The following is a 288,358-nucleotide window of genomic DNA, read 5'->3' as shown; positions in this document are numbered from 1 at the left end:
TGCAGGAGGAAGAGGAGGGATGGAGCTTGCAGAGCTTAGTCTACCTGGCTGGTGAAAGGGGAGAGGGACCCCAGAGACTCGTTGACCAGTGTTTTGGCTGTTTGGTGTTCTGATTTTATTTATTTTGTCTTTGTGGAGAGTGAACAAGCCTCAAGGAGAGACCTGATGTATAGAGCTTTATTTCTGTCTTTTGCCTGCTTTATGGTATTCTTCCTTACCTCTGTGGGTAAATGTTGGCTCTTTAGTGGCAATGACTGCATCTATTATGCAAGGCTGAGGAAGTGGTGAAATAACAGCATGAGAAATGTGCTCGAATGAGTATTCAAATGCGAACATAACGAGTGCAGTCAGTGTAGCGCTGAGTCCTGAGGGACGTGGGAGCTTTGGTTCGACTTTTATTTCTTTAAAAAGAAAGCCTTAACCCTCCCACCCCCTGGGTATTATTTTCAAATTAATTACTCTCATTACATTAATTGTGTGAGTGCCTGTTCCATTTTCCCTCCTTTCAGTGGGTTAGGCTAGAACAGGGCTGCTAAAAATATAAAACCTAGGAATCACACAGCAACAATTAATCCAGAAAAAGGAATGCTATTGATGCACACACTGTCCTTGTTTAACAGATAATAAATAACAATTAATAAATGATCCTGTGTTGGAGCACTCCCTCCCCCCAGATGTAATGCTGATAAATTTCTCTCTCGCTTGGGGGTTAGGGAACGCTGGCTGTTTAAAGGCAAACTACAAATCTAAAATGAAAATTGAGTTCTGACTTGTCATATGGCTCCAATGCCCTCCCGTCTAGGCTGGGGTGGGCATTCATCTCAGCCGTGATGTATGTTTTAATTTACCTAGTATGTGTTATTAGATTATAAGCCCCTTAGGGCAGGGATCTCATGTTTTATACCTCTAAAGCACTGCACACACCTATTGAACTATATAAATACCTTTTACAAAATGAATTTGTCCTCCTGCTGTGAAATCCTGCCATGCCTCCTGGTTTGCATAAATATCATAGGACGTATCAGTCTGCGGTGACTTTGACACGGGGGCTCCTGTGGAAATTCTGGTGGTGCCGATGTCCCAAATGCCGTGACAAATCTGACTGTGCCAGAGAGGGGAGAAAGGTCCAACAGATTTTAAGTAATTTGGGGTTTTGGGTTGTTTGGGTTTTTTTTTTTCCAGAACTGTAGTCTTTTCTAGCATGTTTTATGGGGGAGATGCTGGAAGCCTGGTAAACTGGCACATTCAGTGAGTATTTCATGTCTTGGCTCTGTTTCCACTTTAGTGCTGTGTTCTGCGGGGCTGCCCGGGGGCAGGCTGGGTTTTCCTCCTGCTGGTGTTTTCCCCCAGTTTTACCCTCACTCTGAAATGTCAACACCAATGGGTGACCTAACCCACTGGATTTTGACTTCTCCTGTGTTTTCCTTTTATTTAATCTTATCCTGCTGCTTAAATTTCTGGTTTAATACTAGAGCATCCCTCTCACGCCCTTGGTTCTGTAGTGCAGGGTCTTTTCATTGAGGCTCTTCAAAGCACGTAAGGGAGTGATGTGCCAGGGCTCAGTGAAACGCAGTGGGAGATGAGCTCACCTTCAGTTATTTCTGCCTGAATTCTGGGAGCAGTAAATGAGTGTGCAGGCTGCTGCCCATCTGTATAGGTTGTTGTGTGGTCTGGAATCACCTACCCTGACTCAGTCCTTAGCCCCAAGTACGCTATCAGTAAACTCCTCTGCCAAACTCACAGCTTCTGCTGAAGTTAACAAAATATCTTAATGAAAAATACCCAGACTGCAAACACTTGAGGATCTACTGTATCTCATAAGTTGATTTTAATTAAGCTTTTGGGTCTTTACATTAATATGCATCTCTGTTCTGGTCTAAGCTATTGGGCTTTCTTTTTTTATCCATTTATATTGAATCACTAAGAGGAACAGGGAGATAGATTCATGTCTCTAAACTTTCTTCTTTTGTTATTGCCAAATGCAGGCTTTGTGTCCCTAGTGTAGAAGTGCTAACTCAAAGAAGTTCACTAGTTTGTTCTCATTAAGTCAAAATATTTGTTATTAAATCAGAGGAATCTAGAGTTAATCCCTGACTTGAGTGGAGGTGCTTGCTATTTACACCATTTTAAATGTCATAAAACTTACTAAGTGCTCATATCTCCGTGCTCCCAGCAAAACAGCATTACAAGAAATGACTGATTGCCCAAACTATTCAAAGAATACGTAGAATTTCCTACTGTGTGAGAAAGGCAGAACAAAAGGTGAGCTAAGAGCTAAATGGGATTAGGTGGTAAAATATTTTTGCTTGCCATGCTTCAGCAAATATGGCTCATGTGGGTATGATATTCTGGGAGGACTGACCTTCCCAGTGCAAAATTTGAGCCTGCTTTCTGTGAGTGGATGTCAGAGGAAGATAACTTCAGGGTTTCCAGTAGCATGGGGGTTGAACACAACCCTGCTCATCTCCAGGCCTCAGAAGAAAGCTTCTCTGCTGTCTCAGAAATGCTTCTCCAGGTGCATCCTCAAATCTTGAGGAGCCTCTGTGTTAGAGGGGAGACCTCCAGTCAGTGAGCTCCTGCAGTGTAATTGCATAATTAAACAATCCTTGGGATGTTTTGAGAGGATTGTCACAGTGGTGTTTATTATCTAAACTCTAGGCTGTTCTTAATGTCCTGGCTGCTGTCAGGAAGGGAGCAAGGGGGAAAGCAGCACCTTGTTCTTTGCATCAGCCCAGACTTTAATAAGCAGTTGAGTTGTTTGGACCTCACAGCAGAGCGGGTGAGATGAAAATCTGGCAGGTGACACCACCATCCTGTAGGAAATCAGTCCCAGGGCCCATTCTCTACTTTCTCACCACTTCTGCACTGGGAGGACATGGACCAGGTTGTGTGCAAGGCCCGTGTACAATATCATGAGAGTGAACCAGCGTGTCCTGCTTCCCCCAGGGCTTTGTGCAGGTTTATATGGCTGACCCATGATATCACCACACTCACTAAACTGTCTGGTGTGAGATCAACATCCCTGTTGCTAATATTGAAGAAAAAGTGTTTCTTTCAGTACTCGTGAAGGACACAGCTGAGCAGAGCTCTGCATGATATCCCACAGCTGCTTCTTTCCGTTCAGTCCCACATCAGTCACCCTGCTCCAGCTGGCTGTGGTGCCTCTGGACAACACAGGCGTGTGCCATGGGATGTCACTGGAGCTGCTCCCAGTGGCGATGCTGGGTGGGGACAGAAGACCAGGCCAGCTCAACGCGGTGGCCCCAGCCACGTCACTGCTTGGCCCTTTGCATTGCATCAACTGGGTGGAAAATGATTAATTAGTTTTCACTTGGCTCAAGCCTGCTGCTCAATCTGTGTGTGCCTTGGAAAGCTGTGGACAGACCTGGCCTGAAACCAGGGAGCCTGGAGACAAATTGGGAAGATGGAGAAACACAAAACAAAATGTGATCCAGTAAAACAAAGGAACAACATTTCTCAACTTCACATTGTTAGAATGTTTCGTTTGGGATTTGGTTTGTCCGGGAGCGCTGGTGAACCAGCTCCTCTCCAGCTTCAGGCCATGGGTAGATGTCCTCTCCTGGGTCCAGCTGTCCCCACTGGGGCTGTAGCACTGCAGCTGTTGGGCTTCCCATGCGTGTGGGTCTGATGGAGGGAAGGGTCTTTGGAGGGTGCGTTTCTGGCCCGTCAGTTCCCTGAAAGCCATGTGTAGGGTTGCCACCCTCCCCAGCTTGCTCCCATCTCAGGCACATCGTGGCAGGCCCAGCAACGCTGCCAGGTGTGTGACCACTTCCAAATGATTTGCACGTGTTGGCAGTTGCCTGAAAAGAGCTTTTTCTCCTGTTTTCTGTACTTGTGTTTTGCTTCGTTTGCATGTGTCTTGGGTGCTTCCCCCAGGAAGGAAACATCAGGTGGGTTTTATGCCCCAAAGAAGTTGGGGCGTGAGCCACGGCTGGGGCAGAGACCCCTCTGGTCTGTGGGATGGTCCCGTGAGTCATCAGCCACCATGTAGGGCAAATGTTTTACACAGCACCAGTGTCTGGGCTTTAACAAGGGTCTGCTGAGACCTCCATGGTGTCCAAGGCGACAAGGTGCAAGCCTCTGTGTCACTGGGTTGAGGCCAGATGTTGCTGATTAACCCTAGTCCTTGTGTAGCTCCCTGGCCACCTTCAAGCCTGCCCCTGCTCACTGTCCAGGTCCCTGTGGCCCTCCCTGGTCCTCTCCAATGTCACACCATCTCCTGCATCTTTCTGGGGTTTGCTCTGGGAGAAGGGGAGACATCCACCCAAATCCCTCAGGACAACAGCTTCCCATTAGCAGGTTGACCCTTGGCTATCAAATGTCTTTTTGGGGCAGTGCTTGGAGCCAGTCCCACCAGTGCAGGGAGGTGGCAGTGGGAAAGCTCTCTCCAGGCACACGGACATGCTGGCCAGCCATTTACCTGGAGCATCCCTGGCCACCAGCGCGGGCTCCAGGTGTCTCACAAATTAGATCCCATGTGGGGTCTCTTCTGTAAGCAGCATGTACATGGTAGCCGTTGGCTTCCATCTAGACTACATCTAAACTGCTTCCTGCCTGCAAAGCGGAGTCCAGTGCTGCAGCGATGGACAACCTAATCCCAAACACCCCGAGCTACCTTCATTCTCCACAGACTGGACATGAGACTGTGACTTTGCTCTGTCCCCTTGAAGGGGTCCTCTAGTTGTCTTCCACCTCCTCTGCAGGCACACTGGAGGTCAGACCTTCATTTTATGGTGCGGGAAAACACTGGAATTCAGCTATTTCACACAGTGAGGAAGTTCCTGGGGACACGCAGGCTGGCTGCGGTGCTGTGGGACGTGCTGGTGCGCTGCGACTCCTCGGCCCGGGGAGGGACACAGACCGGCTGGTTTCATGGCTGGCCATTGACAGGCCCCGATGATGTCCCTGTGACTTGCTTTCTGTTCTTTGTACCGCTCTGACACCACACTGAGCTGGTCTTAAGGGAGAGGTCTGTTAGCTCGCAGGGTGAGCTGGGATGGAGGCTGCAGGGTTTGTGTGCCACTTCCTTGCTTTGCAAGAGGAGAAGCTGGGGAAGGGCAGGCACCTAACAGCCTCCGTTCAGCTCTCGCACCCTTTGTGCTTGCCTGCAAAGATTCGGGGAGCACCCCCAAAGGCAGGAAGGTCGTTTTTTCTAAGGAGCTGCTGTTTAATTCAGTGGCACGGGTGTTGAGCATGGGATTTTAATATCCCTGAGCATGAGCGTCCACCGTGGCATTGTTCCCGCAGCCCTGACTGTGCGCTCACAAGCTGCTGCAGGCTGTACTAAAAATAGGATGCAAACATCATTCCTCTGCCACCATCCAATCAGTGGCACGGCACGGGGACGCGCGCCCTGCTCGCCGCCAGCTGCCTCTGCCCTCCAGCTCGCAGGCTGTTGACAACTCTGGACAGACTGGAGAGGGGGATGGTTCTCCTCCTAGGAGAAAGCAAGAGCTTCTCGTTAGGAGTCAGAGGAGAGTTGGGCATTTGAGCACACGCAGCAGAGTGACTCACACCAAGCCTCATGCCCTTTGCTGCCCCAAAACTCTGCCCTGGCTGCTTGTGTTGGAAAAGCAATAGGGAAAGGCTGCAAGCAAAGGTGAAGAGTGACATCATTTCCAGTGGTGTAGCCAGAGGTCTTATCTGTAGTGTCAGCGTGCAGATTTGGTTATGAACAAGTAGGGTGAGGTTTGCTGTTCTCATCTGCAGGACATCCAATTTTTCCAACATGCTGCTGTGACCCGGAGTCTCCAAGACCCTGTCCCCTTTCCCAGGAACATAACTGGGAGGCAAAGTTTTGGAAAAACTAGACAGGGGGGTTTAATTTGGTAGTATTCTTCTAATATGTGCTGCTAAGTATCACCAAGTTGCAGATCCTTTGCAGTAGCAAAGGGTAAAATCCATTTTTTCTTCCAAGAAGAGTTGATTCAAAACTGTTATTCCTTTTCCTCTACCATAATTGTTCTGTCGATAGTGCTTTACAGAATATTTACAAGATATAGTAAATGCCATAAAGTACCTATAATCTTAGACAAATACAATATACAAGCCATTGCTTCAGATGCAAGAACCTATGCTAGAAATGTAAATCAAACCTTTGCTGAGCCTCAGAATATGGAAGATAATATTTAGGTTTTATTAGGTTTCATTTCTACATTTTCTGTACTTTCCAAGGTTGGGTTAGGAGTAGACGTGCCAAAATCCTAAGGGGGAACCTGTAATTACAAGATTCACAGCCTGTTTATACAGCCTTCACTTCCAAACTTACGACTGCATGTCCCATCCTTGGCGCACAGGGAGTTTTATCTGTTGTTCATAGCAGGGTGATGTTGTAGTGGTTTATTTTGCAAGACAGACCCTGTAGGTTTTTTCTCCTCTTGGTGAAGTTAGGAAAGGGCCACCTACCTTTGCAGTCCCAGGGGCTGGGCTGGTACCGCTTGCTCTCGTTTGTAGGTGTTGGCTGGGAAGCTGTGCGGGACTGGGAGGGTGTTCTGGCAGGCTCAGTGGATGCTCTGGTCTCTCCCTGGTCAGGTGTGTCATTTCCATAACCCCTGACAGAAGTCTGAGAATCAGCACCCCAGAAACACTCGTCAAAACCAGCCAAAGCCAAGAGAGGTCAAAGAATCCCAGAAGACTGGATGGAGGTACCCAGGAAAGTGTCTTTCCGTGGGCCTCTTGGTTTTGATTCAGGTGTTTCTAAGCCTTAAATCTATGCTAAGATTTTACTGTCTCAGAAGACAAAGTGGGAAGGACAAACCCATGGGAACTCTCTCTGACCCCACTCCAGACAGGAATTACAGTACATTTTAAAAGCGACTAAAAGCAAAGCTGCTCATTTCTGCTAACCCCCATCCTCCGTGTCCTGTATCACGCTGCAGCTGCAAGGGCTTTCTGCCTAGATTTTAACTAGATTTGGTATTTGAAATCTTCCAGATGTCAAGATGCAGCTGAGAGCCAGAGCCCTATCCCTGCAGCCTCTAGCACAAGGACCGTGCTCCTGGCCCCACTGCAGAGCAGCCACAGTATCCCAAACCAGATAGATCTGTTTGGGGATAAAGGGACAGAGTATATCCGGAAAAGCTCCTGGGCTGATGCTGCCAAATTTGGATATTTTGCAGCTCCCACGAGGGGCAGAGCAGAGACATTTAGGTTCATGGTTAGTGCCTTGAACGGCAGTGCTGCTCCTCCACCCTTCTTCCCAGGAAATCGGTTCCTGCAAAGCCACAACTGCATTCAGCAGGACTCTGACTGATCCAGATGCCCCGTTGCTTCCCTCTTGATTCTCCCAGAGGTCTTTCCTGGAGCCAGGAAGATCCTGTCCAACTCCGTATCAGGTTCTTTTAAAAAAAAAATCAATGCAGGAAACCCAGTCACCCCAGCTCCACCCCAAACCCTACTATTCACCAACAAATTCCTTTTACTAAACCTCATCCACCACGAGGAACCTCTCCACTCTCAAACACAGGAACAGATTATCTTTTTTTTCCCAATTCCCAGGGCTTTTTCCTGCCGTGTTCCAATCTCACCCTGCGGGCCTCCTTCCCAGCAGCCTGCATTGCCACCATCAGTGTCTTCCCATCCACAGCCAGCAAACCCAGCTCCATCTCGTCGTTGCCCTGCTGCTGTATCAGTGTCCTGGGATGGCCCACTGCGAGCAACAGGCTCTGCTGACCCCCATCCACATGTTTTATTTCCCTCCAAGTTATAAGTCACAAGTAAAATAACATTATCTCATTGCATCACATCTCACCATGCCAGGGGCTCTGCTGCTTTTTGTAATGTCAGAGCAAGAGCCAGGGAAGGGCTCAGTGCTGAGAGGGGAACAACAGGCATTTAAAAAAATCGCCATTTATTTTGTGTTAGCTGCATACTTTAAAAGGATCGTTCTTACCCTTTTAAAACACTAAGTTTCTTGCTGGGCAATTAAGATTCCGCAAATGACAGTAGCTGCGAGTTGTATCTGTGGAGATAAATGCTGGTGGAAAGACATATTATACTAAAAGGTTGGTTTGGTTGTTGTTTTTTAAAGGGAGGATGTTTTCTATTAATTATCTTTTATATACTCAAACACTGTCTCCCATTACTCTTCCAAGTCAGGGACAGTGAGAGATGTGTCAGGGCTGGGGAACAACACACAAGCAGTAAGATTAATTGACACTTAGAAATCAGATTGTGATGAATAGATCTCAGCCTCCCAAGGAGATCCATCTTCTTTAGGGTGCATTTAGGGCTCAGGCTGCCTTTAATATATGCAATGAAGCATCTTTACCTTGCATATGATACTGCTGCTAACCCCATGGCATGACATCCTCGCCGCGTATGGCTGGCTGGTGATAGGATATTTTACAGTCCACCGGTTAGTGGTTTCTTGCTTTTTTTGGCACTTTTTAAAGCGCTAAAGCACAGTGTACATGAATCCAGTGGCCAACAGCCTAAGGGCTTCTGAACCTCTGGAGGGCCAAAGTTTTTCTCTTTTCTATCCCACTCTTCAACACAGATACATTTCATTTTGAGTGTAAGAGACATTGTCACCCTCAGGCAAACTGCCCCCTCCCCAAACTCCTTTTTAATCAGGCTATTTTCTGATGGTCTACCTCTCAGTTCAGTGTTCAAAGCACCACAGATGCTACTGTGGAAGTGATTACAATTTCATTAGCTGTACAAGCCAGGCAGCAGAAAAAGCGATACAGGAGGGGTTTGATTCAGCCCTGGGAAGAAGGACACAGGGTATGCCTATCAAGAAGAAGACAGAAGAATAGATGTCTTAAATGTGTAAAGCCACATTTAAAAGAGCAATGCAAATAGGTGAGCCTGCAGGAATAACACCAGGGTGGGAACCCCTCAGCTGGTGTGGGGGCACACCCGAGTGACCTGCCCTGGCATCTGCAGCACTTGCCGGGCAGGGGCTGTGGGTCCACCTTGGGCTTATCCCCAGCCCTTCCTGTCTCTGGAGCTGGGGAGGAACTGGTGACATCTGTCTTTCTCCACAGGGGCATTGCAGCCCTCACTGCCACACAGCAGCTTCTCCCATCCTCTACCAGCTCTGCTTCACGTACCAATTACTTATTCCGCTGTGTACTTTCCTGTAACTACCCCTTTGAAAAACAAATAAGCGGTTGAAAACAAACACATTTAGCTAGCCGTTTACATGGCACTTGACAAACACAGATTACAGAGTGTTCCTGCCCCCAAAGACTTTACAGTCTCAGGAAGGCAACACAAACATAAAACAACAGATCCTGTGAGGAAGAGCTGAGGCAGTTGCTGATGATGTGCCTGAAGGAGGGAGGATGGGAAGGGAGAGAAGAGGTTCCTCCTGGCATTTGGGAAATGCTGGGGGGGAGACCATGTGTAGCTCTGCCAGCTCAGCCTTCGCAGGGTGAACCATCCTGGCTCCCTCAGCACCATCAGCTTACCCTGGCTCTAGGGGGGCAGCATGTGCCCAGCAGCTTTAAAGCACTTTGGCTTCGAGGCATTTTTAATTGTTTGTTCGGATATTTTCAAGTGCATGACGATGACTTGCCTTGGTCCGTGCTGTGGCATGGTCCTTGCTCTCCGAGGGGCACGCTCGCATCCTTTCCTGCCTCACAGGGGGAACAAGGGTGGTGGGAACCGCAGAAACCTGATGGCTTTGAGAAACAGAGGGCAAGAAATGTCGAGGAGTAACAACAGAAGAGGATGGAAACAGCAACCGCTTGGCACTTGCTGCGCAAAATCAAGGGGCTCTTCTCCATGCGCAGGGCTTGCTGCTGAAAGGGGGGATGCTGCATTCCCAGCATATATTTTCTTTTTTTAATAATGCCGTGCTTTAAAATCCAGTGGTGACAAGGAGGGAGGAGAAGGGGATAGAGCATTTCAGCATTAACACTGCTCTTCTGTTCATAATAACATGCTGGTACTTTTAGGAGTGTCTCAGAGCTTAAGGGGTGAAAGGTGAAGTTATCTTTCAAGAACAGCACTAACACTACAGAGCTGCTTAATGCGAGCTGGGAATAATACAGGGCCGCGAGTTTAACCGGACAACGTTGTACTGGATTGGTTTCATCCTGTCTGCGTTGGATTGTAGTGTTTTCCCATTGAGTCAGAGGTTTAGTCTTTTTTTCACCCCCCTTCCTTTCTTCCCTCCTCTCCCTCCCCCCCTTCGCTCAGACCCAATTAGCGTAGCTGCTGCCTTGCTGATGCAGCCATGGCTCCTGCTGCTGCTGCCGGGATACGCGTCGCAGGGCCCTTCCATCAGCCCTCGAGTACCAGCATGTGCCAGGCGTGCTCGGCCCCGGGTGTGTGTGCCTGTGCACTCGCATGCCCACACGCAAAATCTTTTCCTTTTGCTTCTGCAAGGCTTTTGTACCAGAGCAAAACTCTGCAAATCTTTCTGTATTTATCACTTTCCCCTTGTTTATTATGGCATGATGCAAAGCAAGCCTTTAGCCCTGGGCTGTGTGGGTCTCATCCCCTCTCCCCCCACCCCAGGCAAGACTGGTGGCTGTGAGCAGACTCTTCCAAAGGTGTCTGGGAGTGCTGTTCTGTGCAGGGAACTGGGATTTTGCTCCTCTCCCTCACTCTGGACAATTCATCTGCATCATCCATTGCTGCCTTGGTAGACTGAGTAGATGCTTTTGTAACCAGCCTCACATTTCTCAGGGCTGGGGCAAGTCAAAATCTTGGGAATATTTCCATCTCCCTGCCTAGGATGTGGGAACAAGTGAAAGAGAAGCCCAGCAATGTTGCCTCCCTCTTGCAGCACTCCTTTTCTCATTTTATTTTGCACCTGGGCAGTGCACGGCAGGTTGTAGGAAGTACCATGTTGTGACACAGCCTGGATGGAGTGATATTTGTTAAGATGGATGAGGCTTTCCATGAAAAACAAGCGCCCTGTTTTCAAACTTAGGGCCGTATTTAAATCTGCGGGCAGTGGAAAACAAGCTGATCCTTGAGTTACAGCTTGCCACAGGCACTGACATTTCCTTGGTTGGTGCCAGAGCCTGGCAAAGCAAACTGGTCACTGCTGGGAGAGGTGAGAGCTGGTGGGGAATGTCAGCAGGTCGTGAGAGCATGAGCAAACGTTCACATCAGACCTTTACACTTGCTTTACCCTAAAAAATACCAGAGATCCTATTTCTATAGCCTTTTCTGTGTTATTTTTAGACTGGCTCCTAAAGAAGCGTGTCTTAGGTGATTGCACTCCTTGTACTCAGCCGAGACTGGTCGTCAAGCCTAACCTATTAACTTAGCTCAGTGCTTTGCTTCACTAGCATGTGACTGAAGGAGTAAAATCTCAGTGATTTTAACTACACATTTCATAAAAGTTGGTGGGTAGGTAAAGGAAAGAGACTTTAACAGTAAAAGCCCCCACTGAGAAGGGCTGCAGCGTGGCTTCTGGTGGTGTGAAACATCAGAGGACACACCTGGGAAAAGAGATCTTAAACGCAGGCAGAAAATACAGTCACGTTATGAAATACTAGGCACCAGAGAACCTATTCCTGACTAAGGTTTCTCTAAGTGCAGTGACTGATGTCTATAACAGGATGGTCTCAGAAGTTTTTCCCGTGGTCAGGACATTCATATCTGTCGCCCTTCTGGATTCTTTACTGTCTGCTAAGCGGTTGAACCCACAATCTGCCTTGGATAAAATGCCAGGCAATGAGACATGACGCATGGGAAATCAGGCTTTGTTAGCCCTCCTGTTGGCAGAATTACTTTCCTGTGCCACTGGGATAATGTCTGTTCAGCAGGTGACCACCACCTTGGTGCCCATCTTGGCCAGTCTTCTTCAAGCATGGCCCTCTGCCCTGTGGTCCAGATGTGACCCGAGACACATGGTGAGACAGTCCTGGGATTTCTGGAGGGGCTGTAAAGCCAACAGTGCTGAGAGCAAAAGAAGCTGGCATGACTTTTAGTGTCCTGGAGCAGCAAGGAAGGTGTTGGCTGATTTACTGCTCAGCAGTTTGACTTTGTAAGCTTTGAAACCACCTCCTTCCGCCTTGTTCTGTTGGTTTCTTCAAAAGAAAACTAGACCAGACACTGGGAAGGTACCAGCTGCCACAATCCCAGTGTCGGCCCCATCAGTGGGTTGAGTTTTACTGGAAAGCTGGATCTTTTTTTCTTCAGACTTTCTATGCTAGAAAGTAGGGTAGCCAGACAAATATTTGTTCACCGACTCCCTTCCTCCTCTTCGCTGTGCAGCAGGGATTGTGTGGTTTCAATTTTGGTGTATTTTGGGAACGTGCCTTTCCCACTGGCACCCTGCAGCAGCATCCCGAAGCCGAAAGGCTGTGAACAGCCAAGCTGCTCTCTTGTATGGAGCTAAGTGCTGGAGGAGGAATGGCTGCAGTCAGCTGGAAAGGTCCCCTGGAACAGCCAGGCTGCAGCGTCAGGATATTGCTCCCAGGTGGAAGAAGTAATGAAGGAAGATATCATGGAGTTTAAAAGATTTGAGACTCCAATTGCCCACTTGCTGAAAGAGGAGCGTTCCTATCGCTCGCAGTCTGGATCTGGTCCTGGGGCACAGGGCAAGTTACAGCACTGCTGCTGTAACCCGGCCTTTCCACCCATGCACATGGCAGGCATGCAGCAGAACTGCCCATCATCATCATCTTCTCTCGCCCAGGTTATATATGTTTCCTTCCTGCTCAGTGCCAGGAGCAAATTTCTGCAGTGATAGGTAAGGCATTGGGTACGTGGCTTCTGCTGGAATCTGGCTGGGATGAAATTGCCCCGAAGGAAGCACAAAACCCACACGACATCAGTGTTCATCAGGCAAGGTTATCCAGCGTGGCCTCCTGTGGCACCAGTGGTTCCCTGCAAAGCCTCCTTGTCCCCTGGCATCAGCATGGAAATACCATCCCTGTTCCTCACCAAAATATCTTTGCCAGCAGCGCAGTGATTAGCCAGAGGCTGCTGGTCAGACTAATTTTCTCCTTGTCTGCCTGTGCCTTGGGATTTTTAAAATCCTTAAGGCTAAACCTTCCTTTGGGCTGTGGTATCTTCTTGGTGCAGTAAATACCATCAAAAGAGGAGCGTGTTTGGGAAAAGGCTCTAGCTGCTCCTGCTCTCGGGCGATGCTGCAAACACAGCAGGCTGCGTTGCGTCCTCGCGGCGCTCCACGGGATGGGTGGTTTTTGCAAGGAGGAGGAAGAGACTTTGGCTCTTGTGCCTGATGATGCTGAGAGTTATCAGATCTCTTCGCACAGCTGTGGTTTGTATAATCCCTCTGATGCTTCCTCCTACCTGCAGTTTCTTCCCACTGGCTTTTAATGAGCGATGGCGACAGTAAACTTACATAATGAAGGGCAAAGTCTAACTGAAGCTTGATCTTTACTTTGCAAGACTCTGTTTTGTGGCTGTGAACCCCATGCCAGGCTACGCCTCGCTCTGCCTCATCTGCTTGTCCTTGCCGATGAGATGAGATGCTGCCTCAGGAGGGCCCATCGCAGCACTGAGCAGCTTAAGGCAGATTAGGATCTTAATTCTTCAGAGAATGATCTTCTGATCTCCTACCCTCCCTGGTAGTCAGCAGCAGCTCCGCAGCCCCGCATCTCAGCCTTTTGCCTCTGAGTGGAGGTGACAGCCAAGATGTGCTGGCAGGGGAGCCAAGAAATCCATGGTTTGAGGTGCTCACAAGAAAAAAGAAGTCATCTTCCCAAAATCCAAAGGTCCTCGGGTGCCACATGGTGTTGCTGACCCACTGCCATGAGTTGGGGGTAGAGGATGGTGCAACTTTGCTGTCCCAGGACACCAGCCTGGCTGAGTTACTCCCTTCCACCGGCCTGGTGATTAACCCATCCTGCTCCTCCTTTTTTTGGAGGTGCCTTACATATTAAGGACAAGCAGAAAGATGAGGCCTTCAGCCAAGAAATGAGTGGCTGGGATTGCGTGTGCGGGCTGGGAGATCCTCCTGTGTGCACTGGCTCTGCCTGGTGGCATTTGAACTCTGCAGAGCTCAAAGGAGCAGAATTGCTGCATATGGAACAGGAAAATGGCAGATACTATGGATACAGGGGAATGCAAATCAGTGAAAAGAATTCTGATGGAAAAAGGAATCTAGAAGAAGTTGTAATGAGTAAGCGCAGCATGAAGTGCTCTGTAGAAAGACCATAGTGCATGGCTGGGACGTTGCTGTCATGTCCCTGGACAGGTGCTGTCTGGCTTTGGCCAGTGGCTCTCCCCAGTACTTTCTGTGTCTCTTCATCTCCTGTCTTGCAAATGTCAAACCCTGACTATAAAGGGCCTTATTTTAACATCTTGTATATGTGCAGGAATGAGGAAAAATGGTACAGGCAGTCATACTAAACAGGCAACACCTTCCAAATGACATTTTCATGCTGAGCTCATCACAAGTGCAGATGAACCTGACATACAAACCCTGCCCTCCCTGGCCTATGAACAGCAACTCAGGTACGGGCAGCGGGAGCCCATCTTAGGACATTTTCCCCTCTTGTTTTTGAGCTGCAGACCAGCACACTGGTATCTACATAATCCCGCTGTGGACCCAGAGAGGTTTGGGGGTTGAGAGGGCAGAGGGCTGCGATGATATTTAAAGCTTCCTCCAGCTGCTTGGAGGATGCGCCATCATTCTTGCATCCTGGCAACTTGCTGGGTCCTCACCGTGAACCCAAAGCAAAATAAATAGGCTGCTTACCCCATCCTTCTCCTGCTTGGATCACAACTTTTGATTTTGTCATAAAGCTGCTTGACTTGATTGAGAGTGCCATAATAATGATACTTACTGAGGAGGTTTCATCCAGCAATCTGAAATTGAGGTCCAACGATCCCCATTAATGAGCCTTTTATTGCGCCCATCTGGCCGCTGCACGAGCGCTCCCGTTGCTGCTGGCTGAGGCTCGAGCCTTACCTTGGTGGCACATCGCTGCACTTCATTTACCCCAGCATGGCCCTGCGGGGCCTTAGACACCGAAAACCCCTGAAGCTTGGGGTCTGCATGACCTGGGCACGAGTCTCTGTCTCCCTTTGTGGAGCTCCTTGCAGGAGGCAGAGTTATGAGGTGGAAATTACTCCCAGGATTTACCCAGGGAAGAATGCTGTGGGTGTTACTGCCATTTGCACTCACTGGATTAATACCTGCATTTAAAAAAGAAAAGAAAAAAAAAGAATCTTGTCGCTCCTGGTAACTTGCAGATGTCCTGACTCTTCTTACAAGCTGGCAGAGCCTTTGGCAGCAGCAAGGCTGAGGTTCAATTTGGAGGTTACTGTGCTGAGTTTTTGAGACCATGATGAATCTCGTCTGTTTTGTAAACTATCCAGGGCTTTTATGTATTCCTGTTGCTAGTCCTCTCAACTCCCCGGGGACTGCATGCAAGGAAAGTATGTCCTGTTCAGCAAATTTATATTTATTCTTTTAATCCTCCTCCACCACGGTAGGGTGGCATCTCAGTGTGTGTCACCTCCCTGGGGACACAGGTGCCACCATGACACAGTCCCATGCACGACCAGGGACTGAGTACCCAAAATACAATGGATGAGGAGCAAAGCGATGGGTGCTGCTGCAGGCTGGCGGGGGGGACGGCTGGTGGCAGTCGAGCTAATAGACTGAGTGCTGCTGAGATAAAAGAGCAAACAAAGACAGAGGGAAAAAAAGCAAAGGGAGGCAGGAATGGCTTTTCTTTCCTGCATGTGTTGTTTGACTGGAGGCTGAGGGAGGTGGTAGAGGCAGTTTATGCTTCCCCAAGCACCTTGGGTGTAGCGAGCTGGGGGCTGTGAGTGCCCCTGTTCAGCCATGGCAGCTCTGGTGAATGCTGGACCAAATTTTGCATTTCTCCCAGCAGCTCCAGGCTGGGCTGTTACGGCGGCGTGGTGTGTCTGTCCATCTGAGCTATTTTCTGAGCTCATCCCCGTGGCACTGGAATGTTCCCATGGTATCTGGGTGAGGGAACAGCTTTTATGCTTTCACTATCCTTTGAATTTTGTTGATTATGAGTCATTTGCAAAAAGACCAAAACATGCTTGTGCTGTGAGTAGTTTTCTGAGAGCAGCCGGCTCCTCAGGCAGTGCCGCCCGCTGCCCTCCCAGCTCTCTTCTCTGTTTCTCCTATGGCTGTTGGGCATAAACCAAAGCTGGGTGAAGTCCATGGAGAAGCTCCTTGTCCTTGGGGTCTGAATCAGCCCCTTTGTGCAGGAAGCTCTGGGCCATACTGAGGTATTGCTGTTGCCTGACTGACAATCGCTGGGGTCTTGCACAGGGTCAGGGATACAGAGCAAATGTTTTGGTAAACGCCTGTTTTCACTCCTCTGGTCGCATCTGTGTTTCTTTTCCTGCCCTGTCCTTGGGGGATTGCAGGGTAAACCCAAACTCACACCCTTTAGGATCCAGGTGCTCCTGTAGCCCAGTATGCAGCCAGCAGGGAGGATACCACAGAGGTAACACAGAGGCTACCCAGGTACTTCAGCTGCTGATACACATGAAAGCTTTCCAATTCCCCACCAAATGCAGGACACACCGACGCTAACGTGCAGCATCTCTCAGATGACCATGCTTCTGCCTGGCATCTTTGCTCAGATGTGCGATATACCTGCCACCGTGACAGCCTGACGGCCATGTGGCATTATAATAGGATTTGCTCCATGTCTATAAACTGTTATCCTAAATATCATCCCAAATCCTTTGATGCCCTGTGACAACCTGTCTCTTTAAATCTTTTTCCCCCCCTGAATAAAGCTGCATGCTCTCAAATCATTGGGAATTCCACGTATCCACCATATAATTGGATTATATTTTATATGTCTCCTAAAATAATGATATAGTTACATCTTATTCTAACAATGAAGCGACTTAGAACAGAGCAGAGACTCACCGTGGCTGTATTATAAATAATGCTGCCAAGCTGGTTGGGATTATCAGCAAAAGAACTTGTTAGCCTCTTGGAGAGCAGATGCTTAATTAGAGCTGGGTGACACAGATGGGTGCCTAATAAGGGGAAAACATCAGTTTTGGTCTTCAAAAAGAGTGGAACCAGTTGGTATGGCTTTTGCCACCTTATACTTAACTATTTGCGCAACTGCTTCTCCCCTACCCTCCAGTTAGGAGTCCTAGGTCCAATGCCATCATCATCTTTGATGATGGATATTAGTTAGATAGTAAGTGAAATGAATGTCAAGCTGAGGTCAGGTTCAGATGCTGCATTTTGTGTTTCCAGAGGCCTGCTAATGTGTCGGGAATCACTTTGCCAAAGGCCAGATGCAGGGGATTATGGTTGGGGCATGAGAGAGTCAAAGAACAGGGATCCCTGTGGAAATGGAAAGTGAACACGTTTGCAGACTGAATGAGAAGAGAAAGGCACTTTCTTTGATCTGGCTTAGCTTTTACTATAGAGAATGGCTACAAGAAGCAAAGTCATAATCTTGCCAAAATTTGAGGTGCTTAGTGGCAGAATTGTGGTGTTTACATGATGGTAGGAGCCAGGACGTGTGACATTTCGGATACATAATTCATATTTCTGCCTTCTCATGTTCAGTCTGGGTCTCCACTCTCAGGTTACCTGCAGAGGGTGGAAGAAGTTTCTGGTATTTAATCCTGGGGCCACTAATGGTTGTATGTCTCTTGGCGAGGCATCCTCACTCCGTTGTGCTCCCTGTGAGAACGGGATTGCTCCCCACTTCTGCTTTCTGGGCAGGATCAGTGCCCAGCATGGGGGTCCTCCAGCTGGGACATCTGTGGCCTGGTCTGCAGAAGCCCATGATACTCCTGTCAGTGGGGTGGTGGTTGCTCTGCAACTCCAAAAACCAAACTCCTTTTCTTTTGGGATGACTCCAAATGGAAGTAGTCAAAATTCAAGGTTTAGCTATGGAAATGGTGGTCCAATAGCACCTTCCAGGCATGTCCTTGGGATTCTGATGTTTCAGCCATTCAGCACGTCAGGTGTTTTCCCCTAGCCCTTCTCATGAGGAAGCTCACGGTGGCTTTGTGCGGCCGTTTGCACTGGGCAAGCCTCCTAAATTAGATGTCTTAAATAAATGGCATGAACGAATAACTACAGAGAGAGCCTCTCTTCCATGACATCTATCCCAGTTTATGTCAGGAAGCAGCAGATGGGTGAAGCAGGCAAATGAAGACTGGTGGGATGAGAGGTGTGAAGTGACAACAGGGTGACAAAGTGTTTTGCAGCAGCAGCTGGCCACTGGCCCAGCCGTACAGGAGGAGAGCAGGGGTAGCTCTCTTCCAGCCCAAATAGCTCAGTTTCACACCGTTTTGGTTGGGACCTTCTTAGACCAACAAATTGCTCCTTTATTCCACTTTGCTTTGTTTAGAAATACAGTAAAACTTTCTTCTTCTACAGATGCACACTGTACTAAAATAAATGCTACCTGAAGTAGATGGGGGTAAAATTGTGCTTAAATCCTTCATAAAAGTCTGCATAATCTAGAGCATATAATGTCAGCATTTTGGAAAATTTTAGCCTGGGTCTTCCTGCCTTTTATGGAATAACTTGACAAGTCTGATTATCTATGCAAGTGTCTAAGTTTTACTCAGACCTTGACTGGGAGGCAAGGAGTGACTTTTTTGGCTCTCTAGTGAGCAATCTGGAAATAAAGAAATAAAAACGTCAAAGCACTTTTATCTGTATGTGTTTCAAAACCAGGGCTTTAGGAATCACAAAAAAAAAAAAATAAAAATCAAAACATGTTTTCAGGAGTTTGTAGTACAAATTAGCCTCTTAAAAAGTACCCTGCTTATAAAAGGAAAAAAAACCATAACCAGTTTGAGGGAAGAAGCGAGCAAATTATTCAGCAGTGAGTGATCTTCACTGAATACGTTTTCTCTGGGCCATTGTAACTGCTGGAACTTATCAAAAGAAATGGTTATTTTGATCATAAATGTAGCGGGTGGCATGATTTTCTTGGCATTTATTTGGCTTTAAGATGAACAAATTTTTCCCCTGGAAAACCAAAACATAACAAACCAGAAAGGTAGATAATTAGTGTGCGGTAGTTAATGGGTGATTTCAAAGTGGATGAGCAAAGCTCATACCTTCTTTCTGAATGGTATTTGTATTAGCTGAATATATTTTCCCTTTTTGAAAATGAATTTTCCTACCTATTTCTCACTTTGGTGATGCATTCCTCCCAGTGAATCCCGCAGATGATACCTGACTGGTCACTTTGTCTTTCTGGGTGCTCCTGTGTAGGGTTATTTTGCAGAACAAAACACTTGTTAACTACTAGTTAACATACTAGTTATACTAAGAGGAAAGGCTCATTTTGCCCAGATATCGATGCTTTACCAGTTTCACTTACCTTTTGCTGCACTAAATCCACTGAATAAGGTGGCTTTCCCTACCAAAATGATAATGTAAAATTGTTGCTTAGTAAATCAGGAGCATTTTGCAAAGCTAGATTGGGCAGATGAGTTTTGTTTCCTGTGGCTAATGCATGATACGGAGGAAATTCAGTTTTTATCTTCCTGACAAGCCCCATTATGTTATAGACTTTAGGTCTGGAAAGGCTGGTTTCTGATGGCCTTCAGATGGGGGTTGCTTTGCATCTGTATTCAGACCCATCTGTTTCTTTGGCAAGGGCCTGAGACAGAGATTCTCTATTCATTGTCCAGCTGAAGACCTGTGCTCTGGAGCTGATAGCTTGGGTCCTTCTCAAATACACCCCCCCCCCCAACCAAGGACTGACTCCACCCATTGTTATGGACTTGCTTGGCATTGGGAACACAATGGCCCAAATGGGCCTCTCTACCCTGCAAGCTACATGCTGAACTGCCCTTTGGGTTTTTGAAAAGCCTCTTTATCTTCAAAGAGCCTGATTTCCTCTGCCCCATGGTCTCTCCCCCCATGGCACCTACAAGGAAAATGGGTCATCAACTCCAGCACAGCCCAAGGTCTGGTAGCCTTTATGCTGTTGACTTTTCAGTGTATAAATAGCAGAACAATTGAGTCGGAGTTATTTTTATCTATCGCCCTTAACATTACAAGAGAGTCTGGGAGAACAATAGGGTCTGGTCTCGTTGGAGAAGTGGAAATTTTAGTAGTTCTCTCCGCGCCGACCCTGCTCAAATGGGCTTTTTGGCTCTTTGCATAAGGGTTGTGATGGGAAAAGGGGGACTGTAGGGCAGCGCTGCATAATGAAAGCTGTAATTGGCATTAAAATGCCTCCCAAGGTGGTACTGCTGGGCATTAGAAAGATTATTGTCTTTTTCGTGGGAATGATTAAATCGTCACTATTTACGTTTTCATTCCTAGGTATCTTGGGTGGAGAAAGAGTAAAACCTCTGTAGCAAATACTGAATGCTCTGGCAAATAAGCCCTACCTATTTCCTATATTTGCTGGCAGTCAGAGTGCTTAAAATCACAGATTTTCTTATCAGCCAAACCCCAAATCGTGCAAATATCACCAAGACACAGGAGACCTGCCTGAGCTGCGTGCACCAGAAATGAATCTGGCCCACCCAGTTCAGGGAGTCGCCCATGTGGCAGGACCTCCCCGGGCACCCTGCTGAAATCTGGTTTCTCTGAGTCACATCTCGCTGCGCTGGAGGACAACACCTGCACCAGCTCCAGACCCTCCAGCCAGAAACCTCTCCTGGGAAGGAGGATAGATAAACTGCCTTTGAAAGGGTACAGCCAGGGCCATCCACCCGCTCTGTAATCATTTTGTGGGCAGCCTTCTTGCTCGGGATGAGAGAGCCTGAGGTTTGGTTTCCAGCTTGCCTGAGAGGCTGATACCCACCTCGTGGACATGCCCTGTGTTTGCTGAGTGGCCATATTAATGGAAAACACAGAGATGACCCTGAGAGCAGACACCAGCAGTGCAGGGTTATTGATCCTTGTGTGTGCCCAGCAGGTCTTCAGGTCCCCTCCTGTTCCATCAGCACAGTGAATCTGGTTGCAATGGTCAGACATGGCTGCAGGAGGGGTTTTGTACCTCACTAGCAGGGTAAAGATGGAATTGAACTGTGTCTCCACTTTGGGGTTGAATGGTCAGTGTTAGACGCATCCTTACTCCTCCTCTCTGCTGCAAAGCTTAATCCTGATGGGCTCTCACTTTTTGAGATCCTACTGGTGGGGCTGATTCGCCTCCTCTCACTTCTGTCCATGGGAGTCCAGTCCCAGCATGGTGTGGGAAGGAGCTGAATTGCAGACATGGGGCTGCATGGAGGAGGAGGACACAACACAAGAGGTTTTTGCCAAGAAAGGTTTGGCCAGATGATCCTTGAGGTCCTTTCCAACCTGGTATTCTATGATTCTGTGATGCCCTGCAGGGCTGACAGAGACCAGACTTTGTCTCCTGATCTTGCTCCCAGAGATGCAACCAGGAGATTGATCTGTCCCTTCAGCTGAGGGCATAGAGGGAGTGTGATCCTGAACATGAAAATTATGTTTGAGGGCAGGAAGCCAGGGGAAAAAAAAAAAAATTAAAAAACCCCAAAACCCAAGGTTGTCAAGGTGGGTCTGGGAAAAATGTTTCTGCAGCTCTAGCAGGACTGCTTCGTGTGAGCAGAGCATGACGTACTTTGGGCAGAGAAGCTGCCATCCCCTCTGCCACAGCCGGCTGCTCTGCGGCCCCGGGCTCTGGCTCAGCTTCCAGGGGAAAAGGTTGTTTCAATTCACCTGAAGTTTTTCATAGAATTGTACTGAGCTCAGCGAAATCTTGTTTCAAAGTGGTTGGCAAAACTTTTCTCTGAAGGGCGGAGGAACAACATCTGTTCTGACATTCTTAGCCCACTGCAAGTTTTATTCTTTACAGCCAAATTTTAAATTTATTATAGTCGTGTTTAAAAAGCTTACGCATAAAAAGGCTTTCATTAGCAATACTAATTGGTCTTTGCTCTCCCCTCCAGTTTTATATTTTGTTTTACATACAAAATTGTAACTTTGATTTTTGATTCGAGCATTTTTGGTGGCACAGAAAAACACCTTCCTGACCAGCTCCACGGGCTGGTTTGGGCTGACAGCAGGCTGGGGCTTCTCCTCTGTACACTGATCCACGCTTGAGGAGCTCAGCTGAGGCTGCTAGGTTACTCCAGCTTTACTTGGAATAAATAAGAGAAAAATCAGGCCTTTGGTATCTAAAGCAAAATGTAAAACCACAAAACCTTCCTGGGCTATTAAAAATGTCAAGTATCTATTGACTCCTAAAGGATTTCCTCGCTGTCAGAGAACGCTGGGGCTACTGAAACCTTTCAGGCGGTGAATCCCACGGGCAGGACGCCTGCAGCAGGGGCTGACAGCACATCCGCACTGTGCACTGGGTCAGCTGCCCGTGTCTTGCCCCCCTCCACTTTGTGCCATGTCCTCTGCAAGCTCAGCCCCCAGCCCCACTGTTTTCAGAGCTTGCAGGGAGCTGCAGAGCAGCACCTGCTTCAACACAAGAGGAAAGGCAGGTACTTTGGTGTTATCTCTATCTCAGCCTCCCAAGAGTTTCCTGCGTGAGCAGCAACCCAAGAGTAACAAGCATGATTCCGTATCAGAAGGCTGTAAGACATGAGCTGGGCTTTCTCATGCCAGGAAACTGCACTTTCCCAGAAGATCACCCTCTTTACAGTTGTCTTGGTGTTGCAATAGCATCTGTGCCAACCAGATTTCTGCTTATGCTTTCAAGGACATTTTAATTTTTATCATCTCTGGGATCCACTGCCAGAACTTCTGCTAATGTTTTTGATTGCCAGATGAGCATTGCCCTGTGCTTTCATTGCTCTCTGAAAATAACATCTTAAACCACATTATGCTGAAACTGCTCTTCAACAGCTTCTCGAATGCCACCGAGCCAGCCAGTCTTCTCTGAAGCAATTTAGTGATGACGTACAGCCTGGGTGCCTCTGGTGTGCATGCTGCTGTGCCCAAAAGGCTGTCCTGGCAGGGTGGATCCCAGCTCCTGGGTTGCTGACAGGGACAAGATCCACCCTGATAGAGGAGTATTCCCTGACATGAAGTGTTTGGTCCCAGCTGTGATCACGGGCATTTCTAAGTATCATCCTACACAGATTGCTTTGATGGAGGAAGAACTTGGTTCTTGGTGGCCCCAGTATTGGTACTCTTACCTAGCTGCTGGTTTAAACATCCCAAATGGGGTAAGGGAGGTGATATGACTTTCCACGCTGACATTATCATGTCAGGTTTTGTAACCATAAAGGTTGGGTCCCCGTGGACTAAAGTAGATGCTGGGGGAGTGTACTGGTTTTGGCTGGGGTAGCGTTAATTTTCTTCATTCTTGCTAGAATGGAGCCACATTTTGGATTTGTGCTGAAAAGAGTGTTGATAACCCAGGGATGTTTTCGTTACTGCTGAGCAGGGCTTACACAGAGCCAAGGCCTTGTCTGCCTCTCACCCCACCCCACCAGCTGGGGGGGCACAAGTTGCTGGGAGGGGACACAGCCGTGACGGCTGACCCCAGGGATATCCCACACCATACGGTGTCATGCTCAGCAGATAAACCTGGGGGAAGAAGAAGGAAGGGGGGGATGTTCGGAGTGACGGTGTTTGTCTTCCCAAGTCGGCGTTACATGTGATGGAGCCCGGCTGTCCTGGCAATGGCTGAGCACCTGCCTGACCATGGGAAGTGGGGAGTGAATCCCTTGTTTTGCTTTGCTTGTGTGCGCGGCTTTTGCTTTACCTGTTAAACTGTCTTTACCTCAACCCATGTGTTTTCTCACCTTTACTCTTCCAATTCTCTCCCCCATCCCACCTGGGGGGAGTGAGCGAACAGCTGTGTGGGGCTGAGCTGCTGGCTGGGGTTAAACCACAAGCAGGAACAGCACTTTTCCACTAGTGCAGGTGGGATGCCCAGAGCGGGAAGATCCCTGGCACTGTGGTTGCCCCAGGACACCTTCCCCAGCCGCAGCACATGGGGTGCCCAGGAGGACCATCCATACATCCCTGCTCCCTCCTGATCCAGTCTGTGACTCCCCTTTTAATAGGCTCTCTCATTCAGAAACATTATTACAAGCATTTGTGCAGACCTCAGGTTAACTTGCAAGGAGCGTCCTGGCAGAGCAGAGGTCTAGAGAAATGCAAAGTTAACGTATAATCAAACCGACAAGATCAAGTGAGCTGCATATGCTTTCCCTTGCATCCTGCTCTGCAGTAGTTCTGAGATTTAATTACCAGCTCTAAAGCACTTCAAGATTTTCAGGTGGAAACTACTACATAGAGGAAGGGGACAGTACAAAAGCAGCCTACGTAATTAAGTGCTGCTTGTTTAATTTAATTTTCTCCTTCATTTGATCCTCCTAGAATCTTGAAACTAACAGTCTCTAATACCAGCTGGGTCCTTTTACGCTCGTGTTGCATTCACATGATGATCACAACAACAGCAGAAAACAATAAGTTCAGGGAGATCTGTGTGATGCTGTCTGTGAGAGATGGGGTCTGTGCTAGGATGCTGGTGGCCATATGCTGTGACGGTGTGATGGTGAAGATGGATGCTCTGGTTTTGAAAGGACATCCACCTTTTGAAGCAAGACTCACAAGGAATGCAGCCTCTTAGCTGCAAAACTGGGCTTTTGGAATAGATCAGGAATTTCACATACCAGTGCACTGAAAGAGTTTGCCAATAAAATACGATAAATAATTTGCATTTGGTAATCCAGATGAGAGCTGTAAAGAGAAAATACAAATGGGTTAAGCTGTAAATCACTGCTGTTCCTCACTTCCCCCTCTCCCTATTCCCTTGGAAATTAGCCAGTTGCTCTCTGGAATCACTAATTCTTACAAGCTGCCCGTGCCAGTCTAGCATCAGAAAAACAAGGAGATTTACTTAGTATTTGTTTCTTTGTTTAACTGTCCTTTCCAAATATTTTTAAATGAAAAATTTTAATGAAAATTTCAAGAGACAGCAGGATTCATTGCATGATACCTCTTTTACAACTCCAAACCAACCTGTATAGAAAAATGAGTGTTATAGATTGGGCTATTGTGATTGTTTGTCAGCAAATACCATCGTACGAGACATGGGACCTGGGGTGATGCTTGGGTTCTTACAAATCTGCTCTTGATAGTGTTTCTGAAACAGTGCATTAGGACACCAAATAGTCTGCCTGGTACCTGGGCCCTCTCTGGTCCTCTCCAGAGAGGCACTGTGGACTCTGGCAGCAGTAGGAAGTTTCATTTTAGTTCAGGGGAGATTTATCCAGCTTGGGTTTTGTGGGTTTAATCATATATCCTGAAGAAGAGGTGTAAATTTGAAATAAATGTGCGTAGTGCTGCACTGAGTAGATATACCTGCAAGTTGTGTTTTGCAATAGCAATCTAAAGTCAGCAAGTTGGCCAGGAACAGGGGTGGTGCCTGAGAGACAGTGGAAGGTTGGAAATGTTCTGAATGTTTGTCAGTCCCATTTTTGCACCTCTCTGGGTGCGATGATTTTTGATGGGAAGAGAACTGGAAGTAACCAAGTACCAGGAAAGCATCTCTTCCCGTTTCCCACTGGAATTAAAAATACCAGAACTCAGATGAGAGAGGAGGTTCTGGAGGGATCTCCCTGGGTGTGAATCCTTCGAGGCTTCCTATCTCATCCCTCTTAGGGGGAGAGAGATTTGAATACATGAAAGTTATCATATATTGGTTTCTCAAGGGTATGAGACCATTAGAGTTGAATGTAGAGAATTAGTATTAATTAAGAGTAATAAGAGAGAAGAATGGGCTGAAGAAAGGCAGGGAACAGGTTGGATTTTCTGCTGACTCCTTATGTAACAACACAATTTCTGCAGCTCTTTCACCTGATCTGCATCTCCAGCTGTGGGTCATCTGACAGACATAAGGGTCATCATATCTGCCCTGGGCCAGACCTGTGGAAGGTGAAGCCAACCCGATTCCCTCTGTCCATTTTGTGCATTCCAGCTAAATACTGCCTCCCAACTGGGATAATGGATGCATCAATGTTAAATAAGATTAAGCAACACTTTCTTTCATACAGCATGGTTATTGGTTCAGATTCAAGGATATTCGAAGTCAGTGAGATGCTTTGGCTTCAGGTTTTGGATTGCTTAGGAGGAAACCACGCACATGGGGATGGGCTTCAGAACGCTCTTCATCCTCACCCATCTCTTCGTCTCCAAGGCAGGTTTCAAGCTGGCGCTCCCCACCCTGACTGGACAGATGGGGAGACACGGGCTTAGGGCTTCCCCAAAACTGCTCTGGGAGCTGGAGAGATGCTCCCTGGTGGAGATAGGAAAGCTTATTCTTTCAGGCTGTACACCCTGAAGCTGAATGTCACATTCTGCTGATCACAAAAAGCCTCAGAGAAGAGACTTGCGTGGCTGCAAACATTCCCCCTCGGATGGCTCAGCATTGCATAGGGCCAAACTTAGCGCAGCACAGAGAGGCACCTTGTGTCCTGTGACCATTTCTGAGAAGATGTAAAGTGATTCTGACAGTGGGTTTTTCCTCCTTTCCTCTTCTCTTTGCTTTTTTTTTTTTTTTTTTTCCCCTTTTGCAGCGAAATGCAGAGATCTGGGACTGCGTCCATATGGAACTGAAATGTGCGGGGGTTGGAGGAAGGGGGAGTGGGTCCTGCTCGAAGCACAGACCTGCGCTGGCAGCTCCAGGCTGGCACAGAGCAGCACCCGCTCACCAGCTGGCAAAGCCCCCTCTGCCATGCCCATCCTCCTAGGAGCTAAGGAGGAGCACGCTTCCCCCCCACCCCTCCCATTTCCCTGTATTGTGCATTTTTTTTTAAAGCTGAGATCCACAGGATTGAGAAAATGGCTCTTCTCTCTTTTTTCCTCCTTCTCCTTTTCTTGACTCACTGAGCCAGCTGGGGCAATGCCACAATTCAAGGCGTCTCGAGACAGAATCCAGCTCGCTGCCTTGTGATCTGCATGTCAAGGTGAAACTGCAATAAGATAATAATGTCAGTATCCCCAGAAGGCAGGCGGTAAAAGATACTAATTGCATTTCACTGAAGGCTTCAGAAACACTCAGCAGCTGGAAAGCTGAGGAGAATTTTGATGCTATTCTTATAAGGGAAGATTTTTTTTTTTCTCCCCCCTTACGCTGTTTGTAAATCTATTACAGAACATGGGGAGTGGAAGCGGGGGAAGGGAATGTATAAAACCAGTTAAAGGCTTAATGTTTCCCATTATATTTTGTGAGCTGTAGGTGGTCTAGAGCTTATAAAAATGTAGCACATTCCCTTGTAATCAACCATAATAATTTATTATTATTATTTATTATGATTTGCTATTATTTTGCACATATAAAGGCCCCCGCCAAGGCACTGAGAGGTCTGCACAAATAGTTAACATTTATTATAGCAGTAGTAATGTTTAAAAATACTAACTAAATAAAATAAAAATACCAGCTCTAAAGAGCTGAGGACAGCTTTGTTATTGGAAAATAAATGCAGGAAGGCAAATATCTTGCAGAATGGCTGATACTGATTTGAATAGAAACATGCCTGGTGAGGGAGGAAACACATTTTCAGTTCTTGGAAAAATGCAGAGGGCTTGGCTTGGAGATGTGTCTCCAGCAGCCAGTTCTGCACCCAGCGCTTCACCCAGCAGGAATGGGGGGGACCTCCTTGCTGGCCAGGATAATGCCTGGCAGTGTGGACACATGTCTGCTGCCCGCGCCTGGGCTCAGAGATGGGTTAGCTCATTGCGTTGAAGGACTGTCCTTGAAGAGTGGATTTATATAGCCCCAGATGGTTGCAACCCTTTCCCGGCTGTTTGCACCACTGTGCTTTATTGCTGTGTGGTGGTCTTCTCCAGGGAAGGTGGAGCCCGAGTCCAGGGTCCCTGGTTAGTACTTCCCAACCTCTTTCCCATTCCTTGCCTTTGTTCTGTCTCAAATCTTTTATCCCAGGGAAGAAGGAAAAGTCTTCAACCTCCACTTCATGGACTGTAAGACGGATAGTCCCTCACTGGGGCACTGCGAGTCAATCAAGAGTATGGAAATATTACTGCCCTTGCTGCAGCCTGGGCTGAAGGGGAGGTTACAGGAACGCTGGGTGAGGTGTGGGCTGCTGCTGTGGGTGAGGAACCATCTGAGAGACAAAAGAAGAAAAAATAATGCTGAAATTTTAACAGCAGGATGGATAGAGATGTGTACAGGACCTGGTACTATGTGGTATATTTGTTCATGAGCTGGAAAGAAAAAGGTGAACATATGAACAGCAGAAGTTGCAGGTGCCTGAGGTATTTTTGGGTTAGTCAGGAAAAGAGGTGGAAGACCTGGCAGGAGTTTTCTCCTGATAAAGCTGGAGGGCTGGGCAGCGTGCTGGTGAGCAGAGAGGCTAAAATGCAAAGTGTGGTGCACATAGGAAGGAGCACTGGGAGCATGGTGAGGTCTAAATTAGCTGTAACCATTTGGGAATAGGAGAGCAGTGTCAACAGAGACATCCGTGTGCAAATCTCCACTCTCTGTGTACAGCCACTGCCAGATAAGCAAAGAAAATTTGAGGAAGAATGGGATTAAAAATATTGCTGAGAGTATTATAATGCCAGCACATAAATCAGTGCTGTGGTCTTGCCTGGAATAGTGTGTTCATTTCTAGTCAATCTGTCTCAAAAAGATACAGCAGGAATAGAAGGGGTCAAAAGATAGGCAACAAAAATTATTGGAGACACTGAAAGACTTCCAGATGAGGAGAGACTGAAGGATGAGGGGGAACATTTATTTTGAAGATGAGATAAATATGAAGGGATATGATCCATGCACATAAAAAAGGAGGTAGTAAATGGCACAGAGAAGGTAAATCAGGCACTGGTAGTCATCCTCTCTTGTGAGACAGAAACCAGGGAGCACCTGATGGGACTGAACAGCAGTGAGTTGAACATTGTCCACAGGACATATATTTTCCATGTTATTAACTTCCAGGACTAGCCTGCAGCACTGGGGTGAGCAGGGGTTTAACAGGACTCAGAAAGGCCTGAGCAGGGCCCAGGTACCCAGAGCATCGCAACTCCACAAGAGGAGATAGGACTGTGGGGGATACAAACACCTTGGCCCATCTCCCCCGGTGGGGTTCTGTGGCATTTCCCTCATTATGCTGGAATCCTAGAGCTGTAACTACATTAAGGGGGGAGCACAAAGGCATCCCCCCTCCCCAGGGCACCTCCTCTGCCTTGCTGGCTGCTGGTGTTACTTTCGGTGCACTGATGCTGCAGAAGAGCTTGGTGGGGCTGGAGGAGGTGCTCGGTGCTAGCGGCAGTGGGGACACTGTGGGCTGGGGGTACATGTATCCCCCGGCGCTGCATCTCCAACCCACGTGAAGCCCCTCGGCACTAGGGTACCTGCCATGCCTGCGGGGAGCGGTGTGGCTGTGAAACCCACTCCCTGGTCTCTGCTTGAGGACGAGGAGGGATGGAGGCTCGGTGCAGGTGCACTGGCAGGTGGCTGCAAGCTCCCAGTGACGGATGCAAAGCAGGAAGGTTAATGGGGCTGGTGGAGCACCTTCCCGTGGTTATCTGATCTCCTCTTTGTCCTGACAGCTCTCCCCTGATCACTCTCAGGGCTGTCCTGGGGACGAGCTGGTGTGACTCAGCCACTCACCCACGCTCCCACCCCACTCCGCTGCTGCTGTTGTGGGAGGTTCAAAGGCCGGGCGTAAACTGGTCTGAATCAAAACACTTGGCTGTGGCCGCCTTTTCTGTGCTGGGGTTTATGATGTTTGGTCTAATTCTGCACTGTCAGATAAGGGCTGGCTCCTGCCCAGGCGTGCAGGCGGAGCCCAAAGCAATCAGCAAGATGCTGAGCGAGCATAATGCTCCCCAGGTACCCCGTCCCTCTGCAGGGTTAGATCCAGCTCGGGAAACTAGAGTGGCTGAACTAGGGCACAATGACGTGCTATAAATAGGCTGCACTATGGCTGTACGTGTAGGCATGTGTGTGTATACAGACGTGCACACGCACCGTACAAAATCCTGATGTGCTGGCTTGATGTGGGAGCTGCGGGATCGTTCATCACGGGGCATCAGAGCCCCCTCCTGCAACACCCTGAGCAACGTGACTAGCAGCTCTCACACGGGGGTTTTTGTCCTTTCATCATCTCCCCAGGGGCAGATGTGTGTGCAGTGGAGTGTCTTGTTTTGGTAAGGGCTAGTTTTTTAAAGAAAAACAACATGTTTTAAATATGCTGGTTGCTATGTGTTTCTGCCAGAGAAAGCCAGGTCAGGGATGTGCGCTGAGCATCTGAAGCAGAAGTGGTGGGTTTTGCAGCAAGTCTCAGTTTCTGGTTTGCTCTAGGTTTGGCCTCACCCAAGTTGTTTCCCACACAGATGAGCTCTGTTTTCAGTGCAAGTTCTGTTCCAGAGGAAAAAAAAATTGTCAAACCCAGTAGCCTGGGTAGTCTTTGCGTTTTCTTCCTAGAAGGCCTCTGTCAGTAAGGGCCACAACTGGGTTAATCTCAGAGCTGAACGCAATGGCAGTGTGGGAAGCAGCAGTGTAGAGAGGACAGGGCTGACGGAGGTAGTTGAGATGCAGGACCATACTCTCCAAAGCTCTAAACCTGTGTGCACATCTCTATCATGGTGCTGTACAGCAAAGTACAGAATGCCCAAACCTGGGGCCAACAGAAGCTGTCAGAGGGCAATGCTCCTTGAAAACAAGTTTCAGCAGAAGCCCTAGAGCAGTCCAGTGCCCTGAATTGGGTGGGACCTTCAGTCCTTGGAAACGTCCTGATGCTCAGAACTGGAAATACTTTCCTCTGTCCTGCTGGAGGTCAGTTCACCTGTTCTTCATCCCCCGCTCATGCAAACACAGAGGCGTTTGGGTGGCAGCAGCGCGATCCCATGGGAAGGCTGCCTGTCCCTGCATTTTGTGCATGACCTGATGTCCTTGATAAGCTCCTCCAGCACTCTGTGTAGCCATGGAAGGGATGAGGCAAAGATCTAGCCAACCAGCAAGGTGTCTGGCCGTGGAGGTTGTGTTCCCACAGCTGCATACTCAGGTGTCTGATAGATGACATTTCATAAAACAACATGTAGAAATAGTGAAAACCTGATAAGCCTCTGGGGCTCAGGTTTTTGAGATAGAATAGCTCAGTAGAGCTCCTTTGGTCCACTCAAAGAACAAAAAATAAAGGGTCCTGAGAGTTTTCCCATACAGGCTCCTTGTCCAGAAGATGTCTGCACTAAAACCACTATTTGTAGACTCATTCCAGGCTGGGGCTAATACCCCTTTTTGACTCCTTAGTCTGCATCCATCTGTCTTGATTTAGCAACTTGCCCATTAAGGGTGAGCTAGTTATTGTAGACTGTCTTTTAGTCATTGGGAGGAAGGGGGCAATTCATCCCAGTCTGAGATAAACCAAAATGATTACTCCGGAGGGATTGTCGTTTCTCTTGACAAGTCCAGGTTGAAATTAAGCATCTAACTTTTACAGCTCATGACATGAATCTCACTCTGAAGGTAAACACCATTTAGGTGTTTATCCAGCGTCCAGTTCACTGCAAAATCCCTGCAGGAAAATGGCCATTAGAGAATCAGCCATTACATTCATTTCAGTAGGGGAAAATTATGGAGATCATACACTGATAGCAAGGCTACAAAGGATCTATCTCGCTGAAACATTCAGAGTCTTATTGGCTGTGTCTTATTTGACCAAGTGTGACCAGGGAGTGCTTGGCAGCTGTGCTGACCTTGAAGGAGGAGCAGCCTCAGGCCAGGTTGTCTGTGTATCCCATCCGCACCTGAGAGCCAGCCCTGGAGATGTGTCCAGGAAAACCCCACACTTGGGATTTCAGTCACAGCTGAGGACATGCATGGTCATATTTTCAAAGGCATATATTTGCCTGAAGTTGCAAAAGGCCATTCATCGTATAAGCTTTGGAGGAGTTTGCAGAAGTACCTCAGCTGTCTGATTTTGGACCCTAACTTACTTAGGGATGTTGTAATCATGTGTAGAAATCCACTTACAGCTTTGGGAACCTTTGGGAATTTTCTGCTGAACATCAAGTCTTGTCCTAGTAAAAACGTTAGAATTTGGTTTAACAGTAGAGGGTCTTCTGTGGTCTGAATTACAGTAAATTTACTTACAGTTTTCATTATTGGAAAGTTCAGGAGAAGGAATTATCCCACCAGGGAGTGCTGTTTAATTTCCAAGGAACCATTTTCTTGTCCTGATATAAATTTGATTGTAATGACAGGTAATTGTGGCAATAGTATAACAATGATAAATCGTTGTGAAAATAGCAGTATTTTCAGTGCAACTTTGTAAAAATCCTTCAGAATGTAAACTAAATTAAGCCAGAAAAAAAGGCTAATATGGGCTTAGTTTTTTATGCCTTGTTTGGTTCATTTTTACTCAGTAAAGACTAAGATAAAAGAGGAGAGGTGCTGGTTCTGGATTGCAGCCGATCTCAGTATTTGGCCTCATCCTCCTGTTTCATTAAGGTCATTATAATCCACTTTGAGGTTGTATAGAGATCTTAAAATGTCAGAAATTGCCTTTTGCTATGTACAGAAGGCCCAGAACTGAGCAAGAAAGCATTGATGAGGGCTGGGTGCATTGAGACTTCACAGACGTGAGCCTTACCTGAGGTCTGTTCTCTATAAAAGTGGTAGTACTGTCATGTTAGACCCCAAAACTCACACATTTTTTAAATCTAGAGCCCTTGGAGCTTTGAATCCCGGGTTTTCATCCTCCGTTTTCTCCAGAAGGATCCAGGTTCTTTCTATCTGATTTGGATCTCATGCATCCCAAGATGTGGGCCACAGATAGCAGCATGTTTTATTAGACTGAGTACTTCACCTATCCCCTTCTCTAACCTAGAGCTTTGCAGTGTTATTTCCACTAGCTGATCCTCTTGCTGTGCTCCGAGAACAGCGCTATCATCTTTATTTAAATTTCACACCGGTCTAAATGTCGAGGGCTAAGTTCTGGCATGCAGAATCAAAGGGATATTCACATTTTTAAATTCATTTTTAAATTAGCAGACAGTGGAAATGAATGAATGGCTCTTCCCTAGGGAAATATTCTGGATCTGCTCAGTACAACAGCCCTGAAAACTGGGCTGCTGCTGGTAATAACACAACCTTAGCCGGGGCCTCTGCAGCTCACGGAGGCTGGAGGTTGCATCAGCAGCTCAGCGGTGTTTACCAGGGCAGGAGGAATAAGCTCAGCGTCTAATTCCGCCGGGAGCACCGCACGCTGATGTTTGCAGTCAGTCCAGATCTCGTCTCTGAAGGAAACAATGCAAGAAGACAAACCTCTCTCCCACTTTCACCCCTTGATTTCTCTTTTGCAGTGGGCTCTTCTCATTTTCTAGGTCGGAAAATAGGGCATTTAAAGAGTGTGTTGAACAGCATGACCTCAGCTCCCCTTCTCAGACCTGCTCCTGTGCTGGTGTGGGCACAGGCACACAGGTACAAAACACAGCACCTGGGTGACTACCCGAGGAGGGATTTTTTTCCCCTGCTCTGCTTAACATGGCTGTTTCGGTGGCAGGTCATCAAGCTGGCAAAGCAGCTCAGCAAAAGGGGGCACATAAGTTTATGTACGGACATCATCAGCCTGTGCAGGTGGTTGGCCAGGTCCCTTCTGCAGACCTCCGTCGTGTTAATGCCATTGTTCTTGTGTCACGGCTCTTGGTGGGATGCTGTGCCTTAGGGACACTTTGTCCTCTGCTGTGCATCCTCCAGGGCAGCCTGGTAAGATCAGAAGGTCAAGGAGAGACAGTGCAGATCACACAAGTGGGAAATCTCTATTAAGAGACTTTTTGGGCTCTGGCTTAGAAATGAAAACTGGGAAAATATGAATTTTTGGAGAGGGGGTGCGATATCCAAGGCATGAGAAATTGTCAGGGAATTACCTGATGAACCCATTTGATGGGATTAAATAAAAAGTGAAAAATAAATGCTTTTCTCTATGTTTCTTTGTCACTATTGCTAAAATATTGAAGTTTAAACAAGGAGGCTTTTAATGGAGGGTTGTCTCACAGGGTGTATTGTATTCACTGGAGTTTGCTCTCTCCTTGGCTAATTATATATATTTATCCATCTTATTGAAAGCTTCTCCAGGGCAAAGAGATGCTGGTTTATTTCTTTATTTAATAAAGGAAATGCATAGCGGAGAAAGATCTGTTAAATATCAGGCAGTTCAGTCTCTGATACTCCAGTTTCTGGTAGGGGGCTGGAGGGGGACTTTGCAGAGGGGTCGGTAGGAGCAAGGAGCTCCCACCTCCACACAGCGTGGCTGCAGGCAGGAGGTGGGGAAATCCGGGGCAGGAGATCTTGTCAAGCGGTTTGGGCTAAGACTTTCTTGAGGCTCTTGAGGGGATCCTCCATCTTCTTAGGATCCACTGAAGAGTCAAGTTCAGCCCCGTTTGCACTCATTGCCCGTGTTAGGTGATTGCGCTGTAGCTGTTACGTCCACTCTCCTTGATCCACCCAACTCCTCTTCGTGTGTTCAGGTTTCACTGAACACCCCATCTCCCCTAAAATCGTGTAATATCTCAGCACCTGCAGGCAAAGAGCTCCCCAGTGCAACAACCTGGTGCACGCAGAACCAGCTCCTGCTGCTGCTTCTCCACGTGCCATTTACAAACTTCATTTGAAGCCCCTTGGTTTCAAGGAAACCTTGAACAGACTCTCTCTAGGCAAAGTCTCTCCCTACTTGCAGGCTCTCTGCCCTCCCCAGCTGGTGCCTGTCCAGGCTTGCAGGGGTTATCCCTGTACTTGAGTGATGTGGCTGTCCATACCCCACCAGGGACAGAAAGGTGGACCCATGGCTTGGTGAGCAGATCCCATCATCCAGCAAACGTTGGTCTGGAGAGGGCACAGCCTCCTCGCGTGCTGGGCTGTGCTCAGTCAGACGGCACGAGGAGCCGACGCACAGGATCTTCTGTACGTGATGTGGCGACGTGCTGCCACAGTGCTGGAGGAGGTGTGTGGGGCTGTGCAAGGCTGCACTCCCAATCTCAGGGCCCTTGGGTTGCCCAAAGCACCCACAGATCTCACCTGAGAGCAGCCTCAGCTCCTTTCTGTTCAATAAAGGCATTTCAGACAATAACCTGCTGTGCTAAATGTGCGGCCTTCTAATTACTGTCGATTTTAATCATGGAAAAGTTGTAACACTGGGAGAAAAATCATGCCACTGTATAGACAGGGACTGACCTGGGCAGGAAAGCATCCGTGTGACATGGTCACAGCAAAGGTGTCATTATGGCCTGTCAGGCAGCAGCGCTCATTTTCCTGCCAGGAAGTGCTGTTTCTCTGCTTGCAACCATCAAACTCCTGAATCCCTAGAAATGGCACAAATACGGGCCGTTATTTTCTTTCTTATCAATTTTGTTTTGGAGCTTGGTGAAAAATGTGAGATCTTCATTTGAAGCTGCTGCTAGACAGCTATGTGCTGGCTCCTTTGACTTATTTATATCCTAATGATGCTGCTTTATTTATTTCTTTTTTTGCCTAGCTACCCAGTCGAGTGCCGTATGTTTTCTTCTGCAGGAAGATGAGCTCTCAGGAGTATCTTCTGCTTTATGGCTTTGTGCAGATTCTGCGGCTTTGGGTTGTCACTTACTGTCACTTATGCATTTGCTTTTTGAATCAAAGGGGCTGTGGTCTTCATACCTGGAGCATTTATTTGGGAATAATTGCCTTAGATCAGCTAAAGGGTTGCATTGCTCTTTGGATTCATGTTCTGGACTTGTAACACATCACAGCTGGTGTTATGAGAACACAGGGATGAAATCATATGCAGCTCCAGTCTTTCACACCATCATCTATTCCCCCTCCCGGCTCTCTCTTTTTCATCTTGGCCAGCCACCCTTAAGGGGTGCTTTGTCTTTAAGCAAGACCTTCATCTCACGTGAGAAGCAGGTGACTGAAGTGTTGCAAGGTGAGAAAGCTGGATTTTAGTGGAAGAGCATAAATGAAGTAAATAAAATGTTGGTGGTTGCTTCTGTGTGGAAGCTGACATGGACTCCTGGGTTACAGCACCTGGAGCTGGGCTCCTCTATCCAAATTTAGACAGCTTCAGCTGCACTATTCATCCAGATTCCTCGTATAGCTGATAGGCAGAGCTAGTGCACAATTCATCTCATCCTAAGGTGCGTGTCAGAAAATAGGTCAAATGGATTGTGCTTTAAAAGTGCTCATTTTCCTAAAGGCGGTTGTGCTGACAAGCACAGATGTAGATACTTCTGTATGTCTGGAGTAGGGGGAGGCAGAATCTGCCCTTGGAAACCAGCAGCATTGTCACATAGAAAAGTACGCTGATATAATTCCTGCTGTTTTCCCATCAGTCACCCACACCTGTACCCCAGTCTTGTTGAGTTAGTGTCAGTAACAAGCCCCATCCTGGGGCCAGTCATCTCTGCACCCTGGGTAAAGAAAATCAGCGACGGGGCATTGTCAGCACACTGAGCTGGTGGGGTGTAGTTCCTGCCGCGCTGACCTGTGTCCCTGGCACTCCCTCAGTTTGGGGCCTGAGAAACTGTTAACAGTGAATTCCTGCAAAGGCGAGTGGTGGGAGCAGCCTGGTCCTGGTGCCCGAGCACTGAGCCTGAGCTCAGGTTATTGCTCCTGCTGCCCCTCTTGCCCCCCGGATGAGCAAAACATTTTTGCAATGTCTTTCAGAGGAATGTAACTAGGAGCTGAAAACATCACCTTGTGCCCTGCTCTCCCCCTGCCAACAAGCAGGCCTGCTGCACGGGTGGTGCTGGGGAACTCCCTGAAGAGAGAAGAGGTGGGGGAATCTCTCTTAGGGGATATTTCAGCATTCAAACGCAGCCCTGCGGGGGCCCTTCCCAGCAGCTGGTGATGTCAGGTGAAAGGGCAGCGTCTGCGGTGCACTCTGCTTAGGGAATGTACTTACTTTTAATGACAATATTTAGAAATTAGATTGCCATCTGATTAGGGCAGGACCTAGCCCTCTCTGTGCAGCAGTTATCATATTGTTGGCCATAAGGGGTAATAAATAATACTGGGAGATGATGATGATGATGCAGGAGATTGAGTGTCAGATGTAAGAGGAGGTACACAGCATTTTCAATAGGAGTCCTTCCTGATGGTGACCACCTTGAGGTGGTGTTTGTGTGCACCGGGCAGATGTCCAGAAGCTGCTGCATGATGTACTGGAGCCAAATGTTGGTCATCGGTGGGTCCAGTAAGAGCCGGTGGCAGCCACCACATCCCTGAGCTACCGGTGCTCTGTAGGGGGAAGTTCACACACAGGAAACACTATAAAAGTTACAAAAAATAATGTTCCACTATGCTGTCCAAAAAACTGGTGTCAAGCTGTCTGTGGTTTGTGACTGTGGGGGTAAATGAGGCTGCTGCCCCGGGTCGGAAGCAGAAGTCCTCGCTCCTGGGTGCAGGAGAGCAGGAGAAGTACTAACCCACCGGCTGAGCAGAGCCTGCAAACCATCTCCGGCTGTTTTCAAACCTGCAGCCACATTTTGGATGTGCTTTCTTTCTTCTGCCAGGTGCCTGCCTCGAAATGGGTGCAAATAAACTTGCAAATAAATGCAGACATCTAAACCAGTGTGCGCATACAGTGACGCCCCGCTGCAGGTGTGCTGCAGCCCCTGCACACACACACACACACACACACACACCCATAACACACCGCTCACAGCCACAAGCTCTGGCTGCTGGAGATTTTTGCAGCCAAAAAGAGCTAAAAAGACAGGAATTTGGGGAGACAGGGAAAAGAGGGAGGGCACTGTAGCCTGATGGAAACCCCGACAGCACCTTAAGCCCATCAGCATGGGCTGGCATCCCCCTAACGATCCACTTCACTGACGGGAAGTGGCAAGCAAAGGTGATGTCTTTAACAGCGTTGGATTATGGAAGGGGCAGGCAGCTGAAGGCGACGGGCTATTGTCTGAAAGATGAAATTTATTACAGGGCACCATACAAAGCCTAAATTAGGCTATCCAAGAAAAGAAAAAAAACCCCTTGGTGTGTGTTATATGTATGCAGAGCTTGTCATATCGAGTAATGTAGTGCAATAAGGCTGAACCAGGCAGTAATGGGCTGCGTGGCTGCTTTTTTGCTTCTCTCTCTGTGTTTTTTTGTTGTTGTTGCTGCAGTGGGACCTTAATGGGGTTCTTTAAACAGATGCTTGAGGAGTCGTACTCCAGCGACCAGCGATTAAAAAAAAAAAAAAAAAGAAAAAAAAAAAGAGAGAAAGAAAAAAATGTTAAAAGCACAAGATTGGCAGAAATCATTTTTCAAAAGAAAAGAGCTTGGGGGTGGGGACGAGCTGGGAGAAGACTGTCAGGCTGTGGAAAAGTTTAATAAATTCCATGTCACTCTAAAGACCGTCGTGTGCAGAGTTGCCCAAGGCCAATAAAACCCGATAAACCTCTGATAGGCTGGCTCCGCTGCACTGGCACACATTATTGCTTTGATACCTTACACAAAAATAGGGTGCTTTTTTGTTGTTTTTGATATGGTAAGAGGCCTTACAGTGTGCTGTTCTTTATAAGATATATATATAAAATCCATGATAAAAACACCAAAGGATTTAAGTGTGTAGCTGTCATCAGTTACTATTTAACTGAGCGAAACATGTTAAAAGCAGCAACAATACAATATAGCAGTGAACGCATGAAAGCTCAGGCAATCTTCCTCCCACATTTAAGAGAAAGTGCTTTTTAAAACCATAATCTTGGTAGCATTTGTGAGGAGGGGGAGAGGGGAAGATGAAGAAAGCAGGGAGAAGCACCTTTTATTTTTGTTTAACTTCAGCAAGTCATTTGCCTGATCTGGCAAACCTTGGAGTATTTGTTTAATTTTTCTCCCAGGAATGGCTCAGCTGAACAAACGTTTTAAGGGCTGTGACCTGCCTGGTTCTCACTGCAGGATGGGGGTCTTGTGCCAATGGAGGGTGTAGCACGAACCAGCCTGGGGAGCAGCAGCAATCTCTTGTGCTCGTACCCTTGGGTGACTGAGTGAGGTCTCCAAGCCTTTATTTCCCTCTGTGGTCCTTGTGGAAGCACGGGTATGGTTTTCAGGGCACATTGCACAGTGCACCCTTCCCAGTACAAGCATGTGGTTAATGTATTTAAAAGGACCTTGGTTGTTGGAGTGATGGGAAATCTCCTTGCTGGAAATCACGCCAGTGTTTTCACTAGCTTTGCTGCAGTTTTAAGTCCTTGCCCATGATGCCTGAGCACCAGCTTTGAAATGACCTGGGAATTGCCACTTAAAATGGGCAAAGCTGCTGCTGCTCCTCGGACACCCAGCTCCTGCCTAAGGCTGGCAGTCGGTCCCAGGCTGGCCTTGGTGTGCCTCTGAACTCTGGCAAAACTCAAGGAAATGGCGTGGGCAGGGAAAATAACACAGATGGGCAGCATGGGGCCGTGGCGGTGAGGAAGACCTGGCCCCAGGGAGGGGTCTCCATGCCAATTTTCCAAGACCTTTCTCTTGCCCTGGAGAAGAGGTGGATGCAGGAGCTGGGGAGCAGCCAGGTCCCCACGGTCGCACAGTGCAGGCAGCCCTGGGCTGTGCGAGCCTCTGTTTCTCTATTTATTACCCAGTTTCTCCATTTGCTGCTGTTTGTTGTGCTGGTACCTAGAAGGCAAACAGGTCACGATTCAAGCATGCTCAGTGCCAAACAGATTTATAGCGTTGTTTTTAATAGGTGTCTCTCTAAAGAGCTGAAAGTTGAAATCATCAGCTGGAAAAAGTGAAAGAGACTGCAGAGAGCTGGGGCTGGCCAGACAGAGGACGGGGCTCCCCTCTAGCCCTGTGTTTGAATTTCCATGTAGCTTTTCCACACATTCATCTCTTGGGCAAGCTGAAGTTTTCCAGGTTTGGGTGTCTGTACAAAGCTGAATAGTTGGAATATTTGAGCAAGATCAGTTTGGCCAGCTGCAACAGCCTGGCCTTACTGAAGGCAGCATGAGAAACCCTTTTTTTTATTGTTATGTGAGAAGTACTTGCAGGGTATTATTTCTGAAAGATTAAATTTGGCCTGGGAAGAGCCGTCATTGAGAAGTGCTTCTCGTTGTTCTGAACGAACCTGAGTTTGATTCGGCTGACTTATTGAACCTTTGATAACCATATGCTTAGCATAGTCAATACATTTTTTGTCTAAACTGCCAGCTGTTTTCTATAGTTTTCTCCCTTGTCCAGACACACATTTCATTGGGAAAAACACAACTCCAGAAAAATCCTTTTCTTCCCTCGGGGTCGGCAGGAAGATGCTTACTTCCAGGGTTTGCAAAATACACACAAATACAGGCTCACTAAATGAGAGGGGGGTTGCCTATTTTTCCCTTTTGAAAGGTATTGATTTTTTTTTCTGAAGTATCTCTGGAGCAAATGTTGCACAGCTTGAAATTTAATTCCAACAAGTTGGAAGTTTCAGGCTGAATCTCCCTTTCTGCTGGGTAACTTTGTGTGAGTTGCCCAACCTCTCAGTTCCTCCCTTGCCAAATAGATCCAGGACTTTTCCTTTTCTTCCACCACTCCCTGCTTTTACCTATTAAAATACAAAACCCTGTGGGTCTGGAAGATACAGTTCTGGATGGTCCCTCTTTCTTATGTGCATTTGCTGTGTCTATCTGTGGAAGGACAAGCCATGAGCATCCTGGCAGCATTTTACAGAGGGGAGAAAAAACCGTGGCTTTATCCAACATGTTGCTTCTGGTCAGATAAATAGTGATTCCCTGGGAAAATTCCTGCTTGTGTAAGGCTTTGCCTCATCTTTCCTCTGGCTTCCTTCATGAGGCCACAGCTCTGCTCAATGCAAGGAGGATGTGCTTAAATGGATACCTGCAGAAGGGGAAGGTAAAGAAAAGCTGCAAATGTTTAATGTTGTCCACATATCAGCAGTGTTCACTCTGTTCATCATAATCCCATTTTCTGCCTCAGACGTGTCATTACTGCTGACCGGATTTGGGGAGATAGCAGCAGGAAATGAGCTGGAAAAACATCAGACAGTTTGGGTCTTTTTTTAAAAGTCATTAACACCTTTAAGATATTTAATGAACTGCAGACAGCTCTCAGAGTGGAGAAGGATAAATTTGCTGCGGGTATGACAGTGAAGTGAGGCTCTGCAGAAAGGCAAGAGGAAAGACTTGGGTTTCATTTGGACTGGACTAGAGGGCAAGGACAGCTGGGGGTGAACCCTGTCCAGATGCCAAAGAGAAGAAGGGAAATAAAAAAGGCAGAAGCGTGGGGTTCCCTCTCCTCAGGGCCCTCCATGGGCAAACAGAGATGTGCAGGGCTGGTCCCACACGTGCTCCGCTACCCCACCAGCACTGCAGTGCTTGCAAAGATGTTGTCTCGATGGAGGCACACCACCACCTGCCCATCATGCAGGCCCAGCTGAGCCCACCAGTGTTTCCTACTTGCAGTGCTCTGAAGCAGACTGGAAAAGGGAGGTGAAGCCAAGGTGTTATCCCAGGTTGAGCCAAATTCTAACTGCCTGCACTGCTCCGAAGTGGCAGCTATAAAACGCAACACATCTTAGCCATTGTTAGGTTGGGGCAATCCATCCCAGAATAGCTCCTGCTGCAGGTTCATGCCAGCCAAAGCTCAGGCACTTCTGTTTGCACATGCACAGCAGCCACCAGCTACGACCTGCACACCAGCCCGTACCCCTGGGAGCTGCACACAGGCTGCTGTCATTGCCCTCTCCTGCGCTGGCTGCAACCTTATCTCATTTTGATAAAGCATTTGAAGTATTGTTCTTTTTATGTACTTGCTGTACTGTCTGCACACCTACGAGTGTATCTAATTTGCAGCACATCTCTCAGGTGGGAAGAGGTATTTATCCTTCTGACAGGCAGAGAGGGACCAAGCAGCTTGTCCAAAGCGTGGAGCGAGTCTGCAAATTAACAGGGACTCAACCCAGACCTGAACTGGTGCCCCAGCTCCTGGCACACACATCCTGCCTGCTGGCAGCTGCTGGAAACACGAGGTGGAAAGGAGAGCAATTTGTTTTGCACGTTGCTTATTTGTAAGGGAAGGCTCTTTTTTTTTTTTTTTTTTTTTTTTTTGCAGTGCTTTATAATTTAAAATTGCCTGGGCTATCATGTCTCACATTCTCAGGGCTCCCATGGATAGCAGAGGTGAGAAGCTGGGATGAAGAGGCGGCACCCGCGGCAGCACAGGCTCATGAGGAGGGGTGCTGGGGGGCTGCCCAGGGTCTTTGCTGCACAGCTTTGCTGGCACCTGAGTGCGGGCTCCCATCAGAAACTCTGGGCTCCCTTCCAGGCTGAGGAGGCCTTACAGGATTTAGTAGGCATAAGCTACGGTGCCACTTCCCTGCTCTCTTGACCCTTTCCATCTCGACCCCATCAGCCTGGTACAAACTTGTCACCTCCACTGCTTGTCCCATTCTCTGCATTTCCTGACCCATCCCATTCACTGCAGCTCCTGTCCTATCCCCGTTGCTGGCCCTTGGGCATCTCAGCCCGTTTCCTCCCTTCCCTGACCCACCTCCCTTTACCCCTTTCCCCCACCCACACTGTCAGTCTCAGCCCACCCCTCCCTGTCTCTTTACCCTAACCCCAACTCTCCATCAAGGCTAGAGCCCAGGGGAGGCAGCCCTACGTCTGGCCTTGGCTTTGTGCAGCTTCTCATCGGGACAGTGAAAAGCACGTGTCTAATGTAAGGCCTTGGCCACCATTCTCTGAATTTCAAGATCCTCTTCCAAAGCATGAAAAGTTGTCCAAAAATTTCATACCAATGTATTTCTCTCCCTTTTCCCCTCAAAAATGGCTGGACTGCAGAGGCTGAAGGTGGTGGTGGGACAGCTGGAGAGGCATACACTTGCTGCAGAAAGTTTCAACCCAAACAATTAAATCCCCAAAGGAATTTCTGAAAGCGCCTAAGCAGGTTACATGCCTAATTCTCAGAGCCCAAAGGGACTTGGACATCTAATCTTCTTAGCTGCTTTTGAAAATCTTTGCCAGGTGCCTGTTTGCATGTTTAGGTGCTCTAAGACCTTTGCAAGTCTGAGCTGTAGAGTGTGGTCAGTTTGGGTCAGAGCAGAATTGCAGCAAATCCCATCTGGAGACAGTTATTTGGGCTTAAATCTGAGCTGGGCAAGCAGTGCGGTCCCCAGCCCTGCTAAGGGACACCACATGTCATCTGTCATTAGATCATTTTGCTTTATTCTACTTTTTACAGACTCATTATGGGGAAGGCAGAAAGGCAGGGCGTTCCTGTATCTGCCCCTGCCTAGAAGAGCATCAGCTCTGGAAGATACCACAAGAAGTGACTCAACTGTCAAAAGCACTCACCATGCTGTGCTTTTTTGGCAAATCTGGCCCATAATGACCATTGTTTTATGGGACCAGAGCTCCAAGTCAGGAAGAGCAAAGGCAAAGCCTCCAAGCAAGAGCATTGCGCTCTTGAAACATGAATAGAGCAGCTCTCCATGTAATAGCAATGCTTCTGTCCTTGCAGTGCCACTGAAAATCAGAAACTGCCCATATAGCCATTGTGCAAAGTGCTGAGCTCCTGGCCAATGCCTCTGATGGAAGGAGAAATACGGACTTTTTGGTGTTTTGGAAAATTGGGCCACAGGTTTTGAGACTGAAATACAGACCCATGTGAAAGTCTTGGCTGTAGGACACCAGGGACAATCCTGAATAGTCACCACACTGAGCAGAGGCAGATGCTCCAGGTGAGAGCATGAAAACCAGCACACTCAGAAGTGTCGTGTCCTGGCTCCTAAGTCCCTCGAAACCTGTCCTTCCTCACGAGAGCAGCAGCAGGGCATTGCAGCCCCAGGGATGCCCATACACCCACATCCACCAACCCCCAAGCCCCGAGGACCTCCCTCCACTGGGACTCTGACCCCTCCTTATCTAACCCTACCCCAGTCCGAGAAAGTGACCCTGTTTTATGAGAAATTATTTCCAGTGCAATAATTGCAGGCTGGAAATTAGACCCCAGTCTTCAAAGAGTGGGCTCTGAAGTGCACATTAGCTATCTGCCGGGATGAGCCATCTTACCAGTCCCTGCTCGTCTCCTGCCTGAAATTATGTTTGACTACAGGGCATGAAATGTTATTCATCCTTCCCCATCTCCCTCCCATCCATTTCTATTCAGATTCAGCACTGAGTGGTAGCAGCAGCAGGTATATGAAAAAGATTTTCAGGTGTTCATGTGTCTTTTCTTTCTTTTTTTCCCAGTTCCCCTTTTATACATGAGAAAGCAGCATGAAAGGCAAAGCAAATGAGAATGGAAAAGGAAGTGTTGGATTTAAAGCAATCTGTTAACACGGGGGAGTTTATTATCTGCTAACACGGGGCTGCGGTGTGTCAGGCGGCACAGGGTGAATGGCAGCGTGGCCCCAAAAGCCACCTCTCCCGATGGCGACGGTCAAGGCTGGCGTGGAAAGGGTGGTGCCGAGGCAGCTGATGGGCATAAGGTTAATTCTCATTTCACTCCCTGGCAGTAGCAATTTCACGGATCTCATCATCTGTGGACAGTTGCAGAAAGGGGAGATCAGAAATGACAAATATCTACATTACCTTCAGAGATTAAAATGCCACCAAATGTTCTTTTAATATGAAACTGCTGGTGGTTCTGGGATTTGGTTTATATAAGAGACTGTTTTTGGTCTGGGGTTTGTTTGGTTTGGTTTTTTAAAAGAACAAAACACGCAAAGAAAAACATAAAAAAATGCAGAGGTAGCTGGAATTTGGAGGCTACCCTGAAAAGCAGACCAGATATCTAGGCTGGACATCTCCCATTTGCATGGATAATTGATAATCATGTATTTTTCCCACCAGTCAAAAATACAATAAGTTTTAAATAGATAGGACTGGCTCTTGCCTTTTTCTTGTCAGTGTTATCTCATTAGGATCAATACTTATCTTTGCTTTTCTATAAGCCTGGGAAAATCAGGGGGATGGATTTCCTCTAACAGGATAAAACCCTTGCAAAGGACTTTGGAGAGGTGAGATAAGAAATTAACATTAAGAAACGCGATCGCTATCGTATGCAGAGGTTTTGCTTCTGAAAACCATCTGAAACTTGTTTTCTAACACATTTACATTTTGAACAAGCTATGGCTCTCGTTGATTTGAAGCCATAGGGTGTAAAAACACCCCGGGTTTTGCTTTGCTGAGAATTGCCCATCCCTGCACATGAGCAATTGGGTGTGACACAGACCTTGCAGCTCCAATGGGACCAGCCAGAACCGTGGGAAGAGGGGCAGGAGGGTGCAGAGGACGTGCAGATGTTGTGCGTTTGTGCTCCTGCTCAAGTCAAATTAAAACTGAACCATATGAGGCTTTTATTTCATTTTCCCTGCTGCGGAGCACAGCAGCGTTTGTGCACATCGGTGGAGTTCCACTGGTGGAAGAGCCATCCCCTCTCCCGTGTGACCCAAGGGCAGTTTGGGTTATTTTTGCTTGTGTCATTTCTTTGCTCCCTGTGTCCTTGCTCCTCATAGTTGCCACCCGTGTTTGGTTTTGTGTTGTGGAAGGAAAGGGGAGCAAGGGAACCAGCATGGGGGCCGGGCCGGGCCCTGAGGTGCAGGGCGTCAGCAGAGGAGGGAGGTGAGGAAGAGGTGCCTGGCACGGCGAGCCTCCCCGCACTGCCCTCCCCGGCGCTGGCTCTCCAGGCTCTCTCTAGTTCCCCGGCGTGCGCCGGTGTTCACTGCTGCAGGCTGGGGCACACCATAAATCAAAAGCTTTGCGTGCCCTTTGATTAATGCCCGGGGAGGCGTAACGTGGCAGTGCTGGTGTCCTCAGCCTGAGAGGGGGTGGCAGAGACAAATCCAGAGCGGCTGGCGCAATTAGATTTGCAGAGCAGCGCAGGTATGGGGCCGGGGCAGCATTCAGCCAGATGCAGGAGAAATGGGGGTGTCGTCCCTTCCCCACCCCAATTCTCTGCAGAAGCAGCATCGCACAGATTGGGAGGGCGCAGGAAGCAACCGGGACCATGTTGGCATATCTTTGGAGGTGTCCTGACCAAGGAAAATTTAAGGCATTTAAAGAGGAGAGATGGGGTGACTCTCTAGGTGTTTCAGGGGAATCCTTCTAGTTTGTCTAGAGAGAAACCAGGAGACTGAAAATTTAATGGGAGGGTGATAGAAGCTGGCTGATGAGGGGTGGGAGCTGACAGCTCAGTAGCAAATGAGACATGACAGAAAGGGGGAAGATAATTTAACAGGCTTGGCCTGATATTGTCCTTCATAGTCATGTCTTGATTTTTTCTTGCTTTAGGTTTGTCAGAGCTGATTTTACACAGAAGATGGGGGCGGGGGGGGAAATGGTCTGTACTGCATGTGCTGCGCAGAGGTGCCCATGCAGCCGCCTGTTGCTCTTCAAAGCCACAAGCGTGCAAGAAGTATTTAATTTTAAATGGCTGGAGGTATTTTAATGTTGTTAAAATGACCTCTCCTTCACCAGTTGCCTTCTTGAGAGCTGTTGAGCTATTTTTGCTCCAAATTTCAAAACACACCACCCCCCCACACCCCCAAGGCAGAAACCAAGAGCAGGAACCGTCAGGAACTGAACTAACTGAAAACCGAGATTTATAGCAAAAGCCTTTGACTTCTGGTGTTCACCTTTAAGCAACAGGCTGCAACTCCCCTGAGGCTTGGCAGCTCCCCTCGGCTGCGGGAGATGTTTGTGGTGGAGCAAGGGGGAGGTTTGGGGGCTTTTACGTTTTTCTCAAGGCTCACACAGGCTCCTGAGCCGGTGCGTCTGCATGGTTTGGTCCTGCACCCCAGCCCAGCCAGTCTCGTGCGTCAGACGTTGGCAGGGTCTTGAAGTCACAGTATAAATCCATGCCCTGAAAGCTGCTGGGTACCAACTTTTCCACCAGCAAGGGATATCACGAGCTCCCCTTCGTGACAGCAAAGCTCCCATCATCCCTCATACCTCCTGGGCTCACACTTGCTGTATTTTCCCCCCGTGAGAGTTTTTGGGGGCAGGACACACAGATGACTTGGGTGACAAGCCTTGCACCCCGCTGTGCTGACAGCACCCTGCCTTCTAGCCGGGGCAGCCACAGCCGCCGCGACAGCCTGGCACTGCAGTTGGGCCCCCAAGGGCTGTGAGCATCGACTCAGCACCAGGCGTCTGCATGGATCCTGCACCCAGCCCTGGCCCATTGCAGGGGGTCCTGAGCCACACTTGTACTTGTCCACGAGGACCTCCCGGACCTTGCTGGGTGAAGGGTGGTCTCTAAAGGCAGGTGCAGCCCTGCAGTCCCCAGGGTCACTGCAGGCTGGGTGCCCCTCTTTCAGATCCACGTTAAAAGGAAAAAAAAAGAAAGCTGAGCTGGAGCTGCTTTTTTTTTTAACCAAAGTGGTTGCATAAAATAATTTAAGCCCTTTGCCTATAGCAAATGGCTTAGAAAGACATAAAAGACAAGCTCTAATTTCCCTCTCTAACTGCCCTGGACCTTTCTATGGCTATTGCCTGGCACAGCTCCTAAGCCACAGGTTCTTGCAGCTTTTGAGGCTGAAATTTCCCCCAAAAGCGGGCAGAGGATGCCTATGGCATCCATAAAGTCAAAAGGCAGGGTGCTGCAGGCAGCCAGGGCCTCTCAGGAAAGGGCTGCTGATGCCGGGAGAGGTTATAATTGCAATTTCCCTGCAGATAGTTGCTTTAGTCTCTCCAGGCCAGGCTCTGCTGAGCCCCAGCTGGAAGCAAAGCTGTTGCCCAGGGCACTGCAGGTTGGGCACAGACCTGCAGGAGCTCTGATGTGGTACACGCAGCTCCGCAGCAATTTCAAAATCATTCCTCAAATCCCAACCTCCTGGACTGAGCCAGATGGGGATTAGAAGGGGTTTGCCACAAAAAAAAAAACCCAAAGCATGTTCTGGTGGTGAATTTAGTGATCACAGAGGTTGCAAATTACAGGGTGGTGGAGAAGCTGGCTCCTGGCTCCTGGGGACACCTCACGGTGCTGAGGGGGGGCAGGAGAGCCCCATTGCAGAGGGCTGCTTCCCAGGCAGTTTGGGAAATGCTTCTGGTTTGCTCAGTGGTGAGCGGTCGTGGTTGCAAACCCTCCATGCTGGGCGGCATGCTGCTCCCCCGCCGGGCTGTGCCGGAGCCTGGCTCACACCACAGCGCTCGAGCAGCCGATCCAGTCTCCTCAGAGAATACCCTCCACCAGGGCTTGGTCCCGGCCGTCAATATAGCAATGTGCTCCTCAGCTGGGAGAGCCCCAGCTTTTCTTCCTCACTCCTCTTCACCTATTTTCACAACTGTCCTAAGAGCTGAACTACCCTCGAGCTGTCCCTGCCTGTCCCCGTTTCCCTGTGGTGTCAAAGTCAGCAGGAGCAGGCAGAGGTGGGTGGCTGGTCAGTGCTGGGGGGCAGGCGGCAGCAGGCTGAGCCCCCCGAGCTGAGCCCCCGCGGAGCCCAGCCCTGCCTTCTGCAGTGCACACTGTCGAGAGCTGCTGGTTTGATTTTCTGTATTTGCTGTTTATAACCACCAATAACTTGAAGGCTGTGCTGGGGCTGCACCAGCTCATCGGCTTGGTCCTTCACCCAGAAGCCACCAGCACTGGGAGAAGCAACAGCTGTTAAAAGCAATAGTTGGGAGAAACAGGAGCTGATGGGCGCTGGCAGTGAGCTGCGTCCTTGGCTAAAGCTGTGATGAAGTTCTGCAGATAAAGCTTCAAGTAAACATGATGCTCAGACATGGCACGTGGTGCTTGGTTAACTAGACCCAGAGCACTCAAGGCATTACCCACAAATTGTTAACCCAGGGAGTGACAAACAAACTTTCCAGAGGAAGGAGGAGCAGTACTGGGTTCACTTAGTGATAGGAAATGTCAGTGAGGTATTGTGGATAGAGGCTGATTTGGTGGAGATTTAGCGGGAGGTCAGATGATAGGATGGGTGCCAGCTCCTTATCCTGAAATCTCTGGGGTTTGGTGCTGGGGTCCCTGGTGTGCAATGTCCCCTCCACGCTCTCCGTCTGTGTGTGGCACCCTGCTCTTCAAATGCAGGGGGTACCAGCTGTGACACTGCACCGCCGCCGAGCCATCCTGGGAGCCAGCACTGGGAGACCGACTCGGTGGCTGTGCCCAGGTCTGTCTCTGCCAGGTCTGGGTGTGTTATTGCTCTGGGGGGAGGCTGGCTTTCTGGCCCTCTCTGACAGCTCCTGCAGAAGGTATGAAAAAACTGTCTGTCCTTCCTGGGGTAAATCCCACCCTGTGTTCCCCAAGCTATGGATGGGGCTGACCCTCCACCCCCAGGTTTGGGACACCCCCAGTCTCTACGGCAGGAGCTGCCCTGCGGGGGGGCACAGCACGGTCTGGGCAGGGTCACGGAAAAGCCTCGTCCCAAACACAGGATATCAGTGCTACGCACAAAATGTTCTGTCAGAGAAAACTTCTGCACCACTTTAACTTGATCTTGACAACTCCTCCATCCTGGCAGATGTTCTGTATATGTTAAACACTGCAGAGACATAATCACTATAGGTTTGGTGAAAACAAATGCACCAATTAATATTTCTGCTCCCGTAGAGCAGGCAGAGCTGGAGGGAGGGCAGGCAGGATGGCCAAAGCCATACCCAGCCAGAGACAAATCCCACGGTGGAAAAAACCCTGCTGGCACTGCACTTAATGCAGGGAGGAGATGCTGAGGCTCAGACTTTCTCCCCCAGGCACTGCTTGCTGAGACAATCCCCTGGGAGAAGGGAGCTCTGCGGGGGCAGCACAGCAGGGATGGACATCACCAGCCAGCCCTGGTGATGCTGCCTCCCCGCTGTGGCAGCGCTGGTGCCACTCCATTTATTAACAGCCTGGTCCAAGTTAAATTTTAATTGTACATTTCTCTCTGATGCCCACTTAAATAGGCTGGGTAGGCTGCCTGAGGATCTAGCACATGAGAAAGGTGAGATTTTTGCTTAAAAGGACATTGCCCAGTGATTTTTCACAACCCTTTGAACAGTTTTGCTGATTCTTTTATTTTTAATTGGTTCCCCTTGGAAAACTCGTGCTGAAATCTGTGTCCTTTCATCATTTTGTGCCGCTGTTGATGCCAGCAGTGTGCTCGGAACTGTATGGGGCATGTGAGGAGCTGGGGTCACCTCAGATATCCTGCCCATAAACTAGGTCAGCATTTGACAAAGAGATTTTAGCTGGCGGTGGGTCTGGTGCTGACATCCTATTGCAATGCCAATAGGGGTGGTTATGGGTAGGTTTGCTTGCTTGAAGAGCACCATGGAAAGGTTTTCCTTAGCCTGAGCAGCATCCTTTGCCTCTAGGGGAGGTGGTGTGGGTTTGTGCAGCAGTTTCCCTGGATCAAAGCCTGACTTGAAATGCCCTTGCAGGTCTGCTGTGTGGTGAGGAAGAGTAAAGCAAAACCTGCCAGCCTTTGGGTGCTGGGATCAGGTGAGGACAGAGCTGCCCTGCTGTGGGTGCTGGAGCTGGGACAGCAGGATTGGGCATGGCACCCACAGCGCCTTCACCCACCACCCCCAGGCAGGGACTCTCTGGCCCAGGGAACGCCTGTGAGCAGTGTTTTGGGGGTTGCATTCTTGGGTCTCTTGTTATACAACTAAATCCCTGCAAGGGGAGAGTCTGGGCTCTGTGCTGGATTCAAATCTTTTTCCAGCAGGGCTGGAAAGTCCCCTGCATGCACCGTCCTTGCAGAGAGGGGGTGAGACCTGGCCACTGCCCATCAGGCTGCCTGCCATCCTGCTTCTGGCTCCCATCACGATGCCCCCAGTCTTGGACCTGCCACCCTCCCCACCAACTTTATTTGTGGCCGCAAGGCCACAGTTTACTGATGGAGAAGGTGTTATTTTGGCAATAGCCCTTTCAAAGGCAAATGACTGCCATCCCCAGTGCCCTCTGCACATAAGCTTCTCTGCAGGCTCTGCATTTCACAGCCCATATATTATGCTGGGTTTGATTACTTTTCAAGTCATAGACTCTTGGCAAGGAAAAACGTTCTCCTAAAAGACTAAATTATGCCCTCCTTCCCACCAGGGCCCACAGCAAGCACAAGCAGCTCCTTTCTAGCATTTGCATGGCCTCAGGAGTTGGTTAGAGAAAAGCGGTGCTAATGGCAGCAACACCTCGGAAGGAAACCTCAGACCCGTTCAGATGGGTTTGGTAAAACAGCTTACCTTGGGCTTCTCATCACTGTGATCCCCCTCTTCTGAGTTCTAGGCAGATGGTTGACTGTTCTTCAGACACTCCAAGGAAAGGGGGGCTCTGCTGCCTGTCCTCTGCCACGCAGGAGGGTCACCCAGGAGAGTCTGGCACGAAAGGAGGGAGGGAGAATAGATACAGGGGGATAGAAATTGGTTTTATTCTTTTTTTTGAAAACTATTTTTAGAAAACAATTATGTGCAAAATGCCCTATTTCTTTCACTTGTGGTTGGGTGAGTGCAATATGGATGTGTGTGGATTAGCAGGGATATTTTCATTAAATGGGTAGGTGCAAGGAGGCAACATCCACCCACTGGCACTGTTGCTATCGCCTTTTTATGGAGCGCACCTGTAAGAGCTGTGAGGCCCATCTCGACATTGCTTTGGTCATCCATCCCCTTCCCCTCATGGCTTCCCCTTTCCTTAGCAGGTGCTACAAAGGCTCCTCCTCTTGTTTAACCCCCAACTCTTTGCACTTGCAGCGCTTCCTATTTCTTGGGCTGGACAAGTTCCCTGGGTTCACCATAGTCTTATCTCGGGTAGTGCAGCTGTGAGGGCTTAGCAGTGAAGGGTGGCCTTAGGGTTTTAGAAGAAACTTAATAAAACCATGTTGGGGGCCAGGAGCAGTCCAGCGGAGGGTAACAGGCAGTGCTGCCCATGCATGGTGCAGGCAGAGGCAGAGCAAAGCTGCCATCCTGCATCCTGCTTGGCTTCAGAGTAAACTGCTGACGCAGCCAGGGCGAGCGTGAGCGGCCGAGGCAAGGCTGTGCACAGGCAGCGGCGGTTTGTCTCCTTCCGGCAGCACGTTGCTGCCTGTGCCTGCGCCATGAGCCTGCAGCGGCTGCCCGTGGCGGCGGCGAGGCTGGGGGGGGCACGGACCTGAGCCTGCCCCCATCTGTGCTTGGGCACTACAGTTGTTGCCACGTTTGGAAACCATTTTATCCTCTTTGTTTCTCAAAATAATTTATTTTGTGGCTTTTTTGGAGGCGAGTCAGCGTTCAGAGAAGTTGCAGATATTCTTCATCACAGGGCATGGTTTGCTGGGTTGCGGTGGTGGCAGCTCCAGCTCCGTCAGTGCGTCCAGGCTGAACCATGCAGCCTGAGAATTCAACTGCGGCCAAGCCCAGCGGCTCAGCACCTGTTGCAGCAACCAGGGCCAGGTCTGGAGGGTGGTGGTGGGGAGCAGAGCACCTCCAGCACCTCTCAGCCGCACCGGGCAGCAGGTCCCTGCTGAGGGAGGGTGCTGGCCCCCGCGGGCATCGCCCGGGCTGTGCAGCGAGCGGGTGCCTGTGCCACATGGGATTGCAGCTGGCAGCATCGAGCCGGTGGGAAGAACAACTGAAGAAAGGCAGCAAACAAACAGAAATCCTTCGCACGGTTAACTGCCTCCACTTCCTCCCTCGCTCTCCTGGTCGTGCTGCTCCGCTTCTCTCCCCAGCCCCCTTTTTAGTTAAATGCAAAGGGGACCATGAGCCCTGTTGCTTTTTCAGCTGCTGTGCGTATAAATGCTCCTCTTTGCTCCGGGCAGGAGGAGGTGATGGGTGTCCCAGCGGTAGCTCTGTAGCTGGCTGGGGATGGAGCCTGGAGCCAGAAAAATCTCCATCCCCCTCCGCCTCCCCCAGGTAGGCTGCCTGCCGGCCTGCCTCCATTTTGCCTGCCATCGTAGACATGCTTTTAACTAGTCTTTAAAGATAATAAAAGGACTTACAAAGCTTAATATGAGTCAAAGTGTTTTCAAGAAATGTCAGCTGCCACATGTCTCTATTTAAATAGGGAAGGGTTTTTTTTTTCCATCTGTAAAGCACAAAACCACACTGCTGTGTTAATTCATGAAAATGCCATGGAAAGTGGCAGTGAGAAGTAAAAAGGGAAAAATGACCAGGTCAGCTCCACTGCCAAGGATGAGTGAAGCACTGAAAGGCTGAACAGAAAATGTGGTGTTTGAAGAGATTTGGTGCCTGATTTAACGCCTTCCTTCGCTCTGTAGTTCCCGTGCTATTGTATTGCACACGATGCACACTTGAACAGACACATGGCCTCTGCCTCTGCGTTCCAGCTGTGCAGTTTTGTACCTTGCATGGGAAAAGAAATATGCAAAAAACTGATTTTTTAACTTTATTTTTTGGGTGAGTGGCATTTTGCTTTAATAGCCTTTATCTCCTGTCCCTGTGCAACAAATCTCCTTGTGTCCAGTTCTGACCTGCCCTCAGGACCCTACAGCCTCAGGGTGTTTCCTGCTGGAGAGCCCAGACTTGCAGAGCTCCCTCCAGCATGAGCTTTTTCTTTGCACGTAAAAAGGGCCTTGCATCTCCAGCCAGGGACGCTGGATGTTCCTCTAACCAAGAAAACCCCCTCTCTGAGGCAGGAGAGGACCCCAGGTCCCCCCTGGCCGAGCGCTCCTGCGTTCCTGCGCACACGCCGTACCGGGAGCCCGCAGCCCCGGCGGCTGTTTGCACAGTGCGAATCTATTAGCTGAGTTACTGCTGTAATTTCCTAATGGGAAGGGGAACGCTCAGGAAATGATAGAACTGTATAATTAAACCAAGTCTATCTGAGGATCTTCCATTACGGCATGGTAATTTCTGGATCTTGACATCCTTTCCCTTTTTTAGAAGTCGGAGAGAAGGGAGATGTGAGGTGGTACTTTTCTCTTGAAGCTTTAGGTATCGCACCTTCATGGTCATAAATCCCTGCATATTTACGATCCAGGGCAGTTAACCTTCCAAATCAGATTACACAGATGATTATATGCTTTGCCTTTACCTGGCTGGCAGGAAGGAGCGCTGCTAGGGAAGAGCACGTATTCCAGCAGTAGAGTACGTTGTGTATAGGAATTTAGCAACATCTTTCTGAATAAATGGAGAGCTCTCCTTTGGGACCCACTGTTTTTTATTGCAAAAGCTATTAAAACTCTGTGAGAGCAGCAGGGTTCAGGGCGGCAGGTTTTGTGTATTTGCAGAGGGTAGTTAACCTGGTTATTTAGAGTCCAGCTGTAGATGTTCCTCCATAGTCTTGAACTGCAGAGAGTCAAAGCCACAGCAGTTTGCAAATTCTTCTTCCATGCTCCACTTCCAGGATTTGCTGTTCTCTGGCCTTTGCTCAGGGACCTGTTCATGAAACCTGCTGTAGGTCTGCCAATACCCAGTGTGATCAAATGCTGTGAGACCCAGCAAAACGTAGATGCAGATATGCAATAATTCCACTTAAGCAGGCAGGAGCCAACATTTTAAAGACAAAGCCAGGCAGCCCAGGTTTTGCTCAAGAAAAGGCTGTGCTGGAAGATGCCAGGAGACTGACAGTAGCTGATGTGCACAAAACAGAGATGTCTCCTTTAGGGTTATTCTGGGCACATGCCCTTTGGTGATTGATGACTGACACCTCCAATGCAAAGTTCCCCTTCACTGGGTCTTGTTTTTTACAATGCAGTCTTTCACTCTCAGCAAGGCACGCTCCGGCTGTGCGCTGACTTCGTCCATCCAGGCAACTTAGAATAAAGCAGTGGTCACAATGCACTGAAGAAAACGCATCTGCATTGAGAAAAAACCCACCTTTGCCTGGTCTTTAGAGTTAGCCTGATCTCCAAACTCCTATGTTTGAGTAGTCTCATCCTCGCTGGGAATATCAGCTTTTCTTAGATCCTTTTCTGACTTACAATGTTATTGTTGGGACAAGCTAAACCATTACTTAATGCAAACAGATATTTTATGACAAGGAGGGATCTCATAAGAAAGCAATACATCGCCAGAGTTGCACTGAATTTGGTTCAAGGCTCCCAGGGTTATAATGGGACAAGAAGAATGGTAGATTTGCATGGCCCTTCTTTTCTTTCAATCAAGTCTTTCGTCATTTTGATGCAAATAAGCGACCCGTGACAGTGCGGCCGCTGGAGCACGGCTTGCTGAGATCTGTGCAAGTGCTCTGTGCATCTCGCTGTCAGTTGGCAGAGTCTTTTATTATCCCGTAACTCTCCACTGGCATCCCAGATCCTTTTCTTCTGTTTCTTTCAAAACTTTGGCTGTCCTTACTAATTAAATGGCACTGCTCTAGCATCAGCATTGCTTGGTGGTACCAGACTCCCAGCACTCATGTGAAAGGTGAAAGCTGCACTCCTTTTTGAGGAGATATTGGGCACACTGGCAATTTGGGGCAAATTTCCCCCTCTCCACCCTCTGTTAAGACATGATTTCAGACAGGTTGAAACACAAGTGGAAATGTAGTACCTGGTTTCTACCTTAAGTGAGAGACTTACAGAGCAGCTACTCAGTGGTTAAGACATGCAGAACTGAATTTGTGGTCTTCACTACAGCCTAATAACATTGGCTAAGGGTGGCAGATAGGAGATTTCCTCATACAGCCTTTACTAGTCAGTTCTGGAAAAGAATAGCTATTGATGCCTGGGATTTCCTGGGCAGAGGCTGCAACCTGCCAGATCTTACAATGGAGACAATCCAACCCCCAGGAACTGGTTTAAGTCCAACAAACAAGTTCCTGTAGTGCCTTAAGAGCCATTGTGATGTGGATCTCCAGAGATAATATAAGGAGAGATCTTGAAATGAAGACTTCTGGTATCCAGCCAGCTCAGGGTTTGTTTCCTTGCAGCTTGTGCAAAGGGCCTGAGCTGGTGTTTTGGTGGTGGTAGGACACTTGCAAAAGGTCACCTTTTCCACTGCTCAGGCTCCTGTGGTTTGGGCTGCACTGATTCATCTGCTGCTGGTTTCCTAGAGATGTGCTGTGGGCTCTGTAAGAAAAAAAATCTGGATTTCTGTGCCTGTCCGTGGTTAATATGAAAAGATACTGCAAGTGCTTACAGTCTTTAAGCAAAATCCTCTCCTCCCCATATATCTTAAAATTTTGTTTGTGCTAAGGAAGTAACGAGCAAAATTCATGTTGCAGCCTGTGCCCTCCATCAGGAGTATCTACTGCGTGGACTTTATTACACTGTCTGATAGAAACAAGGTTAGGGAGAGTGGTCAAGAGGTGATGCACTACTTTGTTTATAAATGCCCACAGAAGAGTGTCCTGGGAAGCATAGATCCCATCTGCAATTGCTCAAAGGACATAAGAGAGGTAGAAATAAACAAATCAGCTATGAAAATTATACCCTTGCTTCTCCGCTTCAGAAAATATTATCTGTTCACCCTGGTGGAGGTCCAGATAATGATAAATGGGTACTAATGGACAAAAGTAGATCTGCCAGTCACTGTTACGTATTACCCATTTCTTACCCAGCCTGCATCATGAGCTTTGGGTTATGGGTTGAATTTTCATACTCTTCATCACTTGTAGAAAAAAAAAGAAGATGAGAGAGGCATATCTGGGCATGCATGAGTCTCCCTGAAGAGCCATTTAAAGAGCAAAATCCACCTCTGCCCCAGGGAGCTCCTGACACCATGGTGTGAGGCTGCATTTTGGATGCAGCTCACCTAACTGCAATTAAACATTTTAATAAATAAAAGCTTATAACCAGCAGAGCAGAAACAGTGTCTTTGGCATTTGTTCTCACTGCGGTGTATGCTTTCGCTTTGCAACACAAATGTGTTTTGAGTTTTGCTTCCCTTTCTTAGCATGACTACAGCGATTAGGTTTACTGGAGTCTGACAGCGCACAAGGCTTTTTTTTTGTTTGTTTTTGAAAATTGTTCTATTTTAATGCTTTAGTTTTTCCTGGATAAATTCTCAACTTCAAAACAAACTTAGTCTGTGGGTAAGGGAGCGATGAAGAGTGAGCTCTCAGCTGATCCTCGCTGTGAGCAGAAGTAGGGCTGGAGTGGAAAATGCCTGAATTCTGGTACAGTTTTGATCAAGATCTGTATTTCATTCTGGATGGGATTAGCCAGACCAGTCCCTCCAATCTTCAGGGCAGGTTGTAACTCATTGAAAAAAAACAGAGCAGTTTCCTTTTTCCTTTCTCCTTCACTAAACATGCAAAACCCATTCTTTTAACAATTATTCTTGAACATATTCATTCTTTTCCTATCTATTATTGCTTACCTTAGTAATCTCATTCTATTGTATGGTGCTTCTTATATCAGGCATTAATATATTTCTCAAAGGTAATCTTTAAATACCCAGGCTGGTTTTGGAAAGGGGAAAATATTGTTGGTCTTTTCTAAATCATTTGTTTTGAGGGAGTCTTGGAGGAAGGGTTATATGTATTTATTATGAAAACGCAATAGTATTTTAATGAGAAAATTCTGCATTAAATATATATCGCATGTATTTATTTCTGAGAAAATTCATATTGTTCAATCTTTGGGTGAAAGCCAAGCACTTGTAATAGTTACCTGACATGATGTGGCCCTGTGACAGAAAGTCTAATGAAGACTTTCTTGATAGGAATGTAATTGTAAAGAAAAAAAATGATTAAAAAATTGGTTCCAGTGCTCTGCGATCCAAGAGTTCATTTGTTTCCTCATTCATGCACTAAACAAGTCCCTAATTAATCTTGAACCTTGGAGAAAGGAGACTAGATTGGCATCTTCTGAATACGAACGTACTTCTCATTTTGGAAAGTTTGAAGAGGCTCTTAAGCATTCTCTTTTAATGGTATTTTTGCAAGGGTTTAAAGTGGCTTCATTAGCCTGCCAAAGCCACTAATTGCATTACCATATTTTTAAACTTCGGAGGTACAGGTTTTTTCCAAAAAAAAAAAAAAAGACATTAGATTAATTTGCTGGCTGAAACCGACTGAAGTGTTCAGTGACTGTCGCAGTCCTCAGCTGGAGCCAGCGCGGCACCGAGCAGCGCGTGTGCTCCTGGGGCTGCACCCAGCCGTGCCACCACCGCGCGGGCCTCGGTCCTGCGTAATTAAAGCAGCACAATCTCCATCTCTCTGCCCTGGCCATGGCTATGCTGATTTAAACCTGCCTGAAGCTTATTCCTGCCAACCTCAGCACCTGAGCCAGACAGAAGTAAATACTTGCGCAGAGGCAAACCTGCCCCTGTGCTAGATTTGCTGCTTTGGCTGTTTGGGTTAAAAAAGCAGGGGATCTTTAGCAAAAGCATCCCAGGCTCTGGGGGGTTGCAGGCTGCGCCCGGGGGTTCGGTTGGGTGCTCACCCTGCAGTCTTGCTTGCAAAAATACTCAAAGTCCGGTGGGCAAAACCCCTTTTGTAATCTCAGGCCTTTTGGAGGAAAAGTCGTGGTGCTGATTAACTCCGGCTCCTCCGTTCCTCTGTGCTGTGAAGTGTGAAAGAGATCAAGTCAAAGCCTCAGATGGAAAGTGCCAGCCAAGTTCAAAGTGTGGCTGTGTTAGTCCAGCTGTTCTTATTACAGTAAATAGGCGTCTGAACTTTAATGAGGTCACTTCCTTGAATCTTGCTTGTGTGCGGCCCCAGGTGGCTTATCTAAGGTAATATGAATAATACGAACAAGATAAGATAAGGCTGTTAGCCCCAAACAGTATTATCAGCCTGTGATTTTAGCTGCCTACCTACTCCATCCTGACAGCGAAGGATAAAAGAAAACCTAAAACTCCAGCCTTGGAGACTTACAAAAGCCGTGTTAAAACCCATATGAGAGCTCCAAGAAGAAATATTATCCTGGCTGGGGGAAGGGGGTGGAGGAGAATCAAGGGCACCAAGAAGAAAATACAGCTCACGGTTGAGGGAGTTGTTTTTTTTTCCTTCCTTTGCAAATGTGTTCTTGCTCATTTCATTGTGAGCACCACGATATATTATCAGCTTTCACGGAAGTGAAGAGTCGTCGGGGTTTCATTAGTTATGTTTATGCCAATAGAAATAAATCTTCGCAGTCATCAGAACAGGTTTGTTCATACTCCCGGTCCCATCTAGGGAATTTCACTGGCCACATCCCTGTTGTGCTGGTGGAGCAGATACAGTTTGAGATATACTTTGGCCTTATTGATTTGAAGGCTTCTTCATTACTTCTCCAGCACTGCAGATCAATAGCCATGCCTAGAGCAGCATAATAGATTTTTTTAAAAAATCAATTAAACAGAATATTTTTAACAGAGCCTAGTGCGAAATTCTGTTGCATTTTGATTTGTGTGGTTTAAGCTTTGCTGCGTTTACCTGCTGACCCATATGCCTTACTGAGGGATGGGAGTCTTTGTTTCAGCATCTGTGTACTGTGGTATTCATGCTTAGCCTCCAAAGCAGGAATGACTCCAGATTTGAAACAAGAACCACCCAGCTTTTCTCCTTTGAAACCCGTGTTCATCACTGCAGCCTCGCTAGGAAGGGAAATAATGTTTGTGGTCTTAGCTCAATCCCCAGTGGACAATAATTCAGTTAAACTATACCAAAATCTGTCATGCTTTTTCCTTGCTCCATGTCTCTGAACACAAGATGAGCTCCTTTTAAATTAGCTCTCATGCTCGAAGGCTTTCCTTGTGCGTGCAGAGCCCGATCCTGTGATCCTGTCCCCACTGAGGCTGGTGACAAATTCCCTATTGATTTTGGTAGCCCGGGACTGGGGTCAGGCAGCAGCATGGCTGGAGGGCAGCCCTGGGGCTCGCTGCCTTCCCAGGGCTGGGAAAAGCCACCCGCAGCCACTCCTGTCCTGCGGTCCCGTAGGACCACGTAGGTGGTGCCTGGCCCTGGAGTTGGCAGCACAGCTTTGGCAGCTGTGAGTCTTCTGTGTTAGATTTTTGCAGCCAGTGCAAGTGGTTAACGTGGTATAACAGAGGTAGGTAAATCCTTATGGCAAGGAAAACACTTATTTTCCAGAAAATTTTCCCCAGTGGAAGGATGTAATGAAGGATCTTGGTGATGTTCTGAATGGTGATATTCAGCAACACCTTTCTCCAGTCACCAGGTCCCCCAGATGGGGCCACTTCAGATCATCTTACAGGAAACTAAAACCAAATTTCCCCATCTTTATTCTTCCTTCTCCCTCCTTCCCACCTGCTCCAGTTCAATACCAGATGCTCTGGGCTGCCTCTCAGCCACTCTCCCACCATTTCTTCTGAAGCCCTGAGTTGAATTATTTCTTTGAAATATATGCATATTTCAAATGACACGGGTATTTTCAGAACCTGCATTTTTAGGTCCCAGCACAGCAGCTGCAGCCACGTTGGGTTTGTTTGGTTGGGGCCTTTTTGCTTTGCACAAGTACAAATATTTGTGGACATGACTACCAAGGCACTTCGACCTGAGTGTGCAGGGTGCCAGGTTGTGAGGGTTCCTCATCAATCTGAACTAGGTCTGCACGTTGTGGACCTGACACACCAAAGTCTTATGGCAGAGGTGCAGATCCACCTCCTGATGTCACGTTGGCTTTAGTGCATCACCAAGCCAGGCTGCTTCGGTCCCATTCCCAGAGAGATGCTCTCTCAGAGGATGATTTGTAGGAGATAGACTTCTCTGCATCGCTGTTACAGGAGCAGCTCGTTGGCCAGGGAGGGAGCTGAGAGAGGCTAATGTGATGTACCCAGCTCCTCAGCTGTCTGCACTTGGGAGGTCAGGAAACCTGGTTTTCTTCTTTGTATCATCTGTGTGTGCTGGGGATGTGAGAACCACTTCCAGAAAGCCATGACTTCCCTCTTCTCCCCCATTTTTATGCTTTAACATCTCAGGCAATCCAAAGAGTTGGCCTTTTATTTTAAAAAGTGGTTTAAACCTGGAATGGGAAGAGGAGCAAGGCAGAACCCAGCATTGTTGAGCACATGGATTGGAGACCACCCAGCCCGTCACACCCCCGGGCAGCTCAAGTTTAAAGCCAAGTGGGGTGTTTTCTGTGTGAAAGCAAACTGAATAAGAGGCAAAAATTATCAGAGAGCCGAGAGGTCTGTCTCCAGCGGCGGAGGTGAGCTCGGTGGCGTGGGGAGGGTTTGGCTTTGGGCTGCCAGCCGCGGGTAGGCTGTGTCAGCGGAGCAGGTTGGGGCGATGGCACTCGCACACACGCTCTATTCATTCATTTTTCATGCCTCATTTTCAGGCCTGCCTGATTTATGAACCTCATTCTTCCTTCCCCTTGGTTTAAATTTATCTTCTGAAAACAAAGCCAGGGTTTAGAGTAGACCCTCCCTTCCCTTGAGACAGAGGAGCCTGAGTTGGTTTAAGGCCACCAGCTTTAGCCAGGGCACAAGCAGTGTCCTGGGGACCCGGCAGCCTTTTGGGTGAGCAGCTGCCACCAAAAGTGACAACCTCCCTGCCCCAGGTCCTGCCTTTGCCCTGACACCCACCCAGGCCATGGCAAGAGCTAAGCCAGCAGAAAGCTGCCCCATTTGCCATCAGCCAGGTTTCCCTGGGAAGCACGAGAGCTGAAATGTGGAGTGGGCTGGGAAACCGAGGGAGGAAAGTCAGTGAGCTGGGGGGAACACAGACAAGGGAAGCAGCTGGCTGTTGTGGGGATGGGAGGTCTCCTGCCCTGGCTCTGATGCCCGTCCCGTTGTCCCACGTGCGACAGCCTCCAGCTGGCCCCACCGCGCTCACTAACCCCGTGGGGACCGTTGGAGGGGCTGCACCAGTTCTTCCCCCCCACAGACACCGGGGCAGTTGCAATTCCTGGTTGATGGCAGCAGCACGCCTTGATGTCCTGCACTGACACAGCTCCTCTGGAATTGCCCCTTCTCCCTTCAGATTGGGAATAGGCCCAAATGAGCCACCTTTAGCTCACGTGTATTCCTCATAGACAACCGGAGCAGAGTCACGAGCTGAAGTGCTCTGATTTAGAGGGAAAAAATATCCTGTGTACCTGGGATGGGGCTTGCAGTCCACTGAGCTGTCCCCTAGCAGTCAGGCATGTAGGCCTGGGCAGGTTTTTTATGCCAAGGCAGTTTTGATGGCTCAAGTCTAGCTGGGTTTTGCCTTTTTTAAGCTGCAGCACTTGGGCCTTCCAAGGGTCATCGTGATCCTGCAGTGACCTTCTCCACTGCAAGCTGCCAAGGTGTAAATGCTGGGGGACAGCATTTCCCATGAGTGGCTCTGCCCCAGCACGGGTCCTGGCGTGTCCATGCATTTTCTGCTGGGCAGCGCTGACCTTCTGATGGTGTTGACAGTGCCAGCGCTATGAATAATTACTGACTGCTAAGAAGAGACTTTGTTATTAGGAAGCTTTTTTTCCCAGTTATTTTTCAGCTAATTTTTTCCCGTTCTTAATTTGCGCCTTGCTCCTCAGAGTCGTTTCAGATCTGTCAAGCGCTCTCTGTGAAATGCTTGTTTTTGTTTGACTAACACGTTCTGGGGGAGGGGGACGCGCGGTGCTTTGGAAGAGCCGGTCTGTTTGCTTTGGTGATAGCAGTGATATTTGGGAGAGACAGATGGAAGGCACTTTTTATTTTCTGCAGACACTTCATGATCCAAGCTGCTCATATTGTATAAGAGAGGCCAGATGCCTTGTTAATTCATAGACATGTTTACAGCATGGAGCTTCTAATAGGTGAATATGAATACTAAATAGTGATTAGTGCTTGTCTGACAGACGTCTCCCTCCTGACTGAAATTGGATCTAAGTTTGACCTTTGGTGAGGGCGGAAGGTATTCTGGTATATAATAAGCTTTTTTTTTTTATATATATATCTTCTCTGCATGTAAAAGACAAATCCTTTTCCCTCCTGTTGAAGGATGCATTTGCTCTAAAGACACACCAGCCTGCCAAGCCGGGCTGTGCCTCCCTGTTCCTGCGCCGTGGAAGGAACAGAGTGGGAAACACCCGGCTGGGTGTTGGGAAACTGCGTGTTAAGTGGCGAGCGGGAGCCTGATGGTGATTTAATGCCTGTAGAAGGGATGGCATTTGGGCTTTTTGGAGAGGTAGTGAGGAGCACCATGGCGGGCTTTTCTGGGATGGTCCTGGTTGGACAAGAGCCAGTGTGACCTGCGGGTGTCTGTGCATCCCAGGCAGGGGGGAGGGCCAATGCCTCTGGGTCATGACACCAAACCAAACACACAGGATGGAAGGATTATAGATGGAAGGAGGGAAGGGCACAGTGAGAGAAAAAAAATTAGCGAAGAGACTTAATTTAAGAATAATCCCCAGCACTGCTGGTGAAAGGGGCCACCAGCTCTTTAAGACGATGGACCACAGTCCCAGGACCCTGTTTGTCCCATCCATGGGACTTTGCATCACCTCCCTGCAGGACCCAGAGCTATCGTGTATGTGAAAAATCCATCTAGGAGCAGCATCCAATTTATGTTTAATTGTTCTTGATGTGATATAACACCTGAAAACAAGAGTGTAGCCAGCATCCCGGGAGGGGGGTGCTGCTCAGGCACATGGCCAGGCTGCTCCGGAGGCGGCAGAGGTGGGAGGGTGGTTTGTGGAAGTGAAAGTGAGGAAAGCAGAAGCAGGTCTCAAAAGCAGATTTTATTTTGGGGGGGGGTGGTAAACTGCTCTTTAAAGATAAGCAAGCGCAGACTTCTCATCTTTATGTAAAGAATCATTCCCAATTGGGGATTTGCGGACTGCCTTGGGGAGGTTTGCAAAGCTGAGGGAGAGTTGCAAGGGACGGCTGGCTGTCAGCAAGGTCCCCGCGCTCTGGGGCTGTGCCACTTCTCCCTGGGGACTGCTTCAGTGGCACCGAACCTGCAGGACCTGGGAAACAGAGCAGAGCACCCCACAGCCCTGGGGAGCGCCTCGGGTCACCTGCTCAGCCACAGTGGGTCCGGGGCACCCTGGGAGCACCATCTTGGTCACACCGTCTCTCTTATGGGTGCTAGGCATTTCCCAGTCTGCTTTGGCTGGGAGAGCTTTGTGATGCTCGGAGACCCAGCAGGGCTTTGGGAAGAAGGGAGGGTGCTGAGGGAAAGGCGGGTGTGCAGTAGTCCTGATTCCAGCCTTTTTGGCCGCGCTAAGCAGCCACGGTGAGGGGCACTGCTGCGTCAGCGGCTGTGCACGGCCAGACAGAGAGATGGCCCTAAGCCAGCAGGCAAGCGGAGAGAGCTGAATAGGGAGCCAAAGCATGGAGAGAGGGAAGAGGGGGTCAGGCCCTGTGTCCCCAGCCAGGCTCTCCACCCCCAGCCTGGCTTCCCACGGATGCAGAGCAGTGGCACTTATAATGTCTCTGCATTACCGGAGCATCCTTTCAGACACGTAAGATTATCTGATGCCCATCCAAGGTGCTTTTAAGGCTATTTTGGGGCCGAGCGACAGTGCATTTATCACCCAGGAATCATCCCATTAAGCTGAGTGGAGCTGCACCCAAGAGAAGGGAGACAGAGCTCAGCCCCGCACCCAGCTCCCACCATCCTCCGACCCTTCCCAGCACCCAGTTCCCAGTTGAGGCTGCTCATCGTTTTCTGAGGGCTTGGCTTCAGAGGTTTCTCGTGGTGGCAGGCACCCAGCTCCCACCAGCTGTGTAGGAGAGCAAAGGGCCTGACTCCTGCTGCAGTCCTGCTGACTCGGAGCCCGACAAACAGAGCTACCAGTTCCTCCAGAGCCACAAACCCAGCCTACTGCTTGTGATCACAGCAGGGTGCAGCACTTGGCTTGACTTGCTTTTATCCCTTTCCTTTTCACTTTGTCCTTAAAACTAGTTGTTAAGTTTATTCCCCAATTAGACCAGGATAGGAGAAAATGTTTGGTTTGGGGGATTGGGGGATTTTTTTTTTTTTTTAAAGGCTTGCTCTTGCTGTGAATTTATTGGGTATTGCTGACTGCAGAGGAAATCTTGTGGTTTCTTCCTTTCCCTGCTTGTCGTTCAGACATGAAGGTGCAGAGGACGTCTCAACTCTTGAGTGAGCTCAGCTCTCGCATAAGGCAAAGAGAGCACAACCAGTTGAGCAAAATCAGCCCACGACTCTCATTTCTGATCTCAGCCTCCCCTCTGCTTGGACTGGAAGCTGAAGCAGGAATGCGGTTTTGGCAAACAACCTCAAAAAGTAAATTGCTTGCTCTGTGGACCGAAAAACACACTCTTTCTCCTCTAACTGCTGCCTCTCTGCAGGGAAACAAGCAGATAAATGAACAAGAAAAGAGACCTGGCCTCGAGAGCTTAGCAAAGCAAAAAGACAGCAGCTCGTTCCTGCAGGTTAGTGGGGCTGATGCTGCAGCCACGTTCTCACCCTGGGACCAGGCTCTGTCGCTGGAGAGGAGGAGAAAAGGGATTTGCTGTGTAAAACACCATTAAGGACGTTGCTTTAGGTACCTGCTGAGTGCACTTCGGTGGCTGTAAATCAGATGATATGTATATATTATGTGTGTATGTTTGCATGTATATATATGACATATATAAGCTTGTTGCAGGTTCTTCAGAGGCAGACTCTGCCTCCTTCCAGCTGGAAGGGTACAAACCCACAACATCTTGCACTGACATTAGTGCTTTCCCCAGGACTGGACTTTGGACTTTCTGGGGCGTTTGCCTGTGCTGGTGCTGGGCTGGTGCAGGCAGCGCAGGCAGATGTCAGGGGTAATGCCTGCCTGCCTGCTCCCACTGCCGGAGGCTGCTTTGGGTCCAGCCCGCATCCCTTTCCAAAACGTGGGTCTGGCAAATTCTGGCACCAGGTCCCTCGTGTGCACTGGGCTGGCTGGGACGAGGGGGCCATGGCTCCCGGGGCAGAGGTGGCAGAGGGGTTGCAGGTCTCCCAGCGATGCCCTGGGAGAGCTGACCGGCAGAGCTGGTGTCGGGGGCAGAGGCTGGCTCTCGCTAATGCTGTTTCTAACCTCCAGTGCAGTTTTTGTGTGTGTTCTTTGCTGATCACATTGCGATGCTGCTGTGGCTTGCAGTCGTGCCCCGCTCTCTGCTTGCATGTATTTAAAACACTCTGGGTCAGCAGGCAGGGGAAACGTCCTCTTTTTTACCAAAGCACAAAATGACTCCCCCATTCTGTGTCTGTAACACTTACACGGGGGCCCTGGCTGCTTTGTGGGCTCCGGCTGTGAACTTTGCCAAAAAATTGCTGGTGTTTGGAGCTGGGCTTTTGGCTCAGACCCATCTTGAGTAATATTGTTTCTCTTGTTTTTGAAACCATAATGCATTGCACTTGGTGGTGATGTCAGGTACTTGGGGATTATAATTACTGTGTAACCCGGCAGCCTGGAGAGAGATGTCTCAGGAGGGGCAGCCTGAGGGGAAGGAAAGTTAGTTCTTTATGAAATGCAGATGTTTTTAAATAGCTGTAATTAACTGGACTGGATGCAGAGCATTGCAGATATAAAACCTAAATAGGCTTTTGTTTTTAAATGTTTGCTGTGTACTTCAAGGGGTCACTCAATTCTGTAGTGCATGATTTCAGTCCCGTCTGCGCTGCTTCCAGCATCATCCTCATGCTTTGGGTTCAGATCTCGTTATGGTGCTTTTTCTTCCCCATCCAAAACCTGAGGACCACCTAAATGCTGTGTGCAGGGCTGTGTCCCTCGGCACGGCACAGGCTGGAAACTGGCTTCAGGAGGATGCAGAGAACAAGGCAAGATGGGCAGCATGGAAAAGAAAAACAAAACCCCCCAGTGCTCATAGCTGAATAGGAGTGAGCTCTCCAACCCCAAGTTATGAATTTTGTCAATGAAATTAGCCAACAATGTTTGGGAAAGAATAAAAATAAAGCAGTGAGGACTCAAAGAAAAACTAGCAGAGCCCCAGAGTGAATGGGGGCTTTGTTCGGGCTCTGGTCCCTTCAATAGGCAGCCTGAAACGCTGTGAGTCACTGCGTGCTGCTGGCCAGGCGCGGGGCCTCCCTTAATGGGCCAGTGGAAAAATCTGCCTTGCTCTTATTTGACAGGCTAACCAGCAAAAGAATAAAGTTAATTTACTGTTAAAGTTAATTTGTTGGGTAAGAGAAGGAAATGAGAAGCATGTTATAATAAATGCAGCAGCAGCGAGGCTGACATGTGGGAAGAGGTGTCTGAGGCAAGGGCCATCCCTCACCCCACTAATAACTGGGTTCATTATACCTGCGGGTCTCACAGCATGTCTGGGCAGCGTCAGGCACGGCCTGGGGACCCCTGTAATACTCTGCAGGGAGAAACCGCCTTTACATCGGAAATTCCTGGTACAGCAGCGGGGTGATGCTGGTGCTGGGGATGCATGTGAGCCCTGCCACGTCCACGGCTGTGCCTTCCCGGGGCCAGCACCAAGCCCAGCGCTGGAGATACCGATATACGTCAATGTGAGCTGGCTCTGCAGCCCGGCTCACGGTTCGGTAGCCAGCAGGCAGGCAGGGAGCCCACCTTCGGTCACATCGGGTGTGTTTTGCACATGGAGGTGGGCTCTGCGGGGCCGTGCGAAGCGGCACATTCCTGGGCTGTGATTTCATCCCCAGCCACACACTCAAACCTGTGGAGAATTGGGAAGCTCTCCCCGCGCCCCGCCAGCTCACACTGCACACACCCGCTGGGTTCCTGCCGGGGGAACAGGTACCATTTTGTGCAAAATTGTTTCTGTACGTAACACGGGCTTTTGCACACGCAGACGCCCTGTGCGTGTTTTTGTGGGAGTAGCTGCTGTTTCCAAACAAAGGGCTCCTTTCTTCCCAGCAAACAGAGGTAGCTGGTGTGAGCTGAATACAACCTGCCTCCAGCCTTTGTTCTGTGGTACCTAACACACCCTGTTACTTGGTGCTTGGCATCGTACAAATATACAGCAGAAAAAAGATGGTCCGTCCCCCCACGGGGCTTGTCGGAGCTGCCTGGCTTTGTCCCACCATCGTCCATGGCCCTTCCCACAGCCGGGGATGCCCCAGCCGAGAGTGATGGTTGTGCAGGGTGAAGGATCCCCTGTCTGGCACTGACCTGGCATGCCGGGAGCCCGGCAAGCATCTGCCCCCCCATCCCGGCCCCTGGGCAGGCCGCCACACTGCTGTGGTTTCAGACAGGCATGGCTTGTCTGCGGAGGTTGCCGCCGAGCAGGAGAAATTAGGGCATTTCTGAGTCTCTCCGGCTTGCTGCACGGTGCTGTGGCGGGGCAGCGGAGCCGCTCAGCCCCTCGAAGGTGGAGCTGAGCCCCCTGAGCCAGTGCAAAGTCCAGCTTCTGCAGGGGCTCTGCTGCAGTCCAGCGAGCCAACGTTGGGTCGTATCACCTTCCCCATCATGTAAGCTGGTATCTAATGAAGCACAGAGGCATCGAGATCATTTCTGGATCACACGTTATTTGGGAGGAAATGTTAATAATTTGTTACAATATTTTAAAATCTGTGTTAAGCCCAGACATGGCACAGCAGAGGTAACCGTTGGGCAGCCAACAAAACTGCAACATCTCCCCTTCCTAACTTCAAGAGGCCATGTTGTGACCAAAGTAATCCTCCTTTCTGCTCACATCACCTTTCCGGATTTATCATTTTAATGTTCTCTGGGCCACCAAGCCCCACAGCTGTAAATTAATTTTTAAAGTAATACAGGTTTTAAAACTTCCATCTGCTTTAATGAGCTTGGGGGAATCCTGTTGTATTAAAAAACATGCATGCAATTATTTTTCCATCTTGGGTTTCTCCAGTTCCCAGCACCACTCTGCGATGACATCTTCTTCCCCTCTCAAAAGTGTTTTCTTGTGATAATGTGGCATTGTATCCTGATGGTGTGTGTTTTGCCGCACATGGGCAAGGCTAGAGAGGACTTCTCTAAGGACAAAGCAGTATCATTAGCAGGTCCCTCGGTGGCTTCCCAGTCACCTTTCCATTAATCCAGAGCTGCATCACAGAATTACGAAGCGGCTAATGAACAGCTTCAGTGCCGGGAGCCTGGAGGTACCGTATTAACCGGACGTCTCTTTGAACTGCGTGATTTCTGGTGGGAAAACTTCATGGCAAAACGAGATTGTGTTTGTTTTCACAGACTTCTGCATCTGTTTTTAAATATTTGCTCACAGTAGTTCTGGGGTTTTTTTTCTTTTTTTTTATTAGCAATTAGCCTAATAAGCCACCTTTTCATTGCTCTGCATGTAGATTAACCACTTCAGAGAGTACAAAATAAACATTTTGCAATGCATGCATGTATCTTCTGGAAAAGATGAGTAACTTGCTTCCACTGAGACAAAGTCCTCCTAACATCAGGGTTTTGCTCTAATCATTAGTGCCCGAGATTTTTTTTCCCTTTTATTTCCCTTAAGAGAACTTCTTACAGCATTCGTTAACCTGAATTTTTAACACAATTAATTCTTATTTAGCCAATGCATTCAAAATGATGTTCTTTATAAATAGCAAATAAATAGCCTGGGAAAGTGCAACTTCCTTCTGGTACCTGAGCATTTAGAAAATTCATCTCTGCTGAGATCGGAGTTAAAAAACTCGGACAGATTTCAGCTGTCGCATTAAAAATGAGTCTGTAAGAGACAATCCTTCTCTGCAGCCCGTGGATGAGCGGGTCTGTTGGAGGGAGAGGAGATGTAGCATCCGAAAGGAGCACACATACCCCAGAATCAGTATGCTGTGTTGCCTGCCCTTACTGCCTGATGGAAATCAAGCCAAGTTTAATAGCAAAATCACAGTGACTAAAATATTCCTGGTCCTGATGATGCCTTGAGCTGTAAAGGCAGAGCAGCAGGCAGTGCTGCCATCTCTTTGGTGCCTCTGTGCTTGTTGCTGCTGTCGGGGACTCGGGCAGCAAAGCTGGAAAGCAGCAGAGAGCAGCCCCCGGGACTGAGGTGCCCTCGCAAGATGTGTCTCTTCCAGTTTGGGGCTGAAACCCACGGCTGGGCTGGAAGGGGCAGACTTGTGGGTGATGCTGCCTGTGCCGGCTCTTTGCTGGGGAATGGGAGGACACCATCCACTTGGGTGACATCAGCTTGAATTTTGTGAGCTTTCAGAGTAAGTTGTTCCAGAACCAGTGGGATAAATTAAGCCTTTCCTCCAAATCTGAGATAAGCCCCTACCTCTTGCCTGCTGGAAGAGCTCCAGCATCCACATGTCCTTCTGCCGTCCTCTGGGCAAGAGGTGGCACGGCCAGGACGGGGCCATGCAGAGCAGCCCGGTGCTGCCTGGCCATCTCTCAGTCAAACCAGGAGCACAGACAACGAGTCACTGCATCTAGGTGGAGACCCTCCTCTAGTCATTTTTCCCCTTACATGCAAAATTTGTAGGATCTTAACATCTTCCTGTCTTCTCTGTCAAGAACAGTAAATGTTTGCCAAAATGAGTGGGGGACAGTGGGAAGAAAGAGGCAGCATGATAGCATGAGCTTGATTTCTTTGGCAAATCAGGTTAAAACCAACCAAGTTGTTTATGCTTATTCCTTGCCATCGCACTATTACCGCTCCTGGTAGAGCACCCCCTGCTCCTAGAGCAGAGGTCCTGGACACAGCACTCTACATTTTCACTTTGATTTTTGCTGTTCAACTTGAGCTACCCAGCACTTAATTCAAAGGCACTGAGCACAAATGAAGCTCTTGAACTGCTGACAAAAATCAGGCTCATGGTGAGTGATGCCAAGTCTCTGAAATGACCTAAGGTGGCTGGGAACATGGACTGCCTCTTCCTCCGCACCCCGTGCCGAGCCCCCAAGGATGTGCAGGGCAGTCCCTCCCCGGCTGGCCCGGGCATGGCCCGAGCTCTAATAAGATCAGTCCAGCAGCGTGTTTCCTGAGCAGCAGGAACAATGAGCCTCTGTCCCACATGCTGCTGCAGTGAGAACAAGAACCAGACCGAAAAAGAGAAAAAAAAAGAGGGGGGTGGAGGAGAAAGATCTTCATCTTTCAGCAAAGCTGCACTCATATTCACCTCCTGCCTTAGCGAAGCTGAAACGCTGAGTGCCTATGCCAGCAGAGAGACAATAAGTTATTAGTGCTGGTGAAGGATAGCATGTTTTTTTTTTCCAGTGCAAAGCCTTAACCACCCCCCTCCAGGGACCCCTGCGCTCCTCTCATGCCCACACGGCCCCTTTCCAGAGCCGGTGACAAATTCCACATCACCGCAAAGGCATTTCCTTTCCCTTCAAGAGATAAGGGATGGCTGGGTGCAGCAGGGTGGGCCCCCCTCTCTCTGCCTGGCATCTCCTGCAAGAGGGATTTGCTGTGCTGCCCCAGGGGCAGGTAACAGCCTCCTTCCGTTAGCAAATGAGGTCAGTGGTCCAAACGTGGAGGATAACTAAGCAGTGAAACAGAGATCAATAAATGCCTGGACACCGGACTGTCTTAAAATCCCATTTTGCTGTTGTTTAAGGCTTTTGCCTAAATGACAGCTGCAGGTTCTTGGGGAATTTGATCTTTCTCCTGCCCTCACAGTCAGGGCAAGCCAAAGGATCCCCACAGAGCTCCCTGGCCCTCTGCCTCCAGGCTGGCTCCCCAAAAACGCTCCCCACCCTCCAGGAGCCTGCCTGCAGCAGAGCCAAGGGGCTTCAGTGAAACAGTGATGACCTTGGACCAGCCGGGTTGTGTTGGCCCCACAGCTTGTGGATTTTCTTTGGAGGGGTTTTTAGGAGAGACGCTCTCAGAAGAAAGTCCTTCAAGTGTGGCAGGAATCATGCTCTTTCCCTGCTGCTTTTTTGCCTTAAGCTTTCCCCTGAGCCAAGCGATTAGTTTGTGTGACTCAGTAGCTTTGATGGAGCAATGCTGATTTACACCAGTTGATGAGCTGCTCTGATTTTCTTATAGAAAATTACTGTTAGGCTGTTACACTTAACCTGTACTAAACCATGCATGAATCATTTATTGTGTACCTCTCATGCAAATGACATTAATAGACTCTGTCATACATAGGAGAAGATGCTAGAAGATTACTAAAATCTGCTGCACTTAAAAATGTTTCAGAAGAAAATAATGTCTTATATTGTATTACCTGAGAAACACACCTGACTTTCCCCTTGAAGACACATATATGAAAGAACAGTGTGAAGGTTGCGTTGCATTGCATTGTGTGTGAAGCACCTTCAGGCTTTTACAGAAAAGCTACAAGAAGTATTTTAAAAGAATATATATTGATAACCAGAGCTGCATTACGAGGAAGGAAAGAATTCTTCTCCTCACATATCTCGTTCAACCCGACTCATGATCCAGGAGTGTTTGATGACTTCAGGATCAGACTGCAGAGAAGAAACAAACCAAAAGCAGTCCTGTCTAATTAACTGAACATATTTACATGTGTAAAACTCTCCTGTAGTCTTCGTAATGACTAATACATAATTATGCACAGACAAATCCCCACAGTAAACACAAATATTTTTGTTTGTGATTATTTATCTCAGGAGAGCTTAGCAATTTGTCAGGGCTTTGCTGAGATTCTCAGCTGAGCCGAGCGAGGTGTGGGCAGCGACTGACTGCCCTTGGTCACCCCAGGAGCCATTCTAGTCATGCAGCAATAGAGGAGGGCAGCTTCTTGCTTACAAAACATTTTTGCATTGAGACATGTAGATTTGGATCAAAAGAAAGTATTTTGCAAGTTTATTCCAATTTCACAGAAATACTGTGGTTTCTCCCAAGTCTAGAAAACATTTATAACCTTTTCATACTACAACCCTCCTCCTTATGTGCTGCCTTCCCCAGACTGCCTGGATGGGAATGGGCTCGTGTGTACTCGTGTCTGGATGTGATGTTACCAGGTGATGTTTGTCCACCAAGAAAAGCCATTTCCTGGAGCCAAGTAGGACAGGCACCCTCAAGGATGCAGCATCCTCTGGTGCATTGCAGAGGGGATGTCTGTAAACAAAAGGGTCATCCTCCAGTGGCCAGATCACTTGGACCCTTCACTATGAGAGGACCAGCATGGACACAGCAGGTTCCTGTAGGGAAATACTGTATTCTCCCAGTGCCTGCAGGACAAATGATGAAAAAACACGTGGAAAAAGATTAATCCTTGTAGCTGATTTGGAATGAAGATTTTAGATGGGATGGAGGGAGTCTATTGGCACATCGATCCATGCACCTTGCGTGCCTGGGAGCCAAGGGAGGGCTGAACAGAGCAGAAAGCAAGAGCACTTGTAGGGTATAAAAATGTAGTTTTAAAGTCTTCCCACTGGCCTCAGTGGATGTCAGATTCTTGTACTTTGACTTCAGCTTTTGTTGTCCGTTGGTTCGCCCCAGGGCGTTTCACAGCTCAGCTGCAGGGATGGACAAATCTCCCTACGCACACACCGACTGATGACTGATGCGCGTTTGACACCAGCTCTGATGTCCTCTGGTTTCAGTGGGGCATCTGTATCAGAAAACCCGTAGTGCTTTCCTCTTACACAGCACATTATGGTGGTCTGGAAAGATGTGGGGGAAGGAAAGCATGAGGTAGCATTCCCAAGCCAACACCGTGGCTCTTTGCAGACAGGTACAGGCAGCTGTGGGCCTGTCTGCCCAGGGCTCCAAGCTTGCTGGACACGTGGGAGCTCTGATTCACCCACCGGTGCCATGTCTCCTCCCTGACTGTGCTGTCACCCTGCCCGGGAGCAGCACGGGCACCTCACCCTGCACCAACGCCTGCACAGTGTAAAGAGCCTTCCCGAACCCCTCTGGAGTCACCAGGCTCTCAGTCTGCTCTCCGAGTCCTTTGTGCCATACCATCTTAATCCATGGAGCCATGCAACCCCTAGTGATAAATTCATCACTTAGTCAATCGCTTTCCTCCTAAAATCCTCTTCAGGGAACAATTTTCCTATGTCTGATACAGAGGCTAATTGATAACTTTCTTTAAGGGGACTGCACGATAACTTTCTTTAAAGCAGTATATTATGATCAGTGGGTTTTCCAAGGAGTGTGCTGCTCTCTTAATTCTCACCTTCATTATTTTAATACCTCTGTAAAATGGATTTCTAATGGATCTATATTGCCATAAAACTTTAGGGATGGTGGGTGGGTGTCAATAAATTCTTTGTGATCTGAGTGACTCTGCCAGGCAGGTAGGGAACTCCTCTGAGGAGAAGCTAGGTCTTGACTCAAGATTGCAGCTTCCAGTGGCGTGACCTTCCCTGATTTGACCCCATCCTGCTGTCTCTGAACACCTTGCAAAACTTCATTAAGCAACATGAGTAGTATCTGTCACAAGCAATTCTTTCTCTCCCACCTCCTCACCCCAGGGATAAATCATATCAGCTCTGTCAGAAATACAGAAGCTGCCCTGTGTGCAATCCAACCCAATGTGTTGATACCTGGTAAGTCTGTGCAGAATAATAGTCATCACATCACAGCATTTTCACCCAAAGATCCCAAGACAGGCAATAAATGTACATTATATTGGTATCAACCCCCTTCAAAACGTTCTCTGCCACCAACGGGATGGGAGGCAGCAGCCGCTGTCCCCAGCTTAATCAAAGAAAGAAAGAAGTGGATGTTATGGCCCTCCAAAAATAGGGGGAGATTTTAGAGCGGTCAAATTATTCCTATGATGATTAGCCAGGACATTGGAAAAAACTCTTTTACCATTGGATCCATCACCTGGTCTCACAAAAACTGCCCAAGAATCTTATTTTTGTCTCATGCAGGTTCTTGAGCTATAATAACTCATTTTTACTTGGACATTGAAGTAGATGGCCCAGTAACCACTTAGAAATGAGCTGCAGACATAAGCATTTGCCATTCTGCCATCCTTTGCCCTGAAAGAGCTCCCAGGAACAGGAGGTGTTGGAGTGAGAGTGACGCCTGCACTTCCTAGTGCATGTGGTATACAGAGGTCCTCTACCAGAAGCGTAGGAGACTGAAGTCAGATGTGTTGGCTCGTTCCATTGCTAGCATTTGGGCTATGCCACAGAGTCCTCCTGCAAAACCCCACTGAAGGCTATTGCTTATCCTAAGGAAACGGTGTTTGGCTGCCACTGGCATTGCGGAGGCAGTATGGGAGCAGTGCCTGGCCTGAGGACTTGGGTTTCTTTTTTTTGTTAGCTATTTGCAAGTCCTTTAACCACCATTTTGATAGCTGGTGGGGTGCTAGAAGATATTCTCCTCCCTGCAACTTGTTTCAGAAGAAGTTTCATCCCTTGGGTTTTTTGTTCTGGTGGAGTTGTTTGAGTTATCCATGTCAAAAAGGGTCAGACTGGTACATACAGCAAATTCACCTTTTTGTGGACTGCTTCCAACTCTGCTTTATTTCCATTGGGATCAGAGACTTGCAAATAGATAGAAAAAACAAAATCGTCTTGAGCACATCAAGAAAACAGCTCCAGTGCTTTCCATACATGCATGAGGACCTGTGTGGGATGAAGATAAAAATCAACAATCTGAAGGAGACTGAACAATGTTTTTCTGAAAGGTCTTTTCAGCAAAGTACTGGCACCTTCCTCCCAGTTCATTGAAAGGTTGGGTAATTGGGGTTTCTTCCCTTTCTGCTGCAGGATTTTTATTACAGACACTTGGCTTGGCGTCCCCCTCGGTCAGTCTGCCAGTGCCAGATGTAACAACTTCAGTATTTCACTGGGGTTTTGCACACTCAGTGGTGGGTTTTCTGTAACATCTGCAGCCATGCCTGGATGATGAGCACTCTCTGTGCCACTAGAACAGTCTGTGTCTTCCCCCTGCTTGTTCCAATCCCCTTGTACCAATAAACAATGACCATGAAGGTAAAAACCAGAGCCAGAGAAATTTATTCTTGGAAATACTTTTATTCTCAGAAGCACAAGAAACTTGCATCTCCAGACATTTCTCCAGCCTATAGACTTAACTGGGGGTGGCACATTCACATGTTACCACCTCTAAAACATTACTTCCTCTCCCCCAGAGTAAGCTATAGGGTAGGCTATAGGGTCAAGTCCCGGGCTCTGCCTCCTCTGTTCAGGGCAGATTATGTATTTAATGTTAAACAGCTATTGATAATAAGCAGAAAGTGTTATCGCAGCTGCTGTGTGCTGTGGCAAGTAGGGTAGAGAGTCATGTGCTTCTTGCTTGCTTTTTGGCCTCAGGACACTTGTGTTCTTGTTTATACAATAGCTCTGCTTGGAGAGCAAGAATAAAAAATACCTTGTTTTTCCCCCTTACCAGATTGCTGTTTAGCATCATGCTACATCGCTCTCGTGGGAAATACAGGTTAGAGACTCTCAGGTTGGGGAAGGAATTGAATCCAGATGCTACATTTTCTGGGCAAGTGTTTGAAGTATTTGGTTATTATATAAAAAAGGGGAACCAGCTCATCCAACCTAGGGGTAATAGATGGGCTTTCAAACTCCTGTGATGATGCTCACTGTGGTGGGTTTGCTGATGTTAAATGTCTGTGCCAGAGACTGGGAGGAACCTGGGGTACCAGGGTTCCAGGAGTCCTTTCTGCTTTGGGCCAGTGCCATGGGGAAGATGTTTCATAGCTGGATACAGCCACAGGTTGCTTCACATCGGGATATGGTCCCACCACGTGGGCAAAGAACGTTATTCTTTTTGCATGAAAATGCGAGGAGAGAAACAGAAGTTACTAAAGCGAGTTTTTCCGTTAAAAGAATGATCCTTAAGTTCATTTAAGCGTTCACCCTAAAGGTGCAGTTTGATGGTGGGGTGGTCAGGAGGGATGTGTTTGCGTCCTTCAGAGGGAATGAATTTGATGCCAGTGTCTTACACATCCATAACTCACTTGGAAACCTGGGGAAGAGCCTGTTGTGTCCTGGATCCTGGTCTCCTAGTGCAGCCATATATATAAAACCCTGCCTCTGAGCATCAGCTCAGACAAGGGAGGGCTTTTGAGGTGTAGCTTCACCTTGTGTGGGCGCTAGGAAATCTTGTTCAGCATCAGACACTGGAGCCTCCTTAACGCATGAGTTTGCATTTGTCATTAAAGCACGGCTATGCTGGTGTCAGGCTTTGAGATTAATTTTCTGTGTGCTCGTTATTGCCTGGTAAGAAGTGCTTGGTGACTATTTTGACCCACTTTTGTACTCGGTTGGATCAGAGAAAATTAAGCAAGAGGTGTAAAGCATACGTTGGAGGAATACTTTGCCTTGGTGTGGTTAAGCCATCCCAACGCAGCCCTGAATGTGTGAAGACCTCTGCTTAGCTTAGCTTTGTCACTTGCAGCAAAGAAAACACCGTATCTGCATGAGCACCCGCTTCTTTGTGTTTGTACCCATCCATTCAACATGTCCAGCCCCCGTGAACATTTTGGTCACAGCCCTTTCCCCAGGACATGGGTGTATTGGGAAATTTGAGGTTTACAAGGCAGCGGTGCAAGCACAGAAATTCCTCCTCCTCCGCGAGCAATGAACCTCTGGCATCATATGTCCCTTTTCCTTCCTTTCCCACTAGCTCACATCTGTTCTTACTCATGTGTGACAAAAAAAGACTACCTGAGCGCTGGGGGGAAGGAGAGAGTTCAAAGGCAGGAGCAGATGCCCGAAGCGATGGCTCCCATGCCGGAGCAGCTCTGGAAAACAAAGCTCCAGGAGAAGCCTGTGTCCCGCCAGGGTCCTGCGGCGGTGGCTCAGCTCAGGCCGAGGGGGCTATTAGGGGCCAGATGTACCCTACATGGTCCCAGGAGTCACCAGCAAAGCCTCAGCCTATGGCACTGCGGGTGTGCCCGGGATCTCTGCGAGCTCCCCAGGAGCACAGCCGAGGGAGCAGGGAGGGCAAAACCCCAGCAAAACCCGAGAGGGAGACCAAAGTAGAGGGGAAAAAAAAAAATCAAATTTGCATTGGATAAAGCCCTGTATTTAATGGTAAAAAAGCTCAGGTAGGAAAGGAATGGCTTACTACAACGCATTTTTACCCACTACAGATAGTATTTTAAAACACGGGTATCAAACACAATGGGCTCTCTGTGTCTGTGTGGCTGAGGTTACATCATGCTTTTTATGGTAATTTTGCCAGGGCCAAGAAAACATATTAGTACACAAATCACTTTCAGTTTTATTCCATTTTGACATTTCAGGGTCTCCAGCAACTTGGCATCATTCTGCGGAGCCAGGCATTCTTGGAAATATTTGTATGTTAAAAGTGTGTTTGGAATTACAAATACTTGCACACTCACAACACATAATTTAGGGCCAAATTTGACCAGGAACATTCCTCTGTGCAATTGCCAAGCAGAGTTTTTGGTCTAGGGCAGCCTCCTGTAGGTACATTATGAGCATGAGGATGCTTGTCCCATATGCAGGCGAAAAAGGCTTTATCTGTTCTGCTTCTTTGGGGTTGTTGGCTTATCAGAAGAGCAAAATCTCTTTCGAAAGAAGCAGTGTGGCAACCTCCTGCTGCTCTGGGGCGGTCTTTGTGGGAAGGAGTTTATAGGTGCTGACCTACATTTAAGTAAGAAGAGCAAGCAGGGAGCTGCGGTGACTTCTCCTGCAGCAGCACGGGCGCTGCTCATGGGATTGCACAAACCAAGGAGCACGAGGGCATTTTCATCCTAATCCAGGTCTGCCACCATCATGGTGTAAATTCACTCCTGGTGAAAGGTGCCAGACTGACATTCAAAACGTGGGAAGAAAAAGCCTTGTTCCTAATAATTTTTCCTTTCTTTGTGCTGATGAAGTACAATGGAACATTTAAATCTGATTTTTATAACATTTTGCATATCTATAGATCACGGTCTGACCTGGAGAAGACACTTTGTTCTGACTACAATGATCTGATATTTCATATTTTATTATTTTTTGTCTTCCACGTATTATTTCTGTTGAATTCTGGCACAATATGGGCTCCCTCCAGTGGTCAAGGGACTCTGGGCTCCTGCTGCCGCTTGCCCAGGCGCTGGAGCTGGCAGAGTGGCTTTGGTGCACGGCATCAGAAATCTGAATAGAAATCATATTGGGCCTGTACTTCTCTATTTTCCCCCGTCTCCTACTGTGTGTGTCATCCCACTTGCAGTAGTAAACGCCCTGCTCTGTAACCCACATCCAATTAATATTTAAGTGGAACGGCCTGCGCAAATAAAGATTCAGGCTTTAGATTTCCTTGCAGTTCCCAAAACGTTCACTGCAGAAGGGGGAGAGGAAGCAAGAGAGGAGAGAGAACCAGAGAGGATCTGCTGAAAGACCTAGACACAACAACTTTTAGCAAAAATGACTCATTTTTGCATTCCACTCTTCTTGTGGTACTTTGAGAATAGATCCTGACATTCTCCTCAAACCTGCAACTAGTTAACGTGGTTATTGTGGGGGGTAAACCAGTTCCTCTGAAATTTCCACCTCCCCTCTCCAAGCTACATAATTCCTAGCGGCTCCCTCGGCTCTGTTAGCCGCAAGTTCATTTAAAACGCTGCAATTTTTTTTGGGGGGGGGGGGGGGAGGGTTGAGGGCATCCCCTCCAATGGGCCAAGCCTGACCCAGGGCGCTTGCTGGGCCGTTGAGGAGCGGCCGTGGAGGGCTGGGCCTCCTATGGACACACATATGGTCCAAACCAAGCGATATAGGGGGGTATATCTATAGGTGCGTTCGCACGCACAGGTGTGTGTGCTCAGAGGTGTGTGCAGCTGTGCACGCCGGTGTCACCACACGTGCCGGGGCACCCTCGGAGCAGCTGGATTGTTCTGGAGCGCGAGGGGACCCCTCAGGCCGGCGGCACCTCGGGGTGTTTCACACACACCGCCCGCCCCACACCGGCCCCTTCTCGTTACTCCGTGCCCGGCGGAGCGGGCCGCCCCCCCCGGCCCGCTGCGTGGTGCTTGTTTGGGAGAGCGGGAGGGGGACAGCGCTCCCGGCTCCCGCCTCCCCCCCCCACCCCGCCGCGGCGCGCGGGCTGAGCGCGGCCCCCGAAACGGCGCGCGCCGCCGCGAGGGGAGGGGGAGGAGGCGGGGCCGTGAGCGCGCGGCCTCGCCGCTGTTTGGCTGCGGCCGCCGCGCTCATTTGCATGTGGCGGGGGCTCCCCTGTCACGTGGCGCGCGCGGGCCGGAGGGGCGGGGGCGGGAGGGGGCGGGGGCAGACTTCCTGTTTGAGGTCAGCGCGGGGAGGGGAGGGGGGAGCGCGCGGCGAAGCCTCCCCGCGGTCTCGCGCTGCCTGGCGGGGCTCTTGTCAGTTAGCAACAAAATGGCCGCGGTGGCAGCAGCTCTGCTCCTGAGGACGGCGGCGGCGGCGTCCGTGGCGGCGGCGGCAGCAGCGGTGGCGGCGGCGGCAGCAGCGGCGGCGGCGCGGAGGAGCGGGGGACCGGCCCGGCAGCACTGAGCCTGCACCGCCTGCCTGCGAGCGGACGAGGCGAGAGCGAGCGGGAGAGACGGAGAGAGGCGCTGCGGCCCCCCCAGCCCAGCCTCCGCCAGCGAGCCCGGCTGACTGACCGACTCTGCCCGAGGCGCTGCTGCAGCCCCCTGGGGAGACGCTGCCGCCTCGGCCCCCGGCCTCCCCCGCTCCCCGCCTCCCCCCCGGGGGCTCGGGCGCCCGGGTCCCTGCCTCCCCCCCCACACCTTCTCCCCGGCGAGGGGCCCCGCTGCCGCAGCCTCCCGCCGCCCACCCCCTCGCCCCCCCCCCCGCCCGGAGACCCTGTCCGGATCCCTCCGAAGGAGACGGAGCGAGCCCGCGGGATCTCTCTCCTCCTGCCCCCGGATCCCCTGTGCGAGCGAGGCAGACAGACTGTTGGGTTTCCCCACTCCCCCCGTCGCGCCCCCCCCTCCCCTTCCCCTTCCCCCCCCTCCCCGTGAAAGACTTTGCAGGATCCTCCTCCCCGGCTCCCCTCCCCGCGCTCGCTCCTTCCTGCGAGAGCGGCTGCTGGATCCTCCTCCCGCCGGAGAGAGGCTGCGGGATCGCTCCGCTGGGTCCCTGCGAGAGCCGCGGATCCTCCTCCCGTGAGAGACTGCTGCGGATCCTCCGCCCTCCTCGGATCTCCCCGGAGCGAGAGACTCGGCGGGATCCTCCTCCTGCCCGGAGCCCCATGTGAGACTCCGGATCCCCCCGTGGCTCCGTGGTGGTGTTTGGGGTTTTTTTGGTTTTTTTTCTTTTATTTTTTTTGAAGAGGAGGATCCATCTTAAAACTATTTTCTGGGTCCCAGTTTCTCTTTTTAATTTGCACTTTTTAAAAACCCCTCAGATGCTTCTCCATGTGGACTGAGAACCCATCAAGACACACACACGAGAACTCATCCCGATCAACTCCAAATCCTGGCTTTCGTGGGTTTTGCTGCAACACATAAAAGCAAACTTGTATTTAAGACACACTCGTGCAAAAATTTAGCTGAGGACTTTAAAGTGTATTTTGTCTTGGTTTTGGTTTTTTTTTTTTTTTTGCTTCACTGGAAATCAAAAGCTTGTTTTGGAATTGGACCTGCTTTTGCTGCACTTCTCCTCTGGGCTGGATAACACTGAAGCTCTTTGCTTTTCTACTTGGATAGTGTTTTCCTGTTGATCTGTTGTTTTTTTCTTCTGTGTGGCAGACTTTTTTTTTTTTTGAGGGGGGTAAACGACAACAACAAAAAAAACTTAATTTTTTTGGCCGTGTGAGATTTTTTCGTATTCAGATTCGTGAAATTACGGGTACACTTACAAAAAAAAAAAAAAAAAAGAAGCATTAAAATAAGAAAGGAACACGTCAGAAAGACCCCTACACGGTAGACAAAATACTCGTTTCCTTACAGCAAGACTGAATCGAAAGCTGCCAAAGAGCCCCATAAAGAAAAGACTAAAAGGTAAGAAGGGGTAATAGCCTCTCTTAATCAGGGCATGGTAGAAGCCAGTGCATACCTCCTCCTTTTCTCACAACCAGATTATTTTTTTTTTACTGCTGGTTAGTCAGTGAAGCAAGTAACACCCCCAAACATTTCAAAACCCATTTATTTTCATCAGATATCTTTTTTTTTTTTTTGCTTTAAACAACTTGAGGATATGTGTTTTTTTTTTACATGCTAGAATTAATTCAGTATTTTTCCATCTTTTCCCAGTTCAAATAGATGTTGTGTGCAAAATAGCGAACAGAAGTACCATTTGTGAGTATGTTGTGCCACTTAAACATTAAGACCGCTTCTGTTGCAGACATGACCGTCTACGCGGTCGTGCTTTATAACTTAACACGTGTGAAAATTATTGCAGAGCGTGTTGGAAAGGATCCTAAGTCTGGAAAATGAGTGGTGTGGGTATGGTCAGCAGTGCTGCTCTGGTGGGGGAGCAGATGAGGCTCCAGCTCTGTCCTTCGTAGCTGCTTTCCGCTAAAAGTTAAGATCTCCAAATCTGGGGTTTTTTCCCTCCCCCCCCCCCCCCCCCCAATGAGATTATGGGGATCTACTGTAATTTTCTCTTGGGTATTCAGAGAGAGAGCTTCGTCTGAACCTGAAATGTCGTCCAGTGGGAGAGAGAGTATTAAACAGAGTTTATGCTTTTAACTGCGACGCTGAGGGGGAAGAAAATGGGGAGGGTTCAGTTAACCTCAGAAATCTTGAAACGCTGGAAGTTTATTAATTGTTTGAATCTTCTTTGTATCACAAGTTTGTGTCAAAGGTTAATCTTCTTAATATGTAATTAGTCGAAGGTCCAATTATGGGATTTATTGAACTCAATTGTTTGGGTTTTTTCCCTCTTTGCCCATTAAATATAATACTGCTAGTCTTACTTTGTGGCTACTTTATTTTCTGCTACATCTCGAGTGTATCTGTGGGAAGATACTTATTCAATTAGCATAACAGCCAGTTTAAATTTAGAAATAATTTTTAGTACATCATACCCGTATCTGTTGCTTATTTTTCCTCTCGTATGCATGTGTATGTATCTGACGAATTTACGCTAATTTATATACTGAAATTTGCTCTGGACATTAGGCCAGTTAAGGTAATTAAAAATCCAATAAATCCCGCTGTTAGTGGGCTGCTCGATGATGCAGAGCTCTAAATCAGGTGGATGTCGGCAGTGCTGTGTGGACCTGGGGACAATGCGAGGGTAGAGGAGCAGGAGAACATCTGCACTGCTGTTGGGAAGAAAGTAAAGTCTTTAAAATCTTGCCCTAATTACATACGGTGGGTGGGTTTTTTGGATCCACTTGCGACTGAGAATTAAAATGCAGTTTTCTGTCGGATGTTATTTTTTATCGTTTCAGGAAGGTAGTGGAGGGGTGCACACCGATTCTCACTGCCTCCCTCTGTTTTCCAAGGAAGTAGTAGGTGACTTGCACTGGGTGCAACCCGTGCTTAGCAAATCCCATAGTTTTCCATAATTGCGTTTCCTCAAATTCAGAAAGCCCTCGGATATCTGTCTGGCTACTTCAGGGTGTTATGTGTGAACTCAAAATGGTGTGCTGAGGACCTGCCCCCGGATGCGCGTTCCTTCAGCTCCGGCTTTTGGAGTTATTTCCAGGACATTAAAGCATCAATGTCAGACTTGTATACAACTAGCGAGGAAAGCTGCTTTAGCCTGTGGGAGGCTTGTTCTTTGATTTGTAGGACTAATGTTGCTTTCTGAGGGTGAGATTCCAGAGGTTGCGTTGTGCCACGGGTATTGTAACCTTGCTGCTTCTGAATCTCTGACTGCGGAGTCGATGAAGAAAGCTATAGTAAATCAGATTCATTTCAACTTTTCTTAGTGGCCACGACTGTGTAAAGGGACTGGCAGTAGTGTAATAATGCCTCGCGTCGCTTTGTCCTTATCTTCAAAGGAGAACATACCTTTTCTGGCTTGAAGTTGGCTGGCTGGCCCGTAGTTTGTGAGAAGGACAAGGTTCAGCCCTCGGGGAGCAGGTGCCGCCACCGGGGGAACGGCGGGGGCCTGGGAGCAGCGCTTGGAAACGTGCGGATTAACAGGGGCTGTATTTTAGGCAGTATTCGGTACTTTTGATGAAATATTTTGTTTGTAGTAATGAAAAAAACAGGGCAGGCTAACCTCTTTTTATTTCAAGCCCTTCTGGATTGCAGTATAAAATACTTAGGATTTATTAATGTTTCTGTTCTGTGTGTGTGGATTCTCCTATTGACAAATTTAACTATCGGTATGCATCAGACTAAAAGCTGACTTGAACTGAGTGGTGTATTATATACGGTTGGTTTATGTATGCTGTTACAGTACATGGATTATTTTGTAATTAGGCTGTCATTGGTGCAGGGCGTTAGTCTCTCTTACTGGGAATGTACTTGTGGGGAGCCTTGGTCTGTGCCATTTCTGTGCTAGTACAAAGCGTAGTGGCGTTTACTCTGGGATGCTGCCCTTGGGTCTTGGTTGTTAAGAAGCATTTTTGGTAACTTAAAGGTTCACCCTCTTGACCTGGCATCTTTGCATCTTTAGAAATCTGCCTCTGATCACCTGTGAATGGGATGAGGTTTACCTCATCTACCATTGCAAAGCCTGCTGAAGCTTGCTGGGATGAATGAAAAATCCACCTCTCTGGCTTAATTTTTTTTTTGTTTTGTTTTCCGAGGTTTGTCTTTCCTGTTAAAATAACAAGAGATGCTTTTGACGACTCTTGTGATCTTTTGCTGATGTTTAGGGGAAGGTAATTCTATCCTTTTTTTGTTTGAAGAAGTTTTTTAAGACTTGGAAAAATAATAGGATGAAATTTCCTTGGTATGACAAATAACGTAATTGGGCATAAGAGTACTTTTAACCTGAAGATTTTTTGTTGAAGTTCTCAAAGCTCCCAAGTTCCATACCGTGCCGAGCTGGAGTAACAATAAAACAGGGGGAAGTTAAAGGTTTTGTCAAGCAGGGGCTGTGATCTCTTTGTGTCTTCAAGGAAACTGTTGCTAAATGGCAACCTTATAGAAAGTATCGCTTTAAATTAGTGCAGAAATAAAACCTCGTATTTTTCTGTTTTTCATTCACTTCATTCAGGAAGGCCAGGAAATTTTATTCATGTAAGGGATTTACTGCCTGCTGTTAACTCAAAATGACCTACTCTTTTACAGTCCCTTCAGATGCTGTATGTGATGTAGACACCTTTTCTCTTTCGTGTTAAGTTTGTTATTAAAAGCCCAATAGCAGCGTTTACTTTCAGTTTTAGCTGTTAAGACTTAACCAAGACTGGTGTATGTGGGAACGGGTAATATGTTAACTTAGCAGCTGGCCTTGCCGAGATAAACATGCGCTTTTCCAAATGCTGTCATCTGGCCCCTTTCCAAAACAAGCTGAAGGAGGAGGTCAGGGGTGGAGCCATCCTTTGCTTTAGTAAAAAGAGTCTTTCATTTGGAAAGAATTGCTAGATAGTATTGACCAGGAGAACTGCAGATTTAAAAATAAAATGGCCAAACCTTTCCAAAGTAAACAAAATACCCTCTGTCGATTCCTTGTATCTCAATGCCTGTTACTGTGGTGCTTCTCTTTGAAGATACAGCAAGTTAAACGTAGACTGCATATTGCTGCTTTTATTTTTTTAAAAAAATCAGTGCTTTATATAAGACTTTGAACATGAGAACTGATGAAAAATTTATCATCTTTGGTTACAGTATAGATGTGCAACACAAAAGTGCTATTGTTTTAATTGTTTAAAATTCAGATTACAAGATAATGGTAATACCATTAGAAGGTTTCCCTTTGGCCTAGAAGCTGCAGGTAGGAGCCTGTCGATCCCTTAGTATTAAAGATGAATGATAAGGAAACCTCTTAAATGCCTGTGATGCTGCAGTCTAGCCAATTTAGGATCAGCTGATGCCTTCTAGTGATAATGGCTTGAGGTTTTCAGCTGTATTATGAAGATATCCGCCAGGGCAAATAGTATTTAGAAGAGAAGTATACTTTATTGAATGCAGAGATGATCTAGAAGTGACAGTAAATTGCATTACTAAATGATCTATGCGCTCTGCACAGTCTCTTCACTGGTAAATGCTAGTGGTAAAATGAAAGATGGTTATTCTTAATGTATGAAAGCAGAGGAATCAAAGTATTATTTGATCTTCCTTTAGGAATCTGAGCTATTTATGAAAATTGTCTACCAAAAGCACGGCTTAGTTTTACATCTTAACTACCAGATGTAGATGTACTTATGCTTATTTTATCATTGCTTAATCGTGATTAACTTCACTGTGGATTCCCATACACAGTTATAACTGTGTTTCCTGAAACTTTATTTGTGCAGCTTTCTATCTTGTCCCTAATATGTTTTAAAATTTTCCGCACAAGATAAAAATGTCTGAATTTGACCATAATTAACAAACTGTACATTCTTGCACAGAATAATTACAGCGCTCCTTAAGATTGTATCACTTGCAGAAAATGCAGCAGGACTTTAAAATAAGCGCCTGATTCTTTTGTCTTTTTTTAAAATGTAACCTATCTCTCTCTTCATCCCAATAAAAAAAGGCTTCTTTCAGTGAAGACATCTGTAAAATAACTAGCTGTTCTTAAGTCTCACGGTTGGGGGTACCACGCATCAAAATCTGAGTTAGTTTTGGTCTTAGCCCTGGATGTGAATCAGCACTAATTTTTCAGTGTTGAGGTCTTGAATGTAGTTGTAATTCAAGCTCATAAAATATTAGAAGCTCTGACGGTAGTGAGGTCTGCTTTCTGGAGCTCTTCCCTGTGGGTTTACAGCCAAGGATGGCTTGAGAGTGAGAACAGTTATCTGTGCTGCAGCAGTGATGTTTTATGGCTGGATGCCCAGATTGTCTAGCTTTGCACACAGCTTTATAGTTTGCCTTTGAGGGCTATGGAGGTGGAAGTCATTTGTAATAAACAGCTATCTGCAGCTTGCTTTTTCTGTGTTTTGAAATGTACATCCATTTAAAAAATTGCAAACTAGATGCACATTTACTTAGATTTCAATCAGGAAACTATGTGTTAGAAGCTCGCTTATGAGAAATGTTAACAATTGCTTATTGCTTTTTATTAAAAATAGCTAATATTTATCCCTTGGCTGTTTGGGCTTTTTTAGCAGTAAGCTATGAATTACTAGAGAATGAGATTTTTTTTTTTTTATTTGAAAGAAAAATTGACTTGTCAAATCGATTGGCATCCTTTGTGGCAATTAAGCCCCAGAGAAAAATATGTTTATAGGTCTCAATAGTTATCATGCAACTACCAGCTATAGGCTCATTTAGGAAAGAATAACACCCACCCCCCTTCCACCACAAGGAAAATAACCACCCTGGGCTATGGAGTATTTGGCGTCTGCCCATGGGCGTTTTCCTGAGGCAGATCCATTTCTTTTTTTTCCCCTAGCTTCTTGTTAATGGGGTCTGTGCGTGTTTTCCTGTGGTGACTCTCCGAAGGGATAGTGGGTAGTGCCTTTGTTATGATCTTGGTCAAGAAGAATCTCCTAGAATGGCATATCTGTTTTTTTAGATGTGCCGTTTTCCTTCCTATTCCTTTTTTCCCTTCCTGTGTTCTGTCTGTTAGCTGTCTGCTTGAAGTTTACAGTTTTCCCTCTCATACTGCATCTGCAAGACATCCCGATGAGAAGTGGAAGAGCTCCTTGTTTTGTTTGAGGGATACAGAGTACTCGCAGTGGCTTGGATACCTTTCTGGGTGGTCAGTATGTACACATATCAATTGTTAGTTCAAACTGACTTCTGCCAAGTCTATTTTAAGCTTAGCCAGATCTCTACATTGTGTCAGTCTGCTTTTCAGTCATACTCTAGTCCCGGACTCTAGGGTCTTTTAGTTCGTCAGAATTCATAATGTTTTCATGGCTGATGCTAACATCATTGGTGCTGACAATGGAGATGCTTGTTTTTAAACAGTAGCTGGTTGCTGGTAAACAAAAGAGCATCAGCCCAGTGCTTTATCGCAAACCATTCTAGGAAAAAGAATCAGTTCAGTGAGAATGTAAAGAAAAAAAAAAAATCAACTGCACAGATGCATAATGTCCTGACTGCCATTTTACCGTGTTTTCTTACAAGGTCATTAATGGACCACCATAGAAGGTGGTCTTGTAAGGTTTTTGTTTGAACTCAATGTACGTTCATAATATCCTTGAAGATGGTATTTCATATGAAATGTGAAGTTGAAAACTTTACTAGCACTGCAGGCGTAGCCTAATGATGTGTGTGTAAATTGAGTAAGACTCTTTACACAGTGTATTACCAAAGCCAGTCTGGTGTAGGATTCCTCGTTACCCCTCTGCTAACATCATTCTTCCTGTCTGTAGGTCTCATCTTTCCTCTTCTCTCAATGTTTTTAATCAATTGCACAAACTTATTTAACATAGGAGAATTGCTTCCAATGTTTGCGTTGTCTCAATTTTTTTCCACATTTTCAGCTTTGAAGTGGATGCTTCACTTGAAAGTTTGTTCCTTACTCCCTGGCTATGTAATGAAAGTTGTTACATGTCTGCAAATCTAATAATTCTTTGCTCTTTATGGTGTCATGGCTGAAATGCTGTAACTGCACAGTATTGTACCTCATTCTTGTTTTGTGATGCTACAAAAAATTGTTAGTTAAAAATAACCTGTTGGCACAAGAGTGCTGATCACATCTGTTTGTAACATACCTCTTCATTTTCCTGCTTGTGAAACTGGTTTCTCTTTGCATTACATTAGTTGATGTCAACTATAAAGAGGTATATGTTTATCTTTTTAAGCCTTTAAATAATAAATTAATATGGAAAATGCAGCATCTTCTGATAAGGAAGAAGAGCCTGGTGGTAGCAATCTAAGTGCTATTTAATATTTCCTACTATGTTCATCATAAAATATAGCTGTCTGATCCAGGTGTGGAACTAAATTTGGTCTGTCACAGTAATAGAATTGCTGCTATTGAGGAGGAGAGTCTTTGTATAAATAGCACTGTTTCAGGTGAAAAATGTTATTATATGGGGCTTAGTGGAGCTTGGTGAATGTGTAATTTTTACGATTTTTATTCTTCTAATCAAACTTTTAGAAGTCCTTCACTTTTGAAAGGAGTGATCCTAGTTAAGTCTCATTGGGCACCAACAGTACGTTATCTAGTGATGTCAGTCTTTATACCGTGCTACCACGCTTACGTGTAATAATTGAATAAAGCAACGGTTGTGTTATTGGATGGATGCTTATATAGTGATTTGCTTAAAGACCTCAACTTTCATTTTTTTTTCTTGCATTTGTGAAGATGAAATGTTCTTCACAAATTTCTAGATGAAATATTGCGGTGACAACAAAACTCCATGCTTTTGAAGCAAATACCCAGACTGATCGATATAATCTATTTTATCTGGATGATATTGCAACACTCTGATAGTCCAGCTGCATTGAAATTGTGATTCCCTCCACCCCCATCCATCCCCTGTCCCTCTATCAGCATCCAGACAAGCAAGAGCTGATCTTTCTGGAATTCTGTCTGCATCTACTGATCAGATAACATACTTGGAGACATTTTGGATATGTTTCTGAGAATATTTACTCCCCTGGGCATTTCATAGACTAACTGAAGGCATAAAATAGTTATTACTAAGATCATAATTGACCATAAATTGATTTCCAAAGTGCTGTTTACTGCAGCTGGTTTTCCTGTCCCGGAAGATCGTTTATGGCTATTTCCTTTCCCCATCTCTCCCCCCACCCTGACTCTCCTCCCCCCATGGAGACGCTATTCATTTGCTAAGTTGAAAAATGGATGATGGCCCATTCTGATGGTGGCTCTGATATTCTAATTTAGTATTGGCAGCAGTTGGCGTCCAGATGCTTTTACTATGGAAAGTGGAGGAACAGAGAACTTTGAAACTTGGTGAACTTAATGGAAATAAGGATTACCTTTTTAGCAATGCAGAGTTAATCTTTTAAACTCTGGTCGATTTTTGGAGGGAGAGGTGCTAGCTTGGACCTTTCTGTTTCTTTAATTTGGATGATAGAGTAAGTCTTTTTCTGAATTTTGGGGATTCAGTTTCCAGCCTAAAGATAGGTACAGACTCATGTATGGGTTTCTTACCTCTCTTGAGCTATGTTGCTATATAAATTTTCAAAACAGCATTGTAGCTGAAGATGCGGTGGAACAAAGCCTAAATTGCTTCAAATGTGTTATCTTTAAATTGAATGCAGTGATCATGGTGGGCAGTGTTTTGATTTTTATAGTTAAAACACAAAGAATGTATAAAAAATGCACAAAACAATTCAGTAGATTTTCTTTGTGTTTAAACTTTAACATATTTGCAATGCACAACTTTTAGTACAGTTTATTAGTCTATAGTATGTTTTTGTCTTCCTTGACTCGGATCAAATTTGGTGTTAACCTCCTGCAGAGAATTCCAGGACCCCTGACATTTTATTGTGACTCTTGATTAGCTCACCAGGGTTCCTGCTAAGAATTCTTCTTTCATTCATTTGATAATTTGAATTCCCTATTCACAGTGCCTTTAAATAGAATGGTATTTGGAAAACTTGAAGACAACAACTTGAATGTTCAATGAGCTCACCCAGCAAATCTAAAAGAAGGAAATGATGGGTTTGTATATTCTGAAATCTTTTAAAAGAATAAACATTTTACAAAAATGTAAGTCTTAGTCTTTATGTTCCCTTTAAATTTATTTCCTTTTCGGTTTCTACAACAAGGAGTTCTGTTGACATCTGTTTTCCATTTTTCATCTTACCTTGTCTTGTTAAGTCAGGAGCTGTGTGTTCACCTAACCTGTGTCTATCTGGGAGCAAGTATAGTACACACCCATGTAGTGGAACTTCAGCTTTCCAAGGCAGTCTGTGTGCAGTGTAGAGAGCATCTCTTTCTTTACACCCAGGACACACTAGCCTAGCTTACTTGCACCTCGTAGATACTTATGCTGTTCACCCGCTTTTACTGTGTGCCCCTTGCTGGTGGTGCTGGCAGGGCATGTACTGGGCAGTACCGCTCTGAGCACTACAGCATGAGAAATAGTGTCATTATTTTTTTTCTGATTCTAGATCCTGAGACACATCCTTCCTGTGAGGCCACTGTCCTTTTCCTCCCCCATCCAGGTCTTGCTCCATGAGCCTCCTGGGGCTGCAGCAGTGCCCTGCACCTCCCCACTGCTTGTGCCTTCTGTGGTGACACCTGGAGATCTCGGTGGTGAGATGGCAGAGGCCTGTTCCCTGTATAGGATGCCATCATTCTAGAGGCTGGTTTCTGCGGGCTTCTGCCACACATCTGTGAAGCAATTTTAACATCATAGGAAAGCTCAGGCTGGAAGGGAACCTCAGGAGGTCATCTCAGATAGGCAGGTCTGTATTTTAAGTCAAGTGACACGTGCATGTCTGGTAACACATCTGCTGCTACTCACTGCATTCGTTGCTGGTATGTGTTGGTGTTATTCTTAGACTTGTCTGGTACAGTTTCCCTGCTTGTGGATAGGAGTGAGGAAAGTGCATGTGCGTTTTTTCTACTGTGCCCGTGGCAGGAACTCTACATCAGGAGGAGGTATTTCTTCCAGACCTCACCTTCTTGGGCCTTTTTAATTGCACTGAAGTCACTCCTGGATGTGATAGTGGACATGTGTGGCTATGGCTGCTGTAAGCTGGGTGTCTTGTTGAAGGTGTGTTGGCCACCACCTTTTCCCCAGAATAAGCACAAGAGCAGCATCATAAACATAAGATCTGCTGCCTGCTTTTTGATCTTGTAGGTTGTGTTGTCTACCTTGACCCTGTGTGAGAGTACCAGCCCAGTCTTCATCTCCTGCAATAAGCGAGTTGAATGTGTTTTCACCTGCTGATAACAAAGTGATTGAGCTCAGAAATAGCTGAGTGCTGGCATGTGACTGCGATGGAAGGGGTGAAAGGATGACTAGGGGTGTTGGAAATCCCTACAGATGAAATGGCACATCATTTTAGTTATGCAAACTTAATTTTCACGTCTTTTAACAAAGAAGCATAAAGCCTTATCTGCGTTTGCTTGAAGGGTGTGAGGGTACCTACACAGAAGCAGCGTTCTCAGCTGTCTGTCCTGCAGCTCGCGTTGTCCCTCCTGACCCTGTTACTGTGGGTCAGGTAACGTGCTGACCAGCTCCTCCAGCCTCCGTCCCTGGGAGTGGTCAGCTCTCAGCCAGCCCTGGGGGCTGTGGTCTGTGGCAAAACATCCTGTGGAGCTCCTCTTCCTATTTCCTGGCCTCCTACTTCCCGATATCCCCAGGAAGCAGCGCTCCTCTGACACATTCTTCAAGTCCAGCTAAGTAATTTGAGCCAGAAACTTGTCCATAGGTTGTTTCTGCTTCTGGGTCAGTTAATTGGTGATATTTAGTAGAACTATTTGTTAGTCTGGGGCTTTGCCTCTGTTGGCACTGGGCTCTTCTTGGCTGAAGTATTTGCAGAACCCAAAATAGCAAACATAGTATCTGGAGAGAGACAAACATGCAGTGCTCTTGCTGAGCTACTGGATTCCAAAGCTGTTTTCCTTTGTGTATTATGCCCCAGGAAGACTGGGGAAGAGCTCTGGACCAGATGCTACATCAACTGCTGGTAAATACCATCGTGCCTGGGAGGGAGGCAGCGCTGTGAAAGTAAATCTAGTTATCTGTGCTGTTCACAGTCTGTAGCTTAATTTTCCAAGAGAGGAGTCAGTCCATGTTTGTTGGGGGAGGAGAGATGTTCATAGCATGTTTCTTGCTGTTTGTAGCCTGTTTTGAGTGGTGAGTGTAATGCAAGCTGGTTTTGGGTATGGGGTTTTTTTTGGCCTTGGTTCTTGCATAGTGGTGCCTGTGATAGGATACTTGAGGTCTGCTGGGGTGTTATCAGCAGGCTGAGGGATCAAATTCTGATATGGTTCATGCCTGAAATGTATACAAGGGTGAGGTTTTGTGTACAGTGTTCTAGCCTATGCCCAGATTTCTGTAACTACTTAAGTTGCCCCAGAGTGGAGCTTGTATAATGTTAATAGGCCTGCAGAAGAGGTGGTGTACCTGTGTGACAGCAGCTTTATGCCCTAGTGTGTTCATTTGGATTGGGAGTTTCATGTTTAAGCAAACCTTCTGATTTTCCTCGCCTGCTGTGCTTTGATTGACATCATGGAGTGGTCTTGGAGTGCAACAATTGGATTCCTTTTAAATAAAACTTCACTGGGTGATGTGCTCCAGGGGTGCAGTTAATGCTTTCCTGCTGCAAGTGAGTGTTTGGCGCATGGGAGCAGACTGGAGCTAGTCTCAAGCAAAAAGGTCACCTGAAATGGCAATAGTGTGGCTATCAAGTCCCCTGCACTGACAGTTTTGCTCTGCAAATCCACTCCTGTTGGTCTGCACTACTTAGTAATGAAGGTGTAACCTACATCTCCTGAAACATTCCCATTTGTGCTCCAGTACTCCATCAGTATGCTGTCTCCCTCTGCTAACAGTCCAGGAGAAACTGAACAAAAGGAAAAAAACCCCAAACCCTACAAACATTCACGAGGACTTGGGCAGTGCTCAAATATGGACTTGTCAAACTTCTGATGTCTGAATTGCCACTTATAGTTCATCTGTATCCTTGGTTTATAAAGGCTTTTTCTTCTCTGGGATTTTTCCCCATTTCTAGTGACTGGTAATCAACTAGTAGAAGCTAAAACAAGGCCAGGTCAGTGTGTTTTTTAAGAGGATACCTTGAATTGAATGATATTAACTATCTAGTCTGCTCTATTTTTGTTCTAATCTAATTTACTTCAGTGGTTGTTTACCTTATGTGTACATAAAGTAGGATCACAACAAGTTAACATGGGGTGAATTGAAAACTTCCAGTGAGAGCCTGGGTCCTGCAGTAAGTAGCAGCTGGCACTCTCCTTGAGGTCCTGCCAGTATTTATTGCTCTTTAACCAACAATCCAAACCAGCATATTTCTAACACCATGTCCTACTGCTGGTGATGCAGCCTTGAGACAAGGTGTGTAACACAGGTGCTCTTTTTTCTTCTTTCTAGAATTTCTATTTTACAGATTGTAAGAGTGGGATTATTAATTTAGTCTCTTGGGCAACCCAAAATCTCCCTGTAGTCTCAGTAAGATACTTTAATTGAATCTGTTGCTTTTCACACCCCGTTCTCAACTAATGCTGTAGTGTTCTTGGGTGTCTTTAAATGGCACCTACATTCTGCTCCTGTACAAATTTCAGTTGTGAATGAAGTTGTGCCTGTCTCACACCTTAGTCAACTGGCTTAAAGAAAGCCTGGAAGGGAGCACAGAGGGATCAAGTCTAATCCCCCACGATTACAGGCAACAGTGGAGAAGGGTCCACAGAGCATCATAGACCTGAAGATACCTACCAGTACTGTGTAACAAACCAAATAAATAAAAACACACAAAGAAGACTTAGAGCCAAAACTATATTGTACAGTAAAACATCAAGTGTAGTATTAGTGCTCTGTTTCTGTGCAGGAACTTCGGTGGAATTTTTAAGTGACTTCAGAAATCAGACTGTTGTCCCAGTTTTGTGTTACTTGCTTCAAGATAAGTTGATCAGATAGTGGGAGCATCATAGTACCAGTCCTACAGTTGTCAGCAGTGGGTGATATTTAGATGTTTCAGAGGAAGGGAGGAATCACCTGTCAAGGTAAATAATGTATTAAGGAGTGACAAGTGCAGGATAGGGGCATAATTTGACAGCAAGAAACCCTAAAGCATGGGATTAATAAATCACAAATTGAGGTCAAATGAAAGCACACATCAAGCTTCACTTATGACTCCCTGTAGAAACAAATTTTGCACTCAAACTTTCAAATTACAGGGTTTAGTTTCAAGCTGCATGATCACACCTATACATGTAACTCATCCACAAACTTACCTTGCCCACAGTGGTGTGGCTGAGGACGTTTCCCCCATTAATTCCCTTGAAAGAATATTGTAGAATTCTACTTTGTGAAGGGGTAGAGGCCTCCTGTTTCTGGTCTAATTGTCTTTGTGTCCAGGAGTTGATGTGGCCTTGTATCAGTGCTACTACTTAATAAAAACAAGTCTGTCTAGGTTTTTTTTCCTGTTCTTTTCCCCAAAATGGATATTTATAAAGATTTGGTATGTCTTTAATGTCAGTGTGGTTTGGGTTTTTTTTTTAAATGCTACAGTGTGGAAGATTTTTCTTTATGCCTTATCCAAATCTCCTTTGTTGTAATTTAAATTCAGTGCTGCTTACCACAGCTAAAATGGAAAGATTTTGCTCCATTCTTCTCTACCTCTGTCTTTAACACCTATTTGAATAAGGGAGTTGCTGTCTGTTTAGATTAAGTGAATTCAAGTCTGAAGTGTTTTCCAAGGGCCTGTGCTTTTTTGCTCCCCGATCCTTCTTGTTGCTGTTTTCTGGACTTTCTTTGGTTGACCTGTATCTCTGTTGCTGTAGATAGTCCCAAACTGGACACAGTACAGCAGCTGATGAGTTTCTGACCATTTATGACATTGTTTCTGTGCCTTTGGATTGAGATCTGCTGTAACACCTGTTTTTTTCTCCCCAAAACTGGTGTTAAGCCAGTTGTTCCCTATGCTGTATTGGTATATATTATTCCTGCCAAACATGGTACCCTGCACTCCTCCTCACTGAATTGCACTCCACTTTTTTTTTGTGCATCTCAAGTTTATCAAGTTGTTCTGAATATACTGTCTGTCCTCAATTGTTTTCCAGCCCCATGACTTGACATAGTCTGGAAACTTAGTAAGTGCACACATTTTTCCAGCAGCAAACCGGTTAATAAAAATTTTGCTGCTGGACATCTGGCATACTGCAACAAAAATCCATTGGTTCTCTGCCTTGTTGGAAGGAGAAGTGCTGAGGTTACTTGTTTTGTGGGTATTTTACTGTAATTTCATTTAGCTTATATTCCCTACCTTGTTCTTAGGAAAAAAAAAAAATAAAGCAACCATGTTCTTATTAACAAAACTTTGCATGTTGCTCGAAAAAAACCAATAAATTACTTCTGTTGTCTCCCTTTCATCCTTTTCAAAAATATCTGCAACTGTGCTGTAGGAAAAAAATCAGGCTTTTTTTGCCCCCACATTCTTGTTAGCTGTTACTGATGTTTTTATCCCTTCCTCTTTTAAGTTATATGCACAGTCTTTGCCATTTGCTAGTCTTCTGGAGTGCCATCCATCTTCTGATGATTCTTTAAGGTAATCTGTAATGACTTAGACACAGTTGTTCTTATGGTAAATTACATCAGGCCCAGACAGTGGAAAAACATCTGATATCTCTAGGGACTTTTAAAGCAGTTCTTATTCTGCTGGCCTGATTTCCTATTTGGACTGGTAGCAAAATGTGTAGTTCCATCTCCTTTTTTTCCCTGCCAGTTCATGGAAGTTTTCCTGAGAAGTTGGGTCATTCCGTCCTCCCAGATTTGAGGAAAAGGGATGTAACAAATACATCTTGAGATTCCTGCTGTGTTCACCAGCCCTTTTCAGTGAGGAAGCCAGACATTGCAGCGGTGGTGGCAGAGGCTCTGGGGTAGGAGCAGCTTGGTTGGTGGCTCTTTGCTGCCCCCGAAGCAAAGCCTCCCTGCGCAGAGACCGGTGCCACAAAATCCCTCTGTGAAGCTGTTGTCATCTGCGGGCTCAGCACCAGTTCAGAGGGTGGTTGGCCATCTGTTCCCAGCTGACCTCTCCAATGAAGGCCAAAGCAGAAAGAGAAGTACTGTCACTTCAGCCCTCGTAGGGTCATCTGTCAATAGTCCCCCTTTCCCACTGAGTATCAAAACTAATGTTTCCTCTTGCTTACTAATGAAGGACTTAAAGGTTCATTTATCACTACTTTTTATATGCACAGTGCTAATACGTAGTTGGCCTTCCCAATATTTGTCCCCATGTGTTTCTGCTGTTTGGTTTTTTTCATATTCCATCTTATTTATTTGACCTAGTTTTGTGTGCTTCTTGCTTATTTGAGGTGGTTGGAGAGCTTGTAATTAGGGACCAGCTTGACTCTTGATTAATGACTGAGCCTAGATATCAAGGGAAAAAAGCTGGCACTTTTTAAAGTCACACCAGCAACTTGCCTTCACTGGTATTTACTCTAAAAAGGTCACAGAGAGCTGGACTGGGTAGAGATGAAGCAGGAAACAAAATTAGCTATAGGCAGATGTGGATTTTTAGTTTATTTATTTCAGTAGTCATGAAAACAAGGGCTGATGATGATATGGTGACCTCCTGCTTTATGCAGTATTCCTCCATTATACATTAGGGTATCCACACTGTTGTTCAGATTCTTGGTGATTTCCAAGAAATACCACCTGCCTCTTCCTATGTGACAGTATTTTCCATTTGTCCTGAATTAACTGAAGCCTGCCTTTCCAGTATTCACTGCTCTTTATTTTGTTAATTTTTTCATTCCATTTCATTGCCACCCTTCAAGCTGCTTTTTGCCTTCATGATCTCAGCCACTTCTTTCTTACCATTTAAAATCACATCTTGAAGAACTTTTTAAATAGTAATTTTCTCCATTTCCATTTGAAACTGTATGATCCTAGATTTTGGCAAACTTGGTTACTTTGTGTTTCCTGTCTGTGCTGTCCATACCCCCTGTTATCACCTGTGATGATGCGTGGCTCTGTTAATTCCTACCAAAAAGCATGCTCAGCATACTTTGGTAGCCAGCCTTTGGGCGATTATTTGTCAGTTCCTTACAATTCTAGTTTAAAGATTTTTTTTTTTTTTTCCTCTCACCATTATTGTTAGGAAAAGTGTGTGTGCAGAAAAACATAATGCCCTGCTGTATGGTGGGCAAAGTCAAAACCGGAGCAATACTTAATCAATTGTATGCAGTTTGTAGGATTTCTGTCAGTAACAGCAACTTTCACAGCTCTAAAGGGAGATTTTCCAGCATAAAGTAGGGTGTGAGTTTAAGGTACAAGAGGTGTTCCAGAATTGAGGTATGGGAGCTATTTTCTCATTGGGCTAAACCAGGCAAAGACATCTGTAGACCAAAATTAAGATTGCTATTCTGAAGCGGTATTCCAGGCAGTTTTCCTATGTAAATAAATAAGCCTTCAGCATCTTAAAATATGCAAACAAAATTCATTAGGCTTCTAGGTTTGGAGCTGTATCATATGGAGGGACAAGAGAAACAGGTCTCTGTTTAGTCCTCAGCTATTGCAGGAACCTCTAAACTATAAAACACTGTATGGGCAATAATCTTACATGTAATAACACAAATAGACTCTACTTGAAGTTGTAAGAACACAATATGCCTGAAAGGCTTATTGCAAAATCCAGTTAGAATGTCACATCAGTGCTAATTCAGAATACCAGCTGTGGCTTCAGATGTGCAAGCAATTCAATGTCTGATACCAAGTAGAAAAACGAAGTTCTCAGCTTAGAAAATAAAGTCAGCCTACAGAACATAGCCATAGTTCTTAAATTGTTCTGCCCATGACCTGCATTTTGTCTTGCTTTCCTATTCAGAGAGAGCTCTTAAGTGTGTGTACTTTAAAGGTAACTTTGGTTTAGGTTTGGATTTAGTAAACTGGTTGCAATCTGTAAAAACAACATTTGATGCTATAGTAAAATGCTTTGCTCTCTGCTCATAAAAACCCCCCATGATTCTGATATATCAGATCCATATACATGAAAAAGGCAAACTCGTACAAGTATATTCTAAGACACTTCTGGTTTAAATCATGTGGGCTTTGTATTCATAAATTTTTTAGCGTATTTCCTGTAATAAAGATTAAATTGTTGCTCAGGAAGTAAAACTGCAACACATGCCTTTGACAACGTAATCAAACTTTATATAGCAATGGTTTTATTGTTTTCCTTTTGTTTTGCTCTTAGCTGACTAATTTCTGCCTAGAAGTGACAGCAAGAGTTGCCATCTGAGAGACCAATTGGAGCTTTATTTCTATTTTAAGCATATTTAAAGCATATGTATTCAGAAGTGTCATTATGTAAAACAGTTTTGAAAATTGAACTCCATTAAAAATTATAGTATCATTTTCTGAGTTAATCTGAGGCTATTTTAATCTTAGAAATGAAAAAAAAAATTTAAAAAACCCAAACAGGTTTCCACTAGGAGTGGCACTTCTACCTCTTATGTTGTAATTGATAATATGGTGATAAAATACATAGTATTTTTAATGGAGCAAAATGTTTGCTCTTTGATTTGGAAAATCCTCTGATATGGTGTATTACCTGCATACAGGAGGGAAGAACACATAATGGTGCTTGGGAAATGTCAAAACAGAACTACCTTTAGAGGACAGAAAGGCTGGAAATAAAGTTCATAGTCGAGTCTAGTCTAAGTAATGAGACTTTGGCAGTGATGGAAGTTGATCTCAACATAGGACACTCTTAAGATTTGGCTGGACAGGGTGTTGGGCCACCTTGTCTAGAGCGCACTTTTGCCAGAAAGGTTGGACCAGATGATCCCTGCGGTCCCTTCCAACCCCGTGTTCTATGATTTTATGAAAGAAACTTGATATTTAAAAAAAAAAAAAGGCCCAACAAGAAAGTTGGGAAATACATACTTAAGAAAACTCTGAAAATTAAGCAAAGTGGTGGTGGTTTGTTTTTTTTGGTGTGTTTGTTTTTTTTTTTTAAATACTGCACTGACTATTGAAAGGGATTTAGATGTAATTGTGGTGTTCTGGAATTGCTGTAATGTCGTGGGTTTTCTTAAGTACTAGCAAGAGGAAACCAAAAAGCTTCTCATTTTGCACTGACTCGTTTCATTCACCTGCTTTAAAAAACAAGAAAGGCCAGAACTTCCCTTGGCAATAGTCTGAGAGTTTGGGAGAGTTCACTTGAAGATACGGACTTCGTAGAGACTGATGTGACTCGGGTAGGGAGCACTAAAAATGAAGGGATTGGATGTTTTTACTTTGTAGTTACTGAAATCCTGGGGACTTCTGTTCTTCTCCAGAGCTAAGGGCAGTAAAGTCAAATCTGTTACAGTTCCAACTCAGTTTCTTTTGGCAACGTAAGTCATTGCTTTTTGCAATGTCCTAGAACAATCCATTTAAAACTACAATTTTAAGTCCCTTTTTCTAAGTACAGTGTTAAGTATGTGGTGCAAATACCCACCTGCAACTCCTAAGAGGAAATGCTTCTCAAATGTTGATTTACAGTACAATATTTGAAAGGTGGCCCTTTGAAATTCACATAAAGTTGAGCAGTCATGCAGGTGATGAATTTCTGGTTATGACAGAAAGTGGTTCAGTATTTAAAATACAGCTATCTAATGCTGCTTTAGATGTCCTGACCTCCAGTTGTGCACCGAGCACTTCCAGATGTGCCTGACCTCCAGCTGCTATTCCAGACTCTGGGCCTTGCCATATCTGTCACTTCTGTAAATAGCTTGAGTGCTGTAAAGTGTCTGAAAGGGCACTAACACCTATGTTTAGATCTCTGAATTGCTTACTGTAATGTTTATTGTTTTGGGTAACACAAGGAAAGGGAAGCTGCTTTTGGTTTAGTCTGGAGCACTGTGCAGGATCTCTGTAAACATTAAAGTATCTACAGTGGCCAAAATAAGTACTTTGAGGCAAGTGAAAAAGCCAAAAACCAGAACACCCTTCAACAGCCAAAATCTCAAACAATTGACTACGATACTGCTTTTCTATAAAAAGGGAGACTACGTAAGAATGTGCAAACTTGTTAAAAGGAAAATAAACCGTTAAAAGGCAAAATGTTTCATGGGGAATGTTTGAAGACACAATGTGCAAAATCTGAAGAATATCTGTTTCTCCTCTGGGTAAAGAGCAGCCCCCTGCCCCCCCCAGTCACCTGCAGACCTGTTGTGATAAGACATTGGAGCAAAGAGTATTGTAACTAGAAAGGCCTTTTTTAACAGCAACAACAAAAAATTAAAAAAAGGGGGGAGAGGAATGGGACTGCAGGCTTTGGCAAGTTAAATGTAAAGCAATAATAAGTTAGGCTGGAAGTGATCTCTGAATAATTGGAGGACATCATAAGAATAGTAATGGTTTCAGCCCATCAGAAACAAGAGTATTCTCTGTTTCTGTAAGGAAGAGAAAATAGTTATAGAGAAGTAAATGAATTATTGATATTTATTTGGAAGGATGTTGGAGAGGTTCATTGGTATAAACATTTATTACAGTGATGGACAAAGAAAGCATAGATGGAGAGATTTTAAATAGATTTGCTTCTTGATTTGGGACAATTGAGGTTGAATTTTAACCATGATGCTACTAAAACAGGCTTGGCTTGTATTCATGCAAATTCTAAAGCTAGAATTTATAGGATGAACACAAAATAGGATTATTAGAATTCATCTGGGCCTTAGTTTACAACTCTGAGAACAAAATTGATGCATATGAGAAATTAATACAGTATGTGTTTGATCAAAAAAAGAATAGTTGGAAAATAATCATCTTTAAGGTATATTGTGAATTGTAGCTGTTCAAAGACAACAGAATTTGCATTAATTACCTGAGTTTTGTTGGTTTTGGGGGTTTTTTTTGTGGTTTTTTTTTTTTAGTTTTAAACTTTCCATAGAATGTGCTAATATTAAAGTAGTACTTTGGAGTGATTGCAGAAAGAGGTTCCAAATAAAATTTATTCTTTCTGAATTTTCATTGCCTACTATTTTATTTGCCATTGGTTTCAAGTTTGGAACAGCTTTTTAAAATGCTTTTATTACAGCATTAGAAGCAGCCTTTTTTAGACTCGAGGTGTAGAAAGTTAGCAACGTAAGTATCGATTATTTACCTTCCTAGATAAATTTCATCTTACTGAAAAGCTTTCCCCAACCTTTATTCTTATCAGGGAGAAAGAACAAGAAACACAAGAAGAGGAACATTTGATGGAAGAAAAGAAAAAGAAAAAGCAGGAAGAAAAGAAAAAGAAGGAAGGTGCTCAGAAAAAGGTTTGTTCCTGTTGTTGTTTTAAATGACATACTCACTTTTATGTGTAATGTACAGATACTGATTCTGCAGCCTTTATTTCTGTGAATAATTCTGACACAGGTGAGCAGTCCTGTCGACTTCGAGTGAGGCTGCAGTCAGAAAATCTCTGCAAAAGCAGTTGTGGCAGTTCATTAGCACTTCCCAAGCTGCTTACCATCCCCTAATATTGTTACTGCTCCCACAGCTGTGTCGCGTGAATGTTCCTCATCAGTGCCAATGCAAAATTCACAGGATTATTCGCAGCTGATACTGAAGTGACTGGATTCTGAGGCTGTTGTGGGTTTTCTGTGGTGTGCATACTCCTGCCTTGTTTTCTGGATTTATGTAGTTAGTTTTAATCTTAAATGGCCTGTAGGACGTGAATTGGAATTGATCACTGTCTTTTCCAGTGTAAATTTAGGCATCATAAAAAAGAAAGTGGGTAGATTCCAAACAGATTAAAAAAAAAAAAAGACTGGTCTTCACAAAATGTGCAGTTAATCTGTGTAAGCTAGCAGTATGGATGGATTCAAAGGGATACTGGGCAAATTCATGCAAGTTAATTCTGTTGAGTGTTAGGCAGTTCATAAATGTACTGCTTAGTTCAGGTAGCCTCTGAACCTCGAGTGACAGAGGCTGGGTGGGTAGATGGGGGGTACTGTCATACTGCTTGCAAGGTTTTATACTTTCTCTTCAGCATCTGCTTTTGGCTTAAGTCAGACAAGGGTTGCCATTCTTACATTCATAATACATGGAGTTAAACTAACATTCTCCAGACCTTAGCTGGAACTAATGCCTGATTTATGTAAGCAGTTTCTGCAAAAGGTTAGGCCTGCTGCAGCCCTATAATTATTAGGTATCATTTTGAATATGGACAAGTATTTGATTTGTTTTGTTTTTTTCTTCTTTCAGGCTGCTGAACAAAAAACCAAAGGTAAATTCATATTTATTCTATGTGAATCATTTGATATTTTTGTAAGTTTGATTAAAAAAGGTGTGCTTGTACTTTTAATTCTTTGTGCCTTTTTAACAGGGGGAATATATCTTACTTGAATAGTTCTGTTCATAAAGCTTTGAGGATTCTCAGCATAAGCTTTTTTTTTTGTGCTTATCTTGCTGGGTATCGTATGACACCTTTTTGACAAGAATATATGGATTAAATTTCTGTGAAACATAACACAACACATGACATCTTTTTTGCCTAATGTCAAGACAGATGTAGTTTTCCGTTTAGTTGTTAGTAGTTATTTATCTGTTTCAAAGACAACTAATTGCTACCAAAAAGGGTAACTCTCTCCCCCTGCATGCACAATTCAACTCAATTTAGTGAGTAAACTATTTAGTGAGAAAGCTATTTCCCCCCCACCTCTTTCTCTTTCTGTGTGGGTTTTCTGCTTGCTAAGTGAATTGAACTGGTTTGCAGCATGGTCCAGGAAGCAGCAGAGATAAGCAAGGCATTCTCCTTTTTGGGGCAGTGAACTCTCCTAGATGCCCTAGGAGAAATGTTAATGAAGCTATGGCGTTAAAAAAGGTGAGGAAGAGAGTCGAGCTAATGCCTCTCTCCTGCAACTGTTGGCTTACGGTTCTTTTATCTAGTCTGTCCTTTTGATTTGCATGGCACCACACAGAACTCAGGGCTGTGGAACGATTCTGAACTAATTAATATGCAGTTATTTATTACTGGGTAATTAGGTGACAGACAGGCAAGTAGAGCTTCCCAGATTCCCAAAGACTGGGAATTAGAGAAGAGCCAAGACTAACATATGGGGTTGACAAAACAACTTATGTTTGAAACACTTTTTATGTATTTATACAGCAGAAATTAAGAATTGCTTCAGTAATACTGAATTCAGAAAAATAAAGTCTACTTGATGAAGAAACTGTAACAAGTAATTTATTGAAACTCTGTCCTTTTCTCTCCAAATTTTTATTACGTAGGAAGTATGAAATCAGAGAATTTTAGTCTGAATTCTGTTGATCCCTGTAAGCCCTGTAAGATCTCAGGTAGTTTGTAATAGTGGATTTTGCTTTCAGGATAAGGCAGCAGAGGTAGCTAGGCCCCTCAAAATCTGAAATACATGGAAAAAATGCAGAATTAAGATACATCAGAGCGATTTCTATCTAATGGAATATTTCTGTTTCCGCAGTATTACGTGGTTTGTTCTCTGTATCAGCTCGTTACTGTGCGGAAAGGTTTCACTGTTCTATAATGTACTATAATGACTTTTTAATGTCATAATTCAATGGCAGATGTTTTTGCTGTCAAAGTAACTAAGTTCATTTTCACAAAGTAATACAGTGGCTCTTCATTTCTGTTAATATTGAAACACAGTGCCTTCCACTTTGCTCTGTGGGATATTATTATTTCTGTCTTTGTTGTGACAACTTTGTTTTTAATTGCTTGAAAATGTCAAGTTTAAGTTTTTAGAAGTAGCATAATAATAATTCCAGTTTTCAGGTATGCTTGTGAGTTTGTTTCTTTCAAATTTAGGGACTGTGTTTCTCTGATTTCCACGCCCCCCCTCCCCCCCATCTTTGTATTTAAGTGTTCTATGCTACTGCTATAAAACACAAATTGGGAAGAAGACAACAGTAAATAAAGGTAGTTATATAAAAGATTAAGCAGTTCTAGCTTTTATTGTTTCATCTATCAGAAGCAGTAATGCACCTTTTTGTAGTTAGGCTTCCCTGGAAAGAGTTCACCTGGCCTTCAGAGCAACCAAACCTCTGCTGTTGATGTTCAGTGCAGGGGATAGGGGTTATTTAGTCATATGAGTGACCCTTCTTTTAATTTCCTTTGGTGGGCAACTACTAGTTGCTTTCAAGGTTGGTCTGTGGGAATGTTTTATTTCTACTTTATGATACTGTTCTCTTAATTTATCTTTAGGAGAGATGTACACAAGCTTATGATAGGTAGCAGGAATTTGTTAAAATATAGAAAATATTAATTCTAAGTTAATGAGGGGAAGAATTGACCTTTTTTTCATGGAATTTTCAAAGTTGACTGTAAACTTTAATGCTGTACTGCACCCAAGTATTTATTCTGATACATTTTCAAGGTTGAGTGACAAATGCTACTAGAACTAAAAGCAACACAGGGATTATCATGGAATTTAGTAGTTAATTTATTTCATATGTGGGGCACAGCAGTTTAATTCATTGTAAAGACAGGACAATACAGTAAAACAGGGTGAATTGACTGTAGCAGGTACTGCATGCCAAGGTATGGGATATATTAAATCAAAGATTAAAACCAGGCTGGAGCTGAACCTTTTGCAGAATGTTACTATATCCAGGTTTTGGTAGGTAAGGTCTTTATAAATGTGACTTAATGTAGTTTGTTGTGGTAACTTAGAAGAAAAAATTACTTCATTTTATTTATGTTTCATTCAGTTCTGCAACTGGGTTGCTATAGCAATGAGAGATGTTTACACTGGGTCATATTGGGGAAAAAGAAATTGTACAACTGGAGATGGGCTATGGAAGGATTTTTCAGCTTCTGCTTTTTAGCTGATTGGAGATTGTTTCTTACTTGCTCTGTTGTATTTTTGAAGGAGAAGGCACTTTCTTGAAGTAACTAGGATGGGACAAACGGTGGAACTTGCTAAGCAGTAGGAAAGGTTAGCCCTCTTGGTTGGCTTGTTCAGTACTAGAAACCTATTCTATGATCAAGGTGCTTTTAAATTTTTTTAATATTAAGATCGTCATTTATTTCTGTAGCACAATGGAAAACGTGGAGATACTGCCCTATCTAATAATTAACTCGTATACTTTGTGTAGTTCTAATTCGCTGTAAGGTGATACTGGCTCTTGCATGTTCAGTTGCTGGTGAGGCCTCAGGAAAGAGAAACTAGTAAGGAGGAAAGAGGTTTCCTGTGGGTGTGTGTATATGGTGTGTTGTCAGTTAAATATTGCTCTGAGGCCTCAGACAGAGCTGAATGTTTCCATTTGTGATGTGGAGCACAAAACCCTTCCAAAATAAACACACATTTCCACCAAGAGAGGAAAGGTATGTGGCTGCTTCTGGAGTTGCTGGTCCAGGGATAGGAAGTGCTCCCTTACACAGCTCTTGTGTCTATTTAAACAACTTAAATTATTTTTTCTGTTTAAACAAGGATCCAACTCTTTAGTTCTTCTCTACATAACAGCTTCTTCAGTTTCTAATTTTTTTCTGCAACATTGTTTGCCAGAGTATTCTTGTTAGGCTGAATCTTTTATAAATACCCTGTTGGCAACAATTCTAAGGAATGTGTGAAAGGAAAAAGGATTGAAGAGCTGATAAGTAGCTGAAATGTTTCTCAATTACTTGAAAACAAATGAAAGTAGTCTTCCAGTTCAGCTGGAGAGGAGCACTGCAGAATTAGATGAGGTGGGAAATGAACATGCTTTTATTGCCTGCTGTGCATTGTACTTCTATGTTACTGTTCTTTTATGGTAATTTTTTTGAGAACAGGACTATTGAGCACAGCCTATTAGTGTTTATTTTAAATGTGTAAACTCTTGCCAGTTTATATGCACTTGATAAAGAAACTTTGTGTATAAAGGCTTTTGTAATGAAAACATTCAGCAGTAACTACCAGTAAGAGTTTTGTACTGTATGGTAAATAGTCACTAGTATGGTAAATGGCTGTTACTTAATAGCTACAGGGGACTTCAGAGAGAGCTATGCTTGTGCTGAATACTGGGAGGTCAGTGCATTTTGCTGCCTACTTTTCTTCTGGCCGTCTTGCTGCAGGTTTAGTCAGCACAGGTGATCAATTCCTTGACTGCTTTACTTCCATCGAGCTGAATTCTATGCACTTTGTCTAAAACAAAGTTAAAGTGCTGGTATAAAATAGTGTAAGTGGTTTGTTATTCAAACATCTGCCATGGTAGTTGAAAGGCAAAGTATCTGTCCGTTCTGTAGCATTATCTACAATGAAGGTGTTAAATCTGCAAACATGGAAGTAATAAGTGTTAAGTATATACCATTTTTAGTCTAACATAGAAAATATTTCGGTAAATATTTGATTAGAAATGTTAGTCTAGAAAATATTCTTTCCCTTGAGTTTAAAGGGGAAAAAGTCTTTCCCTGTGAGGACAGGCTGAGAGAGTTGGGGGGGGGTTCAGCTGGAGAAGAGAAGGCTCCAGGGAGACCTTAGAGCAGCCTACCAGGACTTAAAGGGGCTACAGGAAAGATGGGGAGGGACTCTGTATCAGGGGGTGTAGGGACAGGAAGAGGGGTAATGGTTTTAAACTGAAAGAGAGGAGATTTAGATTAGATCTAAGGAAGAAATTCTTCCCTGTGAGGGTGGTGAGGCCCTGGCACAGGTTGCCCAGAGAAGCTGTGGCTGCCCCCTCCCTGGAAGGGTTCAAGGCCAGGTTGGACGGGGCTTTGGGCAACCTGGGCTAGTGGAAGGTGTCCCTGCCCATGGTAGGGGGGTTGGAACTAGATGATCTTCAAAGTCCCTCCCAAACCAAACCACTGATGATGGCCAGTCTCTGCCTCTTTGAACTTCATGATCCTTGTAGGTCTGTCTTTAATATGTTTCATGACACGGGACCGTGAAGAGAGATTTTGCCTTTCAAAGGGGAAAATGGGAACTTCAGCTCACTGCTTATGGGATGAAGCAGGATTGCAGAAGCTGGAATAGCTGCAATATTCCCGTGGTTCAGCAGCCCATCCAGCTCTGCCCATCCTCCGTTAAAGTGGTACGATGGATCCTGAGCTAAGCATCATTCTCTTCCCCTTGTGGTCTGTTTCGGGAGCTTTCCCTTCCCCCAGACTGTCTGTGCTGTGTGTCTTGGGACTCTCCACTGTATGATGATTTTAATATGCGACTTGCAGAGTCAGGAAGGTTGTCTGCAGACCGAAAGATTATTCTACCAAGGTAGACACTTTAATACATTTTATTTTGGGGGACTTAAAAGAACTTAAAGTATTTAACAGTATGTGGTTGCTTGATAAATCATTTGTGTGTGGTGTTGCAAATGTTGGCATACTTTCTTCAGATTCTTTTTAAAATTTGCAAAGCATTTTTTATACTCTAAGCAGTACTGTATATTTTATCTAGAGGAATATAATCAACTGTATTATGGGAGTTAAAAGATAAAAAGAGTGGATGAAAAGATCTGAGATCCTCTCCCCTGCTCTGGCATTTCTGTTTGGATGTCAGATACCTATTTGGATGTGGCATACCTTTCTTCAAAGCCAGGTATTTTAATTTCCAAATCAACCACATAGATGGTTGCATAGTTTTGAATTGATTCTTTACTTACCCTGCCCAAATGGGCTGTTCTAATGTTCTCTGCTTGTACTCATTTGGATGTGAATTACCTCCTGTAACCTACTCTCAATTCTGCTCATACAGAAGTGCAGTTTTATGTACATTGATAATGTGCTTGTTCTGGCTGTGGTAGATGTTACAGAGGTTTAATGGTAGTTCCATAAGAAATAAGGAAAACTAAACTTTTTAGAGAATCTCATCAGTATTTTAAGTAGAATTATGACAGTGTGTAACACAATCAGTCTTCTAAAAAAAGAAAAAGTTCTGAGTTTTTCTAGTTTGTCATATTATTGTAGGAACCAGCAGAGGTTTTTACATAACACTAGGAAATGTGTTTCAGCCTACAAATCAGGTATGATTTACAACAGACTTACAACCTTTGACTCATGTGAGTGTATATAGCTTTTGCTTGAATATCTGCATCTGCCATCTTGTTAGTTAAATGCTGTGTTTGTACTGAACTACTGAACATTGCAGTGACAAAACGTGCCATAAATCATCACTGCAGAAGGAGGGGGGAGCACTGTAATAAGTTCTTCAATTAGATCTTAATATGCAGTCATTTGATATCCTAATGATAGCCTATTGCCATACGTTAAGGCTTTATAACACAAAAATGTTTTCTTTTTGATAAACGTTATCGTGGTGGCGTTCTGCTATTATAAGTGTCTTTAAACATGAATTTGTTCTTATAACTGAGATATCACTTCTCAGAGAAGTAATTATGATTTTACAATCTGCAAGGAACAGAGTATGAAGATAATTTGTAGAGTCTCTGCCATAATACTGGGTGGAAAGGAGGAGAAAATACGGAAATATTAGAGCAGGAGGGAGGGGAAATTTGCATATTCAGGGAGACAAAGCAAGAAGAATGAGCTGGAAGGCTTGGAGTTAACTAGCACAGAAAAAAACTTTGGTTTCCTGCTTATTGTTTCAGGTGGGATGGCTGTGACAAGCCATCTTAAGTTTCTGGTGGCGGTAGTTCAGTGCTATTTAATACATTTTTCTCTCACAAGTGTAAGCAACATTAGGAGTATGTGATGTCAAATCAACGTTGCCATTATGAAGTGAAGGAGAAAAATTTAAGGTAACAAGTATGTGTATGGATAACCTTTGCTATACAAGCTATATTTGGCTTTGTGAGCACTTTCTGTATTGATCTTGCTGGTTTGCTAGTCCAAGGCGTTCAACTAGAGATTAGTTGTGGCATTGAGAATTGGTGTCTTTTTTTTCAGGAGAGAGGGTTTGTCAGAGCTGGACACACTGAGCTCTGTGACCAAGGATTGACAGTTCTGAAGGTTTAAGTCTTCTGTAGCTCTTTAGTTTGTCTTCTGTGAAGCTGTAGACTCTTTAGCTTTCAAATAAACACTCTTTTCAGACAATGAGGCACCAAAGTAGTTAGTACAGGTTTTTGGCAAAAACATGTATCTCTTAAACACACACAAAACTCCAGGGTTATTTGAAAATAAAACTGAAACCATGAGATATATTCTTCCTAATGTGCTTCTGTCCTGAGCTGGATCTACAGGACAGCTGCCCCCTGAAGAGATGCAGAGTGCTTCGATGTCTTTGCCTGGAGTTGCTGCTGCTTCTTACTGCTCAAATAAGCATCTCCAATCCCATTCAGTGGCTGCCTTGTAAGGTTTGCAGATTCCTCATCTGGGAATAGAAAAGTAGGTAAGAGCTCAAATCAGAGATCCTTGATATTCTTAGTACTCCTTAGAGATAGTTTTTAATCTCCTTAGAGATAGTGTGTTGTAGTTTGCCATCGTGCAAATTTAGGCATGTGCTTATATTATAAATACAGGCACAATATTGCTCTAGTCTTCCATGTGTTTGTCATTCCTCAGTTTCCTCAGTTAGGAAATGATCAGGATTTATCAGATTGAGGGTGGCGACACTCTGACCTGTATATATTTAGTTTTAAAACTGGGGGAAAACGGGAGCTTTCAAACACTAGACACAGTTGATTGAAGGTATTTTTCAAATGCTTTAGTGTTGTAAGGGTTGAAGGCAGCAGGACTAGATGCTTTCATCAGATGTCTCTCTACATTGTCCATTGTCGAATAAATTTCAAGCCTGGGACATTATATCTACAAGAGTACTCTGTGAAGAGAGAATGAGAACGAATTAGATAACACCAGTCTGACTTTTCTTATCTAGAGAACTTAATTGTCAGGGTGCCCCTTGGTGGTCGTGCCTCTCAGATAAATCCCTGGCTTGCTTTCTGAAAAACAAAACAACTGCCAGTACAGTTGTTGACAACTGTATATTCTAGAATATAAATTTTAACACAGCTACACAATGATAATAGTGGTAGTTATGATCAAACTGCATGCTGTTTTATGGTTATTTATCTGCCCACAGTGTGTGCTTTCATACCCGGCAATAGACTGCTTTTTCAGTAACGGGCATTGCCTAATGCAGTGTATTTAAGCATGTAGACTGTGAAACAGTCAAACTGCTACACTTTCTGGCATCACAACAGTTCAGACAACAGTGTATGTTCTGTTCTTCTCTTGGTCTGCTCATCAAATGACTATTTTCCAATTATAAATAATTGTTGTGCATTTTTCTGTTTTCACATGTCATCGCTATGTTCTGTATCTTCTGGTGATAACAGACAGGGAATGCCCACCCTGCATCTCTTAGTTTTCTTACCCACCTAGCAGAGTCTGAGATTTGTTTTCTTGGAAGTGGCTTTATATCATAGCTCACCTGTTTTATCAGTGTAGTCCTCCTTTACTTTCTGAACTAAAGTCTGTCATTTGCTTTTACCCTTCTTTTAAAGAAATGTGTATATGAAGGCAGTTTCTTGTCTGCCTTGAGGATTGTCTCAGTCTAGGTCATTCCTCTTTGGAAACTGCTGTCTGCTGTGATGCCTTCTCCATGGAAACCTATCAGCTTTGATTTACCTGCATTGTGATGACCACTTTCCATTATGAAATTGTCATCTTACTACCTGGAGGAGACTCGTATCGCATATGAATACAATATCAGTAAGATCTGCATACCATAAGCTTGAAAAGTGGTTCCTCAGGAAATGTACTGGCTCGGTTTGGTACTGATTGTTTTGAGATATATGCCAGTTTTCTAATGTTTCTTGATCCCTTCCTTGAGAAGAATGAAACCAGCTTTGTACTGTAACACTAGTACACGCTCTTGGGGTAGCTACTCTACAAATGCTGAAGAGGGTTATCTTGGGAAAACAAAGGAAATGAAAACGTGTTTTGATTCTTTTACAATGTATGTGAAGCCTTTGGCCTGAGGGACCTTGTGTTCTTCTGCTGATTATCTGGTGTTGACATTCCTCTACTCTGAGAACCTAGGCTGCCTCTTGGCTTCCCTGTGTTTTGCTAGATTATTTTAATGCTTTTCCTGAGTTGTTAAAGGTGGTAGCCCATACTTTACAAATCCTACAGGACTACTTAAAATGTCTGTTCAACCAGCTCATGCACTGGTAAATGCTCTGAAGCATTCTGGTTGGGTTTGCATCGTGCACCTGATCATTCAGGATATTCCTGAACTGGTTTAGGCAGCGTAGTGTGCATTAGCATCCTAAGAGGTGGTTACTCATAAGGTTGATTGCAGGTCCAAGATCACCATGAGAGGAGGTGATTTTCTTTTGAAGCATCTGCCCTAGCTTTGTGGCATGGCAGCAGTGGCCCATACTAAGCAGTCTTGTGGGATCTGCGTTTAATAGCCTCACTAAATGCTTTGGACGCTCCTCAGCTGCCCTGAGCATGTCAGCAACTATTATTACTGTTTGCCCAAGGGCAACAGCTGAACATGAAGCATGATTCAAGCTCTTGATTGCCTCTTACCATGCTAACAGTAGTTCTCCTCTGTCTTATCACAGAGTTTTCCGAAGATCCGTCCTGTTTTCAGGATGCTTCTAACGTTTCCGACATAATTTCTGATTTGGCTGCTTCTGCTGTCTCTTTTTTCAGCAGTCTTTATGGAGCCGGGCTTTTCACCTTTCCAAGGCCAGACAGGCTGTCATGAACTTCCGTTTTGAAGCACCTGGGTGCTTTTTTTGAAGGCTGCAGAACTGATGAGTCTTCAACTCCATTAAAGATTCAAATGCCACACTAAAGTCCTAGAATTGTAGGATTAGATATATCCTTTTAGATGAGCAAGAAAAGATTGTCTTATCCATCTCCCCACTGTCAGACAGGCCCAACATGTTCTTGAAAGGTGTTTTGATTATTGTTGGAAAGTCGTCTTCATACACAGCCTGAACAGTCTTTCCTGTAATTTAAGCCCATTCTTTCTTGGCTGATTTGCCCAGTATGTGGAGAGCAGATCTTTCCCCTCCTCTGCAGGGGCCTTTTTGTGTATCCTCTTTTTTTACTTAACAGCCCATTCAGTTTTTCCTCATGCTAGTGTTTTCAAGCTGGTTTTCAAACCATAATAATTTAAGTTTCTCTTCTTTGGGAGTCCTTCCAGTTAGTCCAGAATTATTTTTTTAAATGTACTATCTGTAATTGGAGGATTATTAAGTAACCTTTGAGTTAACCTGTGTTACTATAACCTTACTACTGCTGTTTACAAGTAAAATCTAAGGCTTATTTTTTATGCTTTTCAGGTTCACTCCATTGTACAGCTCTTTAATCCCAGCCGTTTCATAGCAGTGCTGCTGCTGATTCTTCTCGTTCAGTTATCTCTCTCTGAACTCAGCTTGATTTAAGAAGCTTCCAGATTTCAGATGCCCTCTTCTCTAATTCTCTAAGGATCTTGAATTGATAATGTGGAGTTTCTTCTTCCAACTCTCCCCCTTTCTCCTTTATGATCGTTAATCATTTCCTCTCTGCAGGTAGTCCTCTGAAGTATACATTTAAATATATTATTTGCTTTAATTTCCCAACAGTTTCCACTGCAGTTGTTTAGGCCTGATTGACAAACGATGAGAAAATTTCCTGACTGTGCTGGAGGTGGGAGGCTGTCCTGCTGCATTTTTGATTCTTTTCTGATGTATGTATGAGGGAGGCCCTTCCCTTCTGTTCGCTCTGGCATATGGGTAGTGACTCTCTCCTCAACAAGAGAAAGTCTTCAGAGTGAAATAGGCAGAAGATAATGTATTTAATGCTGTGTTTCTGACATAGGCTCCATCATAATTCATATCTTGCTATCTGTCATCTTCCAAGAGTAATGATTTAATTTTTATTCTTTGTCATATAGTTGTTTCTAATCTTGTCCACCAGTCACTGTGGGAAATCAAGTGGGACATCGTCTTCAACCGCCTCAGTTGTTTATCTCTCTCTTCCCAGGAGGGATTACCCAGACTGTGGGTCCATGTTCTTCACCTTTTTTGTCCCATGCCGACTAGCCAATTCCAGAACCCATGTGTCTGCCTCACTTTTTCCTTCATGGTACTTCTCAGTAATCTGGTTTGCCTTGTTGTTATGTTGTACTTTTTAGTGTACAGAGCCTGTCTGTAGCTCTGTCCAATATTTCTCTTTGTCTGATTTCCCCTATATTGTATAATAAAGATACAAACCCCACTGAATTTGCTAAGGTGAGACCCTTCAGTGTCTGGCTGCTGCTTGCTGCTGTAGCCTCCAGTTTTCCAGCACAAAAGAGAGCTGATCTTTCAGCCAGGTCAGGTTTCTCTTCTCTTACGGTAGGTGAATGAGGCTTGCAGTGGAAAACATAATTTCTCACTGTGGTCACCTGGGATCACTTTCTGGCTTACAGAATAGATTTTTCAAAAAACGTGCTTTTTGACTTCTAATACTATAACTCAGGCTGCCTTTTCTTGGCATCTGGGAAAAGATCCTTCCTAAACTCCATTGTGGAGTTTGTGATCATTGTCCTTTCTCAGTTTGAGTAGTTTCAAGGACTGTGGTGATGCTTAGATCTCACTGGGAAGCTCTGTAAGTCATTCCCCCCTTCAAGAAAGAAACTTCTGCCATGAAAGTCACTTCACCTTGAAGAGGAGCTTCTGTTGTGGTTGGTTATGGTGTGGGCATGAGCATCAACCAAAAAAGTGAAATCACACCAGAATTTCACCTGTAGATGTATGGTTTGCTTATATTATTCTAAACAGAAAACGAATAAAGAGATGAATAGAGAATAAAGATGGTTTTGTTTAGTGACACAGAACTAAAACTCTTGAGAGTTTTGAAGATATATAGCAATACTTTTACCAAGTTGAAAGTTCAATTTGAAAATGTTTTAAAGATTCTAAAATACTAAATTACTTTCTTAGGTACAGTGTTCTTACTATCTCTTAATGGTTTATAACATCCTGTCTGTTCAGATATATTTTTGTGCAATGTTAGGATAACTAAGTCAATTCCATGACCATGCACAGTATTGCTGTGGTTTGGTCCTTGAATACTAAACACATTTTTGAGTATGAAGACTTTGTCATTGGGTGCCTTATTATAGTTATTAAGACTTTAAAAAAATCTAGTTCTAACTTAAAATTTCTGGATAATAACTTAGATACGTAGTAACAATAAACACTTCAATCCACAATCACATTTTACTAACACTGGAACGTAGGTGGGATGTTGTAAAGCTTACCTTGTTCTGCTCCATTGGATTGTCGCTTGCTTTTCACATTTGCTTTTACGCCTGTTTTTAATTGATATTGAGGAAAATTTTAAAAATACTTACCATATTCTTTCAATGGAAGTATTGACTTTTCTATGGGTGTTTAACAGAACTTGAACTGAACCTTGTGCTTGGGCTGATGTCATTGTCATCGGAGGGGCCAGTGGCAGATATGAAAATACCGTGTGCTCCCCCTGCTGTTAATTGCTGCCTTCTCACGTATACACGGAGTTTCTGTTTGAAAAGTAATCATATGGTTTGTAGTTCTGAAAGATGATGAATGTTAGATAGGGCCCGTTTTTGCCTGAAGTATTTTGGTGAGTCTTTAATATGACTTAAAGATAAAGTCAGGGTCATTGGGACAGCATTAATACCATCAGTTTGCAATTATAACTTGCCCTTTATTTACACTGGGAACTGGGGGCATCTTAGACTTGCCTCCCAGCTGACTATCCTACTCTAACATGCAAGAAACTACTTTAAAAAGCGAGGTTAATAATATATTGTTAGGTAGATCTATAAAGCCATTAAAGAGCTGTTACTGTTGTGGCCTGCCTAGACAGGCATGGTATTTTCCTCTTTCTTTGCTCTCGGACTTACTGCAAAAAGCTTTCTTTTCTTCCCCCCCCCCAGCAGATATGAAACTTTTTGGAAACTAGACACAATTCTTCAAGGCATGAGATTTTACCAAAAGCTTAACTGTGTGTGAGGAAGAAAAATCTTGGGATGTCACATATTAAACCAAGCTGTATTTCACAGGTGAACAGTCCTTAAAATGCCGGTGTTACTTCTTTTGGATGAGTCTAAGCACTTCTATGTGAAATGTGTGTAATGTATGTGGAGTAATTAGGTATTCCTTCCTAGCAGGGAGAAGACATGTGTCTAAAATAAACTGAGCAGAATTTTTGAATTAAAATGAAGTAATAATATTAAGTTATTATTAGTAATCTTTATTAAAACATCTTTAATTTCTTTTAACATTCATGTAATAGAATCTGATTTACTGGGAGTGGCATTTAATTAATTTAATTCAATTTAGAGAGTTAACTCTATTACATATTAGTACAGAAAATTACCTCTGAACAGTCATTTCTCACTGGTGACATGCAATAAGTTAATTTAGCTCGGAGTTCGTTTGGGTGCATTGTGAGTTCTTAGTGAAAGTTGCTATGGTGACAGCCTGATCAACCAGAGCTGTCATCTAAAACAACAAATACACCAGCCCTGCTTTGCACGGTGACACCACTGCTGCTAGGCTATAAACACTGACAGATGGATCCTCTCTGCTCCCTGCTTTTTTCTGGTCCTGGTCTTTTTAGTGAACTTGGTCGCTTAAATCTTCAGCGATGCCAAGGTTGTATTGCAAGGAGTAGTGAAAAGCTTCCGAAGGAATGCTCAGTCATTAATAGACCTGCTGTGGCTCTACCCTCGCACAAAGGGGGTTTTCTATCAGACTGTGTTCAACAAATTGAACTGAGCTGGGGTTTTTTTGGCTTCATCTTGGCTGCAGTGAAATGATAGAAGAATCCCAGTCGGGTTTTACTTTGCTTTTATTTAGGAAAATTTCCTGAAGAATCTGAAAAGAAGGAGGTCTGAAAACTGCTGGAACTACTTTCTTCATGTTTCTGAATAGTTTAAATCCTGTCTTTCATATATATCATTAATGCATAATGGCACTGGAGACATAAAAAAAAAATCTGTTCAGCTTAAACTGAATTAATGAAGTTTGCTTCAGATTCTGTGTTGAATTTGAAGGGAAGAGTTTGCTTCAGATCCTACAAGTTTTGCTATCAGGTAGATGAACTCTTAGTTCAAAAAAAAGCCAAAACCCACCTTCCAGTGAAGAGACCGTCTTTGGCAAACTCATTCAGAAAAACACTATCTGCATATTAAATGTCATGTTTAGCTTTAAGAGGAAGTATCAAAAGAACAGAAATACACATTTTAAGTTAGGTGTGTTTTCTTTTCTCCCCTGCTAGATCAGTCTGCAGACTTAAGCAGTAGTTTGTTTTTTCTCTAGAGCATGACTTTAACTGGGTTTGTCTGAGTAAGGGATCATTCTTATTTTTGGGCTTCAAATTTTTCTCTACTGCTCATTTCTGAAGGCAAGAGTATGACATTTCCGTAGGACTGCTTGCCTTTCCAATACTAGGAACTGCATCTAAAATAGGGTGTAGAACCCCAAGCGTTTTTCTAGATATAAAATCTGTGGAATTTTGTAGGTACAGTCTCCTAAAGTGGTAACAATGTCCCTATGGTTTTTGTATGTTTTTAAGAACCTACTTGCTCAAAGCATTGATTCTCCAAATAATTTTGTTAAATATAAATGAACACATCTTCAGTTAGCCCAGTAAGGATTCATACTTTGAAGATCCAAGGCCAAAATATTTCAGGTTTAGCTTTCATTGAGTTGGCCACATACATAGTTTCTCTGGGTGATGCTACCTGAGACTTAAAATATATTCACAGTGCTGGGAGGAGGGGGAGCTGGTCCATACTGAACTCTCTGTTGGCAGTACTGCACTTTTTCATGCTGACTGTTTCAAAATGATAGCTCAGATATCACTACACTACCTTCAGGACTGCAGTATAAACATACTCTTAAGACTTCTTTTGAGCTGGAATGTGAACTGGAAGGGTTATGCCAAAATTTCAGAGGCCTTTTACTGGTTGCCTGCAAAATACTATTTTAGTATTGCACATAAAAAATTAATTCAGTACCATAAATGTACATGACAGTGAAGTCAAGGCTTTGTGTTTACACAGGGCTCTAGCTGACATGTATGTGTAGTCCCATGATTTCAGCAGCACAGCCAGCGTTAGTGAAAATTACACTTAATATCTCACCAGCAGACTCGTAATCTGCAAGCAGATGACACCATGCTTTCGTAGAAACATCTAAAAGGAGTTAAATAACAATGCAACCTGTTCCCCCTGCATCCACCCCCAAAACATAAATAAAATAATTGGAGAGGCTGTATTTCTGGTTTCTAGAGTGGAAATTTGTGTGTATGTATAGTGAATCTGATGTGTCCAGGCCATGTCAGACCCAGTGTGGGTCTGATACAAATGGCTGTGTGTGTGTGTGCTTCATAGGCATCCCATGGGTGTTGACCTCAGGCACACGTGCAGGCTGCCTGCATGCCCGGTAGGTCTGATGTGTCCTGGACACGTTGATCTCAGTATCCACATGTTCAGATACTGATCCATAAATACACACTGGTAATTTCCAGACATTCCAGAAAAATAGCCAGACTCCTTACAGCTTGAATTTCAGAGTGGAAGAAGAGGTTGTACCAGACAGCATGAATGGTTAGTATTTCCAGTTGTCCTGGGTGGGATGCTAGCACTGACTGTGCTCTGGGGCACCTGAAACTCCAGGGACCTTGCATGCACACACCACAGCGTGTGTGTTCTAGGTGTGATACAATCTGTGTGCTACATGCGGCAGCTGAACAGATTTCTGTAGAAGCAATCCAAGGCAGGAATGGTGGATATGTAAGGTATCTCTTTACAGTACCCAACCACTTACGTATTTGAAACTGGATGCCTTTACGCTATGATTCACTCTCTTTTCTTCAAGATGCCTTCAGCATCCCTTCAAACCTCGGCAGCCCTGTGGGGTGAGCTGGGTCTGCCGGGCTCTGAACAGATTCTGCTGCAAAAGGGCTGATTCTAACAGCAGTTGTTTGACACAGTATAGGCATTAATCACTTCCTAAGGCACAGGTTTGTTTATAATAGGATTTTTGCCTCTGCTTACTTAAATACAAAAAACACGTGTTAATCTGCAAGATGGTGATCCGCCAGATTGCCCCGCTTTATGTATTGTTTTAAACAAGTCTCAAGTCTTGTTCATGTGAACTGTAACCTGTAGATGCATCACTGTTCAAGGTCCAAATGAAATTTTAGGCTCTTGTATGCAGTAAACTGATCGACATTGAGATTATCCTAAATGTTGATTATTTATGAACATATTCATTGCTGTGAATTTTTGTATTTATCTGTTTGTGTGAATGGTTTAACAATAAGTGGATTTCTGCTACAAAGAATATTTACTGTGCAGTCTACACCTGGAAGTGGCCTGTTGAATTAAGAAAAAAGAAGGTTGCTGGTGTGCTGATTTAGCACCATTTGTAAATTTGTTTTTAAAAATATTCCTTTGAATATGAAAACTGTGTGTAAAACATTGTCTAATGAGATTAAATGCACACAGCTTACAATTAAAGGATTCAATTCCTGGTTCTGCCCAGACTTCTTATGTGACTCTGTATTAAAGTTATTTAATCTGTTATTATATACTTGGATTTTCTCACTAGTACTTGCAGTGATGATAGTGTTAGCATTGTGTAATTTAAGCTGTTTCCTGTCTTCTCTGACTCTTTTATTGTCTAGTTACTGATGGGGTTGCATTGCCTGGAGCAAAACTTAGGAAGGGCTTGGAGGGTGAGAGCAGAGGTGAAGGAGGAGGGAGCCTTAACAAGTCCTGCCTGTGTCTTGTTCCTGATGTGTAAAATGCTATAATCCTTTACAGTGTTACCAAATTGTTGAGATTGTGAGACTCTTGTATCCTGTTGGTGGGCTAGAATTTAATGTGTGCTTGCCTAGTGGGTCTTTTTAAAATTAGTTGGTGGAGTTTAGATGTTTCTAAATACTCTGGAAAGGAATAAAAGATGTGCATTCTTTAACTGTGAAGAGGGCCAAACTTGCTTTATAGGAAAGTCTTATATCAGAAATGTGGAAAAGACTCTGCAAATGTTTCTAAACACTAGCTGAGCAATGCCTCTCTTCATTCAGAGCTGCCCTCCCACTTCATTGTAGAGTAGCAGTTTCTTGCACAGGCTAATTCGTCTCAGCAGTGACTCTTTTCTCCCTTCTGTCCTTTTTAGACAGTTCTTAATGCTGTTGTGTCTTAATGTTATTAACACAAGTGATTAAAAACTTCAGTAGCTTCATTATTTTCCTTTTGTAATAGTCAAGTTGGGTTTCTAATGTCAGTGTACTGTCCTGCTCTGGAGGTGGGAATTGAGTTTACAGGAGTCTGATTTCAAAGTTAAATGTATGATGACATGTTACATGAAATATGCCTGTGCTGAAACGTCAGAGGCTTCAGGACAAATATAGTTTGGAGACCAGCTTCTAGCAAGATGTATTTATTTGTCGTTGCTTTGCAATGGGTGCATATTTGGACAAGTCTGTGTGTAGAGAGATGTACATGATTAATACTGGTATTTCAGTTACATGAACTCATAAATGCAGCTTCACATCGCCTGTAAATTGGAGAACTATCGCTTGAAAGAAAACAGATGAATTGTTAAGTCTTGAAAGTTACCATCTGTTACCAGTTCACGTCCTGAAGGAATGTAACTATGACAATTTAACTGTTCTTTTACCCAGAATCTTGATTTGTAGCTTGAACTTTTAAGTTTGAGGCCTGATGTGTATGGTCCAATTTCTATTCATCAATTCCACCGTGGTAAACCCATGTGTGTGCACTCAGAGCATTCAATAAACGTGAGTGAGTTTGACTTGCAGTGAAAGAACATCACATTTACTTTGCATTATCAATCTATTGTTGATGACAACCTATCAACCTAATTAGCTGTACCATTTTAATGGCACCACTAATTAATTGTGAATTTAAAATTAAAATGATAATCAGTGCTAACACAGAGGAAAGCAGTGAGGAAAATACTAAAGCTGCTAAAACTGTAAGTATTCTTCACAAGACTGCCGCACATGAAACCAACCTGAATAATATAGAATGGGATTGAAGTAAACTCTTGAAAATACATGTTGAATCACACAAAACAGGTTTTATATCTTTCAAGAGTATTTGGCACCCTCTCTGCTGACAAATCTGAAAGAACAAAAATGTAGATGCTGTTCCAGAAAGGGGAGCAAAATCTAGTATCTGAGCTCTGAAGTATGCAAGGATCTATGTTTTTATTAGGAGCTTCTCCAGTTCTGAAGAGAAAAGTTAAATTTGTGGATACAGGGTTTTATCCGTAGAATTGGGCTAGGCCTGTTTCTGCAGCAGGGTGGGCTGTGATGGGCTTACAGACAGAATGCAAACCCATTTGTAGTGGAGGGATATGTCATTCGGTATTGATACAATTTCAAGTTAATGTTAATCAAGATCAAAGTGGAGAGGGTCCAGACAAGTGGGGCTGATGAAGAAAGACCACATCTTAAACTTATATAAAAAAGAGCAGAAGCTGCAGAGAGTATTATGGCTGTCAACCTGAGAGAAAAATGATTTCTTTGTTGTGGCTGAGGGAAGTGGGAGAACTGAGTAAGATGGACCTGGAGCTCCATTTTACATGTGGGTTTGTAGAAAATAATGCTAGGAATGTTCTTGAGAGGTTGTCTGTTCTATCCTCTTGCCCTGAGACAAGATCACCAAACCTGTATCATGGCTGCAGATAATCCTTAATCATCATTATTGCTGGAAATGTAAATCTTTACCTCCCTGGCTGTTATTTAAAAACCCAGCAAGCCTTGTCTTATTCACTGTGGGATGGAGCAAATTATTTCCTACTCTTCCTGTGTATTTTCTTCTTTTTTTGCTTTGTGTACCAAGTGTCTTCTAGACTGAACTGCTTCTTTGCCTTGTGTCTGCTGTGGTAGTTCATGTTTCCAGATTGCCATTTACTTGGTACTTTTTTCAGGTGGTCCAGCTCTTTCTTCAAGAGAGATGGTCAACCGTGGGTCCGGGCAGTGCTTTAGTGAAGGCTTTTAAGATGCCAGACTGAAGTAGAAGGGTTACTTTGAGCCTCATAGGTGGTTATTTATTCCATTACACACTTGTTTTCAGTAGCCTGATCTTTTTACTTCTCTTTGGTTTGCGATTGCTAGAACTGCATCTTTTTCTGCAGAACTGCTGTGGGGAGTGAGTTGATGGCAGTTCCACATTTAATTTTTCTTGCCTAATAACGTGACTTTCCTTATTGAATTGCAGTCGCTTTTTTCACGCTACTTCTCCAGTTTATCATTGTGAAGTTCTGATCCTATCATGCAGCAATCTGATCACCCCCATCTTCTTTCTCCCTAGCTTGGTGTCATTTGCATATTTAATAAGGATATTCTCTAGTCCATCATCCAGTTGTTAACAAAAATATTGAGCAGTGTAGGCTCAGATCAAGTCCCTGTGGAATCTATTCCGAAACATACTTCTGTTTTGACAGCAAACCATTGATTCTCCCAGTAAATATTTCAACCAATTTTACATTTAGCTCACACTTCCCCAATTTGCTTATGACAGTATCAAGTAAGAATTTCATGTCAGAAACCATTATGAAGTTAAGACGTATAGGAGGAGCTTTGGATGGTGGGACACGGATGGGAAATCTGAGAAGACAGGTAGAATTTGTTTGAACTGAAGCAGATGACTGAGTTTGAGTGGAGGGAGGAACAAATGACTGTGAGCGTAGGAGTTAGGGGTCAGCTGGATTTGTGAGGTGCTCTGGAGTCAAAATGAAGTAGGTGGTGGATGAAGTCCTGAATGTTTCTCTACTTCAGACCTTTGCATAAAGCCAACAGGTAAGAAAGTAACACCTGTAATTAAATGAATGAGGAAGAAAAAAAAGATGAGAAGATTGTAAGACCTAACAAGGGACAGATTCAAGGAAGGCATGACTATGTCAAATGTTTCTGATAAAGCAGGTGTATCAAGACACCAAGTTTTAACCAGGGAAATACCATTAGAAACCTCAGAAGCTTTTACAGCCCAGCTTACAGAGACAGAAGTTAGGCTGAGAGGTGCTGTGGAGAAAGACAAGTGGGGGCAACAGTGGGTTTAGTAAGGCAAGCTTGAAACATGCATATGCTGTCAGGAGGACCCTAGAATGCAGAGGTAAAAGAGAAGGGTAAGAGTAAACAGTGTCAGTGTAGGCTGGTATGTGGAAAGCATTTGGAATTACCTGGGAAGGCACAAGGGCTAATAGAAAGCAGGTCATAAACTTTTGTGCTAGTGATTTGGAGAGGTCTTGTTTGCATGACCTCCTAATGCATGCAGAGAGATACGGAGCCCTGACACTGTGGGGATATTGTATGTTTTCCCATCAGTAACTGAGGCGGTATCTGTTTAAAATGTATTAATTCAAATATTTCAATTTCTCCATTATTCCATGATTTATGAAACTATGATTTGTTTAATTCTTCCAAATAATTCCTATTAATTTTCCCCAGATTTCTACTCTTTTCTTCGTTGATACAGAATTTGTCAATATTCTGCAAAAATAGTGTGGACTCTTAGTTTTAGAGACACTTGACAGAAAACTATGGAAAAATGCTCTAGTAAGTACATTTTCTGGGTATGTTTTGGGCCTAGTTTCCTAAGGAAATGAGGCTTACGAGATTGGGTTGTATTCCTGTCTCAGTCTCGCCATTTAGCTTTAGCAATTCCTGGCTGATCCTGAGCAAATTTGGTAGAAGGTCCACAGAAGTTCCTTGAGACGTGCAGCTGCTTGCAGAGCAGTGCCTTAGTGCCATTACTTCCCTTTCCCGCCTATCTGCTGAGGTCCTAAGGAAAGTCTTTAATGTGAATTGAATGGTTATCTATTCTGGTTAGTTTGCCAGCTGGCCAGTCAACAGCGGGGAGCTTTGAACAAGCCACGGTACTGTTAACACCAATGTCTGCTTAACAAAAGGATGTTTAGTACTTCAAAAATTGTGAAATGCAACCAAATGGAATGCACTTCCCAGCTTACTTTAATATTTATATGCTTCTAGCAGATCCAGGAATGAAGATTAAAATAAAACCTTTAATTTCTGAGAGGTAATGCGGAAGTCTCACTCTTGGGAAGATAATTAGCAACTGGCTTGTCACTGTGGGCCCTGTAAGTTGTTATGATTTCCTCATGAAATATTGGTTTCCCACAGATGGTTGTAAAATCTTTCTGGATGACATCTTTTCAAAGGAGGTTTCTCAGCATCAAAATTAGGAATTAATTTTTGACTGAACTGCAATCTACTGTATAGATAACAAATAAATTTCAGCGTTTAATATATATCAATTTATGGTGGGTAGTTATCTGCTAATTTCATGCAATGATCATATGTCTGAATATAGTTTTAGAATAAATTATGCTTATATTTTGATGAAGCCTGTGAAATGTGTTCAGATGAGCAGATCAGACTGGGAGCTGCAGAGTGGGGTTGAATTCGCCGCAGCATAGATACCTTCTCATGCGAAACCAGAATCATTTATTTATGGTTGGAGAGCTCCATCAGCCAATTAACATATTGATAAACATGACTTTAAAACTGCTCCAGAACAAGCAGGAAAGCCCTCACCTGTAGGTATTTATTGAATAAAATGTCTGTCTTTCACAGAATCAATTTTAAAGAAATGTTCTTTCTCCTATTGTTGTAAAATTACTTTTAAAATGTGATTTGGGTACAAGCTGGTGCAGTTCCAGATGGGTGGATGTGTATTCAGAGCTTTGATTTCTTTCTCTTTTCTGGAGTTGTAAGCTCTGGTTGTTCTAATCAGTTATGCAGTGTATAACAACGCATTAAAACAGTTTTAACCAGTTGTAGTTTAGGTAATATATAAGCAATAGCCATTATTAAGAGCTAAAGCTGGTTTCTGGAGGTGTGAAGCTGAGACTGGCTATATGACCACACCATATACCATCACTCCTCCTAAAACAGGGAGGAGACTGGAGCCAAGGATGAGGGAACTTCCTTGGTTATCTCCTACCACCAAATTACACAAAACTGAGTTTTTGAAGATGGTTAAGAAATCCTAGTAACTGATTTAGAGGTTTTCCATGATCTTTGGACGCTTCCTGTTAATTCCTAGCCTGACTTCAAATTTCCTGGCAAAAAATCAAAAGTTCTGTATAGAAGGTCTAAATTGGTAAAAGTGAGAGAAGTCTGTAGAGAATGTCAGGAAAGGTAGGTTATGGTGAGAGGATTTAGAAGTCAGGTGTTGAAAGACTGACGAAAGAGGCAGGAAATCTTACAAAAGTGAAGAGAAGGAAGCGGAGAGGAAACCTCTGGAATAGGAAGTGGGAAAAGATGCACTGTGGTCAGTTAGGAGGTCAAGTGGAGCGGGGAAATAAAGTTAAACCAGGAAAAGACTTTATTTGTTCTGAGTATTAGATAAATGATATGTCCAGGAATTACTACAAAATTGAAGCATTTGTTTAAATAAATGGTGTTAAAGTTCTAAGGTCATAATGTATTTTTACTTTTAACCCTGAATGTGGGTTTCAACATCAAACTGCAGCTTCTGGTTACGTTTTTAAAGCCATTATAAGTACTACTGAAAACTAATTTCAGGATTCTCTTGGCTTTAGACTGTAACTTTTTGGTAGTTGTTTTCAGGAGAAGTTTGAAAATTGCACAGAAGAAACACAGAAAATTACCCACTTTTGTATAGAAACATTAGGAAGTAGGTTTTTATGCAGTAGTTTACTGAAATACCTTTACTTTTGCCAGTAGATGTCACTGTGGATAAAAAATACCAGCGCTTAGTAGACAAAGGAGGTAATTTGCTAAATGAGAATTCATCCTTTGAAAGTAGATTGGGGGGGGTCAACAATTTTTTCCTAAAGAAAGACCTTTTTTTCAGCATATACAAATGGATTTCTTACTAATCAGGGCATCTATTTTTGCCCACTACAATCCTGTCTGTTTGGCTATCTTCGCCCGACTTGGGTAAGTTCATGGCTTTCTGTCTGACTTCATAGGGGTGTCTGTGTATGAGCGTGCTCCTGTTCAGCTTTATTTTGAAAGCATTTTGTGTTTGGAGGCTGCTTTAATACGCACCAGTTGTCGCTACAGTGTGTATGTGCGGGGAATTGGACATGGAGGAAGTGGCTTCATTAAGGTTGATTTGGAGGGGGGAGCAAGATGAGAAAAAAAATTGCCCATATGATTGGCTGGGAGAATAGCTCTGAATTATGGGATCCATCTGTTTCCTGTAATGAATTCATAAACCCATCAAACAATGACCTGAACGAATTGCTGAAGGAAAAAAATAATACACTGGCATGATATGTTTAACGCAGTGAGGCATTGGCATTGTATAATCAAAAATTCTTCTCACATCCAGCACTTTGTAATGGAGCTGCTGTGTTTAATAGAAGCTGTAAATAAATCCTGTCACAGTAGCAGCCAAGAATGCATTTCTGGGTTTAACTGTTTCTCTTCTGGAATGTCTGGTCCTTTAAGCCTTTAGAAATGCAAGTTTTATACAGCTGGAGTGGGGGATGCTGAAATATAGAGAAATGTTAATGAGGTGAATGAAAGGAAAAAGCTGCCATAAATCAGTATTATGTGGCTTAACCAGTTTCTTTCATTTATGCATGTTCTTTCCTTATGTCATAGAAATGTACTTAAAAGCTATTGTTGTAATTGAAATCTGTTAGACTGATCCTATTCATTATATTAATAAAATCCACCTACAATTGCTTGTAACACTTTTTTATGCAGTTGGGATTCCCGAGATTGTAATCATCAAAAAGCATATGGGGTAATTATTGGATTTGTTTGTGTAAAATTGGATTAAGAAGTTTAGATACTATTAAGTACTGATAATTATTACAAGCAAGCTCATTGTTTAGTATATGTACAGCTCTCAGAATGTAGAATAAGTAGATACCCATCACAAACATCTTAAGAGCAAGCAATCTCAAGGCTTTTATTTTACGCCTTTAATTGTATTTTTGCAAGAGGCTTTCTACTTAAATGTTTTTGCTTTAGCTCTTTAATCATGTGCTAGTTATGAAAACCGCTTTGTATTGAATCCTTTTCCCCATTCATTTTAAAGCAAGTTTAGCCATAAGGGCTACATTTTAATTCCTGGATTTCAAGCAGCTGCCCACATAACATTAGCCGTGACAGTGTATTACTTTCAGGTGAAAGGGTAGACAGGCTGCTCCTTCAGGGACTGGCAAGGTCTCTCTATAGATTGGCAGGTTGGCCCCTGGGGCTGATTAAATGTATAGTGCACAGAGCACCAGTGTTCTAGGCAGCCCCTGCTGACCACAGGCACTGCCATGCGCTGTGCAAAAGGTTGCTGTCTGGTTTGCTCTTAGCCTGCAGTTTGCTAAAATATTATGTCTTTGTACGTTGTATGTTCTGCGAGGGATAGTCATCATCTCAAAATACATCCGTTGTAGGAAGGAGAATGTCTAAATGGTTTATAAAGACACTCTTAGAGCGAATATTGTATGACAATTAATAATTAGGAAATCTCATGTAGACACTTTGAACGGTAGGTGTTTCTCACCGTGCATATCAAATGAAAATTGCTGCTTAAACATTGCTGAAGATGACTTTAATAAATAGGTGTTGAGGTTTTTCAAAGAATGTAGTCGTATTGTCTTTGTAACATATATTATCCAAATATTATTGCTGTATTTGAAGTCTAAATTTGAAGGCTAAATTCTAGCCTGATAAGAAGCTGGAATTTGGGAATCAAGCCCATTGCTATGATGTTGTTCACGTCTTGCTTTATTTCCTGTCACTAGTGTAATTAAATGGTTATTTTTCCAGTTACCATGATTGTATACACAGTATTCTTGCAAGAGCTTCCATTTAACTCATCTTAAAAGAGATTTTTTATACAAAACCCCCCACATTTCTATGTTGATTAGTGAAAAAACAGTATTGTTAACATGCAGAAATATTTTTATTGTAAAGTACAATGTGTTTGATATTTTCTGTGTTCATTTCTTCTCATCTATGATTCAGATATTTAGAGGGATTGTTTCTAACACTGAAATTGGGTTTCTCTGGCCACACCTTTGTGATGAAGCTGCTTTGTTAATTTACATTAAAGCAAAAATTTCTGTGTACTCTTTGACTGAGGTTAGTGAGATACATATACACATGCATGCCTAGTTGAAAGTATTAGATGCAATTTATATTTATATATATAAAAATTACTGAGAATATAATGCTTTTTAAAAAGCAGCTTGCCTTGCTCTCTCAAATATGTTTCCAATGAATTAGTATTCCTTAAGAAAATTGCAGGGCCAGACACGTATTGACTCCATTGGCATTATGCCAGTTAATGGTTTTAATTCTCTTGTATGCTTATTTAATTCCATGGAAAAGTCATTTCTTAGTTTAAAAAAATAAATCAAAGAAGGCTCTAAGTTTCTCGCTTTGCTGTGCAGTTGTCTCTTCCAACCTTTTTTCCTCGCTGATCATCAGGACCTCGGAGTAGTGCAGTGTTGATGGCCAGAGCTGAGCTGGCTGGGGAAGCGACGTCAGGTGGCAATGTGGGGGAGCAGGCCTCATCCCCACCCCGCTGCTGCCGCCTGCCTGCCCCCTCTCCTCGTCCTCCCTGTGTTCCCTCTGATCTGCTGGCACAAGGGTTGTGTGGCTGTCTGGTATCTGAGTTGGAGAAACTTGCTGGCTGAAATGGTTTATCACTTCTGGCAGATCAAACTATGTCTGGAGTGCTCTTTCTGAATCCTGTGGCCATGGGCAAGTCACAGCTTCGTTCTTTGCAGAAGTACAGAGTACTTCAAATTTCAATGTTTGTAAATGCTTACATCTTTGTAATAACATTAGTAGCAGTGGTAAGTAAATGCTTACATCTCTGTAATAATAGTAGTAGCAGCAGTAGTAGTAGTAATAATACCCCAAGATATCTTAATTTTCCCATTTCTGCTCTCAGTCTCCCAAGTGAAATGGAAACATACACTTTGCTCAAAGTCATAAAAAGTGATACTATTTTAATTATCCTTTCAATTCGTCAAAACAAGCAAAACTAAGCAGGAATTGTCTTAGTTTTGGGCAGCAGGCACTTAGAGACGTGCGTACACGTGTCAAAGGTGGCACAGCCTTCCCAAACCCGGGCTGACGGGCGGTGGGAGCCTGAGCCTGCGTTTTCCGTGCAGCAGGTTTGGTACCTGCAGGACGGGTGGTGGTGGGACCACAGCAGCTGTGTGTGCCCTCCCGGGCTGTCCTGAGACAGCTGGAGAGATTCGTCTCCGGAGTGACTACTACTCAGTGAGAGGATCAGCTTAATTCATAGGTTATACTGCATTTTTTTAAAGGCCAGGTGGAATGGTAAAGTCAACAGGACTTAAAAAAAGACCCATTAAAACTAAGTAATATTTTCTGTCATGTGGGTGACAGATTTATGTATATTGTGGAAACAAAATAGTTTTCACATACATGTTGGATATGCAAATTTGATATTTGAAATTAATGATTCTGCATTTTGTGACATTTTTCACCTACTTTTTTAATTGTCAGAGTTAGGATAAACTGTTCGTTTCCAAAGCTGTTGGTATATTTTGAAAAGGCAAAGAAGGTTTTATTTTCTGCTCTTCAGATGTTACTGCTTTTAAATTTTTTTTATATTCAAAGTTCCTTTTTTTTTTTTTACAGAAATAAGCATTGGTGAAATTGTTTAGGCTTCCAAAATAAAAGTCTTGGAGAAGCAAAGTGCTGATGGCCGCTGTCAAACTTAGTATTTTTTTTGCTTGTCCATGTCCCTGCTTGCTTTGAAACTGCCCTCGACACCACCTTGGTGCCTCTTCACTGCTGCTGCTGTGGAAGTTGATCAGTTTTTCAGGTGTGTCAAAGCCTGGAGAGAGGCCGGGTACTGGTTTTATAGCATATATGTAATGAGATGAGGTGCCATTTTGCACCTGTTGGCCATGCTTGCAATGAGCTGGAGGAATACTTGTTTAGGAAGCCCCAAAGGCTTTTTCTGGGTGGCCGAGCAGCTCTGGCAGACACTGCCAAGTGAGCAGAATAACCCAGTGTGGTTCCCGCCAGGCGCTGCTCCGCTCCCGGTACCCCTGCCCCGGGAGACCCAGCACTGCCGAGCTCGCCGTGCCACGCTGTGCCACGCTGCGCGGGCTGCAGACCGGGGTGGGTCTGGCCTGCTTGTTTCTGGCAAGGCTAGTATGGGGCATTTCAAATGTGTGCCTGCAGTGCAAATGTAGAAGACTGGGGTGTCCTGAAATGCTTGATACAAAGGTTTAGGTAAAGACCATGAGAAAACAAAAGCTTTGTGTGAGTGCCGAATAAGCTGCTGGTTGTGGTCTCTTTAACTTGTTTTTTGGGGAGATGATTAGAAGCCTGAAAATTCATTTTTTCATGGCTATAGGCAGTGTGATTTGATGTTAATAGTAGCAACCTCATATCCAAAACTGAAAAACTGCTGAACTGAAAAGGCAGCGGGTGCTCTAGATGGGTGCAGTAGCTTACTGTGCAGTTTAAATGAACATTCACAGAATCATCTAGGTTGGAAAGGACCTTGAAGATCATCTAGTCCAACCGTTAGATCATCACATCGCCTCTCTCTCCTCCTCCCTCCTGTTTTAAACCATACAGAAGACTTGTTACAGTAAGGAGTAAAAGGTTCAAATACTGTAGGCAAAAGGCATTGCCTGTTAAGCAGAGAATAATCAGAATTTATCCTTAATTTTAAAACTTAATGCTGTTTTGATTCCACTAGCGTTTATAGGACATTGTACTTTGTCCTGGTAGTAAAGAGGAGCCTAAACCTATGGAAAAGGAACAGTTGAGACATTGTTTAAAGGTTTTAGACTTGAAAGATTCAAGAAAAGCTTGTGTTACTCTTGTGTGGAAATGGTGATGTGCAAATAACTGTAAAAATTTATTTTTATGCAATGTAAATTTAGTCACAAATGTATGTCTTCGGCCTATCCTACAGACTGGTCAATACATTTATTAAATCAGAGAGAAGATAAGATATATTAAGGGGTTCTTTCTGGCCTAGTGTGGACTGGTTGGCCTGTTTGGTGCCTGTAGCAGCTGTGCTCTGCATATACTGGGCATTAGTACCTCTCTGTGAAAGACAAAACCTTTTTTATCATTAAAAGTAGTGCTCATTTTGATTAAAAAAATGTTCATGCTTTGCACTTTGGAATCCATTTTGCAGCTGAAGTTGAGTGCTTCTTACTACAGATGAGAAAGTTTTCCTTTAGTCACTTGTAAGCTCATTTGTCCTTGCACCCATTCACTTGTGTTCTTCCAAATGTGTAAAACTGAAATGGGGTTTACTTTTTTCAGTTACCACATTTCAGTGTCAGTTTAGAAATGAGAAGTGCTCTGGAGAGAAACATTGTTATGTGACACTGCAAAGTGCAGTGATGCTTCCTGTGCTCTTCAGTGGCATACGAAAACTTAGTGGTTTTGTAAAACACTGGATTAAAAAAATATTCCCCCCCCCAATACACTTGTTACGACAAGAGTTGTGTAAGTCATCCACTCTTTCCAATGAAAGGAACTAATTACGATCAGTTTTAATCATCACTTGGAAAACATAAGCCGCATATTTTTGAAGTACTTAAAAATTATTTATTGAATAAATAGCCTGCAAGCATAATTTTTTAAAAAATCCCAATACATGGAACATTGTGCATCGTTTTACGTACAAAGTATTTGCACATGTGTCTACAGATTGGGTAAAGCAGGAGTAACATAAAATAATCTTTACTTGAAAACTTTTGTTACAGCTTTTCACTGTCTGGACACACACCTTACCCCCGCTCCTTTTCAATTGAATTAAATCTTCTGAAGTTCAAATTTCATAGCTGTGTCCTAATAACTCTTCCAGTTTAAAACAAAAAAAGTTACTCTGTGCCACCATTTCTTATTTAATAATTAATTTTTCTGAACATTATTTGAGCATAACAATTATTTCTAGCTATCTTTTTATTTCTTGGGCTTTTATTTACCATTTTAGCGAAGTGTTCTTAGACATCTTGTTTTGACAACAGTCCAAGATGTCTTAGAAATGCTGGAAGTGAAAACATCTGAGAAGTGTTTTCGCTTGCTCTGTTGTAGAGTTGATAGGAAATCAATGTTTTCTTAAGTGTTGTGCTTTCCTAAATCATATTTAGTATGAGCACCAGACTCGTTCATAGGCATATACATGGGGGGGGGGGGGGGGCATTTGAGTATTGATGCAAACTTGGTTGTGTGTATACAAATCATTCAGTCTTCACCCTATATGCTCTCTCCTCTTCTCATGTGGTGGGTACCAGATATTCATAGTAACCAACTTCTCTGTGACTTCTGGTGCAGCCTGGGAAGCGGGAAGTGTGTGAGATAAGGCCGGGGGGGGTTGTACAGTTACAAACAGACGTGTAGGCTCTCGCAGAGTTGGCTGTGAAGCCTTTTATCAGCTGTATTCTGGTACATAAATTTTACAGCTGTATAAAATCAGGTTTTTTAGATGTAGATTTCAAAATTCTTATATAGCAATTTAGGAGGCTAGATACACAGTAAACTAGCCCTGAGTTCTGGTTGTAACACTTTTTTATTTAGAATATATTTTACGTATTCTATAGTCCATGTTTTGCCTGCTGTTGTTTGGGAGACTGAGAAACATTATCCCCTTGCTCAGTAACAGAAGAAAACCCCCACAACTTTTCTGATATTAAAAGCAATTTTTGGTTTTTGTTTGTATTTTTTATGTAGTGCCAGAACCTATTAAGACCAGTTTAAGCCAGCCCCAACCTGCCGGTACCGGTACCAGTACTTCCACCAGCACTATTACCAACAGCAGCAATGGCAAGCGTGCGTCTGCTAATGGGCAGCAGCCAGCTGCGTCCCGTTACCTGCCTCGTGAGGTGCCTCCACGCTTCCGCCAGCAAGAACAGAAGCAGCTCCTAAAGCGGGGTCAGCCACTGCCTACTGGGACTCTGACCGGCACCAGCCCAGCTCAAGGTACTGGGCAAGCAGGGGCGAGTCCTCCTCCGCAGCAAGGAGCAGGTGGACAGCATCATCCCAGTAAGACCCAAACAGGTAAGAATCGAAACCCAGTTGGGGTATCAACTCATTCTCTATGTAGTTACGCCTTCCACTGTTAGCACAGGTGTTGCAAAAATTTAAGGAATGTTAAGAATTGTCTTAAAATAACAGGATTTAAAGCATATACTGTTGCTCCTTATTTTACAGAATATATGATGTCATTTCTAGGATCCAGTTCTAAAAGCTTTTCTTATTTATTTTAGATGTTCAGACCTGTGGGGTCTTTTTCCAGGTTTTTTCCTGTCTCTTTGACAGTCATAATAGATATGATTTTCAGGAAATGTAAATATTTCTTAGTGATCATTCTTACAGAAGCATTGCTAATTTGGGTATTTCCAGGTTTTTGACTATAATTTTGGCAATTTTTATGTTCTTTGAAGAGATTTTTGAGTATAATTATACGTAAATAAAAAATAGGAACTTTTGCTTATCTTCTGTTGTGACACTTCTATGTCTTTACTTGCTTGCTCTCTCAATTGTTATTTTCATATTAGGAGAATAATACTTTGGGAAAAGTAGTTGAGTATCTTAGGCCTTTCTACCACTTCATTCCATCCTTTGCAGATAGACGCATGACCTCCTTTGGCTATTGGAAATAGCATATTGAGGGGTAGGTCTCTTAGCTACCTTTTTTTCCCTGAAGCTGCTAATGAGAAAATAAGAAGCAGCTCTCTTCTTATTTGCCCTTTTGTGCTAGAGAGTGTGTAACTTTTCCAGTGGAGATGAGCTCAGTCAGTAATTGGTATATATCACCTTTTTCATCACTGCTGTATATCTGTCATGTTAGGCAAAGCAGGGAGTGTTCCGAGATACTTATCTATGGCTTACAAAAAGTTATCTGAACTAAGTCACAAGGGGGGTTTTGATATCTTGAATTTCTGTATGATCTCAAGTGTTGCTCATTATCACTCATTAATGCTGTCAAACATCACAAAATTTGGATCTGAACTGTCTGCAGTTTCTCCCCTTTGGGCATTAGTGAATCTTTCCCTGTTTTTGCTGTACTTGCTGCTGAACTGAACTCCAGCAGAGAAAATTACTTGGTGTTGTCCTTAGAAGTTTTAAGTTAGATAAGAAAAATCATCTCTCTCGGAAATTGTAGCTTTTATGGTTATCAAGATGTATTTGAAAATATTATTCAACTACTCCCCAGAAACACAGATCTGAAAAGTCAAACAGTTGTTTGTTTACTTAAAATGTTGGATTTTTTTAGGGAGGGAACAGGTTTTTACCTCTGTATTCTTGAGTATTTGGCATTAGTGACATGGAAAATAAGCAGTTCCCACCAGTTAGATCAGCATTCTCACCTTCTCTGCAAATCACAGTTCTGCAGGGTCGGTGGCTGACCTTTATGACTTCTTTCTGATTTGGAGATGTTTAACTGTCAGACTAATGTTATGTGTTAGGTATGTATATATATACACACATATAGGTTTATTATTTTCAGAAATCTAGTACTTATTATATGGTAGAGACAGATTGGCCAACTTAAGTGACTCAGGCTGTCTGAGGGTCAGTACTGGACTTCTTCCAAGCATCATTATAGGCGTACCTGAAACATCTTTGTTTGATGTTTAAGAAACATACTGTAAACCCTGAAACAACGTCCACCATAAATCATAACATAATCCATAAAAGAACCTAGCTTGTAAGAGTACAGTACTAGCTGTCTGACTTTGATCTTGCCAGATGCATTTGTACCTTGAGGTTTTTAGACCTCGTTTCCCAATTGCTATTTTAACTTGCTGTATAAAATAAGCACTTGTTTCTGTAGTTTGTCAGCCTGGCAACTATCAGCAGATGTTCTACACTGTTTTAGTTTGGGTTTTTTTTAATTATTTTGCTACTTTTCTGTTACTGTTGGACAAATTCAGAATACAGTAAAAGCTAGTACGAATGAGGAGGAGTGCAGCAGCTTTTCAGCTTCATATTATATTACTTATTGCACAAAGCAAGGTAACCTATACCAAACCCTTAGCAAAAGTATTTCTTGAAAGCGATTAGTGCATAGAGTCAAAATTGTCAGGTGGTTCTTTTAGTATGTAAAGACAAAAGCTTTCAAAGGCACCAGCAAAACCTGTGTACAGTTCTTGGAGCAGGGAAGAGACTCTTAGACAAGCTAAATCCTTGGCTACATTTTTATCTTTCGACAGCAAGAGGTTGTGTTTTGAGACTCAAATGGCTGCATCTTCCTCGTATAAAGAACTTGCTGAATACTAGAGCTCATTTAGTTCTCTTTCCAGCAGGTGGAGCATCAGTTCATTTACTAACTAGCTACAGAAGAAAAAACAAATCTAACTCAGTTTGTAAGGCATGACAGCTGTGTCCCTGGCTGCTTTGTGAGTCAGAGAGGAGTATAGCATATCTCACTCCTGAGGGACCTTTGTAGCCATGAAGTAGATATATTGACAATCTTACTTGGTCTGCATACTGGCTTTGTCTTCACCTTGATGAGCATAAAGATCAAAGAAGTGTTCAGGGAAGGCCACAACCTTTTCATCTCAGCTGCTAGGATTTGAGTAATTATTAGCCTATGGAAAAATTTTGGGATTCTATATCCTGAAAACCTCCAGCACTGAAGTTGTGAATTTTCCATGAAATTTAATTCAAACTGGGTCATATTTCATGAAAATAAAGAATTTTAAACATGATGATTCTCACTGAGCAATACTTTGTCAGAAGGAAACTTTTTGCCTCTCCTCCTCTCATCATCGGTAGGAACTGTATTTCTTTAAATGTCTGTCTCTGGTTCCCTGGGTATTTCATTTACCAAAGAGTCTTTGCAAGCAGAAGTTCTCTGCAGAAGTGAAGGGAAGGAAAAAAAAATTGAAGTTGTCCAGAAGAATCAGTGTGGGTACCTGATCCACATATAAACAGGAATTTTGTCTGTCTGAAGAGCACCTGCATTGCAGAAGAGTGATCACTTCCTGAACATCATTAGACATCTTCAAAGTCTAGAGGCAGTCAATAATAGACCAGTGCTTAGGGCTTTCTCCCTCTCTGGTAACCCGATTGCCTAGCCGGAGCTTGTTAGACCTGTGCTGGATTCTGCCCAAGCAAGGCTCCATATGTGGCTTCTTTATACTCATGGTGAATAATAGTAACTTTCTTTTTATGGATGACCTGGTATTAATCAGAGACAGGATCGTCGTATGCTAGCATCTTGTATCCAGAGGATGCTTAATGTAAATTCATGTCTGTAGCTTTTCTTTTTATAGGGTCATATTCCTTTGTAGTTACCTTGAAATTATGCAACGACGTTCCTTCCAGGCCCTATTTATAACTACCTGGGTACAAGGAAGGCTGTTGGAGAGACGTTGCCAGCCTCTTCACTGTAAAAATCACACTATTTTATCTCTTTAATTCTCTTATCAGCAGCCTCTCTTATCTACTGCCTTGGCCTATCCAAAACACTTATCAGAACTCTAACTGCAATGTCATGAATTAAAAAGGATGTTCTGCCAGTGTAAGGCAAGTGGGAATTAATGACCACTAATATATTCTTTGTCAGGTTTATCATTTGGAAGTATCAGTGAAGTGGATGAGAGTAGTGACTTTTTGTTTCTCTTTTATGATAATCGATAAACCATTATCTAGACAAACTGTTAAGGGAAGAAATTAAAACATTTCAAATTGCATAAAACACCTTAGAAAGCTTATCCCTTGAAAACAGTCTTCAATTCATTGTTAACTATTATGAAACTATTTACTTAAAGATGGAGCTTTTAATCTCTTCCCTCTCCACTTTGTCAGCTGACTCCAATAAATGTGGTGAATAGTTAACTTCTCTCATTAAGGTGTGAGGTATTAATGGAATGGCTTTTTTGCCATGTGATCTGAAAGAATTGAGGTAATTTCTGGAAGCTACCATGGGAGTTTAAAAATAACAGGTAATATATCCTTCTTTGTTTCTTTACAAATCACGAAGTTTGTACAGGAGTCTCCAGGCAACCACTGCGTGTTTGATGATTATAAGAACAAAGATCAAAAGAAGTAATCGTTTTTTCTTGAAGATGCCTCTCACTTTTCTGCAATTCAGCAATGTAAAACCAACATCCATCAACTCGATATGTACCATGTCCTGCAGGAGTCATGATGAAACTTCTGCACTTCTTTTGTATTGGCGAGTAAAGTATTTTGTGGAACAGATCCATAACACATGTTTCCAAAGTCTAAAAAGAAATGAAAGCAAGTAATTCATCCAGTAGTTGAAGTGAGAGAACACACAAGCATTGTGGAAACTGAAGAGTTACAGTTTTAATTTGTTCTATCTGTTGTTTTCTGGGAAGTGAGAATTTGACAGCAGTTAGAGATTTATTTTCCTACTGCGGGCTGATGCCAGATTCTGTGTTGAACTTTATTCTTCTTTTCTATGAAGCTGAAAGTTTTATTTCATGCTTCTTTAGCTGCAGTTTGCATATTCATGCTTGTGACATGGTGTGTGCATGTTGAAGTGAGTGTTGTGGGCAGTCAGAAGTTGTTGAATGCCATTGTGTGGCAGGTAAACTCTTACAAATTTGTATTAACTTTTATTTTTGATAATTTTTTTTAGGAAGCAAGATAAAAGTAAAAAACCACCTTACTGTAAAAGTTGTGTCTGACAATACTTCCTTCAAACATCCAATCCTTTAACTGTGGGTTAGAGTTCCTTCTAATAGAGCAATTTTCTACAGTTGTAAAGTCAAATTTGGAGAAAAGTTTTAGGGAGAGATATCTCTTCTAAAACCAGTCAATATAGCTGGAAAACACAGATGAGCTTTGATATATAGTTGTTTCATCAGATCTAGCCAAGTAGTAGTGACTTTGAAGCTAAATGCATGTTCGAACAATTGCCCAGTTTAGCTTATTGTACTTTGTGATGACTGTAGTAAGGCATGTATATGCAGAAGTAGTTCTGTAGCATATGAATAAAGTCTCATGTCAAAAGTTTGAAATAAGATTTAGGTTGACTTCCTGGAGGCATGGCAAACAGGCTGATTTTTAATGAATAAAGCACATGTGAAAACTGCCTTTATGGAAGTGATTTGCTGAACTTTATCTCTGTGGGCCCATATTCTGTAATTCCACTAGCAGAATATCTTTGTTGGCCGAAAATTACTGTGTTTTTGCTTTTGGTTGAAAAGTTACAGAGTTAAAAGCAAAAACTTTAGAAATTGATTTATTCTGGATCTTCTGTGAACAGTGGGTTTTGTATATAATAGTTAACACACTAAATTCTATAAAGTAGAAATCAAGGATGAGGTATTATATTTATTCACCTTGCACGCTTTCTATGTATATCATTTCATACTTTCTGTAGCAAATACACTTTTTTTAAAAGTGTCTATGTAATACCTGGAAGGTATTCATTGTTGTATCATAGAATCACAGAATGGTTTGGGTTGGAAGGGACCTTAAAGATCATCTAGTTCCAAGTCCCCTGCCATGGGCAGGGACACCTTCCACTAACCCAGGTTGCACAAAGCCCCGTCCAACTTGGCCTTGAACCCTTCCAGGGAGGGGGCAGCCACAGCTTCTCTGGGCAACCTGTGCCAGTGTCTCATCACCCTCACAGGGAAGAATTTCTTCCTTATACCAGTTTAAAACCATTACCACTCATCCTATCCCTACACCCCCTGACAATGAGTCCCTCCCCCCTTTCCTGTAGCCCCTTTTAAGTCCTGGGAGGCCGCTCTAAGGTCTCTCCAGAGCCTTCCCTTCTCCAGCTGAACACCCCCAACTCTCTCAGCCTGTCCTCACAGGGGAGGTGCTCCAGCCCCTGAGCATCTTTGTGGCCTCCTGTGGCCCGGCTGGAGCAGGTCCGTGTCCTTCTGCTGTTGCTGCCTCCAGAGCTGGACCCAGCACTGCAGGGGGGTCTCACAAGAATGGAGCAGAGAGGGAGAATCCCCTCCCTCGCCCTGCTGGCCATGCTTCTCTTGATGCAGCCCAGCACACAGTTGGCTTTCTGAGCCGTGAGTGTATGCTGCTGGCTCACAGTCCATTTTCCATCCACTAATACCCCCAAGTCCTTCTCAGGGCTGCTCTCAATCCACTCCTCACCCAGACTGTATTTGTGCTTGAGATTGCCCTGACCCATGGGCAGGACCTTGCAATTGTTCCTGTTGAACTTCATGAGGTTTGCACAGGCCCGCCTCTCCAGCCTGTCCAGGTCCCTCTGGATGTTAACACTATTTGTTTTTAAAAAAATATGGAAATTATCAGTATTTTGTTTTGATTAAATATTTTGCCAATGGTCTTATCAAATTAGTGTTGTAAAGGGATGTTGAGGTACCACCAGAGGTTGTATGAGTGGTGATTATGTTTCTTTTTTTTTCATCAGGGCTTTGTTTAGCATTTGGTAGTGCTTGCTGTCTGGTACATGTCCCTGGAAATCAGGCAGTGCTACCAAAGGTCACTAGTGACAAGTATATATTTAGACTAAAGGACCTCTTAAAAAAAATTGTACAAGGACGATAATACAGCAGTTAACGTGGAGATGGGATCTGGCCAGTAGGTACTGTCTGGATGTACTCCTGAGTCATGAACACTTTCTGAAATGCAGTAATGGGAAAGTTTGTGAGAAGTGAGTCTCACCTAGCAAAGGGTTTTGTCTCCTATGTAGATTTTCAAAAACTCCATATAATGCTTTGAATATAGAGAAGTAGCAACTGCTGTGTAGCACAAATATGGGCATTATGAATGAAAAATGATGGTAAAAACTCATCAGTAAACTAATCTTTGGAATGAATTTTTCTGTATTGTGTACGTTGTCTGACATCAGGCAGCAGAGTGTGAAAAATAAATCTGCTGCTTCCAATCTATTTGACAGTGATTAGAATTTTTCACTGGGAGAAGGAAAAATAGAAATCTGTAAAGGATAAATAACTGAGATGCCTTTATAGTTTCCCTGTCCTCACTTTCAAAGAGTGGGGCTGTGTGAAAGCATGATGACTCAAATGCCACTGCTTTTGTTGAGCATCGGTAGACCTGCATCCTACCTCAGCTTCACTGTAGACGCTGTGCTCTAGTGATAGCCAGACACATGGACTGCCCAGGCCTCAGTGGGGAAAAAGGGTCAGGAGACAAAGAGTCTGGCACGTTGTTACAATGTGCAGATGGCAGTTTTCTGACAGAGCAGGTGAAGAGACAGAGTAGCAGGACCTGTCTCTGATGGTGTTCTCGTAAAAGGTGGAAAGTAACTTACTAAGGTCAAAGTGACCAGGAAATAAGAATTTAGTCCTTGGGAAGAGCAGAAAGGGAGTAACATCACGTGAAGGTTATTGAAAAGCTGAATTTGTACAGCTCGGGATACAAGTATGATATTACAAGAAACAAAAACCAAAGAAGTTTGTAGCTGTTAGGAAAAAACCAAAAGAACAAAAAGATAACACTTTTATAAGCCCATTAGTAGTAAAAGGAAGGCCAGTGGAACTGGACTGATGTTCAGCAGGGAGGACCATCAGTAGATGGCATCAGCAATACTTTACATGCCTTTTCCCTTCGTCTGTAAACTAACAATTGATGTAGAACTAAGGCTACAGTGAGTTAGAGTACTTGAGGAAATAAAATGTCTCCACTTGTCAAAAAACGATGGAATTCATAGTAGACTACATTGAAGATGGGTTGGAGCAATCTGGCCCGCTGGCTTGCTTTCAGAGTGTGAGAACTAGAAAACAGAAAACAAAACAACTGATGTTAAAAGGTGAGAAAGGAGAAACTGAGGAGTTACAGATCAGTCAGAGTAGTGTGCTAGAATGATACTAGAAAAAAATACCAGAGCAGCTATTTCTGTGCATTTAGAACTTTGCAAGAGAGAAATACGGGCAGAACCAACGTGGGTTTGTGGAGAGCAGGTCGTGCCGAAGGAGAGCAGTTCCCTGTCAGCAGTGCGAGAGGCCCTGCAAAATGGGAGGGAAAATCATGTCCTAGAAGACAACTTTGTACAGCCTTTGAGAGTGCCTCAGAAGACTTTCTCGTGATGGATGTATGGTGGTGAAAAGAAGTGGGAAGAAACTACGGTAAGAAGTGTCATAGCTGCTCAGGAAGCTGTAGATAGAGAAGTGATCAGTCCTTTCTGGCAGAATGAGAATATTTTGAGTGAAAGTGCCAATTTGTACTCTTTGATATTTGCATCAGTGTTTCATCTATAAACAACAGCCTTCGTTAAATTTTTGAATGATCCTAAACTGGAGAAGAGTGCAAGGCAACTGGAAGACAAAATTGCAATATGGAATAGTGGTGACAAAATAGTGTAATTGAATATGAGATAAAGAAAAGGTATAGGTTCTTTATTCTGGCCAGAGCAGCTCTGTACACAAATATGGTTATATGAGTATCATGCTGCAAAAATGGATCTGGAGTTGGTCACAGGGTAAACCAGATTAATGGTGTCATATTGTTGAAAAGATGACATACATACTGAGGGATATAAACAATACTGCTTCCCATGAGGCACTTCTGATAAGGCCTCTGAATATTGAGTCCAGACTGTAGTACTGTGCCTTCACAAGGAGGTTAACCTGCTGGAAGAAGAGCAGAATGCAACAGGAGTGAGTAGAGATCTTGAAAACAAGCCTTGCAAAGAGAGAGGGAATTGGAGCCTGTAGAGTTGGAAGGAAGACTGGAGTTAGAAATGCAAAAATACCTAAATGACTGCTGCAAGGAAGAAAATTATGTGTTCTATATGTCTGTGATGGATCAGATAAGAAATAATGGGCTTAAATTTCAAGAAGGAAGGTTAAAGTTAGACATTAGGGCAAACGTGCCAGTATGAAAGCTATCTTAAGTGAGAGCACTTAAGAATGTGCAGTCTCTGTTGCTTGGAGGGCTTCCTTGGTGGGGTGGGCAAATGGCACTTAGTGCATATCAGGAATAGTTGCTTAGGTCAGGTGAGTGGTCTGCAAAACCTCTCAAATCCCCTTTTTTTAGTCTTCAGGTATCTATAAAGATTTAAAATTTATCAGATACATGCCTGCTGAGGTTGCTACAAGACAGGGCACATGGAAGGTAACAGTAAGTAGCTCTCTGCCAGCATGGGCTGCAGTGGAAACTGTGCTTTATTTTGCCCCCAAACTTTGGTGTGGGCTCTTCTTGGGGTTCTGCATTGCCTTCCTATGTACCCCTGTCTGGTAAACATAGTCCCCTTCATTTGGTGTCCTTTATAAGCTCCTGCCTCCTGTAGCCAAAATTGATTACACAAAGTTTATGTTATTAAGAAGAACACAAGGAACATGGGATGTCTCATATGTTCTTTTCCAGTTTTGACATATCATTTTAACTAATGAAAATTCCAATCATGTATAGCTGATACTAAAGTAATGTAATAATCCACAACAATATTTTGACTTTAAAGTTATTGTAAAATTGACTCTCAAGCTTAGTTTCTAATTGCATTTGAAATAGTTTTCTGAATGGAAGCAAAACGAAACATTTGATTTTCATCTGTTGTTTTTAAAATGAGGTTAAACCCGTCCAGTATTCAGACGCTATTGCGAAGAGACAGAGAACAAATGTCTTCAGAAGGAAACCAACTATTTTCAGGAGTACTTTAGTGGAACAGTTTTGAGCCAAGAATAGCAGCAGCGATTGTGCTTTGGTAGTGAAGTGGCAGCAATTCTGAGAATGCAGCCAAACCTTTAAAGAGACATCAGTTGTGTGCAATCCAGTGCAGAAGGGTGAAACTGCTCAGATGAACACCTGACAAGAATTGAAACAGCAAATTTAAAACGTGCTCCATTTACTGCATAATTAATATGTATTTGGGGCAGATGGGAGGAGGAGGAAGAGCAAAGGGATGAGAAAGGCAAATAATTGTAAAGGAACATATTAGACATACTGGAATGTTGCGTGTAAATTATCCTTTGAGGTTTGTGTATATGCATCGACAGAAGTTCTCTAGGTGTGTTCTCAGAATTTGTGATGATATTTAGGTCCTGAAAACGTTAAGCTGCCCCCCCTTCTGTTCACACTCTGTGTGTTCGTGTCTTAAAGAGAACCAGCGCTCTCCAGCCTGCGGTGGTTAAAGATGGTCGTTCCCCCTTGCTGCGGCGGCAGAACGCGCCCCGATCCGCGCTGCTTTGTCTGGGGCAGTTGTTCCCTGCGTTTATAAACAGCAGCGCCTTTGATTAATACGCTTTCATGTTTGTCACTTAGATCTTTCTAGATAGAGGCAGGGAAGTCATTAAGGGCTTGGCAGCGCACCAATATACATCTGGGACTTGGCCTGACTCTCCCCTGCCAAGTGGTGGGAGCTGGCATTGGGGCAGGCAGGAGGACGCTGGGCAGGAGGCAGGAGCTGGCGTTGGGGCAGGCAGGAGGACCTGGGCAGGAGCTGGTGTTGGGGCAGGCAGGAGGACCTGGGCAGGAGGCAGGAGCTGGTGTTGGGGCAGGCAGGAGAACCTGGGCAGGAGCTGGCATTGGGGCAGGCAGGAGGATGCTGGGCAGGAGCTGGCATTGGGGCAGGCAGGAGGATGCTGGGCAGGAGCTGGCGTTGGGGCAGGCAGGAGGATGCTGGGCAGGAGCTGGCGTTGGGGCAGGCAGGAGGACCCGGGCAGGAGCTGGCGTTGGGGCAGGCAGGAGGACCTGGGCAGGAGGCAGGAGCTGGCGTTGGGGCAGGCAGGAGGACGCTGGGCAGGAGCTGGCATTGGGGCAGGCAGGAGGACGCTGGGCAGGAGCTGGCGTTGGGGCAGGCAGGAGGACACTGGGCAGGAGCTGGCGTTGGGGCAGGCAGGAGGACACTGGGCAGGAGCTGGCGTTGGGGCAGGCATGAAGACACTGGGCAGGAGCTGGCGCTGGGGCAGGCAGGAGGACACTGGGCAGGAGCTGGCGCTGGGGCAGGCAGGAGGACACTGGGCAGGAGCTGGCGCTGGGGCAGGCAGGAGCTGGCGCTGGGGCAGGCAGGAGGACGCTGGGCAGGAGCTGGCGCTGGGGCAGGCAGGAGGACACTGGGCAGGAGCTGGCGCTGGGGCAGGCAGGAGCTGGCGCTGGGGCAGGCAGGAGGACGCTGGGCAGGAGCTGGCGTTGGGGCAGGCATGAAGACACTGGGCAGGAGCTGGCGCTGGGGCAGGCAGGAGGACACTGGGCAGGAGCTGGCGTTGGGGCAGGCAGGAGGACACTGGGCAGGAGCTGGCGTTGGGGCAGGCATGAAGACACTGGGCAGGAGCTGGCGCTGGGGCAGGCAGGAGGACACTGGGCAGGAGCTGGCGCTGGGGCAGGCAGGAGGACACTGGGCAGGAGCTGGCGCTGGGGCAGGCAGGAGGACACTGGGCAGGAGCTGGCGCTGGGGCAGGCAGGAGGACACTGGGCAGGAGCTGGCGCTGGGGCAGGCAGGAGGACGCTGGGCAGGAGCTGGCGTTGGGGCAGGCAGGAGGACACTGGGCAGGAGCTGGCGTTGGGGCAGGCAGGAGGACACTGGGCAGGAGCTGGCGCTGGGGCAGGCAGGAGGACACTGGGCAGGAGCTGGCGTTGGGGCAGGCATGAAGACACTGGGCAGGAGCTGGCGCTGGGGCAGGCAGGAGGACACTGGGCAGGAGCTGGCGCTGGGGCAGGCAGGAGGACGCTGGGCAGGAGCTGGCGTTGGGGCAGGCAGGAGGACGCTGGGCAGGAGCTGGCGCTGGGGCAGGCATGAAGACACTGGGCAGGAGCTGGCGTTGGGGCAGGCATGAAGACACTGGGCAGGAGCTGGCGCTGGGGCAGGCAGGAGGACGCTGGGCAGGAGCTGGCGCTGGGGCAGGCAGGAGGACGCTGGGCAGGAGGCAGGAGCTGCTGCCTGTGCGGGCGGGCGGCAGCGCCCGCGTCTTCTCTTGGCTGACTTTCAAAATCGGGAGAAAAGCAGCTAGGGTGCTAATTGTAGCTGGGTCCTGAAGTGAAAATGTTTTGTGACAGTTGTAAGAATTTAAAGAGGAAGGAAGATCGGTTTAGTGTCAGCTGCAATTAGATAATCAAAGCTTAAAAATCCTACTCTGTTGATACCTTCACCTAGAGTTAAGGAGCGGAGCGAGGGGAAGGGGGAGGAGGGCTGTGCGTGGAAAGGGCATTTCCATAGCCAGTGCAACCGAGGCCCGACCGAGCTTGCAGGTTGTCTGGGCGCACGCTTGCACAGAGAGATTTTCTTGGCAGCTCTACAGGATGAGGCTCACACTGTACACAGCCGACATATTGAAGCCGAGAGCCCTGGAGAACGTAGATGCAGGAGTAGAAACAGCTCTGCACACAATGTAGCGTCTCCTAGGATGGTTGGGCGGCTCCTTTCTTCAGGTATTTTATTACCCATCAGCCCTTTTTAGAGCCAAAAAAAGAGAAAGTAACCCTAACCCTGAGAAAATAGCATCTGCTTCTGCTAAATCAATTTATTACATAACATTTCAGAGAGAGAGCAGCAGCACAGCGTCCTAAGCTTTTGGCTGCATTTCAGGTTTGATAAAATGGCGTCTTCGCAGTGAGCTGCTTGCTAAAGATATGTTGCACTGAGCAGAAAAATGCAGTTATTTGGTGTTTTCTACTGCTGCTTTTGTTTTGGAGAGGTAGCATTTAGTGGAATCTCTACTAATAATGAAGAATGTTTATTTTTGCTTGTTTTCTTAATGCATTTAAAAGCTTTCAGCATCAGAGGAAAGGAACTACATTTTAATGTCGTAGTGCAGAAAATTAAAACGGGATGACAGGCTTTTCCACTTGTGTACTTAACTATGGTTTAGTTTTAAAATAAATAAAGCTGCTTTATTCAATGCTTCCATCTCTCTTCTGTCTTGCCACATTATGTACGCTATTCAAGATTTTAGCTTCCTCATATCTATGAGACTTGTAAGTTAGCTTTGTAAGTGGCTTCAGATATAGATGACAGTTCTCAAATTTGTCCTCTGTTTCAGCATATGCATAGAGCTGGATGTAGCAGGTAACCTGAAATATTAGCACTACAGTTCCCAGATTTTCTACTTAATTATATTTTGTTCTTCAGAATAGATGCTTGTGTCATCTTGTCTTTTTCTTTTATAAAATTAGGTTACATTTGATCTAGCACTTAAAATTTTTCTGGCAACTTCTATTGAATTTAGATTTAGAAAAATCCATGTATAGTCTTCTAAAGATCTGCTCATGTTGAATTGAAAACTATTTCTTTTGGGGGGAGAAAGTAATTTGCCCTTTTTCTCAACTTCCTCTCAGAATCACTAACCTTTGTGTGACAAGTAAAATCCCCAGTAGGACTGTCACTGGCCTTTGGGATTTTTCTCTTTCTGCATGTCAAAGCGAAGAACAATGTTGTCTGTAATCTGTCCTTTGGGCAGGACAGGACGAGCCAATGAATCTGGTGGTTGTTATGCTGACTAACATGAACTGAAAAATAAAACTAGTAATAAGAGAAGGACTCACAATTAGATCTGATTTAAAATTGGATGAGGAAAATAATGTGGTTCTCATTAAAAGTTTATCCCAGGCTTTGCCTCTTCGTGCCTTCTCCATACTTTGGTTCCTAAATCAGCTGAGTGTTATATTATAGTTCAGGGTGCATAATTTTACTGCGCAGCATTCGAACTAATTACTGCAATGGAAGTTATGAAGGTTACAGTTACTTTTAACTCAGCTGAATAAAAATGAAAAGAAATATTATTGTAAATTGCATTTTCAGAGGAGACGGATTGAAGTTTTGGGTAAACTGCTTGTGCAGGCAAAGTATTTTGCTTTTGTAAGAAATGCATGCAACAGCTTCGCCCCTTTCACTCCACTCATACTTTACATTTGTAATCTGTGTAAACGTTAAACTGATTTTGCAACTAATTATTCATATTCATTATCAAACAGAGCCAAAAATGTTTTCTATTTTTAATAAGTGCTAAATTGAAGCTGGTAAAGTATGTTGGGCACAGTATGTAATAACACCAGCAATCTCCTCCCATCCCATTAAGGATATCATTTATAAACACAACCAAACCCTCATGCTTATTGGTAACACTGATCTCAGCTGTGCATTTTTCAGGTAGCATGTATGATTACAATTTGACAGAAGTTATGTTTGTTTAAAACAAATTTGAGCTGTTATTCTTGGTATTAGATTAATTTTTACTTCCTGATTGCTGAAGAAATGTTGTTAATCAAGGGAATCATATTTTATAAAAGATGCATATTTAAGATTTTCAAACACAAAGTATTATTTTAAAAATTATTTCACTTTGCAGTGTACCAGCACTAGGATTTGCTAACATAAAATAATTGTGGTTCCTGTTCCTGATGCTTTGTTTAAAATCTTTGCTCAGTTCACAGAGGAAGGATAGAAATGCTTCTGGTGGACTGCAGTGCTTTTATTTCTGATCTTTGCATAAATAAAGAGGAACTGATTCTTAAGAATTTTTTTAATAGGTTTCCCATTTCAGTCTTAACAGCTTTGAAAATAAAATATTCACAATTCCTGTGAAGAGTTGATTTCCTAGACAGTTGGAGGAAATCTGTGTTCAAAAAAAACTCCAAACAAAAAATTATCTAGTCATATAAAATATTTTGCCTTCGTTCTTTTTCTTAAATGTTTAAAGTTCTTATGGATTAAGTAGGAGTCTGCTACTGGTTATTTAATTTATAGGAATGAACTCATTTTAGTCTAGAGAAAATGGAAAAAAGTCTTTTGGTTATTTGCTTTTAGACAAGAATATTAAAATTACTCTTTTCAGGATCAGTTCTGTACTCAGACTGTTATGTTTGTCCAGCAGCAAAGTCACAGTTTTTGCAGCTTTCTGTTTACTTTGTGACTTTTTTTTTTTTTCCATTCTCTTTATTTTATCTGTCCTGTTTCTTACAGGCTTTATAGCAGCAGCCTTTAGTGTTAGAACCAATTGTTCCAGTAAATATTTGGACACTGTGAAGTTATTGCACATCTGGTTTAGCTCTTTTTTCTGAATCTATGACTTTTGAAAGGTACCAGCGTGGTCCCACTGACTCCAGAGCAGGGAAGGCGCAGCACAGGTACACTGCTGCTCGAGAGAGGGCTTGCTTATTTTATGTCACCTACATGGAATTATTGTAATCCCTGTCAAAGTAACCACTTTCAGATTAGTCAGTGGTTATTGCTGAGGGCATAATCTGAACCTCAGTAAGAGGAACTATGCTGATGGTACATGAAAGGGAGTAACTGTGGAGTTGCAAAAAAAGGCATCAAAGGGTTTGAGCTGCATGTGTGCTGCTTCCAAGCCGAAGATACTTGGTACTCTCTGGAGTAGATGTGCTTATCCAAGTTAAGGCACTTGGCCATTTTCTACTTTTAGTGTGGACATCTCTTGATTTTTGTAGTTCTTCCCCCTCATAATTATTTTTTTCTTCTTGTTTCTCTGACTGCTCTTCAAAATCCTAGTATCTTATTTAATGAACCATTTTGCTGCCTACTCTCGGGAATCTTTCTAAGCTGTCTTGTCATCTTCCCCTTCCATTCCCACCCCTTCCCTTTACTTTCTGTTGTCTAAGTGCTCTCAAACTTGAGCATTGCTTTAACCACCATCTTTGGGGGAGAGGAGAAAGCAAAAGAAATGATTAAACAAGCAGCTCCCTTTCATCTCATCTTGTAGGTCTTGGTGCCATTTTTGTGAGCATTGAGGTGTCTTGCACTGTGCTCTTGATCCGTCTTCACAAACCTGCCCTGCGCAGAGACTCTGACTTGCCTTGGGCAGAGCCATCGTTCTCCCAGGCACTTGCACATGTAGCTTAGGTTTTGGCTTTGACAAGACCTTTTTATTGGAACGGTGTATTTCAAGCCACTTTTAAATCTTTCTGTCATGTCTGAAATGCAGTGCCGAATCTCACCACCCACAGTGTTGAAAAAAATCTCTCCTGTTATCCGATGCCTTCGTTGCCTCAACTTCTTATCTTCTGGCCTGGCCTGCCGCTGCCTTTTTTTTCTTTGTTCATTCCTGCTCTGCTAAGAATGCTGCTTGGCTCATTTTTCTGACCCTGTTGACCCTTCTTAAGTCATTTCACAGTCTTCCTTTCCCTTCCATGTCTTATCTGGGACTCTGGTCTCTATTTAACACCTGTGTAGTAAACCTAGATTATCAGGTAAATTTTCAACCTGCTTCCTTAGCTCTGTAATGTAACCAGTTGTCTTTAGACTATTTCTTCCTTTCTAGCAACTGCATGTAGGGGAGAGAATCCAGGTAAATCCAAGTGGCTCCTTTCACATTCTCTTTTGGATTTGTCATATGCACATCAATTATTTAGCTCTTTCTGTGAAATGCTAAGCTTTTTCTGGCATCATGAGAAGACAGGTGATGAGCTAAGACTGTTTTTCCCTTTCTTTCTGCAACATCTGTACTTTTGCTTCAATTGATTTAAATTTAAAAAAAAAAAAAAAGATATGCAATCTGTCCTGCGTTAGTGTGTTCGTTCTTCATCTTGATAAATCTTCATGAGGCAACCCAGAAATTATTCCCCCTCTTTCTTGAAAAGCTACAGGTGAAATGTGTGAATAAGTCTACTTTGTCAAAGAGAGAGCAAGCTTTTTCTCATTCTTGGAACAATTCTTTTTCAGTATTAGGAACACCTCTAATTGGCAGATTAGAGGAGCTAATCACACCAAACTATTTGTGATTTAAATTAATGGATATTAGGCATCCACGGTTAACAGCTTACTTGGGAGATTTGTTGCATCCATTTTCCCCACAAAATACTCTTATTCAAATGATAAAAAATAGAAGTCATGATTCTGCAGATTTACAGCAAATAAAAATAATTGCTATCCAAAATTTATAACTTAAGTATATGCAGTTTTCTCCCTTATTTAGACAACCAGCTAAGAGGAACTGTTCTGCAGATCGTCTCTATATGTATCCCTAGGATCAGACTGAATTACTTCCTATAAAATTCCCATCAACAGAAACTAAAAGGAGTAATCTGTACTAGAAATCTGGATGGAAAGTAAATGCAAAAACTTGAACTAAACTTGAGTTCTTAGCATGAGAAGTGTGTCTTTCAGTGTAACTTTTTACCCTAGCAAGCAATTAGATATGCTGAATAGTTTTTGTTTAATTTTTTGAATTAGTGTCTATGTTTGAGGATGTGGGCAGTGCTCTGAAAAGGTTGTCTTCTGAGGATCTGTACAACATCACGTTGATTTTCATTGGTTTGGGGGGGGAAATTGAACTGTATGTGGAAGTGCAAAAGAATGTTTAAACCACATGTAAATCCTTTAAGAGATAAGTTTCTTGACAAAACTGTCTGTTACTTACAAATGCCCAAGTTCTCTGCTAAAACGTAAGCTACAGTAGTGGTGGTTAAATAATTGACACTGGATAGCAAAGGTGGCTGCCCGTATTTGTTCCTTTATTTACAGAAAGGGTTGAAAACTGAAATGCAGTATAAATTTAATGCATTTAATTGTGACTTGGGTGTGTATGTAATATCTAATGGCAGGCAGATATTTTAGATTTTTTATTGGATGCTCTTTCTTTGTGTTTCTCTGAAGAATGAGAATTGACTCAAAACAAATGGTAAGAGTCTGCTACATACTCTTCTGCTTTTTTTCCAAATTTGCTTTTTAGATTTTTCACATAGATTAGTGCATTTGCTATCCTTATTTATTGCCTGCTTATTACTTTTACTAGTATACTAAGGGATACAAAACACTTTTGTTACTCTGTTCTAAACCTGAATTGTTCCATTATTTTAATTGAGAGTTTCGCCAGATTAAAAAAAAAACAAAACTAAATACGAGCATCGTGCTTTATTGTAGTGAGGAAAATTGCTGTATTATGTTAGAGAATGTACTCTAAATTTTAGCAGAATGCAGTGTTGTAACTAGCGATGTAAAATAGTACTTAATAGAGGGCTTTTGCAGTGCTTGAACAGTGGACTCATTTTTAACCTTGTTGGATCCTTTCAGATCTCAGCCACAGTGGATTGGGAGACCATTATGAGAATTCCCACTGGGGACAGCAGCCCGCTTTCAGGAGTGAAGGCAACTGCAGCTGGGATAAAGTGATAATAGACAGGACTGACAAGGAAGCGTGGCCTTCCATTACCGGAGCTGAGACTGAGTCTGCCTCAGAATGTACTACAGACACTGACTCTGCCTCCAACTGTGGCTCAGAGAACAGTAGCATGGCTACAGGGAGTGCCCAAGGCAACTTCACTGGACATACAAAGAAAACTAATGGCAATAATGGCGCCAACGGAGCACTCGTCCAAAGCACTTCTAACCAGAGTGCCCTTGGAGCTGGTGGAGCAAACGGTAACGGCAACTCGGCCAGAGTGTGGGGTGTGGCTGCGGGCTCCAGCTCTGGCCTAGCTCACTGCTCTGCCAGTGGTGGGGATGGAAAGATGGACAACATGATGGGAGATGGTAGAAGTCAGAACTGCTGGGGTGCTTCCAACTCGAATGCTGGCATTAATCTTAACCTTAACCCTAATGCCAATCCAGCTGCCTGGCCTGTACTTGGACATGAAGGAACTGTGGGAGCAGGCAACCCTTCCAGTATTTGCAGTCCAGTCAGTGCCATAGGTCAGAACATGGGCAACCAGAATGGGAACCCAACAGGCACCTTAGGTGCTTGGGGAAACTTGCTGCCGCAAGAGAGCACAGAACCACAAACGTCCACTTCTCAGAATGTGTCTTTCAGCGTACAACCTCAGAACCTTAACACTGATGGACCAAATAACACTAACCCCATGAACTCTTCACCAAACCCTATCAATGCAATGCAGACAAATGGACTGCCGAACTGGGGGATGGCTGTTGGTATGGGGGCCATCATCCCGCCCCACCTGCAAGGCCTTCCTGGTGCTAATGGAACATCAGTTTCTCAAGTCAGCGGGGGCAGTGGTGAAGGAATGGGCAGTTCAGTGTGGGGGATGTCCCCAGGTAGTCCTGCCACAGGAAACAGCAATTCTGGGTTCAGTCAGGGGAATGGAGACACTGTGAACTCAGCATTAAGTGCTAAACAAAATGGATCCAGCAGTGCTGCGCAAAAGGAAGGAAACGGAGCGAGCGCGTGGGATTCGGGGCCTCCTTCGGGTCCTGGGGTACTAGCGTGGGGCAGGGGCGGTGGCAACAGCGGTGTTGGTAGTATGCATTCTGGAGCTTGGGGCCACCCCAACCGTAACACCAGTAACGGTGTGAACGGTGAATGGGGCAAGGCCCCAAACCAGCATTCCAATAGCGACATCAACGGGAAAGGATCAACAGGGTGGGATAGCTCTAGTGTTACCAGTCCAAATCCTGCCATGCAGCAGGGCAACGAACAAATAAACTCTTGGGCCAAAGCTGCAGCATCTGGCACCACAGCTAGCGAAGGAAGTAACGACAGCGGTGGGAGTCAAAATGAAGGCAGTACTGGGAGGGAGGGGGCTGGAGAGGGCAGGAGGAGAGACAAAGGGATGATAGACCAAGGGCAAGTTCAGTTGCCAAGAAATGACCTTGACCCCAGGGTCCTGTCCAATACGGGGTGGGGACAGACCCCTGTAAAGCAAAACACTGCCTGGGAATTTGAAGAGTCCCCAAGGTCTGAACGAAAGAATGACAATGGAACAGAGGCCTGGGGTTGTGCAGCTACTCAATCTTCAAACTCAGGGGGGAAGAACGATGGGTCCATCATGAACAGTACAAATACCTCTTCAGTATCTGGGTGGGTCAACTCTCCACCGGCAGCTGTTCCAACAAATACAGGTTGGGGAGACAATAACAACAAAGCACCAAATGGCCCAGGGGGATGGGGAGAGTCAGCAAGCTCTACTACTGTTAATAATGCTGCTGCTGCCAAAAGCGGCCACGCTTGGAGTGGGACCGCAAATCAGGAGGACAAATCACCTACCTGGGGTGAGCCTCAGAAACCCAAATCTCAAAACTGGGCAGATGGACAGAAATCAAATCCAAGCTGGACTTCAGGAGGTGGAGATTGGACAGATTCATCATCTGTTCCTGGACACTTGGGTGATGGGAAGAAGAATGGATCTGGATGGGATTCTGACAATAGATCAGGGTCTGGTTGGAATGATTCCACAAGGTCTGGGACCAGTGGGTGGGGAAATGGCACAAACAGCAAGGCTAATACAGGTACAAGTTGGGGGGAATCTTTAAAGCCAGGCCCCCAACAAAATTGGGCTAATAAACCCCAGGACAACAATGTGAGTAACTGGGGAGGAGCTGCTTCTGTAAAACAGACGGGGTCAGGGTGGGTTGGTGGGCCAGTGCCAGCCAAACAAAAAGAGAACTGTGAGGCAACTGGCTGGGAAGAGCCATCTCCACCGTCCATTCGCCGCAAGATGGAAATCGATGATGGTACCTCAGCTTGGGGCGACCCAAATTACAACAACAACAAGACTGTAAACATGTGGGATAGAAATAATCCTATAATTCAGAGCAGTACCACAACCAATACCACCACCACTAGCACCATTATCAACACAAATATGGTTGAACCTCAGCCATCGCACCAGTCAAGTGCCCAGCCGAACCGGTCCCCGCTGCTTGGTCCAGGTACGAAAATAGTTTTATAAGATACTTTATACCAGTATTCATTACTGAACCCTGTCTGGTCTGATCAGTGTGTAGTTACACATTAAAGGTAGAAAACCTGTATTTATGTTGCAGAATAAGTTTATTCATTTACTGTGAAGCAGTGTTAAAGTCTTGTCTTGAGGACAGAACCCGTGGAACCTGACACAAACTTCCGTAGTCCAAGTGAATGTCGGAAAGGCTCGAAACAGTTACCTGGTCAATAATGTGCTAGGTCCTTAGGTTGTTGATCCCTATTTATTTTGTCAGCTCTTCCACAGTTCTTTAGCACCTTCTTTTAATTCAGCCATTTGAGAGTTGGGGTCTTTTTGCTAACCTTTTTTTCTCTTATTTGTCTTCTGTTACCATTGCTCAGTCTTTGTTCTTGTTTAGACAGCATGCATCTGTTTCTTTTCTGCAGCCATATCTCTTGGCAACATGTTTTTTAACGGTTGCATGAATCTAGGCTGTTGCTGTTTCTCTGTCTTCTTTGTTGCCTTTGATGAAGAAATGGTTCTCTTTCATACTTCAGGTCTCAAGCAACGGGTAGTATCCTGCACTTCTATGTGATTCTCATAAAGCTGGACTGATTAAAGATGTTAATATTCAGGGTGGCTGGGAGAAGTTGTTCTAGCTTCAGCTGTGTTCCAAAGACAAGTTTTTAGGCATCTAGGAATTTTTCTAATCAAAGACAAGGTACTGTTGTAGACAAGCAGCAAGGAATAAAAATGGGGGAAAAAAATGAGAAAAATACTTAGGGGGGAGGTATTTAAATAGAAGTCACTAGCAGCCCTGCTCTATATCGTGACCACAGACTTCTCAAAATAAATCTAATCTTGCAGTGCTCTTTGAAATTCTTCATCTGATTTTTGTCTCCAAGTTTTTGTTTCGTCTTGGTCATGGCTAAATATTGACTTTTTGACCATGTTTTTCTCCAAGTGGGATTTGTTCTACTTCTCCTATTTCCATCATTTTTCTCTTTGATGTTTTGAAATAATTCAAACTTACTGTAATGTCTGTGTATAAATAGGCTCATGTTCCCTACTCTGGTCAAATATTTTAACAGTTGAGAGTATCATATTTTGATAAAATAACATGTGCTGCAGAGGGAGAAATCTTTAAATAGGTTTGTACTTGGTCAGTCCAACATACAGGATCTATAACTTGTTTACCTTAAACTTATTTCATCCATATTTAAAACTTTACTCATGAAACTGACGATTCAAATTTCCGAATTGTAGTGGAGATACCGTGAAAGTGGGGTTTTGGTTCGTTTTTGGTTGGGGTTTTCAGTGTTTTTTTTCATTAGGCTGATTTTTGGATGACTACATTGGTGCTTGTAAAACTATTCATACACAGCAGTGTATTGTTAATGCTATTCAAATAATCTACCACCTTGCAGAGGAAAACTTACTGGTTTGAGTCCTTCAGATTTTGGAAATGGAATTTAAAAACTGGTGTTAATCTACAGTGATTCCTCTGGAGAATAGATGGTAGCAAAGGAAGAGTTTCTTTGAAGTAATGTTTATGCAGTCAGAGAACTGCTTATTAATTTGTAACCATCCACTGAAGCTGCCTAGATTAAAATGACACTATTGTGCATCCTGCAAAAATGTTAATTAGAAAGATTCTAAAGATACTAGAAGCAAAACCAACTCTTGGAATGTACTTAAGACAGCGTGCAAGGAAGAAGGGAAACTGAGTGATAGTGAAGACAATTTAAAATGCAGTTCTGATATTAAAATTTAGATCAAGTTATAGAGGGCATAAGTTAGGTCTTTTGTGTATTTTTGCTTACATATGCTTGCAGTTGTGTACATATGTACAGATATAAAGGCCATACATGGAAATATTTTGAAGGATTATTGTCTGATGTGCAAATGGAAGCTAGGGACAGTCCCCTGTGTCTTTATGTGTTAGGCCCATCTTTAATTTTGACTGTGCTTGAGAGGGACTAGTCTTGTGCTTATCTTATAGAGAGCAGAAAATGTCATTTAAAATGACGTGTACTAGCTTCCCCATTCAGAGTGTAGGAGACCTGTTTTTGACATTGCATATAGCACAGCAGCTGTAGAGCAAGATCCTGTTGGTCTTTGTGGAAATCTATGCAGATTTGAAACAAATCGTGTCCCATTTGGGACAGCTAAAAGATGAGAAGCAAGTAATGAACAGTTGTCTGTTTAACCTTCTTGTTTCCTACTCCAGTTCCCTGTCCTGTTGGCTATGCATTTCCATCCTCTACAGTAAGGGAGACAAGAATCCTATAGCCAGGAGACTTCTGTAATCTACAACCAAATTTCATCCAACAACAGTTGTTTTTCCATCTACAATATTTCCATGAGTAATTAAAGGCTGTGCCATAGGGCACAGGTTAAGGGTTCATCTAAAATATTACAGCACTTGAACTAAGCACTTACCACTGGCGTTTTGTCTTCTGCATGGGTCATGATGTGCTTTGCCAATCATTTTTATGATTCCCAGTTATTCAGGGAATATCAATAAGGAATCATGGAATCTGTTCCTGTGTAAGTAGGGAGGTGTGGTGTAGCTGTAAGACAGCAGAGTCATGTATCCTGAAAGCAAACAAGTGGATTTTAATTTTGCTGTACAGCACTAGTTGGCTGTTCCCAAAGGAGTAGCAGTCCCTTTAGTTTATACTACATTAGTTTAGAAATGGAGGCCAAGTTACAGTCTTGTTATTCAAGTTGTCACCCATCCCCAGAAGTTCTCAAAATTCTTTGAATACAGAACTTAAAACCTATGGATGGGAAGCAGATGTTGGTACACACTTGATAAAAATGCATAATGTTCTAAGGAGTTTCTTCTTCAGTTGGAAAAAAAAAAAAAGGAGGGGGATAGGTAATGTGATAAATGTAGTCCTTTCTGGTTACAGGAGCTTGCTTCCAAACCACTGGTGAGTTATTTAGGAAGATGAGCAGAAAGCTATTTGTTTTGATTTAGATTAAATTTTTATCTAAATTACTTGTGCATAATTCTTACTAGCACTTTTAACTCTTGCAACTTCGATGCAGGGGAATAAGAGGTGAGAAAAGATTTTGCAAAGAGGGATGATTAAAAGAGAGATTTTTGGATCCCAAACGGCATCAGATCCTTCCACCAAATGCTGAGGAGTGGGCTTGGTGCTGTCCCCTGTTCTCATTTGGTAGAGCCTGGCAGGGTTCCAACCGCCCGTCCTCCAGCTGAGAAAAGAAACAAGGAAAGACAATGTAGGCTTCCCTATGGAGATTTTAGGTGGAAAATTAAGGTCTTTGTGGTTCCTGGAGAGCAAGGAGCTTAAGCTGTAAAAAACTGAACCAGGTCTGAACTCTGAAAGCTCTGAACATCTCGCTGTTCCTTTTATAATCCTGTGCCATTGTCTCAGTGGCAACTTAAGTGTCATTCATAGTGTGTAATTTATGTGAAACGGAGAATGCAAGTGATGTGTTTTCCTTACTTTTAACTTTCATCAGAGTGGATTTGAAATCAGATCAGCTTTGAGCTCCTTTAGGATGCTCATGTAAAAATCTAAAATCCTGTTGTGAGTGCTCAGCCTTCTAAACAGCCATTCTGGGGGACAGCCAGGTGGTACTGAGAAACCTGCCCTCTGTTTTCACACGAGGTTGATCTCATTGCTGAAAGCCAAATGAGAGCTTCCCTAATGCTGAGCGATATAAGAAGGCATTGAGCTCCACTGCATGAGCTGAAATACCTTTCAGAAAATTAAGTCTTGAAAGGTTAAGTGTTACAGGTGACTCTTAAAATAAATAACCCTCCCTTTCACATCCCCCCCCCCCATTTATTTTCTATTAGCTAGTGACTATTTAGTAAACAATATGTTTTCTTTCTAATTTCTTTTTCATCTACATAAGGTTCTAATATTTTCGTTTGCCTGTATCGTAGTCATATGCTCTGCTATTTGTCGCGGACCAAACAACTTCAAGGAAAACAATTTCTGCCATCCAAATGGCTATAGGGTTATTTTGAGGGAAAACAACTGCATCCTGCCACAGCTTAGTTAACATTTCACTTTCCCTTGAGGATTTCCTGTTGGCTGTGGCCCAATGTTAATTATGTTTTTATTTCTATAAAACAAAGCTCTGCCAATGTGTCCATGTTTATTACTCACTGTGATCTTTTTGTTTCTTGCAATTCTAACAGTGTTTAAAAACTTCACTATTAAAACCTCACTTTCTTGCCAAAGAACCCTTTAACGAAGCTCATTCTGTTGCAAAACAACATTCATGCAAATCTGGGTGTTTTTTAAGGCATGGAGCTTTTTCTCGGGAAAGCCTAAATGCATATTACTTTCTTAAAGAAAATAGTAAGTTCTCTCTGAGCAGAATTTTTGAAAATGTTAGGGAGGTTCAGATTTTGAGACCACTGTGAAGGTGTTTTCCCCCCAAGCACCTGTGTGAAGGAACTTAAAAGTAGCTTCTTGTGTTCATTGAACCCATTGCAACACCACTTGTGAGCTGCCTTTATTGCGAGGTGTATGATAGTGCTCGAAGGCATCACTCTGGCAGAGGCAAGTGACTGGGACTACTCTTTGAACTAATATTTCACCTCTGTCCAGCAGCATACTGGCTATTTCAAAACCTGAGGAAAAACCTTGTTTTAAACAGAGTCCTTTGGAGAATACAAAGTAAATTTCTTCTTTCACCTGTAGAATTCAGCATCATTCATTCAAAAATGTAACTTTATTCACCTTTTTAAGTTTCTAAAATAGAGTTATATGGAATCATAAAAAGGTAGCACAACTGGTAACGTTGGGACAGCAGGTACTTAACACAGAGGGGACAACAGGTTTGTAATTGAGAATTACTCTGGAATGCACGTACCATTTAATTATTGCAGTGCACAAGTTATTTCTCCAACAGCCTGCAGGTTTGATTTACTAATTTCCTGCACATAATTTGACCTGTGAAGATAGTTTTGAAAACTCTTAGTTGATGCATTTCGTTTGCTTTTATGCTCTTGAGAGTATTCTCTTTTAGTAAAGGCTGGCTCCCTCATTATTTGTAATCCCGTATTATTTACTGCTCAGCGCATTTAAAGCACTTAACTCAAAATAACTTGGACATTACACATCTGTGGTCTTTAATCAGCGTTGTTGAATTTATAGTAAAGAGCAACAGAAGGACCAGTTCTTTTGAGTTTCTATTCTACAGCCTAGCACACTGTGCCTTTTCAAGATATGAATTGTGTTTTAAGGTTGGTTTCATAAATTGAATTACTTAGTTTCCAGTATATGAACTCAGGGAAAAATATTAGTATTCGTCACTCTCTGTATTTGTATTCTAGTTGGTGCTTTAGAGATGTTTTGTTTTCTGTTTCATTTGCCTGCAGTTAATCTTTTTCAGATGCCAATATGATTAAATACACACAGTTGTCTGACAAGTTTGCCTCCTGAGTAGCGAGGCAGAAATTCAAATAAAGCGTTCCTTAAATAAAGTTGGCTTAAAGATACAAGCAGAAATCTTGATCATAGGTGCAACGCCAAGGAAGTTGTCATGTGAAGAGGTTCATTTATATACATACATGTGTGTGTCTGCGAGTTTGTCTCTGTACACACTTTAAAATAGAAATTTAAGATAGGTTGATAGAGCTTAGAACACAGTATTTTTGTTTCAGATGAAAATCAATTTAATGAAACAGTGAAATCTTAGGTTGTTTCAGGAGTATGTTTTAAAACACAGTGAATCTTGCTGGTAGTGAAGGAGCTTCATTAAGCTACATGTTCCTGGACACGTAGGCTTGGTTTGGATATGTTTTATGTCATATGTACTTTTATCAGTGTCTGAGAGAACTGCAGTTGCTTTAAGAAACAGACCCTAAAATAAATATGTAATATGGTAACACTAGAGCGGTGGACAGATAGAAGCCCATCTATTTGAAGGGAATTTTCTTCTCTGCTAGCCAGTGTTTGACTTATTATTATTGGTGGTGTATGTTGCCTGCAGTTTCTAGTAACAGAAATTCTGTTGAAGACAGTACATTCTGCAAAGAATTGTTGCTCAGTGAAACACTATTGCTTAGTTAGTTTGATGTATTTCAAGGTGCTCTTAATAAAGTTCTTCTGTGGTGACTGCCTTGCCATCATCTGTCTACTCTAGGTGTCAGTTTGTATAGAAAATGTTACTTTTCTGCTCTTTGAAACCTTTCCTGAGTATTTTTACAGGTAGCATCGGGAAGCAGAAAAGGAATAGTGCTGCAGCAAAGTAGGCATCTAGTCCTTAAATTATAAAAATTGGCTGAAAACAGAGATTACAGTCTTTTTTGGGCAGTAGCAAAACCAAGTTTCTTTCTTACTGCATCTGGTTCCATGTTGTGAGCTGCCAGAAGTTGCAGATTTGGAAGGGCAATAGTTGATCGAAATAAAGAACCCGGACTTAATAATATTCATCTCCAGTAAAAAGAGAACAAGTTCCTGAATTAGCAGCCTAATTAACAGTGGCAATTTTAAGCAGACTGAATTCTGCAGTACTTGTTGAGATCTCGGTTGTCATGTAATGGACTGCTTTTTGTGGTAGCTGTAGAAAAATAGGTTAATATCAGGTAGATGTAAAAATGTTGTTTTCTTGCCTGTTAGGTATCTGTCTCTCTTGTATATTTTTAAAAAGTACCTTGAACTCAATCTGTGATCCAAATCTGTCTCTTCAGAAAAAACTTTTTTAAAGAGGTAATGGTGGTTTTGAATTCAGTTTGCAATTTTGCTGTGTTGGTCCGTGTTGTTCTTTAGAAGCTATATGGCTGTACCTGGCACATTCAACTTCAGTGCTAAATTCGGTGTCATATGGATTTAAGCGCATTATGTTCAAGCCAAGCCAGACTAAGACCGTTTCTTTATAGTAGCTTACGTGTTTCAGTGAGTCAAAATAATATTCTGTAGGAAAACAATGTCTTCTACCTGCTGTTCCTTATGATTTGACTATAGATTCTAATTGCAGTTTTGTCTAGTTCTCCTTAAAAATCATATTTATTATAAAGTAGAGGCTCAGTGATGAAGGGGTATGTAGGGAACACAGCCACAAGCTGTAATAAAAGCTTTAAGGAATGCATACAACATATATAACCTGTGTTGAAAGTGGTAGCAAGCAAATATCTTGCTCGTAGGGAGTGAGAAGAGAGATTTCATAGTTTGGAAGCAGTTAAAATAGCTTCAGATCTTTGAGTGAAGCAAGGCCCAGCTCAGATTTGGGTCCTGGTCTCCTGAAAGCTCACAGTGCTGCCAGCGCTCCCTGAGCCCTGTTTGTCTGCTCTGAGAAGTCACAGTGTAAGGAACTGCTCCCTCGGGACCAGCTCTGGTGCTCCTGTGGCAGCCTGACTGCTCCTGGCTACGCTGAAAACACTCGTTCTGTCTTGACAACTTGGCGTTAGTATTCAATTAAGAAAAAGACTTTTGAGACCAAATCAAGGGGATTTTTTAAAATATGCTTAATTAGAATCACTTGTGTCCGCTTACTAGTTCATGCTCTTTCCAGACAAACACTTTAATAAAATGTCTGTCTTTGAAATTATTGACAAAAACCCTCTTTCCTCTCATCACTGTTCTTCTCTCCTTCTCCTTGCTTCAGCAGGCTGGGGAGAAATGCCTACTGTCCATACGAAGACCGAAGCTTCTTGGGGAGAGCCGTCATCCCCTTCTGCTGCAGTTGATAATGGCACTTCAGCATGGGGGAAACCCCCCAGCAGTGGTACAGGGTGGGGAGATAATCCTGCCGAGTCGGCAGGGACATATGGAAGAACAAATGCTCCAGCTGCTGCCCCAGCACTGTGCAAACCAGGTACATGCGTGGATGTCGCTGCCGTAAGAGGTTGGGGAAAAAAGGCAAAGTGTGTGTGTTTCTGCCAGTATTTCTAAACAGCACTTCTGATTTGCTGTGCATTGGAATCAGAGACTGTCTTAATTTAATTCTCAAAACTACATTAGCTGTCTCAAAAATGTTGATAGTCCAGTTATCAAATTCATACAAAAATATGAATATAATACATCGATCAGTAAATTTAAAGGTACTTCTTGGAGTATTTTTGTGTATTTTGAAAGCCGTATAGTAGAGATGCAGGAAACACTGAAACCGCAGAAGAGCGTGAATAGTACTTATCCCTAGGTGCCTAAAATAACCTGTATTGGGATGAGAAACAACTGAGCTCAGTCGAGACAGGATTGATTCTGATAGGAAAAACAACACACAACAATGACATAACCTCACTATTCGGTTAAACTGAGGGAGTAGATATCTTCTTCAGCTACTAAAACTGTTCACAGGTTCAGGAACATCCTGAACTACTTGGCTGCTTCATGATTCCTAACTAATGTTATTTGATAAAAATCCTCCATCTCTAAATGCCCTGAAAGCTACAGTGCTTATTTTAGACTTCTGGTTTGGCTGTGGAAATCTTTTAAGTTTCACTTCCGCAAAATGCTACACTGACAGATAGTTAGAAGGCCCAGAAAACCTAAAAAAGGGAGTGAGAGGTCTTAAGATGAGTAACCCCAGCTTTAACAGAGTAAACAGGGTAAAACAGAATGAGGTGACACAACCTTGTGACTGAATATAAAGTGTGCCCTGCAGCCCACTTGCTCCTTTCAGATTCCATTCTTCTGAGATGGGAATGAGTTTCTGACTGTTAATGACCTCAAAATTTGGTTTTGTTCATCGGAAGAATGTGGCAGCTAAAACGATGAGATTCATTGAAAGCGAAATAGCACTTAAGTGTGTGGTCATACTTTTGGTTCCTTGTTCCTAGGAGACTGGAATGACCATGACCACAGATCTGACTTGTTCAGGGGAAAGCAAGACTTGCTGTTGCTGGACTTTTGCTTCTATAAAATATTCAGAGAACTTTTCTTTTTTGCTGGCTTCAAAGAAGGTGTACTTCCCCTTTAATGCCAATTAAGCTACTTGATGAACCTCTATGTCTCTTGAAAATACTCAAATGTTAGCATACTAGATATGGCATAAAAAGATATATCTGTAAAATATGAAGGAAATCGAGTAAGATTTTTCTTCTTCCTCTTTCCTTTCCCTCCAGCTTCAAAATCTATGCAAGAAGGCTGGGGCAGTGGTGGGGATGAAGTGAATCTCAGTACTAGTCAGTGGGAAGATGAGGAAGGAGATATGTGGAATAATACTGCTTCACAAGAGAGCAGCTCCTCCTGTAATTCCTGGGGGAACGCCCCGAAGAAAGGACTTCAAAAGGTAAGACAAAAAATAAAGAGTACTGTGTAGAAAAGAGTGGAATTAGTGTAACATTTCTAGAATAAGTTGTCACAGATTTCCTGTTGCATTACACCTGAACTCTTAAATTAAACCTCTGACACCTGAACGCAAACACAACTTGCCACTACAGTGGTTCAAGTACAGCCTACCTTGTTTCCAGGGGAAAATGGGAGATCTTTGACTTTAAGCATGTCAGATGCTTCGGGAATTTTGTTGTTGTTGCTTTTTGTCTAAGTTTTATAAGCTTTCATGTATTCTAAAGAAATGATAATGTATTAAAAGAAAAGGTATTAAGGGGGCTTTCAGAGACTTTCCGTGGTGGTAGAAAAGCAAACAATAGTTTGTGATGAAGTGGTTCAACAATAAATAGCTATTTTCTATTTGTGAGGAACACACAGATAATTGTAAGGTGTGTACTGGTATGAGATAAAAGCAAACTTGTATTAATGCCGCACTCAATCGGAAACATAGACAATTATGTTAAGTTTTCCATTGCACAGCCTTTATTTCAGGACAAGGCCAGGCTGTATCTTAAAGGAATTGGGAATGCATTTAGCCACTTTGTTTGTTATTCCATTAGCCAACAGTTAGGCCAGTGATTTGATCAAGTATGGTTGTTTCTTGTACTGTCCGCAGCCCAAAACAAATCCACGCTTGTCCCTTGGTACTTTCTGGAGAACTGAAAGGAAGAGACTTCTTAAGGATTTTGTGATAGAAAAGCTGCACAGAGATCTTTTAAAGGTGTTTATCTAGACGCTCTTGTTTGTTTTTAAGAAAATACACTGAGTAACATTCTTAACTTCAAGGTTGCAAACTTGTTTTTGGGAATGTTTTTCAGGAAGTGTTGTACTATTTCAGAAACTTTTATTTCGTTATGTTTTTCTGCCAAGGATTAAAATGAAATATGTAAATTCAAAGGTGGCTTTAATTCAGTGGTCAGCAAATCAAATACTAAATAGTACACTGAACACCTATTCAGCTGAGATAAAATTTGTTCACTTTGTGGGGGAAGAGAATCGTAGTTACGTTGTTCGGAGGGTTCTTCAATACTTTCTAAATTAATGTACTAATACATCTTTCAGTAGCATGTATTATTAATACAAAAACTTACCATGTATTTTATGTACATCTCACTAGTATGACTGTGGGAACCAGACCGTTAATGGAATCTCCCATTTATTTACTAAGGGCATGAAGACATCTAGCAAGCAGGATGAGGCCTGGATCATGAACCGTCTGATAAAACAGCTCACAGACATGGGCTTCCCTGTGAGTAGTGCTCATAGCTGGCACACCTGGGACTTAGCTTTTGTAGCTTGTAGTTCTGACTTTCGATGTTTCAGACTGTAGCTACAAAAAGCTCTTCAGTTTCCTCGTCAGGCTGGGAAGTAGTTCTGTTACCTGCATTTAGACGTTTACTGTAATTTCAGAAATCTACTGTAAGCTAGTAGAGTCCTCTGAGAGTACTTGATGATAGACTTTGTGTGATGACATTTATAGATCTTTTGAACTTCAGAGTTTTATAACAGCAGGTGTTACTTTGACCTTCAGTAATAATTCCACTTCTGTTCCCCTTTTCTTATTAAACAGGTGAAATTAGAGTATAGCCCTTTTTTTTTTTTTTTTTTTTTTTTAGAGAAGGACATACCATAGTGATACTTACATTGTCCAGGGAAAACAGGAAGTAATTTAAACAGAACAGTATGATTTGACCTTGTAGAACTGATACTTCCTTGACAAACTGAAACTAACTGAATTGTAGGGATTGCTAAAAGCAGAAAAAAAATGTGCACAGACGTTATTTGTGCTGCTGAGTAAATACTAAATCCAGTATTTAAGACACATACCTGTTTTCTCAGTTTGCTTTGAAATCATGCAAGCATTACTACTTTTTCTCTTAACATAATCCATATTTTTGACAGAGAGAGCCAGCGGAAGAGGCCTTGAAGAGCAACAATATGAATCTCGATCAGGCCATGAGTAAGTATGTGTGTAACTAGATTGTTTTTTTTCTTTAAAGCAACACAGGAACCATTCATGATTCTGAGAGTTTGATCTTATCCAGATCAGTTGGATAATACTTCTTTTCTTGCTTTTGCTCTTGTAAGCAAGACTACTTCTTTGAACTACTGTTGGCAAATTCACTGTCTTCGCGTCACCTTTTTCAATATATTTCCCCTTTCTGTGAAGGTGCTCTGCTGGAAAAGAAGGTGGAAATGGACAAGCGTGGAATGGGAGTGACCGACTATAATGGAATGGTCACCAAACCCCTTGGCTGCCGCCCACCACCAATCTCCAAAGAGTCTTCCATGGACCGCCCCACCTTCCTTGACAAGGTAAGTTCAGAAATACGAATGTGATATACAAGTCAGAATTGTACACAGTGTAGAAATATTGATCATTTCCACTGTCTGTTTAGAAAGCTGTAGAGAGAAATGTGATGGATAATTACATATTGCTTTATTCTTTTTCTTCTTTTTTAATCTTACGGGAAATTTAGTCTTTGTGGAAAGAACCAATGATTTGATTCCCACATAGAAATAAACAATGGTCAGCCCCAGTGTTACACTTGGAAAAGAAAACTTACTAAGGAATCAGTAATGCAAGGGAACTAGAAATGAGAAGAACAAAGAAATGGAGCACAGAAAGCCTTTCACTCTGTAAGAGTCCAGAGAGTCAGTGACCTTTGCCTAAATTAATAACCAGGCAGGACTAAGGCCAAAATCTTCAAGATTTAGTCTCCTAATTCCTGTTTCAGTTTTGAGCTCCTTATAGATTTCAGCAGAAGTTCAGTACTTAAATAGGAATGAGGAGCTGAGGTATTTTTGTTAAGTCAAAGAGTAGACACGCACAGTCATAGATAGCTTCTCCAATGAACTTCCTTTTCTGTGGTCATGTATGACAAATTTTCCAGCACCGTTGAATGACTGAGGAGAAGGCCTTGGAAGTTCATGGTGGCCAAGAATCAAAGTGACCAAAGAAAAGGATGTAGGGAAAAATGCAGCCAGATTTCAGTAGGAAATGAGATTTACAACCTGACAGAAAGTCCTACAAAGAGACCTACCAAATCACCTCAGAATTCCTCCCAGAACTAATAAGGAAAGAACAGTCTTCCGGTGCCATTCTTTGTTTCACAGATTATTTGAAATGTTCATAAAGATGGGGGGTGGTGGTTTCTGAGTGCAGAAATCAGTGCTTTTCACAAACTGTGCTGAAACCAATTCATTTTCCATAAGCTGTTTACACGACGTGAGACAGTAATGATATCTGGTCTTGTTAACACACTGTATTAAAAACTTTGCCGACCCTGAATAATGATTATCTTTCCAGTCCTCCACCCTGTGTTTTCTTAGTCTTAACTATAGTGTTATCCTTAAAGTTATGGTTTGTGTTGTGACAGGTTCCCAGGTGTTCCGCTAAGAAAATTAGCGTGGTGCTATGCTAGGACATCTGATAAATACTGACCTTTTAATAACAGCTATTACTATTTCTGCTGTCATCACAGCCTAAACAGTTTGCTCAGTTTTAGTGCTGGTACGATGCAAATCATAAACAAGTTAATTTGATTAAACATAAATGCATCTTCCATAATTATGTGTTATTTATATTAATAAGGAGAAATTAGCATCTCTACAAAATTTGCTTTAGAGGGTCCTTATGTATCAGAAGTTTTTGTGATGGTTCAAATGCTGCCACAGTGCTGCGTAGTCTAGTCTTATGGCAGTTTCCCGCAAAGATTATATATTAAAAAACTGCTTTTCTGCTTTTGGGGAATAATAACATTTGTTCTTTCTGGGCTCCCTACTTCTATTGGAATGATGTGGTGTCCGTTATGTTGTTGTTCCCTAAACCAGACTAAACCGATCTGTATTTCCTGCAGTGTAAGGCTCAACCCAGCTCTTCTTCCTTCTTTTTCTCTTCCTGCCATGTAAAGTTCACTCTTAACTATGGCAAATCTGTTTGCTTATGGCAAACTTTATAGAATATGTTAATTGAAAGATCTCTCTCCTGATGAAGGTCACAAAATTCATGCATGCATGCCAGTTAACCTTTTCTTTTCTAAGGTAACAATATCTTGAGCAGTAAAATTATTGCCAGAGAAGGAGGTGCATTATGTTCAACATGATGCATAATTATGGAAACATATGTTAAACACAGCTATTGAGAAGGGAGTACTAAAATAATTAATATTCATAAAGCAAGTAAAATCTGTCAGTGTAGGCATAATCTGTCACAGTGACTTTACTATAACAAAGGAAATAACCCCAAACTATATTTGTTAGCTAACAGTGTTGAGCAACTTGCTAAGTGAATTAAAGAAATATAGTTCCTACTCTACGAAAAACTTTCTCCAGGTTTGCAGCTCAGACTACTAGAGTAACTCCTCTTCTCCAAAACCTTTTTGCCCTTTGAGGTGCTTTTTCAGAGCATGGGCCTGGAGCTGTCTTGCTTCCTGCTTAGGTCATCCTCGGTCAGTGAACAAGCTCTCCGCACAGCTGCACAAAGCACTCCACCCAGCGTTCCACATTTTACTTACTGTCTTATCGAGCCATTATCCTTTTTGCTTGGCTTTGAGTCTTCAGTAAGTTGTAAGTTGGGTTAGTGTGCTCATTGCTACCACTCTTTTCTCAGCTGATTCTCTCAGCTCACCTGAGTTGAGACTCTTGCATTTTCTCTGACAGATAAAGCCAGAAGTTACTTTTTTTTTTTTTTTAACCTTGTGCATTTGAGGAGAGAGAGTTTCCAGCCCTGACATTTGCTTCTGGATCCATTGAACATCCTGTTCTCTCTGGACTAGTAAGCGATCTGTGCAACTGAACATCACTTTTGAATATTTGCTTTCACTTGTTCCTCCACGCTTGCGGCAGATACTCTTTATTCTGTGTTGCACTGAGTCAATCTTTGTCACTCAGTGCTTTGTTAATTGTATTATTTTTCAGGATGTTAATTTTGCCTTGTAGCACCATAACAAGAGAAAGGAGAAAAATCCAATGGCTTCGAGGAAATAAAAGATCCAGCCTAGCAGTACCCTGATATGTGATCTCAACCACGTTATCTTACACTGGGTGGCGAGCACGCTGTATTTGGGTATCAGGTTTACTTGAAGATGTTACCTGACATCTTCTGGAACCATCACATTTGTAAGAAAAGCACGTAAGCTTTTCCTGGAAGCATCCTTAAAAATATTGGAAATAAGCCCAGGGGGCTTCAAAGGCTCTTTCCTTAAAGTGTAGGGATTTGTCTTGGGTACCACTCCTGAGTACTGGGACTCAAATTTGGTGTGTATTCTCACTGCATCTGTCAAGTGTTCTGCTAAGCTCAGAAGAAAGATGTGGTTTGCTGACTTGCACTGACCACTGTCTAATTGAAAATCTTGAACCGTACAGAGACGTCACTTAATTTTTTATCATAATTGGATGCAAGTGTTGAACTCTGGATCGTTGTATTAGATGTATGTGATCAGCAGTCAGGTCGGCTCTCTGAAGAGAGTAACATCAGCCTGCTTTGGCATTAGCTCAAGCTTGCCTTCTGTGAGGCTTCTGTTAGTTCCATGGCAGACTCGTTTTATCCCTCCTGCTCTCCATCTTTGTTTTACTGCCAGCAGAGAGTCCTGTCTTCCTTTGCCTTGATGCTGCTTCCAAACTTTCTCCCCAAATTCTTGAGCATATAAGAGACGGTGAAATTCTCACCTTACAAATTAGGTCTCCTTTTCACTAGTCTCTCTAGTTGTCTCTGGTGAGTGTGACTGTTTTTTGTCTTTGGGATAACGAATGGTATATTTTATCATTATGCAGAAACACTTTTGTAGGTCTTGCAATTAGATGATGATCACTAGAATTTTAAGGTTGACTTTGAAATTCTTCTTTACTCCATCTCTGCTTCCTATGATCCAGTGACTGTTTCTTTTTTGAACCTCCAAATTTTGAAACCTCTTTCATATGCCCATGTTTTCAAAATTTAAAATACCAATGATGAGTACTTCTTTGAGTATTGCATTTCCTGCAAGATTCTTTTGCCTGAACCTAACTCCGGTCAGATTTGAAGAGAACTTATTTTGAGGTGAGATTTTATTATTTTATCTTCCTCTTTTGGAAAAGTGGTTTTTTTCTGTTCTAAGAAGTTATTAATGTGTATTTTCTACTAACTACTTCTGTAACTGACTTTGTATAAAGACCTCTAGCAAATTCATCAGTCTTGCATTGTCTGTTGGGACATTTTGATTCATGAAGTGACAGTTGTTGGCAGGCGACCGCCGAAGTGTCCAGGAGTCCTCTGCTAAATTGTCCATATCTCACAGGGCTAAAAAGTCTTTGAGTAATGATGCTTGCATTCTGTCATATTTGGTACATGAGACTGTTGTGAGAGACTTTCCAAAGTCCTAAAAGTAATATGTTGTTGAGCCCAGTGTGGTGCTTTGTGTTGGAGGGAATGTAGAAGGGAATACTGCTGCCAGTAGGGTTTTACAGTTCCGTCAAATCCCTTCAAAAAGTTGAAAGCAGTGCTGGATTTGGCATGATTTTGACAATTCAGATGTAGGAGATTCGTCTAATTGATTAGCCTGAGGGAGAAATATAACATAAATTTGTAAGGAAGTCACTGAAGAGGAAGGGTTAGGTAGAAAAGATTACTCTCCAGGAAACAATTATTACATAAAGGAGCCTGAAAAATAATGGGTCACAAACCATTGTCAGCAGTAAAGGTATCACTTAGTCTAGGCTGAGAATGACTGATGAGTACTTTATGTTGACCGACTCAGATACTTTGTTAAATGAATTGATTTCAGTTCCACTTTAGAGCACAGATTTGTGCAGCACAGTTGGCACCTTACCACAAGTTCAAATGAAAAAAAATAGGACAAAGTGAATGTGAACAATGTGTTATAAACTTGCTACAAAAGACATTTGCTGCAGTTCAGCCAAGGAACACACTTGTGAAGGTGGCCTTGCAGCAAGTCAGCCTGTTCTGGAAATTAGATGCCTGAGTCTTCAGTGTGACTTGTCCTCCACCGTCCCTGGCACTGCTTATTTCCAAAATGAGAAAAAACAATGTCAATGAGGCAAGACTTGAATAAATTTTGAGGGCAGGGAGGGGGGCTTGCCTTGGTCTCTCATGGTCAATAGGGGTCTGTTCACATAGGAAACAATGGCATCTGAAGGAGAGAGCACACATGAAGCTTGAAATTATTTTCACTTTAGAGGGGAAAGGGTAGAATTGTAAACATATGTCTGTGATCTAAGGAGAAATCCTTGAACCTGTTACTGTCATGCAAGCTGCAGTTGTTTGTGGAGTGTGACTGATGTCCAGTAGAATGTAAAATATCTTGAGCTGAAAGGCCTTGGGGATATCATTAGAAAATGTCAGTGTCCCCCTCAGGATAGTCAGATAGCATGTCAAGTGTCACTTTGCCTGATAGTAAAGAAACTTTTTCTTTGCATCAAAGGAGAGCTGTTGAAAATGTATTTTCCAGGATTAACTTAAAACACAAAATTTACCGAGTGTGCTTGCTGCGTTAGGTCATTTGTTTGGGTATCTGGTTAGTGGACTGGGCTGCTTTTTTAACAAAGGAGGTTTATAGGTGTCTCACAATCTTCTGGGGCACTGAATTTATTGGTTGAAATAAGCTAGCTCCTCACCTATTTAAAAGCCTTTCTTTGCAGTGAATATATTGCCCAAAACACCAGTCCAGCACGTTGCAAATTAAAGATTTTTCACTCTGCCTGTTTTTGGAGCTCTACTTTGTACACAGTGTTATTTGATCATGCTTGCCACAGGCTTCCCAGACATCAAAGCACAGTTTGAGATAGAGCTCAGTACCCCACTGTAATACTAGCTAGATATCTACCTGTTAGACTGGGGATTATATGATTTATTTTATTTTCTGACTTGCTGTTTGCCCCCTGCGGGTGCTGCCTTCTCTAAATTGTATCCATGTTCAAGTGTGGTTCCTTACACCCCAGTTATCAGAGGGGGCCCCTTATATCTTGCTGAAATCTGCCGCCTCCTGGGGGACGTTCAGGCAGCGTCTTAATCGCTTTCCTAGGAAGGCTACACAGACAACATTATCATTATTGGTTTCAAGTATTTTTGTGTTCATTGGGTGCGTTAGGGTGTAGTGTTTCATAGTGGATAATAATAACTCAGTGCTATGTGAATATTAAAAGAGGCTCATGTGTCTCAGTTAGGAAGGGGGATTAATGCAAAAATGCTTTTTTAAGAGCAGAGCTATGATGTGGAACCCAATACAGACTGGTGTCAAATAAGCTGATCTGGCCGTCCCGAGTTCTGGGTTAGCAAAAGTGGTATGTCATACGTCTGTGCTCTGCTGCTGAGAGTTTAGCAAACTAACAGAAGACTTCCCTGAAATGTGCTGGGTCTCTTCCCTTTTCACTTTTCAATCTGGTGGAGAAAAGAGGAGAAAATCTAAGGAGGTGATGGCCGCATGATAGCTCTGCGATTGGTTGCTAGAATCCCTCCTTCTGGAGAGGTGGGTGAGGGTGATTGTGCATTTGTGGATTAAGTGTGACAAAATAAAGAAAAACAGTACCTTAATCCTATTTCTCTCTTTCTTCTCCCTTCACTCCATACTTTTCATTCCCTGTTATTCATACCTTTTTTTTAAAAAATATTTTTATTCATCCATACCCTTTTATATTTCCATGGGACACTGTTTTGTGTGCTGTCTGCTCCTGGGCACCGCACACAGCTCACCCTTTCTTTCTCCAATCAGGATGGCGGCCTAGTGGAAGAGCCCACTACTTCACCATTTTTGCCTTCACCAAGCCTGAAGCTCCCCCTTTCAAACAGTGCACTCCCTAATCAGACCCTGGGCGGGCTTGCCTCAGGGCTGGGCATGCAAAACTTGAATTCTTCTAGACAGGTAAGGCTGTTGGGGGAGATCCCAAGTTGAATTTCAGCTCTCTTGGACTCTGCTGCTAGTGCCCATCACTCCCCAGGGGAAAACGGTGGTTTAAACTGAAAGTGCGTGCAACATCTTTGTTCACGTGAAATATCAGTGGAGAAGCTACCTGCTGTGTGAACATTTCACATTGTAAGACATAAAACAACTGCTTAGTTGTAATTAGCCTGCTAATTACATGCATCCATTGAGAAGAGACTCTAGTGTTACGGGTTTATACCACTGAACCCTGGTATAGCCCTGCCTTGATTGATGTGAGGTTTCTTTTTTTGAGGCGTTGCTAATTGTCACAGACTCTTAAGGCAGAGACATTGCTCTAATTCATCTTTCCTGGCTGGCATAATTACTCGATGATGAGATGGGTGAGAAGTGATGGGGGCTTTTTTATTCCTGCTGTAAGTGTCAAGGCAACTCATAGCTTTGACAGGTGGTAAGAAAGAAACAGTGCTTCTAGCACCTCTGGTCAAAGAGAGCATTGCAGCAAGAGGGATGTTTTGGCCCCTGGGTAGAGCATGCTGAAAGGGAAAGGAAAGGCAAGGAGATGGAGGGGAAGATTGATAAACAGGAGACTGAGAGGCCATAAACTGCTGTTGATTATGAAAAGGTTATTTTTGCCATAGAAATTGAAGTTCCATCAAAGATAAGAAACAACAACACAGGAAAACTCTATATGGTGGCTTTTATTACGTATGTTCCTTTAAAGTTAGTTTTCTAAAGGCAATACTTGTCCAGCACTTGCAGCCCATTAAGCATATTTTTCAGAAGCGGAGACTGCCCTAATAGCATGTCCATTACCAGTAGCTTTGTAAAATGACTAAGTATAAAAACTGCCTAGTTAATTTAAGGATCGGGATGCTGTGAGTTTAATGACTGCATTCTCCTGTCCCTTCCTACACAAACACAAACCTTTTTGGCGAGTACTTTGCGTTGTTCATCTTGTGACCCTCTAGGGTTATGCATCCTTATAAAAAGCAATCTTCCAACTTAACAGTCACCCTTTGTTCAGGCATCTGTACAAAGTTTTGGAGGTTTGGGATGTTGGGTGCATGACGACCTTTGCCATGCCCGATTCTAAACCTGATTGTCAATACAGTCTGTATGTACTGGTTTCTTTATCCATGGCTGTCATAATCACTGAGGATAAAGACTGCACAGGTAAGTAACTTCCAGGCTATATGTCAAGTGATGTCTTTAAATGCCAATGTATTTCTTGCCCTGCTGTAGATACCGAGTGGCAATCTGGGTATGTTTGGCAATAGCGGAGCAGCACAAGCCAGGACCATGCAACAGCCGCAGCAACCGCCAGTGCAACCTCTTAATTCATCCCAGCCTAGTCTTCGTGCTCAAGTGCCTCAGTTTCTATCCCCTCAGGTTAGACGACACTTCCACTCATGAGTCTTCCCTTTCCCTGGAACTCTTCCATGTGCACTCTCCTCTCCATATGCATTCTGTCATGCTCCTGTTGCCTGGCTGGGTCTGTGTTGATGTATTTACTAGCCAGTAAGCGTGTTACACGGGTAAGCTGTTCTCGCGTGTATATTCTGTACGTTACCTGTGTGGGCACGTTCTTGTGTTCCTTTTTGCCAAAAGTAGTGTTTCTAGAGAGCTGAAAGTTTGTTCTCAGCTCTTCTTCCATAAATGGCTGTTTGAGTGTGGTTATTAAGATTTGTAGAGCCTCTTGTTAATTTTTTGGTAGTTCATGGCACTACTTCTGGTAATAGTAATATTTTCCAGCTAATGTCTTGAGTCTTATTAATGACTTACACAGTTGCCAGTGTTAAAAGGAAATGTACAATGTTTAATACACTGCTCTTTCTTAGGTTCAAGCACAGCTTTTGCAGTTTGCAGCAAAAAACATTGGTCTCAGCCCTGCACAGTTAACCTCGCCAATTAATAATCCTCAGCATATGACGATGTTGAACCAGCTCTATCAGCTGCAGCTGGTAAGTTAAAAGACATGACAAATAAACTCTAAATCAGAATTGAAGGCATGAAGATAAAATAAGAGAATGGCTAACTAAATTTTTAAATGGACATGACAGATCTTTAAAACAATCAGATGCTGATTTCTTTGGTAGAATTTCTTTTTAAAGAGACAAAGTCATGTTTTTTGCCTCAAGCTTTATAAATAGTCATTTGTGGAATAATTATCCTTTACAGCTGATCAGTGGAACTGAAAACTCAATTGTCCTTGTACTGGTATGAGTAACAGTATATTCTCAAACAGCACTAATCTGTGTATTACCTGCCAACGTACAAACAGCTGGGAGATTTTTGTCACAACATAACAAGAGAGAAATTTCGGTAGTGCTGGTCACCTGAGTTACCTGGAGAACTTCCTTCAGTTGCCTCACTAAATAATAAAGTGTAGGGTAAATTTCCTGTACTTAAGGGAATGTATATTAAACACATATGTAACAAGAACTACTTGTTTTTGAAAAGTGTGGTACTTCTGCTATACTTGCAAATTTTAGATACATATATATGTGAGTGTGTGTATGAAAATATTGAATTGGATTTTAAGAATATTTTTAAAAGAGATACTGCTAACAGTATTTGCTAGGGTTAAACATAAAATTGAGGATGACAGACTACCTTAGTTGCTGACCTTAATGTGGTAGTCAAACTCTTATTAGTAACAGCATTTGATACTATTATTCATTTCTGGTTATGTCTCCTAGTTTAGTGGAGCATAGCATTGATCTCATGCCATTGTAATAATTGAACAGTACCCAACTACTTGAAAAATACCTGTGCAGAACTGCTTTGGATTTTAAATTCACGTGTTTCAGAGAAACACCTTGAAAACTGGACTTAAATGTATTATAAAATACATTTGTAACACAATTGTTGCTTCTGCTTCATTGGCTGTTTTCAGAAAACTCTGTTTTCTGTCTTTTCTGTCTTTTTTATAACGTACCAGACCAGTTCAAGCAAGCTTGTTTGGCTTACTGTGTATGTTTGGACCTCTGACCTCTCATTTCTGTCTTGTAGGCGTACCAACGTTTACAAATCCAGCAGCAGATGTTACAGGCTCAGCGTAATGTTTCTGGACCCATGAGACAACAGGAGCAGCAAGTAGGTTTGCCTGCCAGTTCACTCTCCCCATTAGAGTTTGGTTTCAATAGCTTAAAGAGATTGTACTACATTATAGCAAAGCAGCTAAAGCATCCTTAGAAACAATAATGTAGTGCATGGCTTGAGTACTGAAAAGGAAAGAGTGCTGGAGTAGTAAAGCTGTTTCACAGCATTCATTTATTGGAGGAAAGCTCTTCAACCCTTAATACACTCAATTTTTATTTGTAAAGAGATCTACTGTGTTATTTCACTGTAGAGAAAGGCAGAAGAAATCTAGTGTCTTTTTGTTCAATTGAGCATTTATTGATTCTTTTTCTTGCCAGGTTGCACGTACAATCAATAACATGCAGCAGCAGATCCAGCAGCACCAGCGCCAGCTGGCCCAGGCCCTGCTTATGAAGCAGCAGCCTCCCCCTCCACATCTATCTTTGCACCCCTCTGCAGGCAAATCAGCCATGGATAGCTTTTCACCCCATCCCCAGGCTCCCGGCCTACCTGACCTGCAGACCAAAGAGCAACAGTCTTCACCGAACACCTTTGCTCCTTACCCTCTTGGTAAGTGTCCTGCATTAAAACAGTTCCATACGAAAAAGACAAGGGAGTATACTATGTGAATTCAGCATCTAAATAATTTGCTCCATAGTATAACGAATGCAGAAATACAAAAGATATGTGTATTAAATAATGTGGAAATGCTGAAACAAAATCACAGTACTGCATGCCTGTCTGGTAGCTGTTCAGGTGAACTGTGTTTGCTCACCTGCCTACAAATACCAGAACAGAAAATTTGCTTAATTATCTATCTAGGTATGTTGCTATTTATGAACTAAATATGAATGAACAGCATGATGTTGTAAAATACACAGGTGTCATATTGATAAATAGAACTATCATCTGGAAGTCATGCAAAGTCATCTTTTCATTCTAATCAGCACTGGTAAGGTGTCAGTCTATTTCAAGAAAGGTATGGATCAGTTTAAAGGAATGCAGAAAGAGTGTTGTGCAGACAATTAGGTGTTTCAAAAACATGGCTGCTAAGGAAAAAATGAAATCCTCTGCTCACTTTAGGCTAAAGAGAAGACTTGAGACATGCAGGAATCTTCAAAAATGTAAAAGATAGCTTCGAAGAAGTTCTCTTGCATGTGGCTAATGAACGTTTGTTGCATAAAAGGAGATCTAGTTAAACATTAAGGATCGTTTATTTGCTTTAAGCAAAGTAGAGTACTGGAATAAATTATCTGGAAAGTTTCAGAAATCTTCACCAGTTGTTTTGTGGTAGGTTAGACATAGATCTGTCAAATATGATTGATGTCAAAATAATTGATTCAGCCTTGAGACCGGGTGAGCAGAACAACCTTTCAGACCTGTTTTCTGTGAGTGTTTGATGTATGCTGCAGACTTCATTTACGACATAAAGGAATTAATTTAATCTCTTTGTGACTCTCTATGCTGTATGCAATAAAATTGCCAGGCTTTATCTAGCATGCAGCAGTTAGGGTGATTTTGACTGCTATGGTGAGCTGTTATAGCAGGGAGCATCAGAAGGCAAAAGAATTGATGAATTAAAGGCCTAAGTCTAAGGTTCTTATCATATCTCAGCTTCCTGTGATCTGCTAACATTCAGGATTATGTATCAAAAAGGACCCAGATTCATGTCACAGAGCATGTCAAAATTATTCCTTAGATATAGCCTGAGTGATCTTGCTCTGTGTATACACACTATATGCCCAAATAGTACGATACCAGCTCTGATGAATAGCAGCTGTTTGTGTGACCTTTTAATCAGTTGCTTTGTTTGGGATTTTTAAAATGTTGTTAGCAAAGTAAAATGGCAAACATCGTGGGGGTGTGCTGGTGAGACATTAGGAATATTTTGGCTTAGCAATTGAATGCTGCAAATTCTTCACTGGTTTAAACGTAGCATTCCAGTGCATTCTTCCAGAATGCCTTTTCTGCAACAAGTGGGGAAACTGCAGTAGAAGTACTGACAGCGTTGAAATGTTAGCCCTACATCTTTTTTCATTTCAGCACAGTTTTATCATTTTCTGAATACATGGGAGTTATACTGGTGTTCCCATAAAAGCAAAAATTCTTGACAGCAGGTTGAAAATGTGCATGGTAAATTAGTACACATACATACAGATGTCTGAAAATCCATGTCTAGTAATTTCTTTAGCTGGATTTTGAAACGCATCTTTTAAGCCTCCAATATACTATGAATATCTAATGACCTATTTCCCCTTAGCTGGACTGAACCCGAACATGAATGTAAATAACATGGACATTACTGGTGGTTTGTCAGTGAAGGACACTTCTCAGTCCCAGTCTCGCCTTCCTCAGTGGACACACCCCAACTCAATGGATAATCTGTCTAGTGCTGCTTCTTCGCTTGACCAGAACTCCAGCAAGCACGGTATGTCGCGTTTAATCTCTGTCAGTCTGGCTTTTTGAGACTTGAGTCATATTGCAATTGTAATTTTTCTCTCGTGTTACTATTTTCAGTAAGTGCTCATAAATGGTTGGTACAGAGTGCCCTTTGAGACTGATATTTTTAAGATGGTTTCTGCAGTCACATTCAGCAATGCATTAAAGCTTTTGCTATCACTTCCTACATGCAATGTAGGAATGTTTTTTCTCATTTGCTAAATTTTGTTGCTCAGAACATGGAGTTCAAGTAAAACAAGCCATTAGTGTTGGCAAAACAAGTCCCACAGGCTTCCCCTTACTCCAGATCTGCATACCTTCAATCCAAAGAAACTTTATATTGGCTTTCTCCCACAGTTTTTCCAGTATCATCAACCTTTCACAGCCAGTCCTGTACAAAGGCATGATGGATTACATAATTACCCACCCTGGGAGTTAGGAGCACAAACTTCATATTTTTCCAGAAGTGATTGCTAATCTGTTTGAACACCTTTATCCCTAACGCCTCCAGTATCCCGAGTCATTTATTCCTGTATTTCCTGTACCAAGTTTATTCTGTTAGAACATGGTGCTCTGTTAACTTCATTGTATCCTGGATTTTATTATGAGCAGTGTGAATTATTTCTTTTACAATAGTTTTTTATTCCGCAAGTAGCTGTACTGCCTGTGCCAAATTGTTGTTTGATAGTTTGTAGGAACATGAGAATGGCCATTTCAAATCATCCATCCCGTCAGCAATGAATACCTAGAGAAGGGTGAGAAGAGAGCTTGCCTACAGTGATATTCCTTAGTATGCTGTCTGAGCAAATTCCTATTTACCATCAGTGTAATGATTTGAATTACTTAGTCTCTTTTTGGCAGTAATGTAATGCAAATTTCTTGAACTTGAGTGTCTAGATTGTACCAGCAATGTATCTCTCAGCTGTAATTCCTCGTAAGGCTTCAGCAGCTGTTAAGCTTTGTTTACCGTGTTTATATTTTAATTTTCTTTTTTATCTTTGTAATACAGAAAGAAAAAAAATAATAACAAAATGTAGGGACTGATGAAATTCCATACCCAATATTAGTCCCACTCCTAAACAGAGCCTTTCCATTTCATTCATTGCAGGTGCTATACCTGGAGGTTTAAGTATTGGTCCTCCAGGAAAGTCCTCCATTGATGACTCTTATGGCCGGTATGATCTGATTCAAAACAGTGAATCGCCTGCCAGTCCACCTGTAGCTGTTCCTCACAGCTGGTCACGTGCCAAAACCGATAGTGATAAAATTTCCAATGGCTCCAGCATAAACTGGCCACCAGGTAACAAAATACAAAGCATTTGTGTTAAATTGTTGTCCTTAAAACATATTGTTGGTTTTACTTGTTGAATCCTCATGCCCTCTAATACAGAGGAACTTTGGAGAATTATGACTTTATATATTCTTCTTTTTGTTATATTTGTAACAGAGTTCCATCCAGGAGTGCCATGGAAAGGACTGCAGAATATTGATCCTGAAAATGACCCCGATGTTACTCCTGGAAGTGTTCCAACTGGGCCTACTATAAACACCACGATACAGGATGTTAATCGCTATCTTCTCAAGAGTGGAGGTAAACACACAAATGACTTTCACATCTGTGTATACTTTCATTTTCTTTCCAAAGAAGTTGACTTCATATATTAACAGATGTAGTATATTTTTGCATGTAATCCTAATATAATAATTCTTCTGCTCTGAACTTTCACTGAAAATCCAGAAATACTTGATTTAAATACGGGACTGTATTGGAGATGTAATATAAACTTCTGTGGTCACTGGAAGTTTTTGTAACCTGTAACACTTTGTTTTGAACAAGATTTCTCTCTCCATACCGACTAACCTCTTACAGACACTTTGCGAAATACTCAGAAGACACAATACAAAAGTTCCACAGTTGTTGCTGAGGCAGCAGGCTTCTGTCACACTAATTTATTGTAGCTTTGTTAGAAGATCAATCAGCAAAATGAATCAGAGCTGTTTTATCCCCAAAACCATTAAAGAAAAGAATAGGGAATTGACTAGCAAACTAGTATTTCCCAGTGCCATTTCCATGCCTTTTGTCTTGGCAGTGCTTACTCCAGAATTAAAAAGGTCCTTTCTAAAACAGTAAACCATTGGGACTATGCTACTTGTTAACTAGATGTACTGAAAGTGGATCAAGGGAAAGGTGGCTTGGTTTAATTGTGATCAGTGTGCCGAGATGGGCAAGTTATCTGCACTCTGCTAGAGCACTCTAATATGCACAGGAATAGTGTAATCAGGTGGTAAAGAAGGACCTGTCAGGATTAAAAATGTGGATTTTGTTCTAGTAGTTAAATCTGTGATACCTGTGTAGATTCTAAGTCTAAATTGTTTGCAGCTCTGGGCTTGTTAACTCAGGCGAAGGGATGTGAAGCATGAGGGAAAGGAAGCAGGGGTTTTCATTGTCTTGAATGATTTTAGTTGTCTCTTACCAGAAAGCAATCTTTATTTAAGCTGAAACATGAAGTGTTTGTGTGCATGAGTAATGTTGAACTAACTTCTAATGATCCAAATGTACTTCAAGGGGCAGGCAATCTGGATGGTTTGAAGTTATAAAAAGAAAAGTATAAAGGCATAATTCAGTCACAGTTCAGGTATGGCGCACCCAAGAAATACTCCCTTTAGGTCAAAAGCCTAGCCTTTACTGTGAGAAGTAAACAGGCCCTCAAGAGCCAAAACCTTCTGAAAAGTAGTGACTGTTGGGGTCCTGATGAGCTTTTTAGCTTGTTAATAATATAATTTTAATAAGAAGTGTGGTTGCTGAACCTGTTTCTTTATGCTTGCATAACCTAGGTGTTTGTTTCTAGGTAAAATATCTGTTATTGTCAGTACTGCTCCATATGAGATTGGTGCTTTAATGACGTGCTGCCAGGAAGAGACTGTTCTGAATACTGCAGCTTGAAGTACCCAGATTGTATTAACAGAGCTGATCTCCATTTAGAGGGCGAGACTGTGGTGTATAGCATCCTCGCACTGTACACTTAGACAAAACCTAAGCTTTTGGGTTGATTTTTGGTTTATGCTGTTTGCTAATGAAGCTTTGCAGGGTCAGCCACTATGAGCTGAAGGTCTTAGCCGTGTGGAACCAGGAACCGTTTCAGCTCTGTGAGCATATGGGCCTTTGAATCTGATATAATTCCCTCACTCCTGCCTGGGAAAGATTATTTCCTGAGAAGGCCTTGATACCGAGTTATTTTGCTTGAGACTGTCTGTATTGGTGTCCTGTGGAGCGCAGTGAGTCTGGATAAGGTAAAGTTTGGTTGGTTTCTGTTCCAGTTGAAAATACAGCCTGTGTTATTTATTGGGCTGTGAGGGATGAGATTGTCCTTTTACTTCCTCCCTTCTACCTCAGTACAGCGCTCTTTTCCGAAGAACTCACGTATTTTTATTAGTCAGTTAAATATGTTTCAGTATCGCAGTCCATCTCTGTATGTCAGGAATGATAAGTCACCTAGGGTACACACTTAATTTTGTTGGTATCTAGAGAGAATACTTCCAGCTCTTCTGGTCTTTATAATGAAGATATTTTATTTTATGTTCAGTTTCTTTCATTTCTGCCAGTAAGGAAATTGTACGTATGCTTAGATAGCTCCTCAGATTGTAAATGATTTACCACGACAGTTTCAGGCTATTTCGTTTAATGTTATCAGTTTGAGAAGAGATTGCTAAAATATATCCGTGCTTTACTGAAAGTCTGCAAAAATCTAAAAATGTTTGTGGGCATTAGGTTGTAGGAGAAGTGCTTACCTCCAGTAATTTAGGACAAATCACCCATGGTAAGAGGTTAGTTTATCATATACATCTATGCTCATCTACAGTTGCCATTGCTTAAATCAGCCGGCAGAGCACCTTTATAAATGAAGCCTGTTCCTTGAGACTAAACAGTTTAACGCTGATTTTTTGAGAGTCACGTATCTTAAAGGAAATGCAGAATTTATCTTCTGCACAGGCACTAGTACATTTGCTACTGTGCCAGCTTTCTTTTCTTTCCTACTAAAGACTTCTGCTTCCTTTATCATGCTTTCTATAACATTTCATTCCTAGACTTCAGAGACCAGGCTGATTAAGGAAAATGCCTTGCATGGTTTGTATTTGCACATAATAGATTTGCTTATGTCACATCAAACATCATATGCCCATCTTTCTTAGTTGCTTCTCTGCTGGTTCTGCAGGGTCATCCCCAACATCATCTCAGAATGCCACGCTGCCTTCATCGAGTGCCTGGCCGCTTAGTGCCTCCGGCTACAGTAGCTCTTTCAGCAGCATTGCATCCGCACCTAGCATTGCAGGTACGAAACACGGCCTTTCTACTTTCACGTCCTTCTGCATTCTGAGAAAAGGCCCTAGAAAGTGCTTTCCCAGTTATTGCAGTAGTGCTACTATAGACAGAAGCATATTTTTTAGTCCTGTGTTAGGTAGGCAGCTCTCCTGGCAGCTCTTCGGTGGTGAGCGTTGGATGGTATGCCTGGAACTGTGCTAAGGAAAAATGTATTTATTCCACGTGGTGCCACATGCTGTCGCTCTGTGTTGGCATCAAGATCTCTGAATGACTTATTTCCATTGGAACTTTGAGGAGGAATATTCTATTGTCTAGGACATCAGTAGAAACACCCCTACTAGACCCTTCCAGTGAGAGCTGGTAGAAAATTTCTGTTAATAAACTCACTGTTAAAAGTGAACCGTCTTCAGCTCAGGAAAAGCATTAGTAGTACCTCAAGGAGGCACTCTGCATGGCTGTGGAGGGGTTGGGTTTGGGGGCTCTTCCATGTCTTTTAATAGTCAATCCAAAGCCTGATGATCCCCTATATGGCTGAGCTTGTAGATGGTCTAAATAATTACCCCATTCTTTTTAATGAGCATTCTGGAGCATTTCTGTCTGCAAATCATGGAAACTGCTTGTGAACTGGCTACCTAAATATCCAGTTTGTCCCATTATAAAAATGTGTTGGAGCCGTTGTGTGGATTGCATTAGCATTTTCATATCTAATCAATGAAAACCTTGCACTTTGAATAAATGAAGCTGCAGCCTCCAGGTCGTGCTGCAGAATGCAAAACAAAAAGGGTTTGTTTGAAATGTTTTCCTCCAATGAAAGGAAAAGAAAGGAATGGCTTGCTTTTCTTTTATCTGCCGGGCATTTCTGCTTTACTTGCTTTTTTATTTTTTTGCAGTGTCATCTAATCTTTGTGTTAACCCCATAAGAAGTAGTGACATAGCAACATCTAATCTGTGGTAATGTGTGTGTATCATGTGCTACATCGCAGGCTGAGCTGCTCTGAGTTGCAAAACTCAGACTTTCCCTTTCCTCCCCATAATTTTACCCTTGTTAATGTCTTTGTCATCATCGTCAAATTATTTTTGTTGCTACAGTTTGCAAAAAGATGGGAGAGTGGTTGCCCTTTCACTTGAATTGTTACGATTCAGTATAAAATCATTGAGTTAAATGATACAAATAAATGGAGGCAATTTGAGGAGTGCGTGTGTGTATATAACTGAGGCTGTGATTTGGTGACTGGTAAATTTGGCTTTAAGGACTAATAAAAAATCCTCAATGTCTGCCTCATGCAAAGCACTGATTCAGTACAAGCTTTATCTGCCAGTTCAAATCTGGTTTTAAAAAGAATCACAAGACTTTTGTATCTTGGACTTTGTCAGACCAAATATTTTCTTACTGTCTTCTGCAATCAACATTAAAGCACTAAGGCAGCATAATACAATATTATTTGCTCTGGCAGAAAATGCAGTGATGTGACCACCCATTTCAGTCAAACATGTGCTGCTGCTGTTAGTAGCCGTGGGACTGTGCTATGACAAGAAAATTGGACTCTTAAATTTCACAACTTAGGTTGGTACAAGGAGGAAAGGCAGGGATGTGTAAGTCTAAAGGTGAATAAAGGATTTTGTTGTGGTATACATAGTTGGAATCAATTTTGTCTGCCATTCTGAATGCTAAACTGTTGTTCTTAGTTTTTGTATTATTTTATAAAATTCGGATTTGGCAGGAACTGTAGTAAAACAGTTTAAAAACTGTTTAGGGAAATAACAAACTGAACAGTAAAAAGTTACGAAGAGTGACAGGTTGTGCTATGGCCTAATCTTCTGAAGACTTCTTTTTTCTCAAAGACACTTGGAAAAAAGAGTATCTGTTACTTTGAATATTCAGAAATACAGTTTTTGTTGGTCTTTGATCCTTGGAATTTTAATAATATATCAGAAGAACATATTGATATACTGGTTAATTTATATTAGATAAAATGACTTGTGTAAGAAAAAGTGGTTAAGTTCTATTAAACCTTTGAGAGAGAGAATCTCAAAGTGTTTCATTATAATTTTGATGAAATTTGATTTCAAATACTTAAGTCCATTTCCTGGTCTTTTTTCATGTATTGTCTTTTACATGAAAGCAAAATAGCAGGAGATTTTAAAAAGGGAAGTGTATATGTATCAGGTGTGAGATTCATTAAATACAAAGTTCTTTGAAAATGTAAATACTAGGGTAAGTAGGTTCAAGGGATATAGGCTTTATCTCACTGGATGGTACAGAATGCTATTCTTTTCTCTCCCGAAAAGTTGGAAGAATATAGTCAATGCAGAAGCTTGATGATTACCCATCCAGCTTGGTTTAACAGTTGTTGCTAACTAAAAATACAAAAATGTATGTTCTTCTATTGCAGGTAAATTGTCAGACATCAAGTCTACGTGGTCCTCTGGCCCAATCTCTCACACACAAGCCTCTCTGTCCCATGAACTATGGAAGGTACCGAGAAACACTACTGCTCCTACGAGACCACCTCCAGGCTTAACAAACACCAAGCCATCATCTACATGGGGTGCCAGTCCCCTGGGTTGGACCAGCTCTTACTCCTCTGGTACTCTTGACTTCTGTGTTTTGTAACACCTCAGTGCTACCTTTTTAATAATTGTTTGCTTTTATTTTGTGTTACAATAGTGAGGCACCCCATAGCTGTGCATTAGGTTCCAGAAACTTGAGGTTTAGTGCAAGTATTACAGAGTCACAGAATCATCTAGGTTGGAAAAGACCTTCAGGATCATCAGATTGTGTCTGTTTTGGGGATATGAAGTTCATGTCTGTTCATTTTAGTTAGCATAAGTTGTAAATGAAGCTGTCATCTTTCAGGTGGTCATATTAGCAATTTTACATAGGAATTGCCAAATTATTTCCAACTAGGATGTTTTTCCATTTCTTGAATTTCTAAAAATATATTTTAAACATGTTTCTTGTTTTGTGGTATGATCTGTGACTGCCTACAAGATGAGCGAATCAGCCCATGAAATTTAATATGGAACACATTTTTGGAGCATGGATGTGAAGCATTTAGGACCTGATGGCATTGCGGGGCCATCAGGGAATGTCTTAATTTTTTCATGCAGGCTCTTTTCTGAGGTGGTGGTGTGTTGCTTAAATACAAATATGAGAAACCATGGATCTGGCAATATAAATATATCTATATCTATATATCTCATGTTTGTTGGTGAAGTACTGTCAGCTTCTCAAGTATGACACCTGCTTTATAAAGCTGACTATTAATCTGCTTCCACTTACTTGGGAATTAAACATTCTTCCCTCTTCTTGCCATTTATTTTGTCTCTGTTTTCTTCACCAAAACCCCACCTGGTGGGCAGATATTGCTGATGCCAGGATTCCCCCTGGAGCCTGAGTGTGGTCACGCCTGTGACTACAGAAGTACTGCGGTTTCTCAAATGCCACTCATAAATACCAAGCTTGTACAGTTTCTCATTGTAAAACACCAAGCTGAAGTTGGAAAAGCAGGTTTTGTTGGTTATGTCCTTGTATCTTTAATCAGAACACTGTCAGTGCAGAAATATGTTTTGAATAAGTCATACACATTAATCTATCATTGGCAAGATAGCAGAATACTGCAGTGCTGTAAAAATCTTTAATAGCAAGCAGCAATCTGAGCTTGGACATCTGAATTGCTTTTAAAATGTGTCTTCCAGATTAATTCTAATGTAACTTGAAGATACAGTTTGTTGCAGTGTCATACCTGCATCCGTTAGTTTTCTAATGGTTATTGTGGGAACGTGAAAAATGCCACAGATCTTTTAAATGTAACAAAAGCAGGTTTTCACTCAGCAGCCTTTCATTCCAAAGACGACAATAAATCAAGACATGAGGAAACTGCTGTAGGATTTGTTTTCAGTAGCAGTAACGCTTGCTAGTATGTTGTGATTCCAGCTAAGTTTTCTTCTTGTTATATGCTCTCCACACCATGATAAAATGTTTTGTTGTGGAATTTGTATTGTAGGTTCTGCATGGAGTACTGACAGCTCAGGGAGAACAAGCAGCTGGCTGGTTCTTCGAAACCTCACACCCCAGGTAAATAGAATTGTACATAACTAGTTATGAAAAGAGACTTGTCACATTTAAGAGATAAGAACGTTTATCAGCCTTGGTCATTTGGTTCGTTTGAAGGGAAAATAATTATTCTGTATTGATTACAAGTGTCTGTCTTCTACAGGGAGTTTTTTAAGTTTTCAAAGTGCTGTCAAATCAAGTATGAACTTTTTAAGACTGTAATGAGTCATTCAGTGTGCATCATTTATGTATGTGTAAGTATGGAGGTGAATGATGTTTTAAAGCAGATACAGAAATGTTAAATCTGCTTTTCCTATGGGTTTTTTTTTTTTTGTTCTTCTAAGTCTGTCAAATCCTCTAGTCCTCCACTAATGTCATTCACAAGGAAAAACATAAGTCACAAAGCCTTGAATGTAGACATCCAATTTAATCTTGGGGAAAATTTAGTTATATTTATGAACAATGTGTTTTTCCTTTGACTTATTTCTGGACTTCTGTGGACTAATGATAAAGATAATTTCTGTCACCTAAATTGGGAAATTTTGTGCACTGGACTGTAGAGAAGCCTTAAAAAGACAGGATGTCTCACTCAGTGAAGACAGTGATAAGCGGATAATTAAATTCTTACAGAAGAAAAACTTTTTTTTCTTTCACCTGCACTTACTCTCTAGCTTTTAAAACTTATTCAGTTAACAAGCGTTTAAAGTAAAATCACAAAAATACAGATAACCATTTCCCTACCTTCCCTCTTACCAGATCGATGGTTCCACACTGCGGACACTGTGTTTGCAACATGGCCCTCTGATAACATTCCACTTGAACCTGACACAAGGGAATGCTGTGGTCCGATACAGTTCCAAGGAAGAAGCAGCCAAGGCCCAAAAGTCTCTGCATATGTACGTTTCTTCTCTCTTTCCTTTGTTGTGAACCCAGGTTTATCTCAGAAACTATTTTCTTAGGCATTTATTTACTAGGTCTTGGAACTGATCACTAGTTAGTTTAATCTGATTTTCAAAATTATGTAATGAGAGAGCGAAAAAAATAATTGAGGACTAGATACTCATATACTACTGAATAAGAGGTCATTACAAAACTTGATACTAGATATTTGTCATTACTAATGTGCTCAGTAAGGATTTGTCATATAAGGTTGCAAAGAATTTGTAAGGTGTGATAAAAATTCCAAAGGAAGCTCGGAGAGCATGAGACAGATTTTAGCTTTAGAGAGCAACAGAAAGGACAAAACGATGATAAATAATGAACATGTTCATGGTGCTCACCTTTTTTAAAGGAGTTATGAAAGAAATTGAAGAAATGTGTGACAACAAAATGTGCTTTTGAGGTGTTTTAAAATCCTTGGGACTAATTGACATACTACGCAAGAGCTGGCGTGATAAAATCAGTGACAACAGAGGAAGGATTAAGAATACAGAGACTGATGTTTCAAAAGAATACTTGGGTGCTCAAGAGTTGGAAAGCAATTTTCTTTATCAACAGGTTATAGCATGAGTATAATGAAAAATACTGATCATAGCAGAAACATTGTCTGGAACTAGCTGTACTACTGGCCTGATTACCTTCCCTATACTTAGAAACTTAGGAGCAATGGTTACTCCATGTGTAAAGTTGCAACTACTTTCCCATTGTGAACCTGATTAACAGAAAGTGTAGTAATAATAATTATATTAATGACTGTGTTGCTTTTTTAACTGTTGACCTTTCCTTAATTAAATATTCCAAAGCAGCATTTGGAACAATGACCCATCTTAGTTATACCAGTTCAGATGTGGGCATCAGGTAAAAGAAATAATGCCAAAGGCAAAATTAATATGTGACTTTAAAGATAAGTGCTTATTTCAAATATGTAAATGGAAATTTCCTTCCATATCAGTGATCTGGAAGGCCTCTGTTTAAATTGTTTTTTTAATAGGTTGTGGCATAACTATAGTTACGCTGCTGGCAAGGACAGGACACCTCTCCCTGAATGAAGAGGGTCGAGCTCTCTCTGTGTTTGGTTTTCTGGCAGGGTGACAGTGGTAAATCACAATGGGATCTGTGGAAGCCAACAGGACAGTATTAGAGTTCCAAGAGATATCAGCCACTATCAGTTTCACAGATAAATGTTTACATGGAGTTGATCACTGCACAATAATACATCGCAGAGCCAACAGTTTCAGATTCCATCTGAGTTGACAGGAGAATAGCTTGCTCACATTCCCCATCTGGTTATGAGGGGGTTTTTGATATGTAAATTAGGAGCAGCAATGATTAATACTTTTTGAAAATTAATGTAAAATTTTATGAAGAACGCATAGTTTTCAAAGACTGCATTTGGATCTCTTCGCTTACATGTTTAGTAAAGGCAGGAATTCTTGAGGAGTGATTTTCAGCAAGGAGCAGTTGCACAAACCCAGCTTGTTGACTGAGTGCTTCCAAGCCAGAGGCTGTGGTCAGGCGGTGAGGGGCAACAGCCATTACAAACACGTTTGTATTCCAACAAAAGCGCCGTTTGTTAATGTCTGTGTTCAGATTTACATGCCATGCAGTGGTGAGACTGAACTAACACAGAGAACCTGGGGGTTTAGGCAGACAGTGCCAGGTAGATTTGTCTTCCATTCTCCTTTAAAAGATCTTAGGTTGCAAAATAAATTCTAGAAGAAAATAAAATTAGGTTCTTGGAAGAAATCTGCATCCATGGCATTAGTCATGCAGTTATTCTTGTCAAACATATACAAAGGAAATTAATTTTAAACATACTATTAAAACAAGTGAGGTTTCAGGAAGCAGGGTGGGGGAGGAGGAGAGACAAAATCTTCAACTTTGCAGGATGAGTGGAGAGTTGCCTTGAAGTACAAATCAGTTTTTGGAGTACAGATGTTGGAACGGTGTTCCCAACACAGCCAGTGCATTTCAAGTGTATTTTTAAAACAAAATTGGAATAAGCATTAGACACAGAAGAGTTGAACTGTACAGTGAAGAGTTAATGTTAAGCATTGTGATGGAGTAAGACCTTTAAAGGTATGAAAGCATACTTGTTAGTTACATGTGAAAAAAGAAGGATTCTCTAATCTTTCTGAGTCTCCTAAGCCTTCTGAGAATATTTAAAAAAGGACCTCATGGTCTGGAGCTCCCCTTTGCTGCGTTATATGATGCATTGTTAGATCTACATTTTGTATCTTATCTTCTCAGTAAAGCAAAGTGCCTTAGTTACTACAGGTCCCAGTGCTCAGAAATAATAAGAGCTACAATATTTATGCAGAAGTGGAGAAAGGAAGCAGTGTTACCAGGTGCTTGAGCACAGACTGAGAAACAGCATTTCAGCCTTTGCTGTAACTAGAAAGTTACCATCAAGTGTGATGGCTGTAGACATCCTGAGGTGCAAGATGTCTGAATTTTATTCTGCTCATATATTTAGCAGATTTAAAAAAACCCCAACCAAACAAAAAAAACCAACCAACCCAGAGAGAGACTTCTTTTCCTGGTTAGTTGATTGTAAAATACACAGCAAATGATTGAATCTGTTGCAGGATTTAAATACTAGACTATATTCTTTGATGACAAATTAATGTGAGGAGAATAGGTTTTGAAAATGTATTATAATAAATTTGTCATTATTGGCATTATTTGTTACTGATACTGCTGGTATGCTTGTATCTTTATGCCTAAATAGACTACAGTCTCCCATGATGCATGTTAGTTAAATGAGGTGGTCTCCACACATACGGCTTTGTGTGTTTACCTATGGATGTAGAAAGGTAAATAGAAAATAGGGTAGAGAATCATAGAATCACAGAACGGTTTGGGTTAGAAGGGACCTTAAAGGTCATCTAGTCCAACCCCCCTGCCATGGGCAGGGGCACCTTCCACTAGCCCAGGTTGCCCAAAGCCCTGTCCAACCTGGCCTTGAACCCTTCCAGGGAGGGGGCAGCCACAGCTTCTCTGGGCAACCTGTGCCAGGGCCTCACCACCCTCACAGGGAAGAATTTCTTCCTTAGATCTAATCTAAATCTGCCGGTTTTCAGTTCAAAACCGTTATCCCTTGTACTATCCCTACACCCCTGATCAAGAGTTCCCTCCCCATCTTTCCTGTAGCTCCTTTAAGTCCTGGGAGGCCGCTCTAAGGTGTCCCTGGAGCCTTCTCTTCTCCAGGATGAACAACCCCAACTCTCTCAGCCTGTCCTCACAGGGGAGGTGCTCCAGCCCCTGAGCATCTTTGTGGCCTCCTGTGGCCCGGCTGGAGCAGGTCCGTGTCCTTCTGCTGTTGCTGCCCCCAGAGCTGGACCCAGCACTGCGGGGGGGGTCTCACAAGAGCAGAGGAGGAGAATCCCCTCCCTTGACCTGCTGGCCACACTGCTCTGGGTGCAGCCCAGGACACGGTTGGCTCTCTCTGGCTGACTCACAGTCAGTTTTCCATCCACTAATCCCCCCAAGTCCTTCTCAGGGCTGCTCTCAATCCACTCATTACCCAGCCTGTATTTATGCTTGGGATTGGCCTGACCCATGGGCAGGACCTTGCACTTGGCCTTGTTGTACTTCATGAAAAGTACTCTTTGTTTAAGAGACAGGGATTGCTAAAAGTGAGCAGGTGTGGCATAACTCTTCACCTGCAATTCAACTTGGGGGAACATGGATTTACATCTGTCTGGGATATGTCCAACAGTGCCTTTTGCACCCCTTGTTTCATGTTGCTGCACCTTTTGTTTTTGTCCTCAGGTGTGTCCTGGGAAACACTACCATCCTGGCCGAGTTTGCTGGTGAAGAAGAAGTCAACCGTTTCTTAGCACAAGGCCAGCCACTGCCGCCCACCTCCAGCTGGCAGTCCAACACTGGAACCAACCAGACGCGCCTGGGCTCCTCGAGCAGCTCTCACGGCTTGGTGCGCAACGACGCCGGCCACTGGAACACTCCCTGCCTGGGGGGCAAGGGGAGCAGCGACCTGCTGTGGGGTGGGGTGCCTCAGTACTCCAGCAGCCTTTGGGGACCCCCGAGCACCGACGACGGCAGAGTTATCGGAAGCCCGACACCTTTGAATACTCTTCTTCCGGGTGATCTTCTCAGTGGGGAGTCCATCTAGGAAACAAGAGAAACAAAATGGAAATAACAATCATCAGCACTAAAGGAAAAATAAAAATTGTAACCCTTTCCAGTCCCGGGCTTGATGAAGAATCCAGCTTTAACAGATCAGACTGGCAGCCCTTTTTAGTACCTCTGTCCAATATCGAATATGAAACTGCAGAAGTCCTTGTGAACTGTTCATGAAACAGTATGGGCTACTTTTGGTCAGTGTCACATGCTAATGACAGGTTTTATTTTTTTCATGGCTTTTTGTTTTATGTTGTCTTTTTATGTTTGTATGGTGTTTTTCAAAACAAAGTATAAAAAGCTGCTTAGAATAGGTCTATCATGAAGGGCACTTTTCAGAATTTGGGCTGGAAAGGGTTATTTTATCAACTGGGGGGGGAAGGGGAAATGAAAGCCTATTTAAAATGAGCCTGTGACTATTATGCACATTACCAGAGGCGGACCCAGTAATCAGAAAGGGTGAAGTGTGATATTTACCATTGGTACAGAAAAGTAATGAATCTGAATGGTAACTATTGACTGTACAGGTTGAGCGGGGTGGGGGGAGGGAGGGCAGGGTTGGGGTATCTCTGTGTCCACTACTCCCATGGATCTGCCTATGCACATTACCCTTGTTTCATTACTTTTTCATGTCATTTTTTTAATCCCAAAAATATAAAAAGTAAACAAAAAACCACAAAAAAAACAACAAAAAAAGAAAAAAAAAAACAACAAAAAAAAAACATATCAACATGCAAATACTTGAATCCAGCAGGCCAATAACAAAATGTGAACACTTTTTAAGTCTAATTATTACACTTCCAGGTCGGCATCAGTACACAAAAAACAGGCTCTAAGAATTTTTTTTAACGTTCAGACTATATGTTTTCGTTGGAACAGATGTATGTATGTGAGTGTGCTTGTGTGTGTGTGTGTGCGTGTATGTGTGTGCCCACGTGTGGTTTAACTAAAAGTGTGAATTTTTTCCTTTTATTCAGTATATGCTTTTTATTTGCTCATTGGTCAAATGTTTAATTGTTATTAGCTTCTAACTTTGCACTGAGTGTCCGCAGCCCTTCTTGTAGCTAATCCTATAATGTTAAAAAGAAAAAAAAAAAGAAAAAAAAAAAAAGAAACTGATAGAAGGGGCCGGCGACAATTCACGTGTAAATGTTTACTCAAGGACTCTTATCGCATTTTAAAAATTACAGTGTGTATCTCTGGAGAATAATATGTATATCTACCTTTAGCGGCTTTTTATTGTGGACTAATGCAAGAAAATTATTACCGGAGTATTGCACCATTTTTCCATTCGGAATATAAAGTTTAAAAAAAATACTCTTGTTGAACTGTGGCCATAGATAATTGTAAAGAGTTGATAGTTCCCTTGCAAGCAGGAACAGAAACAAGCACTTGGACATAGGTTTTGACTGCTTTTGGAGGAGCCAGGAGTTTTGGCTCCCACCTGTTTACAGACCTTTTTTTCTCATTCAAACTTTAAAATAAAAAAGGAATTTAAAAAAAAAAAAAAAAAGAAAAAAAAAGACTTCCATCGTAAAGAAAACTATTTTCAGAATGAAGATATGCTACTTCAGAGCTCTGGGATTGAACAGTGTTGTTGTATTATTCTTTTCTTTGGCCATTGCTGTGTACTATTTTTGTTGTTGTTTTCCTCCTCTTCGTCAAAGTGGCGAAAACTTTGTGATCACTATCTTGCACATGGTGGAAGATGTCTCAGGAAAGCCGGGTTTCCCGAGGAGCAACTCCACACCATTTCATGTATTTTTAAAACCCAACTCCTAGCACTGAAGATATTATTAAAAAACAAAATAAAATAAAAAAAAGACAGTAAGAAAGAAGAAAATACCTAATCTAATGTGTAGCAGTTACATATTTACCAAATAATGGACTCAAAAGAAATAGATGTTTGAAGAGTGCTTTATATATTAAAAAATCGCTTTATGTTTAAAAAAAGATCAATGTTTTTGATTGTTTTGAAAGGAAGAAAGACAATGGAATAACATACACTTCAAGTATGTTTTAAAAATTATATGAACATTGTGCTCCCTGCCTGCTTGGATCAGGAAACTTGTGCATTACTTTTTTTTTTTTTTTTTTTTTTTTGGAAGATTAGCTTTTTAATGGTTTTATCAGATTTAAAGGGTCCTGCAAGATTGCAAATTAACAAAAGCTGGTTTTATAGAGGATCATGAACTATGCACAAACTGGGTTCAAGACTTGTTTTTTTTTCTCAAGTTTTAGTAGTGTATTTAGCTGAATAACCTTTCCTCAGAGTAATTGCATCTCATTGCCATTACACGCCTCCTACATATATATTTTATATATATATACACACACACACTTATATAAAATATGTATGTGTGTATGTGCGTGTTTACATACAATTTTCCATGCTGAAGTTTAGCATTGAGTTGTAGAAAAACTCCTGATATTTTAAAATTGGGAATGAAAATTTTTGTTTGGGGGGGTGGGGGTGGGGGGTGGGTTTTTGTTTTGGGGTTTTGGTTTTTTTTGGCCTTTCCTTTTGAATTAAAGATGTCTGTAACTCTGAGATTAAAAAAAAAAAAACAATTGTGGCTTTTAATGTTTATTCTCCTCATAGAATGTGATTGTTAAAGAACATGCACCGAAAGTTGCTTTCAAGAGTACGAAGATTCTTTGAAACTTAATAAATTGCAGTTTTTTCTTGGCTGTTCAAATAATGTGTATTTTTCTTTTGTGCAGGGGATACTAAAAAAATATATATTGTTAAATCTGTTACTGGAAGAAGTTTAACTCTTTCAATATTAATGAGAATTAAGTGTACAGCCAGGCAAATCACTCCTGTAAGTGTAGTCACACACTTTGAATCTGTGCTTGTTGGTGATGGCATTCTCATAAGCTTGTACCATGAACGCTTTGCATATCGCATCCAAAAGAGTGATGCCTAAGAAGCAGTAATCATCTTTTGGTTAGAATTATGTTTTTCTCATTTATTCATGTCTTTAGTGATACAGTAGCTGAGTTGTTAACACTTTGACTGTTGCAAGGCTGAAGGCTCCTCTCTAGCTCTAGCATTCAGTCACCCCGTAGCCTCCCATTTTCTGGACGTGGATGTCTCCAGCTCTACATGGCCAGTTCCACTAAATTTTATGAGATGGGCAAATAGCCTGTAAATAGGGTAGAAACACCAAAGTATTTTTATGTTTGGCCTTTCAGATTTTGAAATTAAGGGAGATATTTACAGTGGCTGACATTAGGCATAGGAGGCGAATCACAGAAGGCTCGTGGAGGGACCCAAACTTGCTCCATCTCCCTTGTCTAAAGACGAGCTCACATTCTGCTCCCGCCTCCATCAAACCAGTTCTTTACGTCCTGGTGGCACTGGGGTGAGCTGTGCTCAGAGCGTGGTTCACAGCGGCTCAGCCCCAGGTCTCCGGTAGGTACGAGTTTGTACAGCAAAACTCATCCCACTAACTCATTTGAGAAGGAATAAAACTAACGTGAAGAACTGGATTCAGAAAGCAGTTCCGAGCCCTGAACAACTCCCTGCGCTGCGGCTGCAGCCCTGGGCTGTCGCTACTCTGCCGTACCTGGGCTTTTTGTAAGGAAGATGCGTGGGGCGGGGGGACCCCAACAGCTCCTGAGAGTTTGCAGTTTGCTGGCAGATAGGATACAGTTAAAAAGTAGGGTAAGTTCTGATACCAAACAGCTGAAATATCCAGTCTGAAGCCTGTTCTGCTGATTTTTTTATTGATACTGCCCCAAAGTTGCACAGCTGTTGCCACAGTTGTTTTTTTACTGTGAACTGCTTCCCCTCTCATCTCTTTTTTTTTTTTTTTTCCCCTCCCAGGTGTTTGTAATGAAACTCGTAGAAGAGAGTTGCCTTCCTTCTTTTCATTGCTTTTTTTTTTCTTGTTGGCTTTGTATTTTGTTTGGGTTTTTTCCTTAGGAAGGAGGGCGTTCAGTTTCGGTGTCCCTGGGTTTTGTTTGCCTAGACATCAAAGGCCATTATGGAGTCAGATGTTTTAGCTAACAAGAGCTTTTGTCTTCCATAAGGTTGGCAGAGATGGCTTTTTGTAAGTCAGATGCGCTCTTAAAACTTAGTATCCACCCTGGTGTGTTAAAGGAAATGTAGCTTTTGGCCAATATCAATCTTTTAGTGTTTGTGTTGCTCTTTTTATTTTCAGCGTCATACTCTTCTCTGCTTTAATGCTATCTGGTATTTATGAAATTGTAAAGATAGCCCCTGATGATAAGGATTCTCCGTATGGCTCCAGAATCTTTACAAGATAACATTTTTAACAATTTGTGTTTTTCTGTATATGGCATTTACTGTATCCTCCATAGCACTTGCACTGCATGGCTCCCCTGTCTTTAGGCCAAGAGAATTTCTCTTTCCTAAGTGGTCTGAAACTGTCAAACTTCTTCTTAGTTACTTGTCTAGTTTGTGGGTGGCACTGGCAGAGCAGATCATTTTGCTATTCTGCTCCAGAAATATATTATTGTTCTTGATAATTCAATATATGATTGTGTATGTGAAGGAGCATTTTAATTAAAAAATGTATATGGATATCTGTATATGTTAAGAATTACTGGAGTTGGAAGAGTCTGGAAATGGAATGGAAAAACCCTTTAGGATTTGGGTTATGGGCAGCTATAGTGTGGAGCATTACCTGTGGTACCAGATCAGAGATTGCCATGGTGACCTGTAGGATCATCTCCTGACATTGTATACGAACTGCTGCTAAATGTCTGTTAGAGTTCACGCATTGTACAAATGACAGGTGTACTAATTGTATCACTGTATTGATGCTGAATGTACAATCTCTGCTCAAGTCCTGCATAGCCAGTTTCAGGGAAGGGGAGTTCTGAAAAATCGGATTATCGAGCTCAAACGAACTCTGTATGTAAACTGTACGGATGCCTGGTGTTCCCCGCAAAACCCCAAGGTAATCTGCAGCTCCGTAAATGTCTGGAAATGTCTGTGATTCACGGTGTTCTCTCTAGCGGGAATTCGAAGGAGACCATGGGCCCGTCCACGGACCGCACAGGACGATGTTAGCTCCCTGCAGGTCTCTTGGACTGTTTCACCCAGGTCCTTGCGTTGCTTCGAAGGCGGTAACGTACCCGTGAAACCTTAACGTCTATGGGAGCAGCCTAACTTTTGTCCTCTCACATTCCCCCTCGTTCCCAAGGGGTCTCTTCCAGTAATACATGCGTGCTCTTGGAATTTGGGAGAGCCACCTCCAAACTCATCCACATTGTAGCTTTCCTGAGGGAGGACGGACTACTAACGTGCCCATGTTCTAGTGGGGTCTAGGTGTCTTCCTCCAGCGGATACACCCAATCTCTCAGGTTAACTATTGCTTGCTGCAAGTTGCCAGACTCCATCCTCTAACGGCCAATCCAGCCTGTGCAAAGACAGTCAAGTTGACCATTTTAAATCCCTCGCGCTCCCACCGTTTTCTTCTCTCTAATGAAAATGTTTCATTAGAAATGAATATGACACTTTGTCCTGTGTGTGCCCCTGGTGTTTGTTTTTTACTGTCAGATGCATTGGAAACGAGTTGCTTGTAAATTTTCTCTGATGAAAACGTGGTCCCAGTGCAGTCATGATTTCAGGGTTATTAAAATGTTATAAAACACACTAAGTTGGGAGATTGCTTTGCTTTCAATAAATATTATTATTAGTAAAGGTGGCTTGCCTTGAACTAGCTGTGAGGCTGCTGACTCTTGATGAGAAATTCCCCCCCCCCAATCTGCTAGCTGCCTGTATCTGTCCAGAGTTAATGAAATAGTTTATTGTTTTAAATGTTCATTTTGTTCAGGGGAGTGGACTTGATAATATTCAAAACTGTGGCAGATTCCTCTATAATTTCTCTGTAGTTTTATCTCCTGGATCCTTTGCTCACTTCTTAATTTATCTTAATTTATTCTTAATTTATACTGAAAAAAATGTATTCAGGCAGACTAAAGACCTGTGTTACTGATGGTGTTGGAAAGGAGCAGATTCTCTTTGCGTTTTTGCAGTAGGTCTCCTTGTTTCTGCTACACTATTCATGATTTACAATTATATTTTACTGTCTGTACCCCACCAGAGCAGGAAAAAAAAAAAAATCAGATTTTTCATTATTTTATCTGATTTCAAGGACCTACTTTTTTTGCCTTTTCTTTGACACTTGTCTGTCTCCTTCCCATCTCTTCTCTCCCTACAGATGCCAGGAACCTTGATAAAGCAGAGAAGATGTTTGTTCTGCAGGTAAAGAACTGCAGCTTCTACCAGTGTGAAGTATGTAGGTTGCCAACTTAGAAATACAATCCCTGTGCTCAGTGGGAGATTCAGAACAAGCGTAAAGTATCTGAAACAGGGAAGAGGGGACAGACATTAGCCCCCATAGCTAAGCAGCCCTTGCCACTCTCTTTTCTGGGGTGATCATGCAGTCAGAAGGAACAGCTTGTAAGGAGAGTGGTAATTGGCAAATAGCTTTGATTACCTTGCGATGCTTTTACTGCTCAATAGTTTCCTAAAACCTACCAGGAGGGGGGGAGTTGCACTTTCCCAACGTGTCCAAGTGTGCAGCATCAAAGGTAGGAGGCAGCTGGCGAAAAGGCAAGCTGGTGAGGAGGGCAGAGAGCCCAGGGGCAGGGCTAGAAGGAAGCGTACATGGATGTAGTTGATTTGAAGGTGAGTTTCATTTCTGAAATAGCTAGAAATTGCTCAAATTTAAAAAAGAAACCAACAAAAAAACCCAACAAAAAACAGCAAATTGGTTTTCCCTGATAGCTCTGGCTTAGTGATGGTTTTCTTTATAGCATCAATATGTGAACATAAGCACGTAGCAAGGTGGTTCTAAAGCTATGTCCAACTTAACTGCATTAGTCTCATACCCTTATTTCATATCCTTTACGCGTTAGGCTCATATTCTTTATTTAGTGTGGTTACTACGTGTTTTGGTGCTGTCTCTCTGAACTGCTTTTTAAGCTTTTGCTGCCTCGCACAATAACCTGGATGGGAGTGTAGTTGGAAGCAGTTTCAAAATCATTTCCCCAGGGTGCTTTAGCATCTTTGAAAAATATCTTTTCCTGGGGCTTTCCTGAAACACAGCTGCAAGTCGTGGAGTGCTTGGGACCAGCAAAGTGAACCAGTGACTCCAGCCCAGCATGGGGCCTCAGACACCCCTTGGTGTTGCCTTCAAGCACAGACCATGAAGGACTAAAACTGGGGTTGATGCAGAATAAAACTTAATACTTTGTCTGCAGCAAAACACTATTCGTTCATCATTTAGTGGAGATTAAGCATGAAGAACTAAACCCTCATAATATGAAATTTAAGACACAGTGTAAGTAAATAAGTTTGCTTTTGTCCCTAGATGGGGGGGCAGGAGGAAGAGGGAAGGGAAGAGGAAGTATCCGAGAATAATGGGATCCAGTACATAGGTGAGAAGTTGTGTCATCTTCTAGGACAGACACCTCCAAGTAAAGATAGTGATCTTTATCGCCTTATAGTTCAAACACTGATTTTCTATCTGTTTTATAGAATCCAGGTATTCTAAGACATTGGGGGTTTACCACTGTGGCCACCATCTCTAGCTGAGAAGAAAGGGAGACTTTTCTGAAGCGAATCTAGAGGGAAATGGCTCAAGTCGCCTTTTCCACCTGAACCTTCAACAAGGCTAGGCAGCCAAATGTCACGTTTTCCAAATGGGGCTATTCTTAGTGTTCTTGTCAATACAGGGCATTTAAATGGCAGTATTCCACCTGGCATAACCAGTGGTTGATGCGTTCTTAAAAATGCTGTGCTGCTTTCATAGTCAGTGGTAGGACCAGAGATGCATCAGTTGTGTGTCCAACTTGTGCCCTACATGGGACCTGAGAGGGAGGAAATACCAAGTTAGAGGATTTATCCAGTCTTTTACTCTGCATCATGGCAGAGGCCAGAAGTTCATGGTCTGTAAAACAAGGAAATCTCTTATCAGCACCTCAGCTTCTCCCCACTGGTAACAAGATTGTAACACAAGGGACATCGGGAGCACGGGCAATGCCGGAATTTACTGCCCTGTGATTAAGAGCCGGAGCCTTAACGGGGATGAGCAGAGAAAATCTGGGAAGGCACTGTGTACAGTGGAGATCCCTGCTTTTTTGGAGATGCTGCTGGCCCTCCCTTAGCCAGAGCAGCCAGCCTCTGCCCAGCTCCTTCCGCACTGGGAGCCAGTCCAGCTTCCCAAGGCTCGGCGGGGAGAGGCGCTGCCATTTCCCTGCTGGTGACACAACTTCATGCCAGGACAACAAACCCCACGGTTCCTCTCTTTGCCCGTCTGGGCAATCAGCCCTGTTTTATTAACGTATGAGCATTCAGGAGTTACGTTGTCTTTCCTGAAGGCTGTCTGGATACTCAGCACTGGAAAGAAGCAGGGCACAAACTCAGGTCTCTACCGAGTTTGGGCTCCTAAAAGGAGGGGTTTGATTTTGTAAAGCCTTTGTATCAAGCAAAGTTCTGCATGCTTGTCCCGTTGGTTGAGCTGTCAATTAAAAGGCAAAGTACAGTAAATCCTCTTTGCAAATGCTCCACGTCCTGCAGTGAGCAGATCCCTGAGCTCTTGCAATCTGTTCTATCCAGGACAGAAATCTGCAGCGGAGCTGCACGTCCTGCAGGGTGGGTCGGTCATTATCCGGGTGCAAGCGAGCCCTGGGCGCCCCAAAAATGCAGGAAGAGTAATACTGATGCTGACCAGCTCTGTGCTTTCCAGGTGTGGCAGACTAACATTTTTCTCTCATATACACTGCTCCATATACTGAAATTTCTTCTCAGAAAAAGCTGGACACTCTGCCTAAAACCCAGGCAAGTCCTCTTGTCTGAACCATTTAACCCAGGCAAGTCCTCTTGTCTGAACCATTTGCCCAAGCAGTTCTGGGTCACTTGGACAGCAATCAAAACAAGTATTAGCTGGTCTTGCCCGCATTCCCGTGTGTTTGTTATGCATCAGGTCAAAATAAAGTGCATTACTTGGGCAGCCCTGGGGAGCAGAAGCAATGCTCGTCCCGTCTGTCCCCTCCCATCTCGTCAAAAACGCGGGGGCCGCCTTAAACCGCTTTTCCAACGTTACAGCCTTCTTGCGGTGGGAAATGGGAGAAAGCCCTTTCCTTTTACAAAATGTCCTCGGCTGTAATTCCCAGTTTCCCCCACGAGATGGTGGCAGGGAATTGCTCTGAGCCCCGGCAGCGCCGGGCGGGGGGACCCTTGGCCGGGGGGACCCTTGGCCGGGGGCTGGGACACGCAGCAGGACTCGGTGTGTGCCACGGGAACGGCGCCGGGGGTCACACGCGTGTGCAAGGGGCTCAGCTCCTAAAAGCGGCTTGAATTGAGCCATATATTTTAAAAAGTTCCTTGCTTGAAAGAGATTTTACCGTATCATAGAATCCTAGAATGGTTTGGGTTGGAAGGGATCATCTAGTCCAACCCCCTGCCATGGGCAGGGACACCTTCCACTAGCCCAGGTTGCCCAAAGCCCCGTCCGACCTGGCCTTGAACCCTTCCAGGGAGGGGGCAGCCACAGCTTCTCTGGACAACCTGTGCCAGGGCCTCACCACCCTCACAGGGAAGAATTTCTTCCTTAGATCTAATCTAAATCTCCTCTCTTTCAGTTTAAAACCGTTACCCCTCATCCTATCCCTACACCCCCTGACAATGAGTCCCTCCCCATCTTTCCTGTAGCCCCTTTAAGTCCTGGGAGGCCGCTCTAAGGTCTCTCCAGAGCCTTCCCTTCTCCAGCTGAACCCCCCCAACTCTCTCAGCCTGTCCTCACAGGGGAGGTGCTCCAGTCCCTGAGCATCTTTGTGGCCTCCTGTGGCCCCGCTGGAGCAGGTCCGTGTCCTTCCGATGTTGCTGCCCCCAGAGCTGGACCCAGCACTGCAGGTCAGTAAAGCTTCAGATTAAGTTTGTGTCATGTGCTGGTGAAAGAGGCTCTCTGCGTTGCTGGAAGGCACAATGGATAGAGCAAGGAGTGTTTCCCAGGGCCCTCACTGCACGGAACTGGCATAGAGCAAGCCATAGGTGAGTGAGGAACGCAGGCACCGTGTCCTATATATGTATTTATTAGACTGAAAACCACAGGAGGGTGCAATACCGAGGATGCTCCTGCAGCCCTCCACAGCCAGCACGGGGCCAGCTGAATCCCAGCCATGCTGCTGGGACGGACTGGGAGAGCCCTAATGGGGCTCATGTGATGTGAGGGCAGCAGGTTTGCTCTTTCCAGAGCACTTAGCAGGTCGGCTTGTTTTCCCCGGTGCTGAGCCTCACTTAGCGAAAGGCCCTAAAGACAAATACAGCTAATTATATCCTCAACGAGTAAGTGCCACTTTTCGTTTTAAAATGGTTTGCTTTCTCGTTCGGTGTCCTTGCTTTAAGTGTTTGTGCCACAGCTTTACATCAATCAAGACCTGAGCAAACTGCAGCAGCCAGCACCAATTAGGCACATCAGGGGCTCGCAGCTGATGCCCCCGCCGCGGGCCAGCGCGGCTGTCACTGGTGTGCAGCTCTCGCAGGCGGCATCTTCATTCTCCCTGATTGTTTGTGTACACAAATTAAGCGGGAGCATCTCGCGGCGGTTTGATGGGATGTGCTACATGATGTGGAACAGAACAGGAGGGATCACACGGAGCTCTTCTCTGGGGGGTGACATGGGCAAGTGGAGTGGAGGTGAGTCTGGAGTAAAACGGTCCAACTGGGGGAAGGGGGAGACAGAGGGAAAGGAAAAGAGTTGCAGTGGAAAGACATTCAGAATCTTTTTGGTGTTTTGGGGATGGAAAGAGCAGCCCCTGGTTCTGCATGTTCAATGCAATGTTTTTTGTAGAAAAGCAGCACCAGAGACCTCAGCAGCAGCCAGGGCATCGCTAAGAGGTGTGTGTCCTGGCACAGACCTCACTGCTTCTGAGGGGTTGTGATTTTACAGAGCTGCCCTGGGAAGGGAGAGTGGCCTCTCCATGGTCACCCCCATGTCCTGGTCCCACTGTCATGCCCAGCAGAACATCTCTCTTCCCTGGACATGACAGCCCACCTCTGAAAAACCAACTCAAACCACAGCTAATGGACTAACAGGACCAGTGTGATGAAACCTCTTCAGTCCCAGAGATGGGATGGGGACAGCGAGCGCTGCTGCTGCCTGGAATGCCACCCTGGGGACAGCCGTGTCGTGCTGTCCTGCCTGTGCGTGGCTCACTGAGGACAGAGGCTTTTCCCCAGACCCTGTGCCCCGGGGTGTTGCAGCAGCCTCCAGCACACAGCTAATGAGGTGACAGCCCTTCAGCCCCCTGGGCAGGCCCTGGTTGCCCCCAGGCCATGGTCACAGGCATCCTCCCCTCTACCTGCTGCATCTCCTGCATGCTGGAGGGCTTCAAGCAGCTGCTCTGGGGGTGAGAGCCCCTTCATCGGCTGTTCCCCCAACACGAAGAGAAGAGTCCCAGGCTGTAAGTGCCCAGCGTTACCGTTAACTCCTCTGTCCCCACAGCTCTGCTGGGGACAACCGAGCGCTTCAGGGCAGAGCTGAGCCGGGGGGGACCCGGATGGATGTTTGGATGGATCCTGCTCTCCCCAGGCTTTCCCCTCAAGCTCCAGCTGCCCTCTCCTCCTGCAAAGGGAAGCAGAGGGAAGGGCAAATTTTGCTCCGCTCGTTAGTGTGTGCCTGCAGGATGTTTGCAGGGCCAGCTCTAGCCAACCTTTGTGTGCACGGTTCTGTTTATCACACGCTCCGTCTGCGCTCGCCTGCGGTTCCCCAGACTCGGCTTCCCACGCTGCAGCTATGCGGTGTTCAGTGGCTGCGATTGGTGTCTGGGAAAGAAAAGCCTTTCACCTGTTGCCACTTGTTGAAAGAAAATGAGCTGCAGGTGTTTAGTTCTTCACCACATCACACTGTACAGAGACACACGGAGGTACCAAGCCAGCTCTCGCACCCCTGTGTGACCCAGCTGCCCTGGGAGTGCCCTTAGCTGCATTTTTCTGATGAATCAGAGGCTGAACACAGGCTGCACACACACATCTCAGGCCATGAGACACAGGACCTGCCTGTTTTTAACCTCACTCAGCACATTTGCAGTGGGGTCACGTCTTGCCCTGCTCTGTTGCAAGAGGAGCACTGTGCGAGCCCCAGCATGGGCAGAAAATGGGATCTGGCTCACGCTGCCTCGCAGGACAGCCCTGTGTGACAGGCACCAGGGGCTCTTACCACACTGCTTTATTTGCATTTTGTTATTACAGCTATGCTACAACCTTTCTGCAGCAAAACATGGTGCCTTGCAGGGTGGCAGGCTCCTGACTGCTCTCCCTTGCCCTTCATCCTGCACAGAGCCATGGGGAGAAGGTATCTGAAGAGGCTCTTGTCCTGCCAGAATCCCTGCACGGCCAAAGCTTGCTAACCCCAGGTTCCACATCACATCCCTGCATGGCCAAAGCTTGCTAACCTCAATGTCCAAGTGAGGCAGATGTTTGTAATGCCGGCTCAGCAGCCCCGTGCAACGGGATTTCATGAGAGTGGCCAAAAAAAAACCCCCAAAACCAAACCCACAATGCCCCAGAGAGGGGTTTTGCAGGTGAGGGGCAGAAGGGCTGGGGAGCGCTGCCCTACATCCCTGCAGCATCCCTGCCCACCGCCCCCGGGCCCCTTCCCGGCGTGGCCAGAGGGAGTGGGGCTGCGGACAGCCCCGCGGGGGGGGGGGGGGGGGGGGGGGGGGAGGCGACCCCGCCTGTGGGTAGAGCCGGGAGCCGTCAGAAAGGGGCTGTATAAGGCAGCCAGGCGTTGGGTGTGTGCCATGTGCTGCTGGGGCAGCTCCGCCAATGGCTCCACTCATTGCTGGAGCCCAGGACTGCAGGGGCACCCGGAGGTGGGTGCACCAGGAAGGTCCCTGCGGCTCCAGCATCTCAATTTCTGCAGCTTCAGCATCTCAATCTCTGCCTCTGTTGCAGCTCCAGCATCTCAGTCAGCATCTCTGCCCCAGCGGCTGCTGCACCCTGCAGGTCTTGGGCCGGGGCTGGCTGGGAGTGGGGTCCTGGAGCACCCGGGGGTTATTGCTCTGCCCGGGGAGGCCAGTGGTGGGGCAGGGGAGGCCTCTCCCCACGGCAGCTCGGGACACCCCAGGCATAAGGAGCTGCTTCCAGTCTGTATTGTGGATCAAAAGACTCAGGGCACGCTGCACAGGAGGGGGCTGGCAGGCAGCCTTGCTCATCCCAGCTCCCACTTTACACTGCAAAGAGGTTTTCTTCTGCTTTTAGCATAACGCTGTAAACCAAAAAGTCTTGTGGTCCTGATTCTAGCCTAACCCTGCTCCAAAGCATAATTAATAAAACCTCTCTGCAGGTTATGAAACTCCTGCAGGGCTGACTAGTTAGCATGAGGTTGGGTCATTGAGGCAGGACCCACTGTCCCGGCCGGGAGGTGCCTCACCACGGCCGGGTCACAGAATCCCAGAATCATCTCAGTTGGAAAAGACCTTGAAGCTCCTCCAGTCCAACCATTAACCTCACACTGACCGTTCTCAACTCCACCAGATCCCTCAGCGCTGGGTCAACCCGACTCTTCAACCCCTCCAGGGATGGGGACTCCCCCCCTGCCCTGGGCAGCCCATTCCAATGCCCAGCAACCCCTCCTGGAAAGAAATACTTCCTAATATCTAGTCTAAACCTGCCCTGGGGCATCTTGAGGCCATTACCTCAGGGCCCAGCATGGGGAGCACTGGCAGGGACATCCCTGTCCCCACCCAACCATGGCGGGGTGGCCCAGGTGATGGGCACAGCCACGGTCAGCATCACCCGAGGCTGCACCCACCATGCTCACCACGGGCAGGGTGCCACCATGCTGGCTCAGCTACCAAAAGTGAACTTTCTGTATATTTTGTTCCCTCCAGGCAGGAGCCCCATTTTCCCCAGGAAGGGGCTGTGCCCTGAGCTGCCCTGCGTGTCCCCGAGGTGCTGGGCAAGGAGCGGCCACACGCCATCGCAGAGCGTGGTGGTGGCAGGACAAGGTACGTGGCTGCGAGCCGGCGAGCGGTGAGAGCCACCCGACCCACCCGGCCGGCAGCTGCGGACCCAGCAGAGCCTGCCCACCCCCCCGCTGCCTGCCCCCCCGGCCTCAGCCTGAGCCCAGCTCCAGGAGGAGGATTTTTCCTGCTCGTGGCAGCAGGGTGCCCCAGCCAGGGATGCCAACGGGGAGGCTGGACTCTCCCTGCCGGCACCTTCTCCTCCTCTGCCCGCCTCGGGAAGGGGCTGGGATCTGGGTGCGATCCTGCGTCAGCCTGCCCGTAGGGACTGGGCAGGGGCACACCATCCTGTAGGGCTTCTGGAAGCTGGGGACCTCTAATTGCCCAGGTCCCTTGGGTCTGGACCAGAGTGGATGACTCTTTAATCCACCACACTTTCGTATCTTTATTTATCGTGTTTGTGTGGCTGCTGAGCAGGTTAAATGCTCATTACAGCAAGGATGGGCAGTGCGAGGGGACAGTAAATCAGTGCAGTGCATGCTAAAGCACAGTAAATACTGCCCTTCCGTGCTCCTCTCCCACTCCTTTTATTATCTCCTTTTAATGTGCTTATGGTTTTTATTTCAGTGGATCAGCTGTCTTTTTAAATGCTGTTGTTCTTTTCTGTACTTGGACGTGAGAAGAGCTGTTTTAATTTTAGTTACTCATGCTTGGTAAAAACTTTAGTGGTTAAATTGTCAGGAAAATCATAACACCAAATGTCCTGACTCTGCCAGGGGAAGCTGGAGAGCTGGGGAGGCTCTTCCAGTGCCAGGATGCTTCAGATAAGGCTGGAGAATGGAGGAGGGAGAGCAAACACAGTGATAAGGGCATAAAACACTGATATCAGGCACTGCAGCATTTGAAGTACAGGAGAAAGAAACCCAGACGTTTTCCAGCTCCGCTTTGCAACAACGTGTTTATTGAGTATGCTTTAAAAAAAAATCGAAATAAAAAGAGAAAGAGGAGACCAAAGAGATGCATAGACTGCCCTATTGCATGCTCTACGCCAAGGTACAAAACCAAAACTACTTTGGACACTGGATCTGTCGCTGTAACTGTAGCCGCACCAGGATGTTGTATGTGCAAGTGCTTGGGGCGAGGTGACACAGGGCTCGATCGAGAGCTGGGAGAGCGGCACCAGTGGGTGCGATGCAGCTGCACGGATGCCCACATCTGCCTTCTCATGCGTGCAGCCAAAGACCCGTTGCTTGTCCGCCCTTCCTAGTACGCAAGGAGCTGCCTGCCTGCCTGCCTGCAAGCTGACCACAGCACAGATGCAGTGTGCTGGCTGACCGACAGCAGTTTCCCAGCTACGCCTCCTGCCTTTTTGGGAACTCGCCCTCTTCCCCGCACCCTTCCAGCAACCAGCATCCCTTCCAAGTCCCTCCTCCTTGTCATCTCCAACTCTCACCGGTCCCAGCGGGCTGGGTGGGGGAGAGAAGGGAAGGGGTGGGAGGCAGCAGGGTTGGTTTTGGCCGAGGCAGTGCCTCTCCCCACCCAGCCCACCTGAGTTTCCAGCTGGTGCCGCTGCTGCCGACACCTTCCTCCCGGCCGCAGGTGGCCGGCTCAGCACACCGAGCAGCTGTTGGTCTTGTTCATGGGAGGCCTCAGCGCCTGCTCCTTGGGCAACGTCTCCCTCCTCTTGCAGAGTGCCGGGCTGAGCCGGCTGGGCAGGTTGGCTTGCTGCAGCAGCTCCCTGAAGACCTCCAGGACGTTCTCATTGTCCTTGGCTGACGTCTCCACAAAGCGGCTGTTCCAGTCCAGCTCCACCAGTGACAGAGCATCCTCCACCGGCACCTGCCGCTCGCTGCCGCTCTCTGCCTTGTTGCCGACCACCACGATGGGAGGGAACTTGTCTTCCTTCACCTCCAGGATCTCCTCCCGCAAGCTCTTGATGCTCTCAAAGGACTCGGCATCATCTACAGCATAGACCAGGGCAAAGGCATCACTGTTCTGGATCGAGAGTTTCCTCATGGCCGGGAAGGAGTAGCTGCCACTGGTGTCCAGGATTTCCACCTTGACCCTGGCCCCGCTCACCTCGTACTCCTTGCTGTGCAGCTCCTCCACCGTGCGCCGGTGCTTGGGTTCGAAGGTGTCCATCAGGAAGCGGTGGATGAGGGCCGTCTTGCCCACGCCAGCAGCACCCAAGAAGACCAACCGCACGTGGTTCTTCTCCTTCACCACCAGGGACATGGCTGGGCACAGAGAGGACGGGATGCTCTGCAGCTGGCGCTCACCCCACGGATGTCCCTGGGTGGCCGCAGCCCCAGCGTCTGTCCGTCTGTCCGTCCTCCCCTGCACTGACTCAGTGCAGCCAGGGAAGTTTGGTGCCACCTCCCTGAAAACTTCTCCCGGCTGTTCTGCCACGGACACTACAGTCCCCGGGTCCAGCTCATCTTTTATTCTGGTTGCTCACTGCCATGTGGCACCAGGCTGACCAATCTCCGTGGGTTGAGGGTGCTGAAGGAGGGAGGGGGGCGAGTGGGGTGCTCCGGGCCAATCCGCAGAGCTCAGTCCTGGAAAGCCACTCCAGCCCTGGAGAGCAGCGCGCTGCGTTGCACATTGCACTTGCATTGCCCGCCACTGCCGGTAGCACCGCAGAGCCGGCAGCATCGCAGCCGTCACGCTGCGCCAGCTGTCCTGCCCTTTTCTCCTCCCTGGAGATTAACGTGTGTCTCTTGGCGTGGGTGTGCTGGCGGCAGGGCAGCTCAGTTGGGTGGCTCATGGCCGGACACGGCAGGGGCTGGCCGCTGTCACCTGCAGCGTTTCTTGCGCTTATCTGGGGCTGGGGACTTGTTTGCAGACAGGGTTGCTGCAAACGTGCCCAACTCTTCCGTGAGCCTATGAAATATTTGACCTGACGGGAAAAATAAGACCTCCTTGAAACTCATGCGTCATAACCTCCACGTTCAGCTGTCAGTTATTCCGTGATTTTATGAAATATTTAACCTGAGGGGAAAATAAAATCTCCCTGAAAACAATGCAGCGCCATCTCCGTGAGCAGATGCTGAGCAGTCGTGGGTAGGAACGCTGGCTGTGACCCAGCTTCAGTAAAACTGCAACCCAGAACAGTTGGGTGATTTACTGGGCGGAGAGGTGGCGTGTGTGCCAGAGTCCGTCTCCGCATGGATGGGCATCACCTCTGGAAGGGGGTTTGCTCGTAGAGGTGCAGGTTGCCCCGTCTGGGTGTGTTTCCTCAGCACTCACTTCCCTACTTCATGCCAGAGTTGCTTCAGAAGCTGATTTATGCACAAGGGGAACTTACTCAAAAGTTAAAATAAGTTTTTATCCTAAATTTGTGCATGTGTGTTTTTTTCTAACTTTGGACAAGTTTTTGTAGTTTTAATGCAGTTGGTTTTCTTTCCATAGCAAAGTACCAGTTTCGATGTTTAGTTCTGGCTGAATTTGTTCTGTTGATTTCAAAAACCCTTTTCACAAGAATTATTCCTGCCTCTTAATTCCCCACTGGGGTGAGCAGAGTCCTGTCCTCGGCTCAGCCTGCCCTGGAGAAGGGGGAGGTTGGGTCCCTAACAGGACTGGCAGTGGGCCTGGGGTCCAAAAGTACCCAGTACACCATGGCACCCTGTGGGGTTTTGCATCAGCCAGTGATGCACCTTCACTCGCACACGTGAGGCTCTCTCTGGAGAGACGGGCTGTGCTGTGAGGAGAGCCCAAAGGCGATGCCAGGGACTGAGCCGCAGGAGTTAAAAGGAGCTGAGGATGCAGAAGATGCGATGGCCTGGCTGTAGGACCTCAGCGGGCCAAAAGCCAGGAGAAGGGGTGGGTGAGCAGAGGGTGCCGGGTTTAGGCACATGAACGAAGTGGCCGATCATGTTTTGGTGGCTGACGTCACCATCAGTGGAAATGAAGAACCAAAGACGATGAGGAAGCAGGGCGTGACAAGTAATCTCACCCCAGTTTTGGAAGCTGTTTAAAGCCAAAAACAATTTTTTTTTTAAATTAGAAAAGAATTTGGTTAATGCTTCTTTGTGCTTAGATAGACATAGCGACAGGTTTTCAAGAGAGGAGATGAAAGGGGTTGCCCACAGTTCCTCCCAGCTGGCTACGGTGAAGCTCTGCAGAGCTCAGCCAGCTCTCGGGAGGTGCCGGGGCCTGGGCGATGCCCTTGCCACTGTTTTCTTTCCCAGTATTTCATCCAAAGGGCTGCAAAACATGGATCTGTTCAACCTCACAACACCCAGCATCTCTCTTACAGGTGCAGAAATGGTGCCCAAGGTGAAGGAGGAACCCATGGCAGGAGGGAACGGGGACCCTGGGCTCCAAACACCCCGTCCTGGCTCTAAACCACCCCCGTTATTGCCAGCACCCTGCAGGGAAGGAGCCACAAGCTGATGGACACACTGAGAAACGCCGAGCAGCAACACCAGCCATGGAGGGTTTCCCAAATGGTGGCTGGGGAGGTGCCCTTGGTGCCATGGGAACCAGCACTGGGTCACATCGCTACCGCTGTCTGCAATTTGAGTCATTTCTGCAAAGAGTAGATGTGTCCTGCGTGGTCTGGCCAGGACGAAGAGCCAGCCCGGGCTGTGTTAGACAAAGAAATGTGTTGCAGATAAGAAGCTCCCCTGCCTTGGCGCTGCAGTTGCACACAGCCTGGCTGTACATCCCCAGTGATTTTTCACATCAGTTGTCTCCCCTTAGTTTTCACATCTGTGCTGCTATGGTTACCAAGAGCCTGGAAGGTTTTAAATCTCCCTCAGAGCAATGGAGGATTTCAGGGGTAATCTTGTTAAGAGATGAGCAATGAATATTTCCAAAGGCCTTTTGCATGAATATCTCGTTCTGTATTAGCTTATGGCCACTGACAATAGGGAAAGCAAAATGTGGGGGGACTGTGTGCAAGGAAAGGAAGAAACCAGAGAAGGATGAATGCAGTGACTTGTTTTCCACTGCAGCCTTTTGTGCCCAGAATGATCCGCCTAAATACTGTATTTTTCAAGGAGGGCTTGGCCAGCCAGCTTGAGTGAGGTATTACTAAAAAAAAATATTTCAGCCTGTGTTTCCCCCAGGGAAAGACTGACAGGATCTTTATGGGCACTTGGGGATGGGGCCACTCATGGCTGAGTCCTACAGAAAAGCTCCGCATGCCACGAGCCATGTGTTGGTCTGCAGGGACCCACCGCAGTGGCGGGCAGAGCCAAGGTGGCTCTTGGCTTCTGCAGGGCTGTGGGAGCGGCCGGGATCCAGCCTCTGGGGATTTAGTAACTCGGGTGGAGCGTTGGATCCTGCACTGAGGGCATGTGCTGTGCCCATGGGCACCGGAGCATGGCAGGGGCAAAGCCTCTGCCAGCACTGAGCCAGGAGAGGGGAGCGTGACGCCCCAGGGAGGGAGCAGGGAGGGAGAACAGCCCCGTGCTGCTGGCAGGGAGGAGTGCAGGCAGCGGGAGGAAGGATGAAGGCATGACAGCAGTGATGGGCAGGAGCTGGGGTGGGGCACAAACCAGCTGGGGGGTGGGTTTGGGGCAGGTGGAGCCCCACACCCAGCAGTCACTGGCAGGTCTGGAGTGCTTGGAGACATGTGACAAGAGGGTTCTTGGTCACCCTCACCCCAAAGCCAACCCTGCAGAGTTGGCAACCCTTCCACGGGCCAGCAGCGGTGGAGCAGTGGGGTACCCCAGGGAGAGCTGATGGACTGTCCCCAAGGTCCCAACTGGGGCACAGGCAGAGCAGCAAGCTGAGCGTGAGACACCAGCCAGCCCCTGCCTTCAGCAGTCAGGAGAGGGCAATTTGGGGGTAAACGCTGGAAAATGGCTTGTATGCTCTTGCTTCCTACCATGTGCTGGCCGGGGAGAGCTGGGGAGCAGCAGACGCAGGGACCAGGGGAGGCGCAGGGATGGGACAGAGGAGGGAGCTGGACCCCTGCCCATGGAAAAAGCCAGCAGCACTTAGTACGGGAGAAACTCAGGGCTCTGTACAAGTAACACGGTCCCCTCCCATTGCTGTTCACAGTCCAGGCCGTGGGACACTGCGGTGCCTCTTCTGTTCCTGAACCAGCCCACGCACAGGAGGGACAGAGCTCCCCTGCTGCAGGACTGTGAGCTGAGCTCTCCCAAATAAAGGTCTGAAAGTTCCGCCGAGTTTTGCAGCATCTTTTACAAACATTCGTTTTTATTTCACCAGCAAGCCTTATGTTTGGTGCCTTAAAGTAACTGTGTGAGGGGAAACCCAGAAGAGCACACGAACCTCTCCCACTGTCCGAGTGCTCCCTAGCTCCGCTGCCGGACATGGCTCGGCTGCAGCGCTGAGATGCGCATCAGTAAGACAATCTGCAAACTTCAGGAGCAGCCCGCGCTGCGTCTGGATGTGTTTTCGGGGAGCTCATATCTCGATGATCAGCTGTCACGGTTCAGAGGGGACGGTGGCTGCCGAGGAAGCCAGGAGCAATGTTCTGTGGCCCGGCACTGGAGCAGCTGGTGCTGGGCATTGCTCCAGTCCTGGACACGGTGCCCCAGTAACCTGCGTTGCCCAGCGAGCGCATCAGCACGGGGCGGTCACGGCCAGGGTGCAGTGCTTTCCTAACCACTGAGAGAGATGGGCCTTGCCCACTGCTCGCAGGCAGTGAAGCATCGTTAGAAATGGGGTGGCAAATAGTCAGCAGCACTGTGACACATTTCCATGAGTCTGGGACAGCTTCTGGAAGCTGATGGAGCTGATACATGGCTGACTCCCATGATGGGGTGCCCGGTGCCTTTGTGCCCCATAACAGGACACAGAGGCAGCGAATGCAGCCCGTGCCCGCAGGATGCTTCTGCCCCACACCACCCGCTTGTGCCTCTGCCGCCTGTTTCTGCCCGTGGCTAAATTCATGGTGTATGTGAGAGCAGCTGCATTTTCAGGAGGGCTTTCTGGCATTCCAGCTGAGAAGGTGAGAAGGAAGTGGTCAGAAATGAAAAACCCCAGTGAGACTATCACTACTGTGTCCTCAGCGGCTGCCTATCACTGCAGGTAGTGGCCAGGCAACAGCCTCGGGGGGTGAAGCATCCCTTCTCCCACCCAGAATGAGCCCTGGATGGGAGACCAGGCAAAAACGGAGAGGGGAGGAGATGGCTGGCAGTGAGCTACCTGTCTGCCCGTGCTGCCTGTATCAGAGGTCGGCGAGGCAGGTCCTCACCCCGGCGTGGGGACACCGAGCAACACAGGAGTGGGTTAAACCTGCCTCTCCCGGAGATTAAATCCAAATGGCCTTTGATTTAGCGGCAGGTGAGAGGAGAAATCTGAACCGCTATAGCTTCCGCCCCCACTTTAAAGGGGAGCCGCAGCCCTCCCTGATGCATAGATGGATCAGCCATACGTGGAGCTCCGTGCCGCCTGTCTGGAACAGCGTGTCGCCGGATGGATCCTGTTCCCAGCTCCGGCGGGGCTGCCGCGGAGTACGTGCCACCCCCAGCACAGAGACCTTTCAGCTCAGCCCTGTTTCAGGGGGGCACATGGAGGTGACCAGCCCCGGAGAGGGTCACACCAACCCCAGCTCCTGCCCCACTGCCTCCCTGCTGCCTGGTGACCCCATGGCAGGTGGGGTTAATGGCTTAATTAAAGGCTGTAGTTGCAAGAGGTGAGGGCTGAGGTTCGCCCATAGCCTCAGACCAGGCATCAGCAGGGCAGGGGGAGAAGAAGAGAGTGGGGCTGGATTTGGGGTCCTCTGGCAGAGGAGGGACTGGAGATCCCTGCTGGCATCACCACCTGCTTTGGAGGGGACCGAGGGCATCCTCTTGGTGTGTCCTGCCTGAGGGGACAGATCCTCCCCCGGGGATGGGGCTGATTCAACCTGCAGCTGGGCTTGTGGAAACCAATGTGGCTTGTGCAGCTCTCGGCAAGGCTGCTCAGCCCCGTGTCACGGCTGCGGCAGCCGGTCTCGGGCACAAGGGCAAAGGGAAGCTGGCCCTGGCACGGGCACTCGCCAGCTCAGCCCTCCTGCAGCTGATCCATCTCTTCCAAGAAAAAGAGGTTATCTCGGGTTTGAAAACCCACCTTGACCCGAATGCTTGTTTGCTGCCACAGGCCCTGCACCCCCCCGCCGAGGGGGCCGAGGGACCCGCGCCAGCGCCGGCGCTGCGGGGGGGCGGGCAGGGAGCCCGCGAACAGCCTGTACTAGACAACCCCGGGTAATAAAATCTAGTCTCCCTGTAAACAAATGTCTTGCTGAGGACTAAAGGGATTTAGCGCAGCTGTTCTCAGGCTCGGAGGAGTTTCTATAGCATCTCTTATCTTGCCCTGGCTGGGATTATTAGCTGGAGCAAAAAGCTCGCCTCTCTTTGGGCCACCGACATGGTTTTCCCTCGGGTGACATGGGGTGACACGCTCTGCAGCAACGCTCTCGGGTCATCAGGAGATGAAATATGTGATGTTGGGGTCTCAGACATGTGTCTCTTCAGCCCTGAGGTGCCATGCGGGGGCAGGGCTCCAGCCCACCCCCTCCCACAGCAAGCTGCAGTGGTCCCAGTGGTCCCAGTGCCCAGCTCTGCCTAGCTTTCCCCGCTACGCTGGCACCGAGGAGGGAAGCCCAGGCCTGGCACGTGCCTTAACCTCTCTAAACACAAGCATATGGCTTTGTATTAGCACTGATCCACTTTGAGGGCCAATCAAGCCACCAGCCGGTCAATGATGGGGTGTTACAAGGTACGTCGAGCAGCCCGTTTCCCCGACACTGCTCCCAGCAGGGCTGAGCTCCTCCACGCAGGGCTGCAGCTGCAGAGGTGACGGGTGTGTGGGCTGGGGACGGGGACGGGGAGGATGCCATGACCGCCCCCTCCATTCACCCTTGGCCACTGCAAATAAATCAGCCTGGGCATTGGTGGGAGGCCTTTGGCTGTATGGCTGATGCTACCATAGGGGTGAAGCCCCAGATCAAGACCAGTCTTGCTGTCCTGGGTTTGGGGTACAAGTGGGGAAAGGCTGGGAGAGGGGCCAGGAGCAGATGGGGGGAACAGGGATGCTGACAGATCAGTGGGGCTGAATGTGAAAGAGGGATGAAAGGAAATGGTACAAAGTGTAATAACATTCACCAGGGCAGGACTTGCAGGGGCATATAGAATCACAGAATCCCAGTATCATTCAGGTTGGAAAAGACCCTTGGGATCATCGAGTCCAACCATCAGCCCTACTCTACAAGTTCTCCCCTACACTGTATCCCCCAACATCCCATCCAAACGACCCTTAAACACATCCAGGGATGGTGACTCCACCCCCTCCCTGGGCAGCCCATTCCACTCTCTGACCACTCTTTCGGTGAAAAATTTTTTTCCTCATGTCCAGTCTGAACCTCCCCTGTTGCAGTTTAAAGCCGTTCCCTCTTGCTCTATCGCTAATGGCTAATTACCTGTGAGAAGAACCAGCACCAACCTCTCTACAATGTCCTTTCAGGTAGTTGTAGAGAGTGATGAGGTCTCCCCTCAGCCTTCTCCTCCTCACACTGAACAGTCCCAGCCCCCTTCAATAGCTCCTCACAGGATTTATTCTCCAGGCCCTTCACCAGCTTCGTTGCCCTCCTCTGCACTCGCTCCAGCCCCTTGAGATCTCTCTTGTATTGAGGTGCTCAAAACAACCTGGCAGCACATCTCGGGATGAATGATGCATGTCCTTAGCATGCACAGGTGAGTTATTTCCAAGAGAAAAATGGCAGAATTAGGTAAGAACAGCCCTGAAATACAGCGTAGGATCCTGCCATTGTCCAAGAAACTTAAATGTGAAGAGAGGAGCTACTCTGAAGCTCAGAGAAAGCCTGGCACCTCCAAGCGATGCCTGAAGGTGTTTGGGGAGCCAGGAGTGGATATATGTCTTCTGGTGGCAGTGTCAGAAGGGAGATGGGCTCTTCAGCTGATGCACAGTGTTAGCCCAAGGTCAGGTACAGCAGGGTCTGATCTGGCAGGAGATACCCGAGACCCCAGATTCAGGTGACAGGAGGAGGGTTTCACAGGCACCCCACCAGCTTGCCATGGAGCTGGCCTCAACCCCCCTGCCTGTCTTCACCCCTCCAAGGTTCTCCCGCAGCTCGGGCTGGGGCCACGGCCCCTCTCTCCCAGGCTGTCACCGAGGCTGGCAGGGACGCTGAGCCATCGTCACGACTCGCCTCGGATCCCAAGCAGCCAGGCTGCGGCTCCTGTCCCTGAGCAGCGTTTGCAGCTGTGCCTCCCCCGAGCCGTGTCTGAATGCGAGCAGCACTCTGCATCGTGCCCCGGTGCAAAGGCAGGCAGACGTGATGCTCTCACCCTGAAAACTAAACACTTTTTTTTTTTTTCCCCCCCAGGGTGCACGAAAATGTCATGTTGTAAACATCCCCCAGTGATGCTGCCTGTCGCTGCCCAGGAAGGCCCATTGCCCACTGACTGTGTGGCCTTGACTCCTTGGGCTTTCATACCACAGTCCTCTACCCCTTCCCCAGCGACCCTTTGTCCCTAAATAACAAAAACCTTTATATCATGGGGCAAAAGTGACCTCAGTGTTGTCCAAGATCTGAGCTCGTTTTTGCTGTAGCCATGTGGTCAAACTGCTCCTTCCTTTTCAGGGTGTGTGCAAAGGATGGATCTACCAGAAAACAAGTTTGAAAACAAATGAGGTTTTAATTAATTTTACAAGGGGGCTGGATATTCCCTCTGAATGTGCCAGGTCCCACAGTGTGGGCTGCGTGTCCCCTGCCCCAGTGTCCTGCGAGCTGGGGGAGCAGTGACCCGGGGCAGCAGCTCCTTGGCTGCAACCTTCAGCTGTTGAGTTTCAACATTTTGGTCTGGCTTCCCCCAAAATCTCTCCTCCTGTCCCTTTTGGTTTCAGAGGAGGAAATGCTCGCCACGCACTGTCCCCACTCCCTGGCCGCCCTCTCACCGAAGCCGGTGTCACTGTAAGAGCTCCTGACAGTGCTGCTTGAGCAGCCACTGTCTCGGCTCTGCAGACTGTGCCAGCGGCTCCAGCGCAACCACGGCCTGTCAGGACATTTCATGTTTAAAACATATTTTCTGTCAGTGAGTATCAGCAGCCATTCCTGTTCAGGCCAGGGACACCACCCCGCTGAGCTCCTCCGTGCCCGGCTCGGTGTTGCTCTCCGAACTTCTGGCATCCACCCAGCCCTTGAGCTCTTTTGGTCTCCCCAAGTTGTTCTTGTTTTGAAGGAAGCAAATTGGTGTCGGTGAGCCGTGTGGCACCTTCCCCTCGCTGCCTGGGGTTGGACCCTGCTGTCGTGGGACTCTGCCCTGTCCCAAAGGACGAGCCTTGCTTTGTCTCCGGTTTGCAGAGCACCCTGGCCACCTCTCAAACAGCTGCGAACAAGAAAAGGCCCCTCTCGTGGTGGTTAATGGGTGGCTGCGTCCCCCTGTGAGCAGAGGCGCTGGGGACTGTCCCCAGCGGGACAGACACTGCCAGCTAAGCCAGGAGGAGTGATGCTCTGGGAGTAAAAGCTGAAGAAGCCTAAAGCACATTTGCAAGAGGAGAATGGGGGGCAGGGGACATTGCATGAGTTGACCTGGGGGTCCAGTGGGGAAAAGGGGGAGCTCAGGCCTCCCCTTCCCTGCAGGGGTGGAGGACATAGCTGCGAGCCGTGGTGTCTCCTGGCATCAGAGCTGCTCCCGAGTGCCTGAGCAGAGCTCTGTGGCTCTTCAGTGGCTTTGAAGATGGGGGATGACACGGACTTCACTTCCATCAGCCTCCTCTGGCATCAGCATGAAGCAGAGATGAGCTGGCAGTGGTAAGATACCCCACGCAGCTGCTTTATGCTCAAAATCAGGTCTCATTTTTATCAAGGCCAGTGTAACTCCAGTGGCACTGGGAGGGGAGGGGACGCTGATAAAACACCAGGATTTGAAGACCTCTTCACATCTCCCAAACAGGGCCATGCTCGCCTCATGGGTCAGGCACGACCTCCTGCAGCAACTGACTGCTTTTGTTTTCCCTGTGCAATGACCTGTGTATGTACTCATGTGTTTCTCTCCTCTCCCTTCCAATAACATTTGAAACAATTGCCCATATTTAACCAGAGCTGATGGATGTGGCTTGTGCTGATGCTGGCCAAGTTCCTTCTTGTTTCACAGCAAGGGTGTGGGAAGGCAAAAAGTCTCAGCCTTCAATCCACAGCTCGGTCCCTCTGGCTGAGTGCTGCAGGCCAAGGGGTGTTGCCAAAATCCTCTGCAGGAGCAGCTGCAAGAGGAAGAGAAGTGAAATTTTTACAAGGTAAACTGAGTCAAGAAAGGCAAAGCACTGCTGTTTTCCCTGGGCAGCTTCTTTAAAGGTGAAAATAAAAGTGCAAAGCTGCAAATTGCAACTATCCACCTGGGCTGCAGCAGAGACACATCCCTGGGGGCTGCCAGCTGGGGCTGGACCCCAGGCAGGGCTCCAGCCTGCTCACCTGCATGGTGCTACTCACCCTGTATGGGGTCTTCTCCAGCCCGGGGTCCAGCGGGGCTGTGGATGCTGAGAGGAGAGCACCCAGACGTCTCTGAGGTGCTCCCGGGCGCCACGTGCTGCTGTGCCTGAGCGTGCAGACCTGTTCTGCAAAGGCACTTTGTCCTCCTGGGGAGGCTCAGACCCATCTTACTTGCACTGTGGCTGCTGACAGGTACAAGTTAATCTGTGCAATTAATTATCCACCCAGTCGCATCCCTTCCCTGGCCTCTAGCAAGCCCCAGAGGAGGCTCGGGGAGTCCCAAGCTGAACTGCTTCAGCAGAACAAGAACGAGGGCACTTTGCGGGCAGTAGCACCAGTGGGCTCTGCAGCATCCCTCCCTTGTGCTAAGTGAAAGCACAAGCCTTTGCCATTATCAGAGGACCGAATATCTGGAAAGGAGCAATCCTCTTGACCTACACTTTAAAACTTTTAAGCTGTGAGACTGGGACCAGGCCTGCCTGAGCCCGGGGAGAGGGGATTCTTGGCTGCTGAGACCAGTGTGTTGATTTAACCAGCCCTTGCTCTACATCCCAGCCCAGGGCACGGCCGGAGGGAGCACATGTGGGACCACTCCTGACACTGGGAGCAGAAGGATGTTTTGCTGGTGGTACCGTCTGTCCCACTGGTGCAGCACCAGGCTGGTCCCCTGGGCCTGATCCACTCCTGGTGCCAGCATTGGCGGGGAAACCTGCCCCGGCTTTGAGAGCTGGATGCCAGGAAACAGGGGCTGTGGCACAGGCTGCCGGTCTCTGCAGGTAGGGTCACCCTGGTGAAGCCTTTTCCTGGGAGGGATGGGGAGAAGGAGCCCTGCGAACACGCAAACCTGCAGTCGCCGCAGGCAGAAACATCCCACGATTTCATTTCCAAAAGCCTGGTGACTCTGCCACTCCTGCCTGCCCATTGCAAGGAGAGCAGCAGCCCAGTGAATTCTCACAACCTCCCATTTCCCAGGGCCATGTGTCCTGACTCAGTAGAAACCAGGAGGTGGGCAGGCAGCATCCCAGCACGCTCACCGGGTCCCAGCAGAGCTGTGATAGCCTGAGCGTTGCCTTTGGACTGGGGAGCACCTCCCAGTGACTGAGGCTGTTTCAGGACAGCTCACAGTATGTCCCCACCACCACGGCCACCTCCACAGACATCCCTTCAGAGTCACCCCAAGTGACCGGCTCAGCCCAGCCAGGCTTGCACTTGTTTGTTAGAGAAGAACCATCCGGATTGAGCCCTTCCTTCAAGGATGCTGTTTCTTGTCACTGTCACAGCCACAAAACGCTAAGGCAGTGCCATGAAGCATAAATGACACTTTCTGGCAGCTGACATCTCCAGGAAGAGTTTAGCATGAAGACAAAATAACCCTAAGGTGAGTCAATGTTCTCAAGCTGCCATCCTACAAAGCCCAGGACGCTCATGATGCCCAAACAGGAGAAAACAAAGACGAGGGTTTGTCCTAGATCTGTATGACGACTGCCAGCGGTGCGGGGCGACCTGACACGGCCAGATGTGTTTGGCATTTCTCTGGCCCTGCTGCCTCATAAATTGGATTTGCTGCCACCATGTCACGCTCCAGATGACAAGGTACGTGTGTCCCGGTGTCGGGGGGCCATGGTTGCACGGTGAGCCTCGGACAAGTGCTGGCATCTGCTGCTACCCTCAGATGGACTCAGATAAAAGGGTCTTTCAGGGCTGAGTTCACCTGTGAACGAGGGGAATAGTGTTTGCACACACATGGTTGTGTTTGTTCATAGTGTTTGCAAAAAAAAAAAAATGTTTGCAAAGCCACGGGGCCAGTGCTGAGCAAAGGCAGGGTAAAGCACGCTGCTGAGAAGGGGCTGCAGGGACGTCCTCCTGCAAGCTTCTAGCTGCTGCCTACTCCATCCTGGCTTGTTTTTTTTCCCCATATATTTATTTTTATATATGAGGCATGATACAGGCACTTTGTAAAGCTGATGTTTGAAGATATGGTTTCTGTCCTCTCCCATCCAGCCCAGCTAAGGTAGCTTGGGATGGAGGACTGGAGAGGACTGCTCTGCCCACGGAGGGATGCTGCCCTGAGGCTGCCGGCACTTTGCTGCGTGAGCCCCTGGGAGCCTGCAGTTTAGAAGGCATTAAGGAATCTTGCAAAGCTCCTTGCAAAGAAGGGCTGCAGGAGGTTAGGAAAAGCACTCGCATTGTCAGGGGACTTAAATTTGCCACCAAGCACCCCTGCTGCAGCCTGGCACTTGTTCAGCTTCGGTGTCCTTCTGCCCTTAGCCAGGCACTTGCTCCAGGGCTGAAAACACTTTTTTTTTTGGCAGCCCTTCACATGGAGCTGCAAACCACAGATGAAATTTATGACTTTGCCCCCCCTGAACCAGGAGACTGAAACTTGTGGGATGAAGACAACAGCTCTGCTCTTTGCTTTGCCTTTACCTGCCAGGTTTGAGCTCCTCAGGTCGCTGCTTGAAAGCATCTTTCCCCCAACCTCTTCCAGGAACACTGACACCAGCAGCATCTCCCATCTGCCCCGGGGGCTCTCGGGGGCCGCCAGCATTGCAGGAGCTGGCAGCTTGTGACATCGGTGGCCTGACTCAGAGCCCCGAAGCCTTGCCTGCTCCATCCCCATCCGTCCCTGCCTGCCTACAATCTCCACGCTCCGCTGGCTCTCCTGAGGGAGGTTGGTATGTGTGTGCCAGACATTGCTCCAGGTCCCCACGGTCTTTCTTTTCATCCCTGATGGGTTCCTTGAACTGGTTTCTTAACCTGACCGTCCCTCCCCCGGGGTGGGTTGGGGCTGCTCTTTGGGCTGGGCTGGAGGAGTGGACAACTGCACCTCCACGGAGAGCCCCAGAGTGGCTGCAGGCACCGCCAGGTCCCTGACATGACACGAAGCTGCAGCAGCTTTCCAAGAACCCAGTGCTGTGTTATCCACTGACCTACTTCTCACCCACTCGCCTGGCCCCTCGCTAATTAACTCGCATCCTCCCCCCTCCTCCTCCTGTGGCTCCACATCGGATCCTGAGCCAGTCACAGCATCCAGTCCCCAGTCCCCAGCCCCCGGCCCCCGCAGCAGAGCCCTGCTCCCCCACCGCCCCGGGAGGGGTCCAGCACCGTCCCCAAGGATGTTATTTCGGATCCACATGCCAGCAGTGCCCCACAGGTCTAACTCACACCCACAGGCGCTTCTCTGCCCCCAGCCCCCAGCGAGGGTGATCTGGCAAAGCAAACACGGAATAGTGTTGCAGCTTTTGAGCCTGAGAATATTTTTTTCTTCTATTTTAGGAGGCAAAGACCAGTGGCATGTTCTCTGGGTTCCCCCCTCATGGCTCCCCCAGCAGCAGCATGTCCCATGGAGGTTTGGCCCATGTTCCAATGGGGTTTTGGATATCTGCTTGCACAGATTGGTGTCACTCCTCCAGGTCCCCCAGAGGAAGGGCCTGGAGACGTGACTGCCAAGTTTCCTGCTGTGGGAGGTCCTGCAGGACGATCTCGGCAGTGCCACGAGGGGTGACTGGGCCAGTCTGGTGCGTCTGCCTTCACACCAGTGCTCCCTGTGGCCACGCTGGTTCCAGTGTGGGGTGGGTCTACTCTCACTGGTTGCCAGCCACGGGGCCACCACTTGGGCTGTGCCTGGGGCTTGGGACCCTCCAGCTCCAACTCCCCCCTGCTCTGCACGAGTCCTGGGCAGCAGCACCAGCCACCACTTGGCAAGATCCTGCCTCATCCCAGGTGGGGAAGAAGGCCGCTGCTCAGCTCTGGAGAGGTCCCTTTGGCCCAGGGAATGGGATTTACCATTCCTCCTTCTCCTCAGTTCTTTGCACTTCCCCTCAGCAGCATCTAGGGCTCAGGAGAGAGCGGGTGAAGAGTGGGCTTACTCCTCTCTGCCACACAGCAGAGCATTAAATACCTTCAAAGAGAATCGTTCATTAAGGCTGGTGCTGGCTGGCCGGCAGCGGGGAGCTCTGCACACCCAAACCCTGAGCTCTGGGGAGGAGGAGGATGGTGCAAAGCAGAGCTGGAGCTCCTGGCCTGCCCATGGAGCAGTGCTGGCTCCTGCGCTCTTCAGATGCTGGGGGGCCCTGGGTGGCTGCAGCAGGGCGCTGGGATGGGGCCAGCAGCTCTGGGGGATACTGGGTTGCTGTAGGGTTATGATGGGATTGTTACTGGGTGAGCTGGAGGGGCCTGGTGACCTGGCCCGTGGATGCTGGCAGTGGGGTGATGTTCCTGCCAGTGCCTGGCAGCTGTCCCTGCTCCAACCCTCCCTGGGGACAGCTCACAAAAATCCTTTCCTGCTTCTTCTCTTGCTAAATTCTTGTGAAGGACAAAAAAACCCACCCATCTCTGTGGCTGCCCAGAGCTTCAGAAACAAAGGAAGAGGCATGCAGGCAGCAGCTTGGCAAGATTGCTGCAGAGGGGCTGATGGAGAGACGGGCCCTTCCCTTGCTCAGGAAAACAGGGTTTTGTTAAGGAAAACCATGTGGAGGAGGCTTCCCCGCAGGGATCCCATCTACAGCTGGCCTCTCTCTAGGGCCAGAGCTGCCCCAGGAGCTTTCACCCCCAAAGTGGACCATGTCCAGCAAGATAAACATCTTCTGGCTGCTTTGCTTGGGTCTGGTTGGGGGTGATGATGGGTGCTGTGGTCCTGCGGGGCCACCCACCTCCACTGCGTCAGCTCCGTGTAGGTTGGGCTGACGCTGGTGGCCAAGCAGCATCACCAGAGCCCAGTCTAGAAACCATTTCCTCATGGGTCCCTGGGCCAGGGAGCTGCTGGCTTCAGGGTGAAAAGTGTGGCACGGCTGGGGCTGCACCACGCGGCTGGAGTGTGAGTGAGCCCAGCGAGGCTCTGCTGGCACAAGCCACGAAGGGAGAAGGTTTCTGGGAGCTGTTATGAAACGGATCCATCACCGACTGATGAGGGATTTCGGGGAAATCTGCTGGAGCAAGAGCATTTTTTTCATTTCTACAGGATTTTTCCCACCAGCTCCTCAAGGGTTTTCACCAATGTTGACGAACTTAGTACTCTGGTGAAATGATGACTGGTTTGGAAGATCCTTGTTATCAGGAGAGCAAAACAAAAAGACAGGCTGATGCTTGAAGGGCAGGCGAGCATCCTTTCATCCCGGCCCGGGGGGTTTGGGGCGGCTGCTCCCCACAAAACGCTCTCCCTTTGCTGGACGGGGTTGCACGGGGGGACGCCTGCCCCGTTTTGCGCTCCCAGTATGGACCAGTGCCTTGGGGTGCTGGTGGGGGGGCAGCAGAGCCCGGCGGGGAGCGGGACAGCCGGGCCCCCCCGCCGAGCTCCTGCAGACAGGAGTCGTGGGGCGAGCGGCGCTGGGTGGCCGTGGGCCGTGCGTGGGCTACTGGCACCATCTAGTGGGCTTTCTGCCAGGGACTCGCCGCGCTGCAGCCACCCCAATTTCTGTGCCCCGTTCCCCGGGACAGCACAACAGCCCCGGCCCCTCCCGGCCTGCCCTGCCTGCTGCCCCACCCGTGGCTTTTCACCCCCAGCTCTTTGCCCCCGGTATGTGGGTTTTCTACACTGGGCTTGGGCTGGTTGGGTTTGTGCCCCCCCCAGGTAGTGCCAGACGGCATATTTTGGGGGTACAGAGGCTTCCTGCAAAGCTGGGCTCCCCCAGGCACTGGCTCAGCATCGCCTGGGCAGAGCAGAGCCCAGCTCAGCCGCCCTCACCCTGCTCATCCCGGGGCCGGCAGCCATGGGGACCAGTAACCCCAACGGGGGAGTCCAAGGGGTCAGCGTGGGACACCCTTTCCCTTTCCTTTTTCTTTTCCCGTTTTTAAACAATTTAAAACACAGCTCTCAGGTGTGGGGCAGTGCTGGGTCACAGCAGCATCCCAAGCCTGACCTGCCAGGGGGATTGGGAGCCTGGACACCCCTTGGATCCTCCATCCCAGGGGGGAGCTGCCCCTTCAGGTCACCCCATGGCAGCAAGGGAAGGCACCGAGAAAAGCCTGAGATTGATTTATTTGTTTGTTTATTAGGCCAGGAGGAGAGTTGGGGGAGACTTAGCTCTGCCCCGTGCCAGGGCTGTGCGCTCAGGGGCTTTTCTGGTCTGTGAAGGGGCCAGCGTTAGCCCTGGTTTCCACAGCCCCCGTGTGCACGGGGGAAGGGCTGAATCAGAGCTGGCACCAGCCACAAAACCAGGGCCCCTTCCCTGCTCCCCTCAGGCCTGCAGCTGCCAAGTGCCACCCAAGGGACCAAGGCTTACAGCATGACTTGGGATGAAACCAGCAGTGGTCGTAGGGGAGGGAATAAAAGAAAAACAACAAACTAAAAAATCCTGACCTTTTATTTCCCAGTGTCCGAACTCCTTACAACAGCATAAGTCAGTGAAATAAAGTTCTCTCTTCCCTTTCTCAAAAAATGAGACATGGCAAATAAAATAAGTTCTCTCCTCCATTTCCCAAAAAGAGAGACATGGCAATTTTTTTCTTTTTAGAGCTGAATTGTGCTGGATGGTAATGACTGTTGAAAGACAGCCAAAGCCTAACACTTCAGGCTTAGGATTTTTCTCTCCTGGAGGTATTAAGCAGCTCTCGCCCCAGGAAGCAGCTTTCCTGGCTGCTGCAGACTGCGCTGGCCTTGCACCTTCCTCCAAAGCTGCCGGCGCCGCGCAGTCCCTGAGGAGCTGGGAGCAAAGCAGCCGGGGTGCAGGAGGGTGCCAGGCTGGCCCCGGCACACACCGGGTACCCCCAGCACAGCATCGGCACGGCAGCGAGGGCTCTCCGTGCATCCTGCACTGTCTGTCCGCTAGCAGGGATTACAGAAGTCTTTTTTCCATTGTGATTTTAACTTGTCTGCCTACACCAAGCACCAGAATTATCCTGTCCCACAAAGTGATGGGAAGAGCAAATGGTCTTGGCTGCTCCCGCAGGGAAGGGATGTGCTGCTACGTGGGCAGCGACACGGGCAGTGAGCCAGCATCAGCCCTGCTGCAGGAGAGACTTCGAAATGCCAGTTCAGGACCCTCCACCTTGGGTGACTGAGAATTTATGGGCTGGTTGGCACGCTAGATTTGCAAAGGACACCAGGGTCTCACACCTGGAGAACAGGGAGCCCTCAGCTTTGCAGGGAGCAGCAGGGCCTGGCAGGGGAAGGCAGGTGGAAAAAGGGCAGGTGAAATATCTTCCAGGAGTTTTGCTTTGTCTCAAAAAAATCCACGTAAAAACCCTAAAACTAAAATACACGGCTCAACCAGATTAATGCTTTTCCAAGGGGAGATGCATGGCAGAGCAGCCCCGGCTGGCACCCTTATCACCTGCTCAGCTCAGAGGAGGTCTGAGACTCACAGTTTTAGTTGCCATCTCAAGAGAGGAGCATCGGCCAGGAAAGGCAGCTTTCCCCCTGCCTCCCCGGGCACAGCACAGCTGAACAGCCAAAGCCCCCTTCTTGTGCGGTGTCTTTTCAAGGGCTTTTTTATTTAGTAACGTCCAGAGCAGCAGTAAGCCAGTCCATTATAATTATGTGCTGGCATAAAAATATTGGCCACATGTTAAAACTTGAAGTAGGTCAGGCAGCCATCTGGTCTTGCTGACAGACCTCCATGACCATAGTTAAAGATTCTCATTTTAGAAACTTTACAGCTTGGATAAAATCTGAAAGACCAACCATAAATGGATGTTTCAGCCACTGCTCCAACTCCAGGGGTTAGAAAAACCACAGCCTGGCGTTTATTGGATTCTGTTTTAAAAATAGCTAAAGCTTTGTCTACTTCTACTGATAAAAAAAAATCTTAATTCCCCACATGTGATTGTCTCAGCCTCCCATCCAAGAAGGCACCAGTGGTGGGGGCAGCCAAGGAGCCCCCCGCCTCCACCCCATATGGCAGCAAGCACTATCAAACCCCTCAGTGGGCAGCTCTGCATGCTTATTCTTGGATGAGAGAGAATTATTGTACCTTTATATTGTTACATTCCAGTCAAAAAACCCCAACCCTCACAACCCTAACACTGCACAGAGCAGTGCAGCTGAATGTTCACCTGTGAAGAGGCACCCCCCTCCCCAAGCCCCCACGGCTCCCAGGGGAACAGAGCAGCTCTCGCCAAGCCCCACAGCAAGGCAAGGCCTGCAGAGCTCAGAGCGATGGGGAAGACCAGAGTTTAGTGGCAGTTCTTGGGCTCAGAGGGCTGTGCCTGCACCAACACCACTCGGGTTTGCGCAGGAGAGTATGTGCTCAGCCTAGGGCTACAGGCAGCCCCTTATTCTGCCACAAAGCCTATGACAGGGCCACTGGGTAAAAAATAAGCAGCTAGAAAAAGAAAACAGTTATTGCACTGGCTAGTTCAGGTGGGCAGACACATTTGAGCCTGCAGAGGGGCAAATGAGAGACCTTTATCTGTACCCTTGCTGTGCCCCTTTTAGATAATACATGTAACACTGCACAAGGGACGCTGCTGCCATCAGCTCAACTGCTGAGGCTGAAGCTCCCTTTCAACCTGTGATAAAAGAGCATAAAGTCATCATACAACCCATAAACACAACCCTTTCCTTTTTAGGGCTACCTGAAGACTTTTTCAGCCCAGTATTCTACATGTACTGTGGGGAAGAGGGGATTTTGTTCTGCGACAGAAGCTGTTTTCCTTCTAAAACTACATTTCCTCAGACCTTGTTTCTACTCCCCAAGACAGACTGAAACTTCTCCACAGCAGCAGAGAGCTGAGGTGCCTCCTGTGCCCCCTGACAGCAGCACTGCCCCAGAGCAGCTCTGGCAGACTTGAATTCAGCAGATCAAATAACCTGGAAGCTTTCCATCAGATGAATGAAATAGAGGCTGACCCTTTTTTCCAAACAGTTCACATTTATTGATAACAATAAAAAAATCTTTTAAAGACTATCTGTATTTTATTACCAAGAATGAGGTATTATGTATACAAAACATTTACAGAATTTGATATGCAGTTCATGAGTACAGACAGGAAAGTGCAGAAGGACACTGATAACAAGAAAAAAGCCAACAGAAGAGTTATTGGCTGAGAGAAGGAAGAAAAGCAATAAAATCACACAAAGACAGACCAGGGTATGGGAAATTAATTAGACTGCAGTAATCAAGTCATATTGCCACAGCACTTCGCTTAGAGGAGGATTAACTATTGTTTTTCTGGAATTTTATCTCCCCAGCTGTTTGTGCTGTCATGTGCTTTGAGCTTAAAAGATGTGTTAAGATTAACAGCAGGAAAAACCCAAAGTGCCACTTTTGAGCCAGCTCAAGTGAAAAACAAAATATAGATCTTCAGACTTGAAAAGTGACTGCAACTCAAAAAGGTCTACAAAGCCAGACACCTCTGGACAGATGTGGAGTGTTGAATGAAGCAGTTTCTTTACAGTTGTCAGCAAAATCGCCATCTGAGAGAGAGAGAGAGAGAGAGAAAGAAAGGGGACCATCTTCAACCCTTACAGCCTGGTAAATGGACAGAGGCATTTGCAAAGAGCCATGAGTGTCATTCAGTTCACCTCAGGGCCTCCTGCTGCACTAGCTCCCCTGCTCCTGGCAGTACTAGCTGCTGCATGTCGAGAATCAAAGCCCCTCTTCAGCAAGCGGGGTTCCTCCTAGGCTGACAGCTCCTATGAGCAGCCCGAGGGCCGCGGCATGTGGCTGCTGTGCAGACGCTGGGCAAGGAGCTGCTCGACACCAAAGCAGTGGCCTGTCTCACACAACAGCACACTTCGGCAGCCTAAGTGACAGTCTAACCTCCATCTTTGATCTCTAAGTACAAAAACGACAAAACTGACCAGTTTGGTTCAGTTTAAGGAGACTGGCCTCTCAGCACCTCTAAACCTGTTACTAAAACACTTCTTTGTCAGCTGTCTGCCACGCTCCACAGCCACAACTGGTCTGCAGGAGGTGCTCCTAGGCAGAGGTTAGTGTAACCTGCTTCTCAGAAGCTTTGCAGTCATAAAAAAAAAGATTCATACTGAGTTCAGAACCAGCTTTCCTCAGGCAGGGCATCCAGTATCTTAAATGAGTTCCTCTTTGACAGTGCAAGACCTCCACAAGCTCTTCTACCACTTACCCACAACAGTGCTGCCTCCCCAGGACTTATTAGAGCCTGTCCAGCTTCCTCGTAGGGACTGCAGCCCAGCACAGTAGCTCCGTTCTGCCTGGATAGATAGTCTAGCTCTAAGAGGGTAAGGAAGACCAGACAGGGTCTAACTACACAAATCCTGCTATATTTCAGACTGAAATCTTCTCTGCTCCACTGCCAGCTATCATCTGTAGTTGCCTGTTGAGAGCCCTTTGCTCAGCACTTCAGTCTTTTGTGCCTTTTGCTGTGTGTGGGACAGAGGGCTTGAAGTGGAAAAATACCTGAACAGACTTTACCAAAAAGTTCAAGTAGGATTGCTTGGGCCTGGGTAGAAGAGGGACAAAATCCAAAATGGCAGTTTACCACTGGCAGTAGCAATAGTGAAAATGGTTGAGCAGGCACCGCTTAGAGCATCTTCTACTGTATCACTGAGAGTGAAGATCCCTGTGCTCCCTGCCTACATTAAAGCTTCTGCTGCTCAGAACTAAAGCTCTCTATTTCTGACATGCTCAGGGAAGGATAGGAGGCAAGAGGGATTGAAAAGTGCACCGGAAGGATGTAAGCCATACCTCCTCTAGACTGATTTAAGAAGCAAGCTTAAGCTCTGCATAAATTCCTGATAAGAACAGAGTCTCAGTAAAATCAATTCACGTGGAGTGTACTAAGGAAGCGGAGTGAAGCTCCAGCACAGAGCTGGGAACAAATCCTCAGACCGACTCTGGATCAGCCCAACATGACACAGTGAGGGAGAGCCTGCTCTCTGCCTCTCTCTCCGGAGTGCTCCAACCACAAATCCAAGGAAAGAATTAATTGCTTTAACCCACCAAGACCCAGAGCTCAAATTCCCCAAAAATGTGCTCATACAAAAGGTATTAGTGTTTACAGCCTGGCCACAGCTCTGTGGGCGTGCCTTGAAAAAAATGGACTCACAAAGTCAAGTATCCAGCAACTGCTTTTCTTTGTCTCGGACATCACTGAGTGGCAATGGGAGAACAGTTTGCAGCACTGGAAGATCGCAGGGGATTTCTTAAGATGGCAAGGAATGTCCTGACAGGAAACTTGCAGTTGATCTCTAATGCACTATGGAGCATTTTTGGTAGGGTTTTTCTCTTTTTTGCTCTTTTAACATTTACACAGTTAAAAAAAGTTATTCTTAACTGATGCACTGGTTATTTTTCCTTTCAGTGAGAGCCCTTGTGTTCAGTTAGGATTTGTGCAAGCACACTTGCAAAAATATTTATGGCTGAGTTAGGAAAAAGGGTTAAAGTTAAGAGACAAGCTCTTGGATCTAACAAGGACCAAAACCACTAAGTTTAAAATTCAAACAGCTACTTTACTATCTATAAAAGGCTTTTGTGGGGTGGGGGTTTTTTGCACAATTGCCAGTTGAATATGCTGTATTGCAGTCAGCTGCCACAGGCGAGGGTCCAGCCATCTCATCCATTTGCTTTTCATCTGTTGTGGCACTACCTGGAAATCATGGAGCTGGAATGGGACTGGCTAGAAGAGGTGGTGGCAGCACTGAGCTGGGAGAATCCACTGTGGCTTGATTCAAGGCTGGTCATAGATCCCCTGCAATAAAAGACAGTTGTTTTAAGCTTCAGAACATACAAAGATTTTGAATTTTGCTTTGTATCTATTTTATTTGTTTGCACACTGAATAAAAAGCAAGTAATGGTTTTGGTGCAGATACTCAAAAGCTTTTCTGCCTCACCACATAAGATAATGGGGACACCAAGAACCTTCTTGCAAAAAACAGAGGCTGTTCAAAGAGACTGTGAACTAGTTTCAGCCAAGGATATCAACTGGCAGGCAGCTGAACTGACTCAGTTCCATTTTGAGTTCCACCCATCTCTACATGACAACCTGCCAAGCCCAACAACTCACACAATGCTTTCAAAGCAAAGCAAAGTGACCAGTGATGATTACAATGAGATAATCAACCCCTTTTATACATTAGCTGCCCACAGTGCCAGTACTGGTCGAATTTCTTTATTTGGCTTTTTGATTTTTGAGGCCTTAAGAAAACACAAGTCCTCACAATTTACTTGTATTTAAGTGAACTTGACACTGACTTGATCATTTAAGTATCAGAAAGGTTTGACATCAGCTGCCCTTCATGAACCTTGGCCAGACATACCTGAAATCTTCAGATCCTATTACTTCTGTATAGTACATCACTTTACACTTGTGAGAGGAAACCTGTAGAGATGCTAATACATCATCCACACGAGGCAGGTTGGTTGTAGCACAGGCAGGCATGCTGTGAAATTTCCACTGGAGAATATAGAAGCCAGGCCACCTGGTCACGTGTGATCCCTGGAAGCAGCCACAGCAAAAGTTAAAAATTAACCTTGTTAATACAGAGGTTTGTAGGCTTGAAATTTCTTTTCTAAGCTTAGAAAAACTGCCTACATGCCCATAAGACTTTTTCCCAATGCCAATATTTCAGTTCCTCAGCCAACTGGCAGTGCTGGTCAACCCTCCCCACACAGTATGCTTATAAAAGTTACAATAGAACACCAGTGGATCCTCCTGCTTTTTGACAGTGTCAAGGGGTTAGGATTTAAATATACTGAAAGGACAAAGTTCTTGTTTAAAACAATATCAATTTTTTCCATTTATTTTCATTAGCAGTTGTTCTTTGAGACTGAAAAGAGCAGTGAAGGCTCCTGCCTCACAGAAAGAGAAAATGCAGTTCAAGAGGTCACTGCCCATATTTCCAATTAGATGACTTCAGGAGCTCCTTTTTCAAAGGCTGTTCAACTCTTATTTCAAGTCAAAAGGAATAGTAGCAGCAGAGGGTGACTGTAAACATGCTGCGTGTAGTATCAAACTTGGTAAATTAAAGGATAGGTTGCAAATGCCATTAAAAAAACTTGAGGAACCTTGGCCATAAGGACCTCCTTAAGGTGCCTGTTAGAGGGACACACAGCAGCTCAGTCTTAATTTCCAGACTTTTCTCATTACTGAGGTAAGACACTATGATACTCTTCAAACACAGACTGTTTGCTTCAGAAAATAATGGTCAAAGTTAGAGCACAAGGCATGTTTTTCTATTTCTGGATGCACACTTCATTCTAGGTGGCTCCCCTGTATTCCTTGCTGATCAATCTCAGTCACCGTTGGACTGATGCAACCTGCCCTCCCAGCAGATCCCACGTGCACACTCCCCCCGTTCCCTGCAGCTAGGAACAGAAGCTGAAATGTCGGCCCAAAACAAGCAGACAGTCTGGAGCTGAATCACCAGTCAGTCCTCAATGGGTGTGAATGAGGAGATGCAGATTTGGAGCTAGCCTCCATCTGCTCCCACACGAGGACTCAGCAGCCTTACCTGCACACTCTCCCCTTCCTTGCAGATAAGGGGAGACTCCACCATACTGTAATCACGTCCCAACTGCCAGACTTTGTCTATCAACTGGACGTTGTTGCCACCAGGAGATGTAATACTGTGAGCTCCCAGAGAGTCCTTTTTAGGAGGCTGTGGGGCTCTTTTAGAATGAAAGATGTTAAAAACAATGTCGCCCTTGCACACGTCAAAATCCCACGTGATCACAGATGAGGCATCCACAATCTGAATGAGAACCTGAGACAGAAAAGTCATATTAGACATTAGCAATTTGCTCAGTAAAGAAGCTCCTACCAGAAGAGACACAAAGAACAGAGCTTTTCTGTTGCTGGGCTTTGTTTGACTATTGAAAAAGCATTGTAGATAAAGACACTCCATCGGGAGAGAATTTGTATTTTAAACACATGACTTTCAGAAGCTCTCAAGTAGCTTCTGAGAATATTGTTTGTCTCTGCTTAGAAAGTGGTTTTGAATAGAAAGAAAACCAGCAATATTCTCTAAATACCAACAAGGTGATACCGGGAATGGTCACAAACTTCAGCTACTAAAGCATCATTATGCAGCAGAACTACAGAACAAGGTGAAAGCACGGCAACTAAATAATTCAAGTTCTAAACCATTTTCAGACCGAGACACAGAGTCCAGAGCAGAGGGCTAAGATGAAAGAAAAGAAGGGTAGGCTGCAACTGTACCTCATGGGGAGCTCCTTTGAAGACACTTGCAGACTGGTAGATTGTTTCAGTCCAAAGCTTTATGTCTTCATTTTCCAACTCTTCTGCTGTCCGGTAAAGGGACTTGGGAACCAGCCCACCCTCTGGTACTTCACACTAGAAGCATAAACAGCCATTAAAAAGGATCCCATCTACATCCACACCCTGTCATGCTTTCTGCCTGCTAGCTTCAGAAACAAAAACTCACATTCAGCAACTACCCAAAAGAATGAGATATGAACACTGTTTGAAAGCAATTTTATAGCTTGTATATCATACACACATACATTTATTTTACAATGATCTGGTTTAGGTGAGTTTGCAGAATTAGATGCCAGAGGAATAGATCTTGTACCTACACAGCAGCCACCACCACAGAAAATGACTGTGCAAATGCTATGGTTATCACTCATACTGCCCTATACTGAAGAAAGATGTGAGCCATGTAAGAATCCTGAGGAAAGTGGCAATAGTGACTCAGTCTAAAAAAATATATAGCCCCCAGAGACCTGAAAGAACTGGGGTAGCTAAATTTAAGGACAAAGAATGGTGGGGAGATAGAGTAAGTTTCCAAACAGGTAAAAGGATATTGCAGTCAGGAAGGTAACAGTTTTGAAGTTACAACTACCTTGACAGCTCAGTACTGGTGACACAACTTCTCTAAGCAATCTCTTTTTTTAAAAAAGCCTGTAGTAATGAAGTTAGACAACTATCTGATCAGGAATAGGCTCCATGGAAGTGTTTGGGGCAGTAGAAGTGTTTGATAACTGAATTAAAACAGAGACTTGAAAGAATCTTTGAGAAGTCATTTTTGTTCAAATATCCAGAAGTAAAGAAGAGAAAGAGACGCTATCATTGTCTTGTGACCAGCAGGAAGTATTGTAGCAATTTGTTTTCTGCTAACATTCACTTTTGCTTACTTAAGCAGCAGATTTTTCCAGCTTCTCAAGCTCCAAATTAGATAGCACAGACTCTCTCTACTGAAAGCTGCAGCAAAAAGCAGCCCACTGAAGATAAACACATGCTCTACTCTGACACGTCTAACAGTACTTCATTATAATTTCAGGCTGTGTTTGAACAGACCTAGATGAATTTAAGAATGGTACAGAAATTAATCTAGAAAGTGTACAGGGGTTTAAAAAGCAAGCCTGAAATTATATTTTAACACAGCTGAGTTCAGAAAACCACAAAATCATCTAAGTGTTACTGTGACGGAGGCTCCAGAAAATGCCTGAATCGCACTCCCACACCTTAGTCACACCATTGAGCCTGTGTTGTCAAAAACATTACAGAGAAAACAAACCTTACAGTATCACTGAGATGTTAAAATGACAGATTCAATTGACACCCATAGCCTAGGCAGGAAACAGCTATTAAGGCACATAAGGGACTGAGAAATTACAGTATCTTGCAGTAAAACATTTTTTTTGGTTTGTTGTGGGCCGATGCGCATATTGTGCTAGGAGACCTGCCTGTTTGTTAAGCCCTGCTAGCAGACGTGCCACACATTTCCTTGGGCTCCTGTGGTATCGGTTGGTTCTTTTAGGTGTCAGGCTTCTGATTACCTGATGGTGACAGCTCCTGCTCAGTGCTGTGCTACCACATCTGCTTGAACTTGACAGGTAACAGACACTACAGCTTTTAACCATGCTTGGCTATTTTGAGAAGTTATTTGATATTCATGGTAGAGAAGCATTGTACTTCTCTTTTTAAAGTGTATCTAGAAGAAAACACTAAGCCTGGAATCCTACATCATAGTCCCTGCCTCCAAACTACATTAGGAATCATTCTGTGCTTCTAGGCTTCTTCGTTTAGAGGAGTGAAGGGGAAAAATAAAAACCCACAAGTAAGCTGCTATATACACTAGTTCATATTCATACCATGCACTCTCCACCAAGAAAATCAGGGATAATTTCTCTATCGATGTAATCCAGCAGTCCCCCAGGGCCCTGGTAGTCATTTCCAGCATAAATAAGGAATTTCTTTCTAGTGTTGTCATCAATAAATGGACTAACCTACAAACAAAGAAAAAACAGAATAGATCAGGATCCCACATTTTTCTCAAGTCAATTTTGAAGGCATCAGTTTGATCGCATTAAGTGTTACCATCCTTCTTATGCAAAGTTCACACTACAAAGAACTAAATTAACCAACTATGTAAGCAAGTTCTTCGGCAGTGTTTTTTAATCCATTCCACAAATCCTATAAAAGAGATGTTACCAAATGGTAACATTTCCTGCTTATAAAGCCTGATCTCTAAAGTGTTTTTACAAACTACAAGTGTGTAGCAGTGTACTGAGAGCGCTGAGGAATACTTTGAATTACAAACATACCAGTGTCCAAAGAACTGGGAATACTCGAGGTGCTCTTAGGATAAGAAGACGACCTAAAGTCTCAGGGTAATTAGCTTCGACCACCTCAATTATTCTTAGCAATGCTTTGACACCAGGTCTCCATAAATGCCGCATGTTCAAGCCTTCCAGATCTACTAGACAGGTCCACGAGCTGAATTTGAGAAAGATAAAAATGAAAAGTCTCAATAGCATCAAAATTCTCCTTTCTTATGCAAGAGTCCAATGTACTGAAGTGTGCGGACCCCACTGCACGTTTCAGTTTCTTCTGTTTTACACTACCTGTAGACACTGGAGTTTAAGGTCCTTAGAACAGAAATGTCTTAAGAGTGTGCCAAGCACAGTTACAGAGGTCGTGCAACAATCACTTTGCACATCACACATATTCCCCGCTCCCTGCAGCATGCCAACTCCAGGTGAAGCTTAACACGAAGCCAAAAAAGATCCTGTCAACAGCCAGCCCAAACGTTAAACCATTGCTTTTACTGGGAAATCAAGTCGCCACGCTGCTGCTATGAAGCAATTTAACATTCACGGTGCAGATTTCCTACTAACACTGTACAGCAACAGTGCCATTACATGTCAAAGCTAATTCTGTTGTCAAGTCTCAGGGAGGGAAGCTTTTCCTATAGGAAGAGGTATGTTCTTAATACTAAATACTGAGCTTCAGCATATGCTTTGGTTACTTTCCAAGTTCAGGACTCGCCCTGGGCACTAATTCAAGATTTACAGCTGTGCTGCACCAGCTAGCATCCATTAAATTATGCATAAGGCTTCTATGAAACAGCAAACACTTCTTTGTTTCACTTTGAATGTTTAATATGTAGTGCTTTAGGACTACTTCTAGAAATGAAGATCCAGTAGGCAGCACAACTTCAGTTACACACATGGATTTGACCTCCCACTGACAGCTAGGACAGCAAGTTCTTTAACAGGGAAAAGATAAGCAGACATACCATGCAACCCCCAACCTTTACAGATTAAGGGAAGGAGTCAGAAACTGAAAAAAGTTCAAGAAACACTGTTTCTTTTCAGGGCCAGTACTGCATTCATTCCACACTCTTAAATCTATTTTGCAGTTAACACTTTCATAAGTGACCCCTACAATGACTTAAAGATGGGATGGCAAACCATTTCTGACTGAACTTCACACGAAGTCATGCCAGTACTTGGAAAACTAGACCCCAGGTTTCATAGGAGCCTCATGACCTCACCTTGGATCAAGAGTTAAGTAACTGCTTATAATGAATGGAGAATGCACACGAGAACTGAGTGTAATGAGCCTTGGTATGGACTATGGATGAACAACTGACATGAAAACAATACCTGAAGCTACTGGAAAGGTTATCCATGATATTATCATGGCCTGATTTTTTTGGCAGCCTGTACCAATGTCTGCCTATAAAATCCCTCAGAAACAAAAAGGGGAGTTAGGCTGCATTGCTTTGCAGACATCCAACAGTAGAAGCATAACACGCCCCATGCAGGACCATTATGAGCACGACACCAACACTGCTGGAGCAGGTGGTGTGTTTCCCCTCAGGCTTGACCATGCAGATGCACTCCAGTGGTAACTGGGGAGGCTCTCTGTTAACTGCCACTGTGCCTGTATCTGCACGCGAGACGCTGCCTGCCCTTTGCTTGTTCCATTTAATAAACTTTGCTCAGCCACACCACACTGCCTGATGTTCCCCCCCACACACCGTGAAACCAGATAATTCCCAAAGAGCAAGTCCGCTGGTTGTGTTTTACCTTATTGGCCTGCCAAATACTTTCGTATTCTCCTCACATCGCCTCAGCCCTTCTTCATTTATTGAAAGAACCTGTACAAGAAAACATGTTGTTTAGAGAAGACAGTCTTAAACTGAGTAGATGGGATAAAGAAAAAAAATGTTTATATCCAAAGACTAATTAAAGCTACAAGCTCAAACCAGCATAATTTTTTTTTTCCAAAGAATGAACTAGAAATCACTGCAAGATCAACCAGTGGGGTAAATGTTGAAAAATAAACATGCCTTTTATAAAAGCAGTAAAATGTAAACAAGATCCTCAGGAAGACTGATGCCCAGGAGTGATACAGACAAGAAGTCTCCCTACACTTCTGCCCCTTCAGTATTGATTTCTTATTTACTCAAAAATTAAAGCCCTTAAGTCAAAGAAAGTAATCTTGAAACAGAACTAGGGCAAACACACACAATTTAGTATGTGGCTGGAAATGCCACTGGAATAGAAAAAGTAAAATCCAGCCCCTGCTTCTAGTGGTTGCTATGGCCATGACTGTCATTACTAGGAGTCAAAAAAATGATTGCATTTCTGCCAGTTTTCTGCTTGGAAACTGAGCAAATCCACAACACACAGTCTAAGTCATGCCTTTAGAGAAGGCAAAATTACAGGCAAGTATTTTTTCTTTAAAAATAAATTATTCTTATTCTTTGAATACGGGCTTGACAAAATCTGAACATGGCATTTTGTCTTCTGTACAAATGCAGAGACTTGAAGCACTGTACAAACTGCAGAAGAATCTGTGAAAATGCTAACCAATAACCACAGGGGCTGCCAAGAACTACGCCTTTCCGCCATCAGTTTGCAGTTGGAAAGAATGCAGAAGATCAGCTACCAGGAGCTTTCAGATGTATTCAAACCAAAAACAGACGGCCAGAGAGTACATCAAAATATCCAGAGTGATGAATGTTCTGGCAGAGGAGGAAATATCTAAATGAAAATATCACATTGTTAGCAACTTGTTGGCTCCAAAAATACTTACGTATCGAAGCAAGGCCTCTTCCCCAAGAGCTCGCACTAAGCCTTTGGTATCCATCTGTCCCAATCTCAGCACATACAGCGGGCGACCATCTGAATAACGAGAACAAATATATCAACATAACCCTTAGTTTTACAGCAATAAATAATTTGAGTGAGCTAGTTTTATGCTAAAAATTCAAATGGAAACAAGCCATAGTCACTTCAAACTTTGTTGTACAGCTGGAAGAGGGAGAACCTGGAGCAGATGTCAATATAAACTTTACCCTGTCCAGTTACACCAAAGGATCGCCTGTAAATGAACTGCAAAACTTTAATGGACATCTTGATGCAAAAATACCTCCCTTATCTGCAAGGAAAGCTCAAAGGATTTCAAGCACATCAGTACACACGAGATCTCAGTACACAAGACGCAGGACTGATTAGCTTCCAGGACAGCCAAGATACAGGAAAAGCTTCAGTCCATTAGCGTACCCAAGAGCTGCAATGAAGGCAGTCAGCCTTGTATCACACGTGATGCAATACTGCTCTGGATAGCTTACAGCAACCTTTTTGGAAAAGTAGTTACACCGAGTTCTGAGAATTAATGAAACAAAGTGTTAATCCAGAGACTTGCTTTCTGCAGTATTTGCTGAAGTCACACCTTTCAGCTATGTCATTACATATTATGCGGAACTGGCACAGAGCCTCACTTATGCAGGTTAAGCCTGGTGAGAACAGACTCTGTTCCAGAGATCAGCTTCAAATGGACCCTCTGCATTCAAAGCCCTGCCTTCTCATGGTCATCTTGCTGCAGACTTGGGCATCCTGATACTGTCCAGGATACAAAGGCATTAAGCTTAACTGCATTGGCTGAATTTGACAACCAAAGCTTGCATTTCTGGCTCTTCATAATAGGAGCTAGTTGTCTGAAACAACTTCCATCCTCCTCCTCAAGCTGTGATGCATTTTTTAAGCTTTGCTCCATCTATTCTAGTACACAAGCCAAATAATCACCAACTTATAAAACTGAATATGCTAGGACACAAAAAAAATAAAAAAAAAAGCTTTCTACATGAAAATCTCCCTGAAGCCCTATTGTCTGTTTAGCGTCACTTCCCTCCAACAACTGCAAAGAGAGGTATCAAATTATCACTAAGTCCTTTGGGACACAAGGAAGGAAACTGTCAAAATATGCTATTAAAAAAACCCAAAACTGCAGAGTCAAGGCAATTTTTTTATTTGGCAAAGACACTACCATGAAAAAACACAGTATTTTGTATTTTATCATGTGGTCTAAAATAAAATGTTATTTTAACATCAGCACACGCTTATCATGGAATGTACTGTTTAGCTTTTGAAACACTAAACAAAAAGTGCCAGTGCTATTAAGTTTCATAGCAGGTCTCCCTCCCTCACAGATGCACATGTAACCAAAACCCAACTAACAGCTTACTAACCCTGGTCCACCCGAAGGACACGTGAAGGAGTCTCAACTGACAGTGCTGTATTATCACAGTATATTTTATATTCCATTAGAGCTTTGTGGTTTAAAAAAACATTTGATTGAAGCATTCCTGTCAAAATAAAAGCCACTCAGATGTATAGAAAACTGTGCTAATTACAAGCCAAAACAAAAACTTTTATTCTTTTGTACTAATAGCTCATTCTAGACAACAGGCTTCACCACTGCTGCCTTTGCTTTAGTGCTAAAAGCTATACAGAATTCAGCTAGCTTAAGTTTGGCACATATAGCATATGTAGGAGGAAAAGAGCAATAGTAGAAAAGAGGGTTTAAAAAAAGAACTTACCACTGTAAAATTTTAAATTATAGAGAATTGCTCAGTTTTGAAATTCTCTTTCCATTACTGACAAGCCCATGCTTTACTTGTGGGCATGCTGCAAAAGAGATCAAAGGAACTGGAGGGGAAGGGAGGGGGGCATGAAGTTCACCACAAGAAGAACTTCTCAGAAAAACATTAAACCACCCTTTGATGCATTCTGTACCTTTCTACTCACTGTCAGGACTCAGTTATGTGCTATTGACAGAGGAAGTCTTTGCAAAGTAAGGACAAGGAACTGACAGAAAGGGAGAACTTATTCACAGGTCTTTTCCCCTACAATCTTTACAAGCATACTCTCATTTTTCATTTTCTCAGTTTGAGGTCTGTCAAACCCAAAGCAGCAGGGGAGACCCATTCAAGCTCTTCAGCTTTACAGTGATTAAACTTCTGCTGTGCCCTCCCTATCTCCCGGCCACTACTGCTGACAGCATCCTGTCCTGTTTCATATGCTTCTTGTAACAGGAAAAGCTAGCAGAAACAATGGTGCCTAGTGGGGAAAAGACTAAATCAGAACACAGCTCCCAGTAAGAGATCATTTCCTTATCTGAAGAGCCCAGCTTGCCTCAAGCAACAAATTCCAAAACGGTTCATTTCTACATGTGTATTAGCAACAAGATCAGTGCACGATAAAGCAAGCGGAGGGATAGGGGCCTGTGTGAGGCACAGTCGTCCATGTTTTAAAGATCTGGCCGTGCCTTACCATATAAAGGGAATTCAGCCAAAGCTTCTTCCTGTCTTAAATAAACCTGCTCTCTTTGATGTTTTTGCAACATCCCACTTCTCATCATTAAGCTGATTGTAATGCCAAATAAGTATTAATTTATGCCATCAGCAGACTTATACAACATTAGAAATAACTTGATTAGAAAGGTATACTTATTTACAAACATCTGTAATCACTGAGAGTACTCAGCATTTGCATAACACCGTTCTTAGCATCTCAGAGTACTACAAAAGTGCAATTAACTTTTTTTAAGCTACCAGCAAAGCAGAGCTCTCTAAAGAGTTAAATATATCGGTATTAGAAAGATTAGGACCTAAGAGTCTGCCTCCACCAACTAAGGAGTTGGCAACATCAATTGAAATGCATTTAGTATGTAACAACTGAGAAGTTCCAACTATCCTTCCAGTCAACTCTGGTTAAGAGAGGGACAGCTATCACCCTTAATTCAGAACGTAAACAGGCTGCTCAGTATGCACCCTACAGAACATACCTTTGTCATGGTGATGCCAGCCTCCTGCATAGTAATCTTGGAGCACTTGAGGAGGGTTCCAGGTGTCTAGAATATAGTCTACCTGGTGCTGCTTACGCCATGTCAGCGACTGGCAAAGGATCTCTCTTGCTTTATCGATGTTGAAGTCCCGCGCACGCAGGAATCTTAAGATGTGCTCATCCTTTGGGATCTATTAAAAATACAACGCCAATTTTGTATTCAAGGTTTGAAACCAGAACAAAAAAACAAACAACAGAAGCTGAAAAATGTGCAGACCTGCACCAGTGCAGGAGGATGGTATCTAACGGTGGAAGTTACTCAAGCGAATCAGTCTTTGTTTGCAAAACATAAGCCCTGTCAGGTACTGCAGCTACCTTCATAACATAGTGTCATCAACTTGAATGTAATCATTTACACCTGTATGACCATACTAAGTCAGTCCAATTTAAATGAATCTAGGGATGAAACACAGACTGTATGTTATTGTTAAGTAAAAGGAAGTTGAGACATCCATGCAAATCACAAGCCACTGGAAACCCCCCTGCTATCAGTGATTTAACTGACCACACTGCTTCCCTTTCAGTACTGCACTTAGGGACATAGATTTGAGAATATGATGTCTGGCCAAACCAAACAAATGTAAAAATAAGGTTACTGTAGAACCAGGCAGACTTACAAAACTGATGTTACTCCCCTGTGCTGGTTTACTGACATTGAGAGGCAGTGCTAATGATTTAAGCACCTCAGCAGGCAAAGTCAGCTGGACAGCCACAATGAACTACTCCTATTGCCACTGTATAGACTTAGTTTAGGTTTTGATCGTGGAAGGCCACTTAACAGGTACAGCTACAGGAGGTGTGGCATGATGTTTCATCAGGCCCACCTTGTATCTCACACGTTCTGAGACAGCGCCACAAGAGATCAGCAGTAACTTACTTTGCCTTTGTGCGTCTCCTGGAGCCACTGTCTCAGCCGAATGAGGCAGCTTTCCTGCATTGGTGTCAAGTCACCCAGATACCGCTTGATGTAGTCTGCATCTAGCTTGTCTGAAAGGAGATGGACATGTGATTAGAGTGGTCCTGAACTGACCTAGTCAAAGTAGCAAGTGATCTTATATGCTGATATCTGAAGCAGAGAAGCAGGTGCTGTGAGTTCTGTGCCATCAGAATTGAATAAAGTTTCTTTGAATCAATGAAGAGATGAGCAAGGCAACATACACAGTCATCTTAATGGTAAACCAAGAAGATTAATTCTCCTTCTGCAACTAAAAAAAGGAGTAAAACCAAATATTTCTAGAAGCATTTTGCCAGTATATTCAGATTTGTCAATTCACGGCACCAGAAGGTTTGCTTCTTCTGGAAATACTAAAGAGAAGCTTTGATCTAAATCTCCCAGTGCAAGAATTTTCCCAAATTCCCTTATTAACAGGGGAAGGAAGATACAACAGAAGACCAGGGAAGCTTCAGCCCTTTCCTCCCCTTATTCCTATAGTGATACCCATCCCTGAATTTCAGAGCAAGTAGGTGGCCATTCATTTGCAACCTAATGAATAGCAAAGTAAAGAGTTTTTCCACTCATATCTGATCTTTGTTTACTAGAAAGATCAGCCCGTAACAGCTATCCAAGCTATCCCACACATTACTGCTTTGCAAGCCTGCACTTTAACATTGTATGTTACCAAAAAAAGAGCCAATGTGAAGGTTTTCAGCTGCCTGTGAGAAGCAGCACAGTGCTGCGAGCCTCTACAGTACAAAGAATCCCACTAAAACAAGTCAGACCAGCATACCATCAGGCGTTCCTGCTGTGGGCTCCGAGGGGCTGCTTGAGGTGTTGAGGATCTCCTTATTGTTCAAGCCCTCCTTTGTGGCAGAGTCTGGTATATTAATAGCAGGTGAAACTGGTCGCCTTGTGTGGGACGTACTGCTCTCCGATTTACACGCAACAGGAGGAGTCCAACGAGGAACAAAAGTTATTCCTTCTTCCTCCAGCTGCTTCAGGTAGTATTCTATTATTTCTTTTCCCTTCAAAAAGGAAAATTTACTTCAGCTACTAAAAACACTCATTTAGACAAAGAAAGGATTGGGTTGAAAACCCATTAAGTGGCCAGACCTCTCTAAAGATTCCACTTTAAAATACAAACCTACACACACGTTGCCTCAGGCTAAAGAGTAAACCGCCCAGCTTTTTGAGCAGAGCAGCCTGTTACTTAGCAGCAGCTACATTCCCTTTTGGTAACTTAGAGTCAGGCACCTCCTTTGACTGCAACCTCACCTTTTTAATATTGCTGGTGTACTGCTTCATGGCAATTTTTTCCACTGTGCTTTCAAAACCAAAAAAAGATTTTATATCCAGACTTGCTGACTGTTCAAAACAGGTCCAGTCTTCATTGTCAGGATGAACCTATTAGTGAAAAGGAGGTCATACAGCTTAGTTGCCCATTTAGTGGTTTGTTTTTTGTGGGTTTTTTTGTTTGTTTGGGTTTTTTTGTTTTTCCTCAGAATATTTGAAATGACTGTTTCTTGTTTTACAGGTTCACATAGTCAAAAACATTCAAGTGGAATTTGCAGTCTTTTGTTCATTTGCAAAACACAGCTCAGAAAAGATAACAAAAAAAAGCTGAGAAGCCTTCCTATAGTCCCATGGCTAGCACAGCACACTTCTTTTTCTTAACAAGAAAGGGGAGGGTGGAGAAATACTAGTGCAGCAGCCAAGAGCCAAAGGACTAGTACATCTATACAACACTATCTCATTCTAGATATGGGCTGTGACTGTAGTGTAAACTATTCCACTGCCACAGGTTAGACTGATCAACCAAGGCCAGCTAACCTGGGGATTACAGCAAGTAGAGCCTAAGCATTTCCAAGCACTCTAGTCTAGACATGTCTGCAACAGACATACTGCAACAGATTGTTCCCTCCTTGACCTATGATGTACCCTAGTATTTTGTAGACTGAAAACTATTTTACTCTATTCTCCTGTGATAATGCTACAGAAAAAGTGTAAACTTCTCCTTCAGTTGACAGCTGAATAAGGTCTCTTACAGCACTCCCAACTTCCTTCTTAGCTTATACCTTAGTTTGCGGAGAAACGATTCTGAAACAGAGATGCTACTACTTATGGTTGGACTCAATCTTAAAGGTCTTTTCCAACCTAAATGATCCTATGATTGATGATGATGCTCTGAAGGAAAGCCGTTTTCTAAACTCTCTTCAGCTAAGAGACTTGTCTAAGGAATTTCCAGGCTGGGCTCTGAATTTGTATTTATGCATCCCGGAAGGCTGGATTTCTGAGCATGCAACCACTTTAAGGTTCCCCTCCCCCTCAAAACATGCTAAAATTGACTGGGAACAGTATCAACACTTTAGACAGCTACAGAAAAAGAACCATTTCCCTTCATTTGCTTCTTCTGCATTAGGGAATGGAGGGTACAAGAATAGCTTGTACAGCCTAAATAAGTATAAATAATAACAACATTTAAGAAACTTCCTCTCCTGTCATAAATTCAATCATAAAATAACTTTATGAATGAACTTTTAAAAACAATTTATTCTTGAATTAAAATTCTGGTTTTGCATTTACCTACTAATTTCTTGACCAAATAGGGCCAGGAGAAATGCTGTGTTCTGTACATATTTACCACATGCACTTTTCTGTATAGCATTTCCCCTGCTTAAACAGAGCTTTCACAAAGAAATTGCAGGTAGAAAAGTATTTTTAAATGTTCCTTGGAAATAATAATTAAAAAATAATCAGATAATAGCGTCAAGTGGGTTTGACATCCAGTGACCTTTTAACCATGGGTCTGTACGCAACAGGAAAGTGTTATCACCTGCATGTAAAAGGAATGATACAAATAAATCGGTTACATTTGCTAGCTTTGATTTGACCTTTAACATCGATCTGAAGTTTTACTGCTGTACATGTGTGCTGTATGAGCCTATGAGTATTGGCTAAGCCATTCAGAAAAATGCATGACCAGAGCATAGCAGTAAGCACACCCCCAGACTCCTCTGTATCAGAAAACGGCTGCACTGAAGACCAAGAACGATGGAAAGAATTAGGTTAAAGCACAGCGGACTCAATGAACATTTGTCTGAGCTGAGCAGAAGGCAAATAAGCTATGTTGAACTTTCCTTTAACAGTTCTGTCAGGGTATCATCAGCCTCACCAAGTTCCACACTGCTATTACAGACCGCAGATTTGCCTAAACAGAGCTGTCAAATACAGCAAATTATGTTGTGTTCTGCTCTCTGAGAAGATGCTCAAGCAAGAGGGTGCCAAACTTGTTTCAGTTCTTCGAGCAAGTGTGTTACATTTAACACTAACAACAATTATCACTCATGGCGGTGTGTTGGTTACTTTTTCTTGCAAGGCAAAAGCCAAGGAACAACCTAACTTCTGTTTATGAGTCCTGAAATCTAAACACTGACTTAGCTCCATCTGTGGCACCACCAAGAGCCTGTTACTCACTGTGTAACAGCAGTGTTCGTTAATAATGACTCTATTAGAGAAGGTTTCATTGTAGGCTTCTATATGCAAAGTCCTTTCTCGTCTGTTCAAAGAATTCTTCTGGACAAAGTAGACATAATCCACTCCTGCAATCTGAGGAAGATGACACAGATTCCATTAAGGTACATTATTTGTGTGAAAGGATATCCAAAAGTATAAACCAGGCACTTTAAACCTAATCACCTTTTTCAATAGCCGTGGTGCATCTATATCCAGCTTACAGCGCCGTTCAATCACGTGGATAGCTCCATCCTCACTCTTGTATTCGTTTACAGTGTCACTGGCTACAAACATTGGGATCAGAGGACATGTAGGAAACCTTCTTTCGTATGCCTGTAAAGACGGAAGAGGAGAAAAGAGTCATCACCATTAACTTCTGAGGGTGTGTGTAGCGTTCCTTTGTTGACATCACCAGCATTTGGAGGCACAATGCCCTTCATACTTTTCACAGAAGGGATTGAGCCTTTCTGGAGCCCACATCATAGCTGAAAGTCACAGTGCATTCCAAACAAGCCATTTATTAATAGGTTCCTAACATAGCCCTTTCCAGGTAAAACAATTTTTAAAACACGCAAAATACTTCATTTCTCCCCTCCCTCAAAAAAGGGAATTGTTCATGATGTACACTAACAATCCTCTTGTCAGAATAACAGGAAAATAAGACCCTCTAGTTCTAAAATACCAGAAGACAAAACAATTATGTGTTGGATTAAAAAAACCCCACATGCTAATTATCAGTGTTTCACCAAGCTGTCTAGAGGTTTTTCCATACAGCTCCCAAAGGTCTAATAAAAATATTTCAAACCTATTTCTTAAGCTAATAGGGGTCTCAAGCTCCCTGTGCACAGAGCATTCATAATGATTTTACTGCACAGTTTATCAGCTTACAGTTTTGGCCAACAACATACAGTTAGTCTTTCCAATACAATGAGGCCATTTCATACTCCTGAAATTTTAAACTTTTTGCAATTATGCAGAGCAAGCAATAGCTTTGAATCTGGTTAAAGAATACAGTCATGTAAATAAGGTCATCTCTTAAATACTTAACACACACAGAGAAGATGGTATCAAACCAAACACACTCAGAAAAGATAGTTGAGAATCTGGGATCAGTAAAACAGGTAAGAGAAAAATGGCAGTTATTCCCCATTAGTAAACTTCTTGAATTTTTGTTTTAGAACCACTGTGGCTGGAGAATACAGCACAACTGTTACGTTTTTTCCCTTTTCTTTCATAGTCACCAGTGTACCTCCACTTCTCTTTGGCTTTTTCCCCCCTCATGGGGTAGCAGTAACTAATTCTTTAGCCTTCTACCCATGTTCTGAATTCTTTAATTTTTGCTATTGTCAGAACCTAGTTGGCTTTGGTGAAAAGGTAGGATTTGCAAGGTGTCCCAGTGCAGAAGAAAACTTCAGTAACACAAAAAGTAAATCTGAGAGCAGAACATGAAACCATTTTTTAAGAGCTAAAATATCCACTCTGTCCTTTTATATGATTTTAACTGTTCTGAATATAGCAGGGTTGGAGTACCAACAGGAGACTGTGTGGAAGAAAATAAGCAGCAGCTGCAGAAAGTATGCAATGGTGGCACTGGAAGAGAAAAGATCTCTTAATTCTCCCTTTATAAGAATTAAAATACTTAGTTTGTTACCCACATTCAAACGTAGTTTGAATGCAGTGTTACTCTGGTGTCAGTAGTGCAATGCACTAAAATAGCGTCAGCTTTTTTCCCCTCGGGCATATTTTTAATCTGCTTTTGCAGCATGATTGTCCTGAGTTCATAAAGCTCCTCTGTAACATACCAGAAGTACAACCAGTGGGTGAGTACACATACTCCATTTTTCAGACTTTTCATCTATGCACAGCTGGTTTTGTTTAAATTAAGAATAGAAATAATTCCTGGGTTCAGAGATGTGTGCACAAGAGAAGTGACAGCGCATTAGTGTGGTAACACAATAGCAAGCAGTGGGAAAAAGCCTTACAGCTCCAAGAGAAAGGGAGGATGAGTCTTATTAATATGGTATAAGAAGTTTCTTATTTCTTTTATGAGGATCTTGTTCTGGACAGAAGGCTGTACATTCTACAGTCATTCAAGAATATGTCAGCCCTCTCCCTGAATAAGTCTCAGCATTCTTTCTAAATTAATCCCCTGTTTTAACTAGATTGACTATAAAATATTTCCAGAAGAAGCAGAATTGAGAAATACTTCTGTTTTTCCGATTGCTTCATTTAATACTTTTATTTTATTTGAGGACCTTATGTTACAACAATTATTTTACAGACAAGAGAGAAGGGGAAGTAGATACCCAATATTTTTCTTACTATTTTCAAAGTCTCTTTACTTTTAAGTCACAATGAGTTTTCCTCATCTGAGTTGCCTCCTTTATGCCAAGCCTTTGCAAGCCTCCTTCATTGCACATATTGATGCATTTCTCAGTGCTCAAAATGCTTCCCATTTGCCCTGTGAACACTTGCAAATTACAACATTACGTGCTTGTAAATGTTTATTGAACTGTGGGAAAAAAAATGCCCAAGAAGACTTTGTTGTTCTGAATGGTAAGACTGAATTGAATGTGTTCAATCTGGAAGAGAACAAAATAATTATCTGCCAAAAGTTGGCAAGCTCAATGCTTAGAGCAACAAAATACTTGAAGGTTTCAAAGAGATTAACAGTGACACAGGATTCTTTCTCCCTAAGGAACACACTCACAAAGTATTGAAAACTGTTCACAGTCAATTTTATTGGGCTCTTACATTAGGCTGGTTTTATTTCTTTATGTACCATTGCCAATATGTTCTTGTAATGCATCATTTCTCAGCACAGCCTTGTTTGAAGAAAAAGTGATTATAGTAAACCATAGCCACATCGAATATTCAATCTGATTTAAGTATAGCTGTCTCTTCTACATGTGGCAAACAGTTCTCTTCCACACTGCAGAGTAGGCTGGAAAAAGCTGCTAAAGACTATAGGACACTAAAAGATCTCACTTCACCATGGACGAAGACAGCAGATGAAGAAAACCTGTAATTTGTGGTACAACATAATAAGAGACACATGAGTCAAAGCAGCACATGCATCGCCAAGACCGAGGCTATTAAAAGAGCATGAGAAGATTAAAGATCAAACACTGCTTCTTCTTTTCTAATAATAGAACCAAATGGATTTTTCTCCGTTATTGCGGTGTTTTGAACCAGAAATTTTGTCTCAAGTCCAGCTTTGCAGACAGGAAATAACTGAACTGCATTATCCAACATTCCTTTAGTAGTCTGATAAAGCAGAGTATATAATAAGATATCACACATTTTTACTAATTATCGGGGTCTATTTACAAATAATATCATCAGATATTACACACCTTTCTCTCAGGATTTCAATTGTACTATATCGATACAAAAGACAATTAGTTCCTCAAAAGCAAAGCAGCTGCAGTAATCCTAATGGACTCAATGAAGAATTAAATGCTGTTGCTGTAGGACTACATGCATCTAAGAAGGATGTTGCAAGAATGTTACTTAATTTTACCATTTTTTTCTGTCACATTTAAAAAAATACAGTGTGTGGAGATTCTGATATGTACCACAAGTAAAAAGCGCAGGCGTGCTCATCCTCAAAGCCTCTACAATTGGTGCTGGGCTTGACATGAAAAGTCCAACGCCTCTTAGTCAAAGAGGGACATCTATGCATAGACCTTTCAAAAAAATCATTTTAAGCCTGCAATTCTGTTGTTCCCTAATAATGTACTTTTACAATTTCCCACCAGCCTCTGGAACATTTGTGTACTCTGATACATTAGAAGCTGGCATTGTGCATCAAGAAAAACACAGTATGGTGAAGCAGCTTGAACTTCAACGGGCTCATTATATAAACCCTTAACTTTCTTAATGCATGTTAACAGTACTGACAAGCATAATTTCAACCAAAATAGCACTGTATTAAAGCTTCTTTTCCAACTGCTTCCCTTAGCAACTCATGTTCAGAGTAGAGACAAAATAACGGGATTTATTTTACTTTTACCTTTGGTAGTATTTCAGCTGTGTTTAAAGGCATGAAAGCAATTCAAAAGTGAGACTATTTTAAACCCATTGCAGTCGTTTTTGGTACCCAAGGGAATTATTCTTGCTGCCGCTGCTGCCCTTAGATTTTGGAATTCTAGTATCAGCAATAATGGGATCCTTTCAAAATACCACCTTTAGAACAGCATTTAGGCATGACCCCAACCCAATTTTCAGGAGGACCAAAGACTCTTCTGGCTTTTAGCTTCTCAAACCATGCCGAGGTCTAATGAGATACCTTGGTAATAGGCATGTGCTCAGTCCTCAGTGGGTAAAGTCAGTCATTTATGCAAATATGTTACTCAGCTTCTTGGGTCAGATTAATATATTCCCAGTCTCCTGCCTTAAGGGATAGGGATTGTTCAGTATTTCCATTAGATGACTCAAAACTAACTTCTATACTTAAAAGAAGAAAAGAGGTCTGAAAAAACTTGCAAACAATGTTACACTGTGCTGTTATAATAATGAATCCTCTAAATAGAGCTTCTAACCTAGTGAAATAAGTAGGAATTTTAGTCACCATTCAGAAAATGAAGCATATTGAGTGCTTTCTTAACAGCTTCATTGCATGAAACAAGCTGTTAAGATGTTTTATTTATTTTTGATGTTTTCTGTTCAAAATTTCTAGAACAGTAACCTTCTAAGAGTAGCACAACATTCTCCAAGGGCACCTCAAGAGAACCCATGAAGAGATTTATCCTGACAATCAAATCTAGTCAGCTGCACTTTGTGTGTGCCACATACAAACTCGAATTTCTGCCTGCAATACTTGACCACATTTGGGTACTCATCTGCAAGTGCACACCAACATTCACCACGCTTTCCTAGCCACTTCGAGTATGTGGAATTTCTGAATTATTCATAAACACACAAGAAACAAGCAGGGTCACTCAAGCAGGATGTTGCCCTAGCTTGACAGGCTGCATTCCAGCAGCTGGGTCATTCCTGCATATCACTATATCCCCCTCCTCCCTCTGCATTAGAGCACTGTAGATCAATAGGAAAAACACTGACTCATGGGAGGCCAACCAAGAGGTTTCAAATTCTTGGCTGCTGCATTTGGAAAGAAACAATTCTGGATTAAGTCTCCAAATCAGCAAATACCTTCTCATCCCCCATATACTGCTGTTCATAGCTCTTTACCATTCTTTTTATAATACATACATATGTTTAAAAATCATTATACTTCTACAAAGAAGTGTGTATCTCAGTGCCACTGTATCTCATGGATGTTAGTTCACGTTAGTAATCAGCCTGGGGGCGTGTGTGCGGAAGAAAGCAGATGGTTAGAGCGGATGTACCTCAAAAAAGCTCTAGAAATCGTTTTTTGGTAAGGTAGCATTCCCAAGCACCAGAAAGGGAGAACATGAACTGGACTGCAGCCTGGGAAAGAAAAAAACATCTTTAATATACAGGTAAGTCAGCTCTTTGGAAAGGAACATCTCTGTGAATCCAGTTCTGAAGGACAAACAGTCCTCTAAAAGACCTCCACTGCTACAACCCAGACCCCTGCTGCCATGCAAGCAGCACAGTTAAACTGTGCTTTTTTGCAGTTAACTTCCCCCATCAGTACAGCTCTCCACAGCAGCCCTTGTTCAAAGTAGGCTTAAGTGGTTTTTCTCCACTGTGTTTTCACTTCATTAAGTGTTCTCATTTACAAAGAGAGAAGTTATTTTCTTATTGCGGGAAACAAAGGCTGCTTGGCAGTGACTCAGTCCTAAGAACTCGCTCTCTCTAGAAAAGACCAAGAAGGCTTTAGTTACACAAGACTACAAACGAGGCTTATGGGGACTACAGACAACCCAGCCAGCATGAAAGAGGCGGATTCAGACCCATGAATGAATGGCTGGATATCATCTGAAACACAAAAATTTTCTATATGCACAAATACAAGGTAGTTTTATCAACTTATTTTTGACTTGTCTGTAAATCTTGGCCTAGTCTACACCATCAAGATATGACTAGTCAGATTTTCAAAGTACTGGGATGATAACCACTGCACAACTGGTATCCGTAAAAGTGGATATTAGATGCAAGAGACCTTCCTTACTACTTTTCTTAATGGTATAAAGAACACTATGACTTACTTTAAAAGGGGAAAAAAGAGTTTAAGCCTTCCATTGCATTTTCTACTTTTTAAAAAAGTGTTTAGAAGGTTCAAATTAGAATGAGAACACAATATACTCCTCCAAAGCTTTTCCAGCAAGATTCACCAATGGTTAACCTGCTGGCTATCACAGCAAGATCAACAAACAAAATGTTTGCATAACAACTTATCACTGAACAGGATTTAAGCTATGAGAAGGTACATCAGGAAATACCTCGTGTGGAAGTCCTTTGTCTGAATTAAAAATTATAATCCTTCACCTGAATGAGCTACTTCAAAGATTTTTAAGAATCAAGATAAATTAAGCAGGCAGTGAGCATCCATTAAAAAGGAAGGTGCTGTGTTCTATCTTGCTTTGTTGAAAAAGAAACTAAGTCCCGATGGCCCCCATTTGAATATACCTTCATTTTAATACATTAATTTTGGAACAGGAAAAACTCTTCCACTCTACAAAGAGCAGAATTTCGCTGGAGAGAGGAAAATCCAGCCTTCACAAACTGAGCTGTACTTGAGAAGGGTGCGAATAGCAGAGCAGAAGTGGCAGCACACTCAATCTGAGCGCCGTGCAGATGGCTCCGAGGGGACGGCTGCACCCTGCGGCGGGGTGTATTCCGGTGAATCTCTTCAAATGGGAACTGACATTCACCTGGCAAAGGTGAGTAGCCCCTTATCCTAAACTACAGGCAAAAAATTGCAGAACTCCTTGCCTTTTTTCCCCATCACATTCTCTACACTGGCAACCGCATTCTGATCTTATTTTACTTTGTCCCTCCTCTATCCTCCCTCCACCACAGTCCAGAAGAACTTTACCCTCTTGTGGCACGAGTCACTCAGGAACAGGATATACTGTCTTCACCCTCTGTTCTCTGATACAAGATGCAATTTGACCTCTTAAGTATTAATGTATGTCAAAGATAAAATAAATAACCCTTCTATAAGTTACCCAGAAAAATCAATAGGACAAGTCAGTATCAGTAAGACAAGCATTCTGCTTCATTTTAGAGGCTAAAAAGTTCTTCTTTACTACACAAGTGTAAAAAGTGCTATTGACCTCGGACCTTCTGCTTAAATGATCATTAGTGTATTAGAGTGTAAGCTCACAGCACTGGGAACAAGCAGTGCCTGCACTGCTCACATACAGTCTACCAAAGCAAAGCATTCCCCCAGTAATTGTCCAAAATGGCCCAACTGCTTCTACTTTGCAGAAATAGATCCCAGCTTTAAAGTTTCGTAATGATGGAGTTAGTCTAAACTTTTCATAAAGGAGGCTGTTAAAGTTTTATATAATTATGCACCAAATCCTTGAACTACAATGGCTTTTTAGTTTTTGAAGTTTTGATTTTTGTGGGTTTTTTAACTATAGACCACACAAATACACATTATTATACAAATTATGAGGCAAGTACTAACAAGAATCTACTCTGCACTGATTCTGTTCCTGAATTCTAATTGAAGACTAATTAATTTCTCAGTGAGAAAAGCAAACTTAATCTTAGATGTTCTCCAGTGTCATAAACAGAGCTTTCAGGTAGAGTATCTGGGAAGAAAAATTGTCAGTGGTTCAAGAACTTACTGCAGCATGATATTCAGATTCTTATAATGATATTGCACTGAAGTGGTGCTCAAATTTATAGCCCAGGTCTACATCTCATATTCAGAAGATCAAAGGCCCAACTGATTCAAGAGAGGCTAATGCACTGAATCAGACATGACCATACAGACATTCTTGGAACCTGCACAGGTCTCAAAGTATTCCCTGTGCTTCAAGCACCCACACATGTTAAACAACTTATGCTCTAAGCAGCCCATATGACCAAACAAACCATTTCATTAACATCACCAGGGCTTCACTTGATCTTGTTAGAGTATGACGTGCTAAGATGACTTGCTGTTACAGTATCCTTGTCTCTACAAAAGCATTTGAAAGACAGTCAAGCCAGTAAATTGAGCTCTCTCACTTTGCTTCTCCTTTTGTGCAATGGAGATGAAATTCCTGAGAAATTCTCCAGGAAACCAGGAGTTGAGGGAAACGAAACCAAGCAGAGGTGGACAAGAAAACATTTCTTTCCCTGGCACTCACCAAAGCCATTAAATTCTTACCACTGACAGCTCCTCTGCAACTCAAGAGTTCTGCACAGAAGACAAGTTTTTATTGGGTGTCCAGAAGAGCATAATCCCTACTCCTCCTTGTCTTCTTTTGATGCTCATACTTGTTTAAAGGGGTCCCCTTGATTTAATCAGGTTTCATTGAAAAGGATTTCAGATCCTACATTGCTATGAATGACTCACTTATACCTTGCAAACATCCACATAGAAAGAGGGAGGCTGAGATTTATTCCAATACAAATTCACTCCTTAACTATAATAAAGCCTTAGGCTTCAATACTTCATATGAAGAAGAGAGCAAGACTGTTCTGTCCCTTTTTATATTTAGCTGTATTAGACACCTATAGTACTTTGAAGTTAAGTAGGTATCCAGTTACAGTTTTTGCACATTTCAAATATACCCTACTCCTAGGTGGTACGAACAGAGCTAAAAGCTGTTGAAGTAATCTTGTGGATGCCACCACAGAACAAACAATACCTATTTGTTCTACCAAATAGGATAACAAGCCTGCCACATGCAAAGCAGGCACGGCAATTTGCTGCTCAAATCCTAGAAACACAGAGAGAAAGCTTCTGACCTTCGCATCTATTCTGCAAATTCCTGAAACAAAGTGTCTGAAAGAAACCAGTACATTACCCACAACCATTACAAATTAACCCAGTATTCAGACTAAACTCAAATTCAATAGCTGCTTTGTAATCTTGTATGAAGAGCTTTGATTCAATAAATTAAAAATCTCTATGCAGAGAGTCAGGAAACGGCACAAACTATTCTGTGCTTTAGCTCAAATGAGGTAACTCTAGCTGAGACCATAAGAATTTAGAGGCAATTTTTGTTTGCTTCTGGATCACCATCACTCCAAACAGCACTTGCCATCACTCACCCAGAACGTGTACAGGATGTGCACAGGGGAAGCAAAACAACTTTTCAGAATAGAGACCCTGTGGCTTTTGACAAGGAACAAAGCTCTATTACCCCTAACAGGAAATACCAACGTTCATCTCCACGCAGCTCTGCAGACACAGTCCAGGCTACTTTACACCTAGTTGATCTCTCTGAAGTCTTCTGCAGCATAAAAGGAACAGATTCATGTTAAATCTCAGGCATAACAATAGTTTATATACACCGCCAATCACAAAAATCATGAAATACAACTGAACTGGTATTATAAATGAAACTGTATTCTCAATAGCTTGCAGTTAGAGTGCTGCTTATACAACACATCACACACCACCCTGGGTTTCTGACAACAGGACCTTTCATGTGTTAACACTGCTAGAAAGCACTTGCAAGTGAATGTAATAGCACTAACACAAATACTGGCATTTCTGTTCATCTCTTTAGTTCAGGCAGCATTTCCATGGTTACTGTGTTGATCACTATTGGCTTTAAGTATATTCCAAATATAGACCAAATGCATACCTTAGCATTTTAAACCACCCTAATAGCTAGGCTGCAGGCTAGTTCTTGTAAAATAGCTTGGAGTCCCTGTGAGGTGTAATGCACTCACAGATATGTTATAGTGCCACGTGAAACTTAGCAAGCATAGTGTTCATTGTATCATCCAGGTCGTTTGGAAGAGCAGGCACTGAAACTGGACAGGTCTTCAAGCAATCTCATCACAGCATCTGCACTGTATTCTAAAGCTTTGGTGTCCATCTTAAAAGGTTTGGCTTGCTTGTGCTTAAACTTCTTTCTTTTGAGGCCCCCATGCAGGGATAGCATCAGAAGTCCTACTGAAATCAAAATATCCTTACTGCACAAAACATCACCCCGAACCACATACACTTTGGGATATTATCTTTGCTGTCAATCACAGGATACTGTTTGCAACAAGTACACTTCCAGGTAGCTGTTGCAGAGAATGTTTTGGAGAAATTCATGCTAAGTGTGCATTGACTAGTTAGGTTTACGCATATTAGTATCATTTTCATTAACAGGATTTAGAACTAATCATCTTCTACTGCTAGTAAAAGTTACAGAAGACATCAAACCCAACCTAAAGAAAATAGTAACAATTTTAGAAAAAATCCCTTTTCCTCATAGTAATTTAGAAGTTTACACACATTTCAGAGTTTTAGTTTACATTCTGTGAAGTGTATGCAAATCAAGGAAGTGCTCATTTTTCTACTAGCATACAAACCAGAAATCCAAAGGATTTCACAGGTAGCTTATTGAAAGGATGCTCCATTTAGATAGCACCTACAACTAAGTATCAGTAAAACTCTAAGCTTTATCAAGTATTTCCTTGGAGATATATATTCATAAAGCATTCTTGACAAATTTGAGTCATACTAAAAAAAAGCATCATACAGTATTTGCTTAAGACTGCCCCAAACCAGAAGCAAGGTAGGGGATAGAAGAAAAAGCAAAAAGCAGGAACAAGGAGTTACTGGGGGACAGGAAGCTCTGACACAAACTTCCTCTCTATTGGAACATAAATGTCTAGGCTACCAAGCTAGGGCATCTCAGCTTCAGCATCCAGTGTTTTCAAGCATGAATAAAGTTACTTTAATATTTTAATATTTCATTAAAATAACTTAGACCTTTGTAAATAAAGCAGGAGATTCAAAACAGGCTATGAAGCAATCTTCCAGATAAGTGGAATTTTACTGGTAATTCACTTTGAGTTATGCAACTATGGTAACCAACTTACCAGACCAAGCAAAGAGCCTCTGCGTTCCTGCACCGGAAGGAATAGCCAGACACAGAAATCTTTATTCTCATGAGGGATGTGACCAGTCAAGCCACTCACATAGGCTCTTTCTATACAGATCACTACTTTATCCCCCTTGGTGTACCCTTCCTGCATGGGTACTATTCAATAGCTGGACATTTTCATTTCAGAAAAGTGGTCACAGGGAAGCTTTACTAGCAAAATTATAGTGGCCTGATTGTTGCATACAGCTGCATGTAATGAAACTGGAAGGGGACTGGCTCTTAACCACCCAAGAACCATTTTGCTACATGCAGAGATGTAATCTTCTTCCAGATAAAAAGTAAACTCTTCAATGATTTAATGCAACTTTATTCAGACTTTTGATGGTAAAAGGTATACTGATTCAGCAGGCAAAACAGTTTGGGGATAGAGAATCTGACCTGAAGACAAGGGCTAACATTCCATCTTTTATCTGTAAAACATGATCTTTAATAACCACAGGCATGTCTCAACGGTACTTTAATTGGAACAGTGGTTTCTTTAAAACAGATACAAGTCATTTGTGGTTTGCTTAAATAAATTTGCACAGCTAGAACTATCTAATAGTTGATTCTTGTACAGGAGCCTGAATGTCCATCTTCAGAGAACAACTGAATGACCAGGGTGGGATTTGAGGAGAAAGTGCATAGCCAGTGTAAGAGTTTAAGAGTTACACCTGCCTGCCTCCCAGACACTCACAAGAGGATCGTTAATTCTTTTCCTCCATTCGAGAAGTCCAGAGAGCCCAGAAGAGCACAAGGCATAGTGCCACTCCACTGACGAGTGAGCAAGGCTAACTTCAATTGCAGCCTCTGCACAACCTTGAGGCATGAATCTCTAAAATGAGAAGCTAGAATAGAGAAGTTGGGCAAGTACCACTCCTTCCTCAAGAAAAAAAAAAAAAATTAAGGACAGAAAACCCAAACATGCTGAATGTAAATAAAATAATTTTAGTCTTCCTTTCCTTTGGAGTAAGCTGGGAAAGCCTGATCACTCAGGTTAGGCTGGCTTGTGACTGGGAGACCAGTATCAAATTGCTGGTTAGAAAAAAAAAAAAACAACTGACATTGCTGTGATCTAAGTTGAAGGTGGAACATCAAGGACAGACTTTATAACCGTGCTGCTGTGAGTTGCTCTTCAGTATACACAGACCTGAGCTGACTTAGAGGGGGCAACAGCAGTGTCAGATTGACTTGCAATTTCACTTTAACTTGTTCATATTACATGCATGTGCAAAACTATTCTACAGAGAAAATGAGTGTTTGCTCTGCCCGTGTTCCAAGCAAGACAGATGGAAATCCATTCCGGCCCAGAAGCCACCTAGCTCTGAGCACAACACTTTGTTTGACAGATTGTGCCCTGCAATTAGAATCAACTTCAATAGTTTCTAGGATAGGAAACTTGGCTTCTGACCCCAATTGCACAGGACATGACTGTTTTGCCTCAAGGTTAAAGTACTATGGAGAAGAGGCTGACCTCCAAAAGAGCATCACAGTAAAGGCTGGCAGCAGGCCAGTGAAAGCTTAAATGCTTGGAGACCGACATGTGATTACTGGGGAATGTGAGCTATTCTCCAGCACTTCCTATTTCTCTGCAGCAGTGGCAATACATAAACCTTTACACAACACAGGAACATATCTTTCTTTGAAATTTTTAAGATACACAGATCAAAATGACTGTAAACCATTACGTTTGCTTTACCATTGCTTGTACATAGCCATTACTTGTCTTACAGCAGCTGAACAATGACAGCTATGTTCTGCATTGCTAACAGGCATCTCACAACGCACAGGATACTGTCACACTGAAAGCAGAATTTGGTACTTAGTTTCCCCATTCTTTTTCAGTTAACAAAATTGCATGTCTAGTTCCTCTGCAGTCAGTTTTACTTTAAAATTCAGCTGCAATCCTACTCTGTCCACTGAGGATCTATTTTTGGAACAGTCAAATATTCCTTACTGCTCTATTGTTCCATGCTTAAGTCTCACTTTTACGAGTCCTACAATTGGTATTTGTCACTTTTTTGGTTTTAGAATCACACACATTTTCAATAAGCAGGTCTTAAAAATGTCTAACATCTGGAATATGTTAAGATATTTTAAATAAAATGATTACTGCGTAGACAAAATCTAATTTATGAGGGGGAGGAAAGGATGACTACAGCACTGCTACAGTATAGGCTCAGAATTCCTCATTAAACCATTGTCTGAAAGGTTAAATACTTGTATTACCACAAAGAACAAAGTCTCCTGATCTCCATCCAGATCAACCCCCCCCATGAAGGTTCAGTGAAACAGGTTTGACTTCATTGTCTCAGACTGCACCCACCAGAGGCAATTGGCCTCTAAGCACTGCAAGAGCAATTTCACTCTAGTGAGAGTATAATCAGTACAGTAAAGCAAGCTTTGCCAAAAGGGCATAATTCAAGATAAGTAGCATGGCTCAACTGTAAAGGTCTTGGTTTGGCTTTTGGGCCAACAAAATATCAGCTTCCAGTAGAGAGCAGCTGTACTCTATTAAGCAAACCAATTAAAATTTATTAAGTACATCAATTAAATCTTGACCATTCACTTATGTCAATGGAACATCATCAAAATGCAGCATGATAGTGTCTGGGGCCTGCAGACAATTTCCTTCTTAAGCTAGGGAGTTAACTAACATTTAAAAAAATCTTAACCTTACGTACATGTCTGATGTATAAGGAGATCCTCACAAAGCTTAGAAATTGATGATAGATGATCAACAGTACAGAACAACAGTGGTTCCTCATATGGAATCATAAACTATTAAACAGCCTAAGACTCATCACCATGAAAAGAATAATTTAAAAACTGAGGGAGGTACCTTACAGATCTAACAGGGCAAGCAGCAGGAAGAATGCAAGTAGGGTTTTACTGCCTCTTCCAACACAGGGAGCAGATGGCGTGAAGCTGAGCAAGCAGGAGACAGGCTCTAGATAAAGGATACATCTCTTGAGAGAGCGTGTCATGAAGCACAAACTCCTGCTGGAGGGTGTCATGATAGAGAGTTCATTTTGCTCCAGAAAGGAATTGGGCAGGCACAAGAAAGCAAGTACATGCAGTGTTATCATAGACAAGGGCACATTCTGGACCAGAAGGGCTGTCAAGACACAGCTCTGTAGGAAGAAAGAGTATCCCAAGAGAGTGTTACCATATGTTTATCTCATTCTTATCCTCTTCCCTAGAGGCAGATACTGGTGCAATTCAGTACTGTGGTTCTCATTAAGAGACAGAATACAATCCTTTTCCCCACGTCCAAATACATCATTAAGATACCAATAACCAGGTAATACCACTGCTAGATGCATCATTGGCATGTTAAGGTGGTACAACTTCTGCACCCCTGAATCTGCTCCCCAGTAAAATACAAACAGAAAGATACCACCTAGCTTCAAAAGACAAGCCAGTTAAAGAACTGACAAGACTCAATTTGATTCTTTTCTAAAAAGCAACTGAAATCCTAGATTGTAGACAAGCAGTTCTTTGTTCTTCACCCTCCTTTACAGCAAAGGCAGACAAACAAAAGCAAGAATCAGTTTAGTCAACACAGAACAAACAAGTTCAAGTGAAATTGCTTTAAATCCTGTTCATTACAACATCAGTGGCTGCACCATGCAGACCATGAAACACTTCAATAGAAATAAGTAATTTCATAGAGCCATGAATTCAGTAATGAAGAATTTATCCACAGGCCAATGAATTGCACAGCAAAGAGTTTTGCAAATTAAGTAGTATAATTTACACACTGAATGAAATAGCCAGAAAAATGTCCTCTGGAAAGGATTCCACTGACTGATGTTCCTGAACTGGACTTAATGTCTGTGGCATTCACATTTTACACTAAATGAAGAGACACAATGCACTCGAGAAAGGAAGTGCTCTCGTCAGGAAACCAACTGTTCCCCTTCTGTTGTGGCATAAACAAATACAAATGACACATCACCATCCTGACCATCACCAGAGAAATATTAATTTTCACAAAATGAGATCTATTATTATCAAAGCAATATGATAGAATATTACCACAGCAGTAGGCAAGGCAGAAAGTTAGTATTTCAGCCTCTGTGACTGATAAGAGGTTTGCAATGTAGTTTTCAACTGTTACAGATTGACCTGAATATATTCCAAAAAGCATCTATACTCAAGTTTTGAGAATATAAATAACGTCAGAATGAAAACAGTTGTAATTATCCAAAAAGTAATCCAAAACGTACACAACCCTACAGATTTAGGTATTTAGCTTCATAAATCCGACCATGACAAAGCATGAAATGCTAATTTAAGAGAACCCAAATGTATATAATTAAGAATTAAAACAGTTTAAATAAAAATTCATTTTTAATACAAAAGGGTAGCTTCTCTTTGCTCCCTCCCACAATCCCTCTGCTGTCACCAGAGTTAAAGCTGTGAGGTTCCAACAGCCTGTGATATTTTTATTTTCAAATTTACTGATATATAGTCCCCAAACCTAATTATCATAAAGTAAAACCCAAGAGGAATCCAAGATAGAAAATGTTCAAATCTGAAGTTTCATACATGAATACAAAGCAAGAAAGCCAACGAGTCAGCTCACATGCTACCCCATTAGATCATGCAAAAGGCCTTTTTTTTTTTTAATTTTCATTTTTCTAAGGTAAGGACAGATTCCCCTTTATGCTGAAGCAACTCACAGAATCCACAACTCCAAACTATTAAACACAACTTGCAAATACTTTGCACTGCTAAATAAAACCCGGCCTGAAGACTGCTGAATCAAGTTTCTAATGGCACTTTCATTTACTGTTACAGCAACGGGCTTCGGCATTTTTCAAACTGCAAAGCCCTAATTATTTCCCTGTGGAATCAAGGGCTCCCGCGGTGCAACATGTACTGACAAATGCCCTGCTGACTTGCACTTTCTTTCTTGTGGCCAGCTACCATCAGCTCACTAACCGTGCAGGAGGGGACGAGCACCTGCTGCCACAGGGGAGCTCATCAGCCCTAAGCAAGCCTGGTGAGGAATTCAGGCTGACCAGGTACTTATTTTCCTTTTTTTCCAGGACAGCTTTTGACCAGCCTATCTCCCTGAACTGGCTTGCTGATGAACACATCTTTGCAAGAAAGCAACAAGAGCAAGCTGGTACACCAACTTAGCTGTAATAAGTCACCACACGGTTGGTTACATTTCTCTGACCCTTACAAGAGGGAGCCCATGAACCACAAGCTGAAAACCTCTGTGGACTGGGCTAAAATCAGCATTACTCGAGCAAAAGCAATGCAGAGAACAGCCAAGACCTTGAGACCTGATCTCAAATTTTGATGGCTCATTGCTTGCTTGTAGTCTCTTGGCACTGCTGCCCACGCTGCAGTGGAGTGCAGACGATGCCAGCCGGTCCTTCCAACACAGGCTTCCCAGCCACGCTGCCACCGTGCCGCGAGTTCCTGGCGTGACTCTCACCTCAAACATCACTCACTGATTACAACTGAAACCAGCTGCATGCGAACTGACTGTGAGAAAGCCGAATTATTAAATTACCTGTAATAGGCCTTACTTAATATTTTACCTGAGCTGCTAGCCTGACCTGTCTTAACTGTATCACAAAAATGAGAGAAGAAGAGTTAATAATTCAGCTTAACAGCCTAGTGCTTCATTTAGTATATATACACAGTAATTTTAAACTACGTGAAAAAACGGAAGACAAATTCACTTGGGAGAAAAGAAAATAGACCTTTTAAGACTAACCTGTAATTAATTTTAACTTGAGCTAATTAACAGTTTTCTTTGCAAATTCTCAGAATTCATTCCATAATGCAACAGTTTTAAGATCACATCGCCACCCTCCCAGAAACATACTGAATTCAAACTAAGTGCAAAGCAAAAACCAATCTTTGTTAGGAAAATCACAGTGAATACCCCTCAATTCTGTGTTCCAAAATCTGGACTCTGACTGAATGTGCTTTATGGAAACTCCTCAGGGGCTGCCTCCAATCCCTCCGGCTCTCTTTCTACTCCTCCTTTCATGGTGTGCTTGTTTCCTAAAAGCATCGCAGCTCAAATGCCCTGCTGTAGGCCAGCAGCAAGAGCTCCACAGGAACAGGAAGCACATATTGCTTAAGCTGGAGGTGCACGTTACCGGCCATACCATACGGAAACACCTCATTCTACGTCTGCAGCCGACGTCTCTGATCTCTAAGCAACCCCTGGCTTCTCATTAGACATGTTTTTAAAATTAACAAAAACCCCCAAACACCGTATCTCTTTCCCACAGGGGTTTTGAAGGCTTTTACACATGCTTCTTAATGGCTAACCACATGTTAAATTATGAGCATGAAGTTACACCTTTTCCAGATCATAACTGTAGTATGTGTGTCTAGGACTCTGCAGAATGTGTTAACCACTTCCTTTCTGACAGGTTCCCACATGTTTAAGATTTTTAACTCAAAAGGCCATGTCCTTGGTTGATCAACAGATCCTAGAGCAGCACGTGGATGTCTCAGACCAGCTAAAACACATGCAAAGGGGTGAAAAGCTTGGAGTACTTTCAGAACAAAGCAACAAGAACTGTTTTGATACATATTTTTCTTCTACTGACACCTTTCAGAGTTTGACAGTAGTGGTGGTTTAACTTTTAAAGTGTAAAAGACTTGTTAAAAAAACCTGACTGAAAGCATTTGGTGAACAAGAGAACTGCAGCTGTCAGCTACAGTCAGGTCGTGTTTGCCCACAAAAAAACAGGAAACAGCTAGCCATGAAAACATCTAAGCAGACCATGAAACAACAGGTGAACTGCACAGTAAGCAGGCTGCTAAGTCAATATTTTTCCCTAGTGCTCAACTTAACTCTTACATTTGTTAACCACGGCTCATTCCAAACAAGTGGCCAAAAATTCATTTGTTCTTACCATGTGTGCTAACACAAGAGACCATCAACAATGCAGCTTAACCACTGTTTTATGTCAGCCACTTAATATAAAATAAGAAAATCCATACAGGACACTGTTCCACTGCAGTTTTACCAATGGATTTCCAACAATAAATAAGCCTGAATTTTCAACAAAGACAGAAAGCAAAGTAGATTAGAGTCTGGGAGTCATACACCAGAAGGGAAAACCGCTGAGCAGTTTCAGGAGCGGACACTCAATTTGCTCCCTTCCCTGGGCTTTAAGCATCCAAGACAAATCCTCAAGAAGGTGTGCCGCATCAGGGGAATAAATTACTTCTCTATAAATTTAAAGCCTACTTTGTGCTTTCAAAAGCACTTGGAGAACAGCTTCCTTTTTCTCATCAGCCTCTCAGTCCCTTTCCACATGATGTGTGGAATGTATTTTTTCCAAGAAAAAGAAAATGAGACTGGAAGGAATAAAAATTGTAGGAATTTATGAGCAGGTGTGGCACTTAACTTGATACAGTTTTTTTTTTTAAATGACATTTTAAAGTAATAACCTTTAAAATGAAAAGATGATGTACTGCCTGATCAGGAAACTCATTACAATCTAGATCAAGGGATTATACTTTGATTTGTCACTCTGAAAAAAATAGATAAATTTTTTCTAATCTACTCTATCATTGAAGCGTATTTATGCCATCTACAATCTTATTACTTTCCTGTAATTTAGGGATACTTTAATTCATGGAGATTTACCTTAAACACTATCTTTTTCAGATCTATAAAACCAAAGAAAGCCAGTCAGCCTGTTGTCCAAAACCAGCAAATCTGAACCATTAAAATTACAATATAATCAAAAGGGCACTACACATTATACTTAAAGATTCATGCTTTAGATACTTTAGATATTCTAGCAGAACAAAGGAAAAACATAAGACCAATTTTTTTTTTGAGGATTTTTATGAGAATACGTAGTTTGGAAGAAAGTAGTTTTCAGCCTGAAGGCAGTGCATGATTAATTGCAACTTTGATTTTAAAATAAAAGTTAAATGCATTATTTCCACAACTGCAAGCTCCTGACATTGATGACTAGTTTACCTACAGACTTCTCCTCATTGTTTGGCATCAGCAGAAGCTGACAAATGCCAGGAACTTTAACAAACTGGAAACATTATTTTAGGTATTCAAAAGACTGCAAAATACCTTTGAAAGTCTGTCTCCTGTCACAGGCAGATTTGAAAATCTTAGTTTTCAAAGCACAAGTTCTTAAAATCTACGTTAATGTGACTAAATGTAACAGGACAGGTTTAGAGCCCACCTGCTCTGTTCAGTCATGTTACTATTCATATTTATTTCTGAAACTAAGTAATTTGTGGCTGTAAATAGGACATTTTCTAAATGGACTGAAAAGCAATACATTTTCCACAGAGCTTCCAGAAACTAAAAAAAAACCCCTCTGGTCAATGGCTCAATTCAATGTTTGGTTTTTTTTTTTTTTTTTTTCCAAAATCCTACTTATTTTCCATTTGCATAAATTCCACCCTCGGAATGCTGAGTATTCATATGTAACTGATTATTCATTATTTAAATTTACTTTGGAAATTAAACTCAAGGGGAATCATCTAAGGCATGTCAGACTGAAAATGAGCTGTGAATCTCCAAAGTTAATTTTAGCCTCCTGTGTGTTAAGAAAGATTCAAGTTCTTAACTGCCTTTTAGCATTAAGAACTACTTACTCAGCAAAGGCCCTATATTACTTTAAATGTAAACCTCTAACATAAAAAATTGAACCTATAATTTTTAAAAGTTTTGTAAAAGCAGCTTCTCAGTTTTTCTGCAATATATTTAACCTTGGTAACTTGACAAGTGAGTCTAAGTAAACAGTCATTTTTTCACATTTCAGCTGCTTCCAGCATTACGTAAGCTTCAACATTAACAGGAGGAAAAACAAGGCGAGATTCTGTTCAGTCTGATGAACAGCTGTGCAAGTTGTTGGCTGCTTTTTTAAAAAATATACATATATACATACACACAGAGAGTTTTCAAGAAGTTGATTATGACAGATATGCGACAGAGCAGCCAAAAGTAATCATGTCAGCATTGGTAACCATTTGGTGAAATTGTATTGCCTGTGTCAAGCGTGTCAGACTAAAACGTGGTAATTTCTGACCTACGATTCTAGAATCTTTTCAAGTTCAGGAGATAGTTTCATTAAAAGATTTGCATCCAGTTCTTACTGTTTTTAAAGCAACTTAGGTATTATCTAGAACCACAAAATTTGCCAGTAAAAGGAAACCAAGGAAAGTAGCTTGTATGTGATTTTCCGTAGCTTGCCTTTAACGACAGAGAAAGGCGCGAAGCACAGCAGCGGCTCTCCCAGCTCTCTACCGCCAGCGGTACTTCACCCGTTCTCTCGCAGTGTATTGTCGTAGAGTTACATTACGGTTCGACAGATGATTTTTGGATTTCAGTGGAGGAGCATAAGAGAAACTTATTTTCAACACCAATTCAACTTAGAAAAAGAATTTTCACTGTGTCTATTTTAAAAGTCTTTATATCATAATTCATATATCAAAACACTTTCCTTGTCAATCTTGGTTTAGATCAAAGTGGAATTAAATCCATTTTTTTTGTCCTAATATAGCTGCACTCACCCTTCACAGTGAGAACCAACTTCTCTCAAAACACACTAGAGCAGCATGAATGGAATGCTGATTGTACTTTATTCTCCCTCAAGTACCTCTTTGAAACCCAGGAAAGGAAAAGTGGGCAAATAGGAAGTTTGTAGTGTAAATGACCCATTCTGCAAGTGGCATTCACTTGGTTGCTTGTAGAAAAAAAGGATTTTATGCTGATTTCTCTATCTGAAAGCTAAATACTAGCTTGACTTAACGAGTTCCAATTTCTAATTGGAACATGTATCATCCAGGAAATCTCTACAGTCCACATGGGCTTTGCTGACACCAGTGATCTTCATTACTACTCTACAGACTGAATTACCTCTTCAATTCCATGAAACAATCAGGGAAGGGAGGATCATTTTCCAGATAAATTTTTTAAAAGTACTCAGCACCCTAAGACAAAGATGAGATTCCATGCAACGAGACCCAGGCTAGAAACAGTGATTTTTGTTAGACATCTCAGCATACAGAACACTGCTGCCACAGGTTTCTTTGAGAGGCTTTTTACTGACAGCTGAACATCTCAGTGGGTTTAAAACCTCTACTTGAGGACACATTTTCTCAAAGGTTGGGTGCAAATAAGAGAGGGACAGAGAAAAAAATCAAACAAAACACATACTGTTAAAGTAATTTGTTGGGTGCTTTAAATTCAAACTTGGTATATACCAGGATGTGTTCCTCACTTCACAAGAGCTGCTGGCACTGTTACAATAACATTATAGCACTTCTTCCTTGAGAAAATGCAACATAGTACTTCCACTACAGGGAGTACAAAATTTGACATGAATTTCCTTCCAGAAATACTTCATCAACTTATGTAATCACTATTCAACCACGGGAAAACAGTAACAAAAAGCATCAAACTCTCATATACTGTTTATATTCTTTAAAGAATTTGGCTCATGGAGGCACTCCTCTACATGCTTCAGAAAATGCATGAATAGTTTTGATAGATCACCACAATGAATTTTACAAGTTTTAAAAACCAGTAACAGAAACGACATGGCAGGAGAAGGATGTTAATCCCGTGATCACATTCTGAACAAGTTCATGTGATAACTCACTGCCCTGACAGACAAAATAAATCATACATATTATCACTAATCTAAACTCCTAGTCTCAGAAAGCATCCTGTTCAGCTGTTTCTTTTTATAAACATTCTTCTCCTCTTAGTTCACTGTTTTAATTTTTCAACTATTGTTTTATCCCAGTTGCATATGTAGTATAAGCCTCTTTTTTTCCACAGGAGAAAAGCTTTCATGTAAGAAAAGACTTAATATTTGTTAAAGATTATTCTTCAAATGTTATCCCCAAGATACAGAACAGTTTGAGAACTCAAAGTTAATATTAATAGTCAGAAGTGTTTCTAATTACACTCAATAAAGCATTGTGAAAAATCCTGATGTCAGCATTTTGACTCAAAATATCCTTGAAGCAGTAACTGAAAAGAATTTCTGCCCTCAATTCAATAGCAAGGTAAAGACTCACTAGTTCAGCAAACAGCCAGAGAATTTTGTCCAAGAAACTCATTTTGGTTGACTGATCTAAGAACAAGAACCAGTATATTTCACTGAAGGCTACAGTTACACACAATCAAATTTAAATAGAAGCCATCTGAAGCCTAGCTGTCAGAGCTGTAGTAAGGTCCTAGAAGACCTTAAACAGATCACAGTCAGATTCTTCACCACTCATGAAAATAACCACTCACTGCCTTGAAGTGTTTGCAAGAGCAAGACCTGCATGTGTAACACTGGAGGCCGCTTTAGGAATAAGATAAAAAGAAAATGAAGTACTCCCCGCAGAGCAATCTAATCCTTTTTTGCCCCATGACTGCAAAGGATCACTTCTGTAAGGAACTCTGCACTCCAAACCATGTGATCTATCTAAATATTTACACTATGAACATCATTAAAGCTCTCCTCTGAAGCCATTAAACATAGTATTTTCAGCAAGTGAAACAAAACAATTACTATTTAGATTATTATTTAGTTTTAACTGATTTTATCAGGTAAGAAGCTGACCTGACTGCTCTCCTCTGCTGCTCTTTGTAACTCATGAGAGCCACACAGCTATGGTTTTGGCTGAATATACTTTAAAATGTCAAATACCTAGTTCCTTTCTGTTTTCTAAAAGAAAAAAGGGAGGCAGAGGGGGAGAGAGAAAGAAGAGGGAACCCATTTTGGTTAGTATTTGTAACGTTAGCACACAAATTGGCAACCATGCATCCAAGAGGCTTTTGTTCATCTCTCTGGCCTCCCTAGAAATCTTTTTTTCTCCCTTCCCCCAAAGTATTACCAATGCTCAGAATGCTTTCTCCTCACTTATCCTTCCTTTCATGGCTTTTTCTGTGCTCTCTAGTCCTTTAAGCTCTACACTGATGAAGACACAACCACAATCTTTTAATCAACATACTTGACACTTTCTCCCATGCTAGAATAGATTGCCCCCCAGTAATCAACTGGGAAGTATGCTTCAAGCCTCCTTTTGCTCTAACTTTAAAATAAAAATATGAACTATATCTAAGCTTTGGGAGAAAAAGAGAAAAAATACTCTGGGTAGAGAAGAAACCATCAAACCACATACCTCATATTTTGTATATAATTTAAAATTTGTACGTTCTATAGTTCCTATCAAACAGAGCCCAGTAAGTACTTAGCAATACAAGGAACCGTCAAGGAAGAAAATTACAGCAAAAAAATAATACTTACAGCCATAATTAACTCAAAAGGGTGTTTATACACCCGTACGGGGGACTGATACTTCTGCACCATAGCTGCAGTTAGTAACACCAACTCAAACCTGAAAAAGAAATTTTTAAAACCATCTGTCAAATGTAAGAAGCCATTTTCAATCTTCTCTTACAGTTATTCTGTGCGTGATACCATGCTAGCAATTCTACAGGAAATCCTTCACAATTCCTTGATGACTTTTTTTTCCCCCCCGGAAGATGCAATGAGGCCCTGAAAAGCTACGTATATTTTTGTCAGAAATGACTTATCATTTCTTCCAAAGACGACACAGAATTAGCACATTTTCAGTCCACTTTTAGTAACAAATCTTCAACACTCTCCGTGACTCTTTCATCAGGATGGTGAGACTTCCTGTGCTGCTGCTGAGAACCAAACATTGACACATACCAGCTAAAGGCAGAAAAGCATTGCCCAGTTCCCCCGCATGGTAGGTGGGCTGCCTTGCTTATAGGTCATTCTGAATTGGGACTGGCTTAAAAAAACCCAAACACACACACAAAAGAATTCACAAAAAAAGAGGTTAAAAAATACACCGAGTGTTAAAACCCCTTGTTTTCAGAAAGAAAGAAAAACTGGATCAGTACAGCACACCGATACAAGGCATTCCTTCATCATTTCCAAATCAAATTAAAAGTTTCTCTCTCAAAAGACTTAAGAGATAGCTGGGGAGAAAAACTTAAAAGAAACTAAAAATAGAGCCAGAAAAAATTCACTAGCAAAACAGATATTATTCCAACGGCTTTGTATCTGCTTTCCACAGCAAAGAGTTTGACCCAAACTCTCTTGAATGCAATTAGATTTATTGAAAAATACTGGCACTAGCACCTACAGATGAAACCATGGGCTGCTGGCCAGACTCATTTTAGCAAGAGATGGTTTGATTACAAGTTAGAGTTTTATTTTTTAATGTGTTCTCACGTTATCTACAGTACTTCTGGAAAGCGTTATCAACTCCAGCTGCGGAGTAGGGCAGCCGGGCACGGCGGCTCCTCAGACACGAGCAGCAGCCAACAATAAAGTCAAGAGTCACAAGAAAGTTCAGCCGACATCCTAGTCAAGAGAGGAATTTACCCATGACTACCCTGCATTTTAAAAAAAACCACCTGAATCAGCAAAAAAAGCCGCAAACCCTCTCTAATCCTTAGAAAAAAAGACTTACACAACAAAGAAACTCAACGTTTCTTTTCACCGCTGGCCAGGGCAGCGCTGCCCGCGCCCCGCCGGGCCCCCTCCGGGCCGGGCCAGCGCAGGGACCCTCCGGACACCTGTGACAGCCCCGCCGCGGGCTGTCCCGCTCCGTCAGCCCCGCGCCGCCCCTGAGGGCACCCGGGCAGGGCCGCCCCGGGGGAACGAGAGCCCAGCGGCCGCGGCGCCGCCGTGACCCGCCCGAGGGCCGTCACCCCCCGCCCCACCCCGCTCCCCGGGGCTCACCGCCGCTGAGGCTGAGAGCAGCCGGCGGGGACCGGGCAGGGAGCGGCCAGCGGGAAACTTGCCGCGGGGGACAGCAACGGCGGCGGCGGGGCTGAGGGGAGGGCGCGCCGGGGGCGGCGTGGGGGGCACACGAGCGGCGGGGCACGGCGAGAGGAGGGGAGGGGGGAAGGCAGAGGACAGGCACCCGCGCGGCGACCCTTACCGCCTCCCGTCACGACGGCCGGCCGCGCTCTGGCCTCATGCCGGCGCGGGGCAGCGCCGCCGCCGGTTCCGGCGGGGGAGGGACAGCGGGCGGCCGCCGCCTGTTGTTACTAGTGACAGGGCGGGGCGGGGCTTGGCCCCCGGCCAGCGGCTGCGCATGCGCGGTGCCCGGCGGGGAGGCGGGGGAGGGCTGCGGGCGCCTTCGCCCCGCGCTGCCTTTGCGCCTGCGCGCGATGGCCGGGCCGGGCCGGGGGGCGCGTGCGCAGTGGGGGGCGCGGGGCCTCGCGTGGCTCTCACGCCCCGGCAGCCCCGAGGGCGGGGGGTGCGAGGCCCTTGTGCGGGCACCTCCGCCTCGCTCAGCCTCCCTGAGCAGCGCTGCGGGCCTCGGCCCTTCAGTCGCTCCCTCAGGGCGGGGGTTTGGCTGACACCGCCCTCCGGCAGGCGAGGCCGCGGCCCAGCCTGGGCCTTGGCTCCGCAGGGCGCTGCGCAGGTGCTGATGAGGAGCAGGGGCATTAGGGAGCGGTGCTGGGTCTGCGGCACCCAGGCTGGACACTGAGCCCGGTGGAGGGCCCGGAGTAGCGGCCACAGCACCGGGCAGCTGGTGGTGTCCTTGGGTGCTGCGGGGGGGTGGTGCCTGGCTGAGGGGAGCAAGAACTGGAGAGAAACTGCCCCAGAGACCTGGCTGGGACAAAGGGTATCTCTGCTGAAAGGGGAACAACTGCAGCCTTGGATCACAGATGGTCCCTCCTGAGACAAGTGCTATATCATTTCATTAGTATTAAGCAGTTGCTCCGTTCAGGCTCATCACCTGAGGAGGTGCTGAACCCGTCCCAGGTCACCGCTTGAGCATCTTTCTGCCTCTCGCCTGTCTCTGCTCTCAGCCAGCAGTCACCCTGCCTGGGGTGCTTTGCCGTTTGGGATGTCTGGAAGCGATCTGTCTTAGGCCACGTCTAGCATGGTTTAACTATGATGTACTAAAAGCAAGAAATGCAGTTATGTTTTGTACGGTACCAGCGTATCCCAAACTGTTAAGGACTTCAAAATGAGGGGCCCGTGCCTCCGTTCCCTTCAATGACCCAATCAAGGCAATTTGTTTACCCAGAACATGTTTTGTTACTGGCTTACTCCCTCAGAAAATAAATCTTCCTACTAAAATTGAGAGTCATTATCCTATCCTTTTGGTACAATTCTTTCTCTAGGAAGGCTGGATTTGTGGTTACTATTAATGAGTGATTCAGCTGCAGTTCTTTCTTACACAAACCACGTGTTTTTTAAAGCTGGTCAAGAATAGTCTGTTGTCTGATCTGAAACAAGCAGCTGTTTAATCTGTTGAAAAACTGTTTCTCTGAATCTGGTTTCTGTTGTGGCACTTGGCCGGTTGCCATCATGTAGCTGAAGTTAACAGGTTAATCTAGTAACTCTGTAATTAGATTTAGTTATCTGATTGATATTCCTTGCCATTATGCTTGTAACATCCTTTTCCTGCTCTGAAAGCCTGAGATACAATCCTACCAACATAGCAGGGCGAGGAATTTACGCCCACTCAGATTCCTCTTTGTTCATAACATTTCTCTCTTTAGATTCTGGGAATTGTTTTAATTCTTGCTGACTGCCACTATTCTACTTAACCAAATGGCCATATAACCCAAAAAACTTTGGACCTTTAAACATATTGAGAGTTTACTGATAGAGTGAAAGCATTAAAGTGAACGTCCATAATTTAATGTCTAAATCAGTCATGGTAGGTGTCTTGCCTGTTTTCTGCAGAAAGAATAATCTTAATAAGATAGACACAAAAGAGGAAAGTAATAGGTTTTTTAAGTTTTCTATTATTGTTTATATTCCTGTTACACCTTCTCTTCTGGAAGCTCCAGCAGTGCATCATTAGAAGGAATATAAATGAATAAATGGGTGGGTGAAATGTTTAAGGGAAGCCGTGAGGCATGCTGAAGACTGAAGCCCAGAGGACATAGGCTGAAAATGCAAACCACACAATATTTTCAGAAAATTAGGAATGCAGCTTGCTAGATACGCAGGGAGGTTGGGCCTTAGGGAGGTTAAGCAAGGTCGGTCACTCCCCACTGTCTGAACACCTTTCCTGGATTGCATTCCTCCGCGTTACGAACTTTGGTTATACAACTCAAAGCCCTGTCCTGTATCTTGTTTCAGGCAATATTGCCATGGAAATTAATGGCACTATTGGTAGTAAATCCTTTATTATTAATAATAAGTAACTTAAAGTACAATTGCCTGGGAGCAGTGCAGAGCTGATGTATACAAGAAAAGATGCAAAACGCCTCCGGGTCTTGCTGTGATTCAGTGCAAGCCCCTGGAATTTCAGCAGGCAGGGACTTGCTCTGGTTTCTTTTGTTTACACCCCAGAGAGTAAATAAAAGTGAAGTGGTCCCGGCTTCTTACTGTCCAGCAGGTCTCATCTTTGCAGCTTTTGTACTAAAGAGACAAGATTGTTAGGAGTTCTCAACAAGAGAGCGTGCGTTCCTTCAAGGTCTTGCTGCTAAACCGTACGTTTATTAAAGGTATGTGAAAGAGGGATGAGATTATGAGTTCTGATACACTGACGTTCTTCAAGAGCCATTCCGTAATAAATCAGTCCCGAGTCGGTGGATTTTTTTATGTACTACTGGCTACATTGAAATAAATACCTGCTTCCTAAACCTTTAAAACCATGAAAAAGGTCCCAAATGATAACATTTCCAGCTAAAATAAGCATGATGACTGACAAACAGGTAATGGGACAGAGTTGTGCCCTGGGGACATGTGATTCCGGTTTACACAGAGTTCTTATTAAATGCATTATAGGTACTTAACTAGGTGTCACAATTTTTACTTTCCCTCGTCAGTCTAGGGAGCCAGTATCTGATGGTGCTGGATATGAGGTGGTGTGAATTCCTTCACTCCTTTATTCTTAAAACCAAAGTAACTGTGACACCCGAGTTCAGTCCTCCAGGCACATACCCGAGTGTGCTCATCTGTAACAGCTGTACATATTTTTTGTAAGCTCCTTATATAACCCATACTGGGGAAATGGTACAGAGGAGGAGAAATGTCTCCATGTATCTCTGGAGATCATAAAGCCCTTTGTAATGGCAGGGAAGATACTAATAATCCCAATATGCAGATATAAATATTGGGGCTCACAAAATGCTATAGGAAAAGTCACGCAGTAGGTCCGTATGAGAAAACAGACCAGAGCTCTGCACTTCCAGGGTGATCCCCTTATTCCCAATCACTGCTGCCTTTTAGCTCTGTGGTAGTTTTCCACCATTGACAAGACTGGGAATAGGGTAAAATATCTCCAGACTAACTTGTGTTCAGAGAGGTGATGTTGATGTATGAAACCTAGAAGGCTCCTGTTGCTGAGATTTTTATTCAGGGTTAAATTGACCTTAGTTTACTGTAGTTCAGTGCAGTATAAGTGAAGGTGTATTAACTTTATACCGTTATTTGATTTATCTCAATTTTCTCATGTGTCACAGTGTAGAAAAGCCTTAAATGACCTTGTAGACGCGCTTTATGTTTTCATGGCACAAACAGTCAGAAACACATTTTTTCCTTTCTTCTCGAGTGATAGGAAAATTGAATTGCAGGCTGGGAGCTGGCCAGAGACACCAGCTGCCAGCTCTTGGACTCCAGCAGCTACATCAGAGCACAGACACCATTGACATAGCAAAGGTTACACAGATGAACTTTAGCACATAGGATTAAGTCCTGATTCATGAAATCCATGGGATGAGCACATGGAAAGCATCCCAGCCCTTATTCACATCCTTTCATTGCAAAGCCCGTAACCATATGAGGCTTCCTGCAGTGAATTCAGTGTCACCGCTCATAAGCAGCGTGGTGCTAAAGCAAAAGTGAGCAGGTGGTGCAGGGGGGGCTGCTAGTACAGAAATAATTAAAGCGTGAGGAGCTAGCAGAGTGTATATCCTGGATGAAGCATCAAATCCAACACTCATTCCAATACCCGCGTTGGATATTTGTAACACCCAAATGGTCAATAGCACAGACTTCTTGGGGGAGCATGAGGAGGGGGAGACACCCTTTGGGGCATTATTTTATCCGGCAGACAACAGGAGGTGGCACAGGGGGGGCAAAATGTCAAAGGGAACTCACCCCCACGACCTTTTTTCCAGTATAAAGGGAAAAACACTTGGATGATAACTTGCTGGGGTATTTTATTGTTGCTGAAGATGTCATGCTCATAACACAGGGAGCTGGAGTTGCAAGCAAGGAAGGTTTTACTGGGCTGTTGGGAATGCCCAGCTTTTCTAATAGCCTTTGGAAACACTCCTTGTGCCCGTGTGCCACTGCCTGGGAGCTGCTTGGTACCTGCCTCACTGTGAACAGCCTGGTACCAGTCGTCTCTTTAAGTGAGTTAAAGGACAGCCTGGATTAAGAGGTAATGGCCTCAAGTTGCACCAGGGAAGGTTTAGACTGGAAATTAGGAAGTATTTCTTTCCAGAACGGGTAGTCAGGCGTTGGAATGGGCTGCCCAGGGCAGGGGGGGAGTCCCCATCCCTGGAGGGGTTGAAGAGTCGGGTTGACCCAGCGCTGAGGGATCTGGTGGAGTTGAGAACAGTCAATGTTATGTTGATGGTTGGACTGGGGGATCTTCAAGGTCTTTTCCAACCTAGACGATTCTGTGATTCTGTGATGAGTTCATTAATAACACTACTCAATCCTTAGAAAAATATCAGTCTCAGCCAAGAGGCACAGCAAATGCAAGGATGAATAAATTTCCTATAAAAATAAAAACAAAGGCTGTTTACTATCCCTCTTTTTAATGAGTCTGACAGTACAAATGCTCTCATCTACTTCAACAAGCATTGAATCAAGCTGTTGGATTGCTCACCAGGTAACCGACTTTGTCCCTATTTGCCTGTAAAATGTTGACTTTTTTTTTTTTTTAATACCAGAGGAGTAATAAGAAACAATTACTTATTATTAAAAGTATTCCATAAATCCAGCTCCTTTTAAAGTACGCACTGACTCCACCAGTCCTGGGTCTGCACCCTGTGGGCAAACACTGGACCCTTTCACTGGAGCTCCGTCAGGACAAGCCTTCTTTGTGACTGCTGCTCCGCCAGCATAACAGCGCGTGTGTCTGTATAGCTTGTTCCCGTGCCTGAAGGAAAATGAGGCATATCATTACGAGGCACTTGCACACCAAAATAACTACCAGTATAGCTATTTCAGGGTTTATTTTTTAAATCACGCTGTCTGTGGATCAGGCCTGTGCTGGCAGCCTTCATCCAAGGATCTCTTAGAAAACACTTGAGAAACATAAGTCTCATGACACTATTTGCAGGCCCTAGAAACGCTGCTTATCTTCTCTGATCAGCAGAATTCTTTGCATGAATTCCAGTCCTGTATCCAAGGCAATCTCATTATTTGCTATATATGCTTGATCTGCTTGCTAATTTCTTTTTCCTTGTCACGGGGGAGGAACCTTCCCGTGCTCCACAGGCATGCCTGTGTTTGGGAGATTAAAGAAAGCAAGCAAGATGCATAAAAAATGTCACCCACTTGGAGCGGCGGCAGCTGAATGGGGAACACAGTTTAGAGACAGATGTTCCTTCCAATTGAATGGTCTGTGTCGCTGATTCCAGCGCATTCAATGCCCCTGAAAAGTGTGAGAAGGAGGGCATTACTGAGCAGAAGGCTGGCTGCATCCAGGGAGCTGGCACGCTGCAAGCAGCAGCTCTGCTGATTTTGACATGGCTGCAGCATTAATCTGTCTCATCCTTGACCACCACTGTCAGACTCTCTGTCCTGGAATTAATTTGGCTAATGTACCGCATGATGGAAAGCCACATTTGCAATCTCTTTGCTAGGCAAGACTGAACGGAGATTGATAGCATCCTCCACCCCTGGGTAAGTGAACTGGTAGCAGAGCTCCACTGAAGGGACACCCACTGAGAGTTTGGGTCCATCTCTCTAGGGATGAGAGATGGTACATTTAACACCTCCCAGCTCTTGTAGCTGTCAGCATGGGGCAGGGGGAGCCTGAGCAGAGAAGGAAGAGGTGGAGTTGCCTTTGAGTCAAGCACTGGCTCTGTAACCCTTGTGCAAGTGGGATGTGTAGGAGTTTTTTCTGAGGACAGCTTCCAAACAGCAGTCTCAAAATAACTTGGTTTAATGAGGGGATGATCTCCAGTACAGGAAGCCTATTTGCAATCATGGTTTCAAGCTGGTAGCTACAGACTGATGTGTGACCACTAAGTATTTCAAATTAGCTAATGAACAGCTGTTGTTTGATTTGCTTTTGGTCATAACCAGCCTGAGTCTGAATTAAACAAGAGCCCAATGATAAAAGAAACAATATGCCCCAGTACAGCTCCCTGGACAGGACTGGAAACAAGCCCAGTGCTTCCTCAGTGCCCCATCCCTGTGTGCACTTTGGCCCTCCTGGGCCTTTGCTGCACCACGTCCATGGGGAGCAAGAAAGGAGAGGGCTCTTGAGTACCCAGGAGGTAGCAAGAGGTCAGATGAACATGACAGTGGTGGGAGTCGAGGCAGCAGCAGCCAAGCAGAGCCAAGACCCCCAGGCTCCAGACAAGCAGAGGACAAATCTGGTCCACCCAAAGCTGACATCCAGCTTGGGAAGCAGAATAAGGTGCAAGGTAGACAGGATGACACGGGAGGGAGATCACTGTATACCCACCAGAGCTCCAGCTAAATTAATTTTGTATCTTAATCGGTAGAAAAGGACTTTTTGAGGGGGGCTGGGCACCCCTTTACCACCACTCTGTGAGATGCAAGCTCCGCACTGGGTGGACAACTGTGTGCCTTCCCTCTTCATCACTGCCGTGGCCACATCCAGCACGGGCACGTTCAGCGACACACGGAGAACTACAGGTGATTGCAAAAAACCCATGAGTACATGGATGTAAGACACATCAACACTGCACTGCTCAAACTAACCCAGAAGAAGGTTTTAAATGTAGGCAAGCTAACTGCCAAAAATAAACCCCCAACCCACCCTGGCTGCTGCGCTGTGCCATGGGAACAATATTGTGCATATGATCAGATTCAGCAGGACACAAGCAGCCTAAGGGTCTTTTTACATTTGGCTTGAAAAGGCTAAAAATAGCACCCCAAACCGCACTCCTTTTTTGCATTGCCATCTCCTCTGCCTGTTCCTATTCACTGGTACTTTTACATGCAAAGCAGGATTTGGGATCCAAGGCTCGGTAATTAGACTCCAGCCCAGCAGCTGCAAGTGGAACAGCTGGAGGTGTTATTTTTATGGGTTATTAATTGACTCCATGAAAAAAACGAAGCCCAGCAAACTGCGAGAGCCAGCGAGCCGCAGTCCACAGCCACATGACAAGGTCTTAGTGACAGAAAAAGATAAAATAAAAGAGAACCCAGTCTCCTAAAGCCGATTAGTTATAGCAATTTCTCCGAAGCTAAATATAGAAAAAAAAAAATCCTCCCCCATCTTCAGCTCCTTTGACAGAGATGAGAAAGCACAAGGAAGGAGATAGAAAGAAATTTCATTTTTCACTTAACCCCCTCGTGGGTTGCAGAGAGAAACTGCTGCCTTGGTGACGCTCCCAACACTTAAAACCAGATTCCCCTGGCAGCTACGCCCTGACCACCCCTTTCCTCGGCCCTAACAAGTGCAGCTGCATTTGCCTCAGCCACAAAGCCCAGACTCAGCTGCTGAGCAGCATCACGGCGCTGAGCAGGGCAGCAAAGCGGGGAAGGTCCCGGTGCCAGCCCAGCGCCCGGTCACAGCTGGGCCAGCGCGGTCCCCAGCACCTCTCTGCCGGGCACAGCTGGGTGAGCTTGCAGAGCCTCCCCTTCCCAGGCACTGTTTGCCTCCCTTCAAAGGGGCTGAGCCATCCACACTGCCCAAAACCAAAGCAGGAGAGAGCCAGGAAGACCTCCTGCCTCCAATTCTGCTTCCTCCCTGCCTTTCCTGCAGCTGGGGACAGACAAGGCTTGGGGACAGATGAAGCCTCCTGGGGCCAGGCAAGAAACCCTGCATCAGGGGCCAGAGTAAGGAAAGGCTCGGGGTGCTGGTGGTAGGAGAGAACAGGACCCAGGCCATTGCCTCAGTAAAACCTACTGCTATCTCCTTAGACCTCAGGAAAATAAACAACAGGCAACTCCAGCAGGGATGCTGAGAACCCAGAAAACTGGCAGAGCATTTCAGATTTAGGGGAAATTAATTTAGCCCTTGTCTGGACGCTGACAACCAGCAAGGCCTTGTCCCCAAGACAGCCCATATTGCTGGCCCAGGCTGTGGCCTCTTTGTGCAGGCCCTAGGTTTAACTTCTGGAAATAAATCACCACCATAGAGCGGAGGTGAAGCAGCACCTCTCGCAGCAGAGAGGACAGCCAGGCTCACCACGCCTGGGCATCGCCAGTGCTGGCAGCCAAAGGAGGGGAGAGGCAGCAGTAAGGCTGCTGCTGCTTTGGACCAACTTGCCAGTATCTTTCCAAAACCCAGCCCAAGAAAGCCCCCTCCGCAGCAGTGCTCAGCAGGAGGTGGGACAGATCTGTGTTCCACGGCTCCAACACGGAGATTTCTTCCCACTTTCATCACCCATACAGCAGGAGGAGCACCGGAGGCACCCCCAAGCTTCTCTTCCCAATGTTCAGCCGTAAGCAAGACACGCAGACAATGGTTAGAAGAGGGGGATATTTCACTCCAACCCCCACCCTTGACACTAACCGCCCCTCCTGTTGGGTTTGGGGTATTTTCAGTCCCTCCCATACTCCCAGCTGCACCGGCTCTGTCTCTGGTGGCGGCTGAGGGAAATGGGTGTGTTGTGATCTCACCCTTAGGAGATCACTTGTTTGAGGTGCAACCAGTTCCCTTAGACGTACCTTCAACATGACCGTGCGCTCATCCAGACATCCAAGCCCACCCCTGGCCCTGCTGCCAGGACCGGCTGTGTTCTGTGCCAGCCTGGCAGTGCCAGGACCGTCCTCGTGTAGGAAAGCTCCTCTTGGAAAGCCAGCTCTGCCACATGCCAAAGACTGGGAAGAGCTGTCGGAGCTCCTGCCGGGTGCCAGCACTTCATTCCTGTAGGATGGGATTGTCTGTTAGTCTTTTATTTCCTGCTGCTTTGCCTCAGCCGCAGTCTGCCTGCTCCACATGCAGTGCCCAGGGTGCACAACCCTCCCCGAGCCACAGCGAGGCCATGGGGCTTCCAAATCACGGCGGGTTTCATGCTGTTACGTGGCCCATCCCCAGGCTAGAGTTCTCTACAGAAGCATCAGCTTCATGCAGAGAAAAAGGTAGAAGTGCCAGGGGGACAGGACAGCCCCAGAATAGGGTTCCCGTGGGGAAGGCAGGGCTGGGTGCCCAACTTCAGGGCTACAGGGACACATCACCTTTCCCTTCGCCCATTAATTCAGCCGAACCAGACAATTGCTCTGTGTCTAACAACACAGGAGCAGCTGTAGTGTTGCCCTCTGTTCCCATGGTGGCTGCACAGAGCCCCCCAGCACTACCTTTAACCTGGTCAGGTGGGCTGCAAACACGCTGCAAAGGGAAGGGAATTCAGCATCAGCAGCATGACCCAACTCAGGCCTGGGGAGATGCATGTTGCTTGTGCATCCACAGGTCTGGCAGTACCACATCTCCCCAGGCTTTTTTCCCTAGTAAGGCTCAGTATATGCCATCTGTGCTACCATCACACCTCTCCACAAGATCCAAAGTTGTGGTTGCACAGGGATAGACAGTGCTTTGGGGACAGCAGAAGGGAAGGAAGCTTCTTCGAGGGGGTGTCAGAACCAGAGGTGATCTCGCTGGAGAGCGGAACTGCAGGCAGCCCCTGGGGTTGCAAAAGTCTATGGCCTCCACAGCACAGGATGGAGATCTGAGAGCAAAGAACATCAAGCAAGCTGAAGGAGAGTGACATTTTCCTTCCCAGCAGCTATATCCTTGCCCACACAGCCAGCGAGATGACTCCATACAGCTAACGATGCAACGTGACTAGTAAACAATGCTGCACCAGGAAGAAAAAAAAAGAGGAAGAATGAGAAAAGCAAGGAAACAAGCCACATTTCGGGATAGTAGCATGCAGCAGTGAGCTCCTTAAAAATCTGCTGAGGAAGGCACTTGCACAGCACATGGTTTGGGCAGATCAATGAAGCTGCAAAGTGGCCTGCTCCTGGCAGGCACACAAATCCACTTTCTAATGAAATTTACAGCAAGTGGAATTTAGGTCACTACTCAGAAACATTCAGTTTATTCCAGGCAGCTTTTTAAATATTTAAGAAATAGCTGTCAAATGAAGCCTGTTCACCTCTGCCTGGAAGGTCCAACTTGGAGCCATGGCAGATTTCTTAGTTACAGCTTAAAGAATATATATTTTTAAGCTGTCTTTGCTTGCCCCTTCCCTCCATCATCACAAGACAGTCATTGAAACCAAATCCTGCCATGCAGTCCTGGCACGGGAGGGAACTAAGGGCCCAAGAGATGCTCAGGCGGCACCCAGCCCAGCCTCATCCCTTCCCCAGGGTCAGGGCAGACGTGACCTTCCTGCAGCCTGTGCTCTCCCTCCGGCGGTAAATGCAGGACTTGATCTGCTGCTGAAGGAAGACCAACACTACAGCATGACCTAAAAACAGCTCTCAAGGGAGCAGCTAAAAGCAGCCTCTTAGCAGAGGTGAACCTTCTCTAAAGGCTGAGCAATGCTGAGTGGAAGGATCTGGGCTGGACTGGTGGTTGCTAGCACTATTCTCAGATGTCGTGCTTTGAGACCTGCCGGAGCCTTTTCAATGGGTGGAGAGGGAGGAGAGCTGGAAACCAGGCAGTTCTCCGGCTGTTTACCCAGCAGAAGTGGCCACAGCCCCAAATCTCCATGCTCTCAATTCCTGTACAAATCAGAGCGAATGCACAGACATTTCCTCTTCCGGCAATGCAAAGTTCAATGCTTTGCATAACACGCTGACAGGCGTTAACCAATTCCTGTCCCAGCTCAAGGTCCAGCCTGCCAGTCACAGATCTCAGAGCTTTTCCAGCCCAAGCACAAGCCAGGAGCAGAGGAGCAGAAAGCAGAAGGCAGCCTCAGGTCACGGCTGGGCTCCCAGCATGTGGTGCTGGTTCCTGGCTGGCTCTTGAGGACTGACCCAGCAGGGAGCAACATGGCCTCGTGGCTGCGGGGCCGAGGGCTTAGTGTGAGGAGAGAAACCTCTTCCAGAGCAAGGCACTTGCTGGGACGTGCTTTGAAGGTCAAAGCAGTTTTCCCCATTGCTCACAGACTTGCCCTACCTTGGCAGCCGCCCGCCCGCTCCTGGACTCCATTCGCTGCAGCCAGGGCATCTCATCTGCCTGCACGGGATCTGCTCCCTTTTCGTGAGGTCTGGGTTTCCTCCCAGTGCTCAGGATTTGGCCTGTCTGCAGTTGAGGTAAAACATGGGTGCATATGCAAACACCTCTGCCTCCTTCCTCGTTATTTTTGACTTGGACACATAAATATCCATTTCATGCTCAGCTGGTGAAGGATTTGCTTGGCTGGGTTACGACCCTGGCTGCTGCTCTGCCACTGGTTCTGCACCAGGATCTGGCACCAGAGGACAGTTGGTCTCTGACCTACCCCCTGTCATCACTCCTGGGCTTGGACGAGCACACCAGGACGCAGCTGCTGGGCATCGCTGCTGCACACACTGTGGCACCAGCCACCATGGTCCTTTCCCTCTGTGCTGCCCTGCGAGACAGTATCGGGGCATGGCACAGGCTGTACCCAGAGAGGATGAGGAGGGACCAGTGACATGGAGATGATACCGTCCCTGCACAGCTCCACAGGCCTCGCTTTCCTCTCCCCCTCTCCCGTCAGCGCTGCGTGCCAGCGTGCTCCGGACGGCTCAGCTGCAACCCTGGCTCTGCTCAGCCCTTGGCTGCGGGCACGTGTGCGTTTGCCCTTGAGTTAATTCACACTGGTGCCCGTTCACCTGGGTCACAGTGTTGGCAACAACACCCGTGGACAAAGAATCGCGCAGGAGGGTTGGGGGCACTGGTGGTCCCACTGGCCTCCCCGCCCCAGAGCTAGGATCTTGTCCTCTGCATGCCTCCGCGGAGCTGCCTCCCCTCACCCTGCCTCAGGCCTCCTGCCTGCAGCTCCAGGAGGGGAGAGCACCAGAAACAGCAGCCGGTTGCTCTGTGTCCGCAGAAAAGGGACCCACCGGCCGGGCCACACACACCTTGCTTTTCCCATCCGTAAAATGGAGTAAGCCAAGCTTTCATGGGTGGCCAAAGGCATCGACTGCTCTTTTGCTTTCTGCCTAGGAGGAAAAATGCTCAGCATTAGGTGTCCCACAAGAGGGATCAGATACTTTATACATCCTGTAGACAGGGGAAAGGCACCTTCATCCATCCCCTCCTCCTAGGTGCCCGCAGGGTTTCACGCTCCGCACCCCTCTTTGCTGCAGCTGGCTGCAGGAAGCAGCAGGTCCCTTTTCCCCTCAATCCTGAGGGGCTGCCCTCTTGCTTGGGGAGCAGGGCACATATTTTAAATCCAGAACATCATGCACGGACCACTTAAACACAAACAACCCAGGTGAGAGCACAAAACAGATTCCAGCAAAATCAAGGGAGCCCAGCAGAGCAGGGTGCCTCACTGCGGGTTTTACTTTCACACATCTTTTATGATCTCTTGGCCAGTCCCAGGTTTTCTATTCCACAGGAAATTCCAACACCAAAAAACCCAAAACAGGCCAAATTCAGAGGGTTTGGGGTTGGTTTTTTTCAGAAACTTTCAAGAAAAAGGAAGAAGCTGTAATTCTAGAGCAGTGAATTAGGGATCAAGAACTCTAAGAAGAAACACTCACAGCACCACGACGTCCCAACCTTTCTGTACCTAGGCAGCATGTCCTGACCTTAAGTTTTACTTCTCCCAAAAGAAGTTGGGCTTCCAAATGGGCTGAAAAGCCAAGTCATTCCCCATGGGTGCTACTGTGCCGCAGCTGACCCTCAACATATGGCGATTGTATCGCAGCCCGGCCATGGGCCTGGGCACTTCCCTGCCAGGGGAAAGGAATCCTCTGCATGTCAGAAAGGGCAGTATTTCCCAAAACCCAAGTGCCCCAACTGTGCCATCCTGCATTCAGTGCACATATACCCATCTTTGTGATGAAGATCTGGCTGCCATCACAGCAGAGCTCCCTGCTGTCCTGGGCAGTGCTGCTGGGCAGCTTCAGCAGGGACCAGATGCTGCTGGCTGGCTGGCAAAGATTGGGTTGACCACCTTCAGCACTGAGATCTCCAGGGCCTCGAGTCCAGCAGGATTTTCCCCTGCAGCAAGAACACTACCGAGAAGTCATTAAAAAACCCAGTTCTGTGGTTAGAAGCAGGAGAGATGATTGCAAGCAGTATCTGTGCTTGGTGCCCTGGGTTTATGTTGCAGGACGGATCCCAATCTCTCCACAAAAACACAATGGGCAGAACTTTTTCCAAAAAGTCACGGGATGCGCAGAGCATGATCTCACCAGTCAGAAATGGAGGAACTGAGAAAGCTGTGCATGGGCAGCAGGCTAGGACAAGCAGAGCCAGCGAGGCTGTAGCTCCCCGACCCACAGAGCTGACGTAAGGGCTTCATGCTGCCAAAAGGCAGAGGTCCGGCTCACCCAGCACCCACCAGGACCTTCCATGGGCCAGCCTAGCTCCTTAATCCAGCAACAATAAAATGCTTTTCTGCCAGGCGAGCAAGTTGCGTCAGCTCCCTGCAAGGAGTAAGAAAAGCCAGCCAGAGCTGGGCACGGTAAGTGCTGCAGCTCCTTTCCCGCAGTGACAGGCTGCTGGAGCAGCTCCTATCCCCATGTCCCCAGAGCGGCCAGAGGAACTGTGTTAAGGCACAGGGTGACAATGAGCAGAGAAATCCAATGTGCTGGGACACAGGGACCCAAGAGCATAAGGGAAGAGCAGAGGGGAGTTGAGCTGCCTGGGGCTGGAAGAAGAGGTCGGATGCTGCAGCAGAACAGCCCACCCACCCATGCAAAGGATTAGAGCTGCTCCCATCCACGGAGCCATTTTCAAGCAAGCTGATAGATGGATCAGAAGCTGCAGAGCCCCAGGGGCCACATGGGGCTCTGCTGTGTGTGGGGAAGGAAGGCATAAAGGCCAGGGCAGGGTAAAGCAATGCGTGGAGGGCCACCAGGTCTGTGACCTGCCAGAAAGCAACGTTCCCTCCAGCAAGCAAAGACCTTGCTCCAACAAAGCACACTTCCCCTCGGCTCGCTGTCAGCACAGGGAGCACGTCCAAGCAGATAACTCATTGCTCTGGAGACTCATGTACTCATGAGACAAGCTATTCTTACCCGCACAGGAAGGAACGGCTTGCAAACAGCACAAACAAGTGCATGGCTCAACCTTATCGCAGCATGCAGGGCACAAATGGTGGACGAGGCTCCCCCAATTACTCATGCTTTGACAGTCGGGTTGTGTTTGCAAAAACACGGAGCCACTGTGGTGGCCGGAGGACTTTGTGCACAACCCCCTTCACGGCTGGGGAAGAAAAATAAATGGCACGTGTTTGGAGAGCCAGAGCAAAGCACTGCTCCAGGGGCCAGACTGGGTGCAGCTCACACATGGACATCCGCCATCCCTGCCAGCACCCTCAGCACCTCTGCTGGGGCCCTCTGCAACTCACACAGGGCTCGCAGCCACCCTCGTGTTGCCCAGCACCGATCTGCTGGGAATGTGTGAAATCCTCAGAAAAGACAAGCTGTTTGACACTGCCCACCTTCACACAGGCAAGAGACAGCAGCGAGGGAGAGGGGGACAAACACCTTGTTTACAGTACAAACACCACAGGGTTTAAAACCATTTCCCTTTTGGGAGAGCCTGGAGCTAACCACAGTGGGGATTAATTTTGCCCAATTAGTGGGCAAAACTAGTAAAACAGCACAGGCTTCAAAACATATCCATGTGATACCAACACTGACTGGCTAGGGTGTTTGCCTACTCTCTTTGTCTTGGCAATAAATTCTCAGTTGCTGTTTAAGAGGCTCACAGCAGCTTGAAGTCCCAGGAAAACTCAATGGGCAACTGATAAGCAAACCTGGGTGTACCCATATTCCTGGGAGGCTCCGGAGCAGGCGAGCGGGAACAGGGGATGTATCACCCTGCTCCAGACAGGCACAAGCCACTTTTACGATGCAGTTTGAGTCACTGCAGCTGATAAACAAGATCCTTAAGCATGATTTGCAAGTTACACAGCCCCAAATATCCAACTGACCCACTTCTCCCAGGTCGGTTGTGCTTTCCTCAGGTGAAGGCTGTTTACAATCTCTAATCCACTTTGCATGTTGGTTAAGCAGAGTCCTCAGCACACCGAGCCGGCAGAGGCTGCGTCCTGCCTGTACCTGTCAGCCCGAAGAGGCTTTTACTGTAGCACTGCCTCTAGTGCAACTGATGGCTTCAGCTGCTGGACTGTTTTCACAGCAAGACCCCAGGAGAGGCGCCGGGATGGGCTGGGGACCACACTTGGCACTCATGTGCATATGACCGTATCAAGACACAGCATCCCCCAGGAGAAGCTGGGGAAAAGCACATTTGTTTTTTTTAAAAACAGTGACCAGCTCCTTGCTGATCCATTCTAAATTAAAACCTTCAAAGAGAACATTGACATCATTTTTGCAAAAAGATGCAAAGTTTCCTTGAAAACAAAACCAGAGAAGCCGTTGCAGGACTGCCCTTCCCGCAGACACCCCCTCACCTCCCCACCCTCAACACTGACACCCCTCAGCCCTGCCAGCACCACCCCACTTTGACTGCCTCCCCCTTGCTCTCCAGCCAGCCCCACCCCGACACCCACCCGGCTGCGGTAGGAGCAGGAGCCAGCAGGCACCATCCCACTCCCCTCTCAGATGTAAAGATCAAGCTCCAAAACGTCCACGGACCCCAACTGGGACCAGCAGCCAGTGAGGAGCGTACGCTCCTCTGCATCTCAAGCCAGAGCAATCACATACTCTGGAAGATCCCATCTCTCCTTTGGGTGCTCCCCAAGCACTGCGAGTGCTGGAGCAAAGCCAGCATCGCTGGGTTCAGTTCTGCTCAGGAATTCATTCTTAACGCGGCAGAGGCAAAATTCAGTAAGAAATCCTGTACTTGGCCAAGGAGCCAGCACGGCTGCCATGAGCTGAGCAGCTTCTGCACACACCTCCCAGCAAGCAGCTCAGCTTCATGGCATTTCACGAGCGTTTTGCAGCACATTGGCCTCAGGTTTGGCTTGGGAGCGTGGCAGATTGTGTGAAAATTCCTTCTACCTGTGAAGGGAAATCTAGGAGCCAGGCTCTTTGCAATGTAAGTGAAAAGTTACTACTTGCTGTTAGCAAGGGTCCATTTTACCACCCATGTGGAAGGAAAGGGAACTTGGCATGTGCAAGTTAACCCTCTAAACAACCTCTTCCAGGTACCCGCACTGGAGGTGGGCACTAACCGTACCACGCCTACAACAGAGCCGCTTCCCCCAGGCACACACACCTCGTTGCTTACGAGTCATTCCACTGGCCAGGGCCGAGCATCATCACATGGAGCGCATGGCGAGCCCGGCTGATGGTTACATAACACACGGGCAACGCAGGCCGCCGCCAACACGCAGAGCCGGGATCCTCAACGGAACGTAATCCCGCCGCGGCCTCACTGCCTGCACAGCCGATTAAAGGAGGAAAGTCTCCTGGATTTCCAGTTTCTGTGAAAACAAATCATTCTGCAGAGCTTCACACCCTCTAGTGGAGGTGGGAGCTTGGCACACTGAGGAGCTGCTCTCAAATCCTTCAGCACTGCTGAATTCGAGATTGAATTATCCCTACAGATCCGCAAAGCACATCTAGAGCACTACACACCTCGAGTGTGACTGCCCCAGGCACAAGTCACAAGTGTCAGTGGAGGAGCAATTTTATGTCTAATTGCCTGTAAACGGAATTGCAGCACGTTAAAAATCCTCTCACTTTGTTCACGCATAAGTATTAAATATGAAGAAGGAAGAAAGCCAACTTTGAGAACTGGATTTTATTAATGTTTACCATCTAATTACGCAAAACTACTTTCTGTAACCTAAAAAGACCACACAGGTATAACCAAACTGCAAGGGCAGCGCTCTCACCATCCTGCAGAACGATCTTCTGGTCCAGCCACCTGAAAAGAAACGACCAGGACGTTCAGCCACAGCAAGCATGCTGCAGGGAAAGCTGGGCACAGGCGCCAGAGCTGCTCAGCCCCCACGAGGCTGTCACAAACAGCTTGTGATCCAGGGCCCTCCTGCAAATGGTTATGCTGCATATTAATTAAAATGAGAAAATGCTTTATTGTTTAAAAGGTAGCTGACAGGAAAATCCTCGAAATAACTTCCTAAAATTAAAATTATTCAAGCTCAGAAGATACTTTTCTGACTTATATCCAACCTTCCCCTCCTTTATTAAAAAACTGACAAGTTTTAAATATAGCAAAATTTATAAATTTTGGATTTAAAGGATAAATACAGCTCATTTTCCAGGTGCAACTAAGATCAGGATATTTGCAATCACCCTATCTAGGGCACCACATGCTTTATTCTGACAGCCCGTGTAGCCAAAAATACCAATTTGTAACCCAGGGAAGAGTGACATTAGTGAAAGGGAAATGCTTGTGCAAGTAATAAACTGATCAAAGATGTCAGTCTGCAGCAGCACACAAGTGAAATGTCTTCTAACTGCAGCCTGTCAGACAGCTCTGCCCAGGTCAGTTCAACATCAGGAGACAGAGCACAAAGGGAGAACTGGTTGCAAATTCAAAGCGTGTGACTTTGCATCTGGTAAACGGAATGCAGCTTTGCTCGGCGCAGGAGATGTTACCTGGTCAGGGCGTTAGCCAGAAATCCAGCTAAAGCTAGAGACCACTGTCCTACACAGACCCACCTTCCCTGGATCAGCATCAACTGAAGCATCTAAGAAAAGCAGCATCCCACCGCCAGCTCTCCTTAAAATCCTTCCCAACAGCATTTCTACCCTGAAAACTTCCAACAGCACACCAGTGCCAGTCGCCCCTTGTGGCACCATCTCCCTTCCAGCTGAGGGGAAGCTAGGCTCAAGCCTGCGGTGTCACCATAAAATGAGGCTGCCAGATCAACCCAAGCACACACCTGATCACACCAGGCACAGGAACGTGACCACATTTCTGCCAAAACGGCTGTAACAGACAGCCCAGAGCTTATGCTGGTTCCCGCTGACAGCAGGAGGTCAGATGCGTGGCCCGCAGAAAGCCTGCCAGCACAGTGTTAACCTCTTAGACTGGTCTGAGCACACCAGAGTCAGCAAAGTGAGCTTGTCCTGAGCCAGAGACACTCCTTCATTTCTGCTGAGGAGACACAGTATGAACGGTGTTTCTTCAAAAATATACTTCATACTGTTGCGGTTACCCTGGGAGAGGCAGCTGAGTGAGATGTAAAGTGGAAAAAATTCACCACCTGATGAACAAGTAGGGGCAACACAAAGAATTAACAGTGAGCTTGTTAAACCATCAGGCTCCCAAATTAACACCCCACTAAAATTATCAGGGACAGTTCACACATCTGGTTAAAACTGAAACTGGACACAGCAACAGCGTATTAGAGCTCTCAAGACAGACACATCAATTGTGTCCTTCTAGCTCAGGTGCTGCTGGTGTGCAGTGCCCCCGATTTTAAGATCTGATTGGAAATACAGCATCTGGCAGCCTCTGCACAGCCACTGCGGTCTCTACAGTGCAACAGAGCTCCCCCACAACACAAAGCCACTGTGCTGGGGGGAAAAGGGGGGCAGAAAACTTTTTTCCCCTCCCCCAAACTACATAGTCCTTCCTCTCCCTCCCAACCTCTGATTCAGTTAGCTTTCCCATAACTTCATTAACACGCTAAGAGGGTATTGTCTCCTCAGCTTGCTTTTGCTGCTTTCTTACGTTAAATTTGCTCACAGATGGGCCCAACAAATCCCAGTGCCAGGTCAAGGCGAGCAAAGGAAGCATTTTGCTGGGACTGGGGACAGGGAGGGCCTCCTATTTTAGCAGCAAGGAAATATTAATTCATTTTATCCCAAACTGCACTGAAAGAGCTCGCTGATCACTGCAGATCAAAGCCACGCGCAAAACACAGTCTGATGGCAAAGCTGGGTTAAGAAGCACCTTCTTCCTCTCACCATCCAACAGCTCCTCAGCTGTACAGGAGCAACAATCTGGGGTGACCTCCTGGTGAGCCAGATCACCCAGACACCAGCAACGAGCAGGAAAAGCTCTAAGCTCTTTTTTTTTTGACAAAGAATTTTTGTCAGAAGCCAGGATCACTCTGGTGCCAGGTTCACAGCACGGGCCTTCCCTGTGCCCCTTCCCGTGCTTGTGAGAGCACGTGCTCGCCTGAGCTGTGACCCCAGCTGAACTCCCCAGCTGAAGGAGAAAAACCAAACAGTAAAGGAAATCACAGATGTAAGAAGAGAGCAAAGTACACAACTTCCAAGAAAGCCTTACAATTTGCTCAAGTAAAGAAACCACCTTATCAGTACTCCCTACTATGGGGGGAACAAAGTTTTGGAATTCAGATAGTACCAGTGAAAAATCAAGTGAAAAAAATATATGTGCAACACATCCTAAGTTCTGCTTTCCGTGTCTGTAAAACCTGCCTGCAAAGGAAGGGCAGTATCAGTTTAATTTTGCTAGATGATTTTCAGAAGAAGATTCAGTATACGTTAAAGAAACTAATCTAAAAGCTGTTTTTCCTTGGCTTGGGGGGGGGAACCTGTTGTATGCAGTATCATACATGACCATCAAAACGCTGCATGAATGCTCACACCTGTTACTGCACAGGATGAACCCCAGCAAGGAGCCCGCCTGGGAGTTGATCTCGGGCACGGGTGAGGCTGGCTGGTACGAGGCCGGGCCCGCTGGCCCCACCACCCAGCAGCCCTTCCCCAGCCCTGCGCTCGCTGCAGCGCCCACAGACCCTTCGTGTCCCCCACCCAGGAGGGACCCACAGGGCTCACCCAACTCGCCCGCTTCTCGCTCACCTCACGAATGGAAGCCCCAAGTGCCCACGTACCACCCGCGGTCGCCACTCGGGGCTGGGGCTTCTCTGGGGCTCAGCCCCGGCAGGAAATCCTGCCACGCGCGAAGTTCTGGGAAAATTCACAGGAAAAACAAACAGTCCCGGACTGGCCGCCACCACTGTTCGCCCCGAGAGCGCGGCCTGCCCTGGCCACACAGGCCCCTCCCGCTGCCCCCCTTGGGCCCGACTCAGCTCCCCCCCCTCCCCAGCACCCCCCCAGCCCTGCACTGCCCCGCACCCACCCCCCGGTTCCAACCCCGCCCCCCCCCCCGAGGAACCACATTTGTCCCTGCACAGCCCCTCAGCTCTCCTACCGCCCCCCTGCACTGCCCGCCCCCCCGAACCCCATATCCTGCCCCCCAGGCCCTCACTGCACCCCTACACTGCAGCCCAGGACCCCCTGCACCCCCCGCAGCGCTCCAGCCCCCCCACACCCTGTCTCCGCCGGCCCCCCCCATTGCCCCCCACCTCCCACACCGTCCCCCAGCCCCTACTACACCCCATGCTCCGCTGCCCCTCACTCCCCAATACACCCCCCCACTGCCCCAGCCCCATATCGTGCCCCTCAGCCCCCAATGCGCCCCCCCAGCTCCCCCCAGTCCTGCCCCCCCCCCCAAACCCCCCGGACCCGCCACGAGGCCCCGCACGGCCGGAAGCAGGAGGCTCATAGAGAGGAAGCGGAGGTCAGAGCGCCTCGCAGAGTACTTCCGGCCTCCCGCGGTCCTCCAAGCCCTGCCTTAAAGGGCCAGCGACGCCCAGAGGCGGCCTGACCGGCGTCGCTATGGCAACCGGCGGTGCCCGAGCCAGGCCCGAGGGCGGCGTTGCGGGCCGCGGGGGCGGGTAGCCGGGTGGCGAGTGTCAGCCCGGGGCGCCGGGCCTTGGCCGCTGCCGTTCGCTGTACCGCTCCGCGCTCCCGGCTCCCCCCGGTGCCGCAGAGGCCGCGCCGGGCCTGGCGCCGCCGGCCCCCGGGTCTGCAGAGGGGGACGGGGCTTCTCCATGGAAGTAGCGGGACGAGAGCCGA

General features: G+C 44.9%; 2 protein-coding genes, 1 long non-coding RNA gene, 1 other non-coding gene and 1 pseudogene across 17 annotated transcripts; 1 reads left to right on the top strand and 4 right to left on the bottom strand.

Moving 5' to 3' along the window:
- The first annotated feature begins 79,550 nt into the window (after positions 1–79,550).
- Positions 79,551–191,989, top strand: TNRC6C (trinucleotide repeat containing adaptor 6C). Of its 11 annotated transcripts, none has more exons than XM_074889474.1 (24): positions 79,551–81,221; positions 101,037–101,136; positions 102,068–102,089; positions 131,412–131,738; positions 149,578–152,169; positions 159,765–159,971; positions 161,221–161,387; positions 162,045–162,149; positions 162,597–162,677; positions 163,331–163,388; positions 163,599–163,744; positions 170,113–170,286; positions 171,550–171,696; positions 172,146–172,268; positions 173,320–173,403; positions 173,727–173,958; positions 175,649–175,816; positions 176,936–177,127; positions 177,275–177,418; positions 180,042–180,158; positions 182,542–182,736; positions 184,156–184,226; positions 184,962–185,101; positions 188,919–191,989. In XM_074889474.1, exons 2-24 carry the CDS (start codon positions 101,074–101,076, stop codon positions 189,277–189,279), a joined length of 5,916 nt encoding a protein of 1,971 aa, XP_074745575.1. In that variant the 5' UTR covers positions 79,551–81,221; positions 101,037–101,073; the 3' UTR covers positions 189,280–191,989. The 11 variants fall into 11 exon arrangements, with proteins under 11 accessions (XP_074745575.1, XP_074745576.1, XP_074745573.1 ...); XM_074889475.1 differs by having other exon boundaries at positions 159,762–159,971; positions 170,137–170,286; XM_074889472.1 differs by having other exon boundaries at positions 159,762–159,971.
- A 12,184-nt stretch (positions 191,990–204,173) lies between these two features.
- LOC141952133 (GTP-binding protein Rhes pseudogene) lies at positions 204,174–205,619 on the bottom strand (annotated as a pseudogene).
- Positions 205,620–224,433: 18,814 nt separating this feature from the next.
- On the bottom strand, positions 224,434–267,414 carry SEC14L1 (SEC14 like lipid binding 1). 4 transcript variants are annotated; one of them, XM_074888834.1, is made up of 17 exons: positions 267,309–267,414; positions 265,634–265,724; positions 242,578–242,727; positions 242,356–242,487; positions 240,157–240,285; positions 239,672–239,906; positions 238,822–238,931; positions 237,886–238,075; positions 234,853–234,941; positions 233,841–233,911; positions 232,071–232,242; positions 231,618–231,752; positions 229,720–229,854; positions 229,013–229,264; positions 227,819–227,997; positions 227,149–227,250; positions 224,434–224,998 (listed from the first exon to the last, which is right to left on the bottom strand). In XM_074888834.1, exons 2-17 carry the CDS (start codon positions 265,694–265,696, stop codon positions 224,983–224,985), a joined length of 2,160 nt encoding a protein of 719 aa, XP_074744935.1. In that variant the 5' UTR covers positions 265,697–265,724; positions 267,309–267,414; the 3' UTR covers positions 224,434–224,982. The 4 variants fall into 4 exon arrangements, with proteins under 4 accessions (XP_074744935.1, XP_074744936.1, XP_074744937.1 ...); XM_074888835.1 differs by lacking the exon at positions 267,309–267,414 and adding an exon at positions 247,749–247,830 and having other exon boundaries at positions 265,634–265,725; XM_074888836.1 differs by lacking the exon at positions 267,309–267,414 and adding an exon at positions 244,885–244,976 and having other exon boundaries at positions 265,634–265,725.
- Positions 267,415–284,285: 16,871 nt separating this feature from the next.
- Positions 284,286–288,007, bottom strand: LOC141952155 (uncharacterized). Its single transcript, XR_012631558.1, has 3 exons — positions 287,966–288,007; positions 287,300–287,407; positions 284,286–284,426 (listed from the first exon to the last, which is right to left on the bottom strand). It is a non-coding gene; the product is annotated as an uncharacterized LOC141952155 (long non-coding RNA).
- LOC141952378 (small Cajal body-specific RNA 16) lies at positions 287,033–287,212 on the bottom strand. The gene has a single exon (XR_012631612.1).
- Positions 288,008–288,358: the final 351 nt, after the last annotated feature.

This window comes from Strix uralensis, chromosome 19, assembly GCF_047716275.1.
Source record: "Strix uralensis isolate ZFMK-TIS-50842 chromosome 19, bStrUra1, whole genome shotgun sequence".
Lineage (NCBI taxonomy): Eukaryota > Metazoa > Chordata > Aves > Strigiformes > Strigidae > Strix > Strix uralensis.
The sequence above is the reverse complement of the archived record's forward strand: the minus strand, read 5'-3'. Positions and strand labels throughout refer to the sequence as shown.

What these genes read in the sequence shown, in the direction of transcription:
- SEC14L1 (XM_074888834.1), bottom strand. Translation starts at nt 265,696, where the DNA reads ATGGTGCAGAAGTATCAGTCCCCCGTACGGGTGTATAAACACCCTTTT. An exon ending in ACACCAGCAATATTAAAAAG is followed by an intron (nt 239,907 to 240,156) that starts GTGAGGTTGCAG and finishes TCCTTTTTGAAG; the next exon opens with GGAAAAGAAATAATAGAATA. An exon ending in GTATTTGGCAGGCCAATAAG is followed by an intron (nt 232,243 to 233,840) that starts GTAAAACACAAC and finishes TCTCAAATTCAG; the next exon opens with CTCGTGGACCTGTCTAGTAG.
- TNRC6C (XM_074889472.1), top strand. Translation starts at nt 101,074, where the DNA reads ATGGAAGAAAAGAAAAAGAAAAAGCAGGAAGAAAAGAAAAAGAAGGAA. An exon ending in TGAGACAACAGGAGCAGCAA is followed by an intron (nt 173,404 to 173,726) that starts GTAGGTTTGCCT and finishes TTTTCTTGCCAG; the next exon opens with GTTGCACGTACAATCAATAA. An exon ending in CCAGAACTCCAGCAAGCACG is followed by an intron (nt 175,817 to 176,935) that starts GTATGTCGCGTT and finishes CATTCATTGCAG; the next exon opens with GTGCTATACCTGGAGGTTTA.